Source organism: Dysidea avara, chromosome 10, assembly GCF_963678975.1.
Source record: "Dysidea avara chromosome 10, odDysAvar1.4, whole genome shotgun sequence".
NCBI lineage: Eukaryota > Metazoa > Porifera > Demospongiae > Dictyoceratida > Dysideidae > Dysidea > Dysidea avara.
The window spans coordinates 6,647,487-6,862,693 of NC_089281.1; the positions used below are offsets into that span (position 1 = coordinate 6,647,487).

Genomic DNA, 215,207 nt, shown 5'->3' on the forward strand with positions numbered 1-215,207 from the left:
AATACCTAATTTGGTATATAGAACCTATAATAATGAAACTAGGCTATTGCTGTTGGTAATAGTCTCTCTGCATGGATGTGTTTTCTTGCATTTGCTGAAGTACGAGGCATTTCTCAAAATCTCTCTTGAGGATAATTATATTGAATCATGTAACAGATGTTATCAAATGTCTCCTGATTTGTTGATGGCTTCAAACACCTCACCAAGAATGTTTCTGCTGTAGTTGTGGGCAGTCAAAATTCACAGTCAGCAAAGAATTTTGGGCTTGTGATTGCACGTTTAGTTGATATTTTACTAGTATTGCACCTAGTCAGTAGGCATACATCCATGGCACTGTCATCATGTGATACAAATGACTCTGTGTGTCTGTACTGTATCATGTCATGGAGAAGTCTGGCCTCCAGAAGCTCTGGCTGGTCCACAATTCAGGTTGAATAGGTACCACCACTTTGTAATATCTGTACGGCAATGGGAGATGAGTTCACAAGAAGCCCTGACCAGTGACTTAGAATGTCCTGCACATGAAACATCATCCTGTTATCAGCTTCCTCATGTGTGCATTTGAGCCAAAGAAATGGAGAAGCATACTCAGTTTTTAACATAGTAATGATGTACTAAGGTAGAGAGGTTTGCTTCCTTGCAATTGAGCCAGTCAACATACCTGTAGAATGTCTTTAAGGCAATTTTGCTAATATAGAAGGTGACCAAAATTCTCTAACACTATTGGAACTTTTTGGTTTGGCAATATCTTAACAATAATATAATACCACTTACTCTTTCAGCATTCTATAATGTTGATCTCTCTGTAAGCATCAGACACAAGGCGAATTTCATTGGAGTTGTGCCTAGATTTTTGGTGACTGTAGATGCAGGGGCTAAAAAGGGGCTAGCTGGACCAAAAAGCTAGCTGTAAATGACCTTTGGATAGTTATAAATGGTGATTTGGCTAATTGTACTAAAATAGCAAGCTGCACCATAGAAAAGAATAAAGTCAAAATTGCATACACTGTATGTGCTGTGCATGTTAACTCTTTTACAGTCTACTGCAAGGATTTGACTAAAAGTACCTCAAGATCCAATCTTGAGATAGCCATTTTCCTATTTATGGTCCAATAAAATTGGGGTGGATCTAGAGGGGGTGCTAAGCTAGGGGCATCTATATAGTGGGGGTTAAAACTGTGGCAACTGGTTGATATATAATTAGCTAGTAGTGCAGTGTGAGAAACACACTCAGCATGAGAAGCATGCTTTACCTAGGATATCTGGGGGCATGCCCTTGCAGGAAAAATTTGAAAATAAAAGATAATGTAGTTTTGGATTTTATTGACTGAACCTTATTGTTATCATAGGCATTGTGAGCCATTTTAACTAAGTGAAATAATTATTTTCTAGCAGTAGTAACTAGTTTTTATATAAAGGGCACAGTATAAATGCTGTAGTATGATTTGAGCTCAAAGTTAAAGTTCAAGGAATCTAGGAGTTGGTCTTTGTAGCTACATGTTCTTTATAGGGTAAGAAGAATTTTAATGAAGACTGTTCTATTAGTATGGTTGACCGTTCTATTAGAGTACTTCGATGTTTAGCAGCTTTTAAAGAAGTTTTACCACTTTGTTCCCCTCTTATTGAATCTTAGAATAGATCAACTCTTCATGTTTTCATTGTCCATGTAAGCTTTATTAGATGCAACTGCACCTGCACTGTAGTCTGCAGTTTCTCCTGTCTTTCTAGCTAGCAAATAGTAAAATTTTGGAGGGGTGCTTCAGCCCCCCCCCCAAAAAAAAATCTGCAGCATATGTTTTAATTCTTGAATGCCATCACCCGGCATTGCATGATACTATAAATCACAGTACATTATATTTCCATAATTTTAAAGACAATTGCTATATACTCACTGGGGTCAAAACTGAGTTAAATTGCCATATAGCCACTTTTTTAAATCAAAAAATAGTCAAATGACAATTTAGCAGTAGCATGTGTATTTGCTCTAGTTTTATTATAGCTATAGCTAGCTACAAAGAGAATGGGTAATACTGCATTCACTTGGCCACAACTTGATACCGGTCTTTCAGTCATTTAATTTCACTTTCATTTTTATTGCTTTTTGGCCTTGCATTAATGGTCTGGGGGAAACTTGCGCCCTCAGCCAGAAAAGTATACAGACCAAAATTCGATTGAAACTTCTTGAATTGCTAGATAAGTACGTTCCATCTAAAATGGTAACTTGTAACAACAGACAACCCTGGATTAATCGACATATTAAGCAGCTAAGCAGACAAAAGAAGAGGTGTTTCAAAAGAGCTAAATCAAGTAATTTATCATCAAATTGGCAGCATTATAAATCATGTAAAAAGGAAATGCAAAGAAAATGTAGAAAGGCACGTAATGCCTACATGACTCGAACACTATTTGATACATTTAGAAATGGTAGAAAGAAGAACTTCTGTCATATTAAATCTATATGTGAAGATAATTATAGCATTCCTACCCTACATAAAGATGGAACTTTGTACTCTAGTGATGTGGATAAAGTGGAGTTGTTAAACAATTACTTTGCAACCATATTTACACAAGACAATGGTTCTGATCCACCTGATCCATACCCAAAACTTAAATCATTTGAAACAACTTTTGAGGAGGTATGTACTTTACTGAATCAGATAGATACTTTTAAAGCCACAGGACCTGATGGTATTCCACTCAAACTGTTGAAAGAGATGGCTTATGGATTATCGCCTAGTTTGACATTATTATTAATGCTTAACTAAAGCAATGAAGTGTCCCCCATGACTGGAAGATAGCCTCAGTGACTCCTTTATTTAACAAAAGCGATCGTAGTAGCCTAAATAATTCAGTCTCGTTAACTTCAGTATGCTGCAAAACTTTAGAGTGTATCATTCACACAAACATCATGAAACACCTCAATAGTCTCAACATTCTTTCCAAATGCCAATATGGATTTCATGCTAAACATTCTACAGAATTACAATTACTACGTATAGCGCATGACTTTGCTTCAAATCTCAAGAAGAGAATCCAAACTGATGCAGTTCTACTTGATCTAACCAAAGCATTTGATAAAGTACCACATCACTTCCTCTTACATAAACTAGAGTATTATGGAATAAGAAAACAAACTTTAGAATGGCTTTCTGGACAATCGGACTCAGTACATTACCTGTAATGGTTTTCAATCACCAAGAGTTAATGTTATTAGTGGTGTGCCTCAGGGCTCTGTTCTTGGTCCCCTTTTCTTCTTAGCGTACATAAATGACTTACCCAATTTTGTGACTTCCTCTTGCAGTTTGTTTGCTATTGTATAGACCAATTCAAACTACAGATTAGTATGCATGCTCCTTAGCCTAGTGACACTTTGTTAGCCTTAACACCAATAAAGTGTGCTGAAAAGCAGAATACAGTGAAGGATACTAGCTAGTCCACTGGCAATCCTTAACAATTAAAGTGCGACTATATTTTCATCCATGGGTTTTCTGAATTTCTGTTGTGATAGTCAACTTCTTTCTAGATTTGCTGGATTATGAAGACTGATCTATAGCTAGCTACAAATGCCAGCACCATAACCCACAGCGTGAGGTCATATCAGAAGGTAACTGATACAGATTTAACATTCATAAACAAAAGTGGGTGAATATGCTATAGCTGCCTTATGAGCAGTGTTGGGAGTAACGTGTCACATAAGTAACGCGTTACGTAATATTATTACTTTCGTGGTAACTAAGTAATATAACGAAATACGCTATAAAAACAGGTAATATAACTCAAGTTACTTTACTTACAAATGTAACGCGTTACCTAAGTAATATAGTTACTGTAACAAGTCTAATATTACGTAATAATTATTACTACAAATAACGAAGTTACTAATCTCGTTAGTTATCGTCTGAGTAACGCCTAGCCACAACGAAGTAACGAAGCCTACTGAATGAAGCTTATTCACCATTTTCTTACTTATAACCAAGATTTACACATTGTCCAACAACGCAATCATGTCACGTGATAAGGTGGTAGTTTTACACGTGACAGCTTAAGGCTGTGGACACGAAGTAATATAATATGTAATATTATTATAGTTACTTTATTTTATGAGTAATATGTAACTGTAACTAATTTGCAAGTAATATGTAATATGTAACTAGTTACTTTTACAAAGTACAGCTGTAACTTGCCCAACACTGCTTATGAGACTGTAAATTACCAAGACTACAGTTTGCTGAATGGCTGAGTTGGTAGCTACATATTATACTGAAGCTGATAACTCTAACCAATTAAACTAACACTTTTTGAATCATATAATTCATTTTTAAAACCACACTAATCACCTCTTATATAGCCATAGTGGAAAACACTGCTAATTATCTGAATAAAACAAAACCCACAATTAAAACTTATGTAACTGGAGGTGCAACCCACAGTCTGCATGCTTTTGATGCACATAGAAGATTAGGGTTTTATTGGCCAAGTACTAACTTAGAAAGGAAAGTAGGGGCTACAGCCCCCTTAGCCCTCACACCCCTGAACTTAAATTTTCTAATTTTTAAGTGGCAACAAAAATCTGCAGGAGAATTAATACGTCTGTTACCTTCATACTTTGTCCATCTCTCTATACAAGTATTGTTTGCTATTATTGCTATGTCATTCATTTCCTGTTTTCTCTGCAGTACTTTGTCCTAAAAATACATCAAATTGCAAAGAATGTCTATCAGAAAAGCCTTCAAGTACACCTTACTCATTACAACAGATTAGCCTTGGGGGGGGGGGGGGGGGGGGGGGGCTCACAAATCTGCTAATTGGAGAATTTTTGTAATTATCTGAGAGATCACATTAGTAGCTACCACATGTGAGTGATTCAGAATACATGGTCTGACTATACCCCTTGAAATTATGCATATTTGTTATAAAACATATAGAGATTGATATTGCATTCATTCAATATAATTACTTCAGAACTTGCAAAGCTATAGCCAGACATCGGTCACATGCACAATTCAGTGACTGTTACAAGAATTGATATCTAGGACTATGCTATTGACACTGTTATAGTCTATTAACTGCATGCATGTGGTGTCGAATCAAATTTCCTTCAAAAAATAGTACTATATTGAAAATTATAGTTCTTTTTTTTCTCTTTTTGGTTTCCAACAGGCTATACAGGATGTATTTTATGCTCTTTTTAATTATACCTAATTCATATATCTCAAGAATTCTTGCTGACTTGGATATGATTATGCATGGTTATAGATAAGTAAGGAGAATTCCAGTAACCATATAAAAAGCCCAGCCATTCTGTTGATAATTCCAGTCCTTCTGGAATTATCAACTATGATAATTCCAGAAGGGCTGGAATTATCTTAGTTGATATGTCTGAAGAGGATATGACTTGATATACAAGTAGCAAAGAAGTTTGGAAATGTTTTTAACTAACTGCTCAACAGCTCATATAGAGTTTTCCTGTCATTTAGAATAGTACCGTTCAGCTGCAGGTATGAACTCAATACAGCCAGTGTAATTATCACTGTTATCTAGCCATGCTGTATAGTATGAGTCAGCTACTGAATCACTTGCATTGAACATAATTTGTAACACCTTCTATAATGAATTAAAAACCCAAACGTGTTATATTATCTCCGAAGTGAAAGATTTTGTCTCTAATAATAATCCATCAATATTTTCAGGGGTGTATAGCAACAAATGTAATGCAAAGTGAGAAGTGTTTGGTCTCGGGTTTATCACTGACTTCGCCTCATGCATATCTGGCTACTTTAGTACTCCAGTGTCATGAGCTGAACACATTTGGGATGTGACACCATGCACCAATCACCAACTATAAGGGGCAAAATAAGAATGATTGCATATGGAGGAGAAAGTAAACTATCATTAAGACGTTCAAAAACACAACATACATACATACTAGTATACCCGGACTCATGCAACTGCACTAATGTGCAAAAGGCACAGCACATGCAGGCTTGGCAAAGAAGCTATAAAAATAAAGTAAAAATAAACAAGAACAAGGCAAATTAAATACTTAAAGTGCTCCAATCAGCACTATCATGTGCCAAAAAGATTCATTGAGAGCAACTAATGGCTTTATGAGCAGTACCATCCAGTATAGTTCTACACAAATTGCTGCAGACTGTTGAATGTCATTCTGACAATCCCAAGAATCAACTTGCATTATTCCTTTCTTCTCCTGGCTATTGATCACGGTCATTGGTGTTGGGTTCCCGTATTGTCACAGGAAGATAATGACAACTAGAACAATCTACATCATAGCTGATGGCAGCTATTGCTACATTCACTGTCAGGGCTACATCAACTGTATAGAGTTTGTACCTCCTTTTGGCAGCTGTACACCATCATCTGGTCCAGTGGGGTCCATTATAGTTATGGATTCATTGTTTACGTACAAAGCACCGATAGTGATTAGCAATGTTTACCTATAATTATAAATTATATGGTTATACAGTATGGTATGTAATTGTAACAGAAGCATATAAATTAGCCTGTTTCACACATTAAAATATAAGGAAAAAATTGAAAATTTTAAGTTGACTAGGGATCATAGTAATAAAAGGTAGTGATACAAGGGGGTTGCGGCAATGCCTACACCTGAAGGTATACTAGTGGATATTAACAGTGATGTAGTACAATGGCTAAAAAAGCTATATTATAGAGGCAGTTTCCTACCAGATAGCTATATCACAGGTATCTCAGTGTACTTATCAACTTTAGCTATATACCAACTCCAATTTGTATACAAGTTCAAGTAGAATTTGTCTAATGAGCCTACGTAGAGAATGATTTAAAGTTTGAAACTTCAATTATAATTTTAATTCCAATTAATGTTATGGTCAACTCCTACACAAATCTGCATACGGTAAATGCTGTTGCATCTTGCTACCTGATACTTGGCTGCATTGTATACGCATGCATGTACTTTAGTTAGAGAAAAGAGTATATCTATATATCCAAAGCCAAAAAGGTGCAAACCCTTATCACCATGCAGATACACTTGAACATATAAAATCCCCATTAACAAAATAGAAGAACTTCATTGAGTAATACCTGACATAAGAAGTAGGATTTTCCAAATTTTGCTCTTTCGGGCTTAAATGATTTATGCTGCTAAAAGCAAACAAGTTTATTGAGCAAACTTGAACTAAAGTAGTTGGGGAAGGAGATGATGAACATCATTAAGTATTATAGGCACTGTAGTACATACGTATTTTCATGTTGAGCTGATACCTCAATAAAAACTCATGCATGAATGGAATTACCTAACATCTTGAACTTTAGATATTTAGCACATTTGCAATACTTCTTGACCTGTTAAAGATATTTCAAAACCTTCTTATTCATACACCAGAAATTTTATTTACCTTTTCACCATGTTTTCATAGAGAAGCCATAAAGGTGTGTAGTGTGATACCTCTTTTTCTTAATATTATATTGGAGCCAAACCACAACAGTCTGTTTACTGTCACCACTAATTTTATTTAATAGGCTGAAATGTTATTTATCTTTAGCAAAATCCTATATGTCTTCCTGAGCTACTTACACAGATATGTATAGTTGATGCCTTCAGGAGTAATATGTGACTACATAATTAGTTATTTCTTCTGCAACAGTTTATACCGCTAAATTTGCTCCTAGATCAGCAATTGGGATAAAGTTAAATCCACAGCAATCGTTTTGTATATTGGCTGCTATGCAGCTATTTAAACTTTTGTTGCTATGGCAAAATGCTCAATGCTGACAGAAGGTGGAATGTTGTTTTAGGTGTACAGGACAATCCAAAATTGCATACATCAAAAAATAATATAGACCACTTTGCAAACTTCACCCTCCTGTCTGTCCAACTACATTGTTGATAATATTATGAGGATTTTATTATTTTAATTTTATTTTATTTTTAGCTAGCTAGCTATTTTATTTTTTATTATATTATTTATTATCTAGGACCAGGTCACATACAACCAACTACATACACAAATGTGACAACCTACCCATAGGGCATGTATAAACAGTGCCGTAGCCAGCACTAGAGTAGTGTGTGTGCCAATAATGATACACATGCATACACAGGCAAGGAAGTTTAACTGGCATCAGAAAATCACAATACTAAAATGCAACTTACACAAAAACAAATGAGCTATAGTGACATTAATTGATTTGTTTATATTGTAGGTGTGAGATGTCTCTGAAGGTGACTCAGTGAAGAAGTGGGGCTATGCATGACAGGGCAAGCACAATCAGCATATAATCCCAAATCATATATGGCACAGACTAAAAGCCACTCGTATAGTTAAGTGCCAGTACATAAGTGGTGTGGCACATTGATGTCTACACACTATGTGCATACACAACATACTGAGCCATAGATGACATACTGGAGATAAAGCAGTAGTGCGTGTATGCAGCAATGTATTATTGGCAATATTGATGGTGGGAAAATCATTCTATTAGCAAGCCAAATAAAGGATGAAGCTGTCATGCAGCAACTTGAGACTCACTGTAGTGCCACTTGGAAACAAGATTGAACACTTGTAAAACAAAGAGACACCAGCCACAAATGATCTGTAGAATCAATGTGGTTCTTAATTACCTACTGTATAGCCTAAATATTTCGAGGGGCAATATTTTCAAAGTTGAGCAATGCAAATTTTTTTTTGTGGATTTGCAAACAATCTCATATGTAATATATGAAGGTCTAAAATTTTCAAGGATAAAATTTTCACTGCTAACCCCAAAACCTCGAAAAAGTGAAATTCCCCCCTCCTCCCTCAAGATATTTAGGCTAGCCATACGGTATACCGACTTTGCAATCTATAGGTGTCTTAAGATGACTCAGTCATGAAGTGAGGCTATGCACAACAAGGTGGTGAAGGTACAACTGGCAAATGACCCCAATCAAGCCAACATGGCATAATACACTCTGTTGTAACTAGAGGCCGCTGGTATACATGCCAGTACACCACCATGGCATTGGCACATGTGCATGCAGTGATCAATGGCACAGTCTATAATATGCATAGCTATACACAACTTAAGTCATGCAGCAATGCATCAGTTATTGATTACAGATCATTGGTATAACAGTAGTATTAAGAGGTGGAAAATAATATCCAGCTAACAAACCAGGTGAAGGATGAAGCATAGAAAATGCACAATACAAGCAAAAAATTGATAAGCGCACTCAGTGAAGAAGGATCTTGGCACGAGGGGTCCACAACTCATAAAAACCCTGTACGAGATTTCAAATCTTCAAGATTTCAAAGGTTTTGTGGCAAGATTTTAGAGTAAAAAAAATCGTGGTATCCTGAATAATTAGGTCAGAGACGCTTAGTATCCGGAAATGTACAAAAACTTTAGCGAGTTAAGATTTTAATCTCTAGGAGCCATATGAAAGTTCGGACAGAATTAGGACGTTGCACACGTAATGCTGAATATACGAAAGTATACGTAAAGTATACGAAAGTTTGCAATAATTTTTTCAAGAGATTTCAGATTTCAAGAAGATTTTCAAGAGGCTGTACGAGATTTCAAAGGGGTTGCATAGATAGTATGATTCTCCGTACCCGTACGGACAATATAGACAATAAACACTGAACTATACACTGTGACTATTACAATTACAGCCACAGGGGGAAAACTATTACTAGGGGAAAAGGGGATTGTCTTCATCATCCGAGCCCTGAAGGGCCCAGTACCTCAAGATCATCTTAGCATTGTTGGACCACAGTTGCACAATATACGTATATGGTCTGGGTGACGAGACTAGAGTATAGGCGGTAGTTAGCACTAGCAGCCTACCGCCTAAATAGCTATTTCGAGGGGGGGATCAGTTTCGCTAATTCCGAAATTTTGGGGATTATCAGCGAAAATTTTATATTTAGACCTCCATGCATATAGTCTAATACATTTTGGGAGTGTTTGCAAATTCGCGAAAAAATTTTTTAGATACACTGTTTAATGTTTCCTCTCGGATTCACATCACTTTGTATGCGCTTACAATTATTACAATTTCTAATGCTTAAGCGCCAAGACAATTGTCAAGTTTCCCGCGTTTTTACCCAAAGTCACAACTTAAGCGATCACAGTCGAAGTTGGTTGAGTACTTTTGTTATTGTATCAAGATACAGGATGCTAGTGGTAGCTAAATATTTAGGACTGGAGTCTCTTTACAATCGATTCATGGAACGCGGATTGGAAAGCGCGAGTCCAATAAATATATATGCGGAAGTGCCTGAGGGACGGCCACAGAATGAGAAACGTAAGCAAGATTCCTTACCAACAGTTGCTAAAAAGGCTAAAGGTAAGAGACAACCCCTTAATTATCCCGTCGCGTGCCTAGACGGATTTTTCCTTAAAACTTCCGGAGATAAATCATGGAGGTAGCTAGCTAACTCCGTGCCGGAATATTTCGCATTGACTTCGAGTTCATAACTGACTTAGCTACGGATCAACAAAATCGATTGCAACGAAATTTAGTTACAAGCAGTATGTGTTTATGTAGTCGGTCTATACCAAATTGCGAATGATTCGAGTTGATATGGCACAAAATATATAGCTATCCAGCAGTCCTCGGCAGTCATGACTGTAAAATAACGCGTAGCCAAGGTATAAAATTATCAGGGGCTTAGCTGGTTGAAGTACCACATCAAGATCTTTTTACCATAAGTTGTAACACCACAAGATCTAATGGTTTGAAGTTATATAAGAAAAGGGCCAAGACCAACACTAGCTATAGATTAAATTTTTTACTAACAGAATAATCAACGACTGGAACACCCTTCCAACTGATATAATACATTGTTGGGAGTAACGCGCTATACTTATGTAACGCGTTACGTAATTACTTTTGTGGTGACAGTAATATAACGAAATATGCTATAAAAACAGGTAGCTAATATAACTCAAGTTACTTCACTTACAAATGTAACGCGTTACCTAAGTAATATAGTTACTGTAACGAATTTAATATTATTACTACAAGTAACAAAGTTACTAATCTCGTTAGTAATCCACTGAGTAACGCCTAGCCACAACGAAATAATGAAGCCTACTGAATGAAGCTTATTCACCAGCTTCTTACTTATAACCAAGATTTGCACATTGTCCAACAACGCAATCATGTCACGTGATAAGGTGGTAGTTTCACACGTGACAGCTTAAGGCTGTGGACACAAAGTAATATAATATGTAATATTATAGTTACTTTATTTTATGGGTAATATGTAACTGTAACTAAATAGTTCAGTTGCAAGTAATATGTAACTAGTTACTTTAAAAGTAACTTGCCCAACACTGCTGATATAGTAAATGCTTTGGACACAACTTCTTTTAAGACATTACTAGACATTTATTGGATACGTTGTTTGAGATAAGTTTACGGGAAATGTGTACCGTATACTTTTACAAACACTGTATACTTCCGTACACTTGAACTAATGGTGCGATTATTACTCCAGTGACGTCTTATTTTATTTGATTTGTAATTCATGATTTAAAGGATTTGATTAATAAACTGGGGATATTTAGAAAGTAGATGAGTTGTTCTACAAAGTGAAGATATAAATCTGTTGATTAGATGTAAGTGTGATTTGTGAACTGTGGGTGTCCGTGAATCTATTTTTTTCTGGATTGTATTTATTAATCGGAAATGACTTTGCAGGGATGCTACCTGCAGACAAAGAAGCTGAGAAAGCTGATTTTTGGTGTGCAAAGTCCCACAGCCTTGAACTATCTAAACACATATAAGCTGTTCAAAAATTCCTGTTGTAGCTCGAGTAATCGCATCTGATTTTGGAGCCCATGCGATATTTGGTGAGTTAGTCTATATAGATTCATGCACTTGTTGGCCATTAACACAAGAATAGTTAAGGGTTGCACTCATAAGGAATGGCTAGAGACTTAGCTATATGACAAAGTTTTGGCATGGAACTGCAGTTTTTTTAAAGCAAGATCGTGCTACTGAGCTATACAATCAACTTCAGTGATTGAGTCAGAAAACATTGACATATTTACTAATAACCAACTGCTCATACATATAACTTAATATAGCTGTTGTGTATGTGTGTAATTTTCCTTGCCAGGAGTGTTATTTGCTCCATGGGCAGATTGGCATGCCGTCTGCCCAGTATAACAATAAATGGTCATAAAAACCGGAGTAGCTAGACTTCAACTTTGGTACAGGTAATCACCATACCATGGTGTATCTTATTCATTAAATGGTTCACAAAATTACCTCCATTTAGCTCCCTTATAATATTTTCACCCCCGCACAAAAGGCAGTCTGGGCACGAGACTATATATAGACTTTGCCCTTCACAAAGTTTAGCTATAATGGTGTTTTCTTTCATTTTTGGTTAGTTTCCATAAGTGAATCCAATCCAACAATCAAGTCCACTATTCACCTTGCTAACAACAGCTGCTTAAAAAGGTTAGTTGAGCTAATTTATGTAGTTGTGGTGAACTTTAATAAAGCAGTGGTTCCTGTACTGTATGTATTGGATTTTGTCCTCATGCTTGACTACTATGCATAAGCGTAGCCTGACTACTGTTTGTTTAAGGTGGCACTGTACCAATCAAGTTTAGTGTGGCCACACAAGACAAAAAAAAATTGTTACAACCCTTGTGCTTAATGAGCTATTTTAGGGCAGCCCAAGACTCCACTATTTAACACTGCTGTATCAAGGATGAATTGCAAGTGTACAAAGAGGTACACTTACCTGATACCTCTACCATATTTTGATGGTCTGTGTTGCACAAATTTGAAGTTATCTAAAAGAAACTAGTTAGCCAGGGCATGTTCTATATAACAGTAATCAATTAATGCCAGCTGGTACAATATGGCAGGTGATGCTGTTTGCAGAGTTGAGGTAAGCTAATATATTTAAAGCAGACGTTGTGTTACCAACTGTAGCCTTGTGATCTTTGCTGTGCTCTGTCATATACAGTATGGTAGTACAGTATTTTTATTATTATCATTACTAGGACCGGGTCACATACAACCAAGTAGTGATGCACCGATTAATCTAAATAATCGGAAATTGGTTTATTGGCCAAATTTCAGCAACATCAGTATCGGTAATTATTAGCAGATTATTTTGCCAATTAATTTTACTGACCTTGATGGTATTGTTTTCATAGAAATAAGACAAAATGAAGTTTAGAAATGGCAATTTTACAAAATATGTATGAAATTTTGGTAAACATAAACATAAACATCGGATCGGTTATCGGTATCGGCCATTATATGATTTTCAATATCAGCTAATTGGATAATCGGCAAAATCTCTTATCGGTGCATCACTACAACCAAGTACATACACCAACGCGACAAACCCCTGGTGAGGCTATGCACAACAAGGTGGTTGAATAAACAATCAACTGTGATCCCAAATTATTATTATTATTAATACTTTACAGTGACCAGCACACAAAAAACATCAAGCCAATATGGAACAATAGTGACAGATAGTACCATCGTAATTAGAGGCCACCAGTGTATAGCTCTCTCCTGTATGTTTTGTATGCGTATAATTATACTGTGTACGCATCACCGTGCCATTTCCACACCACTGATGTACCAGCACTTAGCAACATTAGTGTAGTATTGTATGTAGCAATACATTATTGGCAATGGAAATTATTCAGCTATTGTGAAGGATGATGCATGCAAAATGTAAACCATAAACCTTTTCTTTACATTGTAGATGTGAGATGTCTCTGAAGATGACTCAATCAAGAAATGAGACTGTGCACAACAAGGTGGTGAAGGCCAGCACAGCCAGCATTTTAACTACCATACGCGTACGGCCACCAGTAGCAAATCAGTGGTGTGGCAATGGCACAGTGACATGCAGGAGATACACAATACTGTAGCAGATAGAGTAACTGTATGCAAGCTAGGTGCTGGAAGCCAGTTAGGTGAGACAGCCAAGCCAGGTGAACTGGAAACATACAAAATGTACAATACAAGTAAACAATATAAGCAAACATTAAACATGCACTCCTCTACCACACTCTTTACGATACAAGCATTAATTTTACACTGAAACACGGACAATTAAGCCAACCAGAGCCTATAGCAAACCAGATGGAAGGATGAAAACTGAATATACCATGGCAATACAAGTACACAATACAAATAAACATACCGCCATTAAACTTGTTCCTCGTCTTGTGCAGCTGCTGTAATCACTCCACCGATGGTTGTCAATCTTCTCCTTCATGATCTAGTATCAAGGGGGTGACACACAGGCACTCACTGTAGGTAGATCTACGACCGCGGTCAAAGTCTAAGTCAAAGGTCAAGGCCACCAAAATTGTGCCAATTCAACGGTCAAGGGTAAAAGCTTCCAACCCACAATCAAAAGTGCTGAAATATTGTCGCTAAGTCATCGGTCAAAGGTTGAAAAAGGCTCTTTGTGATTTGTCAAAGCAAAATTTTGGCCGGTCAAGACTTTGACCGCGGTTGCAGATCTACCTACAGCATGTACCTATGTGACACCCCCTTGTAGTATGGATGTGGTACCTGGCTTATAAATCAATCTTTTTCTTTACATGGATTGCATCCACTGGCAGCTGGCATGGCGACTTGAGACTTAGTGTGCCAGCTGGCAACACTTTCAAAATCAGTAGTTCGTTCATCTTGATCGCTGTTTGAATCTGCCTGGTCAATTGTAGTGGGTGTCACGTGCTAGCTTTTTTTGATCAGCATTAAATAGAATCATCGTATGTTTCTATCACCTCCACAAAATCACCTGCGAAATCTTAGGCCTTGTAGTTTTCTCAAACATTATTTATTTATTTAATTATATTTATTTATTTTATTATTTATGACGTAATTTTAACCGCATATCATAACTATTATCTTTATATATACTTGGTTGTATAACTAGGACCAGGTCACATACAACCATACAAGTACATACACCAATGTGACAACCTACCCATAGGGCATGTATAAACAATGCCGTAGCCAGCACTCAGAGCAGTGTGTGTGCTGGTGGAAATGATACGCATGCATACAAGGGAGACATTGGAAAATCACAATTAAAATGCAACTTACGCAAAAAAAACAAGTGAGCTATAGTGGTATTAATTGTTATTGTAGGTGTGAGATGTCTCTGAAGGTGACTCAGTGAACTGAGGCCATGCACGATAAGGTGGTGAAGGCCTGCATAGTCGGCATAATTATGATCCCAATATGGCACAAACTAAAGGCAACTGGTAGCTAAGTGTCGGTACATCAGTGACATGGCACATTGATGCAACATATATACTGAGCCATAGATGACATACTGGAGATAGCAGTAGTGTATGCAGCAATGTATTATTGATGGTGGAAAATCATTCTATTAGCAAGCCAAGCAAAGGATGAAGCTGTCATGCAGCAACTTGGAACTCACTGTGCCACCTGGAAACAAAACTAAACATTTGTAAAACAAAGAGACACTAGCCACAAACGACCTGTAGTCCGAATCAAAATCAGTGTGATTCTCTTTGCAGTGTAGGTGTGACACGTCTCTGAAGATGACTCAGTCATGGAATGAGGCTATGCACAACAAGGTGGTGAAGGCACAATTGGAAAATGATCCCAATCAAGCCAACATGGCACAATAGCCTTTGTTGTAACTAGAGGCCACTCGTATGTGCCAGTACATCAGTGGTGCGGCATTGGCACATGTAGTGATCAGTCTATTATGCAATACACAACATACAGGAGATAATTACACATTATTGTATAGTACATGCAGCAATACATCAGTTCAGCATTGATTGCAGATTACTGGCAACAGTAGTGGGAAATAATAGTTCCAACTAACAAGCCAGGTGAATGATGAAGCATAGAAAATGTACAATAAAAGGAAAACATTGAACTGTTACATGAACAATACGGACATTAAAACATACTTGTAATCTTGTTGTTCATGTGCATGTAAAGTGGACTCTGGCTCTCCTGCAATCACTCCACAGGTGGTCGCTAATCTTCTCCCTCCTGTGATCTGGAATTCAGCATAGGTGTGGTACTGGGCGTTATATAAAATTACATGTCTGTTTAAGCCATCAACACAAACAGGCGTAATTATTATACATTTGTGCCTTCATTCACAGGTGAATCTATCCCTAGTTAGTACATGTCTGTAGGCCCCACGTAGTTTTCGAAAACATTATTTATTTATTCTTTATTAATGATGTAAATTTTAACTACATTTCTTATTATTCTTAGTGCTTCGTTGTATAATGATTATTAGGCCCGGAGCACATACAACCAAGTATACAACCACCAATGAGACAACCTACTAATAGGACATGTATAAACTGTACATGGCCAGCACAGTGTGTGTAGGTGGAAAAGATATACATACAGTAAACATCTACGAAAACCGTTCTTATCGCCCAAGACAGGAAGTTTGATTTTTTCACACAAACACAAAGCTTAATGAATGCACTATCAAGTTTCACTGCTACAGTCGACCAGAGTAAGTGATTTGCTTTTGCTGGCTGCTTTTTTAGAGCACAGTGGCGAGCCGTACGAGCAGTCTGGGGTCTTGATGGAGCCCTGGCCAACCAGGAGATGGCTGTGTGTGGCTGTACAGTTCCGTAGTGTTGGACAATGGCCTGTGCTGTAAATTTCCTTTCATTTTAGCCAGTTCTGAGCCCTGAATGACCTATAACTTGGCCTAATTCATCCCAGCATGTTTCTTTTCAATTTTTGAACACCATCTTGCCCGCCTTCCAGAGCCCCCTCCTCCCACCCTTCTGGAGCCCCCTCCTCCCACCCTTCTGGAGCTCCCTCCTCCCACCCTTCTGGAGCTCCCTCCTCCCACCCTTCTGGAGCTCGCCTGATACAGACAACCTCGGTTTAAAAACTAGCTAAAATGGCGGGAAACTTAGTTGTTGACTACTTCTTCAGTGGATGATCAGGAAGGTAAGAAATTGTTGTGAAATGTGTGAAAATTTGGTATGCGTAGCTACCACCATTGGCCAGCTACAATACACTGAATATTTAAAACCGACGTTTCTCGATACTTTTGAATGGGCGATAAGACCGGTTTTCCGAGAGACAGTCACATATATGCAATTACAACGTTGAGGGCCTGATACTATTGTAGTGATTGATGTCTTGATTACCACATCATGCGTACCTCTCAAATGTTATCCCTCCTGCATGACTCTCACAAGTTGAGGTGCAACCACATGCTCTCACATCTATGGTATTGAATCTCACGCTTGCAAGCAATTATAAACATCCATTAAACAGCAGTGGTGGATACAGGGGGGTTGCAATGGTTTCAGCTGAAACCCAATGGCGGATCCAGGATGGGGCATTTGGGGCAAATGCCCCCCCCCCCCCCCCCTTCAAGAAATTGCATACAAGATCGAGATACTCTAATAGAGCAGTCGATTACTCTAATAAAGCAGTCACAATGTTCATGAGGCAGTGTAGCTTACCTATGAAGCTATAAAGATTTTATTTTACATAACAGACGTGATATATTTGGTAAAAGATAACTAGCTATTATTGTTGTGACCTTTTTTTTTTTTTGTTTTGTTTTGGTCTTCAACTGTTTTTCAGCAAGGTGCCCCCCCTCTTTCCAAACTCTGGATCCACCCCTGAAACCCCCTCTGAGAATAGCTCGCACCCCAAATTTATTGACAACTCGTTGTGTGGGTGATAAAATCACCACGAGTTATGCATAGTATGTTATAGTAGGACTTTCTACTAGCGAAACTTCATACTTTTGCCACTATTACGGCATTCAACAGCAGGTTGTAACCTTTTTTTTTTGGTCTTCAGTTACAGCTGGGCTGAAGTTGAGTGAAATCTGAAACCCCCTCTGAAAATGTCTAGATCCACCACTGAACAGTCCAAAAAATTTAGTATCTGTACACAATTTGTGTCATATGATTCTCCTCATGTAATGCCAGTTGTTTAATGAGGATAGTTTAGGGTACTGGATTAAGACATGGCTGGAATTGCTAAGAGCAGACCACCGTGATAAAAGAAGCAGAGTATTTCAACTGTCTGTGAGTTAGATTTTTAATATGAGCTAGGCTATATGTCCCAAAATGAACAGCAACTACTAGATGCGTGCCCTAAAGTTGAATACTCAGGGAAACTACTAGACGCGTGTCCTAAAGTTGAATACTCTGGGCATAGCATACAATTAGTGTGCTTGATAGTGAGAGAAATCTAGTGGACTGCTGGAACAATAGCAACTTTGAATTATTTTTAGAGGCACTTAACACCTGTAATAGCATTTTCACTGATTTCAAAGGCAAGTTTGGCCAGTAGAAAAAGTTCCAATATAGGATATAACTGAGCTTGCAAGTATTGCAGACACTGATACTGAATTACAAGTTTTGTGTAGACTGAATTAGCAACAAATGCCTAACACTAATCCAGTTATATATGTACAAGTTATGAGTACTGACTAAATGGAAGTTGCCATTAGCCGAGGTTACACTGACCCAGAGAATTACACATTTAATAGGAGTACAAGTTGATGTTATGCTACTTCTAAAAACCAGGCACCCACGCAATTAATACTATCCCATTCTAACTAAATCGGCAATTAATCAGCCATGTATATAATTTAGTTTATATTCAGGCTATTGTTATTGTTAGTTCAGCTAGATAAGTGTAAATACTGTATTTCAATACACTATGCATAACTCTTACTGATTTTATCACCCACACAATCCATAAATAAATTTGGGGTACGTGCACTATTTTCAGAGGGGTTTCAGCTGAAACCATTGCAACCCCTGTATCCACCACTGGATATGCACACAGGATAAAGTTAATATACATAGGCACTGGGCCTTTGGTCACATCCATATCCCCAGTAACAGTCTAGTTGGTGTTTGAAAAAGTGGGTGCAGACACTACATTGTTATTGAGGAAGTGAGTTCCAGGTGTTACTCTTAATCTTGTTCTTGATGCACCTGGCATGGTGACTTGGAACTCACTGTGCCACCTGAAAACAACTTAGCAAATAAAGAGGTGCTAGCCACAAATGATCAGTAGTCCAGTGGCCTTTCTTTGTAGTCGCTAATCCTTCCACTGTGGTCATGGTGAATAGCAAAGTAAATCAGGTATAGAACTTAATTAGCTGCATTATACTGGACGTTATATAGAATTATTAGAGATGGACCGATACCACTTTTTACTGATATTTCCGATACCAGTATTTGTACTGAAATTATTTGCCGATACCGATACCGATACTATACATTGAAGCCTAGACAAGTTTATTATAGAAATTTCAATGTTGTGATAGCGTAAGCGACCGATTAACGACCATAGCACGTACCTTGCAATGTATCTTCGTGCTGGAACGACCTATCATCATCCAGTTTTCACTAATAACATCGTCTGACCTTGGTCTATCACGTGATAAATTTTGACTTGAATGTCGAGTTTACTTTTTTCTCCACGAACGGAAATGTGATAGCATGTAAAGTACCGTTTATCGACCACCGGTACTTATTATCGATCGTCAATACAAATGCTGCATATGAATTATCGACCAAGGTCTTTGCTATAATACTTGCAAAAACTCTGCCACTACCCCACATACCCCATGCAATACAGTTGGTTATATAGTGTTATGACAAAAAAAATCATTGTAATCGGGTATACATAACAGAAGTCATGTGCATCACAAGTTTATACAGTATATTTATCCACACAAAAGGTACAAAGTCTTTGTTGTCCGTCACTGTCCATTACAGTCTCTTCCACACAATCTTCATGCACCCATCTTCCACATCCACAGTAGATCCACTCTGCTCCAACACCTTCCAATACATCATCTTCATACCTTCCAAAGCACATACAACATGTATCTGGGTCAATAGCTTCATCGTCCTCGTCCTGTCCAGTGCAATCAACAGATTCACTAGTTCCACTGATCACAGTCAAAGTGTTAGTCACACTTACATCACTATTCCTGACTCCAGATGTGGCTGTTCTAGTAACAGTGCTAGTAGCTGCAGTAGCAGGTAGATTTTTGGTACATGTCTGATCCTTAGGTTTTCTCTTAGCACTTCCTCTTGTTGATGACACCTTAGCCTTTTCTTGCTGCTTCATTGCCTTTTCTCTAGCTTTCTTCTCAGCTTTTCTAGCTTTCTCTTCTCTTTTTCTCTTCATTTCTTCTTCTCGTTGCTGTTTCTTTGCAATACGTTCAGCCTTTTTTCTTTCTCTATAAGTGCATCTTTCTTAGCTTTCTCCTTTTCTTCAAGCATGGCCAAGCTTTCATCGCTTGTAAGTAGTCGTGCTTTGGGTACTGATCTTTTAGGTGCAGCAGGAGTAGTAGAGGTACTAGGATTTGTTACTGGATAAATGAGAAACTCTCTTAAGGGCGGGGTAGAATTCTTGGGGGATGATGTGATAATGGCTATTGCACTCTGATTGTCTACAGGTGGTAGTGAGGTAGCAGCTGATCCAGGTGAAAGTAACTGCTGCTTAGAATTTGTAGGCAGTTGCTCAGAAGTGACTGGCAATTGCAACTCAGAAGATGTTGCTCCAGGTATTGCTGATAACTGCATATCCATAGAGACCAGTTCATCAGTTACTTCATCTTCAGGATATTCGATTGGAATAGGACTGATTGGAGTAACTTCCTGTAAAGAATCAAGTAATGATCCACTTTCCTGTTCTGTAGGGATGGAAATATTCACCTCTGGATGATGGAGCCTCATCCATCTGATGTAGTTGGCATCTACGTACAAGTCATGTCCTTCTTCATATCGTCTCTTGAATAACATCTCTTGCTCCAAAGTAAATCCATCCCTTCTTTCATCTGTGGAAGCACCACTGTTATCTCCAACATTCATATCACCTTGGCAAGGATGTTCAGCATTAGAATCATTATCAGAGTTTCTTTCAGGTCTGACTTGTACAACACGAATAGCAGAAACATTAAGTGGATAAACACCACAGGTTCGAAAGCCTGATATGATATTTGTTGGAATAACAGCTTTTGACCAGGCTTGAACAAAAAGACTGACAAAGTTGAATTTTGTAATTACCTTTCCAGGATTGGTCTGAAAAAAATCGTGACACACAGTTCTCCACTGTGCTTTAAGTGGGGAAAAAACTGTACAGTCTAGAGGCTGAGCCTCATGAGTGGTGTGTGGAGGCAAACATAGAAGCAACACTTCATTTCTTTTAGCATACCGAACAACCTCAGGCTGATAATGGGTACTGTGCCCATCTAGGAGCAACAGAAGTGGACATTCACACACTGCGTGCTTCAGGAAGTGTCCACTCAACCAAGATTCAAACAAATCAGTGGTGATCCACCCAGAATCACTGTAACCATAAGTCATACCAGGCAAACCACCACTGGTCCATGCGTGGTTAACACCTTTTGCTTCAAAAATTACAGTAGGTGGGATGACTTGCCCAGTAGCACTCCCACAAGCAACAATAGTTATTTGTCCTTTTCTGCCTGTTGAACGATATCGAACCTTTTTAGCTCCAGTTTTTGTCACAACGTTAGGTGCCTTAGGATCCAAAGGGACTCCACTTTCATCAACATTATATATCTGCCCTGGGGAGTTCGTTATTCCATGTTTCTGCATCACAGTCTGAAGCAAAGCAAAGTAATCACTAATTGTCTCTTCGTTTACCGCATCCATGCGAACATGTGCAGTATTATCTCCTCTTCTTAATGACAAATCACCCTGCCTATCCCTGAATGACCTCCACCAACCTTGAGTTATCCCACTCTCTTTTCTTAACACACCCTTTTGCTTTGCATATGATTCTGCAATATTTAGAACGTCTCTTCTTGTCTTCCCAAAGCCCACCTCAGAAGATTCCTTTAAAAAATCTGCAAGTTCTTTCTCTTCATCATCACTTAGGTATTTTGGTGGACCAGATTTTGTCCCATGTTTTACTCTGCCACTAACCCTATCTTTTAATGTTGTAGCTGGAACACCATAGACTATAGCAGCTTCATTAACTCCACACGTGGTGGTTTCTACAGCTTCCATGGCATTTTTCATTTGCTCATTTGTCCACTGCTTCCTTCTTTTCTTAGTTGGTGTGTGTAATACCGCCGGTGCTGACTTCGAACGCTTCCTTTTCTTCAATACTTTCCTCTGTCCTTGGCGTCGTGGCATATCGAACAACCTAGTAAAAAATGATTATAAGCAATGGTTACAAGCTAAACATATATCACTATACATAATTCAGCTTACAGGCGACTGAAAATACGTGAGAATTGGCAAGACCATTAGCACGAGGTAGTAGAATAACACGGGGAGTAACCGAAAGAAACACGGAAAATACTTAGGTCGATAATAGGTACCGGTCGATAATCGGTCGCTTACTATACATAACTAGCTATTAAAATATCACAGTAATTGATTGATCTCAGTTCAATCAAGTTTAAAATATTCATTGTATAACAGCTAAACATGATAAAAACATCACTGTGGATTACTAATTTCTTGATTTGAGGTAGTTTTCTTGTAAGCTTATTGATAAGGCAATTAATTGCGTGGGCGGCCGATAATTGTACAATGTTTGTTACAGCTTTTCAACCAAACCTTTTCATGAAAAAGCAAGCCAAGTAGTTATAAAATTATTTGTTGAGGAACAACTGCATTACCATTTAATTACAAAGGATTCACGTGCTCTAATATATTAGAATACACACGGAGCAGTTGCAGCAATGCTTGGAAAAGGGTAACAAAGGCTTTGTTTCGCTACTTTGTTAGCTCAACTAAGTTACTGATTAGCTCAAAAAAGTTATTAGCTACTGGAAACTTAGCTAGAGATGGTTTAATAAAAGTGGTGAGTGTCTACTGTGGTATCTGTACCTTGTATTACCGATACCGATCCGATGCCGATACCACTGGTATCGGCATCGATACCGATACTGGTATCGGTCCACCTCTAATTAAGAATGGCACAACTGGAACAGTGATAACACACGATTCCCCTTCAAGTAAATGCACCTCACCCGAGTCAGTTGCCCTACCTCCCCCAAGAGTTGTATGTACGTATGTGCAGGGGCGGATCCAGAGTTTCGAAAGAGGGGGGGCACCTTTCTGAAAAACAGTTGAAGACCAAAAAAAAAAAAAAAAAAAAAAAAAAGGTCACAACAATAATAGTTAGTTATCCTTACCAACTATATCACGTCTGTTATGTAAAATAAAATCCTATTTGTAGCTTCATAGGTAAGCTACACTACCTCATGAACATTGTGACTGCTTTATTAGAGTAATTGACTGCTCTATTAGAGTATCTCGATCTTGTATGCAATTTCTTGAAGGGGGGGGGGCATTTGCCCCAAATGCCCCATCCTGGATCCGCCACTGATGTGTATACATGTATGTGAAGTGATGTTTCTATGTAGTTATCATGCGAAGTAATGTGCTTAGAGCTCAGTGGGGTGGAAGGGTGGTTTGTGTAGGCCATACCGTAACGTGCCGTGATGTGTCATGAAGGTGGCATGTTAAACCATAGATACCTTGAGTTATAAGAAAAATTTTAGAAATATTTGAAAAGCGTTTTCTGCTAAAACAGTACCATGCTAGTTTCAAAAATTGTAATTATTTCAGGCATGTGATTTTCCAAAATTAGCTACTATAGATTAGGGCTAATACAGATATTCGTATTATCCGGATATCTGGGTAGTATTTCAAGGCCAGAGGAGACGGTCCGGTTGGTCAGGCCTGAGCTGGACCAATAATCTGGAGTTGAACCAACTAGCTGACCAGCTCGAACTACATTACTCTCATGCAATCTTTGGACAATCACATCTACATGTAACTACGTACATTTTACAGATGTTATTGAAAATGCATGACACAAGTAGTTACCTAGTTTCTCAGCCTAACTAAAGCACAGAACTACACGTATAGTACCTCCAATTACCTTACAGTACAGCATTGCATTCGTATCGTTTTGTACAGAAATGATTGTGGGTTCTACGTACAGTATCACGTGTGCTGACAGTTGACATTTATCACGTGTAAGGCAGGTGCTTTCTTTGATTCTAAACCAACACACTTATATCACAATTCAATCTTCATAAAATAATCATTAGCATTCCTTGGCTTGTCTCTCTTGGCTTCCTTTACTGGGCGAAGGGCTGGCAGTGACAAACCAGATGACTCATTCCTCGGCAAGAAGCTGCACACTCATACATTACAATATTTACATGGTGGCCATCTGGATGATATGTTGAGTAAAAATCACTCCTCTTCAACTACCCACTCGTCCTGTCGAGATACCGAGCAAACTCTCAGTCTTACCCACATCGTGCCATTTTCGAATGCCGATTGGTCTCGTGACTGTCCACCAGTATATTTACGTAATGATTCGTTCACTTCATACAAACCAATATAGTAGTATACAGCTGTGTAGCATTTTATTGTAGCTGTGTGAATTCACTGTATAGTAATTATATCCTAGCTAAAGGGAGCCATGCTGCATGGGTTCCCTGTGAAATTTGGGGGGAAAGTTGCAATTTGCTAGCTAGTTTTACTTTAAAATTTAGCATCAATTTTAAATTTTGACGCATTTTCAACCCTTAAAAATTGCAAAAATTCTGCAGCTCCTGGAGGTTGCACCCTCAGACCAGACCCCCCTTGAACTTCTAATTGCTAGCTATAACTAAATGAACCATACAGCAAGTTTCATGCTGTGTCCCCTGCCGTAGCTATGTCAGGTCTACAATTATACATAGTATAGAAAGTCTGAAGAACAACAGATAGACCTGAGCATATTTATATAGCTAACTAGCAGTGAAATATCACTAAAATTGCATATCTGAGTATCTAATTTTCAAAAATTTCCTGTGGGGGCATGCCCCCAGACCCCCCTAGAATGCTCGTACATCGCACTTCGCAGAGTGTGCTTCGCACACTGTGCAACAGCTCCTCTCTCATTGGCATGTATACAGTAGCAATTTCAACATTATAGTCAATGGCCTGACCAACCCAATTTTCCCTCCTCCGGCCCTGTATTTCAATATCTGGATAGTAATTTGAAGCAATCAAGGTAGTTGCTAGTAATTTAAAGCAATTTCATCATGATTTTGTGTGATGCAAAGCCCACTGATTATCATACCACAATCCCAATCGCTGTACAAATACTGTGCTTACTTCTGATCCAGTATAGCAAGTGGGTTCATGGCAAAGTTTTATAGTAAGTGATGATGTCACTATCTGTAGGATATCCAAAAGGTTCGGTATATCCGGATAGTAAAAATTGCTATCCGTTTCAGCTCTACCATATCCACTTCAATACAAAGAATGTTTAGCTGTTATTGTCACTATAAATTGAATACACTGAAACATTGTAATGAAGTCCTGCATGTAGAGCAGGTACCAGTGCTAGTCACATATGTAAGCTAATAGTTAACCTGTTTAATTCACATATAACTGGGAACCAGAGGACTTTTTAAAAGTAACTTATCATTTATCACGTCTGAAAGTAAAGTAACATAGCAGTACATAATACTCTTAAAATAAAAATGACTTATTGTATTATCCATTACCTCACTCATTACTTTTATCAAGTGTTGATTGTAAAGCTGCAAGTTATAACTAAACAAATTCAGCCTACTACAACTTGTTCCAGCTGTGTCCGTTCCCAGTTCTATGTGTTGCTTGAAAATGGCTTTAAGTGAATGACAGGATAATAAGCCAACTGACCAATCAATCTTTTGGTAAAATATCAGGTGTGCAGCTAGAAACAAATTTCAGCTGCATGAAGCAACATGACAACTGTATTGTAAGATGGCACAGCTGCTCTATTAGAGGTTTTCATTCTTCGCAGTATTAAATTGTATTCATTTAGGTCCTTGAGCCTCAATGTTAGCTGTTCTACTAAATGTCTTTTGTCTGTTTTATGGCTCCTTCAATTTTTGGATTGCTGCTGCCACAACCACTACTGCTACTTATATAAGGGAGTTGGCATCAAATGTCCCACAACAACTAAAAAAACGGATAGAGGAAAAATGTTATAAGGAACCATATACTATATGACAAGTCACATTACCTTTTTTATTTGGATTCAAACTCAACTATAAAATAATTTGTGGTCTGGCTACATGAAATTAGGCCCAGGGCAAGAGTCCCATTGGCTACTATCCATGTTGCATGATGTCCTTGCCAAGGAACAGGTACATTATAGTTACAGTAGACTTGCATATACAATACAAAATAGGTACTACCTCACGTTCATGTATAATATTTGATAGAAAAGCAGTGAAGCAAACAGGTAGTTATCGCTACAAACAAGACATTCCAGTAGCTTGCTACAGTGGTAATACTCCAAGCTGGCAAAAGGAAGAAGAATTTAGTAGAGATCAATACAAGCAAAACATCCCTAGTGCAACTTGCTACATCAGTCATGACACCTCAAGTTGGCCAACAAAAGAAGAAAAGGATGATGCTTGCTACAATGATAACCCAAGCTTGCCTTTGGAAGAAAAGAAGACTAGTGATTACAACAAGCAAAGCATCTCAGCTATAGAAATAAGTTCAGGCTGCCCCAATAGTGATTTGCCAAGAGAAGAAGAAATGACTGTACTGTACAAACAAGAGATTCTAAGTGTAGCTTGCTACAGTGATAGTACTCAAAACCAGCCAAAGGAAGTAGGAAAACAAACAGACAATAATGAAAGTGCAGGTTTCCTATCACCTAATGCAACACCACTTCTGTTCTTCTATGACTGTGAATCAACTGGTGGTAATGTACATGAAGATCACATTATTGAGATTGCAGCTGAAGTTATTGGTCCAAGTAAACCATTCATTTCTGTAAAATCATTCTCCGAATTTTGTGACACCCCGTACTCTATCTTGGGAATTGGTACGTTGAACACAAAATTACATGTGAACTTTGACTCACCATGTTAGGATGTGGTGTTACTGAAGATATGCTGGTGGGCAAGAGGAAATTTTCAGAGGTCTTTCCAGACTTTTTGTCCTGGATCAACAAATGTATCAAAGAAGCTAAAAAGGCAACTGGTAAACCATTTTATCCAGGTATTTATGTACATGTGATATCATGCATATAATGTGGTACTCAATCTTCATACAGTTTTAGTGGCCCACAATGGGTTTGTTTTTGACTTCCGCATCCTTGCTGCAGAAGTTGAGCGCCGAAATTTAGAACTGCAATTCAATAGAGCAGATTTAGGATTTGCAGATACTCTTTATGAGTTGCAAAAGGTTTGCTAGTACATAAAACCATGGTGCATGGCAGAATCAGTGTGTACTTTACTTAAAGGGCTACATGTTCAAAGTTGGATAAAACATGAGTAGGTGAGGTCAAGTGACTAGTATAGCACACAAGGTGCTTTTGCACTTTGATCCACATGAAGTTAAAGAATGTGGCCTATAGAATCAATACTGTACTTGACTTAGCCCTGTGCTCTTGACTTAGCGCTGTTGTCTTGACTTCACCCACTTGAACATAATTATAGTCTTGTAACCATGCAGTGGTCTAGGCATGCACAGTATGCTAATCTTGAACTATTTATATACAGATGAGGAAAGCACATGATCCTTTACTAAGTGACTGGAGTCCTCAAGAACGGAGGCGATTATCCATGAGTAATTTGCACAAAAAGTACTTTCCAGGACAAAACCACTGTAGTAAGTTCCTTCAACAATTTATTTAGTGTCACTAGTTATATACTGTAACAGGTACCCATCGAGCATTAGAAGATGTCCAGATGATGATTAAATTATTCACCACATCACAACTTAGCAAAGTACTCCAGTCTCTTACCATGAGAAGCACTAGTGAGATAATGTCTGTCTGGAAGAATAAACATGAGGCTTATACAGCTAGGAACATGTAGTATAGGAATGATGTGTAATCTGTAGTTTTTTAGTCATGCATAGGAATAGATAGACTTCCTGTATTTACATCATTTACATCATACATTGTACAAGACACATCCTTGATACACTTCATTGTAGTTAGAAATCAAAGTAATGCTTTGATTGTTTGCAAATCATTCAACTTTTGTCAGCGGATTCATAATACAGTGGAACATCTCTTATCCAGACAGTCTGGTACATACTACTGTCTATGTCTGTAACTAAGAATGTACTATAACTAAGAATGTACTATACAGTTTAGTGGATAGAAGGGAAGTCACTATCACTCCCCTGGGATGTAAAATGTTTTATCACCTAGCAACCAAGTGGTAGTTATTATTATAGCATAAAAATAATTTAAAATTAAAACATGGGAATAGAGATCGCTAAAGAAACAAGAGTCAAACAAGCCAGCATGTTAAACACACAGAGATCTCTATTTGGACTCAACGGATATGGTATAAAAACATTAGTTTCTCCATAAATCAGGGGCAGATAAGTACTGAGAATGCTTCTGTATAAATGTTTGATTGAGTCCAAATAGAGATCTCTGTGTATTTAACATGCTGGCTTGTTTGACTCTTGTTTCTTTACTTATTTTTCTGTGATCTCTATTCCCATGTTTTAATTTTTAAATTTATTTTTACACTAGTTTGTTTACTTTTATAAATTCATTTATGGATAGCTAACATGATAATAAGAGGTGTTGGTGGTGCTTGATATATTAGACAGTACTAAACATGTATATCAAAGTCAGTCATCATGTATAGTAGCTGTTAAGTAGTCAGTTAATATTAGCAAACACCAGTGTATTGTTTCCTTATTATTGAATGTACTTTGTACTATACAGCTTTGACATATCCAACTATAGGCAGTGTATAGCATGCTGTGGTCAACAATAGTATGGCTTCTGATTTATCATATAGGCATACACACTTGTGCAGCTATGTGATCACAGTAAGTCAAGTACGCAGTGGTACACAACAACATTGTTGCTCTAGGTATGAACTTAGTACACTGTGAATAGGTAATGAGATAGGGTTTCCAAATGAACGTGTTAACATGAATAGATTGGATACTTATTAACACGTTGGTTACCCTTGCAGAGACTAAGTCAGAAGATCAATGGCAAAGTGAACCTACAAGAAGTAAATTGCTTGAGAATGGGAGTTATCATTGTAATATGCATTTAAAAATAGGTCATGCATGGACATGAAGAAAGACATAGGAAGGAAAGTTATGTAGTTTTTATCCCAAGAAGTACTCACATTTTGCTCTAGCCCTGTGGAAAAAAAATTAAAAAAGAAGATGAACAAAATGGCATATTACTGTTATTTAAAAAATACTTTTATTGGTTCCTTTTGACTTCATATTTTCCAGTGGACCTATGCTTCTTCCAAGTTAACTTCTAAGGCTTCTTTTGTGGTTGGGGTAGCTTCCTAAGGTGGTGTTTAGGTGTAGGATTTTGGCAAAAAACAGAGGCAGTCTCTATTATGAACCACTACCATGGTTCATGTAATAGTTATACCATGGCTGCGAGGGATTTTGCTGATATATACACCCAAAGCCCGAGGGCCGCAGGCCCGAGGGGTGCGGGTGTAGCAAAATCCCAAGCAACCATGGTACAAGTGATATATATATCACTTGGGGCGTACTCACCTAATAGGTGAAAGAACTAATGAGAACTCATCCCATTTGTTTTATACAGTAGCATCTGAAGATCGATTGTGGTTTTAATAGCGTGGGCTAATAGCCATCAAAACGTTGTCCATACGTTAAAACGTCATTAATACGTTACTAGGCTTCAACACGCAATGTTAGAAAACTTGCGATTGTGGGATGGAGTTTATATTGTTATCATTTTGGTACTAAGTTAAGCCAACTAACTTCGCTATTGGGACAGTAAGTAAGTTATTATATTAAGTTAAGTACTTAGAACTGTAAGTTACTAACCTATTTCAATGCAGCAGTAGTAGCTTTGCTGTTCCATGGTCTGTTCAAAGGCTGATACGCGGTGGGTAGAAATACGCATCCACAATCGCCCAAACAATATTCTTTAGTAACAACCAACTACTCTATCTTAGCCTATGTACTAAGCTTAGCAACCTCTACAAAACCGAGTCCCACAATACAAAGCTCTATGTCGCTCAATATAACAAGTCGAAGTGCATCGATTCTTTGAACTGGCTGGGTATCAAAGTCATCGGCAAACCGCTTTCCCATGATATTTCCCGGGCAATATGTGAGTTAAACACTGAGCAGCGCCTTTGAACGCCCACGCTAAAGTGGTATATGATAGAATAAACAATTAATCCATGCACCTAACAAGTAAACAGCAACCTTTAGGCTCCCTCTTTGTGCTTTTATCTCACCCAAATTTCATTATTGTCAATAGACTACAAGGCTATAACTTGGGCTGTCTGGACAATGGAGGTGCCTGGATAAGGGGGGTTCCACTGTATGATTAACTATCACATTAATTCATCATGAAATATAGCAATCTGTTAAGTTTTGTATCATTACAATATTCAAGGTCTCTTGGGGACTGCTGGTAATTTAGTGTTGTCATTGGAAATCCCTGTGAAAAATCCTTGATCATGTAATATGTATCTGATTCTGTACATGTTCATCACCACACCTTTCTTTTGTAAATTAGCACCCATTGTCAAATAGTCAGTTTTGCACCATTACCAACCTGACACTTGGTATAAGGTTTGTTAATACATTGAACATCATCAAAAACCAATGAATCAGTTTGATACCAATGTCCACCATCACCTAATTTCAATAGAATTCTCTGAAGGTGACATTTACAATGCACTTGCTTCTTTTGATCCTCATAAAACTATACAGGTATTGATTGTATTGAGCCTCAACTCCTTGAGAATTGTGTATCATTCCTATATAGACTTTTACATTATTTGTTCAATCTTACTCTTCACAAACACACACTACCACTAGAATGGTGTTCACACCTTATTGTTCCAGTATTTAAATCTGGAGACAGAGGACTAGTCTCAAACTATCAGCCCATATCACAACACTTCAAAGGTACTTGAAAAACTCTTATATGATAAAATAATACATCACCTCAACCCATGCATATATCACATCGTCTCAATTCAGCTTTCTTAAAAACAGGTCCATAACCCAACAACTGCTTATTGTATTCAACAATATAATCATCACACCTCACCAAACTGATGTTATCTACCTTGACTTCCGTAAGGCATTTGACAGTGTGTCCCACAATGTATTATGTAAACTAAAGAGATTTGGTATTTTGGGAAATTTATGGCTATGGATCCCTCTAAGTCAAAAACAGTGTGTCAAGATCAACAGCAAATATTCTGACTTCTTACCAGTTTTATCAGGAGTTCCGTAAGGTAGCATCCTAGGACCTTTATTATTTTTGATATACATTAATGACCTACCTGAGTACATCCTATCCTCTTTACTATTTCTATTTGTCAATGATACCAAAATGCCTTAAACAATTACCACCTTTAACAACAGCATATAGAATTGCAAAAAGACTTAAATCTGCTCAATGAATGGGGTATAGACACCAATTTATTGTTTAGTCTCTCAAAGACATTGTTTATGAGCTTTAAACCGCACCTATCCACATCCTATTCTATAGGATCTAATGTCATCTCCAAAGTTTATATGCACATAGATCTGGGAATTGTAATTTCGTCAGACCTGAACTGGGAGCCTCATTATAACTTCATTTTGTCCAAAGCATATATAATGTTAGGACTATAATATGATGTTCCTTCTCAGCAAATATCACTTTCCAGTCCAAGAAGCAGCTTTATTTATCACTTGTCAGATCTCAGTTTTTGTTTTGTTCTGTACTGTGGAAACCCAATTAACTTATTGAAAGACATTAAACACTGGAGCGACTTCAATGTAGAGCAACAAAATATATTCTTAATGACTACACTATATAGTGACTATATAAAACATCAATTAATGACTCTCAAGATTTTGCCACTTATGTATTCTCTAGACATCTCAGACATTGTGCAGTTTCTGGCTGATTAAGTGTTTAAAATTGCCAAACAATTCCTTTAATGTTGATAACTTTATTAGTTTTGCATCAGGAAATATACAATTAGCTACAAGTAACACATTACAACATAATAGACGGAAACCCCACCAGTGTATTAACTAGCAATTAACTTTTACTTCAATCAATTAGCTGTCACGGATCTGGAATACACTACCCATCATCAATTGTGATCTTAGTAGCTAGCTATAGCACCAATCAAGAAAAACTTATTAACCTAGAATCATTTTGAAACTAATTTCAATTCAAATACTTTATGAAGCTAAATATTCATTTTTATGTCCCTGTAGCCATTTAACAAGTCCCCCAAATTAACCACCTAATTTTGAAGCACTGCATGTAGCTAGCTAACCTTTTTAGCTAATAACAATCACTTTTGTAATGATACGTTGTTTTTTTTTCAATTATAATCACTGTATAACTATAACTAATCAACTGTAATTATTTTAGGCTACTGGAACAGGTTCCCAGTGGACCGCCAGCATACCTGGGCGGCTGTATAGCTACCCGGCAATTCGTTGTAACCATGTGTTATTGTAATTCTCTAGCTATGCTGTAAAGCAAAAAAATAAAATAGCTATTAGTTTTAGCATGTCCATTACTTTTAATTGAGTTTTGTGTCATCTGGAAATCTTTTTAAGATTTGTAGTTACATGCCGGATCATGTAGCTAGCTAGCTACAAAAGATATTCTTGTGAAACTTTAAAAAACGTAGCTACTGTCAGACAAAAGGTATAGACTATAATATACTTAGCTACTATAGTCACAAGGCTAATAGCTACTTTACTAAGTTACCTCAGCAGTTCAGTTTCTCGAGTTTTCATGGTCTATGTATACACAGAATTATCGCCCACTAACTAATGTTACCATGGATACGCAATGCGAAAATACTGGACAAAAGTAGTGATTTGTACGTTTGTACTGATAAAATTTCAAATGGTTGCCACGAGCTGAAGTGAGATGTTTAGAAAGCGCAAACGCTATCGAAAGTGGAGGAACCCCTTGCGACGCAAGGTTAAGAAACTTCGAAGTAAGTCAGTTTTATTGCAGACGCCGTACGGTTTAGTTTTATGTTCGTGCAGGTAGCTGCAGCAAATCCTGTCCCAGTACTGACAGGTTAGTTTTTTTCAACATCAGGAGGTGCCGGGGTGTGCAGTCTGGCGCGACCGGCTTTACGAGTTGGCCATGTCGCAAGACTCGACTGAGGCGGGTCACATGGGTACTATAGAAAATCATTGTTTCCCATGCAAATTCTCTTCCGCATGATTTTATTCATTGTGCTGTAAACTGCACGAACATTTTATTCATTATTTATCACACGAATGTGTAGCAGTTGTACACAGGCACTATATTTCTAGCAATAACCTTATCAGAGTCATAACCCATGCATGGAGCTTTTATTCTGTATTTCATGTATTAGTAGCATAGCTATATTGAACCGCCCGCCCGCCCGCTCGCATGCATGCAGTTTTTAGATCAATGAAATGAGAAACAATGAATTTTCTTGGAGTGGCCTTAAGATTGCTCCCCGAAGATGTCACACTAAAAGTAAATGAGAGAGAGACAGGTTGTCTTCATGAGTGTGTGAGGCAAGAGTGAGTTACAAGCCAAAGAACGCTGGTGAAAATAGAAAGCTGTGGTGCATTTGTTATGCTTAGTATAACATTGCTTCGCAGCTGGACCATTTAGGAAACTGCTCCAGCTACCCGTTGGCTTGTACTGCAAAGTTAAACCAGTCCTCTTTATTCCCATTCTTGAATTGGCTGTTAATATAAATATTCACTCAGTGTAGCGATTTCCCCCAGTGCATGTATAGTAACCTGACAATGAACAGACATTATTGGTGTTGGTGTGGTTTAATTGACATCATTAGCTATATTATTTATACTTTGTAAGATTGTATTGTGATTTAGTTGCGGGAATTTTATAAATACCATTTTACTACTGCAAATTGTTTTTGAGTGTATCCCCATAAGACAGTCTTATTGATTAATTGTGTGCCACATGGCACATGCCTAGAAAAGTCAGAGTGATATCTGATTTATGATACAGTAATACCCCCATGCAAAAACAGCTTAGCTGTACAACAGACGTATCCATGAAATTAAAAGTAACTGGCAACTAAAGGAGCTAATATCTGGTGAGGTCAAGAAATGAATGTAATACTAGTAACTATCTATAATTTACAAAAAAATTTATAACATTGGTCTTTTATCCTAATTAATTCCCTGTAACTCTGATTGGCTAGTAATTTGGCTGCTTTTTTTCTCCTCTACAATGGCTATCAAGATGCATGATAGTGTGTCGTGCGGCCAAGAAAGCCGGCGCACCACACCATGAGTCAGGAAGAAAATAGCTTTTTCACGCATGCATATAGCTCCATGGCCCCTTCTCCAAAGCACACCATTTTTGCATTATAGCTGTCTGCCAGGTAGGGTAGACCACACAGCAAATTTGATAAAATTCGCAACAGCCATTTGCGAGATATGGGTTTCATTTTAATTTCTTCGTTTTTTTCTTCTTGTGCCATACAGGGGCTTTGATTTATTTTTGTACATTTTGGAAAAATTGCTATAAAACACAAACGTGTAACTCGATTGCCCCGATCTTTGGCACAAACGAAGAGTGTGTAATGGTGGATTCATGTACCAAGTTAGCTGTGAATCTGAAGAATACCCAAGGAGTTATGGGTGTTTCAAACTTCTGTCACAGCTGTAGGGTAAAGCGAGCATAGGAATAACTCGAAAATTGGTGTGTAGATAGGCTGACCATCGTAGCAGTGCCTTTTGATAGTTTGAATAGCAATAGAGTTACAGCAACAAAGTTACAAAGTAAAAATCAAACAAGTGTAAAATCAAGGGATTGAGATACTCTAATAGAATGGTCACCACGGGGTAAAAAGGTGTACAAAAATGTCGGAAAAAAACCTTACCAGAGTTTGAACCAGGGACCTCCATACCTAACACCTTCATCCTTAACCACTGAACCACTGCTACCTTGGCTGATCACCTCACTTAATTTCTGCTTTATAAATGAAATTTCTAGTTTAAATCTGCTTATAATCAAATTTCATAGATCTACCAATAGAAGTACTAGATTGTTCTAGAACATTCTATGTATGTTCTATTAGAAGTCCTCAAAAAATGTGCACTCTATTAGAGTATTACAATAATATTATCAAAATCATGCAAAACAATACATTTATAAGTCTGTCTTCAATAGTCATCATTGTGTCTGCATAGAAAAGAAGAAATGTGAGTAAAAACAAACCTCAAGGTCAGTCATGGGCTGGTTTTGGGGCCTTTTAAAGTACAAAAAGAAGTGAAATCCACACAAAAACAGCCAAGCTGTGAAGAAATGGTGCGGCCTTAAAAAGCTTGGGTGGAAAAGGTTGTGAAATCAAAAGTGGCAGCCAAGAAATGGCTGTAATGATGTTAATGCTACTAAATTTTAATAATGGCTATGTGCATTGTTAAAATTTATTAGCATTAACATCATTGCAGCCATTTCTTGGCCGCCACCTATGATTTCACAACTTTTTTCACCCAGGCTTTTTAAGGCTGCACCATTTTTCACAGCTTGGCTGTTTTTGTGTGGATTGATATAATGGCACCAAATTACTAGCCAATTAGAGTTAATGGGAATTGATTAGGAATTCACTAATATTACATGAGTCAATGATAAAAGACCAATGTTATATAGATATTTGCAAATTATATATAGGGTCATTCCATGTCAAATCACCGAGAAATTGTAGGGTCACCTCTTGGATTTTGACAAAACTTGGTGTGTTTGTAGTACCTATGGTGCTTATCACCCATACCAATTTTTAGCCTCATACACCACATAGTTTCTGATTTATGACCACAAATATTTTGAATATTTCATGAAAAATTGGTCCGTCTTGGGTTACAAAATCAACTGTAGCTCACCACTGTGTAAATATTTTTAAATAACATTTTCAGCCATTAAAAACTGTTAATTGATCTTTCAAGTAATCCATAAACTATGGGATATCAATTTAATTAAGGTTCAAAAAGGCTCCATTAAAAACTTTAATCCTTAATATTTCAAAAAGTGCTGCTTCAAATTCTTTGAATTTTTTAGTAAATCATAGTTGAATTTACTGTATGGGTGTAATTCCATATTAGTTCACTAAAGTTTTGCACATGACCCCCTCAGAATTGGATGAAATTGGAGTGTGAGAATTGGATGAAATATGTGTCCCTTCACCCATTGTTTGTATGGCTTCCCTGAAATGGCTTTACATTCAAAGCTTCACAACTTAGGTGTTTTAAAAATGAATTGCACCACTTTAAAGCTCAAAGAAAAAGCTTTTGTTTGGTATACTTAACAGCTTAATATGATGAAGTTGGTAATAACCATGTCTTCTAATCTTTTGTTTTGACCTTTGCTCTACCAAAAAGTGCTGATTAGAAATTTTTTGTGGGTACTTGTCAGACATTCACCTATTAGTTGCAAAAGTTTCAGCGTGGGGTCTCTATGGGATTATGAGATAGGTAGCTAGTGGTGTTTGCGGTATTATAATAGATATCCCATGCAGTATTGCACACCTTGAAGCCCATTCTGCTGATTTAGGTTTGCAGACACACAAGACTCTTTGATTCAATTGCAAGTTAAATGTATGCATATATAAACAAAGGCATGCCGGTAATACAAGTTTGTTACTGTGGTGATACAGTGTGATGCTGTTTGGAAGCATAAGTCATTTCTTTTTTGTCAGAGTACACACAACCACTTCTTGTCCTTGGGTCTACAAGAGTTAGAATGTCATCCATTGGTATAGTGTGGATATTCTGGGGCTCTGGGTACTTGAACGAGTTTGATGGGCTGTGTGGATGCAAAAATGTCAGCTTCAATTCCTTAGTGTCACTGAACACTTCAAGCACATACACTAACCACTGATTCTCCTCTCCTGATAAGGCCATGCCAACTTTGTCTTACACAATGAAGGTATCCAAGTACAGTACAACCTGTATTAATGACCACCTGTATTGAAAGACCACCACAATTTATTTAGTTGTATAGTTTTCAAATGCAGCCAGCTTATATAGCTTGCAAAGGCAGTACAATGACCAGCTAATGACACCACGTCAGTTGTTCAATTGAGCATGTAGCAACATACTTGCTGCTTACTTTGGGTATTGTAACAATGAAGATTATTCGAGACAACAGGGATGTTGCTTTTAACTCTCACGTACAATCCAAGGTATGAGAAAACTGCACTCTTTTGTGACAATCTCAGATAGCAGAGTCAAAATAAAATTTCACTCATAATATGATGTTTTCAGGAAAGAGAGAGTTGCTCTAGCAAAGAATGAAGTTCACCAGAATCGATTGCTGGATTTGTCACTTGATTACATTAAGAGTGGTATGTAGTGGAATTTTGTAGTCTATCATTGCTACATGGGAGTGTATACCTCTAATAACCAACATATTTAATTATATCTCTTGAACCCATTGTGGCCCCACCACAAAAATTTTACCAACAATAGACCATAACCTAATTATGAATTAATTAAAAATTCAAAGAATTTGAAGCAGCACTTTTTGAAATATTAAGGATTAAAGTTTTTAATGGAGCCTTTTTGAACCTTAATTAAATTGATATCCCATAGTTTATGGATTACTTGAAAGATCAATTAACAGTTTTTAATGGCTGAAAATTTTATTTAAAAATATTTACACAGTGGTGAGCTACAGTTGATTTTGTAACTCAAGACAGACTAATTTTCATGAAATATTCAAAATATTTGTGGTCATAAATCAGAAACTATGTGGTGTATGAGGCTAAAAATTGGTACGGGTGATGAGCACCATAGGTACTACAAACACACCAAGTTTCATCAAAATCCGAGCGATGACCCTACAATTTCTCGGTGATTTGACATGGAATGACCCTATAGTTAGTTGCCAGTATTAAGCATTCATTTCTTGGCCCTACCAAATATTAGCTCCTTTAGTCACCAGTTACTTTTCGTTTGGTGGAGTCTGTAGACACATCTTTTTGTACAGCCAAGCTGTTTTTGCATGGGAGTACACAAATCAGATATATCACTCTGACTTTTCTAGGCATGTGGAGCACAATTAATCAATAAGACCGTCCTATGGGATGCACTGTAATTTAGACATTTAAAGTAAAATAGTCTTTATAAAGAGGTGGTCTTTGTTAGGAGATGGTCTTATCAAGAGTACATAATAATAGAGTAGGGAGGAGAGTGTCTAACTTCAGTGGATTTGCCAAACTCACAGCGCTCAGACCTTGCGCAATCAACTATAGCCACCAAAGGTGACAAATGGCTTTTCTCTATGAAGGAGGTTGTAATACTTCTACTGCTTCAATTAGGAAATATCAACAGTCTTCTGTTCACTTAAAGGTATTGATTTATTACTAGAAGTTTTATGGATTGAAGTAGGAGGGTTTGAGCGCAGTGTGTTTGTATTGAGAGTTAGACACTCTCCTCCCTCTTCTATTATTATGTACTCTTGGTCTTATAAAGAGACGACCGCTAGGTGAAAGTATCTATTTACCATTCCATTCCAGTCCACCATTCCATTCCACTGAATCCAAATGCCCTTTAGCTGCTATACGTGTTGAGTTTTCAAGAGCGGATTTATGGGGGGTGTTCTTGGGGGACTGAAACACCCCCTCCAAAATTAAATTTTCCATGTGGAAGCTAGGAAGCTGTAGTGCTATTGCATCTTATGCATTCATGGGCGATGAAAAGATGGAAAGAGCAAGAGGAATAACTAATCTCATCCAAGGTTCAAAATTTTACTTTAAGGCTGGTTTCCATATAGCCGCAAACTGCCTGAGTCAGAGTCTGTACAGTAGCCTGTGACTTGCTGCGGTTGGCCAGCGACCATAGCTGAGATGGATTAACAGTTCACTATACATCTGTATTTTATAAGTTTAGCAAACCCTGGAAACGACCCTGGAAGCAAAGGTACACCTTAATTTGTTACAACACAGCATGTTACAGGTGTTTTAGTGAGACTCTACGAAGTGTGGCATACTCATAGGCATCATGCTTGGCTTCTTCATGTTGAACATTGCCAGCATTATCCTGCGGTGTTTGTTTCCATTAACAAGTCATCCTGCCTGCGATGCCGGAAGAGCCGAGAAGGTATGTTTCCATATTGTTTGTCAAGACCCCAGTAATAATCGCAGGCAATGTACAGGCAGTTTGCAGCTATATGGAAACCAGCCTTTAGGAGTAAGATTTATATCTTAAACCTGCTAAAATCAAAATACTCTAATAGAACAGTCAACTACCCTAAGAGAACATCCATAATTAAAGCTGTTCTATAAGACCAGTGGGTAAGCTGAAAATAAACCTTCTTGACCTGTGTACTGCTATTACCATTGTGTCATCCATGCTGCCATGCCAATTAGTTAACTGTATACTGAATCATATAACATTGATTCAATAATTTTTCTTGAATATCTATTCTGAAAACAACATCTGTTTAATATAGAGTGGGTATTTTCAGTTGTGTAAACTTGATGTTTGGATTGTAATGCTTTCTCTTGCAAATAAAACAGTAATTACAGTAAAATTCTTGGCATCTGTAAAAAGTTAACAGGGCTGCAATGTCTGAGAGTTGCACACACCCTTGTAGTTCCATGCTATACATTTATCTAAATCAGTTTATTTAAAATATAGTTGTATATAGCATGCGACCACTGTATACAGCTATCTCTTCTATACCTGTATAAATACATATATACGTAGTTCTTTATCAACATTAGCAATGAAAGTACTGTACATCCCCTTTTAAATCTGCTATAACTGCAGTATGAATCAGATATATGTTCTAGCTTCCCTGGTGAAAATACAATGAAAACTCAGTTGCAACATACAGTATATTCAGTGGATGCATGCAGTTTGCATTACTTTAGTGTTATTAGTATCAATTTAAGCTAAAATATCATACAGCTTCATGGACTTTACACTCCCATGCAAACCCTTTTAAAATCAACTTATTATATTATCAGTGTGCCCAGGAGCTAATAAAGGGGTTAGTTGTGGCCATGTAAAACATAATAGTTGTATATATTTAAATAACTTTTTGGACTATATATAGTTGTAAACTGTGGTGATGGGGGCATGCATATAGATTGAAATAGCAATTTGGACCACAGAACAGTGGCTATAAAGTCCAGCGAAAATTTATGTACATGTGCATTTTAATATCTAAATGTGATAAAAATCCAATCCTGTGTTTTGAAAATTTCTTTTATTTATTTGGCCTTACAATTCAGCCTATAATCATACTCTATTTATTTATTAAGGCTTTACAGCACAAATGCTGCATGAAGGTCTGTAGGACACCTGGTCCTACAGCCTGTCTATTCTGTTTGACAGTCCACTACTATACATTACCAATAACATGCACAGTACAGTGCAGTTCAGTTTGATAATTAAAATTGTTTTCAACTGATTTAACTCCATCTTGTTCCCACTATATAGTTGTTTTGAATTTCTTCTAGAATGACATCTCAACCTTTTTCACAGTCTTTCATTCAGATCAGTGCAACATTTTTCAGATTCAATCTTGTGATAGCTATTTTACTAAATTTCCTGGGGGAGCATGCCCCCCAGAAGGAGCATTCTACGTATCCATGAGTGTACACGTACATGCTGGTGAGTCAACCTGCCCCCTCCACTGATACTTACCACACAAGCCCTCTTATCATTGACTGTTTGGACATTTACAATATAGTATGAGCCATATACTTCAAAACACAATGCATTTTGGTATTGATCATGTGCACCATTTCTCTCCCTTTCTGTTTCTGTTCTTTAAGATTACAGTGTAAGCTACTGGCTGAGCATGCCCTTTATATGACAGCTACTAATTCAACTGTTATAGGAATGATGAATGTCACATTAAGGATTGTGAGCCACTTAAACTAACTGACATCATTTTTCAGTCCAAATTATTACCAAATTCAATCTCAGTAAACTAAATTTGCAAAATTTACTGTGGGGGGGCGTGCCCCTAGATAGAGCATGCTCCACATACTGAGTGTGCTGTGTACATTGTGGAGCTAGCTGTATTAACCAATCAGATAGTTGTCACTTTTCTTACCCACCCATTATAAATGCCCGTTAACGCTCTCCTTCTGAAATCCTAGATCTGCCCCTGTATAGGTATTTAGCGTGTGTGCTCGAGAACTAGCCAGCTAGAAGATACGATAATCGGAGACGAGGATTAGACTATTATGAACAATCAGCCATATACTGAAGATTCTCAACACACCAAAGTTAATAACATTATGGCAACTCATGGGACTCTGACCAAGTTTTATAATTGTGTGAGAGCTAGGGACCCGCCGATTATGCTCATTATTTTACCTATTATGCTATGCTGCACTGCTCAAAAATTTACCTATTATGCTTAAATTAATGCTCAATATTTACCTATTATGCTCAAATTATGCTCAATATTTTTACCTCAGTTCCCATGTTTTTCTAATAACTTTGCATTTTATGGAAAAGCAGTAAGTGGTTGAAGCACAGACTGTAAATCCTTGCTTGTCAAAATACATGTCACAGAAAAGATCGATATACTCTAATAGAACAGTCAGCTACCTGATAATTTTATTAGAGTTACTGACTGTTCTATTAGAGTATATCGATCTTTTTGTTGGTTATGCATTTTGATAAGCAAGGATTTATAGCATTGCACAAGTGTTCTGCCTATTATGCTAGCATTATGCTCAATGCTTTCAGGCACCTATTATGCTCATTATTATGCCAGCATAATCGCCGGGTCCCTAGTGAGAGCAGAGAGAGAAGCTGTTGCTAACTTCACTATGGGCCATTGCAAATACCATATAGCCTATAAATATTTTGAGAGGGAAAATTTTCACTGATTTTGTGGTTTTGGGGGTTACCAGCCAAAAATTTATCCTTGAAATATTTGGACCTCCATATAATACATTTTGGGAGTGTTTGCAAATCCGCAAAAAAAATTAAATTAGGTAACCTTGCCCTTCGGCTATATGGTATTGTGATTATATGAAGCACCCTCAACATGATGCTCAGAGACATACAGGTTGGTATGTGGAATCAACCACCTTGCCGAAAAGAATTTGACTTTTGACAAAGCTCTTGAAATATCTCTGAAGCCACTGATAAGGACATGAAACAAATACAGAAGCCTCCAATCAATGGAATAGGAAAGGGTCACAAACCCCTCAGAAAGGATGTACAACCTTGCAGCCCATGTCATCTTACCACTTACCACAGGTGCCTAGAAGAACTGCTCCACAAAGTTACCCATTTAAGCAAGACACAAATGCAAGAAAGTAGAACACATTGCCAAATCCTGTAAGACGAAACCACGTCAAGAGAAATTACACATTCAGACAGGCCAAGGCTACACATTATGTTGCATGATGTTATGCAGGAGACCTGGGCAAGACAGATTTCTATGACTTGTTCATGCTGTCAAGCAGTGGTCAAGAACTTATCCTGATAATAGTGACACTAAACTAGACACCAGTCCAGATAGAGCTAGACACAGGAGCCTCTTTGTCCCTGCTGAATAAGCAAACATTCGATGTCATTGCCAACAAGACCACACAACCTTGAAAACAACAGATGTCCAGTGAAGACATACACAGGTGAAACTGTTGAGGTCCAGGGAGCTGTTGAACTCACAGTCACTTATAGTGAGCAAACAAAACAATTAGTGGTACATTTTAGTGCTGGGAATGGTCCTAACCTTATGGGTAGAGACTGGTGCATGTGTAGTTAAAGTCACTATTGGGGAAATCTACAAACAGGCCCAGTGTCTTACAGTATCATTTTGTCTGATGGAAATATAATCCACAAGCTGTGAAAAAATGGTGCAGCCTTTAAAAGCCTGGGTGAAAAAGTTGTGAAATCAAAGGTGACAGCCAAGGTGCAATGATGTTCATACTGATAAGATTTCACTTCTTTTTTTTTTGTACTTTATAAGGCCCCAAAACCAGCCTATGGTTGACTTTGAGGTTTGTTTTCACACACATTTCTTCTTTCCTATACAGATACAATAATGATTATTGAAGACAGACTTATAAATGTATTGTATTGCATGATTTACTTCAATATTTGGTAATGTTATTGTAATACTCTAACAGAGTGCACATTTTTGAGGACTTCTACATAGAATGTTCTAGAACAATCTAGTACTACTATTGGTAGATCTACGAAATTACAAAAGTTTATAATTTAAACTATAGAATTTTCATTTATAAAACAGAAATTATAAGTGAGATGATCAGCCAAGATAGCAGTGGTTAAGGATGCGGGTGTTAGGTATGGAGGTCCTTGGCTTGAACTCTGGTAAGGTTTTTTCAACATAATTATTTTGTGCACCTTTTTACCCCGCGGTGAATGCTCTATTAGAGTATCTTGATCCTGCGGTTTTACACTTGTTTGATTTTTGCTTTATAACTTGGAGGCTGTAACTTTATTACTATTCAAACTATCAAAAGGCACTGCTACGATGATCAGCCTATCTACACACCAATTTTCATGTTATTCCTATACTGCATGGGTTTACCCTGTAGCCTTGACAGAACTTTGCTCTTTTTACGTCAATAAATGCTCATAACTCCTTGATTATTCATCGTATTCACAGCAAACGTAGTACGTAACTTCACCTTTATACACTCTTCATTTGTGCCAAAGATTGAGGTAATTAAATTACACATTAAAATTTTATAGCAATTTTGCAAAGTGTGCAAAAAGAAATCAAAACCACTGTAAGGCATAAGAAAAAAAAAACCAAGAAATTAAAACGAAATTTTGAACAACCATATCTCGCAAATGGCTGTTGCAACTTTAATCAAATTTGCTGTGTGGCCTACCCTACCTGGCAGACAGCAAAAAGTGTGCTTTGGAGAACAAGGGCAGATTTAGGAGGGGGAGGATTGGGGTGTACTATGTGCAAGATAGGAAACTTCTAGAAGTTGCAGTACAGATGCAATTGCATCTTATACGTATGCATGGGCAATGAAAAGATGGAAAGAGAAGGGAGAATGGCTAATTTTTTCTTAGAATTACTAAGAGGGGTTCAAATTATACTTTTGGTGTAAGACTAAACCTAAAAGTCAGTAAGTCAAGTCACTAGGTCTAAGTCCTTGAAATTAGGTTAGGTAATCCTAAGGCTGCAGCACATGTTGCTGTCAGACCTTCAGTGTTGGTTACTGTAAAGCACTTATAATAATAAATAAATAAATAAAAGCTGCTTAAAAGAAATACTCTAATAGAATAGTCAACTATATACTCTAATAGAACGTCCATCATGAAACTGCAATGTTTTTCAAGAAGTTACCAGTATGTCTACTTGACCTGTGCACTGTTATCTTGCCATTGCTCCAAACATCCTGCCATATACTAATCACTTTATCTGTCAAGCAGTTTAATAATATACAGTGGGAATTTTCCGTTGTTGCTACAAACTTGATGCTTGGGTTGACATGCTTAAGTAAAACAGTGAATTTCTTAGCATCTGAGAACTGTTTGTTTTTGCTTCAGTACCAAAATCCCATGCTGCATTTATCTGAATCTTCCTATTTTAGCATCAATTGAAGCTAATGTCATACAGTGTGTACTCCCAAACCCCTTGAAGCTCAAATTTATAAGCTCAAATGATACTGCAGCAGTTACGCTGTCAGTGTGCCCAGGTTATAGTTGCAGCCAAAACTAGTTGTGATTTGGACTCTGGTTGTAAAATATTGTGATTGGGCCATAATTGTAAAAATTCAGATTGAAATAGTAACAGACCAGTCTGTGGCTATAATACAAAGTTGAAGTTATTTTTGTGTGCATTTTAAATCTCTATACATGTGACTAGATCCAATCCTGTGTATTGTCTTTGACAGTCCACTATTATGTACTGCCTTATATTCCAATAACATTTAAAGTGTAGTTCTGTTTCTCAATTGCTTACAACTGAACTCATCCATCTTGTACCCACAATCTTTCAGTACAATAGAGTATTTGGTTAAAAATAGCTTACAGATTCAATCTTATGATGGCTATATTCCAAAAATTTCCAGAGGGAGCATCACCCCAGACCCCCCCAGCTGTAAAGTTCTACGTGTGTGTACTCTACACACTGGTGAATCTTTACTTGCCCTCTCAAGCCCTTTCTTCATTGTTACTGTTTGGACATTGTAGTTTGAGCCATGAGACTGTAAAGCACACTAGCTATACATTAAGTCACTAAATTTAGCGATCTTGTATATTGATGAATTTAGCTACACAAAATTTAGCAATTTTATTAATTTATTAATTCATGAATTGATATAATCAATTAGGAAAAAACCAAAACTCTAAAATTGCTAAATTTAATGTACCGCTAAATTAAGGTATGCATATTTCAAACACAAAATTAATGGCAAGTATTGATCTTGTATAGCTGATATTCATATCTTTCCCCTTCCTGTTCTTTATGTAAAGAATAGATTTTTAGTTACTGGCTGTGCCCTTTATATGACAGCTAGTATTACAATTGTTTGGGAATAATGGTGTCATTTCATCATTATCACACTTAGGTGACTCACAATGCTTTACAAGTATTGTGAGTCACTTAAACAAAGTGGCTTCATTTTTCAGTCAATAATATTGCCAAATTTAATATTGAATAGGCTAAATTTGCAAAACTTTTCTGTGGGGGCATGCCACCAGACCCCTCTAGATAGAGCACGTTCCGCATGCTGAGTATGCTTCACACACTATACTACTGTAGCTAGTTGTATCAACCAGTTGTCGTTTTTCTTAGCCAATTTGCTGTTACACATTTTAATTGACGTAAAAGTTATCCCTCTATGGGCTAAAATCACCTTTCAACTGTGCATGGTGGGGATTAGACAAACCCTATGCCCCAGTACTGGGGCTTTAGCTCTTGCAAACTGTCAAATACCCCATACATATGGGGTGGTATGGGGCTTAATGTTGATAGATGCATAACTTTCACCATGAACCGGTATTTAATAATTTGGCTACATAACCTCAAATACCAACTCTTGCTCGGTTCTACTGCACTAATAAACAACTTCTATAGCCTTATATGTAGGTGTGGCGTGTAATATAAATTATGACATACAGTTTTGGTGTTATATAATTACTGGCAAATTGTGTTTGTTGTACAGGCACAATGGCTACAAAACAATTTCTGTGAACACAACAATGAATTACTAACCTTTTCAACCACACAAGGGAACATAACTCGTCTGTAAATGGTTTTGTCTATTCATCACCAGCATAGCACACCTTGTCCACCCGTTTTGTATACACGTTAATTATGTGACGTCATCAGTTTCCAATCCCTTCTCTATAATATCTATGTTAAAACATTGAAACTCGCGTAACGGAAATTCTCCGTTATATCTCTAGGATATGTCCATTTATCATAACTGAACGTAACCAGAATGTACTAGCTGCTGACCCATAATTGAAAATTTTAGGTATGCATATATAATACATCCAGTGGCTGCACTCGTATTGGCTTGGGTGATTGATTGTCCTGTACAGGCTATCAGCCTAATAAGTGTTACATATTAGCTGTAACACGGGAATTCGGGCTTTGCCTGATATGTATGCCCTCTGCCCTCGGGCCTGCACCCCTTGGGCAGTCGGGCATACATATCAAGCAAAGCCCTCATGCCCATGTTACAACTATTACATGTATATGTATATATAATATACAACCAAATGAGTAAGTAGCTAATGAACATTAGCTATACTGATTTTTTGTTGATTTAGCACTACAACTGAAGTAAGTTTCTCACAAGGGTCCTTACCTGTCAGTAGTGATAACTCCCCTGTATCTGTCAGTAGTGATAACTCCCCTGTAATCTGTCTAACAAGAACAACATCAAGTGATTCTATTATTGACCTCACTACTACATCCACAAGCCACAACTCTCCTTCTGTCAACCTAACATCAAGTAAACATCCAATTTATCTCACCATTTCTCCTACTACAATATTTGATACAACCTTGGACTCAACTGACAGTGATAATACTCTGGCATCTGTGGATCTTCCTGTGATACCATGCAACAAGAACAAGTAAGATATGCAAGCTTAGAATCTTCTTATTTGAGGCCTTGTGTCTTTATTGCAGATGTATTCAGTTCTCTTAGGGCCAGCTACAGGTTTTTGGGGCTATGGATGAGTGTCTTATGATAACCATGATCTCCCGCATGTTATTTTAATAATGTTTATGTATTGCTCTAGTTATATATACATGCACACCTAGTATAATCACCTACAATTACTTCCTTGTAGAGATCTTATTAAGCAAAGTGCTAGTCATCACTATGCAAAGGAGCGTGATGATCTTGTTGGGGCAAGTTTGGAAAGTTACAGTAGCACCAATCTAAAAAAAGAAAAACCAGATGTCACAAACACTAAAAACGATGATGAGCTGCTATCTGGGACACCACTTCTGTTCTTCTATGGCTGCAAATCAACTGGTGCTAATGTACATGAAGATCGTATTGTTGAGATTGCAGCTGAAGTTATAGAACCAGAGAAGGTGGTTACCACCACAAAATTGTTCTCTGAATTGTGTTGCACCTCCCGTCCTATCTGTAGAATAGGTATACACTCAATGAATGTAATAGCATTAAGCTAGCATAACTATGTCATCGCTTCATATAGGTTGTGATGTTATGGGAACAATAAAGCAAGAATTTTCAGATGTCTTTCCAGACTTTTTGTCTTGGATAAAAAAATGTGTCACAGAAGCTGAAGAGGCAGCTGAAAAGATTTTTTATCCAGGTATGATTGTGTGTGACCTAGTAACAGTACAGGTACTTGGTTTCTTGTAGTATTGGTGACTCACAATGGGTTTGCTTTTGACTTTCAAATCCTTGCTGCAGAGGTTGAACGTTGGAAATTAATGGCAGAGTTCATCAAAGCAAATTTAATATTTGCAGACACTCTTTATGAGCTGGAAAAGGTTTTACAAATGTAATTACAGCACTGTAATATCAGAATGGCCTTTGAATAGATAAGAAAGACAGATGATCTCACTCTTAATGGGTGGAGCCTAGAAGAACAGGAACAGCTATCCATAGAAAATCTACACAAAATATGCTTTCCAGAACAAAACTGTTTTAGTAAGTTACCTCAATCATTTGTTGTAGTTAGAGGGGAGGTTTGTGCATACTATATGCAATAAAATTATCAAGGATGCTCCAAGGATATAATACATAAAAAGTTGTGGTTTTTAATTTGTATAACTAAAAATTTCCTTGAAAATTTATAGATACAAAAACTGTATCACGCAATATACAGGAACTCATCGAGCATTGGAGGATGTCCAGATGATGATTAAAATCTTCATCACGTCTGACTACTTCAGCGAAATTCTGCAGTCACCCACCTTGAGAAGTACAACTCTAATAATTAGTGACTGGAAAAGACTACATGTGAATAAAACCAAGTAAGATATATCGAAGCATTTGTGTTAGAAAATTTGTTTAGAAGTTCCAAAGCATTTACGTACACAGAGGGCTTAATTGTTCTTAATGTGTATGCACATTTTTATAAGACATTTGTGCCCAGGTCACCTCTGTTATTTACCCATATGCAACAGACTTACTATATAATATTTTTTTACACAATATGTGATAGGTACTTAGTTACTACTTTTATAACGTTATATTCAAAATGCTGCAGGTATTTTGTTTTCTACCTTAAGTGCCTACTTTTTTGTACTTGTGATGAGATTTTTTGCAGAATAAAAATGCTTTAGTATTTGGCTTGCTCTTAGTGTAATTGCATGTCAAATGCATGTAGCACTAAATAGTAGAGATTGTCAAGGTTTGCGTTTTCCCACCAAAATTATGTGCCCTAAAGTATTGGTTGGGTACATAAACATGCTTTCAACGTATGACTCTAAATGCATTGCCATCAAGTTTCTACAAAATGAAGAAATATTTGGTCCATGCATTTTTTTTTCAATTTACTGCAGTACTGTATCCAATGTAGTTCTCAGATTTGGTAGTGACTATGGGTGCAGGGGTCTGCATGGGGGGCATAGCCCCCAGCCACTGACATTAAAATGCTGCAAAATTTACTAGATTCATGATTTCATGGATAGTATAAACTATTTTCAATGTTATGCTTGGTTCCCTAAATGTCAACTATTATATATGTATTGTATAGTGATCCAAATAGCTACACCTGTGCATATCCAAATTCTTCATTGAACAATTCAAGATTAAGTTATACTATAGTTACTCTGTTATACTTATAATACACAATTTAAAATTGTATTCTGTTGTGGATGTCCTATTAGAGTAGACACATCTGACTGCATTAGAGTATGGGGTTTTCAATACATACCCTTGTTCTGTAAATTTCTTATTACACTACAGCTACGTATACTGTCCTGCCTTGTTCCTATTTATTTTGTATATTTGTGTTACCAAACTAAGGTATAGTCTGGTGTTCCTGATAAAGTTACAAGCTTACCATAAAATGGGTCATGGAAAATAGAAAGGGTCCATAGGGTGAATCCAAAAAAAATAAATAAATAAATCCTATGATGGGTGTTCTATCTAATTGTTATAGTTTTGATATTTATGTTGTGTAAAGGTGATGAACAATGTTTTTCTTTGAACATAAAGATTACAGTGTGCATTAATTAAAATATCAGAATTATTGTAATTATAGACATCTGTAATTTAAAAAAAAAACCATTGATTTTTAACAACATATCATGGGTAAAACAAAAGTAATGATGTATACATATTCTGTAATAGTGAAACTTTTATACTTGTTCAAATAATTAGGAATATTGGTCCTTTTCTATTTTCAATGGCCCAAATGTGAAAGTCCAAATTGGAGTAGCTATACAATACTGTGAGGTTGATCACACATTATCAATACAAAGTGTAGCCTGAATGAGGCCCATGCAGACCTGGGCATCAATATGATATTAGTAAATGCTTAAACAATTTTTTTTAAAAATCAAGATACCCTAATAGAGAAGTCGCTCCCATACAGCAAATTTAAATAGTATTCTGAATTTTCAAATCTTTTGACCTTGTTTAAATTCAGTTGTATTGCATAATAATGTGATGTCATATCATATCATGCACCTTCTTTGCACCTGTCTGACTTCATACCTCACACCCATGCATTATAGCAAGCAAAAGGCTAGTCATCACTGCAAAGATGAAAAAGAAATCCAGGTAAAGTGGGAAGTAAAAAAGGAAGGAAAAAAGGCTGATGTTGAAGTTAACAGCAACACAGCAGCACCACTGGGAAATACCATCAGAAATGCTACTCCACTGCTGTTCATCTATGAATGTCAAACAACTGGGGGTAACATACATGATGATCACATTATTGAGATAGCAGCTGAAGTAATTGGAACAGAGAAGGAGTTTGTCACAGTGAAATCATTCTCTGAATTGTGTTATACTACCAAACCAATTCTTGGAATAGGTATATGCAATTTGTAAAGTTTGGACACTGTTTAAAACTTACTCTTAGGATGTGGTGTTACAGAAGAGATGCTTGCAGGAAAAAGAATATTTTTTGACATCTTTCCAGACTTTCTGTCTTGGATAAACAAATGTGTTAATGAAGCTGAAAGAGGAGATGGCAAGTCATTTTATCCAGGTATAACTATATTATGAGTCATTGCATATAATGTTGTTATACATATATAATATAGTTTTGGTGGCTCACAATGGGTTTATGTTTGATTTTCGCATCCTTTCTGCTGAAGTGCAACGCTGGGGTATGATGGAACAGTTCTCTACAGCAAATCTTACATATGCAGACACCCTCTTTGAGCTTAAAAAGGTTACTATATAATATTATGGCAAATAGATATTTTGTTATGTGTGATAATTTGTCTTATCCCACATACAGATGAGACAAACAGGCCATCCTATATTCAATAACTGGAATGTTGAAGGGTTAAAGCTGGACAGCATACTTGAAAGGTGCTTCCCACAGCAGCATTATTTTAGTACGTTTCCTCTATATACGTAGTTGATTGCTCATCATTAAACTTAATGCAGGGGCTTGTCGAGCACTGGAAGATGTACACTCTATGATAGCAATATTCACGACATCTGAACTTAGTGTAGTACTACAATCACCATCACTAACCATGAGAAGTACTGATTTTGTAATTTCTGACTGGAATAGAGTACATGAAAGCTACAGAGTTTGGAAAGAAGCTCAGTCTCTATACGGTCGATGTACCACAAGGGCCATGGCTAAGTGTTTAGAGCAAAATCAATTAAACTATGTGAGACTGCAGGAGATTTTTACCAGTTGTTCATCATCACCATTGTTATTTGATGACATGCTGAAGACAGCTGGAGTAAAGAACATAACTTGGAGGAAAATTATATGGGATCATTTCTCAGCATAAAATAGAAAGGCTCTGGTTATGACTATATACATTAAAATATGGGATCATTTCTCAGCATAAAATAGAAAGGCTCTGGTTATGACTATATACATTAAAATGGGCATGTTCTAAGTAATATAATTATAGAGAAGGAATTAGCTTCTCATTATTGCAAAATTATAGCTAAACAAGTTGTATAAAATTTTTAAATTGTAGCTGCTGCATGAGCAGAACTCATGCAGGAAAGCTGTGTATAATAATAACTATCGTATATGATGATCATGAGTTACATATATACAATTTGTGAACATGATACAGTTTTATTTTCATCAGCCAAGCTGTTTTCAGCTGTGTCATTACAGCAATCAAAATAAAAGCATGTCATCTGTCATTTACCAACCCAAAAGCCACAATGACTGACCAAATTAAAAATGGTCTTACATTATTAACTATCAAAATAAGCATTTAAAAAAAAAACATTGTGTATGTAAACTGCTACTATTATGTACCAGTGGCTGACCGTTGGTCTGTCATTTTGGCAGATCAAGTAAGAAACTTTATATTGAGCACTGCCATACAACAACAAATATAATACACTATAACGATTACAACATTTGTACAGTACAATGTACGAGCATTATACATAGTGAGTTAAATGAAGATAAAGGATAGCTCAATTTCACAGGCAACAGGCAATTTTCCTTGCACTAGTCACAGACAAACCTGTCATGCAAGTAGGAAGTGATCAGGTGATGGTTTTCTTAAAATTGTGTAGCTATGTAATCTGTAGTGTTCAACCAAATACAAGAGAATCATGATCAGAGGAAACTAAACAAGAGTGAACTATCTCCTGTCTGTAAACATGGCCAGCATTAATGCTCACTCCCAAAACATGTAACAATCAACAAGTGACAAGTATTCACCTGGCTTATCACTTTCATCACTTAGAAGTACAACAAATTCCATAGATTACACTGACTCAACATGGGATTGCCAATGTACACTTCCAAATGTACAGGATATTACTTCAATCGGCTAAAAATGAGTTTACTATGGATATGTTGCTGAGACAAATGAGCATACACAAAGACTTGGGGACACTCAATTTTGGCTTATTGCATGATGACCGCTGAGCCAGGTATGTAGCTAACACACTGAAGTTGCAAAGCCACTATTGATAGCTATTACCTTTAATGGTTGCAGTGAGAAGGCATTAACATGATAGCTATATTATAGCAATTGAATGCATTGACAGACAGAAAACAATAACTTGACCCCTGACCCATGAGATAATGACGGAATTACTTTTCTGTTGACACTCTACCAACTGTAGCTTTCTGGAAGTTAATAGGTGATACTGGAATTTAGCAAAAATCACATTTAAAAATCACTAAATGCTTTCATTAAAGAGAGGACTTTGGGAAACTGATACAGTGAACATTGTTTCATAAGACAGCAGACTTTTAGATGATAATACTTATTTTGGAGTTTTCCCAGCTGCCACTGATCGTTACTTGAAAACCAGTCCCATTCCAAGTGGCCTAAGATATTTTCTGGAGCTACTGCACTCTCCACACTGCCATGAAAAGGTGAGCCACATCCTGAACACTTCTTGATCCGATTTGTCAGAACAGTCAGAAAAAATGGCTGGTCACTTTTCACAGTGGGAAGCTTTGATGGAAAACCTTTTGATGTACTTGCCGTGACTGGGGTAGTTATGGATTGCAATAGTGATGATAACGTTAAGTTAGGCACTACTGAGGATAACAGTGAAACCAATCGGTAGATCAGTACAGTAGCACTTCTAAGCACTGATTGCTGTGAACTAGTAAACAAGTAGATGCAACGCTAGTATTCACAGCACTGGTGTTGGGACAAATACTTTTTAAAAGTAACTCACTATTACTTGCAACTAAAACTATTTAGCTACAGTCACATACGTATTACCCATAACTGTAATAATATTACATATTACTTTGTGTCCACAGCCTTAAGCTGTCACATGTGCAACTATCACCTTATCACATGACATGATTGCATTGTTGGACAATGAGGAAATCTTGGGTATAATTGTATTCAAGAGAAAGAAACTGGTCAGTAAGCTTCATTCATTAATTCGAGGTGAACTTAGTTACTTCATTGTGGCTATGCATTACTCAGTGGATTAGTAACGAGATTAGTAACTTCGTTACTTGAAGTAATAAAATTACTTAATATTAGATTTGTTACGGTAACTTTATTACTTAGGTAATGCATTGTATTTGTAAGTAAAGTAACTTGAGTTATATTACTAGCTTTTATGGCATATTTCATTATAATACTCAAAACCGCCCAGAGAAATTAAGAAGCCTAGGGCCAAGAGTTAAAGTGGGGCCCCAGGGGCAAGGAGGGTTCCACTCTGAATCACAACTTCAGTCTAGCTGTAAGTCGAAGACTAAACAAAAAAAAGCCATTACGTGCTGGCAATGACAATAGCTGCCCCTCATATTAACCATATCTCATTATTTATAAACTTGCTACACTACTCCTCTGAAGAATACTGTGACTGCTCTATTAGAGTATATCAATCTTTTGAACAGGTATTCAAAGGCCGAGCAAAATTCCCCAGTGCCCCCCCCTCCCCCGTGGGCGGCCCTGATAATACTTAGTTACCACATAAGTAATAATATTACATAACTCATTACATAAGTAACGCGCTACCCCCAACACTGCACTGCACGGCACCTACATTCTGAGCAATTGAACAAACCTAAACAGTCCTTGTATTCCTCCTAATTTAATGCCTTTGTTTTATTTAAATGTTACTGACTAGACTTGCTGCTCAAGCCACAAGTATTGGCAACATTAGGAATATGTGTAAGCCCAGATGTCTGACTTTTGTCATCACCATTATTTTGAGGCATTCTGCATTAGAAATATCAGAAAGAGGAAGTCTGTCAGTTTTTTGATTAGTCAGGAGATGTTGGAACTGCAATACTTCCTACAAGTGGGTTTCTTTAATCCAGCATGTTGGTAAGTATCATAGTATACAGCTTTTGTGAGGTTACATTCTTTTCCTTTGAAATAAGAAAACCAGGCCAAGGAACTATCAAGCTCTTTGTTGCTTTTAGCTGCAGCAATACAGCTACTGAGTGGCCTTAATTCCATCCAATGCACTGCTTATCACACAAATATCTTCTAGGGTTAACTTTAGTAGTTGCTACAACATGATGGGAGGATGATGTATCATTAGAAACCCATCTCATCCTAAGGTTTGAATCAGGTGCCTTTATCACTTTTTTGTCACTTAAAAGGCGAGATGCTTTTTTCCGTATATTTTGGGCTTGTCCTTCAGAAAGCACACTACTGGAGAAGGTGAAACTTAGTGGAAATTATTGGTGCACAGATTGTAGAGCATCCCTTTTGAATTAAAGACATCGAACTGAACCAAGCATTTGTGGCTGGGAGACATCGACTAGTCCAATGGCAGCTTTGCTTACTTCATTCTGTTGCTCTTGCACACATTCGTAAAAATCATTTACAAACTGCAGGATATCCTGCTTTTTGAAGTTGACATATAGTGTTTCACTTATGCATTCAAAGACTTACATTTTTCTTCTTCTAGACCAAGGTTTCTGAGTGCATGTTGTCTTGTACTGTTGGAGCAATATGAAGGGAAAACCATCGATAAACAACTGTAATAGTTTTTGTATGGCTTTTCAAGCGTATCCCAACTCACCATCTACTAAATGACAAAAGCCCTATTCACTTGCTGTACCAAAAATATCATTGCTGAATACTTCCTTAATGGCATGCAGATTCTGGTAAAAACTGCTTATGCAAATGAGCTGCCTTCAGATGATTTGCACATCTCAGGTGAGTGGCAAAAGGGAATGGATCTGCTGCTGCTGCTGCTGCTGTTGCTGCTGCTGCTGCTGCTGCTGCTGCTGCTGCTGCTGCTGCTGCTGCTGCTGCTGCTGCTGCTGCTGCTGCTGCTGCTGCTGCTGCTGCTGCTGCTGCTGCTGCTGCTGCTGCTGCTGCTGCTGCTGCTACTGTTGCTGCTGCTGCTACCCCCACTGCTGCTGCCACCGCCCCTGCTGAAGAAAGAGCCTTGTTCTATAAGCTCTTAATGAAATGGCTTTTTACTAATACTCTCCTGAAAACGAATAATAAAATTTAAATGATCCTTTGATGAATGAATAAGAGCATAATAGGATTTGTACCACGCTCATTGAGGACCCTGAAGTTTTGATCAGTACAGAGAGTTACATAGAATTTCCCATGATTAAATGTAACATCAACTCCCAAAACACTTTTTTCTGATGTTGGAGACCCTCCTTGCCCCTGGGACCCCACTTTGACTCTTTGCCCTGGGCCCCTTAATTTCTCTGGGCAGCTCTGACACCTAGTTGCTGGATCTGGGTGATATAACGATGTCCATGTGACGGTGTCTGTAGATTGACTAGTTATTCTACTACTAATATATATTGCTCACACAAAAACAGACACTACATATTTATAAAGCTACATACTCTAGTAGCTATATGGTGGTACCAGTGCACTGGTACCTGGTTATTTTTCATCTTACTATTGCAAGTTGCCTTAGGCCAGGTTGCTGTAACACATTTATCCAGTTATCTCTCTTTGCTACACATGGTTGTTCTGCTTCCTTGTGTTTGCTTCACTCAGCAACCTACATGATCAGTCAACACAAGCACTACTGTGATTAGCCTGGTGGCACCCGCCCCTTCGCAAACAGAGGAAGGGTCTGATCACTCTAGCATTCAAAATTTGTAGCATGTTACAGAAAACACGTAACACCAAACATAATTGCTTTGTTGATAATTACTAAATTTCATGACATTTGTTTTGAATTTACCATAGATACTGTAGAAGTATGTAATACATAGAAGAGCTTGTCACGAAGCTTTGTGAAGATGTGTTATGATTAAGTCAACAATAGGGTGTTCTTTAAAAGAAAGGTACTGAAGAGAGCCTTGTAGTTGGAATTGATGTACTCGTGATGCTGTCTAATCAATATGGAAGTATATTTTGGTTGCTGTTTGCTAACCTATTTCTTGCTCTGTGTGGGTGTTTAGACTTGCTTCCATCATTGTGACGTCAATGAGTAATTACATTCCATAGTTACAACTCTGTAATGCACCTGTCAAACAATACGATAGTACTGTTTAAGTAGGGACCACCCCAAAAATTTTGTGCACTGCCCAAATTTCTACCTTTAAATCATCCTAGAGACATCTTACGTGACAAAAATCACCTTTACAGAATAGTATAGTCCATATAATATATAATACAACATTAAATATAACAAAACACTTACAGGTAGCCAGATATAGAATTTTTTAAATCATCAAAACTTGAATTTTAGTCTCACTGCCTGACTGACTGCCTGACCACAGTCGCAAGGCTAGATGCCAAATAAAACAGTGCATACCCACCATTTCACGGCACAATAACAAACTCACCAGTGGGATGTGCCTTTTGGGATTCCGATGAGTGTAGGCCCTCTGCGCCTCGTCTTTTCTTTTAACTTCAATCAGGCTGCTTGTCTTCTTCATCTAACAAAACCATATCGAGGCATTAATTTTCTGTATCAACACTTTCTTTCAGCAGCATATTTAGATGCCACAAAATTATTTCAGAACTGGATTTCAAAAGCTCTTCAGTCCTGGTGTTACTATAAGAGGTACACTGGCTAGATATCTGATTGGGATCCCGTTCACAATAGGTTTACAACCACACCCATCAAATAAAGATCTAGGTGGACTAATTATAATAGCAATAGAGTACAGAGACCACACCTCCTTACAATCTAGCTATTTGCAGTAAACAAGATGACCTCACCCCATATTGGTCTAGATAGCTGCACACCCCTTGACTGACTCGAGATACTCTAATACAACAGTCATGTGTGATCTGTCACGCTGCAGGTGGTCCAGCCAGACCAACTACCACGCCTCAAGTAGTCCGGCCGGACCATGTAAAGTTGCTGCAGATGGTCCGCCCTGCTGCAGCTGGTCCCCCCAATGAAATCTCCACTATCAGCTTCCCAGTCAGTACTAACTCAATGTATTGATCCATATAATTCTGAAGATTGCATTGTTTTGCATTTGCACATAGTTTTTAATTCGTGTAACGCGTTGTGGGAACCGGTGTCCCTTCGGTCCCCCTTTCAAAATTACTAACAAAACATACTCTAATAGAGCAGTCAGTCAAATCCTTAAATAGAACAGTCACCACTATGATATGGCTTAGTGTCATGCAGTAGTCATCCACATGCAGTTGCCAGCAGTATGTGACAGGATAACACTAAGATAGATCTCCGGAAGAGGCTACAAAAAGCTTCTGGGAACCTCCATTACTTCAGTGTAACTTGTAATGCTAAATATTTACCATCTCCACTTACCAGAGGCCATGACACACCCAGTTGGCTATAGTTTTCTCAGTTCTATAATAAAACATGATTTAATCTCTATACTCTGATTTAGGCTGGATTATGGGTTAGACAGCTGTTCTCCCAATGGTGAAAACCATTAATTCACTTGGATATATAGGCTTGGTCAGTGATCGGAAACTACTAGCTGCATGTTTCACACCTCATATGCAGCTTCTTATTGACAATAATTTTTTGAAAATGCTGGCATGCACTAAAATGTCAGTTTCGTCAAAAATGGTATAGCTATACAAGCAGGCTATAGTTGAGGGGTTCTATTCTAGTCTTAGTGTGTAAACTTTAAACTCTCTATTAATGATACTAGAACCAATGCAATATGGTGACCTTAAGTGGTTTTTACAAGCCAATAAGTTAGCAAACTTAAAGTGTGACACGTAATAGTTTAATTGAATCACTGCACACAATGGTTTTATTGTTCTATACCAGCCATATATTATACCTTATTTACTTGGTTAAACTCTGCAGCATTTATTACCTCAGTTTCAAAAATCGATGTGGTGGCTACTCAAACTTAACCACCTCTCAATGTTCAAAAACAATTTTTAGATTTTGAGCATAATAGGCACTGCTCAAATGCATAATAAGCTATTTTCAAAGCATAATTAGCTCAAGCCTATAGCAGAGAATAACTAAAGCTAATGCAAAAAGGCTGTCTTTCTGGCAATGAGCCTATGCAGCATGCATGTATAAACACAACTTGGCTAGTTGAAAATAAGAAATCATTTGTTCAGTTATGTAGATTCTCCATTTTAAAACCTGTTATTCACTTTAATTTAACTTGATGTGCTTTTCAGTCACTTGGAGCAACTGATTGTGACAACCAGCAAGGATTAACATTTTAGGACTTACTTATGTAGAAAATCAGGTACAATTACAGCAGATACTGTATACTCAGTAATGTTACTTAGCAGTTGTCAACAGACTTGTGTGTATGGAGTCAGTATAGAGGTCATTGATAATTACAAGCTGATTCAAAGTTGCAGGACTCTAAAAGAGTATGCATACAATATAAAATGAGATTATTAATTAAGTGTGAGTAAGTTAGTTATTGATCGCATGATCACTACAAACAATTATCCTTGAAAACGATATCTGGTATCTTTATTGCTTGATATTATGACATTCTCTTCTTGTGCATTATACTCCTTAACTGTGCAGGATACGGTCAATAGCTGTAAAGAGCTCAAGTACTTTAATTATAGATGGTGAAATTGCAGTTCCAGTTTACAACTGCTACATATATAGCTATTGATTCAGATGGCACTGACCTTCCTGTTGACTTAATGACTACAATACAATATCAGCTCATTGTGGACTGCATTATAGTGTTGTGCATGAGATCAGTGAAGGTGTACTGTACTTGTATGAAAATCTGGCTCCTAATTTAGTCATGCTTCATTTCATGTCAATGACATAAGATTACCTTTCCAAGAACCTCTTATAATTTCGTTTACGTGATGTGATTAAGCCATTATACTTTTCATCATCATTTAGATAGCACTGTAGCTGTAATGCATGGATGTGGGTACATTACATATATGCTCAGCATCACAACCAATAAACCTCAGTAGCTTCTTGCTCTGCCAGTGGATTGTGCCAGTCAACTTCAATACTGCATGTGAACACTAATAGTTAGCTACTAATAATAGTATCAGCTAATGTTTTGTTATTATGTCATTTGTCAGAATTAAGCTGCAAGTTTAATTATATACATGTACGTACTAGATAGCTATAGTGTTTTTGCTCCTAATGTTTACAGCAGCTGATCCAGGGTTTATCAAAGGGGGTGCACAAGTATATGGAGTAGGGATCTGTGCCCCCTAGAAGCTAAAGCTTTTTTCAGGACAAAATATCTTGAATGGTTTTGATCATACTGCTTTTTATGGGGACTACATTGCCAAGGGTTGTATAGAGTGACAATCATGCCAGCAGATTATTATTATAGACCTATAAAGAATGGCATACGCAAGATAGCATGCATTTCATTTGCAAGATATCCTTAGCAGGCTAAATGTACCAATGCAACTGTGGATGTTAGGTGACTGTTCTATTTAGAGTATTGACTGACTGCTCTATTAGAGTATCTCGATCTTGTATAACACGTACCGGTACACATACTATAATACGTAATTACAAGGCCACCTCGAAGGCCAGAGTGGAACGAGAAGCTAGGTCGGCACAGTGGGGAACTTTGTGCCTATCCCTATGCCTTCTCAAAGATCTATGATCAAGTCTATTATAAAGCCAGTGGGGGACCACTTAGGGGGCATCTCCAAACTGATTTTGGTACGCTTAACGTCATAATGACGTTAGGGGGGTTCAGCCCGTGACGTTATAAATTTTTATTAAAGCTAGTGTAAATAGCTAGGAACAGGGAAAGTGACGTGATTAAGCAGCAGTACTGTTTGTATTGTAGACTATGTTTTCAGGTAAAGAATATAACGTTTTGTGCTTCTATTTCCAATGCATTGTTTTTATAGTGTGACGCTAAGGGGGGGGGGGGGGGGTCTGAAGTTAGCGTCACTATGACGTTAAGCGTAGCTACCAAAATCAGTTTGGAGATGCCTCCTTACGGCAGAGGGGGACTAACTGTGGCGGCGTAAGTTGTCCGGGGGGGGGGGGGGGGGGGACAAGTTGCAGTGCCTCAGGGACCAAGTATGGTTGCTGCAACTGGTCCGGGGGGGACCGATTTTGGGGGGAGCGGTTGCAGCATGACAGATATACAATGTCATAGATCTATGGTGTCAGCATGAGGTATGAAAAGAATACCTTCTATTTTGCTGAAAGGCAGTCCTTTGTGGGTCCATTTCCACCGATTCTCGCAAGGCATCCTCCCGCAACCGGTATTGGTAAAACCGGGAGGGGAGCGGGAGCGGGAGATTGCTTGGTAAAATCAGGAACCGGGAATCGGGAGATCACGTGTCAATCTTTGCTGTCACAAGTAACACACATACGTAGCTAGAGCGCCTGCAGTGCTGTGACGAAGAAACTAATATAAACTAGTAAATTATGAGCTTGAGGGGAAAATAGCTATAGCTAGATAAAGTTTGCATGATGGCCGTATATTAAAGGCTTTCATTAGAGCTTTATAGTTATTAGCAGTGAATGCATAAAATTGTATTGTGTGGGTTTTTAGCACAGTAATTCACAAAGTGGCTATTTTAGTGGACATAAAATTTCTGAAAGGTAATTTCAGTGAATACATGCAGCAGTTATTTGGCATATTGGATTGTCTTACAATAATGAATGATGCATGAGCAACAGGCCTCCAGTCCTAGCTACATGGTTCTGCCCCAGTCTATACTAAAGTTCATGCACCCTACCAATCTAAAATCCATTCAACTAAACGTGATTAGACTTCCCATCAGACTTTGAATGCCAGCAGACTTTCAATGGATAGACTGAAGTACAGTACACCAAGCATAATTATTCTCTGAGTATACAAAACACATTAATAAATCATAAAGTGTTAATTAGCTACAACATACAGTATGTAAAATCAAAGCTGCCTAAAGTAATATGCATATGACCCAGTTTTGTTCTGGAAACCATTACCTGTGGTACACCACGGCACTCATAAAATGTTTCTCTGTTTCTGCCAGTTAAATTTAATCGGTCAGTAACTGCATGGAGAGATTCATGTGGTGGTTGGCAATGAAATTCTGTGATTACAAGTGAGATATTTAGGAGAAGTCGCACGTGATCTCCCGATTCCCGGTTCCTGATTTTATCAAGCACTTTCCCGCTCCCACTCCCCTCCCGGTTTTACCAATTCCCCCCAGCAACTGCGACAACAGGAACCTCGACAGGAACTAGCCGGGGAACTACCCTAGCTTGATCACGCAATCCAGGCCACGTGCGAAACACCCGCAAAGCCACAAGGCTAGCACTAGATCTAGACTCAATGTGTGTCGTTTCTATGGATACATAACGCCGCAAGATTAATGGAGTAGTTGTCATCACTTGTTGCTCTTTCTGACTTTCAACACTTCAAATCATCAGTAGTTGTAGCAAGAAGTGAAATGCCAAAAAGGCGCAAGCGCTTCGGCAAACGAAGCTTCTCACATCGCAAAGCCAAGAAGATTCGAGGTACCTATAAATGAATTTCATCACATACGTGACCCTTCATAGCTAATGCATTGTTATAGCTTCATCACCGAGTTCATCATGTAGCTGCAATGGATACCATTCATCCATGGCCGATTGCTCTGAAAGGTTAGGTTAGTGGTATCTGTGCCGAGTAAGATCAGTCATAGGTAATGTCTCTCTCTGTTTCCCGTCCTGGACTCAGGCGTAATTGTCTGGGACAAGCTAGTCCCCTGGGAAACATCAGCAGTGCTGCCTGGCCAGTATAAATATTTGCATGCGGGCGGTCTATGTTCATTCAGTATTTCATTATACGATTGGCAGCTTTTCAAGCCATTATTTGCATGGCACAACCATAAAAAGCATACTTAAAGGGACAATGTGCTGTTTACATGCTGTATTATGTTTGATGTATGGAAGCCACTCAATGCTTGTCCAAGACCAGCTGATTGCATTGTGTATCTTGTCAAGTTCATGTTGCAGTGGTAAAGTACAAGCATCACATGATTTTGTTGGGCCCCAAAATAGTCAGATGTTGTAAACAGCGCATTGTCCTTTTAAGCTTCCTTTTAAGTTGCAAAATAACAGAAACGCCGACTTGATAGCAGTGCTGACACTGTTACAAGATGGCTTTTACTGAGCCTGTACAGAATGCAAGAATAACCAGAAAATAATAGAATAATGAAATATTTAGAGCTGATAGTGACCAGATGCAGGTGGTGGACAGGAAACAGAAAATTTATTTGGGGTGGCCATATATGTGACTGAAAACGTTCCAAATTGCACATTAGAAGTTTTGAGATCAGTTGGACAGGCGAAGTAGTATCACAAATGCTCACAAAGAAGAAGAGGGTGGCAGGGTGGGCAAGAGATAGACTTTGGCAGACCACAATTGAAGTCCAGACACAAGATTACAGGGCTGTGCTGGCTTCATAGTGGCTGATATGCAGCAAAAATAAACAAAAATCGTCTAGTGGCCAACATTGTCACAAGAGTTCATAATATTATTAGTCAGGCCACCCACCTCTTAATGGGGAAGTTCATTGTCTTTTCTCCTTGTGGTCTGGGGGAGAAAATAGGAAGGTATTGAGTTGACCTATCAAGTGATGGTCTTTCAGTATCACAGCTGTCAGTCTGTCACCTTGCTCTAGGGGTGACTGGAGCATGATCAGTGTGTAAAGTATAAACCATAATATTTTCTGTCTAGCAATAAAACTGGGATGAGTTTATTGGAAGAAGTCACCTCTGCTAGCCACGAAAGCTTTACAGTTATTTCCCTCACAAGCTCTACATCAAGTGATTCTCTTATTGATCTCACTATTTCCCCTACAAGCCACAACTCTCCTGCTTCAATGACCTGCCCAACATCAAGTGAGAACCCAATTGATCTCACCATTTCTCCTACTACACTATCGGATCCAACTGTCAGTGATAGTTCTCTGACATCTGTGAATTCCCTTGAAACATCCTACCAAAACAAGTGAGATGTAATATTTTGCACATGCAGTACAGATTTTAGTTGTGTATATGTAGTGCACAGCTTCACCGCATATATTTTATCCCATTTGTAATTTCAAATTAAACACACATATATAATAAGTATGTATATGTGTAAAGGAATTTACTTGGGCAAGGTGCTAGCCATCATCAAAGCAAGTACGATGCCTCAGCCTCAGGTACAGAAAGTTATGTTGTGGCCCAACCTAAGCAAATAGCTGATGCAGAAGAGGTAAATAATAGCGACATTGATGAGTCACCACAATATACTGTGGGAGGAGGATTCATGCCACCCAATGGAACACCACTACTATTCTTCTACGACTGTGAATCAACTGGGGGTAACATACATTATGATCATATTGTTGAGATTGCAGCTGAAGTTATTGAACCAGAGAAAGTGAACATTACTGTGAAATCATTCTCTGAACTGTGTTACACTCCCCAACCCATCCTTGGGATAGGTAATGTGTGCATACAGCCTATTATACTCCTTGCTTTGAAGACTCACATTTTAGGGTGTGGTGTCACTGATGAAATGCTTGTTGGAAAGAGAGAATTTTCAGCTGTTTTCCCAGACTTTCTTTCTTGGATTCAAAAATGTGTTACAGAAGCTAAAAAGGCAGCTGGAAATTCTTTTTATCCAGGTTTGAATCCGAATATATGTGACATTAGCTGTACTTGGCTCTCTGCAGTTTTGGTAGCTCACTATGGTTTCATTTTTGATTTCCGTCTCCTTACTGCGGAAGTTGAACGTCGGAAACTAATGGTACAGTTCCTTAAGGCAGATTTGCTTTTTGCAGATACTGGCTTTGAGCTGAGAAAGGTATATAATAATGCATTATACTGTATATGACAATGATATTCATTGTATGTTGCACTCGTGCATGGACTTTTGCACAGATGAGGAGAGCAGATGATCTGATATTTAGCAACTGGACCCCTGAAGAGCAAAGACGACTGTCTATCGACAACTTGCTCAAAAAATGCTATCCAGAGCAGAATTATGAAAGTAAGCTTCCTGCTCAATTATTAGTCAGTATTACTATCCAGTACAGGAGCTCATCGAGCATTAGAAGATGTCCAAATGATGACTAAATTGTTTATCAAATCTGATCAACTTTATGGAGTACTGCAATCACCCACTATGATTTGTACTATTGAGATAATCTGTGACTGGAGGAAGATACATGAGGCATACATAACATGGAAAGAGGCACAGAATTTATATGGCAGTCGTGTTACCAAGTCAATGGCTAAACACCTAAAACAAAATCAACTAACCTATGAGATTCTAGAGGAGATTTTTAGACGTTGCTCATCACAAGCATCATTTGATAATATGACAAAGGATTCAGGAGTTATAGTGAAAACTTGGAGGGAACTGTTGTGGAATCATTTCTCAAAAAAAGAAGAAACATTAGGCACCAGTCAAAAAGAAACATTGATTCTTTAAGATAAATACAGAATTTACCTAGCAAGTATGTGTAAGACCTTAGAAAACACACTGCAAAGTAAATTAAGTATATGGTGAGCAAGGGGCAATTGTTGGTGTGACATACTGCACACCTGAGTGTACAGGTTTAAAGTGATGTACAATAGCATACGTAAGTACAAAATGATGAAAATAGTCATTGCAGCATATTATACTTTGCTATATAGGCAACAACCATTTGGGATAGTCAAAAGTGGGCTTATATTTTTGTTAGAGTGCACGATACCTACTGTATAGTGTATGGCTGAGAAAGGGTCTGATAAATACTATCAATACTACCTGGTATCATGATACCAATTAGTGCATGCATGGCAATACTCTACTCCAAGATTTGTTATCGTAGGTATCGATTTTACAACGTAACTAAATAGTTGATGGTGCATGTTGGGTCACACTTTCAATTCAAACTTTTTGCATGGGATCCTATTAATATGACACAAAGTTTGCATCTCCATGCATGTACTAAACTATGAAAAGGAAAAGACCAAATTTTATGTGCACATTAGCTTGGTTATCTCATGTAGGTCATATCATGAGTAGCTAGTATTGATACCTAAAATATATTGTGATATACCCCAATTATGGTATCATGATATGCAAACTTAAGGTGGTATATTGCGCAGCTGTAGTACAGGATCTATGGAAGTAGTAGTTTTGTAAAAAATTGTATACCAGTAGGTCCATGATTATAAATATATGAACTTGATGGCTACACGATATTTGTTATAATTTGAAATTTGCCACTGATGAAGTTAATGGAACTGCAGAGAGCAACTTCTCAACCAAAAAAATACAGGAATCAAGTTTTGAAAGCCAAATACTTCATTTCAAAAGTTAATTGTATCTATCTTTCTGTGCATGAGATGTTCTAACTTTCAATACGTAGATGGTATGCACTAATCATTGCACAAAATTTTATGTCAATTGGTTCATGCAGTGTGTGTGTGTGTGTGTGTCTGTGTGTGTGTCTGTGTGTGTGTGTGTAATTGTGTGTGTGTGTGTGTGTGTGTGTGTGTGTAATTGTGTGTGAAAAACAGTGTGTCAAGCCAGGTATGGTGCCAGATGGTATCACTTAGCATGCGCACATCAACTTGCAGAAGTTTTGTACTTCTCCCAGGAGATTGTACTTCTCCCAGGAGATAGTACTTCTTTTAGGACAAATATATAGCATGCTGAGCTTTGTTATAGCATCCAAATATGCTTTCGATCAACAAATAAATTTTATATGCGTAATAGTTAAATTAGCCTAAGTTAGCTCTTTACCCTCTACTCCAGCATGCATGCATACCGTGCTACAATTTTTAAATCCATTTAATGAACTTCATCTTACAACAGAATTAATTAATTACTGACCGTGCAATTAAAATATTCTAGCCTTGTTTACTTGTTATATATATAGCTGTTTAGTTATAGCTACCAAAGTTTATATGCACTGTATGACATAAGTGCATATTCCATGCATAGTAATGGGCTAACTTTGTTGTTTTCTCGAGGGGGTATTCTCTGATTCGCTTTTCTGTGCCTTAATTACAGCCAATTCTATGTTGGCAGTTAGCACTATAGTTACAAGCTGACCCACAGTATTCCACCATGCACACTATTTTGTGCTGCACTCATGCAACTTGTGTCTTATAATTCTCTATCTACTAGTGTTGTAAAGCAATAATTAAAAGTCCTCTCCCCCACTGCAGATCTTGGTGAAGTTGGCATGGTTCCCCCTGATTTCTATAGTTGTAGTTATAGGCTCTTTTTATAAGTCAAGCTATTGGCTAACAAGACGAGCACAAAGAGTGCTGGTAAATGGGAATGAATCTGATATTGTTTCAGTTATGTCCCACAAGGCACTGTATTCAGGGCCTCTCGTGCATGTGTTAAATGATATTAACAGTAACATCTCATCATCAATACGCCCATGTGCAGATGACTGCATTATTTATTGTACCATCAGTAATGAAAAAGATGCGACTCTGCTGCAAAAAGATATTGATGAAATCTCTAGATGGGTGCAGAAGTGGCAATTTTAATGTCATTAAGTGCATTCTGCTGAGATTTACAAGGTGTCATTCACCACTAATAACTACCTATATCTTAAACAACCAGACCATACAATCCAACAACACGTACAAATATCTAGGAGTACTTCTTGACAATACACTTTCATGGCCATGGGCATCTCACATTAATAGCATTACCAACAAATAGCCACCAGAATGTTGAATTTTATAAAAAGAAATTTAGGAAAATTTAACAGCAAGGTAAAATCAGATTCTTATGCTACACATTACAATTACCTGTACAGCCAATTCTTGAGTATGCCACTCAAGTCTGGGATCCACATCAGCAGAATCTAATCTATAAAACCAAAATGATACAGAGGAGAGCGGCAAGATGGATCCAATCAGACTATAGTTTTCAAAGCAGTGTTACAGTGATATTAAATAGCCTTGATTGGGCCATACTGAAACAGAGACGTAAAGTACATTGATTATCCCTTTTTCACAGAATTCTCCACCACCAGGAACCAGCTTTACAATAACCAAATTATTTCTTGCCACAATCCACCAACACCAGACAATAATACCACCCACTTAGATTTATACTGCCAGCAGCTAATACCTTCAATTAACAAAAGAGCTATTTTTACATGCAGAACTGTTAAACAATGAAACGAACTACTACCTCCTCATGTTATGACACAGACATTGTAATTAATGCACACATGCACTTTAACCAGTTACATGTAATTACTTCCCCTAATCATTTTATCTTTACTTTTTATTTCATTGGATGTGATAGCATTGTGCTGTTTCTCCAATTATCATAATCATAATCCATGTGGAAGCAGAAGTGAACCATTTATTCATTTCAGCATTTATTTATTTATTATAAATAACATAATACAGCATTACACAATAAAAGTTTACTTGGATTTGCAAAATAAAAAAAAACTCCTACATGTAGGCTATAGCTAGGTAGCTATAATATTTATATTGCAAAAAAAATACAAGATTTCGGTGTCAACCCTCAGGCTGTATAGTGCCACCACCCATGGATTTCCATCTTGCATTTTTATAATAAATGACTTCATTCCTCCTCAATGGAAAATGTTATTGCTTTGAATTTACACAAGCTGGTACTTCATAGTCCTATGTTAATTAAATTATCTAGCTGTTGCCTAGCAACTGCATACACTGAAATCTATGGTAAATTTTATTTCTTCTCCCACACAGTACATTGTGGCTGTAATTGCTACACATATATTGCTTCCTTATATACCAGTGGCGGAGGAAGTAGTTGATATGAGAGGGGGGGGGGGGGTGGCCAGGAGTGGATAAATGAACTGATGCACTACATTGTCTCTGGTTTGGTAAGGTAACACCAAAAAAAAAAAAGGTCATAGCCAGCTCACAATAGCTGCCCACCTCACCAGCTACACATTTATAGCTGATAAACTGCATAAAAAATCCTTACATAGCTCACTAAACACTGCTCTAATACTGTGACTGCTTTATTATAGTAATGCTCTATTAGAGTATCTTGATCTTAACAAAGGTTTTCAGCCCCACTCCAAGAAAGATAACTTTGGCATGATATCATTGCCCCCCCCCCCAACAGACCAAGGGGGGCTTCTGCCCCCCTTTCCGCCGCCTATGCCTTATACCATAGATAGTATATTCTCCGTACGGTACGGAGAATACTATACTATCTATGCTTATACCACATAGAATAATTCTATTGGATTCATAATCCATTAATATTTGATACAAGGAAGATTTCAAAAATAGGCCATTATATATAAAAATGCTACTCCTCCTTCATACCCACAAATATGTCTTTACAAATACACCTGAAGATAGTCAAAGAGTATACAATAAAGCTATAGAGATATTATCCAAAATCCCTATTAGGGCTTCTCTATACTTGTACAAACTTGGTAAAAAATGTGCTTGGGTTTATGGTGCCTAATTATTGTCTCAACATAATACCATCATGCTCACAGAACAGTATATGCTCTTTGCCTTACTCTTGCAGAAAACTTGAAGTTTGAACTTCTAAAGCATTATTTAGGACCGAGACAATAGACATTGATTTCTGTAAGGCTGTACTGAGAACTGTGCAGCCAGCATATTGATATTCATGATTTTTTCAATAAATAGCTATCATTGAAAACCACAAGAATGTATGCTTTTAAGTGATAATACACATTAAAATTCAAGAAAATACTGGGCTAAAAGAAGAAGAAACCATCATGATTGATGAAAATATGTACAACAAACAAAAGCATGAGCATGCGAATCCTCGGGCAACATGCGACCAAAATCAGGACCACGAATGGAACCAATGTGGGTAGCTACTATGGCAAGGAAGAACAAAATACAAAAATAAATTATAAGCTACAATATTTACATAAGTACTAAACCTAATTAGTGAGTCACTCTTTACATTCCCTTGCTAGAAAAATTCTTCTAGAAGCCATTATACTGGCAGAGGCAGTATCATCTAAACATTTCTTGATGGTAGACTTTGATGTACCGGCTCACTTCAGAGTGAACAAAATTTAATAAATTAAGCAGATTTTTAATTTGCATCCAATCGAGCTTTTTTTTTCAGGCATATAGCTCAAAGCTATTACATTCTATTGTTGCTAGGTGATAAGCTTAAAAGTTATTGATTAAAAGCTTAATTTTGAAAGCTGCTGTTTAGCTTTGTTAGTACCTTAAAAATGGAAATTTATCATGCTTGGTGGCACTATATTTACAATGCACAATGCACATGTTTAACTTTCTGTCTGATGAAAGTACCGGTATTTCAGCTTTGATGGTTCCTTCACTGTGACTGACTCTTATCGATTTAAAATAAGTGCTCATAATTTCTAATCGATAAGCGCTGGGAGAAATACTCTAGGGACGTCGACCAGATAGTCGTGTGGCCAAGTGAGAAATATGGTCAAAGCCCGTCTTAAGTTACGAGCGATCGAAGATGCTTTAGTTGCTGTGCCAAGATACAGGATACTAGCAGCAGTAGCTAGTCTGGCACAGAAATCTCTCTACAATCCACTGGAAAGTCCGAGGGAAAGTCTAGCAGATATTGAAGCGCCCGAGGGAGCGCCACAGAAGTGCAGACAGAATCTGGATTCCTCGCCAACAAGTAAAAAAACCAGAGGTAAGAATGCAACCCCCTCCCCTTTGCTAAGTTTGCACTGGCAGTGTTTATTCTAGGGCTGTTATGGGGGGGAGGAGTAGTCTCGCGCACTACTTTTCTTTTGTGTGGACGTCGGGAAAAGTAGAAAAGTAGTGGTAGACTAGGAGAGGGGGGACTTTCCCCCCTACAATCTCAGACTCACCCCCTAAAATTGTGAGTGACTACTACACTATACTTAGGTTAAGCTTATTTTTAAAATGGCACACAAAACTTATCAAAAATGCTCTCAAATTCAATCTCAACTTGAATTGTTAAAAATTTTCCCGGGTTAAAAATTGCAAACACAACCTTAAAATGTTCTCAGATTCAGTATCAGATGATTACTGAATTTTTAAAATCTCCTAGGGTACATACAGTATACAACTAACAAAAATTCCTACATAAAGTGGTACGGGCTATTCAATATCTGAGAGTCCAAGTTTACCTTGCTTCTTAGTTTAACTTGTCCTTAAATTCAATCTCAGGTAGTGTAATTTTGTAAAAAATTCTAGCCAGTTTACTTTCAAAATGGCATGCAAAAGTAATCTCAGAAAGCCTCAAGTGATTTTTTAAAAATTCTGCAGTATAACTACGACCTGAAATACCTGAACATTCAATTTCAAATAGTCCAATTTTTAATTATTTCTTGGAAGACATCCTCCCATGCAGATCTTTTAATTTGCTAGTGCTTTGTGATATCGGTCTCAGTGATTTCATAACTAACTGTTTATTCAACAGATTGAACATATGCATTGCACTACTAATAGTGGACATGAGGTGCACATGGTTGTCCTAGATATTACATCATTAGGTCATCACTACTACACTCATGTATCAAGCTTTACTAAACATAAGGATATGGCTTCACCCAATCACAGAAAATCACTACTCATGACACAGCCTTAAATGACAAACCAATTTGGCAACTATTTCAACTGTTTTACATTTTACATAGTTGTGAACTTGGACATATATACACTTTCACCTGGTCACCCCCAACTTCCTGACTGCCCCCAAAGGAGAAATCCTAGAATAAATGATTGTCAGAATTATTGGTCTATATATATATATGGTATACGGTATATTAAAATATATGTATGAAATTTGCGGGTTTACTTCACATGATCTTGTTTTTGTGATTAGTTTCCCACAATGAGTCCAATCCTGTTAACTTCACAACTCGCCTTGTAATCAAAAGCTGTTTAGAAAGGTTGGTTGCATATACGTATCTCCCTAGCTAGTTGAATGTTTGTAATGTGATTGGCATGTTTATTTATACCTTCTAGAATCTAATCAGCCTCAGCTGTCTGCCCTATTCAGCTAATAATTTTTTTAAATAGTTAACTTTAGCTAATGTACTGAAGCAAACCATATAAACTAGCGGCCCCCATGTGCGGATGTAATTTTTTCCTAGCTTGTGTCATTCCTTTATGCACCTAGCTATCATTGTCATTTCCCACCTTGGGTAGAGGTGGGAAGCTACATGTCAAATTTCTACTGCTACATGGAGACAACTTCAAACTAGAATTTTCCCTACTATCAGTTTAGTATTGCACTGTTTCTATTGACACAGCTCAACTATGGTGAGCATACCGGTTGTACAGTATGAAGGTAAGTTTTTTCTATAGACGTGTTTAATGAAGAGATGTGGTCATAAAAGTGCACTGCATGTGCAAATTACCAGCCATTTTTTAGGGCAAAAGAAATGTGATCTCAACTGGAACTTATCAATAAAGCAACAATTAATAAAAGAAGTAGTATGAGGACTAAAACCATTAATAAACTCAAGCATAGTAAAATAAGTTGCTTTTCAGACACTTGTAGTAAGTTTTTAGGAAGTAATTTAAATTTCACTTTCATAGGTCACCTGTGCAGGAAAGTCACCCCATTATTCCTTTTCAGCAAATCCAGTGCAAGTATTGATGAAGTATACGATAGGTTTGTATTTCAGGTAGTGATTACTTGATGCAGTATTGCAGTGTGCAGAAACACTTTGAAGCGTTTACTTTACATTGATTTTCCTGATCTTTTTGCCCTACATAAATCCAGAATGCATTATGCAAAAATTAGTGCCAAGCCTTCTCGTTAAACCCATCTATACCAAAAACTTATCTTTGTACATATATAATTATGCTTAACATGCTAAGTTATAGTATGTTCACGTTGAGCTGAATCCTGAAAAACAGCTAAAAATTTTAAGTGGATTATGGGTTTCATCTTTGGTTTCTTTTCCATCGTAGGTTCCTTCTTGTATCCATATACAGTGCTTCCTTGATTATCTGACTCCCTTGGGACCAAGACATGTTCAGATAATCAAAAAGTCTGGATAATCAAAGATATACAGAACCCTGTTCAAATACTCTAATAGAATATACATCTTAGACAAAATACTCTAATAGAGCAGTCAATTCTACTGATCGGATAACAAAGGTTCGGAGCACTGTAACTCCTTCTTGATTCACAAGTATAATGTAGAAAGCAACAGAAAGAGATAGCTAGCAGCAATATAGCTTACCTTAGCTAGAGGTTTGGAAGTGCCAAGCCTTAATTCATTTAACTCTATGTGTTTTTTGGTCCGTCAGTGTCAATAGCCTTGGCCTTAGTATTATTAACCCCTGGAATATATAACAAATGTTCAATGTTCCTATGCTTTGTCCTGGGAATGACTTTGTGGGAATAAATCCTCACTTGCTGCCAGACCTGTGGTAAGTGGGGCATGAGGTACTTAAGTGCTAACAGAAACTTACTTCCTATATGATGGTTTGACAGCTGTTTTTTTGTTTTGTTTTGTTTTGTTTTTTGTTTAATCACATAGTCATTAAGTCTGTCCCCAATGATAGCTTTAGGTGACTGGATGTAGGAAAAACAATGTAAATCACAAATCAGCCAGCTGATCTGCTCTTTCCCATCATTGATTCACCACTTGAACTGGTCACACTCCCTAGAAAAATTGGCCCTCAAAACCAGCCACATCATAGTCTGGTAGATGTTGGTTGAGTTTTGGTTTAGTTACATGTGCAATCAATTGTTTACAAATAGATCAACAGTAGTATCTGGTTCAATCACTAAATGATGAAGTAATTAATTATTTTGATAGAAATGCACTCAAACAAATGAGTTGCCATCACTGCAAACAGAATATTCCAATAGTGTGCTATAATGGTAATACTCCAAGCTGGCAAAAAAATGAAGCAAAGTTTAGTGATCATTACAAGCAAGACATCACAACTAGAGTGAGTACAACTTGTTATGGTAGTAGTAGTAGCACACACAGTCGGCCAATGGAAGAAGATATTACTGTACTGTACAATCAAGAGATTATGAGTATGACTTGCTTCAGTGATAGTGCTCCAAACCATCCAAAAGTAGAAGGAAAAGAAACAGACAATAATGAAAGTGCAGGTTTCCTATCACCTAATGCAACACCACTTCTGTTCTTCTATGACTGTGAATCAACTGGTGGTAATGTACATGATGATCACATTATTGAGATTGCAGCTGAAGTTATCGGTCCAAGTAAACCATTTGTCACTGGAAAATCATTCTCTGAATTGTGTTACACTCCATACTCTATCTTAGGAATTGGTATGTTGAATGCAGATAACATGTACACCTTGACTCACCATATTAGGATGTGGTGTTACTGAAGATATGCTGGTGGGCAAGAGGGAATTTTCAGATGTCTTTCCAGACTTTTTGTCCTGGGTCAACAAATGTATCAAAGAAGCTAAAAAGGCAACTGGTAAACCATTTTATCCAGGTATTTATGTATTTGTTATATCGTGCATATAGTGTGATACTCCATCTTCATACAGTTTTAGTGGCCCACAATGGGTTTGTTTTTGACTTCCGCATCCTTGCTGCAGAAGTTGAACGCCGAAATTTAGTACTGCAATTCAACAGAGCAGATTTAGGATTTGCAGACACTCTTTATGAGTTGCAAAAGGTTTGCTAGCACAAATATAACATAAATTAGCGAGCATGGTAGCATCAAGGTGTACTATAGTTCAGCATTGAAACCAGGTCAGGTGAACTGGGTCATGTTTTGACAGGTCAACTGCTAGATTATTGTGCATTGGATCATGTAGCATCTTGCTTGATGGTGACGATAGAAGTGTAAATACTCAAGATGTTTAAAAATGGATCATTGTTGGTGGGTATATTCTAAGAAGAAAGGAAGTAAGCCATGGAAGCAGTTTCAAATTAAGTTATGTGGCTGTTCTAGTAGAGCTTTGACTATTCAGTTAGGGTATTTTGATCATTTGGTGCTTGGAAAACTTACACCTATGTAGGGAAATGACCGTTTTCATATATCACATAATTCTTGCTTCTTTTCAATGATCACTCATTGGAGAAGCATCAATACAGCATGACAAATGCTACTAGTTGTCTAGCTGGAAAGAAGTTTTTGAATAGAGTTTTCCTGTGTTTAACGTTTAGTTATATAGCCTCAATCTACACATTTACCTTCTGTTCTCGGAAAAAACCATAACACAGAACAAATTAAAAGTATGAGGCATCTAGTTTAATTGGATCAGATCTAGGTATCTATCCCAGATAACGACCTGGTTTCAACTCTGCTTTAGTTCTTACTCAAAGGGCAGCACATTGTAAGGTTGTACAGAAAATAAAACATGAGTGGGTGAGGTCAAGTAGTAGAGCATGAGAGTTGATGATCTTAGTTCTTTAGTGCCACACTTAACTCAGCTATAGTTAACTTGATATGAGACCCACATCACTAAACCTTGTACTCTTGGCTTGAGTTTATTCTTAAAACCAGTGGTCTGGGCACAGTATGCTAATCTTGAACTATATATTTGTACAGATGAGGAAAGCACGTGATCCTATTCTAAGTGACTGGAGTCCTCAAGAACGGAGGCGATTGTCCATGAACAATTTACACAGAAAGTACTTTCCAAGACAAAACCACTTTAGTAAGTTCCTTCACTGATTTATTCAGTGTCACTAGTTATATACTGTAACAGGCTCCCATCGAGCATTAGAAGATGTCCAGATGATGATTAAAATATTCACCACATCACAACTTAGCAAAGTACTACAGTCTCTTACCATGAGAAGCACTAGTGAAATAATTTCAGACTGGAAGAAAAAACATAAGGCATATACAATCAGTAATATGTAGTATAGGAATGATGTAATCTGTATAGCACATGAATGCTGTTTCCACTGATGTTCACATTTTCCAAAAGCAATATTATTTACTTCTGTAAATATTTTGCTTTCATGAGCATGTTAAATCATATTCCGTATTCTTAGCTTAATAACAAATTAAATTTTCAAAGTGTCGATTCACAAAGTTCTGTAACTTCTTAAGAATGCTACTCTGCATATCAGCAGAAGTTGAACACGCCAGAAAATAATGTTGCAGTTCCTAAGGTATATATGATGTTTGCAGATACGCAACTTTGAGCTGAGAAAGGTGAGAGTGAAATTGGAGTAGTTTCATGAAGTTAGATTTTTTAAAGACAACACAGTATTTGTGACTAGATATATACGTCATGTGCCATCCATACCTACATGATTACATCATGTATGTTCATTACACACAGCTATGTAGGTGCCTCCATCATTCCTTCATCTAGGAATGACTCGGGGGGGGGCAAAATACAGTTTTATCAGAGTAAGGGGGGTGATAGTGTAAGCATATCTGTGCTTACTTTTATGTGCATGGGCCATGTCCACTATATTGCTTTTGGTGCATTCTCAGGTGCAGTTCCTCCAAATAACATGCCACTCCAGAAAATTTTACATTTTAGACTCTTGTAGATCGCTTCTGGTACATTCTCAGATACTAAAAATGTGACATGCCGCTCCAGAAATTTTTGTATTTTCAACTTTTAGATTGCTTTTGATGCATTCTGAGGTACTTGAGAATAACATACTGCTCCAGGAAAATTTTTGCATTTCAGACTCTCATAGATTGCTTTTGGTGCATTCTCGGGTACCTGAGAATGTGATATGCTGCTCCAGAAATTTTTTGCATTTTAGACTGAGAATAAAATGCCATTCATCTCGTGGATTGCTTCGGATGCATTCTGAGACACTTTCATTTAAACTATTGCTTAAAATTTAAGGGGGCAAAAATCGAGTGCCCCCTGCCCTTAACCTAAATGAAACTCTGTCCATAATTTCTGTTGCAATCCTTTGAGTGGAATAATGTGGAGGATGACTGTCTTGCAAAAATATTAGGCTCCAAGGCTCCTTATAGAAACTGCAGTGTGGTGGTGCATGATGTGACAGTCATAAAGTACTGAGTTAACTAGTGTGCAGTAAAAAGCTGTTGTCTAGCGGGTGCAATCTGCCCAAAAAGCTGTAGGATTATTGTAATTTAACAGCTTAAAAGGCTCAAAATGTTCATTTGTTTGAAAACATGGAATGTAAGGGCAGCTGTGCTAAGTACATAATAGTACTTAGCACAGCTGCAATGGCTGCCCTATAACTCCATTACAACAGCATGCATGCATGCAAGAGTGTGCAAAAGTATTGCAATCTGCATGTGTATTATAGATCTTGATTTATTCATTATGCTTGCATGTTTATGATAGTTCACCACCTTTATTAAAGGAGGCACGTATGCAGTACAAACTCCTCAACCTTGCAAGCTACATAGCAAGTTTCCAAACTATAAGATATTGCATGAGCGTTTTAATTGTATGCAAGTTAAAAGCACTATGCAAGTACTGGTTAACCTGTAGTGCAATGACAACACATGCAAGACATACATGCACTGATATAATGCTAGGGTAGTATAGCCAGTCACTGAAAGTATAAGAAGTGGCATTTTTACACCTATAGCATTGCAGAATGGTGACAGCTAAAGAATTTTAATCAGCCCTTTTAGGTGATGTCATTTCTGGTTACTATGAATGAATAAAATATTGTGTAAATTTGGTGCATTAGTTTGTAGTTTTTGATAGACTCATTCTGGCAATTGATACAAGTTGCAACGTACAGCTTCATTAACAGGTACTTATAAAATAATCACAGAGTTTTAGGCTACCAGTTGTTGTTCCCAGCTAACACTACCAGATGGAGGTTCAAATCAACTATACACTGTGTGATCAGTCATCAAATGGATCTTCTGATAATGTCTTCTCTGATGTCCCATTGTTTGCTACCTACTTAAAGATATTGCTGTTGCTACTAGCAATCCCTATTGTTGTGATATCAGCTTCATTGATTATACATGTCATATGGAACAACGTTGAAACCGGGTCACTACTGCTGACCCGGATGACCCGGATGAACCGACCCGGTTTCAACGCTGATATGGAAGAATGAAAGATTACACAAGAAATATTATTTCTTTGTGGTCAACCCTCTTATCAATGATATTGCCACTACACCTAAATATGTGTACGAGATATATATTCAATGATCCTATATTTGTTGGATGTGAAGGTGGAACACAATGATATCATCTTTGCCATTTTAACAATCCCAAGAATCAACTTGCATTATTCCTTTCTCCTCCTGGCTATTGATCATGTCATTGGTGTTGGGTTCCCATATCATCACAGGAAGATAATGACAATTAGAGTAGTCCTTATAACTGCTGCATGGCTATTGGCAGCTATTACTACATTCATTGTCAGGGTTACATCGACTGTAGAGTTCGCACCTCCTTTTGGTAGTTATACACCATCATCTGGTCCAGTGGGGTCCATTATAGTTATGGTTTCATTGTTTATGTCCATAGGACCGATAGTGGTTAGCAATGCTTACCTGTACTACATCGCAATCAATACCACCCAAAATGAAAGCAGATGCAGTAGGCTTGGCTTGCATGTGAAGAAAGTTCAATAATCTTTGTATTCTATTAGTTTCATTGTTATCTCCACCATGTAATTTTCTGTTCTGCTCTAGTTTCTTGTTTGATTTGGTATCACCTATGTGTACATCTTCCTATTATATTACCCAATTGAATGGTGTCAAATAATATCCCACTTCTTCATTTATGGCATATACATGAAAGAGATCCGAAGGTGTTTACAGAAATACAAATTATACCAAAGATTTCAAAGAATAGTTCATTTGCGACCCAGCCAGGTTGTTCCAGTTATTCCACACAACTGACAATAAACCAGCAGACAGTAATTAGCAAACTACTATAGTAACATAGCTATGTTATATCCCTGTCTTGGAGCAGTAGTGTAGTAGTTAGTGTATTGTTGTATTTTTGCATGTGTGCTATTTCATAGCTTATGATAATCTCTGTTGTAGCTATACCATAGGAAGTTAAGACCAGAAAAAAATGACTATTTTGTGCACTTTGTGATATAATTGTAAAACCTTTCTGCACAACTTCACTCCTTTTCAGGAGTAGATCTAGGAGGGGTGCTAAGTGGAGGAAGGGAGTGCTACAAAGTGGCAACTGGCATGCTTTTATGAAACTGTGTTTTGTGCCACTATCATCGTTTCTGCATACAGAACTTATGGAACCTTTTAGGTTTTATCCACCAGAATACACCAGTACATGTCAAAAGAACACACAGAAATTTTTCGATGGTGCTAAGCTTCACAGCAGTGTATTCAGGCTCAGGATTGCTGCAAGTGGGTCCCCTCACCAGACTGATTTTTCTTTGTAATTATGCCTATCTTTTTGTAATTTTCAACGCTTCCTTGCCATGCATGCACACACAGGTGTTAATTACTAACTCTGTTGTAGTGGTCACATGTGACTGAAGGCTCATGCATTTATTAGTTTGTCTCATTATTATTTCAATAACGATTGTTCTCTCTCATATAGTGACTAGCTAGTACAGTGTGCAAAGCACACTCAGCATGCAGAGCATATACTCTATTTAGGAGTTATTGGGGCATGCCTCCACAGAAAAATTTTGAACCTCCTGAGATTGAATTTGGTGATAATTTTGACTGAGTATAAGCATATAGGAATTGTGAGCCACTTTAACTATGTGAAACCACTATATTCTCTAGCAGTGGTAAAGGGCACTCTAAATTGAACAGTATAAAAACTGGTATTGAATGAAGATTTGTTACAATAAAGCCATTTTACTGTTGTATTACCTTTGGATAGAAATATCTGTTAACTGTGGCTTACCAACAAATTGTACAGCAGCTGTCTCATATAGACATGCACAATATGTAATAGATAAAGTAGTACATGCTATATACAGCCTAGCAATAACATTAATACACACCCAGCTAACTTTATAGGCCAAAAGTCTTATAGTCTGTCCATATCCAATTTCATTCCAACAGTTCTATGCATAAAAAGTTGAACAAATTGTTTCCTTGCATGGGCTTTTGATATCACTTGCCAATTGGATGAAAATATTTGCCAATTCCTAGCTCTTTCAGCTTCATTAACACATCTGTTTTTTATAAAATTGAAAGTCTGTAAAGTGGAAAGATACTTTTCCCAAGAGCTAGAACAAACTTAAGACCAATAGCACCAACTGTCCCATAACTTCGAATTCTTAAAATCCAGTGCACCGATACTACAGGTGACAAGAAAGAGGAGACTATAATATAATAGCAACATTGTCTGTAAAAATCAGTGGCTATATATAGTTAGCATCATCAAAAAGTTCTGAAATGACACCCAGTGTTATCATTCATGCTAAGAGAACAACGTTACAGTGTCCACCCATATACACTTTGTTATTTATTAAGGCTTTACAGCACAAGTGCTAAAGGCCTGTTGGACACCTGGTGGTACAACTTGTTTAATTAAATTATGTTGGAAAAGGTACAGAAAGGAGAAAAATCCATGACTGAAACTGGACAGCCTCGAACCTGCAGCCATCCGATTTACACTCGCTACTGCTGCTGTATAGGGCAACCATTGCAGCTGTACTTTTAGGCAGATTGCATTTTGCAGAGAACAGTTTTTCACCGCACACTAGTTAACTCAGTACTTTATGACTGTCACATCATGCACCACTGTATTGCAGTTTCTATAAAGAGCCATGGATTATATTTACACCCTAAAGATTTAAACAACTGCATGGACTTGTAGACACATTGGGGATGATAATACCAAACTGGTTTTCTTTAGTACAACTACAAGCTATATAGACCATTCAGTTAGCTATAATTAAATGCTGTATGATATAACTGATGAATTAAGTCTGTGATGCCATTACTGAAACATGAAGAATAGCTATATAGTTGTCTAGTTCTTTGGTGGATTGAGCTGCAGATGTGTATGCAAGGGACACCAATTCAGATTAGTGTGCCTGCACAAGTAGAACTTCGCATTTTGACAATATATTATATAAAACTGCCATGACTATATGTAATAATCATTCTGAAGATATAATTGTACTAAGCTTTGAACATGTGTCCATCACAAGAAGGTCATGTAGACGTAACTATTTCAGAGTAAATTATTGTGACCACTGTATATGTATAATTACATACTTTCCATACTGTAGTGAACCTATATACAATTGATGTTAGTATATACTGCTGCTGTCAGTTTGTTCTTAGCTATTTATAGCATGCAATTTGCTGACAAGTTTTCAATTCAATATACGTTTATTATAGGGTTAGTTGATGTAAGCAAAATGCTACGAAATATACTGCATTGCTTCCTTCAATTCATTATGTATAGTGAATATTATCAATATAGTATACAGACACACTTTCACTGATCATTACTTTGTGCTCAATAAACACTTAATTCCTTCAGATCCTCAAGCTCATATTCAATTTAACATATAATTAGTGGGTGGAAAATTGTGTGTTATGTATGTACACTGGACCCATCTAGTCAGCATGCAAAATTTTAAAATTATAAAAAAATAACTTTATATACCACTTAGGTAATAACACATCTAGTAGCTAGCTATATCTTATGTGTATTCTCCCAGTTCTCAGAGAAACAGACATAATATGATTATGCAGCTGAATATTCATACAACAATGAATATACACAATAGCAGTTCAGTTCATTGTATACAGGAAATCAGGAACCAGTAAAGGAGCAAATTATTAATTTTTTTTTTGAAATTGTTTTCAGTTTTATTGTGTTTTTTTTTTTTTGGGGGGGGGGGGGGGGGGGGGCTCACACACAAGCCTATAGCTATACTGATTTACATTACAAAATTAAGGAAAAGGAAAAAAAGAAAACTGATGCTGCATAACAGATGGTTCATTCCTTTCTGGAAACCAGTTGAGTTTATTAAACTCTGCCCAAAAAGCATCACAATAGTTGAACATTCTCTTTGCTCCAGTAATGGAGTCCAGAAGCATATCTTGTGCTTTGTTGTACTTCTTTTCACCCAACAATTCATATGATCTCAGCATCATATATCTTGGACCAAATACTCGACATGTCTTTATCTTCTTCTTCAACTTTTTCATTGTCTAATGACACAACAAATTCAACACAAATCTCATCAGATATGTATGAGTACCTTAGTGGCTTGTTTGCTGATAGTTTTATCATCAAGTGAGTTGTTAAGGAGTAGCAAACACTCAGCTTGTCGACAAAATGCCTTGGTCATCGCAAAATTGTATGAGGTAGGTGTTTTACCTGAATGTTATTGCAATCATAGATCAACAGTGGCTATGATATATTACAGGAGCATAGGAAGATATTTCACTTATGGGTGCCCAGTGTTAAAGCTGAATACCATAAAAAAAAAGGTCGCCAGTGTACGTGACTGCTTTATTAGAGTATCTCAATCTTTTCAGTAATATATAATACAGTGTGCTGACACCAATTAGTTATGCAACTGAAAATATTTATGGGTGCCCAAGCACCCATGGTACCCATGCTTCCTACACCTCTGTATTATACAAACAACAGAATGTTTTGATGCTTTACGCTATTACTGCACAACATCCCAGCATATACTGCCTGCACACAATACACTTACTATTGGCTATAGCAATGTATTTCTTTGCCAGACGCCACTGTCTTATTCTTGCATACCTACAATGATCACATACTAATGGCAATATACACTGACTGGACTACTACTACTCACCATGTTGCCAAACAAGTAGCCAGATAGAAGTCTTCACCAGTTGTGAACTTTTGAATACAGTATCGCTTTGCTGCTGCTATCATGTCTTCAAAATCATCTGGCTTCATACCTGTATAATACAGTGAAAAATAACAAACACCCAAAACCTATTGTGGTATACCACATAACACAATGGTTAGCTATATACACCATGCATGAAGTTTTATGTAGCATGTTGCAGAAAACCATTAAACATACCTAAGGGCATGGTTAGGTGCAATGAAGCACTTAAATCATTGTGCTGAACAAATTATATAGGTATAATGCATGTAGTAAAGAGTCATGTAGTGCTGATAAAACATACCAATTTCCAAGAAAACATCAAAATTTCCACAAGTGATGAGTGCTGTAATTCTATCATGATCTTCAAGATCTTTCGGAATGTCACACATCTGGTTAAGGCATTCCTTGATAGCTGGAGTACTAAGAGGAAAGAAGAAAAATCTTTGATGTCATGCCAAAATGCACACACACAACACTCACAAAATGTTTTACAGCAAAATTTCACAACACACAACACACACATATACGAGAATTACCATTATTAGTATATTAACTCACTTCAACATTAACAATTCTGTGGAAAGATACTCTATTGTGGTGGTCAATAGTATAGAAACATCATGTTTTTCAACAATAGACATGGATGTTTTTCCTGTATACAAACAATTACAAATAATGTTACTGCAATTCTATCCAACTTGCATACCCTTCTGGCCTGCCACCACAATTTCACCATGGCACAATTCAAACATCATGGTTGATCTAAGCAAGTGTAGAGTGGCAGTACTGTCATCCAAGTTCATCTCTGATGACCTATGACCATATATCAATCACTACAACATCTTATGGTTAACTATTACACTTACTTCTTGTTGGCTTTCTTCACATAATGTTCACTCAAATTGTCAAGACTGTACAATTGGCAGCAGTCAATTACAGAAGCATATGCTTCCATCAGCTGTAATACATTCTCATTGTCTATCATATACACAAACCAACAAAGTATAGCTACCTCATAAATGTCTCCACACTTCTCAGCAGCATTGAGCTGTTGGTATGAAGACATCAATGCTAGTAAGTTTTGTTGTTGATGGTGATAGGCTTTGGTTAGTTGACCTATACAGTACGCTCTCTCACACTGAACTCCATCAAGATATAGTTTCCTATAGAAATGATGATGGTCAATAACACATTAGCTCAATAAATTTCATACACAGTTCTAGCACTTACTTCTTCTGGGACAGTTTCGATGTTTTCACATTTAAATAATGCTTGACAGCTTGATAGGCTAGGTTAAAAGCTAATCCAACTTTGGTTGATGGCAATTTAATACCAAGATGACCGACTCCTTTTTTAAAGTGAATGATACTTTCTTCTACTTTACCAGCATTAAATAATGCCTAAAGAATTTAAAAAAAGATTATACAAGTATACAGCCAAATATAGATTAACTCACTTGGCCATAGCAGGTCTCAAACTCAGCCATGCTCTCATATTGTGTGATGTTCTCATCAAACATATTACCACTGAATTGATTGCAGTATCCTAACAACTCTGTGTTATTTCCATTTGCTTCCACATCAAATGTTGCATCCACGATGCCAGAATCAACAAAACCAACCATTCCCATTTCAAATACATCTCCTTTAACGGTTACAGTGAATGTCTCAAATCTCATGAACTTTAAACTCACCAGTAACTTCACCATCTTCACCATGAACATTTGATATCATCTCTTCAAAAACTGATGATGGAATATCAGCTTGGATAATACCAGTGATACAGGCAGCCCCTTCATCTTCTGTGGCAATCACAACATCACTAGAACATGTTGGTTCTTCCATATAATCCATCATGGTTGATTGATCTTGTAAATTGGAACGTTTGCTAATAGTAAGCAAAGTGCAGGCAACATGCTGAGGCTCTGGTGTAAATGAATCATTGGTGGCTATGCAGCTTAATTCAGACTCATGGAGACGTTTAGTGCCAAGAACAGTTTTGTTATTGTCGCTCGGGTTCTTGATAACAGTTGAGCATTGATCATCAGGATTAGCTGTACATGGTATTTTATAGTTGGGTGAATTATCCTTATCCTCCTCAATGCCACTGTTATGAGTTGTATCAACAGGACAAGTGGTTCTTCCACTGATGTTATCAAACAAGATGGCAATAACTGTTGTGAATGAAAGGTATATAATATTATGAGCTTTAAAACCAGTATAGTGAAACCTCAGTTATCCGAACTCCAATGTGTATCAGGAGATGGTAAAAGTTTTCAGATAAGTGAATAGTTTGGATAACTGAAGCCCATACATTTATATACAGAGCTCTGTTGAAATACTTTTAATAGAACATACACTTGTACTCAAAATACTCTAATAGAACAGTCATTTCCAATTTCCAAAATGTACACATACAGTTCACATACACTTACCACATATGATGCAATTGATCATAAACCAGATCATGGTAAATAGTGGGTTAAAATCATCTCTTGATGATTGTCGTCCTACAATAAGTAACAAGTATCATACCCTGCATATGCTGCATGTTTGGCAAGGAACATTTAGATGGAGTTTCATATCCTACATACACATGGATGAAGGGAATAATATTATTTCTCTCTTTTTGTTGATTCTATTACATCAAGTATTAACCAACAAGTACAGCTAGCAAATCCCCTACCATCAGGGCCGCCCACAGGGGGGGCAACTGGGGCATTTTGCCCCGAGCCCCAGCCTGAAAGGGCCCCAGGAGGCCCCATGAAGGGTCCCCTGAATACCTGTTTAAAAGATCTAAATACTCTAATAGAGCAGTCACAGTATTCTTCAGAGGAGCAGTGTAGCAAGCTTATAGATAAGGAGATATGGTTGGTGATGGGTAGTTATTGTCATTGCCAGCAGGTTGTGACCTTTTTTTTTTTTTGGTCTTCACCTTACAACTTGGGTGAAGGGCCCCACTTTAACTCTTTGCCCTGGGCCCCTTAATTTCTCTGGGCGGCCCTGCCTACCATTAGTACCAGCTGTCAAATACTGGACTAGCATTAGAGTTACTAGTGCATTATCTTTGTTTCACTCAAGAGCATCAATCATGACTTAAAGAGAAGGCCATATATTATGGGACAGTGAGCTGTGTACCCGTGACCTGCATAAAATGGAAGGCCGCTTTAGCAATCCCAGTGTGTATGGATCGGCATACATGGATGGATCCCAATTATCTCAAATAATTTTAGACTGTTCTATTATATACACAATGTGAGTGTTACATTAGAGTAGTTCCCAGTAGCTAAGTGAACCCTAAACTTTCTGAGGTATAGTTAGCAGACTGGCAGTCAATTTAGTGGAGGCACAGATATATCGACTAACCTTCACCAGACAATTGATCCTTCGGCTTCGCCATCATTAGCAAGCTAAACAAATAAAATCAAACAGTGTCAAACAGTGTTGTTGGTATTTAAAAGTTAAGTATAAAATCTACGTAGTTAGCTATCGCTATAGCTAGCTAAACTGATACTATTAACGTGCCTGCAGTTGACGTACCTACTAAAATTGAGTTTCACTCTCTTTCTGTGAACGCAATTACTCACAATAAATCGCACAAAACGCACTGCAACTTGAAAGAAACAGTTCTAACGCGGTAATAAGGACGCGCGTCTTTAGAAACGTTTGTAGCACGTGATACGTTACCAAGGTAATAGCGTCTGTCAAAGTGTACGGAGAAGAACCGAACGGAAGTGATGAAATTCATTGAGACATAATTATATGAGTGTTGTGATGAAGACTCAAAAACAACTGTCAGATTAAATTAAAGTATAGGTAACAACTGTGGCAAAAGTTGTCTAATGATGCTAGCTCGGGCCAGAACCAACACCGATTTTGGCTCCCAGAATTTTTTTTGGCTCCCAGATGTATTCAGTTGTAAATTATGCGTGTACTTGTTATTCGTAGGAGGCTTTTTTTTTGTCAACCCTCTGCGCCTGTCTGTTTTAACATTTAAGTGCTTTTTGCCGTATCCTGGGGTAGGATGGATTTTTTCCCTTTCTTTGGCCCTTTTCTGTTTCACCTTTAGATTAAGTCATCATTTAAAGTCTCCAGTTCCTGTTAGGTTAGGTAATCCTAAGGCTGCAGCACATGTTGCTGTCAGACCTTCAGTGCTGGTCACTGTAAAATAATAATAATAATAATGCTGACTGGCACGTAATGTCCATAGCTTGTAGAAATTCCTTGCATTTGACTGGCCAGTGATTGATGAAGAACTGTTTAATGTCCCCTGTGCATGAAGCTCTGAAATGAGATGCTATTTCTACTGACGAAGTGGCTTTACTTCAATGCTTGGTTGTCAGAATTGTGTGATATTACGGAACTTTTTAACTGTTTTTAGTAAATGCTGTAATTGTGTATATTAGTTTTGTCTTGCCAGAGATCCAGCTACCTGTGTTTCAAGTAGTTGTGTATCCCTGTGTCTAGGCCCCCCCCTTACCTTAGTTATTCCTGAATGTTAATTATCATTATCATGATGTTCACTACAGGGGCGTAGGGAGGGGGGTTCCGGGGGGTTCAGGAACCCCCTGTAAAATTTAGACTTCTGCAAGCAGGATCCTAACACACCATTTAGTGTGGCAGGACAAAATGAGTGAGCAATATAGTGTAATGGCACAGCACAACAATTGATAAAACTTACATTCATCTCTCAGGGAAGGATTTACAGAGGTAACATGAGCCCTCTTCAAAACTTGTTAAAAAGATCGATATACTTAATAGAGCAGTCAGGTATATACTCTAATAGAGCAGTCAGGTATACTCTAATAGAACATGCATTTAAATATCCATGTCCATATGAAGTTTTTCAGACATTCCAACATTAAATGCAAAACTTAGCATGACCTTATACTGCTATAGCTTTGGTGTGCAGTGTTTAAAGATATAGAGCTCCAGTAATTTATCACTTGTGTTATGCAAAATGAATTCATGTTATGCATATTTGTATAGTTATATTGTTTTGATTGTCATTTGTATCAGTGGATTCATGGCTCCTATACCACAGTGAGATATAACCATCACTTACAGATTACTATATGTGTCTCTATGTGTTATGCTGTCTGTTTCCACTAGGTGACTTTATCTAGTACTACTTTCATCCCAGGGGGACTTAATGCATCATAATTAATGTACTTTTTGCATAAAATATAGCAATTTGCTGAGTTTTGATTTATTAAAATATTGAAAGTCTCTCAGTGGCTGGGGGCTGCGCCCCCCAGACCCCTGCTTCTAGTAACTCAATGCTGATGCTGGAACCCCCCTTCAAAAAATCCTGGCTACGCCCCTGTACCCTAAAACAGTTCAGATGTGTAATTGCATAGTCTCGCGTAGCCAGACTCTTTTCTTTCTTTTGCGTGGGGGCGGGGAAAGAAAAGAGTCTGCGTCGTCGTTGCATAGGTTATCGCGAGATTGATTCTACTACCATAGATATACAGACAAGTACCCGGGATTGGAATCATCCGGTTTTTTGTGCCGGATCATTGTTACCGGAAGTAGCAATATCTTCGAATTTATCACATAGAAGAATAGTTCTACTCTTGTGACTACTTCCTAAAACATTAATAATTAGTTGCCGTGTACTATAAGTCCGGTTCCTTCGATAATGGTGGTTACGCATCGGCCAGCCGCATCGAGAGACACACCTACAAACCAGGCCCTACCGCTAATTAACCACCCCCTTTTGCGAGGAAGGCTTACCAACACTTAAACAAACACTCTCACATATTGACATTTTACAGAAATGTATAGTGAAAGGCGTATTTCACTATCCCGCCTTTTTCCAAGGGGGTAACAATGATCCGGCGAACGCGTTTGTATTGAAGCTAATGGGCTCACGTGAGATGATTCCAATCCCGGGTACTTGTCTGTATATCTATGCTACTACGCAGCTTCCGGATTGTTGATTGGCACGAATGACGTAATTTGCTAATATTTGCGTCATTTGCATCCTGTTACCATAGCTACTACTGAAATATCTATGGTAACAGGATGCAAATGCAGCAACCGTGAGATCACGCCATTTGCATAGCCCAACGACGATGTTCACCAGACCATTTTCTTTCCCGCCCCCACACAAAAGAAAGAAAAGGGTCTCCTATAATACAATCATAGTGAAGAATGGCTTTTGCCGACTACCATGAGATTGACTCCCTGCTTCACAGGCTTACTGTTAGCCTCCTTGCAGGTCCCTAGAAGGATAGTCCCGGCTAGTTGTCTACTAAAATCGATCAATTAAAGGGTGGGCGCCCCCAGGTAAGCATGATACGAAGTCATTTACGGAGATCTCATATTTTAAAATTTAGTCGGGTTGATAGGTGACGATTGATCGACATTTGGCCAAGCTGGCAGGTTTTTTCGATCGATTAAGTGATAGACCATAATCTACTACCACTGTATACAATGCTAGCAGCTATTGCCAGATCCTTGGGGCTGACTTCTCTTTACCGCCAATTTTTTCCCGAAATTGAGACAAATGAGGGTCATGCTAAGGAAACGCCAAAGAAACGAAGTAGGCCTATGTATTCACCACCGAGTTCTCCACCAACAGCAAAGAAAGTTCGGGGTAAGAACTACTACAATCCCCCAACGTCTTTTTTTTATATGATTACCACATTTTTATACTAGCATCCAGCACTACAATTACAATGAACAGCGAGGTAAACAGTTGGCCCTCGAATTGGCAGGCAGAAAGGTCAGTCAACTTCCGTAGACTGTAATGCACCTATCAATGTCAAGCCCCACCTACCCCAGGTTGGGCAGAGGTGGGGATTTGCAAATGTTAGATGACATATTCCCCACCCCTGGGGACAACTTCGAGTTATAAATCCCCTACTAATTCATATTATTTATCCCGGGAATCACTAACAATATGGCCAAGTATGACTATTTGTGTTGCAAATGCCCCTACCCTGGGGACAAGTTTGGGTGACAAATCCCCCATCCACTGCCCAACCTGGGGTAGGTGGGGCGTGACATTGATAGGTGCATAATCGATTACAGACTATCATAGGTTTCCCGCCCCTACCTGTCATGCCCCACCCCCCTCCCTCGGAGCATATAGATACAAGGGTATTCTGGTGTCAAATCCTATAATAGGGTACTTGGTGAACGAATAGAAAATTTCAGCATTTGTAGTTGCCAACAGACCCAGTAGGTAGTCTCGCGTGGCCAGACCGTTTCTGTGTATTTGGTAGGGGGGGAAAGGGTCTGGTGCAACTCCAATAGCTGTTTACTTCTGAGCTGTCTTCAGACACTGGGGACACTAATTGAATTAGATTGGCCACAAAGGGAGGTGCGAATGACGTCGGTAAGCCAATGATGACGTGACAAAATCATGGCTCGGTTGTGAGTCTTGTTAAACGATGAAGATGACTTTCAAGGCACTATAAAAGAGACGCCAGAGCAAATTATAAAGGATACATGTAAACAGGTCGAAGCCAATCTCAAGTAGAAGCACGGATATTGTCACATCATCATTGGCTTACCGACATCATTCGTGCCTCCCTTTGTGATCAATCTAATCCAATTAGCATCCCCAGTGTGGGGACGGCTCAGAAGTAAACAGCCATTGGAGTTGCACCAGACCCTCTTTCCCTACCATATCTCAAATGATTTAGTATACCTTACTCTTCCACAGAAAATTTGGTGCTTTTATCACAAAGTGATCGTGAACGATTTCATCAAAATTCGTTGCTTAGCCGCTCTACTAACTGCAATTTAAATTAAAGAATGAGGGTACAAGCTTCTGTAGCTTTTACATATGGTTGTGCCCAGACAAATAATAGCTTGAAAAAATGATCAGTGCCTATCTTATAATGAAAATGGACCACCCACATACAAATGTGGAGTAGCCTGCTGGTCATCATATAAATTGTAGATTAGACACAGTTACAATTTGGGTCACTCCAACTTGATTTCCTTTCCCAACTAGCCAAACAAACTTTGTCATGTGGGCGGGTGGAAAATTCCATTATTCCATTATGTTAACTGCTGCCCAACCCAATATACGGGGAAAAAGCGGTCTGGCCACGCAAGACTACCCTCTAAGTCCAAGCCACTTTCCTGTCCACTGCCCGCTTGGTATTTTAGTCAAGCAGTTAACATAGTTGTTAGGTAACAGACATGTACAAAATATTTGTAATTGTGTGCATGGCAGTTACGTCAAACTCATTGCCTTAGGGCATGTTTAGAAACTTTTAAACTAGGTTATAATTCCATTTCTAGCTGGTTAGGAAACCATACAAGTGCATTCAAATCTTCCGTTTTGCTTAAATCACATGAATGTATTTCTTATTTACAGGTGCAATCAGAAAATCTTTCAAAGTGTGGTAAAATAACCTATTTTTAAACACTTCTAATGGAGCCAATATTTCAGTGTCAAAAAATAAAGGCACAGTCCTATAGAAATAATATATTGTACATCTATGGCTTCATATACCATGACCCTCCGTGCTTCTTAACATGGCAAGTTGATGACCTGGACGGACACCTCCCTTGTTCAGCTTTTGGATATGACCATCCCTTGCTCATCCAGTCAGATGCAAAGTTTCACTTCATTCACTATTGAACACTTTTATGGCTTCCTCAATATATATTGGTTTCGCTTTTTTTAAGGTTCTTTGAGCATGACATGATTGATAATTTTAATGGCACCGTATAAATAATTAAGCAAATGTTGTACCAAGTTTGGTGCTTTTATCAAAAGTGAATTATTTTTTCAATTAGCCGCTCTACTAAGTATAATGCAGGCAAATTTGCTGCTGACTTGATAGCACACTGCATGATACCTTTAATGCTAGATTGGTTTACTGAGCCTGTGCAGTCACAGCAGAAAATAATAGAAGGAGTACTGACAGTAAGCAGATGCTGGTGGTGTATAAAGAGATTTTATTTGGTAATCTGGAGTGGTCTAAGAGAGGAGGTGGTGCATAACATTAGAATGCATGCATGGGTAGTTGCACATGCAATTGTATTATATCTGGAATAGCATTCCAGCTGACATGATTTTGCAAGGAAAAGCTTCAGGCTGGCACACTGTGCTAAAAGACATTCAGCATTTTGTGTGTAACTGACATTTTATATGGTGAAGTTTGTTACAGTAAAAAAAAGTGTGGCAGCACAGATAGTAGGGCTGCAGCGATTCTAGTATCAGTATTGGGCCGATATTGCTGTTTCATGAGGTATCGGAATCAGCCAATGTATTGTTGCAGGTACCGATTATCACATGTGCCAGATGGAAATGACATTTGTTTGTGCTAGCCTATTTCACAGACACAATAAATGCTTGTAAGCATCAAGCATAATGCTAGTAATAACAGTCATTTTTATTTTTTTGTCTGAAAAAAGATTTGATATAGTCTAATAGAACAGTCAGTACCTCTAATGGAGCAATCAGGTTAGCAGTTGGTCATGATTGGTTTATTAGAGTATTATAGTAGTATTTCTGTGACAACCATTATCTAGATTTCTTTTCAAGCTGTAGTAGAGCATAGAAGAGTACTTGACTAGCTGCTGAACTTCTAGTGAATCTTGTACAGTTAGTCGCTTTGTCATGCGCTGAATTGTCCATCAGAGGTACCATGAACCACACAATAATTAATAGAAGTTACATATGGTGTACATTACAAATAAATGTGTGCAGTGATGAAGTAGCTAAGGTACTTGGTATCGGTACTTGTACTTGCAGATACTTCCAAAGTAAGTACTTGTTATTTGAAGTGTTGGTAAAATGTAGAATCAGTGTAGATAGGCTAGTCTCTGAGAATAACTGTCACCTAATCTCACAACTCAACATCAGACATGCCATACTTTTATTCCTAATACCGTTAGGCTAACCAGTGGCATGTGCCTTTTGGGGTTCCTACAAGTGCTTGCTGTCTGCGCCTCGCCTATCTTCAATCAACAATCAAGGAAAACACTCCTTAATGATCTAGTGGACTTAAAGCAATTGATCATAAAATACACGCCTCTTATTGGTAGCGCAATGAAATAAAAACAAAGCATGAAAGACCATGCCCTTAAATATTGCAGTTGGTTAAAGCCCACTTGAGATACTCTAATAAAGCAGTCACCCTAATACAACAGCCATGTTCAATATTCTAATAAAGAGCAATCACACGTGTATATCATAGCTTAGTTACATATAATTAAAAAATAGAGATATGAATAATGGTATTATAAACATAGCTCTGTGGGAAAATCCCTACTTTGACATTGCCAAGCAAAATAATTGTTATGACGTGTCAGGGATTTCCCACGTAGCTATGTTATAATACCACTATTCATGTATCTCATGTTTCACTACTTTTTATCACTTGGATCCCTACTTCATTAATAGCTTTGAAATACCTGTACATTACATTATCACTGAAGTAGAATGAATATCAGACTCTATATTGTTACATCGCGATTATATAATTGTATTGGTAATTATAAAGCTAACTTGATTAGCAAATAAAGTTCTTCAATTTGCAAACTTATTGTTTATATTATCCACACAAAAATAGCCAAGCTGTGAAAAACTCACGTAGCCTTTAAAAGTTGTGAATTCAGATTTGTCTTATAAGGGTAGAAGGAACATATAATTTGAAAGTCAAGAAATCGTAAGCTCTAATGCTTGTAGCAGATCTGAAAGTAGTTTGTCTTGTTCCCAGAAAAATATATACTCTCCATGCATGTAGTAAAAACTGAATGCAGCTAGTGATGAAAAACACAACTTTAACAAATGGTATTATTGCTGACCAGAATGCTACTGGGGAATATGTCTTGAATCTGAAGTCTTTGTGTTTGTGTGCTGGAGTGAACTCACTGCCAGAACTATCAATAATTCCATACAACAATACGTTGTCCAACAGTTCTCTTATTCTTGCCATATTTCATGGTGTTAGGAATGTGTTTCAACAAAAAACTACCCACAACTATGGACAAGCTAGGTCTATAAGACCAGTTGGAGCAAGTGGAACATACTACAACGACAGTGTTATTACTCCAAGCCAGCAGCCAATGAAAAGCAGGACAAAGGCTAGTGACGTTGCAGACTGTACAGGATCATGGCAGCCTGCTAGAGGATACCTGTTATCTGGTGGAACACCACTTCTGTTCTTCTATGACTGTGAATCAACTGGTGGTAATGTACATGATGATCATATTATTGAGATTGCAGCTGAAGTTGTTGGGCCAGAGGAAATGTTTGTCACTGTAAAGTCATTCTCTGAATTGTGTTTCACCTCTCGAATTATTGGTGGAATAGGTACAACCTCAAAATCATTGATATCATTAAGTACTTTTAGTTCATTTCTTTTAGGTTGCGGTGTTAACAAGCAGATGCTGGTAGGAACGAGAGAATTTTCATATGTCTTTCCAGACTTTTTGTCCTGGGTCAACAAGTGTGTCATTGAAGTCAAAAAGGCATATGGTAAACCATTTTACCCAGGTATGTGCATGTGTATGTATGTGTTTACTAATATACATTAGAGCTTAATTTTTTTACAGTTTTGGTGGCTCACAATGGGTTTACTTTTGACTACCGCATCCTTGCTGCAGAAGTTGAACGTCGAAAGCTGATGGCGCAGTTCATTAAAGCTGATTTAGGATTCGCAGACACTCTTTTTGAGTTAAAAAAGGTTAAATTGTAGAGTGTTATAGTATGCCAACAACTACACCTTTCATATAGATGAGGAAAGCAGATGATTCCATCCTAAGTGAGTGGAGTCCTGAAGAACAGCGACGTCTATCCATGGATGGTTTACACAGAAAATGCTTTCCAGAAGACAACTGTAACAGTATGTTATTTGAAGTAAGCAAATCACTATTACTACCTATTACAGGAGCTCATCGAGCATTAGAAGATGTACAGATGATGATTAAAATATTCATTTCATCTGGTCATTTTAATGACATATTCAAATCTCTTACCATTAGAAGTGCCACTCAGATAATTACTGACTGGAAGAATACACTCGAAGCTTACTTAGTTCAAAATGAAGCACAGAATCTATATGGTTCACATACCAGTAAGGCCATGGCTATATGTCTAAAGCAAAACCGGCTAAGCTATGAAGTACTACAGGAGATGTTTAGACGTTGCCAATCACAAGAATCGTTTGATAATATGATAAAAGATTCCGGTGTGAAACATAAAAACTGGAGACAACAATTATGGGAACATTTCTCGCAGCAATGACACCAAAGAGTATTGATTAACTTTTTTATGGTGGTTTGTTATTGAGGTTACATGCAAGTTTATAAATTTTGTACTTCAATGTTGCATGTCTGTCTACTCCAATCACTTTTTATCTCTCTTCTTTTCACATACTGTAGGCATACATATCTTAGCAGAATACACGTTCCACTGTGTTGCATGGCATGATTTATATTGTCCAACTTAATTTAGGCCCAAGTAGAATGCATGCTCAATTAAGACAACATGATTAAGAGACTGGCTGGGGATTATCATATTTACATTATAGACCACTATAGCTGTTAGTGTATGATGTAAATGCAAGAAACTGAGGTGTACTCAAATGACATAGCAGATTATAATTATAATATGCCGCTATTTTTTTGACATCATATGCATGTTAACACAGCTGCATTTACATTTGGTTTATAGGGGGCGAGAGAGCTATAAACCACCAAACAAGGATGTTAGTCAGTGTCAACGTACAATCAGTTAATCAATGCCTTTCCAAAGAACGGTTAACTCTGCACACACATTATTAAGCAGTCCGCCCTGCTTGTCACCAATTAAGAGTTCATTATAATTCATAAAAAAATAATGTGCATGTGCGGTTGTTTTTGCATGTGTGCCAGGTACCCAGCAGTATTTGATGGAGATATCCAACAATTATTATAGTGAAGATACAATATTGTGTGGCTCAATGGGTTCGTAATGATTACAGCAATATCTTAGAGGAGAATCATCATAAAAATAATGTCCCAGAACACTAACCACTACACAAGGCATTAATTCATTATGTATTGAGTATACAGTTGAACTAGACAATAGTTATTACACCATTTGCATTTCATATTCTCCTACTATACATCATCAAACCATGCAGTTGTTGAATGGAAAACTCTATCATTGAACATTGAACCTCCCATGATTCTGACCTGTTTGCCACCTTTATCACACTAATGCTATCATGTGTCACTAATTCATTGGCTAGCTACATTGCAAATTTTTTACCTGGTCTGGAGTGCAATCAGTGACAACAACTGCAAGCACACACACACACACATACACACACACACACACACACACACACACACACACACACACACACACACACACACCTCAATTTTAAATTGCATAGCTACAGAATACCGTTAACTTTTTTCTCTTTTTCTTGAAATCATCTAATGACATGAAGTGTTAATTAATACATACGACTCTCTATAATAAAAGGAATCAGGTATTTGGATAGGTCAATGCTATCAAACCAAATGTTTTATTCTAATAGAACATTTATATTACGTCATTCCAGTATTGTGATTTTTTTTTTTATATTGTCGAGTGTGGGTTTCAATGCCGGATAGATGAGTTCTGTACACTTCACACTAACTAAACGCGATGGTAGTAAGTCATGCATGGAGCACACGTGTAAAGAGAACGACCTCAGCAGTCTTTCAAGCAGCCTAAGAACGCTGAAGACGGACGCGAACGCGATGTTGTCCGAACTCGTGGCACAAGAAAAAGCTGCAAATCCACAGAAAGCTGCTCAGAAACAAGAAAGCAGCGAAGATGAAGGTAAATAGTTGGGTCTTACTCTTAACTAACACTCAAATGTTTACGCGTTTAGATGAAGACGAAGAAGATTCAGACAATTCTCCACCCAGCCCGAAGAAAGCTAAACGACCGACATAAATCTACATTATTTTTAACTAGGTGAAATTGTAGTTTATAATGGAAATATACTATATACGGTGTAATGAGTGGAATGTTGCTAGTCTCTCTCAGCAATAGCAGTCAATCTCTCATCAATTTCTTCTTCCGACAATGACCTGCAAATATCAAGTTGAACGATTTAGTAAGCAAACTTGTGTTTACCTAAACACTGGGTTGTCTTGTGTGACTACACCGACTTCAATTTCAGAAGGTTTAAAATCTGCTAACAATACTGTCTGCAAAGCAATTATAGCTACCTGTTGAGAAAAAAATGGTGAACTTAAACCTAACAATTCAACTGGAAGCACATTGAGTCCTATATGTAAAGAAGCACAACTGTGTACAGTACAGAGTTGCACACTCATCATTTGACTCAATGTTCTCTTGTTTTAACTAACATCAATTGTTTGTATGTAAGTCCACTGCGGCTTCTTTCTGATTTTCTTTTCTAGGTAGTTATTAGCTTCCGTTTGCTTAGCTCCAGCACTGGTGGCCTTGTAGCCACAGTAGTAGCCGGCAGGGTCCGTCTTGTACACCTGTGGTCCACGATCTTCATCAATCGAAACCAATATCATACCTACAATAGTATAGTATTAAACTGTTTGGTCACTCCCCATCAAGTTCAAATTAATAAGATCCCTACACTCTTAACTATTTGCCTAACGTAGCCACCTGCTTTGATAAGATCAGAAATTCCTGAAGCAGACCCAATTTATAACTATTAACTTACTGCAGCCTAGAGGTCTCATGTTGGCATTCTGAGTGTATACTTGTGAGATGTCAGCTATTCTTTTGCACAGCATGTCAATGGGTATTTCATAACCATATTTGTATTCAAATTCTGCTGCTTCATATCTCGCTCTCTGTACTTGTGCTCGACTATCAGCTAAGAGCAGCATAGCATAAATCATAGATGCTAGAAATTCCAGTTACCTATCATTCCAGTCATGACACAACCAATCTTCTTTGTGATACTAAACATGTGTGTGACACTTTCAGGATCTAGTAGCTTATCCTATATAAACTCTAATGAACGCGCACCATGTTAGCTGCAATGTGCACAGCATACCGGTACTTTCTTCTGAGTAACAACCACGGCACAGTCAACGCCTTTTACTCCAACAGATGTCATTCCACCTTGGTTGATGGCTTTAAAGGCATACTCTAGGTGATACGATACAGATATTTAAGCATAGCACTAGTCCACGATACGTGGATTTGAGCATAGTACCGTAAAATATACTTACCAACTTGGTAGAGCCTTCCTTCAGGTGAGAAAATAGTAATATGATGATCGAACCCAGCGCTGCTACCCCTCGACATTCTGCTGAGTCTGTTCGGATAATTAAAACAGCCAATATTTTTACGGTCGGAGTCAAAAATATCGACAGATGATTCAATGAATTCAAGGATGTATTCCGCGTAAACTTACGATACTGAAAATAGGTTCATCATTTTAATTACTAGTGGCTCTGTGCCGTGTAAAAGAATCTTCGTGATGAGCTGAGGCAGCATTAATTGGGATACATCGTGCTAATGGAAGACTTAATGTATTTCGATGAGCAGCCTGATAGTGCAGACACTAACCACATAGACTGTGTTAAGCCAAATATTGGTACTGGAGAAAATCAAGTTAATTCAGTTCATGAAAATAGTGTTAGCAACTCCATACCAGATACTGGTAAGGTGACACATCAAGATGACCATATTAGTTCTTTACGAAGTGACTCATTTAGTGATGAATGGCAAGACTTCACTACCTCAGCAAGTGACGGCTCTCAAGGGGTGCCTCAATACGACAACTCAACATTAGACAGTAGCGAAGACAATACTAGCACTGTTATAGCTAGTGATATTAGTGCTGTTGATAACAATGTTGATTTTATCTCTCTGTCAAAAACTGTACTTCGACAGTGTTTTAACTGTGGAACACACAACCATTCCATATCTGATAATGAGGACTTTGATTGTCAAGATGAGTAAGATTTCATCATATAGCACGTTGCATAATAGATCTTCATAACATTCTCTCATCTTTAGTCAACAATATAGATGGCCATGCTACCAGCCTAAATGTTTTGAGGGAGAAATTTTGCTGATTTTGAGGTTTTGGGGGTTAACAGCAGAAATTTTAGCCTTAGACCTCATGTGGTCAATACATAAGCTGCCATTTTTTCCATCTGTTATAGTACAGTTTACCCTCAGTTATTCAAACTCGGCAATGGTAAAAGTGTTCAGATAAGAAGGTACAAAGCTCTTGAAATACAGTCATTTCCGATTCCAGATAAATAAGGGTCAGATACAAGGGTCTACCGTACACACAGGCATTATCCTTGTGCAGGTTCCACCATCATGTTATTGCTGTACATGTCTTACAGGTTCTGGAAAGAGCTGGTTGACCATGTTATGCCAATCAGTTGGTCATGTGAGCAGACTGAGGATTACTTGTTGATGTCACTTCACGTATGTTAAGTGTACATTAAGCTACAAATGGGATAAGTCTATCAATAGCTCTCTTAATTTGCTAATTGGGGTCTATTGGGCGGGGATATGATATCACTAATAAAAAACAGTGTTATTTATAATAGGGTTAGCGTTACACAAATTTGGCACTTAATAAACGTGTTGTAATGTGTTTATTATGTTCGTAAATTCTTGAGTACAATTTTTTATTGTGACCTTACCAGTTATTGTATGCACCTATCAGTTATATATACGGGTAAAAGTGGGGTGTAGGTGAGAATTAGCGCCTGGAGAAGTAGGGGAACAAAATACCACTGAGTTTCAGTACTGAGTAGGGGAGAAGGTGAGGATTTGACACACAATTTGGCCCCAGGTAGTGAATTTTTGAATGTCTAAATTTTCACCTATCCCCCCAGTATACTTATGGGCTGAACGTCTCACAATAGGTTATAATTATTATACTGGGTAGCTGATTGTGCCCTGGGGACTGGATTTGTCCCAGCAAACAATTAGTTATAATTACATACTTAGGTATTGAATGTCTGAAATGAACCAAGTGAGTTAGAGTCAATAGTGTATTAAATACTAATTGCTTGCAATTCATAAAATAGCTTAGCAGCTGCCATTGGGTCCACTAAATTTTATCCTCAAAATCAACATAATTATGATCCTCTTTAAGTGGTGATGTAGGAGAACCCATAAGGATTGATTGTTGTAGATCAAGTGTCATTCGACTACAGGATGTCTTGTACATCAAAGTAAATAATTTGTCATTCAACTACAGGATGGCTGAAATAGGACTTATCAATATCTCTGTATGTTTAGGATAGAAGAAAGAAGATCTCAAGATGTTCCAGTTCACGCGTTTCCATTTCACCTGACTCTGACCTGAGTTATTTTGATTGGAGTGAGGATGCAGTATGTCCCATGCTGTTGGAACTGAGAATGGGGAACCTAGATCTGGAATCAACCAGCTACGTATATTCCATGCAAATCAGTCCTATAGAACTGGAATTTGACCACGACAAAGCTGCACTCGGTAATATTGTAACTCTTTGTTGATTCTTCAGGTATTTTTTTTAGGACTTTCTATTCTAAGTGTGGAAGAGTTGACAGCAATGCACGATGAAATGGCTGAGAAGGTTTCCTCATTGTCTGACGATTTAATTAAAGAGTTACAGCAGAGAGACGTTTTAGTAAGAGACCTGGAAGTGCGTAACCAGTTTGTTGCCATGCTGATGAAAGTGGAGGGAAAGAAGAAAGCTGTCAGTCAAGCTAAAGCTCAAGCGGCAGCTAACAGCAGTAGTAGTGGTAAACGTCTTGTTTTTAAAGCCAAAAACTTTAGAAGAAAGAACAGCGAAGATATAACCAATCAGTGTAAAGTGAGTTACTTTGTAAAACCAATATTAATTGTAGAATTTAATTTTGTAATATTAAATAACAAGACGTGGTAGGATGAGAATAGCAGTGTCCCGTGTAGAAAAAGAAAAAAACAGTATTTTGCATGCGCCAAATATGATTTGACGAGGGCCCAAAGGGTATGAAGTTAATGAGTGAGATGAGCAAATGTAACACTGGTTGCTATAATTTTGTATGTAGAAAGAGAAAAAAGTTTTGAAAGTTATACTCTGTACTGTTCCTTGTTTCTATCTCACAGTTTCTAGGCACCGTTATTCCGTACGTGCCACCTTCTGACAGTGAATGGAGAACAGAAACTCTACAAACATTAACTAAACGTATGTACACATCAGTAAAACTGTTCATTGAGTAATAAATATATCTGTTTTAACAGTACTTAATGCCGTACATGATGACAGCCCCACACTGGCTGGTTTAACGTCTGACTACCTCTCCACGGAGGGTAGGTTAGATGAAATGTCATGATAATACTTTTAGCTGTTGTCTTCTTTTTAGTGTTTAATTTCTCATCAACTGATTCTGATAATGATACTTAATACCTTGATAATTAATGTGTAAATAATTGTAAATAATTTTTCTTACTTTATTTTTTAACTAAATTATGATTAATTTATTTATAATTATGCTATTTCTATCAAGATGTGTTCCTTACTTTGTGGGTCTAGGATTATCACCAAAAACCAAAACTGCTTACAGTAGAACCTCAGTTATCTGAACCCCTTGGGACCAGGTCTGATCCATAAGTCTGAAAAGTCTGAAGCTGTGCATAAATAACCTTAAAATAACATTTTTAAAAGTATCAGTATTATCAACTACCCTAATAGAACAGTCACTACTCTAATAGAGCAGTCATTTCTGTAGTTCAGTTAACCGAGAATCCGGATAACTGAGGTTCCACTGTACTAAGAAATGGTTTCTGACGACCAGGTTTTTGATTGAACTCAAAATTTTAAGTGAAACAGTTTAGTGTTGTAATGCACAATTTTTTGATGTGCAAAACAAACAAGTCAAGTTTATCTCCATAAAGAATTCGTGTACCAATGGCTGCTTTTGTAAGTATATGTACCTACTGTAGCAAAATTGTCAGTTACAGTAGTCTGAGTTGTTTTATTTTTCAAGATGATAATGACCAATGTCGTGTATAATCTACATAACATTAATTTCAACTTTTATATATGCTTTCATAAATTATGTGTGCATGTATATATGTATTGTGTATTATGAACTTCCATTGTGTCACAAGTGGGTGTCAGCTATTGAGATACGTCTCAGTTCATAATGTTCTGATGATGATGGCTTTGTTGTGTCAGTCTCATCAGTGGCATTAGTTGCATATGACTCCCGTATGCCTTCTTCCATTGAGTATGATCCACCTGTCTTCAGCATGAACATGATGTCGTCAAGGTGAGAGTCTTCTTGGTCGGTTGGCGGGCTGACCGGACGATGCTTGGCAATGCTGCTATGGAAGGATTCATTGCCCACTGATGATCCATGTTGACTTTGATCCCATTCCTCTTGTAACTGTAGACACAATGTAGTGGGTGTGTTATACATGTGCGTAATAGTGGTAGTACGAAATGCGAGTGTTGTGTGTATTATGCTGTATTGCCTCTAATTACAGCAAATTCCTGGTCCCATTTTAGTCGCCAGAATTACAACATATATATAAATATATATATATATATATATAATGAGTAAAAACCAGATCTCAAATGAATGCTGTGAGGGGGCATAGGAAAAGGGACCTATAGAGACTTTTTAAACTTATGAGTAAAAGTCAGTAAATTTCCATTTATTGATAGGTAATTATAGTAAATTATATACATTAGGAAATTACACTTGTATTTAAATTCTTCATAACTTTATGAAACAATTGTGTATTGATTTGAAATATGAATAGCCCCCCTCACATATACAGTATCATCAACTATAATGCTAATGTTAAAGTGATTTGTAAAATATGGTGATAAAACATCAAGGAGAGTATAACACTGAATGCATTAGCAAAATATAAATGCCAGCCTCTTTCAGTGGATGAGGTGAAAGTAGCAATACAGTATACGTTTGTTGAGTGTGTGTATAGAATGTTGTGGTGTGTGTGTGTGTGCGTGCGTGCGTGTGTGTGTATGTGTGTGTGTGTGCTTGCATCCATGCATACATACATGCATGCGTGTCAACAAGCTTATTGTAATCACTAATACATTTATGTTGGATAATTAAAGACCATTTGATGTACAGGTCTACAAGAATGAGGAAACTGGAATATAGGCAAGTTCTGTTGCAACACATTATAAACTCAAGAATTATCAAAACCCCTGCCAGGTGTTTAGATTAACTGAAAAGTATGTATCTCTGATGTCATGTGTAACCAAGCAACTTAATGAACAATGGTTTTGGATACTCTAATAGAAGACTCGATTACTCTAATTGAAAAATGGTCTGATTTGTTTCCCTGATTCATAAGTACTTGGTAAATTGCTATAAAATATCTATCACAGTATTTATGACTGCTCCTTTTTATACGTATGTGTTATGTGCCTCAGTATCATTCAATAACAACTCTAATGTATGTGTGTGTACTAATCATGAGTGCCTCATAAAGTCCTAACCTGATCAGCTGATAGTAGATCTCTTGTTGAGCTAGTGATGGGACCAGCTAGTGTTTGCTGAGCAACAGGTGGAAGTGGTGTTTGCAGTGGGATGATATCATCTTTAGGAGAATAGCTCTGTTGTTTTCTGAGCATTGTTCTCCAGCTCAGGAAGAAGTAGACAACAACAGCATATATTGCCTACAAAATAAACGTCATGCAATGCTCACACACACACACGCACACACACACACACACACACACACACACACACACACACACACACACACACACCTGCATGTAATTGAAGACTTGAAATAATACTAGAAGGTATACCGTGCCAAGGTAAGCATGTAGGGAGCCAAATATCCACGGCAGTGTAATGAGTAAGAAGAACACCAGCATTCGTGGCACTTCTACATTAGTCATGGAGAAAGTTTAAAGAACACAGCAAGCACACTCACAACAGTTACCTCTGTAGTTGTGGGAATAATAATACAAGTCATCGTATTGTTCCCACTGGTTCCAGAAGATACAGGCATGTGAGAACATCAGTGCCATGCACATTAGACACAGGACAATTGGTAGAACAGTTGACACAAGAGCTACCCAGTGGTTGGGCATATAGCAACTGTAGTAGAGCAATACGTAAAGATGATAATGATATCTAATAATGTGTTTCTTACAAATAGTAAGTTGTGTCAAAGTCTCTTCCATAAATTTCACCATTTATATCATCATCAAAGACAAACCTCACAATTAAGATGGTGGCCACTACTATTAACACTGGGACTGCCCAGACTATTAGAATGAATCCTAATAAAGGTTCTTTTCCTTCGCTATATCCTAAGAATGTCATCCAGAAGTTGATTGCCTGGTTGAGCAGAGAAAATTAATATCATGGTTGTGGTTTATGTAATTTACTGACCAGAGCAGCTATCCATGCAAACTGGGCTATGACAGTAAGTTGGGTGAGAATGGAGAGCACTGTACATCCTGTCTCACTAGCTGAATCTGTTGCCAACATGTTGACTAAGGCTATTGTCTGGAAATGTATAGAAGCAATTAAATCTTTGTACTATATTGTAAATGATATGACTTACCTGGAAAAGGAATATGGAGATGCAGAGATTGACAAATATTTTTGTTGGTTGTTGCATCTTTTGGTAATACACGATGTGCAAGATTATGATAAGAAGCATCACAACCTGTTGTAGCAGAGATACAGTGATCTATGCTATGATTATGAGCAGTTGAAATCCTTACCATCACAGCTGCACAAGATATGGGTCCAGAAGGTAACCATTCCTTTTCATCATCATCTTGGTCAGTACTTTGGCGAGCTGGTGTAGTTTCCCTGCGGGCAGCAAATTCTCCAAAAGTTGTGCACTGACACTCAACATAATCAACCGGGAATGCACCATTATCAAGTAACTAATGTGTATAATTGTGATTCTCAGAACATGTCAAATCTTATGGCTTACCACTGGAGTACATGAATCATCCATTATCCATCTTCCTGAAGCAGTATTGGTAGCAGGATATTCAAATCGAACACACCTGTGAAGAGGTCCCAGTTTAATTTCATTAAACAATGAGAACTCTTACTCTTGTCTGGTCACATTGGTCCTCCTGGTGCTGCTACTACTTTCACTATATATTCTGTATGTGAGCGGAGATGTTCCTGTGACAACTTGGTTTTGAATTCCTATGGAGAGTGAAACACTTCTGAGGTTTGGAGTTGGTGTGAAAAATGTGGCTTGGTTTCGTAGTGTCAAAAAGTTGACACGGAGGCACTAGAGAAAAAAATTACAAATGAAAAACCCAATAGTGTTGCACTTTCTCACATTAGATGTTCCTGATATTGCAGTGCTTGGTAAAATGAGGTAATCCATTACATCACTAAAGCTGGGATCACGTGATGCAGTAAATCGTTGCTCTCTTAGGGCTTCAGGAGTAGTGTAGGTAAGCTCCATGTAGAATGAGCTCCGAGTGTAAAACAAACTACAAATGGCACACATAATAAATTTGTTTAACAAGAGACTTTTGTTTTTACCTGTCTGTTCTTGGACAAGCACTACCAACAAGTAATGAGTAGCCAAATTGTTGCAATGAAGTGAAAAACTGACTCTGATATCTGTAGCGATAGTATCGGTATTTTGAATGCAGTGTTATGAATGATGTTTCAAATCATACCTGAATATATCTGAGGTCAAGATCATGTTATAAATGTCTAATAAGTTGTTCTGTAATGCACCGCTATACCGAAGGTTGTTAGCTTCTACAACACTTGGGATCCCGTCCAACACCATCTGTACAAGGCTAGACTGCTGTGGGTTTGTACCAACTATCTGTCCTTGGGTTATGATGGCTAATAGTGAATTTGCCACACTGCAAAAAATATGAGAGATGGCCAAAGAATAATTAATAGTTCAACTCTCACCTCTCTAATTGAGGCACTGTTGTTGCTAGTTGTAGTTCTGTGTAAAGACTTAGTAACATTCCCTCCACTGGTGGTGACAAGATGACCAATGCTTGTCCATTTTGTACTTGTCTGTTGATAGAATGATGCAACAATCATGATGAAGTCAATAATGATGCTTACATATTAGATCTATTAGCTGCATCTAGTTCAACATAGAACCCTCTGAAATTAGTAACGCTCTGAATATCGACTATTGGCACACTGAAGTCAGCGGACGACTGAAATTGATATCACAATGAGACTAACATGATAGTTGCGATAACGTATTACATACCTCTCCTCTGTCCATTCTAATAGTGTCTCTGATGGCACTATAGTGTTCAGCACCAATTGCTGGTTGTACTGTCAATCCTTGATATGTGAATGATGCACTTGGTGAACGAGTTGTGATGGACACTTCCCCTATTAGTAGTACTCCTCTGATTCTTTCTATTACTAGTTGTGCTGCACTACCACTAGTGATCACAGTGGTTCTGAGAGAAGTTAAATTACTTGAGCTACTTTTTAAAAATCTATCATACCTTGAAGTCTGAGAGAACTGAAATAAGGATAGGGGTGATGGTATGACTGTTACAGTTGCAATGTTGTTCACAATGTTTATGTCTGGCTGGTTGGAGAATATCTCAACTGTGAACTGTTCTCCATTTTCAGGTACCTATGTTCAAAGTCAATGCAGTAGTATTTTGGTTGCGCCACACACATGCAACTTACACCAACACTACACACACATTCAATCATTTATACACAATCACGTACACGCTAGAACACAACTTACACTATTTGGTCGGAGTTGAAGTTGAATAGTAGCACTGGTTATGTTAGATGCTAAAGAGACACTTCCGGAAGACTCAACTAACAGATCATCCACTGTCACAGTATGGGAAACTGCTGGATCCAGTACAGTTCTCCAGTTTATCTGAACAGTTCCAAACAACCCAGGCTCTCTGACTACAGTAATGGTTCTTGTTGGGGACTGCTCTTCATCCAATTCTAATGTCAATGGTGTTAAGGAGAATACACCACCAGGGTAATCATTGGATCTGATCGACACTTCAAAAGTTGTCTGCAATGTGACAATAGATATAAATTATGATATAGTTGAGCTTACAGCTGTGCCAGCTAACAAAGCTCCTCCTGAAGGATTGGTCAGCTCTAGAGTGAAGTATTCCAGTAGTTCTGGGACATCATCATCTAACACACGTAGGAGGATGAACTGTTCTATTATCCCACTCTGTGAAGTAACACAATTTTAACTACATCACTCTGTTAGTTAAATATTTTCAAACTTACCTCAAAAACTAGAGTCTCACTATATGACTCATAATCTAATCCTGATGTGGCTGTTGCAGCAGTACCTAAAGATCACAACAAAATTTTGCTACATGAATTTTGATGAGTACATTTCTAATTCTTACTGGTGTCTGTTCCTATTCTCCCATCTACAGTTCTAACCATCACTTCAACACGACCAAAGCTTCCTCCACCACGTGCAACAATAGCTTGTACCAGTGGAGAACCATCTTCTGCTACTGATGATCCACTGCTGGTGAACTGGAAGATACCACTACCTCCTTCGTCATCTGCTATAACAACTTGACTGTTGAGCATGCTTGAAGCTAGTCTTGGTGAAGACACTCGGCCTAACAATGTCACATATGTAGCACTTGTAACAATGTTTGGTTGTATAACATACTTTGTACAGCTGGAACTCTTTCAACACTGGTCAAGTTAAATTGGAACACTTTTGGTGATCCTATTACATTGTTATCACCCAGTGGAATTGTTATGGTTCCAGTGGTCATGCCATCGGCAATTACAACAGTGAGTGATGTGGTGGGGAAATCAATCACAGCCTGTGCTGGGCTCTGGTTTGTTCCTACTTGTGTAACAGCACTTGCTATCCCAGTAACCATGATGTCTCCACGAGAACCAAATCGACGCCACACAGTTACATTAGCCTGTGTTATTATACAATACAAAATCGGCTTATAATAAGATCTATTGTGATCCTTACATTCCTTCCTTCAGTTCCTATGTAGCTTGTGTGCGATAGTTGTACTACACCATAGGGCTCAATAGTTGATATTGCTGCCTCTCGTCGAACCCCAGCAGCAAATCCTGGTATCTGTGACAGTACAGACAGCTGGACACCGAAGATCTCTGCCTGTCCATGTGGGACCCTTGCCACAGCCTACAATTATAATTTAATAAAGTTGGTATGATCTTTTAAATCCTTACTGTAAGAGAAAATGATGCTGTTGAGTCTGTTGGTTGCATTTCAATGCTACCAGTGATTGGGACAATTGATCCATTTTCAACACCAGCTAATTGATTAGACCCTGTCGTCCAAACTACTTGAATTACACCAACTTGTCCGAATCGATTGATTGTCAGTTGAACGTTATTTGTGGTTACAGCTGTAACACACACTGTCATGCTATTCCACAATGCACTTGTGGTACGTACCATCATTGACTGAAGCCTCAATAGAAACATCATCAAATCCTATCAAGGGGTTAGCCACCTGCTCAGTAATCATTGCCATAGTGGACCCAAACAGAGAGGAGATCTCAGGAGTAGAGTCACTCCCTTAACACATCATACACAAACAGTGATAAATTACCTCATATGATAACTCACTGTACCTGATGAGTCACTTAGGGTTGCATTAGTGATAGTAATGTTAAAAGCTGCTCCAAATGATAAAAATGCATCCACAGCAATTGGGAGACTCAATGATTGCTGCTGCACACCATCAGCAAATGTGATAAGTGATGTAGCAGGCACATACATAGCTCCAGGAAGCTAAGGAAGTTTATGTAGATTGTAATTCACATCTTGACATTTAGATTTTACCTGATCGTAATACATCAATATGCTAACTATTACAGTTCCTTGACTGCCAAACTGTCTGGAAATGGTAAAGTTTAGTTGTCTAGAAGTGGCTGACCCTAGTCCACTAGTGGCAACCACTGCACTTCCCACCACAAATACTCCATGAGGAGCATCATTGGATCTATAGAAAAGATAAATTACAACACACTAACTATGAGTGGCTTACCCAATTGTGAATGTTGATGTGAGTCGGTCACTTAGTTCAGCACCACCTTCAACCCTTGTGATTACAACCATAAACACTTCAGCCATTTCTGGTATATCCTCAGACAAAATACTTATATCAATAGAGCCTCGCACTTGACCATCTAGTATAGTGGCTGAACCATTAACTGGTGTTATGTCCAACTGAAGGCCAGGAGGTCCTTCTACTACAAAGAAAACCTATTAGGAGATAAGATAAAATCTTACTTTCCTACAACAGCAATAAGATACATACTTGCATGGTGCCTGTGTCTCCTCCAGTACGGCCAATTGGTAAGGAAATATTAACTGGTGCATTTGGGTCTTCCATGAAATTTTGAGGCTGTAGTGCTTCTCCCACAAACCCCACTGTCCCAAATGGATTTCCACGTTGACGAATCTAAGTAAATGCATAACTTAAATGCTTAAAAGATTATGTGGCAAGTACACTCACAGTTAATGTGGTAGTATCTGCTGATGGATCAATGATAGCATCACCTGAAGCTAACAGGAGTCTGACTGTGTATACTTCTTCTGCTTCTGGTGCAGCATCAGGGAGAACTGTCACTTGAAGAGTACGAGTGACACTGTCAAGGAATTTGAATAATAAAACACTGACTATTATTATTATTTAATTTGGGTCATACATTTGTTCTGATCCAAATGAAACAAATCCTTGTAGAGTGGCAGGATCAATATCATCACTTTCTCTTCCTGGCGAGGGACCTGTTACCATCCACTGAACAACTGTGGCTCCAATGTTTCCACCATCTCTTTCCACAGTGAAACTTACATGCAGTACTCCCTGACCAGGGGATGGGTTTTGTATTATCACTCCTGCTTGTGATTCAACTGCAAATCTAATTACTCCATTTGGATCATCACTGGGCTCAATTATAACAGCTGCTACAGTAATTCCAGCTATAGACGCTCCACCGGTGGCACCAGTCAACTGCACAAAGAATTGCTCCTGAAGTTCAGGGAGGGTATCATCACGTATGGGTATCATTATGGAAGCCACTTCCTGTCCTTGTGTAAACACCAGTTCACCTTGCAGACTAGCTACAAAATAGTCTTCTCCATTACCTCTGGCACTACCATCAGTTATGTTATATCGTACACTAATGTCTCCAAATGTGCCACCTGATCTGGTCAAGTTTATGTATGCAGTCTGTCCCTCTACAGCTGGAAACATGTTAGTATCAAGTGACACTATGCCTCTAGCATTGTCACTTTCCAATATGGTTATCTCTAGTTGATCAACAGTACCCAATATGGGAGGCATATCAATGAGATTACTGTCTCCAACAAATGTGAAGCCTCTCAAGTCATCAAAACTGTCCAGTAACTCCACTGACAACAGTCTCACAATAAACGTCTCGTCTAATTCTGGCTCGTCATCATTAATAATACTCACTTGAATTTCACCCATTGCAACTCTGTCTGCTATAGTTAGAGCTGAAAAGTATACAACATTAATAAGTATTATTTGGTGTCTATTATATCCTTACAATTTTCTGTAGACTGGTAATCACTGCCTGCTACAGCAGACATAGACTCTACTGAATAGTTGACTCTGACTGTACCAATGATGCCAGCATTGCGTGGTACTGGTATAGTTATAACACCAGACCCTTCCTGAGTCTCTCGAAAGGGTGGAGCTTGGAATTGTATCACACCATGAGGGTAATCACTGGAAGCTACAATCACTTCTACTTCAGTTTCATTTGTATTAATTGCTAATCGTCCTTGTAATGATGACACCAGGGCAAGTGTGTACTGTCTGGCTATTTCAGGATTGCTATCTTGCAGGGTCTGTAGTTGTATCAGTTATTGGCCATGAATGTAAACACTGTACATTTACTTACTGAAACAGTGAAATTTGCTGATTGCTGTCCATTGAGCAAAGTAACTGAGTCACTAACAATCTGAAATGTGTTAGTGTCCATCGGAGCCAGCTGCCAAACAACAGAAACTTCTCCCAATGTTCCAGCACTCCGAAGAATTCTAGAAAAATAACATTATGCATGTGGGACAATAGCATTGTGTTTTAGCATACGTGGCAGTAAAGTCTTCTCCCTCATTCACCACTATTCCCAAAGGATATGACTCAAATCCAAGTATTCCCATTGGATCATTACTTGCAGAAATGACTATGCTTGCTGACTGAGGTGCTGATAGTCTACCACCATTGCTAGCAGATAATAGAGACACAGTATAGCTCTCAGATGGTTCAGGTTGGTTGTCACTAATGGCTCGGAGAATAAATTGCTGTTCAGTGATATTCTAAAAGTGATTTGTGAATAATCAAAATTGTGTTTATACCAAAAGTTTTTTTCATTACCTCTGGAAAGACAAGAGTTCCACTGTCTGGCTCCAGGTCATCTCTTCCATCACTATTCACTGCCCACTCAACTACAACAGTTCCTACAAATGATGTTCTACGCATCACCCTGAAGGTTGCCACTTCTGACGAGTTGTCCATAGACTCTGGAATCAGCAGCTACAAACAAACACAACATTACCCACCATATAGTTAGAAATAGTTTCATACCACTAAAGTGTCAAGTGCAAAAGTGAATACTCCATTGACGTCATCATTTCTGAGTATGGTGACAGTAAATGTACCATTATCACCCACTCTGGCTCCCCCAGTTGGTTGAACAATGGAGATCTCAAAAGTCTAATAGGAAAACTAACATGTGATAAACTTCAAGCAGATACACACTCACTTCTTCTGATTCAGGAATGGCATCATTTACAATGGTCACTATGAACTGAGTAGTGTTTTGTCCTTCTCTAAACTCCAGCGGTCCCATGTCTACATTATAGTCCATACCCCCACCAACAGCAGTAATTGAGGTGGTAGCAATACTACAGCCCACAATTCCAGTTGTGCCAGCACTACGTGTGACAGTGACTGTGAATGTTCTGATGTTTTCAGGAACTCCGACTGTCCCCTCAAAATTCTGAACACCAAACAACAGATAAGTCACTATTACTTGTGGTTTAGTATGTTAGCTCACCAAGTCTACAACAAAGTTAAGGATTCCTCTTGCATTATCATTTTCGTTTATTTGTATCTCTGCATTTTCAGCATCAGGAAGAGCTCTCGGTGATAGTGAGTCTTCTCCCAAGGTCCCATCAGCCAGTGTCACATTGGTTATGCTGACAAAGAATGTCTCCATAATTTCCGGCACGTCATCCTGTGCAGGAATAATGAATAAATTAGTGTTTAGCTTGTCCATAACTTACTGGCAGGATGGTTACACTGATTGTAGTTGAAGTAACATTTTCCATCATTTCAACTGTACTTGATGTGAAGGTATAATCCTCCCCAGCTATTGCTGAGGCATCAACAGTGCTACAGAAAGTGAAACATGGTTTACATAGTCATTATCCTGTCTTACAGACCTGTATGTGATAAGGATGTCTCCAATGGCTCCTGATAATCTGATTAGTGCCAGCTCCACAACTACTGCAGTATCATTTGGTTCAGGAATCATAACAAGTAAAGATGCTGAATCCCATGTAATTTGACCATGAGGGAAGTCATTGGCTGCTACACTAATAACTGCTGTCATAGTTGCATCATCAATATATGCCCCTTGGACTTCTCCTTCTCTTTGCAATGTCATGCTATCAACACCATCAACTGTAACTTCAGTCAGTACAACTTCAGTTATTTCAGTCAGTTCTGGTAAATTATCAGCTTGTATCATTAAAACAATGTTGTCTTCCATAGCACCATCAGGAAATACTACCTATAATCTCAATCAATTTTATGCTACATTTAGATTTAATTCATACCTCTCCACTAGAAGGATGGATTTCACCTCCAGTGTGGTCCCCTCTTAATTCCCAATTAACATGAACTTGTCCAATTGTTCCGTTACGTCGCTCTACAGTGAGAACTACTGTACCATTCTGTTGTAATTCTTGTACTATCAGTGATTGTGAAGACTGAAAAATATGGATTTAGTTTTTTTGCTTTATTCTGTTATTTATTCAACACTTACCTGAGCAAAACCAACTATTCCATGTGCATTGTCATTAGTACGAATTCCAACTATCATAGAGTTGTTTGCCCCAAGCTGTGCCCCACCTGTAGGTACTGACAGAAAGACTTGAAATGCTTCCAATGTTTCTGGAATATCATCTTCCAAAATTGTCACAATAAACGTCATGTTTGTTTCATCTTCTGCAAACATCAGTACTTCTGATCTGTAGACAAATAAACAATGTGTGTAACTATTGTATTACAGCAAGCTATAAGCATGATAGATACCCAGGGGACTTTAACCATTCTAAAAACTCTCCCACCATTGTGTCCACCATGACTTACTCATCAAGATAATCTTGTCCTGGCATGGTATCACCACCAAGTGGTCTTATGCCCCATGTGACACTGACTTCTCCAAATGTTCCAAATGACCGCAACACAAGAAATTCCACTTCTTCCTGAGTCTCATTAATTAATACAACTGCTAGTCCACCATCAGTTATACTACAAAAATATTATGTTCAAAGAAAAACGTATAAACTATGTAATATCAATCAACTCACGATCCATCTGTCATCAATTCAAATACTCCATAAGGATTGTCATTGGGTAATATGGTGATGTCTGCTACAATATCAGATTCATCTAACTGGCCACCACCAGTTACTTCAGTGAGTTGGACACTGTAGGTTTCATTTAGTTCAGGGATACCATCTGACACTGCAGTAAGTTCTAGTGTCTAAAAATCACATACACTAACACTGCTGCTATATAACAGTCCTATAATACAGACCATGCTATCCACTCCAGCTTCAAATACGATTCCACCCATAGCAGGTGTTATTTCTGAAAAGATTGGAGAACTGTGTGTACACTTGTATACTTTATGGAATGTTCATTCGTACCATCAGCTCCACTGGCTTCTACTTCATACAGAACAGTGATTCTTCCAAATGACCCTCTGTTACGTCTGATTTCTAATTCAACTGTTTTAGAAAACATGTATTGTGCATAAAAGAACATGATACTTTGTGCTAGTTACTGACCGATTTGTGACTCTTCTACTTCAAATGATGTTAATACAAAACTGATAACTCCATTTGGATCATCATTAGCTTCAATAGTAACCACAGCTACAAGAGAAATTCATGTTTTTAAATGGTTTCAGACTTGCAACTAGTGACATACTTTGATTGAATGTTCCTAAAGTCGCCCCTCCCATGGGATTATTTAATTCTACTTGAAATTGTTCATCAATTTCAGGAATATCATCTTGCCCAATTCTGATAGGGATTACTTGTTCCATTACACCATCTCCAAACACTAATATCTATACCACAGAATGTACGTGCGACACTAGAATAATAAAGATATAAGGAATTTACCCCTGATGTCATTGTGATGTAATCTGTAGGTAAGCCCATTGCGTTAGTATTGATGTTTATGACTCCATATAGCACTGAAACTTCCCCAAATACTCCTCTGCTTCTCAGTACCGTGAGATTAAACTGACCAATATCTTCACTGACCCTACAGTGAAGACAATAATGATGGTACATGTGTGCATGTTTTGATCAAATAACTTACCTAAAAGATTGGGCAGAGAAGCCTATTTCTCCTTGAGGACTATCATTTGGGGTCACTTCCACTTGTGAGATGTTGGCATTTCCTAATGCTGGAGGTATGGTATCTGGTATGTTGTCTACAAGTTGTACATCGGTGAGTTGAACAATAAATACTTCAGTGAGTTCTGGAATATCATCCTATAAATGATATAAATGTCTTTTAAATGTATCTCCAAATTTGTCATTACTAACATCAATTAAAGGGACTTGTATAACAGTCGACGCTTGTCTGTCTTGAAGTATCACACTTTGCGTGCTTGAATTAAAGTCTTCACCAGAGGTGGCAAGTGACTGGCCACTGCTGAGAGGTGATAGGCTACCTTCTTGTGCTTCAAAGCTAACCATAATAGCACCTACAGAGAATCTATGCATTCAACATAGTTATATAATACTGTACTTTACCTATTGTTCCAAACATCCTCATGACTGTGAGTTCAAGAGTTGCAGCTTCATCTGTTACTATATCAAGTGAACTAGCCTGAAACTCTACAATTCCATGTGGGTTGTTGCTTGCTCGGATTGTTATGATAGCAATGGAAGATGTTTGATCCAGTACGGCAACTCCACCACTGGATGATATGTCAGTAGAAAGTGTTTCCACTGATGTAATGTTGACAGTGTATGGTTCAGAAATCTCGGCCGTAGCATCAGCCAAGACTTCCAAAATAATGGAGGTTGTATCTTCACCCTGCAAAATTTCACACATCAAAATCTGTATAGTTAATGATAAGAAGAGTGCATGATTTTAGTATTAAATGCTATTACTGAGAGAATGAACTCGTAATGTTGTTATTTGTGTGCTAACCTCATTAAATACAGCTGAACCAGTTATGTTAACAAACTCAGCAGAGACATCAGGACCAGTTACTTCCCATGTGATTCTCACTCTTCCCAGGCTACTCACAGTTCTAACAGCTGTTAAATTTACTTGTTCACCTTCGCTGACTACAGCTGATCGTGAGAAAGGGCCAAAGCCCACAACACCAGCAGCCCTGTCATTAGCCATGATGGTAACAACAACTCGGCCTCCATCCCCATCTGCAATACTTGCACCTCCAGTCACTCCAGTTAATTGCACAATAATGTCTTCATTCCTTTCAGGGATGTCATCTTCCAGGATAGACAGAATGATGATAGAGCTATCCATGCCATCTTGGAAAGTGATGGAAGCGCCAGAGGCCATATAATCTTGTCCAGCTGTGGCAGTACTTCCAGTTATTTGCCATGACACCACCACATTGCCAATAGTTCCGCCCAATCGCCTCACTGTCAATGTGACTGCAAGATTATCTGATTCTGGTACTGTGATCACATTCATGTCAGTGTTGGCGTACAAGAAGAATTCTCCACGTGCATCGTCATTTTCAAGGATTATCACATCAGCACTGGACAATGATCCAATCTGAGGTTCATTCTCTGCTAACACAGTTCTGCCAACTACTTGAACTGAATTTAGCACCACAATAAAAGTTTCATTTAATTCTGGTGTAATATCATCCATAGTGTTTACAGAAATTTCTCCTACATTAATCCCAGCTGGTATTGTTGTACTTGCATTAGTAGTAACAGTAAAGTCATCGTGGGTAGCTTGTGAACGCTCTAGTGGTCTCACCTGCAGAAAATAAATATCAAGATTCATAGTTATACTTATAAAGATTTGTATGTACCATGTCACTGTCTTTTTCATAATACTGTACTCCACTTGATGAGACACTATTCTCTGAATTCCTGGAAACAGCATAGAGGACACATGACCTGGCAGTAGTATCTAATCCAAATGACTGGCAAGCTCTCCGAGACAAGCACTGTGAGGAACATGTCATCAAAGCACTTGACCCAAGATTGCTAAAGCTTCCAATGCTCGATCCCATAATTGTTATGTCTGCAACTGGAGGCAAAAAGTAGTCAGTGACAGCTCTTCCAGTTCTCTCAGCCAAAACTGTTAAGTCCAGTGTACGAACAGTGTAAAATATCTCCAAGTCCCCAAATGCACCAAAACTGAAGAAAAAAAATAATGAAGTTGCAAGTACATTCTTTCGTGTACCTTCTTTGTAGTGTTAGCAATGAAACATTCCCTTCTTCAGTTGTATAACTTCCTTGAGAAAACATGACTGTTCCATATGGGTTATCATTAGCTACAATGGTTATAGTTGCTTGAGAATTTGAAGTAATGCGAACTCCACCAGTTGGATTATGCAGTTCAACAGTAAAGACCTACAAAATAAGTGCATAATTTCAGACATACCTAAAACTACAGTGTATCTAACCTCATCATCTTCAGGAATATTGTCTGGCTGAATTTCTAGTGTAATAGTTCTCTCCCTCATATCTGTGATAAACTGAACTGAACCACTAATTGGTTGAATATCTGCGGCTGGATTTGACCCTGAAAAAATTTCAATAAATAATTAAATATTTGCTACTAACATTTAATAACCTTCAACTCTTGTTAACCGCCATTGTGCTGACACTACTCCAACAGAACCTCCAATTCTGTTAACAGTCAGTGTTATCATATTTGTTCCAGCTGCCTCCATCGCATTTGTCACTATCCTACTACCACCAGCAAACTCTGCAATTACCATCAGTACATAAAACTCCTGTATACAAATACTGTAAGGGAATACCTAGTGCTCCATTAGGATCATCATTGGCTAAGATGGTCACTGTAGTTGTCAGTATTCCATCTAACCTAGCACCTCCAGAAACACTAGTTAGACTGACTGTAAAACTCTCAGAAAACTCAGGAACATTGTCGTCAATAGTATCCAGTGAAATTGTGCCTTCATTTTGTTGATCAAAAATGTTAAGGACACCTACTATAGGTCTGAAATCACTGAAGTCAGCAGTGCCAATGGTTGTCATCCATTGAACAGTGATCTGCATGAAAGTGATCAAACACCAAATCATTTTCATGACCACTAGCATCAACTCACATCTCCAAAAGTTCCGGCAGATCGTATAACAGTGAGGAACCGTTCTGTGTTAGGTTCTGTGGTATTAAATTCAGCACTAGAAAACTGTACAACTCCTCTAGCATCATCATTCTCTGCTATTATGATTTCTGCCACTGAAGAGTCTCCGTCTATTCTTACACCGGTAGCTGCATAAAGAAGGAATACAATACCACTCAAGTTGTATTCAGCAAAATTTCCTCACCATTTCCTCCAGAGCCACCTTCTTGGAACAGATATGCACCAGTTAATCTGATGAACACACTTTCATCCAGCTCAGGAAAATCATCACTATAGATGGTAATTGCAATGTTGGCTGATGTTTGACTTGCTTCGAAGATTATTTGGCCTTCGTCTGCTTCATAATCTGCTCCAGCTGTCGCAAGACTGTATGAAAATGATAATATTCACTTCACTAGTACAAATATTTGCCTCTACTCACTTGTCAGGGTCTCTGTTGACCTGCATTGGATTTGTCAGTAAAGTAGCATAATTAACAACAACCCTTTCTATTGTTCCAAACAGCCTGTCAACTGTGACATTCATGCTGGTTATATTTTCAGAAACACGCAATGGTCTAAATGCTGGCGGGAAACTGAATACTCCATAAGGATCATCACTGGCTTGAACAGTAATCACTGCTTCAGTGTTTCCCATGTTACTCAGTCTACCTCCCCCAGTAACATTTACTAAAGCAATAGTGACCATCTCATCTAACTCAGGAAGCTGCATGGGTTGTAAACAAACAGTTTAATATGCACAGAAGACATGAATAGCTCTACCTGATCTTCCAGAATGGTCACAGTAAAACTATTTTCATTTTGGCTAATCGTAAAGTTGATACTGCCAGCAGAAGGCACAACATCTTCTGCAAACTGTTGTGCTTCCCAGTACACAGTAACTTCTCCAAGGTCTCCACCCATTCGCTGAACAGTAAATGTTACTTGTGTGCTGGGAGCTTCCTCTACCACTTGAGATAGACTATCTGTGTTAAATGAAAATACTCCAAAAGCATCATCACTAGGTTCAATCTGAATTGTTATGCGACTTCCTATACCAAGTGATGGAGCTTGAGGATCTGTAATGCAAATAAGATACTAAATAATATGAGATTTATAGAACTCACTTCCTGAGGGATTAGATAATTCAACATTGAATGTTTTTAGTAGTTCGGGAATGCTGTCATCATTGAGAACAATATCTATGTTCTGTGCTCGAACACCGGGAGGAAAGTTTAAAGTGCCTACATTAGTTTGATAGTCAGGTCGTACTCCAGATGCTATTGCAGTTCCGTCAACTGTCTGGTACTCCACACTGACTGTTCCCTCACTACCTTGGGCTCTCACAACATACAACCTTATTGTACCATTCTCTTCCATTACACTTAATACAGGAGATTCAGTGGCTGCTGGAACAAATGGATCCCCTGGAGCTGGGGGTGAAGAAGTTGTAAACTGTAGTAGACCATAAGGGTGATCGTTTTCTTCCACAGTGACAGCTACTTGTGCATTGGTAGCTGATATACTGGCACCACTAGTGTCTGTTGAACTGGTCTCGTTGTCAAGTGCAACAGCAGACACTAGGACTATGTTGAAATTCTCTGCTAACTCAGGGATAGTTTCATTCACAACCATAACATCAAATGTCTGCAAAGTAAATAAGTGTAATATTCAAGTGTTACATAGTTAATACAAAGTCTTACTGCATTGGAAACTTGTGGGTCAAAAACTATCTCATCAGTGGAGGGGTAAAAGTCACCAGTAGATAATGGTCGGACTTCCCATGTCACCAACACTGACCCAAAACTACCTCCCACTCTGACCACCTCAAATGATAGCGTGTCAGCTTCATTAGCCATCCTTGAAACTAGTGATTCAGTGGCAAAAGCAAATTGTCCATTGGCTCTATCACTCTTTAGAACTACATGGTCAAATATTATAATCGATAATTGTGACTCATTGTGTAGTTGTGTACCTGTTAAACTGGCTTGACTATTTGGTCTTTCAATGATTCTTCCTTTGCTACTGGAGAATCCAAGAGCGACCACCAATGGGGTGTTTGGCTCAGCAATATCATCATTTATTGACATCACAGTGATACTCTGTATATCAACATCTTGCTGGTACTGCAGGTAGCCAGTGATTGGAGTAACATGGGCAGCTGCACCATCACCAGAAAGTAATACTATATCACTGGAGTGGAGCACCATAATTATATGTGACTTGTAATAGTAAAACTCGAGCCACTTACTCAGTGCTCAAAGCGGAGGAATAGAATCGTGCATCTTGCATAGCACCAACAAAAGTACCTCCACCAACTACAAATTCTGAACCATTAACATCTACTACTGCACCACTCAAAGTCCTGAAATAAATGATGATATTACAGTCAAGTAAAATATAAGTTCACCTTGTTGCCACATTGTCACCATCAAAATAAATTTTAGCTATCGTTTGAGTTATGGTCACTGCTATATGATGAAAATTTCCATCTTCCAATTGTGACTCTACAATTCTAGATGATTCAACAACAGCAGTGCTGAATACCTAATACAACAGTGTTGCTTCAATTAGCTACACATATGTAATAGATACATACTGTTGTGCCAGTTTGATAGGTGTATTCAAACTGTATTTGGTAGTTCCCTGAATCAAAAATTAACGATAAGCTGAAGGGTGTACGACTACCCAGAGTTCTTTTGGTCATCAAGAGACCAGACAGAGTTGGCATTACCCATACACTGATTGAGAAGCTGCCTGCCACACTTGGTGTATAGAAATCCATTACAATTGCACTACCTGTAATGTCAACAATACTTAAACAACTATTAATGGTAGTATACTCTCACTGTTTGAGTCATCAAACTGGTATGCTGTTGTATTTGTATTGGGACGTCCTGTCAACATTATGACAGAAGCAGTTGTAGATGCCAATAGTAAGTCAGTAAACATTGGTAGCATTGCTCCACTTTCAGGGAGGACTTCCCATACAACCTGCAAGAGTTACACCCATAATATGAATGTAATGTAAAGCTCTATCTGAAGTATTTACCATCACATTGCCAAATGTGCCTTGATTCCTGTTAACATCCAAGTCAACCATTCTTGACCCACCAGCTGGAATGTCTTCAGGAATTTCCACATCTCGTGAAGAAGCTTCAAACTCATATGCACCAAAAGGATCATCATTTTCTAGTATTGTTACACTAGCTACCATTCCACTGGAAGCAAATGATCCTGAATTAACATTCAATAGCCGGAATTCAAACAATTCCGTAAGTTCTGGCACAACATCATCTATTACATTAAACTCAATTAGCTGATAACTTTCATCCTCAGGAAAAGTGAGTGTCCCAAATGTAATTGAAATGTCTTCACCAGAAACAACCGACTGATCAAGATTATTGAATACACCCCACGTCACTGTAGAATTTCCAAAAGTACCTCTAGTTCGGTTTACTCTAAATAAGCACATACATAAGCATTAGCAGTCAATACAGGCAACACTATTGGTCTCTTACCCTAGCTGATTTCCTTCATCCCCTTCCATCAAATTAAGAGAAGTTACAGTGAACAAGAACACACCATAAGGATCATCATTTTCCGTTATGTCTATTGTGATAATTCTGGGCTGGACAATAACAGCATCACCTACATGTGAAGCAGTGTAAGTTGCATACTTAACACTGAAGCACATACAGTTTAGCACATACCTGTTGTATTTACTAATTCTAATGTGAAGCGTTCTGCTATCTCGGGAACGTCATCATTCGTAATGTTAAGAGATATCTCAGCTTCTCTTATTCCACTTGTAAACATCACTTCATAAGTAGACAGCAAATCTACATCATCACTTGCAGCAGTCAGAAAAGAGAACTCAAATGTTGCTGTGGCTAATCCATTTGCTTGTCCGCCACGTGTCACACGGATAGATACTTCATCTCCTTCATTGACTGACAGAGAGCTCCTTGTAAAAGAAATTGGATCATCATTTTGTAGGATAGTTAACCGGGCCTCAGCACTGTTGAGATCAAGCCTTCCAAGATTGTTTATGTTCAACTCTACTGTAAAAGTTTGATTACCCTCTGGAAGCTGCAAATATGAAAAGAAATGTTGTACTACATACTAATATACATGGTAACATGTCTTACATTATCTGAAACAGAATCTATGTAAAACATTTCTGTGTTTTGGTTTGCTCTAAACAGTACACCTCCTTCTGTGGGTGATATATCTGATGTAGCATTCACAACAGTCCAATTTACTATAACATCTTCAAACAACCCTTGCATTCTTTGGACAGTAAACACTGCCCGGTATGGGGTGATATCACCACCAAAATCAGGTGGAATTTCAGCTATACAATAGAAATGTGAAGGTCAATAGCTATAGCTACTTTGTCAAATGCTATGTGTGTGCAGTGGCTTACCAATAGCAACTTGAAGAGAGTCTTGTGCAAATGAAAAAATGCCATTAGCATCATCATTTTTGGCAATGATAATATCTACCGTTGTCCTGTTACCCAGAAGGTTTGTGTTGCCATCTAACTGAGACAGTTGTATGCTATATGTTTCATCAATCTGGATTTTAATAGTTTAATATTTACAAATCATCTGCATTAATTAGCTGCATACTTCAGGAGTTGTATCATCTACTGCTATGATATTGATCAGATATGAAGTTTGTCGACTTGAGAATGTAGCCAATCCAGTAGCACCAATGAGATCCGTTTGACCTATTCAAATTGTACTTTGTGCATGGCTAATAATGATAGATATCAAGCTACCTACCAATAGGACTGGTCTGATATGAGATTGATACTTCACTTAGTGAACCTCCAATTCTTTCAATAGCAAGAGTTATCACTCTTGTATTGGATTCCTAGAATGTACATAGTTGAATGATATTCATACAATGTATCCTTCCACTTACATTCACCCTATGTGGACCAGCTGTACTAACAGCAAACTGAAACACTCCATCAGGATTATCATTACGAGATATAGTAATGGTTGATGTATTCTAACATTTACATATCAGTACTGACTACATACAGCAAGTTGGTGCTTACATCGCTAGAGCTGATACGCTGATTTGGTTGAGTGACAAAATTTAATGCTACTTGAAACTGCTCATCAATTTCTGGCTCATCATCTCCCTGAATGGCTAGTGGGATGGTTACATTGTTGGAACCTGTGTTCATATAATATATATAAGTAAAGGTTAATATGATACATTCCCTCTACTAACCTGAAGGGATTGTGACTGGCCCCCCTGTCCCAGCAATATCTGATGTAAGATTGAAATCTGTACTGATTCCTATTGCACTCCAGAACACTGTTGCATCTCCTGAAAAGCCACTTCGAGTTATCACCAAGTTGACAGGGGCTAATAGCTGTAGTTCTGGCTCCATAGCAGTTACCATGAGTGACTGTGTAGTAAATTTGATTTCTCCATTTGCAGCCTCTTGTGGTACTGAAATAAACAGACTTGACCGAATCCCAATCCTTGGAGACAACAGTTGTGATCTTGGTATCAAAGTGCTTGCTAAAAATAAGTTTATATACTACAGTACAAATAAATATGCACCTCTTGTCACTTACATGAAGACAACAAGACTCCTGTAATATTTATCCAGAAAAATCCTTCTTGCTCTAAAAATGCATTAGTTGCTATGTTTACCTCAACAGTCATTTCAGTTTGACCACCAAGCATATTTACTGAGTTAGCTTGGTTAGTGAACACTGATGTATCACCATTAGCAGGATCTGTTATGCCAGGTGGTAGGTAAACAGCAGTATATTCCACAGTAATCACTCCTTCACTACCCCCATATCGAATAATTGTCAGCTCCAGTCTGCGAGGCTCCTAAAAGAAATTATGTGTGAATACCAGTCACAAATTTAATGATGACTTACTGGATTGACTCGGAGCTGACTTTCGGCACCCCATTCTATTCTGCCATAAGCATCATCACTATCCCGCACTGTCAATGATACTATACGTTCATTTTCTGCCCCTAGTCTCCCAGTTCCTTCTACCACAGCATTTAGCATAACCGTGAACAGTTCAGGTATTTCAGGATCAGAATCATCAAATGCTGTAATTTCTAACACAGCTTGTGACTGTCTGTGTGGTATAGTAATAGTTCCATTAGGTGGCATGAAATCAGATTCAGCTGGATTATTATTGTTATCCACCACAGTCCATGTAACAGTGATGTCCCCATTAGTACCAACAGTTCGTTGCACAGTGAACATGGCTGTTGTGCCGTCACTGCCATCTTCAGAAATAATTACACCTGCAACGTGGTTAGGAAATTTCACCAACTTATAATAAAAATGCTACACAGTGAAGATGACTTTAAACACACGCCTTAATTCCCTTGACTTACATACAAATACAACATACTTATACTTACAATTTATCATTGTCACACATGCAAATGAAATCCTTTGACTACTACAGCACAACCATAATGAGGAAATACAGTTCATTACACCACTAAACAAACTTTTCATTAGTGCCAAAGGTATCAGCTAAGGCAATGCAGGCACTTGGAATAATCAAGAGGACCTAAACAAAGAATCCCTTTCTGCTAGCTTACAAACCTTAGATTAGACCATACTTGGAGTATTGTGTTCAGCTCTGAAACCCTTATTTAGTTAAAGACATTGACATATTAAAGAAAGTCCAAAGCAGAGCTACTGTACTTGTAAAGAATATTGCTACTTTACCATATGAGGACAGATTAAGATATCTTGATTTGTACTCATTATATTGTCGAAGGAAGAGAGGCCTGGGAGATCATATAGAAACTTTCAAAATCTTAAACTCAATGACATCTATTAACCCAGAGTCCTTTTACCCTATTTAGTGAAACATGAACAAGATGACTCACACTAAAGTATATAAGAACAGATTTTCTTTGGCATCTACCCAGAACTTTCTAACTAGTTAATGATTGAACTTCTTACCTGAAGAGGTCATTTCAGTAAATTCCATTTCTATGTTTAGGAACTTGTTAGATAAGTAGCACTGGCATAATCTAGGATATGGACTTATAATAGGCCAGTGGCCTAAATGTATACTTGATTGTATATATGATTATAATAGTAATAATTGTACTGGACAAAATTTGTATGGAGAAGGTTAAAAATAATAACATTAAATGATGAAACACTACATCATGATACTGCTAACCTGCTGTAGACACAAATGAGACTATTCCACCAGCATCATCAGACACTTCTATTATAACCATCGTAGTGGAGGGTGGATATAGCACTGATGATGATCCAGGATCAGACAAGGTTACAAAAAAGTTTTCATCTCCTTCTGGGTTAGGATCATCAATAATTACAATCTCCTCAGTCACTGACATAGATCCAGCAGGAAACGTTATTATTGTTTGTTGAGTAGTGTAATCCTGACCAGGAGTTGCTGTTCCATTCATTGTACTTAATGTTACGTTTGTAGCTATGTTGATTGGTCCCACTTGTGTACCATCTTCTAACAACCCTCTAGTAACAGTTAGGCTAACTGTACCATCAGATTCTGACACTCTGTACTCTGATTGGCTAAATCGAATGGGACTATCGTTTTCCAGAATGGTTAGCATAGCTTCAGTATCTGTAGAGTTTAACATTCCACCTCCTGTGACTGACATCAGTCTAACAGTGAACTGCTCGTTGTTCTCTGGAATATCATCAGCAACAATGAAAACAGTGATCTGTTGTGTTGACACCTGATCAGCAAATGTTATTTCACCACTAGTGCGGGTAATATCATCACTGCTGACACCTGATGAAGCTATAATCTGTGAAGGAATAAAATACATTTTTGGCATTAAGATATACGTATCACAGGGATACATTGGTAATGGTTCATGATTCTAAATGCAATTAATACAGCTAGAGGTTAAAGTCATACAATTAATTTCCTGCTTTGATTCTTTTAACTTACATACTTACCTCCCAAGTAACTCCTATTGTACCAAAAGTTCCTGGTCCTCTTAGCACCTGGAAGCTAACACCTGTAGTAGTTGCAGTTTCTTCAGCAGTTACTGATAGTGATGCCTGCAAGTGCATATAAATTGTGTTAATACAAGTACATGTACTGTACACACCTGGTTGAATTGTACACGTCCATTTGGCTCGTCACTTGCTTGGATTACTATTTCTGTTGTATTTGGTGAGCCTACTGCAATTCCAACTGTACTAAAAATCTCAATAATAAATGTCTCATTTCCTTCAGGAATGTTGTCATTCACAATTGACAGTGAACCAGAAGCATCTGACACGCCATCATTAAAAAATATACTAGCACTTCCAGCATGAAAGTCACCAGTAGTTGTATTTGTAACCTGTGTTAAAAATTAATAATAGCAATGTGCTAGCTATAGTGTGAGCACACATGTAGGCATGTGTGTGTGTGTGCGTACGTGTGTGTGTGCGTGTGTGTGCTTATTATTGGGCACTAGGCTAGTCACTTACCCTTATAAAGGCAAAAGCTGTTCCTGCTGTCCCACCAGTTCTCTGTAGCGGTATTGCCACAGGAACAGGAGTGGTGCCTGCATCTTCTATGGCTACTATCCTAGACTGTGAGAAGCTGACTTCTTGTTGTGCCTGTGCTAACCCTCCCAGCAGTACGGTGGTTATCAATGCTGCTGCAAATAAAATACACATATTACAATATAATGAATAGTCACTCTATCAGCTGAGCTAACACAGAGCTAGGTCAAGGATAATAGATTTAAAAAACAGATGATGTCTTAAGTATATGGCTTTCCATATATCACAAGCCTTATGGCACAGTGACGCTACACTAACTATTTCTGTATGAATTTTAATTACAGAGTTTAGGTAATATTATATATAAAGCAGACTGTACAAGATTGTTAGTTATGGTACCCTGCTTGATGGTATATCATTTGATTGCTGAGATGCATATAATTTCTACTAAACTGTAACCATGGCAGTGAGTCAGGTAGCTAACCATCACTATAGCTATACAAACACCTTCAAAACATATTGAGTTACAATACTTCAATGTTTCGGCATTCAATCACTTATAATCGGAGGCATAGCTACACCTGGGCATATGCCTGGGTATCAGCTCACATTGCTCAGACATCAGAAATTGTTATGACATGGCAACCATGCATGGAAATATTATGTTTAATGTCCATGCACAAATTATAACTTGCGATTCTATCCACCACGGCACCACAGCTTCAAAATAAGTGCAGCCAAGAGTTCGTAATAATATTATATCATACGGAACTCTATATACAACTCTCTATATATTATGAACTCTGAACTATATAATATTATGAACTCTTGGTGTGGTGCATTCAAATGAGTCTGATATAATAAACTTATAGACTACTAGTTACCATTTAAACGTGACTCGGATATGCCCACCAAAAATGAATGAATCATGATTGTTGCATGCTAGCTCAAACTTTACAGATGGCTGCATATACAGATTTATCTAAGTGGCACTTTTATAAGTTCCTGCTAATAAGTCAATTTATGCACATACACAACAGAGTCAACATCTGTAGCTAGCCATGCCATGCACTTGAAAACAGCAATTCATATAGTATGAACACCTATGCATAGGTTCAGTATAAGGGGGCTAGATACTCCCGGTCCTGCTTTGTTATTGTTGAACCTCATACAGAGTTCAGTGAACATGGTAGAAATTTAACACAGTAAAACTCCTCAGTTTCAGGACCAACTTGAAGTATTTAGGAAATGTGATTTAATGTAAGTGCAACTTTTATGCATTCGTGCATGGCAAGGTGTCGATCAGCTTAGGCCAGTTAAGCAGTTAGCACATTCGTCACACTATACTTCTAACCTCTGTTCTGGTTTATATAGTGAATTGACAGAACAGTTGCAATTATCTAATAGGATTATCTCATGCTGTAGGCGACACGCCCATAGCTAAACATGTATAGTTAGTTAATAGCGTTTGAGAAAAACAAGGTTCCAAACAGCAAGCTAGAGCGATATATAGGCTTGTTTTATGCAATACATTTATTCCCACACTGTGCAGTGCGTGCGTTATGAGCAATACGTGTACTTACCAAGAAATGGGCGGATCTCCATGCTTAGCTAGCGAAGCAGCAACGATCACAAAACGTTTTCAGCACACGGGATAGAGATCACTAATTCCAAAACTATTTTTGACTACTTTTTATGCTGAATATATTCTACTAATCCGCATTAGAAGCATCGTAATTGTAGAGCTACTGCTGTAAAAATAGGGCGGTACCAAAAACTTTTTAAAAGGTGTGTGCTCATACAGCACGTGAGATATCATTACGAAATGCACCTCGTGCGTGTTTGTATTCTAATATATTAGTTATCGATTCTTTATCCGTTCATTGTGTGAAACACGAGGCACAGCAACGAAGTGTAATTAATGTGAGGTCACCTTTAGGGGTAAATGACTTGTTAATGGCCAGCGCTGCCAACGCTAGCTATAAAGTGGATGTTCCATCATCCACAGCTAGCCTCAAGGGACCACAAACCACCAAGCCAGCTGTTGTACAGACCAAGACTCACCTACCGAAGGTCTCAGAGCTGTTAAAGAAAGATGAGAGCCTGTGGACTATCTATTCTTGCACTCAAAATCTTCCAGCAGCATTAAATGACCCTAGCGACAGAGAAGTGGACTTGTTTACTAAGACATGGGGGGAGACATTTGTACCCATGGCAACACTAGCCATTTCAGATATGTATCCAAAATTAAAACGTTCAGATTTTGATAGTTACCTGAAGGACTCGCGTAAGAAGAAACGACATCATAAATCATCTCCAGAAACTGCAGACCTTCAGATCAACACAGCAACTACAATTTGGCAAGGTATAGTTACAGTGTGATGCTTGGTATATCGTAAGTGTTATAGTAAGCAAGCTAGTGTTGTATTTTAATGTGTTTGGTGAGATAAAATTCTTCAAATTTTAGTTGTTGGTTTTATAGTTACACTTACTAGTACTGTTCTTACAGTTTGATTTGATGAATTTTTACCAATTTCCCTGTCAAAGCTAGTACATTGCTATTACTCCAGTGTTCCATGACTGATGTCAATAATGAGCAACTCCTTCACAAAATTAACAGTCCATCGCCACCAATATGGTTACTATCAAAAGTGTCTAATATAATTGTTGCAAATAAAATCATATGTCCTTCAGAAGACAATTCAATCATTGAATTTTGCTTCGATGCTCATGAATGTGTTCTACATTTTTGTAACATTTTAATGTTATAGCAAGCATTTACTATTTTTGTTGTTTAGATGGGCAAGATTATGATTTAACATCAGTACCAAAGGTGAGATGTGCTTGGTGTGCAATGTACTATAAGTACTTCCTCAGATGAATGTATTATTAGAGTGTTTGAGTGTTCACTCATAAAGCCTGTTGACTGTTACACTGCATGTGTGTCACTTATGGCTACTTCACTTCTAATTCTATGGTAGGACTTTGGGTCGCCTTCAGGCTAAAATATTTCTAAAGAGCAGATGACTGCTAATGCAAGTTCCACTGTAATCACAGAGCAGTTCTAGTATAATAATAATAAATTATTCTTGTTCTAAGCTATTGTTGGTAAGGTTTACTGGTCACCAGTGTTGGGCAAGTTACTTTGTAAAAGTAACTAGTTACATATTACATATTACTTGCAACTGAACTATTTAGTTACAGTTACATATTACCCATAAAATAAAGTAACTATAATAATATTACATATATTATATTACTTTGTGTCCACAGCCTTAAGCTGTCACGTGTGAAACTACCACTTTATCACGTGACATGATCGCGTTGTTGGACAATGTGCAAATCTTGGTTATAAGTAAGAAGCTGATGAATAAGCTTCATTAAGTAGGCTTCGTTACTTCGTTGTGGCTAGGCGTTACTTAGAGGATAACTAACGAGATTAGTAACTTTGTTACTTGTAGTAATAGTATTATGTAATATTAGACTCGTTACAGTAACTATATTACTTAGGTAACACGTTACATTTTAAAGCAAAGTAGTGAGTTATATTACCTGCTTTTATAGCATATTTCGTTATATTACTTAGTTACCAGAAAAGTAATAATATTATGTAATGCGTTACTCCCAACACTGCTGGTCACCAATGTAGTTTATACCATAACATCTGTATTTCTGTTGATAGACATTCTGATGTGTGATGGTACTGTTAAATATAAAACTGCTTGTTAAAATTACACTGTGTATTGTATAATTATTTCAAAAAAAAATTTGAACACATTTTGAAACTATATACGAAATTTTGCTAGATATTTATGCAGCCATCATTCAACCTAAACAACTCAACAACATTTACTGAAGTGCTTCCGGGAATCTTCACTGGTCCAGCTACTAGCAGTGAACATAGAAGAAGGCCATCACAGTCAGATGGTAAATCCAGTTCAGTTCGATCAGCACAGCTTCTTCATGAAAAGGTATTTATATGTAAATCCTGTTGTTAAAGTTTTAACTTCTTTTACCTGTTTCAGCTTGTGCACTATTTGGATATAGTGGAAGTACACTTGGCATACCATGTCTCTAGGAAGTCTGACGTGTTCTTTAGTACACTGACCTCACAAAAAGAGTTGCAGGAGCAGATAGCAGAGACAAGAGAGCAGGTCACTTCATTGAGGCAGAAGCTTGGCAGTGTTGATGAACTGACAACCCATGGGTTGTTACATGCTGTTAAACTACATGCTCTGAAATCAAGACACTACCAGATATTTCACAAGGTTGGAGATTGATAAGCATCACACATTCACAATGCACACAAACACACACACACACACACACACACACACACACACACACACACACACACACGCGCGCGCGCACACACACACAAACACACACACACTACACACATGCGTAAATAGCTAATACAATATATACAGTAAGTTAACAGTGTGACCATTTTAGCTCAAATTGATGGCTACAGTGGCCCAGACACAGCCCACAATACAACTACTACTGAAGAGTTCAGACTTCATCGCTGCACTAGACCTGATCAACACCACACAAGAAGTGCTGCAACAAGAACTGAGTGGAATACATTGCCTAAGGTATTTTGTGTAGTTCACAATATGGTTGGGTGATATTAAATTAGTGACATGCGAGTCATTTGATGTGATTATTGCAATATTGTATATGAATATTGAAACACAACCACACAGTTAGAAAAGTCCATGCAACTGTCTGTTTTCACTGAGAGTTAGTTTACAAACATAACTTCTTTGCTAACAAGTTAACCAACAGACATAGTAAGCAATAGTACGCATGAACTACATCAAATATGAGGCCAAGAAGAGACACAATTATTGTTGCAAAATGCAATAATATTGTGAAGGTTAAATACATGCGATGATGGTATTATGAGCACATGATTAGGTCATATTGACGAAATATTGCCCAACCCTAGTTCACAAGTATTTCTAATAATTGCATGTGTACATTTCATGCAATTCAAATAATTTACAGTTTACTAATCTTTCTTTAACTCATAGAATATTTATAATTCATTAACTAAAATTTGAAATCCAGGTAGAGCATGTATGCATGTTATTTGTATTACGAGTTAATGTGTGTGTGCTCATTATATGTAGGCATCTAGGCTCACAGTTAGCTGAGCTTGAGAATGCCATAGAGAAAATGATGGAGTGTGATTTTGTACGTTTCTTTATGGAGGGGTTGAAAATGAAGCTGAACAGCCAAGAGAAAATTTCTGGAGAAGATAAACAGACAACTGAAGTGAGAAAAAAAGTGTTCTCTGTGTGTATTGTACCTTGTTCTATGTACATGCAAACATATGTTGTGTGTATAGTGTGTGTGCAGGGCCACCCCCAGGGGGTGGGGGGGAGGCAACTGGGGCATTTTTCCCTGGGCCCCAGCCTGAAAGGGGCCCCCAGGAGGCCCCACGAAGGGCCCCCTGAATACCTGTTTAAAAGACCGATATACTCTAATAGAGCAGTCACAGTATTCTTCAGAGGAGCAGTATAGCAAGCTTATAAATAAGGAGATATGGTTGGTGAGGGGTAGCTATTGTCATTGTCAGCATGTAATGACCTTTTTTTTTTTGGTCTTCAACTTACAGCTTGGGTGAAGTTGCGATTATGGAAACCTCCTTGTCCCTGGGGGCCCCACTTTAACTCTTTGCCCTGGGCCCCTTAATTTCTCTGGGCAGCCCTGTGTGTGTGTGTGTGTGTGTGTGTGTGTGTGTGTGTGGGCATGCATTCATTCATGCTTGTGAGTGTTGAGTAAATATATTTTCACTGTAGGAGAACATGATAGCAGTTGTGGTTGGTCTCTTGAGGCAGAAGAAGGTACATTTTCTGTTTGCTGCCAGAGAAGAATTATCAACCTTCATCAAGAATTTTATGAAAGAGGTTCACCACAAACACAACCTGTACAACTGTTACACTAGTAATGTATAACAGATGCTGTCCAACTTTTTACCAGAGAAACAAGTCACATCCAGTGGAACTTTACAAAGGTACACTTGAAAGAATTAACCCTTGTGAGGTCATGAACAAAGCCCATTTTACTTTTTTTGAGTAAACTGTCCCATCATTCCGGTTGGCAAAGCTAAAAGAGTGGGTTGTTGGTTGTCTTGGTGTTTCATCCAAACATGGTATCATATTTGTTTTTTAACATTAATTTTGGAACCCCTAATTCTCAAAAAGGTTTACTTCTTAACTAACAAAAAACACTGTCATTGTGTTGGGATGAGGTTTATGAGTGTGTACACACAAAGGAGGTTAGTCATGCTGCATAGCTTTATGATGTATTGCTGTAATTACACACACAAACATGACTGCTACATTAGAGTATCTCGATCTTTTTGCAAGCTGAAAAGTAGTCCAGCCAATGCAGTATCATTGTTTTGAAGTCCTAAATGGGTTGAACTTTTCTGTTGAGATCACAATATGTTTGTTGATGCATGACCAACTTCCTCTGGTGTACAGGTAACTAGGGAGTACAATTCACACAGTAGTTTATGTACTAGGTATCAATGTACTGGGTTTGTAAGATCTCAAGATTGGTTGGTCAACTTCCCATGGTCTAAGGGCCTATCAATTTTGTGTGTGTTCTTTTAGAGTGTTTTAGTGATCATTTCTTACCTGTAGTAATGCTGAGCAGATAAGACCACTGGACTTCTCTCAGTGGCTTGAGCTGCTTGAGAGACTGTTTGAAACTATGTTGAAACTGCTTCGAGCTGTACAGGTATGCAGCATAATGTGTAATTTTCCTGAATAGTAGCAGTCTTTGTGATTAATGATGTCGGAATAGTAAGGGCAGTAGAGTGTAGGCATTTTGGTGGGACCAATTTATTTTGTTCCTTTACTTTAGAGGTATGCTTCCTGTGGTAAGACAATTTGTATTGGCATAGACTAATTGAGAGTGAATGGCTTGTACTACTTTGGTTAGTTGGTTCTCTCTAGCTCTCTAGTATTTAAAATTTAGTTTGTGTGCTGTTTTCTGTTTTGCGTACAGGCACATTCAGTGAAATCTGGGCCTCCTCATTATAGTGACCATGTCAAGTAGGTCCCAAACATAGCTAAGGTGTACTTCAGGACCTCATCAATAAGACCACCTCATTATGGTGACCTTGTCAAGTAGGTCCCAAGCTATATACTTCATGACTTTTTCTTTAAGATCACGATTCTTCATCCCATCTTATTGGTGGTGTATTCAGTCCATTTTACTGTATTTAATACATTGGTTTACTGATTGTCTATCCAGAGCATTATGAAGCTGATCATCGGTGTGTGTCATGCTGCCTCATCTGATTCAAACTTCACCATATCAGAACTGGGCTCTGTGATGGATGACAATCAAACAGAGGACACAACCATCTACCAACAACAGAGCAGCTCCTCCATGATCAGCCAGTCAGAAGGTGAAGTGTCCACTGCTTCATCTTCTCAGATGATTGAACAATTTGAGAAGAACACTGAAGAGCAAGACGCGCAAGATCGTGTTGATCAGCTACTTCTTGAGGATGAACTGAGTGACACTAGAATAGCATCACATAGTGGTAAAGACGTACAGCACACTTCAATCACAGAGTTAACAGATCAAAAAGACACAAGGGTGGTTCAGCCATCACCCAGCCCTACTGGCGAACCAGCTGCTAGTACTAGTACTCCAATAGTTTCAGTTGCTGCTTCTCAAAGATTAGTGGATAGTTGTTTGGACATGCTTGCTGGCTCATGTGAGCTAATACATTCTCGTTGTGCTAAGATATTGAACATATGGGCTAAGGTAATTGCATTGTGTATTAGTAAAGAGAATCTTAGTTGTAACAATTATTTTATTGTTCTCTACTGAACACCTTAAAATTCTTGAAAAGTTTTGTGGCCTTGTGTTTAGAGCCTGAGGCAGTTAGATTGTCTGGATTCTGTTTAATGCAATGTGATATGTGGAGCACATTTGAGTAGACTAACTGGCTAGATATTTTACATGTTTTTATGATACCATTTAATTATTTCACTCATTAATTTGACATACCTGTAAGGTTGCCATTGGAAACGTCTAATAATGTCAGCAACCATTTCGTTATTTGCTTACAGGCCGGTAAACTAACCACTCTCAGTTCCAAAGACTTCATGATGCTTGTGGAGCTGATTGAAAAGTTTGTGAGTGACTGTGCAGCCATCACAGGTCGGAAACATCCCAACCTTCGTGCCCCGCTCTTATCACAGGTATGAAACAAGACAAGATAAAGGCACGGTGTCTTATTACCTGGTTGTGCAGGGGAAGAAATTTCTTGAGAATTTCCATGAGGCAAGAAAAAGCAACTTAAGGTTGGTTAGCAAATGAATTATTCCTCTATAGTACACTGCTTTAGTTTGTTGTTAGATGGAGAGAGATGGAAGCAGGTGGATATCCCTCCTGAAATGCAGAGTATTGTGGAACGCTTTGAAACAGGTTTTATATCTGTTGTATTTACACTTTTTGTACCAGATTCACTGATTTAAAAAAATGTAAGGACCCAGCCCCTACAATAAAATAGCTATATGTGACTGTCACAGGGAAAACTGGTCTTATTGCCTAGTAAGTATATATCAAGAAATGCTGCTGGTTTTAAGTATTTAGTGTGTTGTTGCTTGATAGTTTGAGGCAACATTTACCAAAATTTTCACGGGCAAGCTCTAATAGGGGTGGTGGGTAGGAGAGGAGGGCTAGAGGTTGTTTTTAAAATTAAAGATGAACGCTGAGGGATGAATTACCTAGGCCAAATTATGGGCTTGGGTCTTAAATGATGGAATTTACAGCACAAGTATTTATTCAACACCATGGAGTTGTAATGTGGGAAAACCAGTCTTATCGCCCACGACAGCAGATTTGATTTTTCAAAGCCACATGAATACATTATCAAATTTCACTGTCAAAATCAGCCAGGCTTGAGTGGTCTGCTATTGGTGGTTGCTGCTTTTAATGGAGCTGTGTACATGTAAACTAGCTATAACTCTACAAATTACAGTTGGTCCCAGCACATTCATAATCTTAATAGAAGTGTCTTCACCTTGTTCTATTGTTTCTGCAGATTCTTTGTCAGCAAAATCCAGCAGCTACACTGCTCTAGGTGAATGATGGTGTGTGTAGTGTATTGATTTCTATCTTGTGTATGTTAGAGTCTAAACCTGATCAACCTGCACAACAATATCTGGTTGTGAAGGGACAACGGTTTGCAGTAGTGGGGTAAGCATATCCGGAGTGTACAATATGTTGAAAAATGGGTCTGGCTCTTCTGGGTCACTGCATCACGGGTCAACTAAATCTTGTCCACTTTATATAGAATATCCAAGTCTGTCTTGCTTGGCAATGCACTTGTAGTAAGTCATTGCTGATAAATCAATGTTAAATAAGAATTCAGTGAGCTGTAGTCTGGTCCTCTAGCTTTTTCACCAGAATAGTGCAGAGAGTAGAACTTAAGATCTCTAATAAGTCCCAAGCAAAAGAATAGAAAATGGGAGACAAGACTAGTGAAGCTGAAATCCTGCAGCAGCTTCATATTGTGAACAATTGCTCAAATGGTAGAAAACGGTCTTCAGGGTTACGTAGAGGCCACACTGCACTTATTGAGTGCAATCTTGGGTGCATTCAAGCAACTGTAATAGTTTTGATATAAAAGGACTTTCATGTGTGAGTATTTTCTTTCATTCTTGCTGATGATCTTACTGTCATCAAGGCTAACTGCTGCCAACATTGCCTGAAATGAAGCTGATGCATGCCTCTGCTTTAATTGAAAAGGATCTGATCTTTGTCCCATGTGGATCATTATTCCTGTCAGTGGGTCATCTGTGTCAGCAATGCTGTCCTGGTTTCAACCGTGATGTGCATGTGTATATAATGAGACCTCTTTTTACCAACTCTCGCTTAATAGCATATCAGTTTTTAAGAGGTTACAACATGTATGTACTAGAGACTGTGTTAAAATTCCTATAGAGCACACTACTGAAGTACACATATCCAACTACTTTGTTATCATCATGTACTGTTATCATTGCTATTCCCACAGTACCCTATTACTACTGGTGAGGATGATCACAGAATATTGTTCTTGTGCTGATAATCTACCAATGTTGACTACTGACATTGTGACCAAGTTGACTGATCTTCTTAAGGTAAACCACTCCACTCCATACATTGGTCTACCTTTGGGCCAAAATTACTTCGATTTGTACACAAATAACATGAGTCCAAAAACAAGTAAAATTGCCTACAAGATTTCAAAATCTTTAGATTTTACCCAAGATCAAGTTTCTGGTGAAAATTTCAAGACTTGATTACAAATGCACTTCAAAAAATGGGTGTAGTATCTTGTGTAATATCCGAAAATTTCCGGAAATTTTAAAATTTTAAAGATTTCAAATTTTTATCCCAGTGATTTCTAGTAAAGATTTCAAGGTCGACCTACAAGATTTCCAGCTTGTTTCAGACCCCTTGAACACATTTTAGGAGGGTATTATATACGTGATCAGTTTAGACAGGTGGCCATATTATTAATTGTGCAGTGACCTGAGTTTGTGCCATGTAGGTACACATAGCGATTTTATATACTAGAATGTATGTAGTGCTTTTTGTGCAGTAACTTTAAATGTACTACTATTGAGTGTGGATATACACATTTGAGATGTACGTACTCCATATTGTAGTTGTTCAACTCTCGTACTAGTCAGCTGGTGTTGGGTGCAGGGGCAGTACAGGCAGTTGGTATTAAGACAATCACAACAAGACACTTGGCACTATCATCACGTTGTCTACAAGTGATCATGTTATTACTAACTGATCTGAGTAGGTTCTTCCAGACCAGACTATCCACCCAACAGAGTGTACTACTAACACAGTTCAGCCTGATCACTGAGGTATGGTCTATAGGACTTGTTCTTTACTACCTGTACAAGTCATGTACCTCTGCCCATTTTACAAATAGGAGTATGTTACTATAAGTTATCAGTGGCTAAAAGTAATGGGTTGGTTCCCTTTTTTTCCTCTGAAGCTTTAGTACATCACTAAAGAGAGATTCCACTGTATTTGAGCCACTGGTTTTTATACACTTATTTCACAGGATTTCAGTGGTCACTGTCGTGAGATCAGCAACAAACTAGTGTTCATTATTGATGAGGTGATATTGAAGCAGCTAACACGATGGGAGGCCAAACCACCCACTCCTTCCCCTCCATTCAAGGTCATCATCAAACAGACCACTAAACTACATGAAGCACTGGTAGACTTGCTGCCCCCTGAACAGCTTCAAGCTGTCTTCAACGGGATTGAGGAGAGTGTGAAGAAGAGACTAAGGGTTGTCCTGAACAAAGCTAAGATAACTAACAATGGCAGTGCACAACATGGGTAAGTGGACATGTACTAACTGATAAACTGCAATGGAATCCCACTTTCATTATAGACCCAAAATATTTTGTTAGTTACTGGGAGAACATTTGGTGTCAGCTAGCACGTGGCTTAGTATGCTTATCAGATCAGTATTAGAGCTCTTTAAAGGCAACAACATTTTGGCTAGGATGTTTTTTTTTCTGTCCCTTTCACAGGCGAAATGGTTACCGAGTCTATTAGACATAAGGACCACTATTCTGTGTAGTAGTAGGATTCAGTCCTGTGTTACATTTTAACCAATGCAATTCTTTTCCAGGTTGGTCAATTCAGAGTTAACATTATTCAAGTCAGCACTGAACTCCCTAGAAGGCTTACAGAATTTCGGTGACAGTGTGTTTGATGTTTGGACTGTCAATAGATGATAAACAATCTCATTATTATTATCATTAATGAAATAAATACAAGTTTTTAATGTATCTATAAATCACTCATTTTTTCAGACTAGGTAATTTTTTCTGCAGAAACCACATAATCGCTAGTACTACACTTGGGGTTTTCAACTTCTTCTCATCATACATAAACGTGGTGATCTCATCCAGTGAGATATACACTACATCAATCATTTCTCCCTCAGCAGCTGATCCTCCCCCCTTATTGACTAACATGTCATCAGAGACCTCAGCATAAAACAAAGTTTGGTAGCTGCCAGATACACCAACACTGGAATAGTATGATGTAATTTTCTCAATGCAGTTAAGGGGTACATCATAGCCACATTCTTCTAAAATCTCTTCCTTTGTGATTTGTTCGTAGCTGTTTTCACTGTCCACTACTCCGGCACATAATTCATGAGTTAGGCCAGTGCTACTGGGTGTGAAAATGGTACTCAAATCTTCAACAGGAATTTGATCATTTGCTGTTGCTGGCTGTGGTGTACTGCTGGCACTCTTTGTCTTAACATTAAGAGGGGTAGCAAACACAGGATGATTCTTAATCTTGTCCTTGTTATGAGCCAGATATACAACTGTAACAGAGAGATGTTATTACATTTCCTTGTATCCACTAAAAGGGCACAATTCTGACCTGGACGAAACTGCCTTACAAAGACAAACTCAGACCTTGACTTGTGGAATATCAACACAGCTACACTGTATAAGTAATATAAGGTTGAGTATTTAAACGTAAAACAAACCTATCGTGCTGCTTGACACAGTCCCAAATTCTTGGTTGACCATTCTAAGATGTAAAGACGGTAGCAACAACGCAAACTTTATTTATTTCACTCACTTGTTTGTATCTCATCCTATACGGTTGTACAAACTTGGAATCAACACAAGGCTCGAGAGAAACACAGTCAATCTTCTCCATTGCAAAATGCCGAGGAATAAGCGCATGGGATAGAATGTTACGCGCTCCCACATCAAATAAACAATCACGTGTTTTGGGTTTGAAATTGGCAAGATGGCGACCGGAGAGCTTTCTAACTTTGATGACGTTGTGGACAATATGGCTGTCCATGGACATGGAGTCGAAGTGGAAACCATCATTGAAAGCCAAAACATTCCGGCAGCTGCGGAAGACTTGGATTTCATGGTGCAGCAAGAGGTGGAAACAACAACTGACGGAGTGGACCCAAACTTGGGCAACGAGCTCGACCCTGTGGAAAATGTGCTGATTTCGCTGCAGAATTCTGAGAGCAGCCATGATAATCAAGATGGACGCGAGGTTGAGATTATAATTGATGGTGAAGAGGACGAAGATGTTCAGTTCCCAGGCAATAAAAAGAAGCGGAAAGGAGCGAAAAGGGACTCACCGAAGGCCAAGAGATCTAAGAAAGGTGGCAAGAAGAAACAGACGAGAATAGTTAACCGGAAGATTCCCAATGCAATAGCTACAGCTCAGTCAGCTAGCCAAGCAAAAGAAGCAAACGAAGCTAGTTTCGATCCGCGAAAAATCGCGCGCAAATGGTCCAGAATGAAAGCACCTATAAAGACATTAGATGGAGAGTTCTCCGTGGACATGTGGTCGACAGGTGAATGACACTGTCTAGAACTTTATTCAATGTGTGGAACCCTATGACTATAATCAACATAGTTGTGTTACTATGTTGTACCATAGGGGAGAAAAAGAGAGTGACTGGATCAGGTGAACCAGACTATTTTGAGTACACAAGAGGAAAGAAGATACCTCCAGAAGGTTTACCGGGATTTGATTTCTCTGACCCAGAACAAATAATCGAATTCACCAAGTAAACTGAAATCTTTTACAATATCTAATTTATATATGGTTGTTCTTACAATAAAAGGAAGACAAAAATGAAGAGACCTAGAAGTGGAGTACCAGAAGAAAGAAACATTCCTTGTCCTCACAAGGTGACTTGTGATAGTAATGTTTTGTGTTATAAAGTTTCCATTTCTTAGGGTTGTAACAAGCTGTTTAGAGACCATGCAGCTATGCGGAAACACCTGCACACTCATGGACCACGAGTCCATGTTTGTGCTGAATGTGGCAAAGTAAGTTGAACTACAAGCTGTCAATTTGTAAACTACTTCACTTGAAGGCCTTTGTGGAAAGTTCAAAGCTTAAGCGACACCAGTTGGTTCATACTGGAGAGAAACCATTTCAAGTGAGCACATTTTCACAGCCGAACAGTTTCATGTTTACGTTCGTTCTATTAGTGCACCTTTGAGGGATGTGGAAAGAGATTTTCACTGGACTTCAACCTTCGTACTCACATACGAATTCACACTGGAGACAGGCCTTATGTTTGTCCTTTTGATGGATGTAATAAACGATTTGCACAGTCCACCAATCTGAAATCCCATATGTTATCACATGCTAAAGCTGTCAGAAACCATCAGGTAATTAGCCCGTTAATGTCACTGTTAGTTAAATATTTTTTGTTGTCTATATAGAAGAAGAGTTCTGGGAGTGAATCAACATCTCCTGGCCTACCCCCAAGTCCTATTGCACTCAAGACATCAGCAGCCTCAATTGCTCTTACCTCTCTTGCTAAAGTTGGTATTACCGCTCAGACCATACAGTCAATTGCCAGTCAGATCACTAAACCAGCTGTATCAGGGATAAATCTATCTGGTACAACCATACCATTTCCAATATTCACAGGATTTTCTATACAGACTCCATCAACATCAGATGATCACCTTTCAGTCCCTTCAACAACTGATGTAATATCAACATTAGCTGAAATTCCAATGAGCTCACTTAGCGACATGCCATCCTTTACAAACCTTATTACCACTACAAGTACGCTTGATTCTGAGTTAGCTGAGCCCATTATGTCTGTTGTTGCTTCTTCATCTGCTGGTGAAGCATTGGAGACTGTTGGAAGTCTTGCAGATAATTTGAACATTGCATCTTCAAGTGAAACAATTACAGAAATCTCCAATGTCAGTTTGGAGGAACAGACTAATGTTGACAGCACTGCAGATGATCTGCAACCTTTATCTTTAGTAGTAAATGAAATAGACAGTACGGCCATTTCATAGTTTTTAACTCCTCTCCTGTTGTTTGTGTGTGTGCCACGAATTGAACGAGTGTTCATGTTATTTGTCGTCATTGTAATATAGTAGCTTTTTTAATTTGTACATGAAAAATGCAATGAATTTAAGTGTCATTCAAGTCAGTGTTATTTTAATCCTATCCAGCTGCCTAGCCATGAAGCCCAAGACTCATTCCTTGAATTAGTATCACTTATCTGCAGAGGAAAAACCCATGGTAGCATTTAGAAAACAACAGTTAACAAAAATTCTGTGTATGGCAACATGACCAAACTAGTAAAATTAAATGATACTTGTTTACATTCTCTCACATTGTCAGTATTGCCACTCCTTCCTCTGAATGTGTTAAATCCACCAAACTGGCTTTTATTCTGTCGAGCTTGTAGTTCAGCTATTCGCTGTTCCTCTTCAGCTTGTAGCCTAGCCTGGTTAATTTTGAATGTCTCTAAAAAGTCTGTACCACCTTGATCTTTGTAGAATTGGATTACAGGTCGTACATCATCCACCCCACTGTCGGCAATTGCTAAACAGAAAGCAAATTCAATCATGTAGGTGTGCACACACAGATCACTCAACTGAGCAAAAACTTTGCCAAATCGAACAATGTATCTGTCAGATCCCCAGTCCATTTCTTCACAATTAGTCCATTTTCTGGTTGCATCTGTATCGACTGTGGATCAGTATCAATCACAATGACTCTTGATAGTCCTCTGTTCAGGTCCGTCAAGTCCTAAGAAATTCCAATAGAAATTCCAGTTACCATATGGAATTTCTATTGTGTACATTTTATGTACACAATAGAAATTCCATATGGTAACTGGAGCATGAAATACACTGATACAAGACTCACACCTTAATGTGGTGACCATTTCTGTAGTTGGTGGATTCCCTGTACAATCGGTACATAATAAATTGCTGGGGGTCCATGGCATCCAGCAATGGTGCGGCACTCTTTATGTAACCACAAAACATTATATTATCTTCTTTATGTGAATTTATTTACCATCGGTGGCTCTGATGTGAACACTACTATTTCAAAGTGGTCAAAAAGTAGATCAAAAAATTTATCCAAGCCTGGCCTTTTTTGGTATTTCCAGCCAAAACTCCTCTAAAATAAAAGAATGAAATAAATCTGTAAATTGTAAGCATGGTATCTCACATCGTATTCGCTGTGAACTAAAATATCATTCATTTCTAAAACTAATGTGTAGGGTCGTTGATAAGGTGGAGGTAGCAGGTTTGGTAGTAACTTCTCATGTGCTGGATTAGCAAAATACTAACAAACAAAAACAATTTGGACAACAAAGAACAAACATTAAATACACTCACATTCTTAAAGTCCACAAGGGAGTCTCTTGTTCTCAGAAGATATGCATTGAAAACTGGTTCATCTTTGTACTTATCAGGAATCTATTGGTGAAACAACATCTATGTTGAAACATGATGCCTCAGGCCAGACTCTTATGAATTAGAGAATGGATTGGTGGTACGTTCAATAATTGTTGTTTTGCTCTCCGTCCTATAATGCTTATTATTGAACAGAAGGATGTTGAAAACCCCCCCGAGACAATCAGCTTCTATAAAGTACTTATATATGCTTGAATACAGACATGTCTTCGTTTACCATTTTTGCTAAATGCAACATTTGAATACAACTAAGAACAGCACCCATTGAAATGTTATACAGTGGGATAGTTACTCTCTATTTAACAGATTGGAAATGTCAATTTTCACATTGCATAGGCATGTCACATATGCAATCAACAATTAATTTTCATAAGGAAAGTGATAGTTGCCCATGCCACAAAAGTTATTTGAGATATAGTCGTGGTAGTTTTTAGCATAAACTAAAACATACCATACAGAATTAGAATATGTTCACAACCACTCACACATTGTCTCTTACAATAGCAGAAGACAGACTGAGCTTCGCCACACATGTAACATGGAACTTGTACAAACAAGGGGTAGTCACTTCCATACCGCCAATTGAAGCGCTCGCGACCAGGATCAAAAAGTTTGATCGCCAAAATATTGCCTTGATCACTTAATTTCATCTTTCCAAGAGCCTTGATTCTTGATCGTCAACCGTAAAAGCTTAGTAAATTCTCATGTTGCCCAAAGTTAGCTTTCCAAAGGTGTTTGATCGCCACTTTCGCGGATGCCTTGATCGCTTGATTCACTGCAAAAATACCCTTTGATCACTTGATTAAATCTTGATCCCGGTCGCAAGTGCACCAATTGGTGGTATGGAGGTGACTACCCCTTGACAAAGAACGGAGCTGTTCAAATAGATTGAAATCAACAGCTGCTCTTTCCCAAGAAACTAAGGTTTAGCTGTAGAGGTCTAATCAACAATTTAGAAAACTGTTTCAAGGAATGCAAACCCAAATATACACAAGTCAGTTATGAATTTGCTAGTCCAGATATTCATCAATCATTGAGTGTCAATTAACAATTAAATTCGATTAATATAATTTTACCTCTTTCATTCCCTCAATCTGTGGTTCTGGCCTTCCTAAAGGAATCATTACTAAATCACTACTCAATTAAATCCTGACAAGTAACCTAGGATGTATATTCCCGCTGCAGTCACGGATGCTACAACACCGCCAGTGTACGCTAATATTTTCTTCGCTAATCCGCTTTTCTTCTTCGGTCGCGTATAATAAAATGCACCACTTCGGACGCCAGTACCCGCCATTCGGGCACTGCTCAGCAAACAACGTGCTACAAAAACACCTGCCATGTGTCTACTTGTAAAATTATATTCTAATATATTCGTCCAAAATTTTTATCACGTCCTTGCAAAAACCTGTGATGTTTATGGCTTCGGTACGCGTGCGCTTTCCCCGCAGTTGTCTTATTACAAAGAATTGGTGGGTAAATTGGTGTTGGGTTAAAGTATGCAGACAGCTGAGGATCGAACGAGAGAGTCGGTTGTTACACGAGAAGAATACATGCCCACAGAGCGGTCTCAACCGGAGCGTCTATCTTCTCCCAACGTAGTCCGAGTAAAGCAAGTCGTTAGACAAGTCAATTATGTCGACCAAGAACACTACCGCGTGACCTTCGAATACTTCAGCGTGTTGAGAGAAAGGGGAGATTTCTGCGACGTCAAATTTGCTGTCGATAAAACGGGAGGAGTACTACAAGCGCACAAGCTAGTGCTTGCTTCGTCGAGTCCTTATTTTGAGTCGCTGTTTGCTAAAGGAAATCTTCCCGACCCTGTCACAATTGATGGCGTGGATGGACGCACACTGGAACAGCTGATAATTTTTGCATACTCATCTGAGATTGCAATAAACGAGAAAAACGTCAGGAAACTCCTCAAAGCTGCTCAGAGATTAAAATTTGATGGCGTCAAGGAGGCGTGTTATAGATACTTCAAGAATCACATTGACATAAGCAACTGTATTCAAATGTGGAGATTTGCTGAGAGGCACAAGTGTCAGGATCTTGCTGATGCAGCAGCCAGATGCATCCAGCTAAACTTTCGAGAGATTTCTAAGAGACAAGATTTCTTGCAGCTAAGTGTGGAGCAGCTTCTGAAGCTAACTGTGATGGGAGAGCTGATAATTGAAAGAGAAGAAGACGTTTATTTTGCTGTCATAAACTGGGCACGACACGACCCTGCAAGCAGACAGTGCAAGCTTTCCGAGGCCTTAAAACACATCAGATTTGCCTGCATGGATAATGCATTTGTGATGGATGTCATTAACAGTGAGCCACTTATAAAAGATGATATCGAATGTCTGGAGGTGCTGTGTAATGCTCTGGGACCTGATGCCAACGAGTCATGGCCCTCAGATAGACTAGCCATGCTGTCTGACAGACCATCTCTAAAACTGTGCGAGGTTTGTATGTATCATAACCACACAGCTGTTCAAGTGTAGTGTGGCACCACATTACTAACATTCCCAACAATTTTATTGCTATTTTTATCACACTTGAACAAGCTTTATAGCATACATTGTGGCACAGTTGTTTTGTACTGTCAATTTGTGAGGGTTCATCACCATTTAGCTTGGTATGTGGCTATTAGTACTCAGCTAATTTTGTACACAGACACTGGAGATAGTAAGGAATGGCAGTACTCTTGGCCTTGACATTATGGGTGGCAGTGATAGACCTACTCACATATTCAGACAAGGGGACAAGCCTGGTCTGTTTGTCTTGGCGGTAAGTGCTTTGTCTTTCTTTATCTTATCATAAAAGGAATGTTTGCTGTTAGGTTGTACCTGGTGGAGTAGCTGAAAAGTGTGGGCGGATAAAGAGTGGTGATAGAATATTGGCGGTAAGAATTTGTATATAATGTATGGAGGAAGATGCCTTGTAGTTTAGTTCATTGCTTTTGTAAGAGTACCACATAGTTTAGTATATATACTCTCTCCATCTGTCCTGCATCTTTAATCATTAAAAACATTAAGGGAGCATACTTAGAGGTTCTACAAGCAGCAAAAGATAAAAGGAGAAATGTTAAAACTTAATGTTTTGATATAGGTCAATGGAGTGGATATTACTGAAGCATCACATGAAAAAGCCATCAGAACTATTCAGTCAGCTCCTGATCCATTGTTGTTGTTTGTGAAGCATGAAACTCCACCTCCAGGGTTAAAGGTAACTTATAGCATGCTTATTAATCAATTGTTCATTGTGTGGTACATGTAGGAGCTTGTGCTAAACAATGAGAGTAGTGGCAGTTGTGGGTTCTCTCTTGCTGGTGGAGTTGGCGGACCTCCGTGGAATCCAACCAATCCTAATGATGAAGGGATTTTTGTTTCAGAAGTATGTGTGCATTTTCAAGCTAAGAATTGTTCCCTAAACATGCACTTGTTAGGTTGAACCTTATGGGATAGCAGCTAAAGATGGAAACTTGACAGTGGGGACAAGAATATTACAGGTAGAGTCACGCATGTGCACACTCACGCAAACACACATACTGCTAGACAACCTACCCAAAGCTGTGGAAGCTGCCTAAACCACCAGACAGGGAATAAGTGATTAGAAGTTTTGATTCTAGGCGAGGTGTGGAACAACCCCCATGAGCAATATAGTTTATCCGTTTGGGGACTTGTCAGTGGATATGTATGCATAGTGTATTTCACCTCGGTCCTGCTTGGTCTACAGTCAGAGATAGTAGTCCCATCATTAGCCAATACCACAACTAGTGGTTTACCAGTAAGAAGGTTGGCAGCACGCACACATACACACACACACACACAGAGTTCTTGACTGCCTGTCCCGGATTCTTCTTCAATCTGGTCCTTCACCTCCACCCCATGGGAGACACCCACCCACCTAGCCAAGGGATGCTATTTATTTAGGCCAGATGAACGAATGGGGGTGGATGGGGCATTGGCAATAGCATATAGGAACCTCTTAGATGCAATATATGGAGTGCATGTATGTTGTTGGCTTAACTCAAGGCACTCTGTCTCCATCACATGATCAGCCACCATTAACCACACCACCATGTTACCAAGCTCACCATGAGGAGGTTGGTGGCACACACACACACACACACACACACACACACACACACACACACACACACACACACACACACACACACACACACACACACACACACACACACACACACACACACACACACACACACACACACACACACACACACACACACACACACACACACACACACACACACACACACACACACACACACACACATGTAGCAATGCCTTTGTGAACAGTCACACACCTGCCTGGTTGACTGGCAAACTGCATTATAATTGATTTCAGGTGCTTGCTAATGCAATTGAACAATTCACACACGTGATTGCTTGAACACGTGAGCTATTTCCTTTCAGCAAAGCTCCTTTCACTAACGCAACTACATTATTCGCCTTCTAAGACCGTGAGACGTTGCCAGGGGCATACTAAGGTAGTTATTCAATACATTAAAACACTGCATGTAAGAAAATTGTGTGCGCATTGTTCAATTGCATTCGCAAGCAACCTAAAATCGACTGTACTCAGGTGCCTAGGAATCAACAATGGCAACTGGGCATCACAAAGAGGGGTGTGGTGTACTGTGTTGACTATGGGCCACATCACATGAAGCCCTCTAACTTTTGTGTGCTTTGCTACTTGAAAGACACTAATGGAATAGTTAATAAATCATGCCAAGAGTTAAAATAATATGGAGAGGGGAGTATCTAACACTGTATAGTCCTGTAACAAATGATTACGTGGACATTAAACAGCTTCCTTTCCATGTTAATGTAGACTGGCTCACAAAGATTGTGAGGCATGCATTAAACTTTGCCAGCAAGAGCAGCGCTGTTGTATTGAAGCACACCTGAGAAATCAATTATAGGGTGGAGCACCACTCAAAATTTTCAACTGACAACTTAACAAACGAAACCTTCCTTTGAGTGTTCTGTAGTTGAAGGAGCACTATCCATTGTATGTCATATCCTTGCTCAGTCTTTGATGATTTGCTGGTTCAGTAGGATAAAAGTCTTTGAATATTCTCAAACATTCATCACCATGTGGCTAAACTATTTGCAGTACAGAAGTAGAAGTCTACAGGTTATATGGAAAGGAGGTCCACGCAATCATTTGTTATAGTGTTAAGATACTTCTCTAACTCTTGGTAATGTCTGTCATACTTTTATGTATACTTGCTACTGTAGGACATATATGATTGTCATGTATGTGTGTATAGTGTATGTATGTGCAAAAGATTGTAGTTCTGGTGTAGGTTGTGTTCCTTGTGGGCTAACACTACATCACACCACCTACCTGATGATAAACAGATACTGTCCAACTACATACTTTAGTACATAATCTGTGAGGTCATGGTAAAGCAATGTAGCTAGGATACACAATACACACTTATGTGATTCAAGGGGACCATTATGTGTAGCAACAACGAAAATTTGAGGGAAATAGTGAAATACGAAGCCATTTCAATTTAACAAATATTATTTGCAGCACGTCAATCCACAAAATTATTATTTATAGCATGTCAATTCATTCATGCATAACATATGAATGTTTCTGGTGATATGACTCTTCTCCAAATGCATTAAATTTCCATTATTAAACTGAGTGTGATACACTTATACAGGAAGTATCTGAATATGTGCTGACTTGCTGTCAATCAAAATTAGCGCGTGTGTATAACAGAAACGACCCATTCTGTGAGTGATACATCAATCTACTGGGGTAAAACATGGGGAATTACATTTTTCAGACTGTACGTGTATTCATTGAATAGTAATCTACTTTATATACTTGACCAATTCAAAACTTATTAATGGAAACCTCTTAACATAGTAAAAATTGCTACATTGCTCCTGCGATAATTTCTGTTCAAGGTAATTTATGGGTCATTTTATGACTTGCAAAAATGTTGTCAATGTTTGTAATACATAATTATCGTGTGAAAAACCCTGTTATACTTGTGGAACTTTTTTATCTTGGCTGTTGATCGTGGATTTGTAAACTGCTGCAACAAATAAATTCTAGCCAACACACCGTTCACACTATCCTGGGTTAACCAGAGTGTTTTCAACTCGGGTTATTGAACTCGGGTTGGCCCTTGTTCACACTACTGCATCTGATACAAGCTCGATAGTGCAAGTGCCAAATAATAATTAGCTAAAACAAACGTACAAACTTTCGATTATTTAGGCGCTTAATGAAAGACACTAGAATTGTAACGAGGAAATGTAGAACCAGCTGAAATAAGTCGTACAATGTTATAGCTGCCATTTTTTCAAGCTAGTGGGTGCTCCTTTTGCCAGGAATATTAATGCATCGTTCAAGTGTATTTGTCAGAAAGTCTACCAGAACTACGGTATGTCATGGTCATTATTAAGAACAGTTTTAGAGCATAGAATATACTTGCTGTATGGCCAACAGAAGCAAGTTATATTGTTAATCTGAGTTAGCCAGCTCAGAATGCGTTCACACTGTATCCTATCCCGTGCCAGCCTACCTCTCCTTGTCGTGCCGTGCTGGACCCGGCTCGATTGATTCACACTGCAATTTGTTTTGAGCCGTGCCGTGCTCAACCCAGGTTAGAAGTAGTGTGAACAGGGTGAAAGTCTCACTAGAAAAATAGAGTAAAATGTACCATTTGGAACATGTTACAGTTGTCATAACTACTATCCCACAAGGGACCTGTGATACAGGGAGTGAGAATTTCGTCAATGGCTTGTTGGATAGGATAACTCCACTTAACACGCACACACACACACACACACACACACACACACACACACACACACACACACACACACACACACACACACACACACACACACACCGGAAATTATGCTATAACTTCTCTCTATACTAGTTGCTGGGTTAATGATCATACACTTCCCATGAATTAATAAGTGTTACAGTATGAGACAGAACATATATTCCAATTTAATAGTTCCTGTTTCATTATTTGTGGGGTGAATTTTGTGGTATATGGAAGTATTTGAGCAGAAATACATTTTTAGGTATTTTCAGGAATACTAAGCCATAGTAGCAGTGATGATTCAGCTACATTGTCCACAAAATGACATGTTAAATCTCATGGCTACATGATTTTGAAATGTACATGATTGGGGCGAGTCTGAGTGAGCCCCACATAAGCAGGTCACCAATGCAAATTTCATGTCGTTGACCATGCACAAACAAATACAAACAAATACGGAGCACTTTGCATATAAATTTATGTTATCAATCTTACTAATTTGTTTACTGATATAGTCAGGGTTTTTTACCATAGATGTATGAGCTACGTGTGCATTAGACTATTTAGCTATCATGAATAGAGACAAAAGGAGAAGACATCGTACTATATAGACTTCGAAGAAACCGTGAAACGGCTGAACTTGAGAAGTGCAAAAAAAGGTGACAGAGGTAGTTAGAAAATACAAGGAGACTGTGATAAGGTTGAATGCTCCATATAAAGCTTGTACGTACCTATTCCTCTTTTTTTTATGCATCACAGATGTTAGAGCTGAATTGCTCTGTAAGCGCCACAAAGAACTTAATAGATTGCAAATTAAAAGAGAAACACCAGAAGTGCATGCTAGAAGAGAGAAATGCGACAGACATAGCTAACGTACAAAAGAAATGTCGTCCTCGGAAACATAAGAACAAGCAGAATTAAGAAAAGCTACAAGACAACAGCATGACAGGCATAGGATAGATCGCTTCTCTGCAGAACAATATCAATTCATCTTGTAACAGTGAAAAACAGTTTACAATGCTAATCCTCAACTAGACACTCAAGGTTGTAGTGTGTCACTGTAAAGTTACTAGTAGTAGTACTAAAAATAAATCATGACACCAGTGCCACCAACACTGCACAGTTTCTATGGATTAATCATCCAAGTGCCATTGCTAAAATGACAGAATTTCTCATGCACATCATTTTGGATTCGTTGCAATCAGCTAAAATGTTAAGTGTGTCAGAAATAGCTTGCCCTAGTAGTGCCTTTTTCAATTTTGCACTATCTTGCCACCTACTACCAACACTTAACATAGCATGTGTACAGCTAATCTTCAACCATGCACAAATAAAACAATTCTATACAACTTGACTCGCTCACACTCGCCCCACGATGTTGTTAACATCTAGTTTATAGAGTTATTCAATTTTACATTGTAATTTTTTTGCCTGTACAAGTTCCTTGCAGCGTCCACTACTTTTTTCACTCCTCCAACTACAACTGGCCACAGAGTCTGTTTGGCTTATGAATAGTAAAGTAGTTATCTGTGCATACCTACTTGGGAGGAGATGGTTGTGTCTAATGTAGTAAGTGTTCATAGCAGTTGACCAGAGGGTGTTTATGCTGGGCTCAGTAGTTAAGTGCACAGGCTAGTGATTTACCAATTTCACCAAGAAATCCAAGAGCTCTTACAGAACAAAATGCATAGTCTTGAAGCTTACATGAAGCACTATAACTAACTTTGTCACTAAACAAAGTACATTGGAAGCTTATGTGAAGAGCAATCCAATAATTGTCTGAGCCCCAGTGAACCAATTATTTTGCTGGTTTTGTATCGCAACTATTGAGCTATAAAGCAGCCAGAGAAGCATGTCTGACTGGTGCCTGATATTGATACTGATCCTAAACCCTATTATATTCACACCTAGAATATAAAGGAGTATTATAGCAAAGCACTTTCAGGGCTTCTGTTGTATAAAGTATTATTGTTTCAATGGTTTGTTTACGTATGTAATTTTATTGTGCTGGCAGGTTGTATGCAAACATCTTAATGACTGGCAGATTTTCTTTATGGTAAACAAGTTATTTCATCCCAAGTTTTAACCAACCATTCTCCATATACGGCTAGCTATTCTACATCCTCCATAATGTTTATTGTGTAGCTACTATTGATCATGTGCCACAGTAATGTGTTTTGACATAGTGTAAACATGTCTACTGTAGTTCCCAGAACCCCGTAATATATTGTGGCTGACTTGTAGCTGTTAGCCTCAATAAAGTTAAACTGTAGCTATGGGTTGTGAGTGCCTTCTAAATGAGAGTAAAATACATATTCAGGGTCCCCGGATATGAATGCAAGTTTTTGCGATCTGGATAATACTATTTTGCATAGCTCAGTAATGTGATCTTTTTGTAATAGTGTGCAGTGTTGTGTTTGTCAGTCAGTCCATTGGGGGTTGATCACATCATTGACTTTAACATAACCCTGCATGCACAATTGCAACTTCATAAAAAAGTCTATACACATACTTGTGTGCCTACCATAAAACTTACACAATAAAATATCTGTATTGATGTGCATGCATGTCCATTTTCACATGTCCTGGTATACTTACGTACATGTCTTCACACTTTATTGTTTACAGATAAATTCTATTAGTTTATTGGACAAGACTTTATCACAGTCAACACAAATTCTGGAGAAGACAACGGGAACACTTAACTTGTTAGTGTGTGCTGGATATGATCCTAAAACTGTCTCCCACACAATTCCTGCTGACAAAGAGAAACTTCATTTGTCTAACGGCAACTTATCTGGAGTCAAAATAGCTGTCCCCAACAAAAGCAAATTATCTGACAATAATCAAATTGACACACACAAGTTACAATTATTAAACGGAAATTAAATGTGTATTTGTATGTTTTTTGTTGTTGTTTGTCAACATCTCGGTCAACATGTCCAACACGTTTTATGTATGATGTAGTTTGGTGAATGTAACAATATCTGTACCATTTATAAAATGCTTGCATGTCTTGAGTTTTCGGATCCATGCAACCAAGAGTTAACGAAAAATTATCGATTGTTGCGCAAGCATGGGTTTGGCTATTTAATCGATTGTGGGTTTCAATTGCAAAATGAAGGATTTGAAGGTCTTAGCCGTTATTGGTCGAGAGAGGAAGGTAAGTATGCTAGATTATACACAGAAATGTTATTGTATATTGCACGGTTGAGAGATTTATCTTAAGTATCAAGGAGAATGCACTGAAGTCCTTGAATCATAGCATAGATAGTACATTCTACGTAGAATATACTATCTATGATCATAGATTCTGTTGCCCTATTTGCGGAGTAAGAAAATATTGTGGCTGTAGGTATTGATTATGTGTGTATTTTTCTGTCCATCACTGAGCCATTCTCTTTCACAACTTCCCAGCCAGAATCAATAGTGTTTTTATGTGTGAAATATAGTTGTACACATGATAATTGATCGCAGCTCACACTTTGAGTGGCTTTTTCTTCCAATGATACTTAGACACACTTGCTCTTGGTGCTTGTTACACCAGTTGTTGTCAGAGAGTACAGTAGCCTCATGCCCAGACCTTTTTTCTACATTTGCGTGAGAGTGGGAAGAAAAGGGTCTGGTGGATCTCCATATTCAGTTTTGAGCAGCCAGCAAGATCTACAACTTTTGGGGATTGCTAATAAATAAAAAGGCCGGTCAACGAAGTGAGAGTGATGAGGAAATGACATACCTGTCTACTAGGTATACACTGAATAGAATCAAAAGGGCCATGAGACTAGAGGTACAATGGGGATACATTACCTCGCTGATAATATTTTTTAATGACCTAGTACAGGTTTTTAACCCCAGTGCCTCCCTAGGAAAGTAATAGTAGTTGAATACTGTATATGTTCTATAGAGTGATACCAATGTACTCTTGGTGATACGTGTGTATTATTGTTTTGTCTAGTCATGGGTTGTACTGGCACTGCTAGCTATCACAATAATGGCTGCATGTTTCCTCTTCTACCACTGTCACACCAGCGACAGTTTAGGTTAGTAACAACTGACCACCTCTCTTCACTGAACAAAAGTATAAGGGCAAGTCCAAGCAAGTCTTTTCTTTTGTGGTAATGTTTGTTTGTTTTTTACCTCTGAAGAGGTAAACCTCCATTTTATTAATATTCTGGATCCCTTAAAGTAATGAGCCTATGATGATCCAGTGTTGTATTATTTTAAATGTAGGGCTTACTTCGTTCACATATATCACCATGTTTGATATTGGAAGGTATGTTATGCCAGTTGTGTTGTTTGATTTTATTTGGTGTTGTATATCAGTCTAGTCACTTGTCTTGTTTCAATATGGGTCTCCAAGCAAACACCTTCTCAGCACTACTCGTTTGGGTAAGCTTTGGTGTAATGGGTGTGTGCGTGTGTGTGTGGCACAGGTGATGGAAATGGCTCATCCCACTTTTACATGATGTAACAGTCGAGGTACTCTAATAGAGCAGTCAACACTCTAATAGAACAATCGCATATTGTAAGTAGCTTATCAGCATCATAGCCTAAAATGCTGAATTTTCTTGCTCTCAGACTGGCATCTATACCTTTTGTATGCTTCAAATTATATGGTTGTGCAACTTCAATGACAAAGCTCTCCTCCCACACACACACACACACACACACACACACACACACACACACACACACACACACACACACACACACACACACACACACACACACACACACACACACACACACACACACACACACACACACACACACACACACACAACACACTCACACACACACAAACACACACACACTTTGGCCTGTAGACTCCACTCTATGTGCTGTGCGTATGCTTGTGTGTGTCTACTATTATTATTATTGTTGTTCTTTGTCATAGTTATGATCGTATGAATGTGTTGGCTGTGTTCAGTAACACTGTTCTGGTGTTGCTTGCAGCATTGACCGTCCTGAAGCACAGCATGGAACGTGTGATGAGTCCACCAATTGTTAACACGTTAGTGAAGCAGCTCTACTATAATACTCACCCTTAGCATCGTTCATATTTGATCAGTGTATGTATGCAGTTGAAACTTTGCTACAATTCTGGCCCATATAACCAGATGCCAAGTGATTGTTCTATTAGAGTAGTTGGCCATTTAACTATAACTTTATTCTGCATCAGTTTTTCACGGTATCTTCTATACTTCCCTTTTATCTGCTATTTTACATTAGGTACATCAGCTCCCCATGCATATCTGATGTACCACTGTATACAATAGTTGTAAATGATTGTAAGGCAAAAATGTTTAATACATTTAATGCAGAGATTTTTGTACAGTTGATTGATAACTACGAAACAGTTTACTATAGTTAATATTATTTTACAGGGACAATTTTTTGCTCTGTGCATGCATCGGTCTTGGAGTACACATATTAAGCACCTGGGCAGTTACCAACAGACCACTAAAGTATGTCAGTGAAGGTACGCAAGTATCACACATGATATATTTGCATTTAAAGTGTTCTGTTCTTTAGCTGCTACACCAGGCTGGCTACAAAATGTTGTCAATGATCTCAGTCACAGGTGAGAATGTTTGTAACTGTGAGTGCAAGATAATGTTGCAGTAAACGACTGAAACCTCAACACTCATTGGTACCTAAAGATTAGTGAGAATGTTGGATAGTCTGTTACATATTGGTGTTAGAAGTATCCTGAATTACAGAAGTGTTTTACTGTACTGCATTAACCCTAATAGTACATGCATATAATCACCAGCCAATTTTTTTTTTTGAGATCTTGTGCTCCCACCAAACTGTTGCTGCATGTCAATTATTATAATATTTCTTGTTGTAATAGCATACCAACTGCTGTGTGTGCAAAGTGGACCCGTCGTTTGGATCCCTTCCTCTTGTTGGCAGTGGTGGCCAGTATTATACTACTCAGTGATAAAGTACTAGTTGACCTGGAGTGAGTTATTTATAGTACAATAAAACTTCTCCATAATACAGTCATCATCTTTGTAGCAAGCTGTATTTAGCAGATGTTGCTGCAGCGATGGTTATAACTATTCTAACATGTGCTACATTATTGCCATTCAGCATTTACACTGGGAAAATACTACTACAGGTGAAACAGAATATCTATGCATGGACATGCAAGATACAATGTCTATATTTTAACAGACAGCTCCTGAGCACACCCTTCCTGTTTTGGACAAATACCTACATGAGATCTCTATAATGGATGGAGTACTTGAGATTAAAAATGAACACTTTTGGACTATTTCATTTGGGTCTTTGGTAAGCACAATTTTATAAAGTGAAACCTCATTAATAGGGCCACCTTATACAAAAAATATGACCTCCAACATGTTGGGACCTTCATAGGTCTTATCAAAGAGGTGGCCACTGAGTGAGGTTTTGCTGCAATACATAAGAATTTACTTTACTGTCCTAATATTTCCAGGCAGGTTCACTGTACATTAAAGTAAAGAGGGACGCAGATGAACAAGAAGTATTACATCAAGTAACATCCAAATTAGCCGGCCACGTCACACACCTTACAGTACACATTACAAAAGATGAATGGAGTGTATCACCATTAGGACACCATGGAACAGGAGCTGGCAAAATCCATATTCCTAATATCAATAATCCTTTACTGAATCGTCTAGGAGGGGCTGGCTCTGTATCAGCTGCACGAGTTACTAAAGGTCCAGCTGTCGGGAACCAGCAATCATACATTATAGATATGTCAACTAAACTACCTGTGGCATCAAGTGAGCCACAAGCTACCACTAACACTGCTAGTACTGATAACAATGTTGTATCAATCAATGAAAAAGTATAACATAACGTATTACTATTTTTCTGTCAACCCCGTAATAATTTGGTGCTTGCCCTAAATGGGCTGTGCAAGTAGTTCTTCCAACAAGGAATCATTTTCTTCATCTTTGGCATCAATCTGAGGTAGACTTTTAACAGTGTAACTTGTCATTTTGACACTACTATTTTTAGCAATACCAACATCCTCAGTTTTAGCTGCCAACAATTCAGTCAACATTTCGTCTTCTTCCACCACTGAATTTGTCACCGATGGTGGTGTGTTGATCTTACTTAAAGTCAGTATTGTTTCTTGCTTGTTTAACTTGTTATTTTTACTGCTCTTTTCTGCTGTTAATAGTGTAGGTGTGTCCAACATAATGTCTCTATTGATAACTGGAGGGGGCTTATCTTCAATTATTACAGTACTGTGAGTATAGTTGCCCTCATCCTAATGTCACAAAAATTATGACCAGATTGTGTATCAAGTTTCTTACCTCAAAATATATTGGATCTAAATCAAGCCTTTTGTGCATGGGAAGCTTACTGATACTATCAGCCAAGTATTCCACATCAATATCAAACACCTCACTGTATACATCAACAGTGTCATCACCTGGCACATCTTGTAAGGCATCTAGTGATGGTTGAAAACTGCTCTGTGAAGCTTGAAGTGCTGTGTAGCCACAAGAGTGACATACAGGGTCAATGAGTTATGCTAACCTGTTTGTTCTACAAGTTGTGTTAGTCTTTGTACGAGTTTTTCTTCAGTCACTTTACTGCTGACTTCATCTACAATTTCACGAAACAAAGATTCGTGTGATACTGAGGTTTTATAACTCACCTTCGCTGTATCTGTCCCAATTACTAATTATCTTTCTCTTAGAAAACTTTCCATCGTTATGTTGCGTAGATAGGCCTGTAGTTTTGGTCGTATCCGAGTTTTTAGGGTTGGCGGGAGTGGTCGCCTTTCCGTCGTTGGCTTGTTGTCGACTACGGGGACTTTCTTCGTTGTTGGATGTCTTGCGCTGTTTAGCGTCCCGTTTTTTCCCCTTCCCCATCCTCTACCTTTATTGTTAAGTCACCGCTTTTGCCGAGGCCCGAGCCGAGGCTTTGCGGTACTAAATTTGACTTTACGCCTGAAAATGATAGAATAATTATAGTAGTGCAAATATTTAGCAGTTTTATGTACGCGGTTCAAAAAATTGGCGAAATAACAGCGAATACCGGAGAAGACTGAAGGCAGGAATGTTTTCATTAAAAGTTTATATAATGTACAGAATCAATGTAGTCATTCTGCTCTTCACCTGTATCTCAGTGTGCCTCAGCTGATGTGGCAGAATCACTGCAAAAAGGCTGGTGGCTGCACCGGCTGTGGCTGGCACTGCATGGCAGTGCCTGATATTCTGCATGATTTCATAATCAGCTGCTTTATGGGATGCATTCAGCTTAGCCAGCATGTTTTTTTGTGGTTGCCGGATAGCTGTTGTTTTTGTAGTTTGTGTTGTGGTAAGCACAGTGTAAGTAGCTATTTGTCAAGTTAGCCATCTCTCCTCAGCGAATTTTCACAATACTGAAAATCAAACTGTCAAGACATTAAACCTAGCTATCCGGCAAACACAAAAAATTATGCAAAATGATTAGCTAGCTAGTTAAATACAGCAGAACCAAAAATGTAATTCACTGCAAAATTAAGCTACGGCATACAGAAACCAGTAACTTTTTCACAGAAAGACCATTTGATCAAAGGGCTCACAATGGCCCCTTGCCACTGATTTTCTGTTAATTAATTATTATTATTATCCATCCTTACTGTGTAAACTATAATTACAAATGTGTATGATTAAGAACAAAACTACAATTTCAAATATGTATCATTGATGTATATTTGGTGGTCTATCTACGTTGCAACTGCCTAGCAAGCTCCATGGCATCAGACTAGAGCTAAATAATGAACCATCAGCTAAGGCGACTTGTACTGACAAGCTGAACAGTATTGCCATGCATAGCTACATGACCTATATATAGCTAGCTAGCCATCTGACAGGTAGACAGGCTTGCCTCTTAAACCGTTAGAAGGGGTATAATTATGTGGTTAGTTTATATCTGGATGTCAGTCCCATTGGTGGTCATTGCAGTTAATGATAAGTATGTTGTATGTTGAAGAGTGTTCAACTGTTGAATCGTTCCATCATTATGATGCCATTCAGCACACTGTACAATTATAGTGTGGTTCTGTGGAGACTGCAACAGTGGAAACTTCAATAGAAGGGCCACCATAATGTAAGAATTCTATAATGTATATAGTGAGCAGTAACCATAGCAGGCCATCAACATATGGTGTCCAGCTTGAATCATGCCTTAATTTGCTCTTCTGGTGTGACTTGGTGACTTATGAGTGAAGCATTCACAGCAGGTAGGACACCAATAACCACTCAACTATCATAAAACTGATGATTGAATGTCTTCCACATGTCCGACCCCCTGCATCACTACCATGTACGGTTTCTACAGCTTTGCAGGAGCCTCCAACTCAGCACCCAATAGAGCACACCATCCTTGACCCATAATTGGGCAAATCTTTGTTAGCTACAGCTAGGAGGCTAGTATGGGTCCATTATGACAGAATTTGCTATCTGAGAAGTATTCAACTGCAAACAAGTCTGACATGTACATTGATTTGCACAGTACTGATATCATACAATACAGTAGTACTGTATATTAGGGATCATGGAGGTTTGCACTTTCTCACAAAAAATATTGACCATAAATCAGCCTCACGATAGCCTCATGGTGGCAGTATTGGTCAAACTCAAAGTGCCTTCAGTAAGGCCTGAATGCTTCCAATAGGTTGCTTCAGTGGAATTTCCTACTGACTGCCTTCAGATAAGCGTAACTCAATAATGGTTAAGGCTATGGGCTTGATTTTTTTCACTACTTCAGCCCAACAGGTACCTTTTGGTACATACAACACATGCTTCATTGATTTATACACTGTCCTCCTTTGTATTCCATTTATCTTTGCTGACAGTGAATGTTGATTTGTGGCAATGCCGTGAGATGGCTTTCCTATGATTGTTGGGGGAATCGTCCAAGTGTTCTGTTGTGAGTGAATTGACTACAGAGGTCATTCTTACAGTGTTCTTAGTGTTGTTTTTTTGTAATGGGCTGAGCTTAGCTTGTAATCGCCACTTCACTATTTTAGTAATTGATATATAGCGTTTAGACAAAAACAATAAGCCTGGCACCATTCTTTCTTCTAACGCAGTAAGCGTGGGTTCTATATCTTTTAGTTGACAACCTCCCTTGTTTCACTGCTTTTTGTTTCTTTGATCTCTACTCAACTTACACCTAATTTTTCCCTTGTTTAATTCCTTCAGGAAATCACCAACACCATAGAACTATAAGGCTCCACATAAATCACTGAAGAGTGAAGACATCCACTCTCACTGATAATGCCTTTGTACATAGAGTTCTTCTGGACGATGGCTAGCTAGTTAAACTATAGCATCTACGATAGTTGCCACATAAACACATACATGCTGCATCAAAGTGGAATCAAATGTCTGGCATGGATCTTCCATTTCCAATGTATCAGTATGACTACGACATTGCTCTATACTGACCTGGAATAGGAAACTAGTCAGCAAATTTTCCAGAATCACCCCTGCTGCCATCCACCATCATGATGTAATGGACATTACTTTTCAGCTTGTAGATCTAATACAAAGATTAATGATGTTTAATCAGTGTAATAGTTTACACATAAAGTACACACTGTGTGGGGCAACCTCTCCTATCCTACAACTTAATAATGACATTTTCACTTGTAACATCCATTCTTCTGTTTTGCTTTTAGTTCATAAGGTGGTTGGGTCTCAGCCACTCAGAATACATCCTCTCCCTCCCACTATCTTCTACAAGAGAGGACAGTGGGAACACTCCTCAGTTGCTGGGAGGACCACAATCACTCCCAGCTACCCTTCATGCTCAGAAGAGGATGTTATTATTCCTCCTCATGGCTGAGGGAGTTGTCTCTGTTGGTAGACAGAGAGTTGACATGTACTGTAGAAATGATCCTAGTGAGTACAGTCTTAATTCAGCCAGTTCAAACCACTTCTTATATAGGTATATTCGTTGAGTTTGATTGTGGGTTTAAGTTTGGTCACAAACATCACAATGATGACACTATGGCTGACTCATCTAAAGGAAAAGATCAAAATGATGGGGTTAAATATAATATTCTGTGTTTACACTTCACACAGTTGTTTAGCTTTCTCACAGGTCCTAGAGAGATAGTGATTCACTATCAGCCCAGAAGCTACTTTCACTACACAGAACCAAGCATAAACCCCGTCACTCCAAAATGAGGACACCTAACTACATATTATATGGTAGCTACATCAAAGTGCATGCCTACTACAGAAACTAATCTGAAAAACCAGGACACATTGATAATCAGGATGCAAGTTGGATTGGCCCAGAAGTGTTCATACTACACAAGTTCTATTGTACAATTTTTTACCATAGCGTCTTCACATTTATAGTACAAAACTCTAGTATACTTTAACAGTGTAGTTATACTAATGACACTGATGACCTACACTACTCACTGTTCAGTTAGCCAGTGCGTGGCCAGCAGCATGATCCATGGTAAAAGGGTGTATATACAGCATGCTCGTGTACACATGTGTGGGACCCTAGCTACATACTTGTCTGTGATAGAGATAATCCAAAGAAGAGCCACTGCGGATGGATCACATCTTGACAGAGCTACCTCATTTATCCAGCTGGGGGCAGACACTAGAAATTTGACTTTTAATTTTGCCAGGGTCTTCCCTAACGATCAATAGAGCAGTGCAGTACCATTCTGAGTAACTGCTGGCTCCACATGGGGAAAGACACACAATTGCTAGACTGTTTTCCTAGAATTTTTAAGAAACCAGTGATGTGTTGCAAGCCAAGGAAGTCTGTGGTTCCCAGCGTAGTGCGATTCACGGACCGTCAACTCTCACCGCCCATGTCACATTACCATAAAAGATTCGAGATTAAGGACTTGAGGGAGGGCAGGGAAATGGCATTGAACAAGTAGCCTCGCATGATTGTTGACAATCCATTGACATCCTTGGTTGACATGAAGAAGGATATTGCATAACCAAACCATTTCTATCTAGTGCCACGAACCAATCCTCCTAGATCACCTCGCTGTTAAACCTGCGCAATCTCTATTAAACTGGTATGGGGGCGCGAACTTGCTTTGAGTGATTGTGGTATTGAGTAAGTTATATGCTAACAAATTCATGCAGGTGGATTCATGTTAAGCGCACAGACCCAGCTAGTGTTATTACTACAGATCGTATGTTTGATTATTAAGTGTAACTCTTATCGCCTGCTCCAGGAGGTCAGTGGCACTGTAGAGGCGGGGGAATACAGCCATTACAAACTGGAGCCTACTTCGACGCTGGCACTCGTGCTGGTATCACATAAAGGGGACGCAGACTTGTACGTGTCGCTTTCTAGCGAACCTCCCACCTTTGAACAATATGATTTTGCCAGTCAATCATGTGGCTATGAAATTTTAGTGCTACCAGAATCAAAAGTATCTACAATCGCTTCAGTATATGGACACATTCGATACAACAATACGGAGTATCGTTTATTTCTGGTTGAATGTCTGGTTGATATGGAGTACTATGATCCCCTCAAGATTGCCAATGATCCTGCATTGTTTGACATGATCAGGCAGCTCAAGATTAACTCTACTACCATGAAAGGAAGCTTCTGGTCTTCACTAGGGGAGTGGTTGCTATGGTTTCTAGCTCAATGTTTACAGCTTGGTGTGGAAATATTTTTGTAGCTATGCTGTAAAAATTATGTACAAAATTTTTATGTGTAAAGTACAGACATGTTCATGAAAAAAGTGACTGTTTAGATTTTACATAGCAAGTATTAGTGTAGTTCAATGGGACCAGGGTGGGTATCAGTGAAATGAGTGCCTTAAGTCTGTTAAACATCCTACAAAAAAAAACAACTAGACATAATATCATAAGTCAGATAACTAAATTTATCAATACACAATACATGGGGATTACTCATAGGGAGCAACAGGTCAGGACATGTACATACAACACTGAGAGCCATACCGCAGTATAAAATTGTGATAAGTTGCGGCTGTGCCATCTGTTGTCGTAATCACTTTCATCATCATCCTGTAATAGAGCAATGACAAGTATGTTGACTTGACAGACATTAAACACACCCGGTAATCTGAAGATTCATCAACATACTGAGATGAGGTTGGTTCAAAGCTCCCGATGCTACTGAACATGTACAGGTTATCTCCATGCAGACCCGTGACATGTAGTGGCATGGCAACATCAACTCCAGCTGCTATCTGGGCATGGAGCCGTGCTGCTTCCTGCCGTAACCGAAGAGCTTCATTGTCAGGGTCTAACTGGCGATCAAGCAACCCAACATTGTTTTGAGACGCCTGTCGATAAATATGCAAGTCTGTTACAAGTTTAGTGCATGTCTTTATCAAAGGTGATAGAAATGGCTACAAAACTTAAAAGATATTGTGGTAGATGGCATGCTGAATCCACAAATTTCAAATACTGCTTATAATAGTTAAGTGCATAAAACAGTTGACAATTGGCTTTTAGTATTTGTGAATAGAAATCCTAATACTAGTTAAACTCCATTCTGTCTCTTGAAAATTCAAAGGGATGGTGATACATCAAAACATGAGCAGTTACCTGGTCATGATCTGACTCATTGCTGTCACTGACTTCTGACTCTTCTTCTTCAAGCTCATAATCATCTACACCAATGACTTGACTTTCTCCACCTGTCACAGATGCAGAACGAGCCTCTAACGTGACGTGGGCAAGATTGTCTGGGCTTTCTTGATCCGGATAACGTGACTCCTCATACACAAACTCATCATTGACAACTTCTCGTCCTTGATAGGGGCTGTGTGAGGCTACACACAAGCAACAAATGTTTGTGAAATTAAAACATGTAAAATGAAATTTAACTATGTACTGTATGTAAATTTAAGTATGATATGTACTACCTGCTAGTACAACAGGTTCAAAGAGCAGAAAATTTCATGTATTCAGTTATACTGGGTGTCTCATTTAAAGGTGCTAAGGGTCACTTTTAAGAGGTGGTTTATTACAGGAGTCAAGAACTACATCATATGGTCACTATAATGAGGTGGTCTTATCAATGAGATCATGAAGTACACCTTTACATGTTTACTAATGAGGTTATGAAGTACATCTTGGGATCTACTGGATATGGTCATTATAATGAGGTAGTCTCATTAATAAAATACACCTTAGTTTTCTTAGGGACCTGGTCAGGTGGTCCTATCAATGCCATTATGAAGTGCACTATATTTGAGAAATACTAAAAGTGACCACCATAATGAAGTACTCTCGTTAGCTACCAAGCTTCACTGAATTAACAAAGTAGTAGAAAAGATAAATGTCTCCCTCTCTAACACTACTGTTCCAAATGGAAAGTAGTGTACTGTACACAGTTGTCATGCATTCCCTATCCTGTCATTCTCCTCAAATACTATATATTGTATAAAAGTTCTTACTTTCGAGATAACGACGACTTTCATCATTATCATCATCTTCACTGTTGCCATGTTGGTATCCAGGTGAGTACCGGCTCATTCCAGTTGTTTTCCGATTGAAAAAACAACTGTAGTATCTCTGTAGCTCCTTGCGACTCCAGTTAACATATAAGTGAACATTTCTACGCTCTCGGACAATGTATATAACATAGACACATATATCAATGAAACAGACTAGTAGGCAGGCTTGTACAGAGTCTACCGGACGAGTTATGGCAATAAAGTACAATCCAGGAATAATCAAAAATGGCAGGTCCTGTAAAACAGCAGTGAATTGTCTATACTGAAGATGTACAACACAAGTAAACACACACATCGTACACATGCACACACACACACACGCACGCACCCACACACACATAAATTATATTGTGTGCATACTAACTTGCACAAAAAACACAAAAAGCTGAGTATAAAACTGGATTGATTTCTTCCGAATATGCCAGTACTTTCGCACCTTTAGCTGATCAAACACTACAGCAAAAAGCAAAACTTCAAGCAGCAAGTTTTTGTACATTCAGATATTACCATAGATTCTATACACAAGCAAACACTGGTAGAATCTTGATGAAAATCCCACAATCATAAATATCAGTAGAAAGAAGATGCCGAATCCCCTGCAAGAATACAATGGGGTTGGGGCTAGTGGGCATCATGTGAGCTCACCATACACATGATGCACAGCAAGATGAGCCATGGTTCTCACAAAAAGAGCTGTGAAATGATTGGTCACTTCTTATGTCACTAATAACCCATATATCTGTTGATACCAGAATCACTATCCACACAAGAGCCATCTGTTAAGAGCCACAGGTTATTATTATTACTACAAGCACCCCCACTGTCAGCCACTGGTAAACTTACTGCTTGTCGAAGCCCGCTATCCCATAATGAGAACTTGACCACTCTGGACAATGTGTAGTCCACAAATCGACTACAAAAATAAAATTTAAAAGGTTTAGCATATTTCAAGTGTGCATCACTCCAATTGCCACTATACCACTATCTACAATCATGATGGACGGTCAACAATTTAAACAATGGTAAAGCTATATTCTGGATCAACTAATAAATCAAATTGCAGACAGAAAGAGACTTAACAGTAAAAAAATGAAACTCAAGTGTAGTACAATGGCAATAGAGAGAAAGCCCATCATATTCCCATACCTGGCTAGAATCAAGCACAACACGATGATGACAATAGATATAATGAAGACACAAGCTAGTGAGGCCCAAAACAGGTCTGTACCATCCAATACATCCTTACACAGACCAGATGAAAATCGGTCATACAGCTCTGCTATCTCCTAACAGAACCAACACATAATATACTACACAATGACACAAGGTGGTGACTCACTTGACAAGTTTTTATACTACAGTTGGCACATGTTCGAGCCAAACTTTCAAACTCCAACAATTTTTTCACAGTGTGATTGCTGATGCTCACGACTACAATAAAACACAAAAATTATATAAAATTTCATCCTCTTCTTGCATCAGCAGCTCACTGGTGTTGTAGCCACACTGTGAGTAGCGGGAGCTTTTGGTATATGCCTCCATTAAGATGGCAGTGATGTTCTGTTGTTTTATGAATTCCAATTCAGTACTAGCGTTCTTCACTATTTCAATGATTTTAGGAAACTGTATGGGAGGGGAAAAAGTATTACAGTGTATTTAGAACAACACACAAACTCAGTAAAGGGTAGGTGACTTTGATGAACAACCACACACAACGCACACACACACACAACGCACACACACACACACACAACGCACACACAACGCACACACACACACAACGCACACACACACACAACGCACACACACACACAACGCACACACACACACACTACACATACATTAGATGAATTCAGCAGTGCCAATACTGTATCTAAATCTGACAGTGTCTTCCACACAGCAAATGTCAAATTAGAGTTGTTAGAACTTTCATCCAGGACCTAGCAGAGAAATAGACAAATAATAAACTGATTTTCAACAAAGAAAGAACAGAATTCATACCATCTCCAGCAAATGGGATTGTAGGTTGACCAGTCCTTCATAAATGGGATGCAAGGGGACAACAGTCTTATTGAAATAGTTTTTCCATTCCTCCAAGAAAGTAGCAATAGCTGGTGTAGTATTATTTAACTCCATCAGGTGAAACTGCAATTCATCATCCACCAAGTTAGGGGCTTCAATAGAAATACTTGATAGGTCTTGAGTAAATTTATCCTATTTATAAAAACAACATAATGTGACTTTAAGGGCTATTGACAACAAGTCAATACCGTATGGCTGGAAATTTTCAAGGGACAAAACTTCATGAATTTCGCGAGTAATGATACCTTTGTGAAAATATAACTGTGAAATGTTTGAGGTTACATATAGCTTGTAAAAATGTTTTCTAGACTTTCATGGATTTAAAAAAAAGTGAAAATCATATTGTACACAGTTTTGCATAAGTTTTATCCCTTGAAAATTTTGGTGTCACCATAAACCATTGACACTGACTTTGACCATGCACACCAGTGCAAGCATAGATTTGTAAATCCCAGGGACAAACCTTCAGTTAGCACTAGGGTCAACCTTCAGTTAGCACTAGGGTCAGGTTCAGCTTTGGTTGCTTCTGAACTTGATGCATATTATTCTTCTTGATTTAAATTTATAAGAAGCAGAAAACACACCATGGTATAGCTCAAATGCTTTAAAATATATGGTTTCATTGCATGAAGAAGATGACCAGCCTAACTGAAGATAAAGGAAAGACAAGGCACACACTCGTCGGAACTCCAAAAGGTACTGCCACTGGTGAGTTTGTTATTGTGGCGTAAAATGGTGGCCGTATGCTGCTTCATTTGGCCTCCAGCCTTGCAAATGTGGTCAGGCGGGCGGGCAGGCAGGCAGGCTGACAAAAATTCGAGTTTTGGTGTTTAAATTCTATATCCAACTGCCTGTAAGTGTTTTCTTGTTTTTAAACCAGGCGCACGCCCACAGCCGGCCGAAGGCCGGCTGTGGGCGTGCGCCTGGTTTACTGTAATTGTTTCCGTAAAAGTGTGTGTGTGTACCTATCTATCTACCTATCTACCTATGTTTGTCCGTACGCACCCACGTGAGCAAAATCGTTTAATAACGGTAAAAGCAGCTTTTACGTAAGAAGTAAAAGTGAAATGAAGTCTGTATTAAACTTCTGCACAGGTGAACTTTGCTCTGAGGTGGTTTCTTTTCGGCGGACTGAAATACGGGTGTGGTGACTTTCCTCAGACTACCTTCCCCTTGAGGTTTTCAGGCATTTAGCAACTGAAAAACAACGGTGCAGGCCTCGTACACTGCCAGGAATAGCCTATCGCTTCGAGTTGAAAGGGGGCCTATCCCTTACGTACGCGAACGAAAATGAAGAGCAGCTTTGAGGCTTTGTCGAGAGAATTTGTGGGAAAAAACACGTTAGTCATACTATAAAACAGTTTAGAAGATAGTTTTGTGCGTAATATGTTAGTTAAAGCGGTTTATTTAACAAACGCTTCCTTAGCAGTGCATAGCAACGTAATTGAACGAATTACGAATATTTCATGAATTACGAAATACAAGAAATAGCTAATTATATTATCAAACTACCCTATTGTAAAGTAGTAATACATAGTTGGTTAATTCATAGTAGTATATACTGTCTATAGTTATTCCAGATGAGTTAGCTAGCTGCTTGGCGCCTGGTTTTTAGAAGTAGCACAACATCAACTTGTTAATGCTGTATTTGATGTTAAATGGACTAATATTATTCTGTAAAGGTGATTTTCGTCGTGTAAAATATCTCGAGGATAATTTTAAAAGGCAGCATTTTAGATGGCATGTGTCACATTTGGGGTGACCAGTACTACCATACCATTAGATATTGTACAGAGGGCTTATGTTCATGTAATAAAAGTTCAGTGTGTGTGTGTGTGTGTGTGTGTGCGTGCGTGCGTGCGTGCGTGGGTGGGTGGGTGGGTGGGTGGGTGTGTGTGTGTGTGTGTGTGTGTGTGTGTGTGTGTGTGTGTGTGTGTGTGTGTGTGTGTGTGTGTGTGTGTGTGTCTGTGTGTGTGTGTGTCTGTGTGTGTGTGTGTGTGTGTGTGTGTGTGTGTGTGTGTGTGTGTGTGTGTGTGTGTGTGTGTGTGTGTGTGTGTGTGTGTGTGTGTGTGTGTGTGTGTGTGTGTGTGTACAACTATCTAGGCTAGTGAATTATCATAAAATAATGTATTAAACAAACTGACCTAAACTTTGTAGTGTAACAAATTAAAATTATCCAATCAGCTTGACAATGACACAAACAACCCACCATACAATAACTATTACATCAATTCCTTACTATAGTTACATTGACCGGATGATAGTTGGCAACCGAGTAGTTGTTCTTTTCAAGGTCAAGCACAGTGTAAAGATTGTCGCCATGTCTACAACCATCCAAAACCTTCTGGTAAGTCAATGGGTAAGAAGGATCACCAAGCACCATTTTAGCAAAAGGGTATTCCCCTCCCCAAGTGTTATAATCATCAATGACGTTAGCTGTATTGGAACACAACAACAATGATAATCAACTGATACTGCAGATACAGTTCAAGTCTCATCTTGGAGCACCAGAGAACACCCAAAACAATGTAGAGGATACAGATGAAGAAGAGACATCTGGAGGCCTCAGTGGTGGAGCCATTTTTGAGTGAATATCTTAGAAACCAGTTATGCAAACTGTTGGTCAGTTAATCGATTTACTTGCTAATATTTCACAGCTCTATGTGGTTTCAAGCCTCAGCAAAAATTATTCTGTTACTGCTTACGTGGAATGACTTTACTAGCTTTATGTGTGACTTGCAATAATTGTTTTGGTAAGTTTGACCACTTCTAGCAAGAGTTCATAATGTTAAAAGTGTGGTACCATGTGCTGTGGGGTCAACACATTTATGGCTAAACCTAGTGCAGTGTATAGAAACCAGCAGTATTACAAGGTTAGATTAAGGTATACAGTCTTATCAATATGTCTTCTCACAACTTCTTTGGCAAGTTTTAGTGACGAAGCCGTCTGGCAAAACTGGAAGCACATTTACTCCATGATTCTCAACAGCAGCACTGCACAATTCATACCACAAAACATTGGCATACACTGGACCGTGAAGGTGTTTTCCTCAAATCCGTCACAATTCATTCATTCTCACTAAAAGAGCTAACTTTGCTCTCAAAACTTGCTGTGGGTTTCAAAAACACTTTAATAAAGAAGCTTTTACTATTACTAGCCTAGCTTCTATTAAAGGTTTTTTTTTGTCCAGAGAAGACAATCCAGTTTATGAAGGGGAAAGAGAAGGGGGGACACCAAACCAGCCTATAATTGAAGGCGCTTAGTAGTGTCCAATCTACAGGAGTATATTATCTATGACTATGATTGTAATCATAGATATCAGAGTACACCCCTGGGATTGGAAATGCCTAGAAATGCGTCATGTGATACCACAGTAATTGTTTCAAATCCAACCTTGAGGTAAGTCTTGCTATGAAAAAGTTCCATTAATGCATTAAATAAGTCTGTCAGATAAGGTAATACAAGCACCTTATCAAGTAGACTTTTTGAAAGAATTTTCTACAGTAGGTAGTGGAATTTTAGGCTTGCGGACACTCCTAACCTACACCCTTGTGGCACTGTTTACTTGTAGCGTCTAGCAAAAACAAACCCTGTAGGTTTATAACTTGTTTGATGCACATTACGTACCTGAATCAGTGTGAATCAATGTGAAACACTGATTCATGTAGTGGGCTATGATTTATGGCCTAAAGCAACATCCAGCGTTGAACATCAAAGGATTTTGTGATACCAATTACTCAACAACAAAGACTTAGTGATGTTTGGAACCTACTTGACATGGTCACTACAACAAGGTGGTCTTACTAAGGCAACTACTAAGTGAAGTTCACATTACTACGCATTCATGGCCAAAGCAAGGACAATATTGGAATGATTTCTTACTCATAATCTCAGAGAAATTCCTACTCTCTCCACAGATACTTCCCACGGCACCACCCGCAAGCAGGGAGATACTCATCACAAGAGATGTGATAAAACACACCACATAAAAACAATATGCCAACCTGTAAGAAACAATGTAAATAACAGCAAAAACATAACTTGATCACTTTTTCAGCATGACACCAGCTTGGTGTGCTTTGCGAACAAGCGAAGGATCATTGCCACACAAGTAGATGTAGTAAATGTTGTAGGTTCCACGATACACAGCAAAACAGATGCATAACAATAACGCAATAATCACAACAGTAAAAGTTATGGATCGGTTGTAGTTGTACGATGTCCATTTACCAACATTACTGTAATCAGAAGATACAATGATCATGAATCAAAGGAAAGATTTGTGCTAGTGCCATGCATGCATACGTGTGTGCGTGCATGTGAGTGTGTCACCTGTCATCAACATATCTCTGCAAACGTCGTTGAGAACGAGGTAGCCCAAGATGCATCCTCACAAGTGGAGAAATAATACTGTTAGTTTGATTAACAGCCTCATCAATCAGCTTTTGCCCGTACGCATCATAAGCATGCCGTACAATATTAGTGAGGTTATTAGCCTAAAAATCAAACCATCAATTAGTGATCTGACTAGATCATTTCTTACTGTGTCATTTGGATAAACTTCAAAATCTTGTATAATCTTCTCTACCAATAAGTTGATTCCATTTGTGATGGTGGACAATTGGATAATAATAATGCTAAAGTCTATGTCAACTTCAACATTGATGCCATCTAAAGAAGAAACTAGGGAAATTCCCTCTAACAGGTGATCACATGACTCTGTAGCATTGGTAGGAAGGTCATCACAAGCCTACTCAAAAACGCACACATAAAATGGATTCCAGCACAAAATGATTACACAAACTTTCTCAAGTGATTCGAGAGATGACTTTAGTCCCAGCACAGCAGAAGCAATGGATAGTGAAAAGGAAGTAGAGCCTTCTGATATTTCATTGGCATACATCCTTAGTTCCAAGATTAAATCGTAAAGTTTCAAACTGGAGTTGACCACAGCATCTATCTGTAAGATATACAAAACATTAACATCTTGCACTGTACAAGTGCGAATTCTGGCAAGACAAATATTTAGCATTTAGCTTAAAATATTCATTAAATTGTGAGATTTTATTTCAACAAAATGCAAGCATGCAACTGCAACCATCACAAATGTGTCCAGTTATGGTAAGGTTTACACAAAATTTGGCAATCTTGTAAAATTCTCCAAATTCCCAATCCTCACTGAAATTTGCTCTTAAGTAGAGAGTTTTTACAAATGAACAGGTATAAAGTCAGTATCATCTGAAGTTGTTCGGTAAAATTACAACTCTGTTACTAACATACACTACTATTACAAACAATATTGGTACACAACACACACAGTCACATACATCATTGAGTATCTGTGATGACTGGTTCCCAATACATGACAAGATCTCGTTCTCCAGGAAATGAGTGATGTTACTATATTAGGTGACAATAAAACATGCTAACAATTGAGCATAAAATCAGAACACAAAACATCATTTTTGTGTGATACGCACACAATGGGGAAAGAAACTTTGAAAATGAGACTAGAAAAATTAGCCAGCCAAGAAATTTTAGCCAGAAAAAATATTTAGTAGGAGAGGCAACGTAACTATTCTATGTGTACAGTAACTGTTCTACTAGAGGAGCTTGGCCTTAGCAAGCATACATAGTTTAATGAAACAGCTACCCAGGTTACCTCAATGGTACAAAACATCTTTAGTGGCAAAGTAGGTACTTCATCCATTAGATGTACTAACTGTTTTCACTGCTGTCGTGACATACAAGAAATGTCATGACAAAATCATATATATACCACTTTAGCGTGGGCGTTCAAAGGCGCCGCTCGGTGTTTAACTTGCATATTGCCCGGGCAATATCATGGGAAAGCGGTTTGCCAATGACTTTGATACCCAGCCAGTTCAAAGAATCGATGCGCTTTGACTCGTTATATTGAGCGACATAGAGCTTTGTATTGTGGGACTCGGTTTTGTAGAGGTTGCTAAGCTTAGTACATAGGCTAAGATAGAGTAGTTGGTTGTTACTAAAGGATAATGAAGGCACAAAATAATTGTTTGGGCGATTGTGGATGCGTATTTCTACCCACCGCGTATCAACCTTTGAACAGACCATGGAACAGCAAAGCTACTACTGCTACGTTGAAATAGGTTAGTAACTTACAGTTCTAAGTACTTAACTTAATATAATAACTTACTTACTGTCCCAATAGCGAAGTTAGTTGGCTTAACTTAGTACAAAAATGATAACAATATAAACTCCATCCCACAATCGCAAGTTTTCTAACATTGCGTGTTGAAGCATAGTAACGTATTAATGACGTTTTAACGTATGGACAACGTTTTGATGGCTATTAGCCCACGCTATTAAAACCACAATCGATCTTCAGATGCTACTGTATAAAACAAATGGGATGAGTTCTCATTAGTTCTTTCACCTATTAGGTGAGTGCGCCCCAAGTGATATATATCACTTGTACCATGGCTGCTTGGGATTTTGCTGACATATACACCCGCAGCCCTCGGGCCTGCGGCCCTCGTGCTTTGGGTGTATATATCAGCAAAATCCCTCGCAGCCATGGTATAACTATTACATAACACAACATGATATTGACAAAAATTGCATACAAATTTGGCAGCAATCTACTCTAAGATGGTACATACTGGGAACAAAAAGCATCCATAATTTTAGTACGACAAGTACAACAAGATTAACATACATTAGGACTGTGTGATAATGAAAAAAACCTATATTTCGATAAGTTTTGATTAACAAAAACCATTTTATCTGATATTATCTCGATAACTGCCATAGAGTACTTTTACAAGCACCGTTTTGTGTAATAATAATTGCTACCTCTTTGCTTTTCCAGCATTACCACAGTTGATTGTGACCTCACTCACAAGAGCACCACCTGCCTTCTTCAATAAACAATAGTCTACAGAGATTCACTATTTTCTTGAGACAATGATAATAGAAAATTTTTTATTTTTATCACGATAATGACATAGGTATCATGATAATCATGTTATCATTACTATCACACAGCCCCAATGTACATGTTATTATATCACTACGTTATTATATCCATTAAAAAGATTTTGTTAATACCCACAAACAAAACCATGTACAATACATACTGTACTTAGTAGGTTTTTACTAACTCATGTTGTGACATATATCATGAATTACCATATAATGGATACAAGAACTATAGTGGCCTTATTTTGGGCATAGACCAGATCAAATTTAAATATACAGTCTCACCTTGACATAATGTGGGTCCTGTTCAGTGAGTCCAACAGATTATCAAGATCAGTCACAAAGCTCTTATTGATGCCACTGATAACATCATTCCTTAGTGACTCAGCCTGACAATGATATGTATAATCAGTTATATGTTCACCCAATGCACACGTACATGCAAATGAGTTCACAAAAACACACACTACACCCCGCCATATTACATGCATATGCACACCCACGCACGCACACACAAAGCAAAGCAAAAGTAAAGCCTCCGGCAGCTGTGTGAAACATTGAAATCACCACCTGGTGAACCAGTCTAGGGCAGGAGGAAGACTGTGCCATGTCTCATGGAAAGAGGACGCTGAATTCTCAACACCACTAAGTGAGTATTTGCTTCCCCAGTTGACACCAGGTTACCAGGTCACCATGATACAGTTCAGTAGACTGTAGCAGTGTGAGTAAATTTGCTTGCTTATACAACAACAACAACAAATAACAACAACAGATAACAACACACCACTAACTTGTGGAAGAACTTTAACCACAGTGTCAGTACCATCTTTGGCTCCACTAACAATCAGTGAATTACTGACTATCAGAAACGACAGGAACACTATCATGCAGATGCTGCACAGTAGGAGCCCCACCCCTAGCAACCATGCAAATACTTGCTCCTGATAGGATGAATTTTTCATCTCATCATCTTGTTCTCCATCATCACAGCGTTGCCATACCAACCATAAGATGGATGACATTACAGGAATGGTAATACCAAGAAATATAAAGAAACCTGTAAGAATGAAATGTAGTGTGTGCTTGTGTGTAACAGTAATGTGTGTGTGTGTGTGTGTGTGTGTGTGTGTGTGTGTGTGTGTGTGTGTGTGTGTGTGTGTGTGTACGCATGAGTGCGTGCGTGTGTGTGTACGCATGAGTGCGTGCGTGTGTGTGTATGTGTAGTGTAGTGTGTGCAATATTCACATACTAGTCAAGTAGAAGATATTACGAAGATGACGGAAGGTATTTCTTACTACTTCACTCTCATCAACTTCACCAGTATCATGCCTAGCCAAATAACACACAATTATTCCCAGGGACTAGAAGAATACTACATATATATAATTAAAACACATGCACCAAATGTACATGATGTATCCATCAAATCAGGGATCCCATAAGTGCTGAAATGGTGTCTTGCAGCACTGATGGACTCTACACTCTTTTAAAGAAATCTAAACAGAAGTCGGTATTCCAATGTCATAAATAAGTCAAAGGAACATTCTTTATATTTTCTTACTATACCCATTTAGCTCAATAAAAACATTGATAATTTTTACAGTATTTCAAAAGTTTGCATGCATAATTTGTGAAACTTTGAAAATAGCACTGGAGGGCATGTACATGTGCACTACACAACTTCCAAACACACTATTATAGAATATTATAAAACACATTTGTCGCACATGTTCACAGGAATCACAGCTACATGTATAATACAAATATCATTTGAATTCTGACATATCACTAGACGTATCCTACCCTTGTGCTAGATGGATTGTCATTCACATTACGTCACGATACAAGACGTTACGTTATGTCACAATACAGGACACGTCTGACTTTAAAGATATCTCTATTACATGGTATTATTAACATATGTTCACACTTACAAAATGCTAAGGATGACAAAATATTATTGAAACAAGGAGAAATCAATTTTGTTGCACTCATACATGTTAAATATTTATTATTCACTCAAATTACCATGCTTTTGCTTGCTCAGCAACAAACTCATACGGTAGCTCTTCACCAATGATATCTTTTCGTGTGCCTTCAGCTGCTTCACACATGGTGTTCAGTCCTCGACGACCTTTGTGTACTTTGTAGTCTTCCATAGGAGATTTAACATTGTCACACTGTGATGGGTTGTACTGTGTCAGGTCAGCACAATTGACAGTCACCGCTAACAGCATAAGTATGGCAGTGCCTCTCCAGCTGTGTAAAGTATAACAGAGGGATTAATGATAAATGGTACTATACTATAAAGAGATGTAGAATTGCTTATGCAGACCAACCCAATATGTGTTTGCTCGTGTAGTGTAGTCTCTGTGTGTAGGGACCTGTGCTTCCAACCTCCTCATGGTAGCTAATCTAGGTGGTGACTAGGTAAGGTCAGGATATTTCCCTATTGGCCTTGCAAGCCAAGCATCAAGGCATGCACATTGTGCCTAGTTCAGGAGAGGGTATCTACATCTTGATCAAGCCAAGGACTCAGGTCCCTACTATTGTCTACCCCATTTGCCCTTCTGAGGGTTGTTGGCCCTGCAAACAGGTCACTCATTGTCCCATGATAAGTTGGACAGACACTCCTGCATGTTAAGGCACTATAGATTATAAGTGCCTGTTCCTGCTTATATCTCTAATCGATAAGTACCATGTGGAGAGTAGTCTCGTACCCTTCTTGTTTCCCCTCTCACACACACAAAAGGAAAAAAAAGCAGTCTGGGTATGAGAGAGTAGGGTCTGGCCACATGGAAATGATCTTGAAACATGTAGTAGCATCAAGGAACCATATTATGATACCATACAATTGAGACGAACTGACTACACAATTATCTTAATTGACAAATTGAGAGGGTTAAAGGTGGGCAATCCATGGTATTCTGACTGGAATGCTTGTGATTCAAGTTTAATTAATTGGTTATGTGTTATTATAGCATATTAACGTTCCCAGGCAATGAAAGATATCACCATAGCGGACTTACATTTAAGGCGGTGCTATTAAAGTGAACGTTGTTGAACAGGCTATTTCAATACTAAATTTTATACGCCCAACTGGCACGATGCAAGTGGCACCACGGCTTCACAGCACGCACGGACAACGCTACAACTTTCTATATGAATTACAGTAAATACCAGAAACTTACGCAAAGCATAGTTCCGCCGTCACGGCAATCATCTTACTGATCTTATTTACAAACTACAAACCACAGTAACTCATTCCCACAATCGATTATTTGTAAAAGTTGTAAACACGCGAGAATAATGACATCATGGACATGGACACGACTGTGGGCTTCTCTGGTAGTCGGTGTTGGGTTGGGATGGACACTGATGAAATTAACTACCCCTACACCCGAGGATATGGCTCGTAGGGTAAGTGTGTTTGTGTGTGTGTCTGTGTCTGTGTCTGTCTGTCTGTGTGTCTGTGTGTGTGCGCGTGCGGACACTCGATAATCTATGGTGCGTGCATGTGTTCACCTAAAAGTTTTTTGGCCTTGCACCTTTCCTCCTTTAATGTTCATCACCCACCTCACTTTTGTTTCCCTACTCTATGCATTTGCATGCTTCCTTTCCAGTGCTAAACTAGAACTCGGATCCAGGTGTATTTTATTAGAATGTGCAAACCTTGACATTCAGTAAGGCCGGATTTTGACTGTATCTATGCATAATAGTGTGTCATGCTACCATGTGTTGTAATAAGACTATACCCAACTTCTTACAAAGAAATTCTAGATAGCAAATGTCAGCAGGTACCAATTATCGGCACTTGTAAAGCATACAAACTACGGAGTATAGTGAAGCTACCCAGTAACATTGTGGGCTGTATACTCTCTAAAACATTTCTTTCATTCTGTAATTATTGTTACTAGAGTGCTTTGCAAGCTGAGCTAAAGTTGCATTCATAAAAATAATTTTGTATTGAAAACCAATATGCTTTTGCATCTAACCTGAATGTCTCTTGAATGGCTAGCCTCATTTTCATCAAAGACTATTTTCCCACAAAATTTCACAAAGAACCAATGAGGCACCAAAGAGGTAATCACTTACAAATTTTCACTGATAATTGGTCAATCACTGAAGTACGAGGTGCTGGTAGTAGGTACCTTGTACTTATTATTGACCCACCATAGGCTTAGCAATTTCACAAGACAATATTATTTAACTCATGTGTATTAATTTATGTGCTAAAAGACTAAAGACTTTTCTATTGACTAGTTATAGTTCAAACCAAATGTTCATACATCATTGTAGTGAAGAACTACAATCATTTGACAGAAAATAATGCCAATAATTGTAGACTTAAGCTACATATATTTAAAATCCAGAATCAAAGTATGGTCATGCAATTCCCTTAACACATGGTTGCAATGGTAAATGTTTTGGGTATATACTAGGGGCAGATCTATTTTAATCCTGGGATACCTTCATTGGGAGAGTCCGTTGTATACCACTATTATACTTCTGCTTATTAGTTCAAAGGTGTACCAAAAGAAACTATGGAGAATATACAGAGAAGAAATGAAATGTATGATAGGCAAGCAAAGGCTCTTCTAGAGGCTGGAGTGTCATTAGACAGAGTTGAAGTAGTGCTGAAGAAGGCTAAGAAAATAAAAGAAAAAGATAGAAAAATAGACAATTGATTAATAACTGTATACTTTGATCGCTAAAATGATTTTCCCTCAATCACAGGACACGAACCTAACACAGTATTCTTTATCAAGTCTTCAATTCAGAGTTTTTGAAATCATACATTATTGGTATATTTGTGAAACAGGCCAACAGAAGTGTTGTGCTGGTTATGTATGATTATAATCCTGTCTCAGACAGACACATATAGGACTGGGAAGAGGTTACTATAGGATCCTTGATTCTCCTGGAAAAGGATTCCAGAGATTTATAACACCTGCCATGCCATTATAAACATTTCATTTGTTCATCGGAAGATTCAAGCTGTATAATTTTCTCTACTACAGGATGACAGGTATACAAATCTCTGCATTACCTACATAAGAGTTAAGGGGTGTGGACATAAATATTTAGCATTTATATATATATATATATATATATACTACCAATGTTGGGAGTAACGCATTACATAAGTAACGTGTGCATGTTATGTAATTATTACTTTTGTGGTAACTAAGTAATATAACGAAATGCGCTATAAAAACACTCAAATTACTTTACTTACAAATGTAACACGTTACCTAAGTAATATAGTTACTGTAACGAGCCTAATATTACGTAATATTATTACTACAAGTAACAAAGTTACTAATCTCGTTAGTAATCCACTGAGGAACGCCTAGCCACAACGAAGTAACGAAGCCTACTGGATGAAGCTTATTCACCAGCTTCTTACTTATAACCAAGATTTGCACATTGCCCAACAACGCAATCATGTCACGTGATAAAGTGGTAGTTTCACACGTGACAGCTTAAGGCTGTGGACACAAAGTAATATAATATGTAATATTATTATAGTTACTTTATTTTATGGTAATATGTAACTAACTAAATAGTTCAGTTGCAAGTAATATGTAACTAGTTACTTTTACAAAGTAACTTGCCCAACACTGTATACTACATACTATCCGGCTATGTTAGTAATATACAGGTGATCCTGAAGGGATAAAAAATGGAATCCAAGCTTCTAGCTAGTAGGTTGCAAGGTCAATTTTAAGTAGTTGGTGTTTTTTTTAATAACTTTTGCATGATCACTATTGTGTGACATCATGCTAACCTTCCCATACATGCATACAGGATCTCAGTTGTATTTCTTGACGCTTCCACTCTTACTATGCCATGGCATCTATATGATGTGCTATGTGTCTGAGATTACTCCTGAATTTGAATTCAAATACACATGCGTAATTTCATGGAACCTGATAGACTATATATGTATACATACTCACACACACACATATGCATACTCTATGATAATATTGTAGCTAACTATAATTTACATGCTCATGAGATCAACGCAACTTGTACATATCATATCACAATCATGGTTATGAAGGCTATACACTGGTGTAACTGCACACAAATGCAGTCTTAGGCCAGCCACCTGTACGCATGCAGAACTCATCAATAACATGGACCTAAATCTGGTTCTATATAGACTATTAAGTTTGTAAAGCACATGCATATGGTTTTGTTTAGGCTACCACTGCCTACCAGCACCTCTCCCATCACCTCCAGCACTAGATGGTAAAGTGCTGGACAAAACTAATGTGAAAGAAGCACTTGACCTTCAGATGCTATTAGGTCGGGTGCCCCAATCACTACTGGGCTGGATCAAGGAATAGACTGCATGTGATTGCATTATTAGTATTAATTTCAGGTTGAAAGGCTCAGCCTGTGAAACCTGATTGTTATACAGTGTGGACAGAGGAGATTTAAGATTCGTGATACTTCACTGAATCATATGGTATATAGGCCTGTAATTTTTATCAAAATAATTCCATCATGATTGAGGCCAATTAATTGAAAAATAATGATATGATTGGCTGGATTTTGCTATTGATGGCAACTTTCAGTATACTGGTTGATCCAGAATACTTGCTGGTACCTGCCGGTACAGTGAGGAACTTATAGTACATGAAGCAGGTGGTTCCAACCCCAGCATGTGCAGTTGTAGACATTTTATTTTTATTTATTAGACAACTATCCCTCTAGGGACCTGCAAGGAAGCTGATAATAAGCCCATGAAGTAGGGAGTAGAAACCTGTAACTGAAAACTATGCTGATTGCAGAAAAAAATCCCATTTGCTACAGTCCTGGATGACTGCTATATTAGAGTATGTAATTCGCACCAAAGCCCACGTACCACTTTACGGAAGATTACGGTGATGATATCCGGCATTGTAAATTATTATGCAAGGCGTGTCCGATTTAGAGTTTGTGAAAAGAGCCACGAGTTTTGTCAGACTGAGAATCAACTTAAGGTTTGCTTGTGCTTCATCCTGTCCAATAGCTATTCTCAATGCTATAATTTTCAGGGGGGGGCGTTTATAATTGGAAATCACTAAGCGCCACCCCGATTATATTATTTTGTATTCACGTCTTGGTTCACCCAGAGGCTGTTTATTATCTCTGGTTCACCTTCATAGGGTTTCACAGAGACTCAGCATTCAAGTGAAATGGCTGCTGAAAAGATGAAGATGGTGGCTAATCACCTGACTTGCCCAATTTGTTGTGAGCTGTACAAGAAGCCAAAATATCTCTCTTGTTACCACTCATACTGTGAGGAGTGTCTCGTAAAATTGCAGGTTGACTCCAACATTACTTGTCCGGAGTGTAGGAAAATGAGTGTGGTTCCTGCTGGAGGACCGAGGGAGTTACCAAGTAATTTCTTCATCAATCGCATTGTTGATGAAATGGCTCTGAAGGAAAAACTTCAGGGAGAAGAGGACGTGAGATGTGACACATGTGTCAGGGATGACCCAGGAATAGTGCTGTGTCTTGACTGTGCTGAATTCCTGTGTAACACTTGTTTTGAACATCACAAGTACAGCAGGGAATATCAGGGTCATCAAACAATGCTGCTAAAGGAGATACGATCAGAGAAGATAAATGTCAATGTAAGACCTAAAGTCAAACCACTGCTCTGTCAGGAACATGACATGGAACTGAATTTCTACTGTGAAACATGTGAGCAGTTAGTGTGTCATTACTGTACTACTAAGGAACACTTTGAACATGATCATAACACTGTGAAGAAGATGGCTAGCAAACATAGAGCACAGTTGGACAAAATAATTGAACCAGTAGAGAAGATGACTGATGAACTAGCACAAGCACACAAGAAAATCTCCTCCACTAGGGACAGGATTGGGTCACAGGCCACTGAGATAGAAAGAAAAGTTGACGATTACTACGAACAAATATGGCAAAGATTACAACAACAAAGAGAAGATGTAAAGAAAGAGTTACACGGAGTGTCTACACAAAAGAAAAAAGAAGTTTCAATACAATTAGAGCAAATGGAATATACACAAGCCCAACTGGAAAGTGTGAAGGAGCTGAATAATGCTGTGAAGAGTGGATCAGACCAAGAAGCATTGTTAGGGATAAAACAAGTAGCAGAAGATGTAAAGAGGTTGACATGTGACTACACCAAATTGGAAAGTAAAGCAGTTGAATCAGCAAATATGGAGTTTGTCCCTGCAGAAGAACATAAGGTATCTCTTCCACAGTTTGGGTATTTGTTATATGATGATGCTGACCCTCTCAACACTGAAGTAGATGTGATGAAGCAGGTTCTTGTTGGAAACAGAGTCTCTATCAGCATTACACCCAAGGATAGTCATAACCGTCGCCCTAAACCAAGTACCATCACAGTACAGGCACAAGCAAAAGCAGAAAGTGTTGTTGCAGTACCGATAAAGGATAACCAAGATGGCAGCTACACAGCATCTTTTGTAGCCAATAAAAGTGGAGAAATAAAGTTGTCAATAACTATCAATGGTAGATACTTTCAAGGAAGCCCAATCAGTGTTCAGATACGCCAACACTCTACATTAGACAAACCTAGTAAGATAGTTAATGATGGTGGGAAGATAGGACAACCATGGGGTATTGCATTTGGTAAGGATGGTGTGTGGGCAGTAGTAGATTTTTGCAACAATTGCGTGTGCACATATGATAGCCAAGACCAGCTAATACGAAAAATTGGATCCAGTTGTGTTGGAAATGGTCAGTTTAATAGACCTGAAGGATTAGGATTTAATGCCGATAACCACTTGTATGTGGTTGAAAATGGTAACCACAGGGTTCAAAAGTTTGACATCGATGGCAGCTATTTACTGCAGTTCGGCAAGCGTGGATCTGGCAAAGGTGAGCTGTCCCATCCAGTAGGCATCACAGTACATAATGATAGAGTAATAGTTGCTGATAACGGTAATCACCGCATCTCGGTGTTCCAGTGTGATGGTCAATTTAGCCAAACATTTGGATCGGGTCTGTTGATGAATCCCTGGGATGTAGCAGTCACCAATAGCAATCAGATAATTGTTGCTGAGTGGGGTCATCACTGCATTTCCATCTTTACTCTTGATGGTTACTATGTGAACAATATTGGTACACAAGGTAGCAATAGGGGTCAGTTAAATCATCCATCTGGTGTGGCTGTTGATTTGTATGGCTTTATTTTTGTAGCAGATAGTGATAACCATCGTATATCAATCTTTGACAAAGACGGTGGCTTCATACACTGCTTTGGGTCAAGTGGCTCTAGTGACGGTCACTTTTCATCTCCTCGTGGGATAACCTGTAGTCCTAGTGGTAGTGTTTATGTCAGTGACCATAACAACAAGAGGATCCAGATCTTTTCTGATTATTAACACAATGATTGTGTGGATCATTTGTTGTGAATGCATCATACTGCATTGTAGTTATTTTTATAACACGTTTAGTTATAATGTAAAGATTTTTATTGTCTACTACTGGCTTGCATAGTGTGGTTGACCAAACTGTAAGTATGTTTCATAATGTTTGTATAATTATACTTTGATATTTTGAATATTTCATTCCATACTTCTTATTTGGTGTGTGTAAAAGATTACTTGTGGAAAGTGGACTGAGTGGAGATTTCGAATGACTTGGGAAGAGCCTTACCACACCCACGTTATGCATTCGAAGGCAGTTGATGCACAGTGATGGATTGGAGGTAGTTGTCAGGTACACAATTTCTAGCTTAACTTTGATCTCTGCCGGCGCATTATACTCTAATAAAGCAGTCAGGATTGCTAATCATAGCTCATGCACCTTTGGTAATATGATGGTTATACTATTTATATCGCTGAAAGCATCTGTATCCATACAGTTAGATCAGTATGCGTTCAATAGAGATACTTAAATGCATTGTCCAAATTTTTACTCCTGGCCTGCTATAACATAACTTTCAGCTACAGTCTTTTGCAAGTCTTCATGGAAAGATATAACAATTGTTCTTTGAGTGCTCATAATATAAAGTGTAATAGCAGCTTCTTTCACAGCTTACAATAAATAATAATGTTAAGAGTCCCTGCAATTCTACTATGATCACCATGCGTTATAGGAAAGATGGAGTTCAGTGTGATAGAGTTTATTGCAAAGCTGATCGCCATCAACAACAAAAGTTGCTAACATTGATGTCTTCATACCAGCAGCTCAATGCTGCTGAGAAATGTGGAGACATTTATGAGGTAGCCACTAGCCACATTGTTGGTATATGTATATGATATACAATGAGAATATATTACAGCTGATGGAAGCATGTGCTTCTGTAATTGACTGCTGCCAATTATACAGTCTTGACAATTTGAGTGAACATTATGTGAAGAAAGCCAACAAGAAGTAAGTGTAATAGTTAATCATAAGATGTTGTAGTGATTGTCATAAATCATCAGAGGGTAATGCATGCACATAGTGGACAAAGCTACAGTACTATAAATGAAAATTCTCTCCCATGCAACATTCAATTTATAGCCTATTCCACCAGTAGCACTCCTGAATGTAAGAGGCCTAAGAGTTTGTAGTTAATTTGTAGCACAAAAACTTCATACAAGCATGTGTGTGCTTGCATTTTATGTTCTGCTGTTGTTTTGTCTATAAAAGAACTGAAATATGGTTTAGATTTTGTTCACTGTATTAGCTATGACTTTCAAGGAATGAAGTAAAAGGGCATTCAACTGGCTTTATCTAGCCACTTGTTTGACCACCACATGCAGTCAGTGTATACTGCTTATATCATTAAGTAGCTACCTCTTTAATAATTCGTAATGGTGGCCACCTCTAGTAGCAGGGGCGTAGCCAGGGGGGGTTCAAAGGGTTCGGACGAACCCCCTTTTCAGAGTTAAGTTTTTTAAATCGTGATACTGGTTAACTAGAACTGAATTAACTTACACAAATCCACTGAAATGGGTAGCTACAGGTCTTCAGGCAGAGGAATTCAAGTACCTCTACTCGCTATTGCGAATGAATTTATAAGAATACACATGTTTACACGTGTACACGTGTTTACATGTGCACACCTACGAAATTCTATACTTAGGGCAGAACCCCCCTTTTGGAAATCCTGCCTACGCCCCTGAGTAGGTACCAAACACAGCTTATTTGTACTTTATGGCCTCAATAACAAGGCCACCTTGCTATTGAGGCCAAATTTTTTTGTCCCAGAGGTAGCACTATTCATTGTAATAATTAATGCAGCAACAAGCTGCAACAAACCGCAACAGCAGACTACAAGCATGTAGCAATAAGCAGTGGTAGCAGTAAGCAGGCAGTGGCAACACAGCAGCAACAGCAGCAGCAACCACAGCAAGATAAATAGCTGGTTATATTGTCAGGGAACAAATTGGTGTACTATCAATCACATTGTAGGTAGTTATTTAACTTAGAGGTGGTTCAGCTTTCCACGACACTCTTATTGCTTCCTTTAAACATCCTCACGAATTATAATTATATAGTTGGTCATTATAAAGACCTCTTGTGATAATTATCCAATCAAACCATCTAAAGGTTAAATAACTTTGGGGTAAGTAAGATTTTGTACATTCTGTAAATTTGGTTAATAGTTTGCCTATTTTTATCATGTACTCTTGGTATAACATGGGCAGTCATTCAGTTTTTATTATTGAATGGAAGATCACAGCAACAGAAGAATGCTATCTGTCACAACACCATATTTCTGAAGCAGGAAAGAAATTTCTTAGTTCTAAACGAAGGCTAGTCTGTCTTGATATTGAAACGCTCACAAATGAGATCTGGGATAATAGATATAGTCAAGTGGGAATACAGGGAGCCCATATGAGTGCTCAAAATTCCATTCCTGCATCAAAATTTATGAAGTGGCTGATGAGAGACATGCAATATACATTGCCTGGGATGATTATTATGTTTATATATGGTAGGTTATTTGCTTGATGTTTCATACACACCTTATACTCAAACTATGCCAGTATAATCAGTGGGTGTCTAACCTGTTTAGTGTGTAAGTGTGGTTATGTTAATGAAGTGTGCGTATACATGTATGAATATGTGATCATTTTATTATTGTCACAATGGAGCTTGTATTGTACGTGGCTGGTACCATGTAGACAAGTGTGGGAAAGGTACACTGACATATGTGACCGAATTTTGGAAAATCACCCTTATGGGTGCATTTGACACATTGAATATTTAGTTCTGAAACACAGCTAGCATTATAAGTTAAAGTCCTACCCATTTAAGGATAGAATAAACTATAGATACATTGAATTACAAGAAAAAATTTAGAAATATTTGAAAAGTGTTTTCTGCTATTAACAGCACTATGCTAGTTGCAGAAATTCTAATTATTTCAGGCACGACCATAAGGGTGATTTTCCAAAATTTGGTCACATATTGTGTCTATGTGTATAGTGTATTGACATTGATGTGTTATAGGAAAGTGTTGAGCACAAGAGATAATATGATAATGAAACAATCAGTTTTTGAAAGTTGAAAAAGTATTGTAAGGATTGATCACGAGTATATAGCTATAAACAATTTTTATGAGTTGTACTTTTAGTGATGCTCCTATATATCTGTCTAGCTGAGTGTATATTCTGTGCATATACAATTCTTTAGCTATATAGATGGTTCATGGTACTGCCACAGTTGTAATTCGAACATTCTAAACAGTTCTTTATGCTCTATAGTTTGTTTATTTTATTTATTATCATATATTTTTTGATCCAACAAATTAAAAAAATATTCCAATAGTGTATATAACATAACTACAAAATTCTGTACACAAACTAATAATCATATTATAACTATTGTATGTACTGGTGTGTATGAAAATGTCTCCAATATTATGATCAGTTGACTGAAAAGATTTGGACTCTTTTGCCATGATAGCCAGAAACATAAATCTTGTGATCAGGACTGATGGCTACTCCACGACACCATTTAAACTGACCTTTATTACTTCTACAAGACCCAAAGTGATGTATGTAATTGCCATCTTTGTTGAAGACTGATACACGATTATTGCCATACTCTGCTATGAAGATGAAGTCATTCAAATCAACAACAATACCACCTGGACCACTGAACTGACCCACACCACTTCCATATGTACCAAACTTTGTTATGTAGTAACCATCTAGTGTAAAGGTGTGAACACAACTACCACCAAAGTGAACAACAAGCAACTGATTGTTCACTTTAACTGCTACATCATGGGGACTGTTGAACTTTCCTTTCCCAATAATACAACAAAATGGATCATCAATCTGGAACACTGAAATACGACAATTCTCACAATCAGCAAGATACAATCTACCATCATGTACTGTCACACCACGTGGACTATTCAGTTGACCATCTTGAGATCCCTTACCACCACCATACTGGAACATGTAGTTACTACTGACATCAAACTTCTGTACCCTGTGGTTACCATAGTCAGCCACATACAAGTGATCATTACAGTCAAATATTACTCCACATGGGTCATTGAATTGACCAACACCACTACCACGGCTACCGATCTTCTTAATCAGATTATCCTGACCATCAAACACATACACACAGTGTTTAGTGGTATCAGCTACTGCCCAAACACCATTCTTACCACATACAATACCATAAGGATTAACCATGCTACCACCATTGTTCACTATTTTACTGGGTTTGGTCACTTTAATGTAATCAGGGGGTGTGACATTAACAGTGTAGGGGCTTCCCTTGATTTGCTGTCCGTTAGCAGAAACTGAGACTTTCACTTTTCCAACATTTCGAGTTGCAAATGAAGCCACATAACTACCATCATTATTATCCCTGACTTGTACAGCTGTCACTTCTCCACTACTGGACTCTAACTGTACAGAAACTTGACTACCTCCTCTGGAACAGTGATGGCCATTATGATATTTCATGAAGATAGTGAATTCTACCTTTTTACCAAAAGGAATAGGGTTTGGCAGATTGAATATTTCAGACACAGCTGGATCAACGTGGGTGAATAGTTGACCAAATTGTGGAAGAGGTTGTTTGGTAGACACAAACTCCATTGTGGCTGATTGTACAGGTTGAGTGTTCAGTTTCTTACACTTGGTGGTTAGTTGTTGCATGCGATCAATTATACTTGCTTCTTTGCAGACAATGCTTCTTGGTCAGAGCTCTTCTCCACAACATCTTTAAAAATGTATGTTTGCTTGTTTGTTCAGGAAACAATACTTTGTTGATGCTGTCTCCCTGTTAAAATAACTAAGAACGAGTAGTCTGGCGCCGCCCACTCCTTGGCAAAAAGTAATCTTTTGTTGGACAATCATTTGACGTTCCATAGCTATATGCCTTTGGAAATATAATGCAAAGACTGTCCTCCGCTACTGGGCCCTAGATGTGGAGGAAGATGTTTTGACTGTGTGTATGTGTGTGCGTGTCCCTTTACTATCAATTATTAGTTTAGGGGAAATCATCTGACGCAACCAGCAGTTATGATTATGATGTGATTTGGGTTGAGTTGAGTTGTGTCTAATTGAATATATATATATTTTTGAAACGATATGATATCTGTGTTTCACCACACCCTTACTTCTTTTGCAAAGGTGCGGGGGTGGTGCCAGACTACAGAACATGTTGTAGTACTCCCAGAAGAGCAACCCTTTTTTATGACTGCACTTATGAACAAGCTTTTTAATATTTCCCAACCCAAGGCCCCACCTACTCCATGGATTACAGACCTAGTAAGTTCTAATCTATCCCAAAGTGGGGAAATAGGAAGGGATGACTGTCTGTTGCAATTAAATAGTAGCCAGTACATTTCTGTCCTTTGTAAAGTCATCGCCTCAAAAGTTGTGCATGCATAGCTAGTATGTGTGAGATCTGACAAGTTGAAAGACAAAAAGCCAGAGTGCTCAGTGAGGTCTTTGACATTGAAATCAAGTTACCCTTAAATTTAGTATTTTAACACTTTCATACTAGGCCACTTCAACTGGATTATAGTTGTTTCATGGATGAAAATCTCAAAGAGTCGGGTTGTCAAGAGTATATACTGTAATTTTGAGGTGGAAAATTCATACATTTAAGTAGGTCTAGCTACTGGGTACAAAATGTATTCCTTCAAAATCCTGCTAAATTTGCTTATTCTTTAGAATAAGTGAGTAGTAGCTGTATACATTCATTTAGAGTTTACAATGGTGTTTGGCTCCATTTTTATAAAAAAGTGAGTCAGTTGGCCCCATGAAACAACATGGCCCTATTTTTGGATAAAAAACCTAGTAGCTAGGTTGGAGAAATGACTTGCAAGATTCTTGCACGGAAATGTCCCTTTCTTGCAAGTCTTTCTTGTTAGAGTCTTGCAAGCTATGCCCTGGGTTTGCTTGTGCTACATAACAATGGAACCTGTGTATAACAGTCACCTTTACATACAGGTGGCTTTTGTAGAGTAAAATAGCCTGCGTAAGGTGGTCAGCAGCACATTAGTGTAGTGCTGAGCGGTTTTGATATTTTGTAGATGGTATGGTATTGTCAACTTGATATATTGCGGTATGACTAAATTATTGGCATACCTTAGTATGATGGTATCTTAGACACAGAAATAACCCTAAACATTTCAGTTAATAACAGAATTATGTTGAACATATTCATTCACATGTGCTTTAAGTAGACTTCTTCACACAGGGTATGTTTTTAGCTACTAAAAGACTGGTGTTTTAGAATTCATGGTATTTGCAGTACTTAAAAAATTGGACAGTATCAAAAACAGATACCACGGTTTGACTAAAATATTGTCATATGCTCAGCACTACTTTAGTGGTTATGACTGTTATAGGCTTACGCCAACTGCATTCTGATATGTTAACAATTGTCCATAGAAATGCAAGGCAAGCGTGTTATGAATGTTGCTAATTGCCACTGAATACTTTTAAGCTATGAACCCAAATGGATTATATTCACTGAAAGGCAGAAAGTGTGATAGTTGCAAGTTTGTTGAGACGGTGCCAATTGTCCATCATGGTGCCAGATTATTGGCTATATACTATCCGTTCAGGTTCTATTGTATATACCTAGCAAATTGCCTGTGACTAGCCTCAGGTTAGTTGAGAGAACGTCTTGTTAAATCATTTACGAAAGAGGCTTTGAGGTTTCCAGAAACTGGTCAAGTAAGATCAAGATACTCTATTAGAGCATTAACCTTTGAAGTATAATTTAATGCAATATAATTAATCACTCTCAGATTTAATTTCAAGGAGTCCAACTTTTAAAAACTTTCTTAGGGGTATGCCAGAGACTTCCTAGATTGGCCTGCTTCACATGCTAGTGTTCTTATCACATTAAGGTATACCTTCATTTCTGAGCTTTAATGCCTTGTAGTCAGGCGCTGGCATCACAATAAGTATGGATTATCTTCCGCAGGGGCAAACTCCATGCTTGCTAATTCTATTGGCTCAATGTTCAACCTGTTCACATCTTCTGCTACTTGTTTCTTCATCAGCAGAGTTTCTTGGTCAGATCCACTCTTCACAGCTCCTTCATCACACTCTCCAGTTGTACTTGTGTAAACTCTATCTGCTCTAGTTGTATTGAGACTTCTTTCTTCTTTTGTGTAGATCCTTCTTGTAACTCTACAGTACCTTTAGATCTTGTTGTAGCTGCTCATGGTAAGGTCACTTATCGTTGTTTCAGATCAGAAAGTTAACCAATGTGGGCCACTAAGCTCATTGTCATCATTCATTACATTCTTACAGGCACCCGAATGTTCTATTAGAGTATCTCAATCTTTTATTAATACTTATTGAGAATGAAAGGGCTCAAGTCCCTTGACATTGAGGTTGGTCATCAGCCCCATCCAGCCTTCTTTTCTCTATGTAAGCAATTTCATTTGTACAATCATTGAGATGGTGATGATGGTGAAAACTCATAGTAATGACCAAATTCAGGCAGTAAGCACATATAATGCGGGAAGGGGATCTGAAACATTAATTAACAGCAAATGGCCTTAGCATCAACTTACATGGTGGCTCTTCCACAATTTTCCTACTTATTTTACAACAATGCTCAGCCTCACAACACCAAAGTAGATGTTCCTAAATGGATACCTGTTGGAAAAGAAGTCTCTATCAATGTTTAATCATGATCACCATCCTAAATTTAGCTCCATTAGAGTACAGGTGCAACCAAACACAGAAGACACCAGTAAGAGACAACCAACATGGTACCTATACTGCATCTACTGCAGCCAACCAAACTGGAAAGGTGAGTTTGTTGGTGCGTATTGATGGTGAACATGTTGAAGGAAGCACTTATAGTGTTCAGGTACATCAATGCTTGACATTAGACAAGCCTACGAAGATGGAAGCCAGGATGGGCCATCCATGGCATATTGCATTTGGTAAGGATAGTGTGTGGGCTATTTCTCCAACAATTGTAGTGCATATTTGACAGCCAAGACCAGTTAAGAAAACATGTGCAGGTAATGAAAACAGTTAGTCCTGCAAGGTTAGCATTGATAACTTGTGACAATGGCAGGGTGCAAAAGTTTGACTTCAGTGGTGACTATTTACTAGTTTGCAAGGGTGGAATGGTCAATTATCTGGTCTAGTAGTTATTGCAGTGAAGTCAGTAACAATCAGATATTTTGTTGTTGAATATGGTTGTCACTGTATCTCCATCTTTACCTTTGATGGTATGTATGTGGGCAAGTTTGGTACACAAGGCACTGGTAGGAGTCAACTGAGTCGTCCATCTAGTGTGGCTTTATTCTTTGTAACACATAGTGATAACAATCGTGTATCAATCTTTGGTTTCTTTGTACACTGCATGCTTTGGGTCTGGTGACTCTGTTGCTGATTGTTTGTCATCTCCTTGTGCAACAGCCTGTAGCCCTAATGGTAGTGTTTATATCAGTGACACTGGAAACAAGAGGATCCAGATTTTTTCTGATTATTAGCACAATGATTTTTTGGTTTTCATAGAGAATTTTGTTGTGCAGCTTAAATTCTAACGTATGTGCTAAATTTCATTTGTATTAATTGAATTACAGGTACACAATTTCATGGTGCCCATGTTTCTACACATCCATGTAGCTAATCTCTGCATGTGTACACCAAGTATCACACACTGAAGTATCCTATATTGTATAACACTCATTTAAAATATTTCTATATATGTGGTTAGGCTTCTCTGTATGTACATGTAGCTATGATCAGAGAAATGTTCCTGTATGTATTTGTCAGTGTAACCATTACAATAGTCAACAGCAACTCCCTAGTATAGATCACAATACTTGCATCCCAAAATGAAGAAGTAAAAAATAATTACACAGTAAAGATTAATACACAATGAAACCTCTTAACTGTATAGTGAAGTAAAATAATTTGCTGGCACATCAATAGCAATCAACTGTTGTACATAATGTACATGTACATAATAACACTTGACTATGAAATAAAACAACAAAACAATAAATTCTTATAAATTGTCATTTTAATGTAATTCCTGAAGGTCCAACAACCAATGGCATCTTAAGTGTAATGCTGTAAATGTTCAGAGTTTTGACCAGGAGAATAGCACAAATTTTCTCTCCTCATCGTTGGTTGATGTGATCTTCTCCAGGATGGTATGCTGGTACCAGTATTGTTGGAACTCTTTGTGTAAGTCATCATTTAACTGTAGAGGATTACCAGACCTGTGTAGAGACAAGAGCCAGCAAGTGTGTAGCCAGAAGTAGGTGATTGTTAGAGAGACATGATAGCATGACTGCTTTATTAGAATATATCAATTTTGAGGTATCAAACTGCCTTGGTTGTCTCAATGGTGACTACACTACTGGTAGTTATACCTGTCAAACAGACCGCTGCTTGAAAAATGAACAGAAAAATTAGAAAGTTTGTGACACAAGGTGAATTTGAAGTCTACTTAACTTTGACGAAGTACTGACAACACACCCTGTATTTTGTTTAAAGCGTGCATTCTATTAGAGTATTTCAACAGAGCTCTAAATATAAATGTGTGGGGTTCTATTAAGATTTTAGTGTATTGTATTTAATGCCCTCTTGTCAGTTTTGCAGGCCATCTGGTACCGATGTAATACTAAAAAAACTGAGTACTGAAATCACATCTTCACATCAAAATTAATGGCACATCTTGCGGTGCACATTTAGTTAAATAACATCAATATCACCAACTTGTTGAATTTCTACCAATTAAATTAATTTAAATGAAAATGATTACGAACTAGTGCTGCCACGATAGAGAAAAACTATATCATTGTTTAACAAGGATTATGTCATGATATGAACATGTATCACAATATAGCATTTGCAAGACAAACATATATTTAAGTAAAATTTAAGTTGGATGTATACCACAAGCAAAAGCTAATACGAACAGCACTTACCGTAGTCCTATATCATTTTCACCATACTCATCCAGGTATGGTGCAGGTAGGATACAGCCTCTGACGTCTTCAAGGTCCATAGCATTCATCATCACCACATAACACTCCAGTATCCATAGTCCCATACCAACACCACCTCCACACCTAGCAACAAACATTAGTAAATAAATACACTCCAAATGTCATACAGTAGGCATTATCTCCATAATTAAGATACTCACATATGAGCAAAACAAAACACGTCTACCTAATTTAGAACAGGTATCATGCATATGAACACCTCACACACACATGCATACACACCCTCTTAAACTTTACAAACAATATAAAGATATCAAGATTTGACTTCTCAAAAGATAACGTACATTCTGACATGGTTAGTGAAGCAGCCAACAGCTTCACCGCCATCATCTGCTGGTACCATACATCGATAGCAGTTACTGCACAATAGCTGGCCACACACTAAACACATGATCACTGCTGTACTGTCTCTATTGGAGCTCTGGAATTTGGGACACCTATTGAAGAAGAAAGGACTTGTACTACATGCATGCACTACATCACACACACACACACACACACACACACACACACACACACACACACACACACACACACACACACACACACACACACACACACACACACACACACACACACACACACACACACACACACACACACACACACACACACACACACACACACACACACACACACACACACACACACACACACACACACACACACACACACACACACACACACACACACACACACACACACACACACTAGCACTTATTCATTTAATTTTTTTGATTTTGAGTTCTTACCTGAAACTTGAAGCTTTCTTGATCAATTCACTATAGTTTTGTGGTAGAGGATAAAGAGGCTGAACTTTGGTCAGTGTGCAGGGAAGGGGTGGGGCTGCCTCTTGCATGCTGCCAATCAACTTAGCAACATCAATGTGCTGGCACCAACTGGTAGTGAATAGAAATCATAGATACAAGTAAGTATAAGGCATATACTCATAAAATGTATTCTTTTCAAGGCATGGATTAACACATTATGTGACACATTCACTGAGCTATCGTTTTTTCCTCTTGACACCCTAAACACTTCTTATTTGGACAGGACAATGTAGTGAACATATTGAATAGCAGTAGTTCAAGGGGCAACCCGTTGCAAATTTGTTGTTGCAAATTTGTTTTGTTGCATTTTGTGTACAATAAAATCATACGTGTCAGTGGGTGGAAGAACAATCTTAAAAACTATCCACAGATTTTATTCTATGGCTGTAAAGGAATAAGCAAGCAGCTGGGAAGTAATTGACACTACACAACAACTTGTATTCACCTGCAACCACCCTCACCATTTTGAGATCCATTTTACTAGAACAAATCACTATAAATTCAGCTACTACCCCAGATCTATCCGTGATTGGAACAATCTACCCACTGTCACTACTGAATCCCAATGTGTACAAGTACTTTTAGATAAACCATAATTTGATTGACATTTATTTGCCTTTCTCTCTCTTCTTTTTCCTGAATACATCAGTTTGTTAACTGTACTTTTCAGTACTCATAAATCATAATCATCATAATAATCATAATCACCGGGTTGGAACACCAATGTTATTGTATAAAGCGAAGTGCTTCGTCTCGATCAAGATAACCACACCTTCTACTATAATGTATCACCAAGAGTTAATTATTAAAATTATTAACTCTTGGTATCACCTTTAGACAGCCCAGGGGCCATTCTAAGCTAGCTCACCTGGCTTACAATTGTCCTACAAGCACAGATATACAAAGACTGCCACTTTAATGGCACACATGTGCTCCTTAACAATGATGTGATTTGTTTATGATTACATCATAAACTTGAACAGCTTCACATATAAATTTCTATTACACTAGTATGTACAAGTTGAGTTGGATCCTGAAAAACAGCTAAAAATTAAAAGTGGATTCTTCTCAAGAGAGTTAACATTTCAGCCAACCAGATAATTAGTGGCAATAGCAAAAGGTGTCAACGTACAGTTTGGCACCATTACAAGTTTGGGAAACGCCTGTAATGGACATTGCACTTTTATGGTTTCCTCGTAGGAAATGTACGGTGAAAATTTTGATTGGCTGTAAATACTATGTCAGAACAAAAAGTCTTAGCGGGTCAAGCAGCACTACAAATGAGCCAAATTTCAAGATCGTGTGTAATTGCATCCATGAGTTATCAAATGTTCTGGAGGATCCATCCAGCTCAACACGTACCTACTAGTTTATAGTGAGGCATGAAGCCCTAACCCATGGCAATTATGAACTTTTGCTAAAAATTCACAAATAATTATGTACCTATTAGTTAGTATCAACTGCCTACAACTTACATTTGAACGAGTTCCCTTAACCCTAGCCCATGATCAGCAGCTAAAATATTGTGCAGTTGAGTTGGCAGAGAAAGGTATTGTAGAAGCTTGTCAAAAGAAATTGGATCTACACACACACACACAAGTAAACACACCACAGAATACACAAATATGACTGACCATCTTGGGGCAGTTCAATGCCATTACAACAGTGAAAGAACAGAGCAGCACGTTGTAGTAAAGGTTGAACAGCACTGCGATAGCCAATGAGGAGCTGCTCAGCTGTTGGCAAATTAGCAGTCTCATCTTTATCACAAGATGAACTGCATTGGGGAAAAAAGCATCTACATTGATACGTTTATATGGAGACTTAATTATAATTAGAAAAGCAGGTCAATCAGGATTAGTGTCTCCATTATGTGAAGCTAGCTAGCTAAAGTATATGGTTGATCTTCCAAAATCCATAAAACATCAAACATATATATTTATTTTTAAATTTATCAAGGCTTTACAGCACAAGTGCTGAAGGTCTGTAGGACACCTGGTCCTACAGCCTGTTTAAAGTTGTTACATAAAGTGTGTTTGAAAAGGTGGTATCAACATACCCCAGTGCCCACTGATGAACTTTTTGCCAAATCTCAGTCACGCCACTGTCATCATAGCCCCCCTGTGTACCCCCCTGGGGCTGCACTGTCAACAGATACTGAACCAACTGGATTGCTACAGCAATGTGTACTATGTACTGGTCACTAATGGCAACCAGTGGACGTAACACCATCTTCTGGTCAGAGTCCAACGCATCAAGTAGTGACACAATGGAGAAGTGGAGGTTAACCTGTATAGTGATGAATCCATTTAACTATTGTACATGTATATCTGTGTACATCATCACAAGATTTCTTTCTAGTAGGGTAGTACACACCTCTACTAGCAAAATTGCTGGCTAATTATGGCACATTAAAAAAGTTTCTTACAAAAAAAAACTCAGTAAGCTTTATTGGTTTATGGCACACACTTTAATTATTAAAGTAGCTAGCACTTACCAAAATAGAGAAAGGATCAAGCTCTAACACACATGGAAGCTCCTGAAAACAGCTTCCTACTGGAATTATAGCTACACAACAAAGAGCAATAGTTTTACAATTCTTAGACCAGTATTAACTTACTGTTTAGCAAACTTGATAGATGTTTACCAAGCACACCACTGTTGGTGCCTGGGCATGATGTTGTAGAACAGCTAGCTGCTCTAATTAAAGCTCTCACACAATTTATCTATGAACACAAAGACATTGAAAATGTTTCCACATGGCACAGATAAGATTATACTAACTTGTCGAGTATGTAAACTGGTAAGCATACTTTTCCCTAGTACATCACTCTGGCACTCTGTGTACAGATAAAGAGAAGTAAAATAGTTCCTCTAAGGAATGGAGATGGTGCCTTAACATCCATCACTCACCCAAGCATTGGATAGTGTAGGCACAAGTGGCCCACATTGCTATTGGTACCCTGTTGTCTGCCTCATCTGGGAAGGCGTTGTAGCCTCGCTGAAATAAAAAAAAAAACACCATAAAAGTTTAAATATAATCAGCTGAACAATAACAGTAAAACAGACATAATTTATCTTGGGTTACAGAACAGTAAGTTAGATATATTCATACTGTTTCAAGCAGCCTGTTGCTACTAACCGTGAACACTGCTTGTGAGAAAGACGCAGAATTAGACCCTTTCATTTCAATGTTGCTACTTTCATTGCTGACAGAAGCAGGAGGTGAGATAGTGGTATCTAGTTTGAGATACTTGGGGAACAGCTCGGCCAGTTTGTTAGAAGCAGATCCTCTTGCTGGTGTCCGTCCGGTGTTGTCGCTAGATAACTGTTGTTGTTGTTGGCTGAGTGCATAGTCTAGTAGTGAGTTAAGATGTGTTCTCCATTGAGTGAAGGACAATTCTTCACTACTTTCTGTCACAGGCCTAAAATAACATAACACAAATGAAGAATTACCTACAGTAGAGTGCACAAAAAAACTTTGCAACATGCTCAGTGAACTTTCATGAAGGCTCACTTGGCGTGAACGGCTGTTGAATTCACAAACTGCTCACGAACTGAACTGAACTGTCTAAACAGCTGTGCAGTGTATGCAAGTTTGGTTAATCAACTGGTTCATGAATGTTCACAACAAGTTCATGATGTAATGTTATGAATGGTTCACGACACATACTTGGAGCAGTGTTCATGAAAATTCGTGTCATAATTGTGAAGGTTTTATGCATCCTACCGTAAACACAGTACGCCAGCCTTGAAAAGAGAGGTGAACTTCTCTATTAGAATTTTTTTACATTTATTACTTTTGTGTACAAATTACTTTCTGTAGCATATGCTGAGAAAGATTACTCTTTAATAGAAGCATAGTAGTAAGTTGTCTGCTGCTGTTCCAGGTGAAAATACACATCAATGTAAAACATAAAGACATATATACAGTTGAAGAACCAATACAGACTGTCTGTGTGTAGATATGCATGTATGTATTCATGCAAGCATGTGATGCGTGTTTACAGCATGTACAAAATGTTGACAGTCACCTTTGGCTCAAAGGGTCAGGGTGGATAGGTAACACAGTGTTGCAGAAATACTGGCATAAAGGACAAGAGAACTCGCCGCTCTCATAGTTTATTGGACTTTTCCTCTGGAAAATATCTGATCTTCGTAGCTCAGTAATACGGCTGTCAAGAAAACTACGCCAGCAGTCCATGTGCATGCCATGGCCACAACTACTGGAGTAGATCCCCTGTGTCAGTGTAGGGTTGTTCAGTAGGTAATCTATAGGAGCTGTAATGACAGAATGATGATGTAATACCAACATTACAGCTAAAGGATGCAATACATCATAAAATGGTGTAACATTCAACCAGAGGATGTTGGTCTGGTGTTAGCAAACTCCCCTTGCTTAATTCACAAAAGATGATTTCACAGGTAGGAGCATATGGGCTTGCCTATTGTATATACCAAAAACCTGTGCTGTATTGGAATGGGTAAAATATTTTTGAGGGCTTTGGGCAGTGCATATGTACACTGCCTGTAGCACGGATCTACAATTTACACTGAGGTGATAGGGTAACTTTGTACTGATGCAATATAATGGTGGAATGACGAAAGTCAAGTGCATAACAATCAGTAACCTTTTGGCTCAGGTTGTATAGTCCTTGGTGTTCTTTTCAGTACTGTAGACCTGCAAACAATCACATGTCACAATCACAGCACGAGTTGTTACTCTTATTAACTTGAACGCCACATTGTTGATGTAACATTGTACAGTGTTGCACTTTCAATGAAAACAATTAACGTTTAACTTGACAAGCACACCCAGTAGCTAAAGAGGACGTATATCTCTATAAAAGGATGGAGAAATGTTCTAAGAAATTAACAAAATGCCAAAAACTTTAGGCAGGTTATATAGAGCCGGTACCGGTTACACTGCTTTGCCGGCTATTTTGCCGGCAGTGGAGGGTATAATACTTAGAATGTTACGTGCATTAAAAAAAACTTGTACAAAAAACCTAAGAAAGCGAAAAAAAAAAGTTGTCTAAGCGAGGGTTCGAACCCGGGCATCCGTACTCATAAGCAATGTTTGTAACGATTATACCACCGGTGCTGCAGCTAGTCATATTATTTAGTTTCTACGTTATAAACATCCGACTGAAGTGACTTCTATATATAACAAGAGTGAAGAAGAAACCAAAGCTGAACCCTAGCCTACCCCTAACGCTAAGGAACTACTTTTCGCATCCCCTAAAGTTGAATGCTCGGGGCAACCTACTAGACGCGTGCCCTAAAGTTGAATGCTCGGGGCAACCTACTAGTGCCGGCACAATAGCCGTTAGTGTTTGCAAACCGGTACCGGCTAAATATACACTTCGAAAACTTTAACACTATGATTGTCAAATTTTTGTGTCACATCATTACGTTCACCTGAACATTCATTTTCTCCTTTACTAATGCTTCCCTTAATAATGCGTCACAAATACCAACTTTCACAAGAGCTCACAATGCAATTGCTTTGGTGCTTCAGCATGTATGTATGAGTTCTCTTACCGTTGCACTCTCATGCCAATCACAAACTGTCGTTCGCTCATAGCTGCATCTTTCTCCACAGCTTGACAGAGGATACAGTGTAGAGGAACTGGTGTCTGTACCTGTGAGGGAACTGACTGCAGCCCTACCACCACCACCTGCGGCATTGGTGCAGTGGGAGTGGGTGTCCTGAGGGGATAAGAAACATCAAATTAAACGCCACGGCTACTATTAGCCTAAACTCAAAATTGATGCAGCTACTATTCAAGGGCAACTACTACTCAAGGGCGGCATTTATTGTACTTGAGCATTTATTACATGCGGCTACTATTTAATCCAAAACCAAATTCGAAATACTTTGCCATGTGCTTAGCGAATTGTATTCTGCACCTACAGTGTGATTTATGGTAACCTGTTCCATACAGCGTGAACGTATTCAAGGGCATGCACGAGGGTGTACATTACAATAATTTACGAAGGTGTAACAATGGGAGATGCTGTCACTTATGAATGTTTCATTGAATTTGTTGTTAGAGGACATCATGTTTATAAAGCTATATGGAATCCTGTTATACGTGCAACTTGATTAATAGCCACAGTGTTTATTCAAGGGCGGCGTCTATACTCACAATTGAAACATTCATTGCGGCCACTATTCAAATGCGGTGACTACTTGAGGTGCGGCGTTTAACCAAGTAAATACGGTAATTATAAATCAACAACAGACAAATACTGTATAATGGTCTGGTAGTTTTAAATCAATGGGAAATTCAACCCAGTTACATGAACCACTAAAGTACGGTAGGTCTTTTATATATCAACTTGTTATACAGTAAAACTTACTCGTCAACTGAAGTTTTAGTGTCAATCTCAGACAACACTTGTCGATTGCTTTGGAGGAACTTCTTCTGTAATGCAGCCATTTCTGCCATCACCTTCCTACGTTGTGCAGCAGCTTGTTGTTGTTTCAGCTCCTTCCCAATATCCTCCTGTTCCATAGCAACTGGATCACTACTGTCAGTATCATCCCAAGAAACTACAATGAATGAAAAACAACAAACAATCCAAAACTTGTGAAAATCATGCAAAGGGCAAAATCTTTTAGTTCTAAAAGTGACACATGAACAGAGACCTGAAACACACCTTGTTGTTGAGACCGGTTACCAGTACCACCAGAGTCTCGCACTTGTCTTAGCTGCTGCAACACCCACTGTGTGAGGTAGCTGAACTCCTCACCACGTTTGTTCTGTAGTATTGTCTCCAGCAGTGACAGAATACTACCTCCTTTACATGTTACAGCTAGTCCAGCTGCGTAACGACTAAACTGGTCATTCCCACTTGAAGACTCCTCCAGTAACATTAGTCCACACAGGTACACAGCCTGAAGAATTTAATAAACATATACAATCTATCACATTACAGATGTGAAATTGAAAATCATACACACAGAGTGTATGGGCAAAACAGTGTGATCAGGAACAAAAGTATCACAGCTCAAAAAATTTGCAAAACATTAAGGATGCATGTATACGCAATGCTTTATTAATACAGTATATTCCCACACCTCATGTAACAGTTTGTCGCTCCAGTGTTTCAGACCAGGGGTGGCTGCACGGCTGAACAAGCTGTGTAATACTTGATGCAACACAGGGGACTGAATCAGTCGGAGAACCCCCTTGAAGGGGGACAGAAATGGTGGAGGTTTTGGAGGTGGAGTAGATGGCACTCTGTGTGCCCCGCCCTTAGCTTTGATCTTCCTTCTATGAGCCTCCTCTGCCTGTAAGGAAATAGAGAAAAGGAGTGAATATCCGTTGGTCTAGTCTATTTGTCAACCATTATTCGGTACCTTGGACAGTTGTACTTTACTGTAGTGGTAGAAGAATGGGTTGAACTGTTTCTCCAATTCTGGCTTGAGTGTATACTGCCCCCTGCTGGTGTTGGATGGTTTTCTGTGAGCATCAATGAACATGATAATAGTTACAATAACTCTAGCTAACTACATACTTGAATTCTGCAACATCTAACACGACTTTCTTTAACTCTTTGTCCTCATGGAGCTATGGGTGAGATCAATGTAGTATTATAAATTCCATGTGTTAAGTGTGTAGTGTATATCGTGTGTGCACATTTCGTGCATGTGTGTATGTGCACATATCCGTCCATGTGTGTGTATGTGTGTAGGTTTTGAAAGCAAAGCTGCACACATTTAACAACAACGTGCACTGTACCTTGAGTTGTTTCAGCAGTTCACTATGGGATAGAGGGGCAACATATAGCTGATGCAGAACCTCTTGCTTCAAGCAGTCTTCTGGTGTAACATCACTCACACCAGGAATATACCTCTCACCTAGCAACAAATGATGGGAGACCATAACACTGTGTACACACAATGTAGTGTGTGTGGTCTACCTAGGATGATGATTAGCAGGTAGAAGAACTCTTCAGCCTCTGATAGCAGAAATCTAACAGCATCACTGACCGGCTGGTTAGCACAAGAATACAGTCAAAAATGTATACACACAGAATTATTATACTGTACATACTACACCATAACAACATTGCACACACATACTGTACCTCTTTTCTCTCATCAGGGTCATAGCCAGTGGTGCTATATAAAGTCACAAAATATTAATCATAAAGTACGGTAGTATTGTATATTAGGGATTGTGGAGGTTTGGGTTTTTCTGGCCAAAAATATCACCCAAAAACCAGCTTCACCATCCCGGTGCCTTGGCAGTACCGGTTAGGTATAACCAAGCCCAAAAGTGCTGACCCTAAATCCTTCCAATAGGTAGCTACAAAAGTTTATTCAATGGACATTTCTACTGACTGACCAACTACCTGACCGATGCTTTCAGACAAGCGTAACTTGATAACGGCTAAAGCTACGGGCTTGCTTTTTTCACTGTTCGATGTCACTTCATCTGTAGATGTGCCTTTTGGCATACCGCAGTACGTAAATGCACGCGTCACGGACTTACCTTTGTCCTCCTTTGTGTCCCATTTCTTTTTGCTGACAGTCCAAGGTGTCAATTTGCAGTAGTGCAATGCATGGCTTCCCATCTGTAAACAGGAATTGTCTGTATTTCTGAGGTGACTGGATTGATTGCAGAGGCGTCTTCATTTGTGTACACTGTGTAGCAAAGCGTAATGGCCATGCACTTCACTTTCGAGTCAGTCATTGATAATTGGGGCACACGAATTGTCCGTACTTTTTGTGTTGGCTGGATTGATTGCAGAGGCACTTCTCCTGCTATTCTTCGTTTGTAGTGCTGTGTAACGGGTTGAACATACATGAAAGCAAAGCGTAATGCCACTTCACTTTCAAGTCAATAATTGATAGCTGGGGTGCGTGTTCAGACAAAAACATTAACTCTGACACCGTCCTTTCTTTTGATGCGGTATGCGTGGGTTCACCAGTCAAAATAATGTTACAAAAAAAGTAAACAAACAAGTTTAAGGAAAATTTAAGAATTTTAAGGGATCATAGAAAAAAATAAGGAAACAAGGAAGGTCGCCCACACCTACAGACATACTAGTGAACATTTAATTCCTAATTCAGTCATGGGCATAAACCGAAGTAAGGGATTAAATGTTCACTAGTATATCTGCAGGTGTAGGCGACCTTCCTTGTTTCACAACTTTTTTTTCTATGATCCCTAATCAAGCTTATAATTCCCAAAATTCTGTATATAAAAATAGAGATTAGATTCTTGTACACACAATGGGAGGATAGATCGCATGAAGTGGTATGAAGAATATAAACAATGTGTAGTGCTAACTACTGCTACTTTAAAGCTAACACCCTACATGAAAATCTTGTTTCTGCTTGGCAATTTTCCTCCTAGTTTGTGCAGCACATGATATAGTCATGATACAGTGCGATGATTTGTTCGTATCAATTTATCAAGACTTGATAACTATGCCACACTACACAGCTTCACTATGTAGTCAGCAAGAAACCTAGCAGATGGGACATCTAACCAGCTGGTAACAAGCATTAATCTGTGAATGAGGTGGCAGAGGTGAATCTATGTAGTTACCAAGAGGTGTCACTTTACAGTGGAGCCCATCAGATAACTCAGAGCTGAACCACAGGTACCAGCCACTTAGTATCAAGCCTACAAAAAGACGATAGTAGTCTCAGCCATCCCAACATAATGACCATGCGTTTGAAGCACGACAACGGTCCACAACTAATATTTCATAAGTATACTGTACGATACTTTTGACTCCTTGCTAGACAAGAGCATGCATTCAGAATGCCATAAATAAAGAACATGTCCATTCTCAACATTCTAATTCCAGATGGACATTGGGGATGAAGGCAGATTCTTTGCACTGGGACAGACTTGCAAAGGAAGAATGAATAAATCTCCAAGATGAGCTTCCCTGCAAGTAGCTGTGATTTCGTTTCATCACACCAGCAGAACACCAATGACTAGTCATACAAGTACGACAGAAGGAACAACTGTTTATACATTGTATGCTGTTTTATACAGCATGTATTAATGATGCACCGATACTGATATTTTTATTGGTATCAGTCATTTTTGGTGATGTCAGATCAGTATCAGTTATGGATTAAACAAACAATAACATAACCAATACTATATATGACGTCATTAAATTGTTTTTCAAGATGGCAGCATGCATAATGAGTGGAATAGATCATTACAGAAGTACATAGCACAATGAATTCCTTAAAAGAATCCAGTAATTGTTGTTAATGGTACAGTTGAATGGGTAGTTAGCCATGAAGGAGGATTTATTGAAGCCATGCGATGAATAAGATTGCATCATGATTCGGTGTATATAACAATGGCCACAAAACCAACAAGCAGTGTTAGCAAGTGTGGCTTATTTATTTTATTAATTATGGCTTTACACCACAAGTGCTATATAATGCCTTTATGCCAAAGTATTGGTATCAGCCAGGAGTTGGCCAATTTCCACCTAGATTGTATCAGTACTGGATTAGTTAGTAAAAAGTGGTATCAGTGCATCACTAGTATGTATACTTACGTGGTAAACCAATTTTCCAGCCTGAATCGATAGATGAGGGCATACAGGAATACACTGGGTTCCATGACTGCTGCCATAGCCTGCAGTGGTAAGTCCACTAATACAATCATGGCTGTACACATACACTCATACACACACACTATACATAATATGTATGGAACAAAGTAGTGGTGTGAGATGAAATATTGATCAATATCATGATAAAGATTAACCAATGGCTTATGCTGCGATATGGTAATGCAAACGTAATAACCACATTTTATAAACAAATGAAAACAAGTTATAACAACAGGAGAGAAGTCTGCCAATTGTGCAAGCAAAAGTTAAAACTTGTCTGAAATATTTCTTAATGCTTTGTGAATTACGTACGTTCTTTGTGATAATTATCGACATACGACAATTTTTGGAATGCAATAATCTATTAAATATATATTAAAAGTTATCACTAGTACAAACACAAAGATACATGCAACATAAACGCACACATATATCCACCAACACTAACCCTTATCGCATTGCACACATTAATGGTTGTACACACAGGCACATGCACACACGCAAGCACGCACACACACACACATGCAAATGCTGCACAACACTACACACACACATATATACCTGAAGCAATAGCAGGTCCTTATCATACATTTGTAAACGGCATGAGTGGTAGCGGTAGTTGATGGTCTATGGAAAACATGACCAAATGAACAGAACACCAATCACATAACATAATACACTCCTATATATAGCGTGACACAATGTACACAGACACACAATGTACACAACATAATAATTATACGTATGCTAGAGATGCAACAATATATTAATACATTGTGTATCGATCGTACGTTGAGGCTGTGATACATATCAGTATGAAATTAGGTTATATCGACATATTGTGTATCGTAAGGCCACTCCAAGTGGTAGTCTGGTTTCTGGTCCACCACCCGCATCCAATTTACACAGTTGCAGGAGAGGTAAGTTTGTACTTTCAAAAGTATAGAGTGCTTCCTGTTTGGTGTTTTATAAGCATTTCAATATGTAATTGCCTTCAAAGGTATCTGGCTAGTTTAATTTTTTAAAACTAGTGTCTACAATCTAAGCACTAGTACCATATAGCTGGTTATTTTCAAACCAGAAATTTTTGTAAGAACAGTAAAATCTGATTTAATTTTGAAGAATGCATATTTCGAAGTACAGGTAGATTTCAAGCAAACAGAAATTCATGTCACAAATTACAAAAATACGTAGTCTACGTGTGCTCGCCTTACTGATGGAATCGAGGATGGAATAATCCCCGCTTTTGCACACTGGAAAGAAGACTGAGTTACAAGTGGAATAATTACAGTAGTTAGCAGCCACTGGCAAGGCAATCGTCGGCTCAATCAGGGTACGGCAGCAGACGGCATGGATTCCCAACAATGGCCATTCTGGATAGTTTAGAGGCTATTGATGCAGTAATGATACTGTTCAACTGCTATTAATAATACTGAGCTTAAACTTGTAAAGAATGCACGAGCGAATACATGTTGTTCGATCACGTGAAAGCACGTTACTATTACTTGTGGGAATTTATTTTCGAAGAACAACAGGATTTGGGAATTTATTTTTGAGAGAAGGGCCTCTTCGAAACATCCAAAAATAAAAACCCTTCGAACATAACCAGCTATACAGTAGAATGGTTGTGCCATGGAGTATTTATTCTGTCGATTTGTCTGTTGAGTTTTATTCTACTAAAATAGTTTGTGAAGTCTAGAAAAGATGCTCCATTGATGATGGTGTTGAATTAGATTTTGCAAGTCCAAAGAAACACTAGACCGAACAGAACTTTGTACACCACTAAATGCTGCTATTCAAACATTTGGTCCATTTTTACGATACTATGTAAAAAGTGTTATCCAGCCTTCACATTACGTGTTAATGCTTTTGCTCTGATGATGTATAGTCAAAGACAACTCTCCCAGCCATCACTTAACAGAGAACAATAAGAAAAGACAGACTACATAAAATTCTATTTTAGATTTCTTTGAAAGCGAACAGATGCTGTTTCCCTCTAACACTGTTCACTCTACAGGAAAAGGCTTTGTAAAAAGTTTATCTGATTGCTTATGGATAGTAGATGGACATCATGACACTCTTTGGAAACAATCATGTCCTATTCCCCTGAGTATTTAATCAGTTTTCTGGCTTTAACATGCTGGAATTAGAAAAGCACAGAAAGAGAGAAACTACCAATATAAATTCACCAGTACTCAAGGCTTCAGCAATGTCATTGTTTCAGCATCTTCAAGGTTCATTATGGAAGAATCCTGCTTGGTTGGAATTTAACAACATGTTGAAACTCTTGCTAAAAGTATTGTGAAATACACAAAGTACCTTACATCTCAAAAAAAAACAATGAAGGAAGAAAGTACATTCACGTTCTACCCAGCTTTCAGATGCTTTATCTGTAAAGTATGTTCCTTCGTGTGGTGGAAGACAGTCTCACAATTTTGATGAATTAAGTGGAGTTTTGGAGCAGTAGAATTATAATGAGTACATTTTTAAAAACAACTATATTCCTTGTGTGCAAGGAAAAGGTATAATCACCTACAAAACCTAACAAAATATGGCTTGAAATTTCCCATTATGCATCTTACATATTCACCTGGTAACAATGTTGCATTTTGTTTGGTGTATTGCAGTAGAACATTCTGTTGATAAATGTTTTCAGTGCAGCTTGACAATCACAGAAACAATTAAGCCTGAAATCCCACAATTCCATACTAGGGCTATGCAGAAGCTATTTTTTGAGAACTTTGGTAGAGTTTGTCCAGGAATTAAGCCAGCAATTCTGAGGAATTTTTACAGAGATTTAACTGGGGATTCTTCAGCATCTCTTGATTCCCAGAAAGCAGTAATTGATGAACGTGTATGGGAAATTCTTTCCATGGAGCCGGAAGGCCCTAGTACAGTAATTGACTTGCATGAAATGAAAAACAATGATACCATAACTAAGTTTGAGTGTTTTTGCTAAGAGCTTTCTAAATGAGGAAATCGGAATTGCAGTGGATGACAGAAGGCATGGTGAAGTTGTACATTTGGTTAAAACCATATCCATTAGAGACTTTCATGATCAAGTTGCTCAGCGATGTACGGAAGGCACACCAATACCTAGTGAGGAATGGCTGTGTCTTCAATTTTGGCCTAAACTCCAAAAGCCAAAGTACCAATTCACTACACTGGAAGGTTAAATGTTCGCTTTTTGGTACAAAAGCATCAGTTTCGAATGCATCACGAAGATGAACACTACGCCACTGCAGTATTTCGCTACATGTGAGAATATGCAATAAAGCTCAGGGAAAATTGCTATTGGATTGAAGGTCCATGGTACAGGGGTCAAGCATTTGTTGGTTACAAAGATGTTGCTTTTGAACCCTCATCGACCTTAAGGCATGCTTCAGAGCTATCAAAAACATTGCTTTCTACTGAAGTGAATTATTATAAAAGTGTTCTGTTTTTGTATAGTGATGGTGGACTGGATCATAAATTAACCAATGTTTCAATACAGGTATCATTGATTGCCTTGTTTCTAAAATTGGATTTAGATTTTTTACGCGTTGTACAGACAGCACCCTCACACTCGTGGCGCAATCCTGTTGAGCGGGTAATGTCAACACTCAAATTTGGGTCTATAGTGTGTTGGCTTAATGCGTGAAAAAATGGATCCTGCCTTTGAAGCTGAAACTAAGAAATGTAACAGTTTAGCAATGTTACGTGACGCTGCAAAGAAAATTTCTAGCTTTAAGACTACTGCTTTAGACAGTGCAGTCCATGTGAGAATATGCATTATTGATTATGTTGTTAGACTGCTTGGAACTTAAAGGCAAAAAAATTCTTCCCATTTTTTTTGTTGCAAGCGATGATGATTTGGACCTTATGTGGACAGAAGTCTGAATTCCATGTTAGTGAAAAACGCATCTCTCTCTAAAGAAACAAAGATCTTTCTTCAAAACCCAGTTTAGTAGCTTTCTTTGACCCGGTACCATTATTCTTTTCAGATAAGAAAATGTGGATTGTGGTATTCACAAACCACCAAGGCTTCCAAAGGATATATTTGATACCCTCCATTTCCTCCCTGACCCTGTTCCTGGGGAAGATGGTCACTATAAGACATTAGAGCAATTGCTTGGCTCAACGACAGATGAGAGCCATCAACCATCACTTCAGAAGAAGGCTAAAAGAACCTTTCAGTGCAAGTGTAAACTTAATGTTGCAATGTGATGAGTGCAACTTGTGGAGACTACTCTACTCATGTCACAAGCTGACTACAAAGGAGCGGACTGACCTTCAGGCTGTTATCTCGGATGTGTCATTTACCTGTGGAGCACAAATTCAAGATTTGAATTTACCAGGACGACTTCATGAAGTATACAGACATCAAATTACATGCTGGGAACCAATTGAAACGTTATACTATAATTCTCGCCCATTTGGGTGTTTATTGTGTTTCAGATGCTTCTGTTGTTCCAAAGGAGAAAATTAATATCCTCAATGTTCTAATTGCAGTGACAGACCTGTAATAGTTAAGAAGTAGATTTATAGAGCTACAATGCATTTATGTTATAAACAGTATGCGTATTAAAAAAAAATTTTGACAAGGAAATAGTCATGAGTAATAATGACATAATGGCCAAATCCACGTGACCAGGAACCAGACAACAACTTCTAATGCATGGACATACGTAAGAAAAGTACTACATTTAAATGATTGACTTTTTGTTGTGTTATGTTGTAGATGCTGGTATTTTACACTTAAATACGTTTGGAAAAGAAAAAGGGTTTCGTTATTTCCAAAAAAGTATGTTTATACTCTACTTTGTATCATGCGATTTATTGCTGTATCATGATACAATGGAAACAATATATGTATTGATACACCCAAATAACATCGTTGCAACTCTAATATACACATGTGTACATATGGATAACAGATGGATAAACACTATACAGATGCACCACACACTCACCTGGTTAATGAGGGAGTATCCATTTCTCTTCCACATCCCGGCTAACACTTGTGATGTCATGACAATAACACGCAATGGCAATTCAGCCAGGAACAAAAATTTGCGAGTATTCTGCACAGGAAGTTACAAAATAAATGCTTATGCTCCATAATCCTTCAAACCTCACTTACCGTCAATGGAATCTGCAGTAGTCCAGGAATTGTGGTGTTGTGTTTGTGAGCTCCAGCCAGTAATGCTGCATTAAGTAATGCATGACAGAAAATGGAACACAAGAACATCCTATATACTCCCCACCTGCCAGTAACCTTGGTAACGGCTGATGGATCGACACAGGTTCACGCTGTACATCAAAATGAACCAGTTCCATGTTGTCCGTACCAATGATAGTTTGGTTTACAGCTATATTTCAGAAAGAAATTAAAGGCGGTGTATGGTAAACATGCTTAGGGTCTTACGGTGGAGTTTATACTTGATGTTCTTTAGATAGTTAGTTTCTATCATCTTAAAAGTGGCTCTCACTGTTTGATGTAAGATAGCACTCTACAAAACAAAAAACAGTATAGTAGGATATCGACAAAACTGAAACATATTCATATTACCATTCCATCTATAGTCTGTGATGCATGTATAGCCTCTGGGTTGCTTTGCATGTTACCACTTGAAAATAACAGTTTCACTGTCATGTACCATTCACTGTAAGCCTGGTTTATAAGTTGAGCTTTTAAGAAAGCTGAAATATTACATTGGCAAACATTTAGTATGGGTCTTTACAACCTCAGAACTTCTAGTCAATAAATACAATATGTTATAGTTAGCCAGCCAATTTCCACATTTACTCGATTTGTGCCACACCCTCAAATAGTAATGCAGTGCTGTACTATTTCAAGGGATTGTTTCTGAAAATAACTTAGGCACCCAAGCACCTCCTAATGGTTAGACTAGCATCCCCTAGTGCTAAGCACTTACATCACTATGACACCACTCGACAATCAACTCAATAGCCTCCACCAACATGATACACAGGTTGAACAGGATCTCCCATTCCGGTTCAACTGGAATATGGTGGAAATGCTGTCGGACTACAGGCTCAATACCCTGTGATAATTGACAATGTTATGTATATGCTGGAAACAATAATTTCAACTACTTGTATACAACATAGATACACATACAGTACACGTGATACATGCATACTATACACATATATTATACAAATATATGTACACAAACACACAACATACTTGTATCAGATCAAGCACATTCAAAAACACTTGAAATGATTCAATGAAGTTTGTCCTCAGACTGGGGGACCAGGTCTCTGGACGATTTCTCAACACATAACGTAGGTCAGCTATTATATAGGCAATCCTGCTGTATCTCTTGTGTGGTAGGTCTAGCTTTCCCGTACCTGTAAGAAAATCACTCTGTGAAGTGCATATGCAGTATACATGTGCACACAAACACACACAGACAAATGCATAACAAACATACCTGTGTTCTTGAATTTACTGAGAATGTCTAATAGTGTCTCTGTGATCACTTTCAGTACATTGTGTTTAGTTGCCAATATTTCACACTACACCAACACACACACAATACAAGTTACACCACACACACCAGTCTTCCCTACCAGTGATGGAACAGTATACAACTGAACAGTCAAACTAGCAGCCTACGAGAGATAAAAAATGTGACATACACACTTGTGGACCATCATATGAACTTACCGAGACTTCATAGTGATGGCTGTCATCAAAGAATCCCTTCAGCAGACAAGAAAAGTTCTGGAGGAAGAAAACAAGGTAAGCAGTGTATTGTCTGGTAGGTGATACAGTAGCTCAGAATACCTTGGTGAGTGATATTGCTAAATCCTTCTTGTGTTCCAGATCCAGAAATATCCTTGATAAAACAAAACATTGTGAAGTTGTGTACTTATCTGCTGTATACAAACAGTTGTTGCATGATACACTACTATAATACCAGTGCAAGGGTGCAGTCAAATATGTACTTTGCCACTATGAGATCACAACAGCCATTAGCAATGACACTGTGTCTAATAACACTCAAAAGTGTCCACAACCAACCATATGCAATGTCTTGCACTAACAGACATTCGATCATCCAAGATTAGACATTTTAATTATATATAAGTGCTACACGGACAATGACCAGTGCCCTTACAAAAAAGACTTTTTTAGTGGAGGCAAGATGCATGGTTTTATGACACACACCTACACACATACTTACGTGGTCATAATCAATGTTTGCCATCTTACTCTAGCAGCTACACAGACATCACAAGGGTTACACACTCAGTAGCTGCACTAATAACACTTACCAATCCACAATGAAGAGTTCTTGATGAAAAAGTCATCAAGGAAAGTTGTCACTTCTTCAGATTCCTCCAGCAACACCTTGGAGACAATGTGCCTCAGGGCAGCTAAAACACACAATAGTATGTAGTCAAGAATGTGCTTCACCATTTCTCAGTCAGTTCATTGGCAAAACAGTTCAGTCTACTGTATACAGTGCAAATCTTAGGAGAAAAAAAAGAAGTTTCAGATATTGTGACTTTGTCACTAACTGTGGCTGTTTGGGTTTTTCCTCAATTATTATTCGTATTTCACATAATTATAATCAAGCAACTTCAAAACATTTCCTCCAAATTTCTTTATTCAACCTTGGTAGTAGCAGAATGATATAGATAACACAAGGATGTCGTACGTTTCTCTATAATTGTGGACAGGCAAGGTTTCACCGGTTTCTGGAAATCAGTCAGTTTTTAAAAACATTAAGCAAAAGTTTAAGTCTAAAACGAGGTGAGATATATAGTAACTTCTAGTGATCAAACTTCATAAACTGCTTCTCTCCAGCACAAAGTTGCTTTCCCAAGCCTTGAATGTGTCAAGCGCCTCTAAAAATAATTGTTGATTAAGCTATTGTAATTCTGCAACTCTTCGATGATGCATCAAATCTTTCTGTATTGACTTCGAGTGGTAAGATTTAACTGAGAAATGATTTATTAGGGTGACTATTCATATCTATCTAAAATAGATGTAATTATAATGTCTCAGAATGGGATGGGCTTTTCTGCCTTTGAGCTGGAAACCAGCCAGCAAATTTTCTAGAGCCACACCTGATTGTGAACTTCAGGTTTAGTGAACCAGTTGTAACCACTAGCCCTTGTGCTCATAGTATTAACACAAAACTTACTGGAGTTCTCAGTTAACTCTCTGGTCCAGTGCAGCATGTGTAGAGCACACTCTTGTAGGCTAATAACAGTTGCAGAGAACACTTTAACAGTTAGTGGGGTCCTCAAACGTTTCTACATATTAACATAAGTATGCAGGGTTATACTCTATCAACTTGTACATACATTGATGGCTACTTTCTGTCGCTCACAATCTTCTTTGGTAGATACAAGTGTAAACCCTCGACCCTATACGCATGACAGTGATGGTTTGTTAACAAAGAATGTTTACATACATACACACACTACAACTCAACTTCCTGAAGGAGGGGATGCACCTACATATTACTAGGAAAAGAGGAAGAGTTTGTGAATGGTCCAATATATCAGAAATTCCCTACAAATACACTTTGTGTTGTAATGTTGAGGTTTTATGAAACTTACCCCACAAAAATTTTCCTTCCTTGCAAAGAAAACATCTTTTAGCAAGAGTTCATAATAATTATATATATATATATATATATATATATATATACATATACTGAGGAGAGTATCCTACTCTCATATACCCCTGTAGAAGGAGAGTAGGATACCCTCCTCAGTATACATTATGAACGCTTGCTTTCAGTAATTTAGTTGTGGTGAGTGAAGAGTTAGGCTAGACACTTCGGGACTACCAATTTGTGGCCCTTTTTTACTGCTATAAAGAAGATTTTCCTCTTCTAGAGGTAAATGAGCCACCTAGACCTATTCATGGGACCAAAATCTCATTATTACCACTGATTTTTCTGAGTCATAAATTCTGTGAGTTATACATATGTAGTAGGAGAGTACTAAACCAGCACTAATACAGACATCAACACTAATACAGACATTAACACTGATACAGGCTTACCATACTGTCCACATTACTAGCCATAGTCACAGCTCCCATCTGGTCCATACCGACATCAGTTCTAGTCAGTGCTCCGATCACATCATCATAAGAGTGGATCTCATCATTGTACAGGACTGTGATGTAACGCTGCTCTGACTCCCTGCAAGAGTACATATGTTTGTGTAGGTAATAGAGTGTGTACATATTTGTAGGGCGCTTTGTATGTATGTGTTTGTGCATGTCATATTTATGTGAGATGCTCTTCTGTGCACGTACATACATGCATCCATGAAAACTTTATTGTGTGCAGTACTACATGTGTACATTTTCTCAATGTCACTTGACAAATATGCTTTTGGTATAGCATCTCCTTCTTCAAGGGAGATTATGTCTCTACAAAAGGACAGAACTGCTTTTAGAAACCTCTGCACTCTAGACACAAGTTCTGGTGTAAGATTATCCAGTGGATTCTCCTACAGAAACATTAACACGTTATTGCATCATAAAAACTACATTACGTCATGACATGTCAGCCAGGAAGGCATATACCTTAACAGTAGTTTGTTGAGGTTTATGTTTGTCGCAGTGTACACCACTACGCCATGCTTCAGGATCACCGCAATCGCAGCACCCCGACCCAGAACTTGTTATAAGCTGACAACCAAAATAGATTTGAACACATAAACAAAACTCTTTCGTACCTTATAATGATGTTGACGATGTTCGCTACATTCAAAGCAGTCCATACACAGCACACAAGTCGGGTCAGTTTCACAATCCCTGAAAAACAAAATTGTTTATAAAATTCTGATACATAGGATTACGTAATGGGACTGTCCCAAGAAGCGTTACCTGCAGCAATAAGCGGGTTCGCCATTACGCAGGATTTTTCCACACACAGTAGTCGTGTTAGACTCACGAATTCCTTTTAATAGTCTTTCTGAATCTTCACCGAATAACACTTTGTTTAAATGATGCCCGAAACGCTTCAACAAAACATCCTCCGGGTCTTGGCCATACTTCTGAAAGGCTTTACTCGAGAAGAAACACGCCAGTAGATTTATACGGGTAGAAATATCCCCTTCTGTAGCCTTCCATTCTTCTGAGAGCAAAAAGTGTTTGTCAATTTCAGACGCCATTACAATAATTAATTATCTACTGTTCGCACAAGCGCTTATTGAAGGTACGCGACAGCATGGCCAAGAAGATTTCGGACACAGTTGCTAGACTGATCGCTTTAAGTAGGCCAGCTTACATTGGTGGAAGATGGCAGAAACCTGCTATTAGTCACGCGGAGTTGCACTACCTCAGGAAAAGGCTGGTCGTGGCCGGAGAAAACTGGCCCCCTAAACCTCTGGAAAATATCGGACAGGACCCTCCAGTGAAATTGACTGAAAGAGAGAGAAACAGGCCAGCCAGGTATGACTATGTATACGTGGAAAAAAAAATACTGTCATTTAAATGCATGGGCTAAAACAATATTATTGTTTCTGTGCATGGCCGTGCCAAGAGCCAAGACTCATTTCTGGACATGAAATCAGTGTAGTGTAAGATGTGTTTACAAATACTAGGTTGGCTGCAATTGAAGAGAATATGCGACGGATGCCACAGATGGTTGAGGAGTACAGAGCCAAGTGTCGTGAATCTCGTCGACAGTTTAAAGAGAAAGGCAAATCCACTGAGGAAGAAATCTACCTTAAGGCCACGGGCAAGATTAAACAGAAGCATGTTTGGGAGTCATCTAGAGACAAGAGAAAGAAGAAGAAATTCGGCAGAATGAGGAAAAAATAATCCAATGCATATCTGTGATTATAAATTACATTTTTACGCTTCACACTCATAAATCTCATCTAGTGAATTATTCAAACATATATGGACTTTGATGTCATGATGAAACTAAACTGAAGCAGTGGTGTCTGGTTTGCAGGTATGCGTATTTCCCTGTGTATGTAACCTTCAATATATTTGATAGTAAATAATAGGCTTATTAGCCTCTCATCCACCAGAATACAAGCGTGGGTGAAGTTGTTGTTTGCTAGCCACTGCCAAACAAAGGTTTATATCTGAACTCTGTCACCAGTGGGTACTAAATTTTCAATGAACATGGTCACATATAGGTAGAGGTGTGAGTATAAACATTCTTGCAATTATAAATGCTCAGAAACATGTTAACACTGCTGAAAAAAACTGCACATGTTGTAGGGGTGGCCCCAAAATTTCCAATGTGTATAAATGATATTACACTAACCCTCCACACATTTAGTCCAGTATATTAACATCATTTGATCACTGACCAATAACAAAGAACAATTGTTTGGTTTTCCATGTTCATACGCCCTCCTTGTTCCCAGGGAACAAGTGGTCTATTGATGTTGAGCAATTGAGTAAGAGGTATACCAATAATCAGATCAGTTATGAACTATATCAGCCTTGTTTCGTATATCGGTATCCATCAAAATGTATAAAAAGCAGCGGATACGGATATCCATAAACATACATATGGCAGGCTCTAGTAATATCCTAGTAACACCTGTTTATGTAATGTCGACTGTTGATTAAAGTCCTACACTTTATAACTGAAATGTAAGTGGAAATGTCTATGCTATTATATTGGATTAGCTTTGTTTATCGGCTTGATAATATTAGATTATCAGAATATCAGCTATATAAATGTGTACTGCAATAGCCAATGAGAAGTTACTCAGCTGCTTTATCACAAGATGAACTGCATTGGGGAAATGCATCTAGACATTCTTTATAAATGTTTATAATTATATTTTATTCATAGTAATTATAAATGCTGGTCAATCAGCATATCTTCATTATGTGAAGCTGGCTGGTTACAATATACCATTGAAGGGGGTGCCTATTCACGTTGAGTTAGTTATTGCTACCGGAGAACCTGATAAATGACAATACAACATACACTAGCTGTAAAAGCATAATTTGCAGTATAATTTCTTACAATCTCAGATCACAATGCATTATTATTAAGACTGTTTACAATATTTATCAGCTCAACTGAAAATACTCTAATAGAACGTTCACCTAATCATAATGACCTAATAGAGTGTACAGCTACAAACAAGATATTTTTATTGTGTACAAACACTGTACATCAGCTGACATTCCTAAAGCATTGAACAAAGACACAATTACTGATCTGTGGAGCTTGGGCCTCTGAACATTAATATTTTCAATGCAGTACCTCAAACCTGTGAACACATCAATACCACATTGTACAGACAACCCTCTATCCAATTGATTTGAGAAAACGATCACAAAATCAACTTCAAGACAAAATAAAGTGGTAAAAATACCTAGCGTCTGTTTTGCATTATAAGATGTCTGAGAATTGCTACCTCAAAACATCTGTATTTATATGATTGATAGAGAACTGATCTGTGTTCTCTATTTCTACATTTTTCACAACCAACACAG

The 215,207-nt window shown here is 38.2% G+C and overlaps 22 protein-coding genes, 1 long non-coding RNA gene and 1 other non-coding gene across 27 annotated transcripts; 13 read left to right on the forward strand and 11 right to left on the reverse strand.

The window, feature by feature from the left end:
* The first annotated feature begins 10,062 nt into the window (after positions 1-10,062).
* Positions 10,063-28,047, forward strand: LOC136236396 (uncharacterized). Of its 2 annotated transcripts, XR_010692116.1 has the most exons (8): positions 10,063-10,333; positions 12,391-12,460; positions 26,259-26,872; positions 26,920-27,048; positions 27,104-27,234; positions 27,293-27,327; positions 27,552-27,660; positions 27,712-27,732. XR_010692116.1 is itself a non-coding variant. In XM_066026539.1 (7 exons), exons 1-7 carry the CDS (start codon positions 10,162-10,164, stop codon positions 27,867-27,869), a joined length of 1,383 nt encoding a protein of 460 aa, XP_065882611.1. In that variant the 5' UTR covers positions 10,070-10,161; the 3' UTR covers positions 27,870-28,047. The 2 variants fall into 2 exon arrangements, 1 of the variants encoding a protein (XP_065882611.1); XM_066026539.1 differs by lacking the exon at positions 27,293-27,327 and having other exon boundaries at positions 10,070-10,333; positions 27,712-28,047.
* On the reverse strand, positions 19,620-22,379 carry LOC136236387 (tigger transposable element-derived protein 6-like). The gene is made up of 2 exons (XM_066026529.1): positions 22,243-22,379; positions 19,620-22,174 (listed from the first exon to the last, which is right to left on the reverse strand). The coding sequence occupies exon 2, from the start codon at positions 22,162-22,164 to the stop codon at positions 20,182-20,184; it is 1,983 nt and encodes a 660-aa protein (XP_065882601.1). The 5' UTR covers positions 22,165-22,174; positions 22,243-22,379; the 3' UTR covers positions 19,620-20,181.
* A 4,807-nt stretch (positions 28,048-32,854) lies between the features above and the next one.
* LOC136236381 (uncharacterized) lies at positions 32,855-51,711 on the forward strand. The gene is made up of 14 exons (XM_066026521.1): positions 32,855-32,996; positions 33,049-33,082; positions 46,756-47,064; positions 47,284-47,597; positions 47,659-47,778; positions 47,829-47,959; positions 48,011-48,119; positions 48,298-48,445; positions 50,156-50,457; positions 50,506-50,634; positions 50,690-50,820; positions 50,890-50,989; positions 51,042-51,409; positions 51,470-51,711. The coding sequence occupies exons 1-13, from the start codon at positions 32,927-32,929 to the stop codon at positions 51,398-51,400; spliced, it is 2,256 nt and encodes a 751-aa protein (XP_065882593.1). The 5' UTR covers positions 32,855-32,926; the 3' UTR covers positions 51,401-51,409; positions 51,470-51,711.
* Positions 51,712-61,695: 9,984 nt separating this feature from the next.
* Positions 61,696-65,015, forward strand: LOC136236394 (uncharacterized). Its single transcript, XM_066026537.1, has 8 exons — positions 61,696-61,922; positions 61,982-62,048; positions 63,127-63,399; positions 63,537-63,880; positions 63,935-64,063; positions 64,112-64,242; positions 64,320-64,428; positions 64,475-65,015. Exons 1-8 carry the CDS (start codon positions 61,856-61,858, stop codon positions 64,870-64,872), a joined length of 1,518 nt encoding a protein of 505 aa, XP_065882609.1. The 5' UTR covers positions 61,696-61,855; the 3' UTR covers positions 64,873-65,015.
* A 4,791-nt stretch (positions 65,016-69,806) lies between these two features.
* LOC136236398 (uncharacterized) lies at positions 69,807-75,353 on the forward strand. The gene is made up of 7 exons (XM_066026541.1): positions 69,807-70,074; positions 71,236-71,302; positions 73,190-73,677; positions 73,724-73,852; positions 73,908-74,038; positions 74,918-75,026; positions 75,078-75,353. The coding sequence occupies exons 1-7, from the start codon at positions 69,855-69,857 to the stop codon at positions 75,233-75,235; spliced, it is 1,302 nt and encodes a 433-aa protein (XP_065882613.1). The 5' UTR covers positions 69,807-69,854; the 3' UTR covers positions 75,236-75,353.
* Positions 75,354-81,186: 5,833 nt separating this feature from the next.
* Positions 81,187-85,525, reverse strand: LOC136268833 (adenylate cyclase type 10-like). The gene is made up of 14 exons (XM_066064297.1): positions 85,484-85,525; positions 84,553-84,627; positions 83,812-84,291; positions 83,575-83,762; positions 83,349-83,518; positions 83,131-83,281; positions 82,985-83,076; positions 82,825-82,931; positions 82,677-82,770; positions 82,420-82,538; positions 82,077-82,185; positions 81,966-82,021; positions 81,501-81,619; positions 81,187-81,450 (listed from the first exon to the last, which is right to left on the reverse strand). The coding sequence occupies exons 1-14, from the start codon at positions 85,518-85,520 to the stop codon at positions 81,190-81,192; spliced, it is 2,058 nt and encodes a 685-aa protein (XP_065920369.1). The 5' UTR covers positions 85,521-85,525; the 3' UTR covers positions 81,187-81,189.
* A 2,889-nt stretch (positions 85,526-88,414) lies between these two features.
* Positions 88,415-94,416, forward strand: LOC136236397 (uncharacterized). The gene is made up of 7 exons (XM_066026540.1): positions 88,415-88,718; positions 88,781-88,847; positions 93,043-93,404; positions 93,459-93,587; positions 93,647-93,777; positions 93,828-93,936; positions 93,982-94,416. Exons 1-7 carry the CDS (start codon positions 88,556-88,558, stop codon positions 94,335-94,337), a joined length of 1,317 nt encoding a protein of 438 aa, XP_065882612.1. The 5' UTR covers positions 88,415-88,555; the 3' UTR covers positions 94,338-94,416.
* Positions 94,417-95,657: 1,241 nt separating this feature from the next.
* On the forward strand, positions 95,658-96,088 carry LOC136236419 (uncharacterized). The gene is made up of 2 exons (XR_010692122.1): positions 95,658-95,906; positions 95,959-96,088. It is a non-coding gene; the product is annotated as an uncharacterized lncRNA (long non-coding RNA).
* Positions 96,031-97,446, reverse strand: LOC136236413 (proteasome subunit alpha type-6-like). The gene is made up of 7 exons (XM_066026565.1): positions 97,292-97,446; positions 97,114-97,208; positions 96,978-97,059; positions 96,775-96,930; positions 96,443-96,621; positions 96,207-96,301; positions 96,031-96,160 (listed from the first exon to the last, which is right to left on the reverse strand). The coding sequence occupies exons 1-7, from the start codon at positions 97,365-97,367 to the stop codon at positions 96,103-96,105; spliced, it is 741 nt and encodes a 246-aa protein (XP_065882637.1). The 5' UTR covers positions 97,368-97,446; the 3' UTR covers positions 96,031-96,102.
* Positions 97,368-100,546, forward strand: LOC136236400 (fasciculation and elongation protein zeta-2-like). The gene is made up of 7 exons (XM_066026542.1): positions 97,368-98,023; positions 98,423-98,507; positions 99,333-99,546; positions 99,591-99,889; positions 100,165-100,243; positions 100,300-100,368; positions 100,422-100,546. The coding sequence occupies exons 1-7, from the start codon at positions 97,581-97,583 to the stop codon at positions 100,460-100,462; spliced, it is 1,230 nt and encodes a 409-aa protein (XP_065882614.1). The 5' UTR covers positions 97,368-97,580; the 3' UTR covers positions 100,463-100,546.
* Positions 100,547-101,013: 467 nt separating this feature from the next.
* On the reverse strand, positions 101,014-126,929 carry LOC136236376 (adhesion G-protein coupled receptor V1-like). Its single transcript, XM_066026515.1, has 86 exons — positions 126,755-126,929; positions 125,154-125,326; positions 124,787-125,023; positions 124,632-124,736; positions 123,862-124,477; positions 122,577-122,959; positions 122,262-122,526; positions 121,909-122,205; positions 121,730-121,851; positions 121,591-121,680; positions 121,449-121,539; positions 121,293-121,393; positions 121,088-121,238; positions 120,810-121,015; positions 120,372-120,750; positions 120,180-120,309; positions 119,711-120,119; positions 119,508-119,652; positions 119,258-119,457; positions 119,069-119,205; positions 118,910-119,023; positions 118,634-118,851; positions 118,362-118,579; positions 117,786-118,305; positions 117,442-117,737; positions 117,102-117,385; positions 116,865-117,046; positions 116,642-116,808; positions 116,333-116,585; positions 116,143-116,277; positions 115,973-116,091; positions 115,750-115,919; positions 115,373-115,703; positions 114,511-115,317; positions 114,108-114,393; positions 113,898-114,058; positions 113,668-113,843; positions 113,466-113,610; positions 113,269-113,410; positions 113,127-113,213; positions 112,986-113,066; positions 112,874-112,926; positions 112,644-112,819; positions 112,423-112,584; positions 112,097-112,301; positions 111,888-112,040; positions 111,492-111,841; positions 111,333-111,441; positions 111,104-111,283; positions 110,810-111,046; positions 110,632-110,760; positions 110,422-110,580; positions 110,137-110,363; positions 109,946-110,084; positions 109,589-109,892; positions 108,725-109,535; positions 108,532-108,664; positions 108,334-108,477; positions 108,061-108,278; positions 107,856-108,015; positions 107,645-107,804; positions 107,466-107,588; positions 107,238-107,416; positions 107,014-107,190; positions 106,693-106,957; positions 106,415-106,639; positions 106,290-106,354; positions 106,108-106,230; positions 105,775-106,062; positions 105,521-105,654; positions 105,274-105,472; positions 105,120-105,217; positions 104,958-105,068; positions 104,711-104,905; positions 104,571-104,651; positions 104,362-104,518; positions 104,123-104,310; positions 103,999-104,074; positions 103,781-103,948; positions 103,618-103,722; positions 103,443-103,559; positions 103,201-103,388; positions 102,988-103,145; positions 102,809-102,930; positions 102,536-102,715; positions 101,014-101,447 (listed from the first exon to the last, which is right to left on the reverse strand). Exons 1-86 carry the CDS (start codon positions 126,774-126,776, stop codon positions 101,163-101,165), a joined length of 17,367 nt encoding a protein of 5,788 aa, XP_065882587.1. The 5' UTR covers positions 126,777-126,929; the 3' UTR covers positions 101,014-101,162.
* Positions 126,930-127,010: 81 nt separating this feature from the next.
* On the forward strand, positions 127,011-137,053 carry LOC136236379 (vacuolar protein sorting-associated protein 54-like). Its single transcript, XM_066026519.1, has 19 exons — positions 127,011-127,536; positions 127,970-128,004; positions 128,978-129,142; positions 129,197-129,439; positions 129,627-129,769; positions 130,310-130,454; positions 130,982-131,089; positions 131,141-131,196; positions 131,831-131,927; positions 132,447-132,968; positions 133,277-133,408; positions 133,461-133,510; positions 133,555-133,634; positions 134,254-134,292; positions 134,342-134,408; positions 135,229-135,334; positions 135,866-136,075; positions 136,279-136,562; positions 136,861-137,053. Exons 1-19 carry the CDS (start codon positions 127,128-127,130, stop codon positions 136,964-136,966), a joined length of 2,997 nt encoding a protein of 998 aa, XP_065882591.1. The 5' UTR covers positions 127,011-127,127; the 3' UTR covers positions 136,967-137,053.
* Positions 137,033-137,912, reverse strand: LOC136268834 (uridine diphosphate glucose pyrophosphatase NUDT14-like). The gene is made up of 4 exons (XM_066064298.1): positions 137,832-137,912; positions 137,737-137,780; positions 137,628-137,692; positions 137,033-137,568 (listed from the first exon to the last, which is right to left on the reverse strand). Exons 1-4 carry the CDS (start codon positions 137,910-137,912, stop codon positions 137,033-137,035), a joined length of 726 nt encoding a protein of 241 aa, XP_065920370.1.
* A 54-nt stretch (positions 137,913-137,966) lies between these two features.
* On the forward strand, positions 137,967-140,186 carry LOC136236391 (uncharacterized). Its single transcript, XM_066026534.1, has 7 exons — positions 137,967-138,576; positions 138,663-138,792; positions 138,850-138,916; positions 138,965-139,057; positions 139,105-139,170; positions 139,223-139,405; positions 139,460-140,186. Exons 1-7 carry the CDS (start codon positions 138,006-138,008, stop codon positions 140,051-140,053), a joined length of 1,704 nt encoding a protein of 567 aa, XP_065882606.1. The 5' UTR covers positions 137,967-138,005; the 3' UTR covers positions 140,054-140,186.
* LOC136236402 (mitochondrial import inner membrane translocase subunit TIM50-like) lies at positions 140,105-142,867 on the reverse strand. Its single transcript, XM_066026546.1, has 9 exons — positions 142,634-142,867; positions 142,549-142,583; positions 141,395-141,475; positions 141,225-141,341; positions 141,069-141,173; positions 140,918-141,016; positions 140,642-140,795; positions 140,377-140,588; positions 140,105-140,262 (listed from the first exon to the last, which is right to left on the reverse strand). The coding sequence occupies exons 1-9, from the start codon at positions 142,812-142,814 to the stop codon at positions 140,194-140,196; spliced, it is 1,053 nt and encodes a 350-aa protein (XP_065882618.1). The 5' UTR covers positions 142,815-142,867; the 3' UTR covers positions 140,105-140,193.
* LOC136236392 (uncharacterized) lies at positions 142,852-151,309 on the forward strand. The gene is made up of 7 exons (XM_066026535.1): positions 142,852-143,922; positions 144,134-144,247; positions 144,300-144,362; positions 144,569-144,685; positions 144,737-144,853; positions 144,906-144,968; positions 150,918-151,309. The coding sequence occupies exons 1-7, from the start codon at positions 142,972-142,974 to the stop codon at positions 151,176-151,178; spliced, it is 1,686 nt and encodes a 561-aa protein (XP_065882607.1). The 5' UTR covers positions 142,852-142,971; the 3' UTR covers positions 151,179-151,309.
* Positions 151,310-151,369: 60 nt separating this feature from the next.
* Positions 151,370-156,257, forward strand: LOC136236401 (zinc transporter 6-like). 3 transcript variants are annotated; one of them, XM_066026543.1, is made up of 12 exons: positions 151,374-151,452; positions 151,806-152,076; positions 152,245-152,329; positions 152,520-152,562; positions 152,613-152,678; positions 153,187-153,303; positions 153,677-153,771; positions 153,825-153,873; positions 154,147-154,257; positions 154,314-154,416; positions 154,473-154,589; positions 154,756-156,257. In XM_066026543.1, exons 2-12 carry the CDS (start codon positions 152,017-152,019, stop codon positions 155,137-155,139), a joined length of 1,230 nt encoding a protein of 409 aa, XP_065882615.1. In that variant the 5' UTR covers positions 151,374-151,452; positions 151,806-152,016; the 3' UTR covers positions 155,140-156,257. The 3 variants fall into 3 exon arrangements, with proteins under 3 accessions (XP_065882616.1, XP_065882615.1, XP_065882617.1); XM_066026545.1 differs by having other exon boundaries at positions 151,806-152,036; XM_066026544.1 differs by lacking the exon at positions 151,806-152,076 and having other exon boundaries at positions 151,370-151,452.
* LOC136236408 (cell death regulator Aven-like) lies at positions 155,100-156,278 on the reverse strand. The gene is made up of 4 exons (XM_066026561.1): positions 155,956-156,278; positions 155,835-155,903; positions 155,609-155,787; positions 155,100-155,562 (listed from the first exon to the last, which is right to left on the reverse strand). The coding sequence occupies exons 1-4, from the start codon at positions 156,170-156,172 to the stop codon at positions 155,191-155,193; spliced, it is 837 nt and encodes a 278-aa protein (XP_065882633.1). The 5' UTR covers positions 156,173-156,278; the 3' UTR covers positions 155,100-155,190.
* A 2,714-nt stretch (positions 156,279-158,992) lies between these two features.
* On the reverse strand, positions 158,993-159,207 carry LOC136237381 (small nucleolar RNA U3). Its single transcript, XR_010692446.1, has one exon. It is a non-coding gene; the product is annotated as a small nucleolar RNA U3 (small nucleolar RNA).
* Positions 159,208-160,420: 1,213 nt separating this feature from the next.
* Positions 160,421-175,111, reverse strand: LOC136236378 (uncharacterized). The gene is made up of 26 exons (XM_066026518.1): positions 175,018-175,111; positions 173,855-174,085; positions 173,076-173,155; positions 172,618-172,883; positions 172,112-172,215; positions 170,191-170,263; positions 169,668-169,823; positions 169,407-169,613; positions 169,196-169,359; positions 168,913-169,101; positions 168,746-168,867; positions 167,102-167,298; positions 164,782-164,994; positions 164,622-164,720; positions 164,271-164,403; positions 164,120-164,211; positions 163,927-164,066; positions 163,624-163,693; positions 163,426-163,556; positions 163,288-163,376; positions 163,145-163,233; positions 162,721-163,015; positions 161,867-162,093; positions 161,371-161,601; positions 161,255-161,320; positions 160,421-161,126 (listed from the first exon to the last, which is right to left on the reverse strand). The coding sequence occupies exons 1-26, from the start codon at positions 175,047-175,049 to the stop codon at positions 161,118-161,120; spliced, it is 3,705 nt and encodes a 1,234-aa protein (XP_065882590.1). The 5' UTR covers positions 175,050-175,111; the 3' UTR covers positions 160,421-161,117.
* A 3,609-nt stretch (positions 175,112-178,720) lies between these two features.
* Positions 178,721-181,442, forward strand: LOC136236380 (tripartite motif-containing protein 2-like). The gene is made up of 2 exons (XM_066026520.1): positions 178,721-178,824; positions 178,990-181,442. The coding sequence occupies exons 1-2, from the start codon at positions 178,729-178,731 to the stop codon at positions 181,219-181,221; spliced, it is 2,328 nt and encodes a 775-aa protein (XP_065882592.1). The 5' UTR covers positions 178,721-178,728; the 3' UTR covers positions 181,222-181,442.
* A 3,259-nt stretch (positions 181,443-184,701) lies between these two features.
* LOC136268836 (E3 ubiquitin-protein ligase TRIM71-like) lies at positions 184,702-185,958 on the reverse strand. Its single transcript, XM_066064300.1, has one exon. The coding sequence runs from the start codon at positions 185,956-185,958 to the stop codon at positions 184,702-184,704; it is 1,257 nt and encodes a 418-aa protein (XP_065920372.1).
* A 4,222-nt stretch (positions 185,959-190,180) lies between these two features.
* LOC136267889 (E3 ubiquitin-protein ligase UBR2-like) lies at positions 190,181-212,929 on the reverse strand. The gene is made up of 44 exons (XM_066063066.1): positions 212,619-212,929; positions 212,468-212,546; positions 212,316-212,420; positions 212,091-212,239; positions 211,785-211,926; positions 211,076-211,138; positions 210,913-211,024; positions 210,038-210,139; positions 209,947-209,983; positions 209,547-209,598; positions 209,427-209,483; positions 209,330-209,371; positions 209,191-209,275; positions 208,941-209,107; positions 208,666-208,794; positions 208,155-208,239; positions 207,994-208,098; positions 207,870-207,934; positions 207,700-207,810; positions 203,309-203,374; positions 202,691-202,770; positions 200,240-200,273; positions 200,072-200,144; positions 199,891-200,009; positions 199,667-199,719; positions 199,509-199,611; positions 199,227-199,439; positions 198,806-199,043; positions 198,506-198,698; positions 197,684-197,851; positions 196,771-196,820; positions 196,174-196,420; positions 195,282-195,564; positions 195,053-195,140; positions 194,924-194,979; positions 194,760-194,865; positions 194,637-194,707; positions 194,199-194,428; positions 193,774-193,916; positions 193,615-193,720; positions 192,062-192,208; positions 191,594-191,746; positions 191,229-191,372; positions 190,181-190,517 (listed from the first exon to the last, which is right to left on the reverse strand). The coding sequence occupies exons 1-44, from the start codon at positions 212,903-212,905 to the stop codon at positions 190,376-190,378; spliced, it is 5,280 nt and encodes a 1,759-aa protein (XP_065919138.1). The 5' UTR covers positions 212,906-212,929; the 3' UTR covers positions 190,181-190,375.
* Positions 212,906-213,624, forward strand: LOC136267892 (uncharacterized). Its single transcript, XM_066063069.1, has 2 exons — positions 212,906-213,185; positions 213,338-213,624. Exons 1-2 carry the CDS (start codon positions 212,962-212,964, stop codon positions 213,555-213,557), a joined length of 444 nt encoding a protein of 147 aa, XP_065919141.1. The 5' UTR covers positions 212,906-212,961; the 3' UTR covers positions 213,558-213,624.
* Positions 213,625-215,207: the final 1,583 nt, after the last annotated feature.

What these genes read in the sequence shown, in the direction of transcription:
- LOC136236392 (XM_066026535.1), top strand. Translation starts at nt 142,972, where the DNA reads ATGCAGACAGCTGAGGATCGAACGAGAGAGTCGGTTGTTACACGAGAA. An exon ending in CATCTCTAAAACTGTGCGAG is followed by an intron (nt 143,923 to 144,133) that starts GTTTGTATGTAT and finishes TTTTGTACACAG; the next exon opens with ACACTGGAGATAGTAAGGAA. An exon ending in CTCCACCTCCAGGGTTAAAG is followed by an intron (nt 144,686 to 144,736) that starts GTAACTTATAGC and finishes TGGTACATGTAG; the next exon opens with GAGCTTGTGCTAAACAATGA.
- LOC136236379 (XM_066026519.1), top strand. Translation starts at nt 127,128, where the DNA reads ATGGCCAGCGCTGCCAACGCTAGCTATAAAGTGGATGTTCCATCATCC. An exon ending in AAGATAAACAGACAACTGAA is followed by an intron (nt 130,455 to 130,981) that starts GTGAGAAAAAAA and finishes TTTTCACTGTAG; the next exon opens with GAGAACATGATAGCAGTTGT. An exon ending in TCAAGAATTTTATGAAAGAG is followed by an intron (nt 131,090 to 131,140) that starts GTTCACCACAAA and finishes AATGTATAACAG; the next exon opens with ATGCTGTCCAACTTTTTACC.
- LOC136236400 (XM_066026542.1), top strand. Translation starts at nt 97,581, where the DNA reads ATGGAAGACTTAATGTATTTCGATGAGCAGCCTGATAGTGCAGACACT. An exon ending in CCACGACAAAGCTGCACTCG is followed by an intron (nt 99,547 to 99,590) that starts GTAATATTGTAA and finishes TATTTTTTTTAG; the next exon opens with GACTTTCTATTCTAAGTGTG. An exon ending in ATATAACCAATCAGTGTAAA is followed by an intron (nt 99,890 to 100,164) that starts GTGAGTTACTTT and finishes TCTATCTCACAG; the next exon opens with TTTCTAGGCACCGTTATTCC.
- LOC136236387 (XM_066026529.1), bottom strand. Translation starts at nt 22,164, where the DNA reads ATGCCACGACGCCAAGGACAGAGGAAAGTATTGAAGAAAAGGAAGCGT.
- LOC136236408 (XM_066026561.1), bottom strand. Translation starts at nt 156,172, where the DNA reads ATGGGGAAGGGGAAAAAACGGGACGCTAAACAGCGCAAGACATCCAAC. An exon ending in ACAACTTGTAGAACAAACAG is followed by an intron (nt 155,788 to 155,834) that starts GTTAGCATAACT and finishes GTGGCTACACAG; the next exon opens with CACTTCAAGCTTCACAGAGC. An exon ending in TAGATCCAATATATTTTGAG is followed by an intron (nt 155,563 to 155,608) that starts GTAAGAAACTTG and finishes TTGTGACATTAG; the next exon opens with GATGAGGGCAACTATACTCA.
- LOC136236398 (XM_066026541.1), top strand. Translation starts at nt 69,855, where the DNA reads ATGGTCAAAGCCCGTCTTAAGTTACGAGCGATCGAAGATGCTTTAGTT. An exon ending in ATCAAAAGCTGTTTAGAAAG is followed by an intron (nt 71,303 to 73,189) that starts GTTGGTTGCATA and finishes TTATTTTGATAG; the next exon opens with AAATGCACTCAAACAAATGA. An exon ending in CTCTTTATGAGTTGCAAAAG is followed by an intron (nt 74,039 to 74,917) that starts GTTTGCTAGCAC and finishes ATATTTGTACAG; the next exon opens with ATGAGGAAAGCACGTGATCC.
- LOC136236391 (XM_066026534.1), top strand. Translation starts at nt 138,006, where the DNA reads ATGGCGACCGGAGAGCTTTCTAACTTTGATGACGTTGTGGACAATATG. An exon ending in CAAATAATCGAATTCACCAA is followed by an intron (nt 138,793 to 138,849) that starts GTAAACTGAAAT and finishes TTACAATAAAAG; the next exon opens with GAAGACAAAAATGAAGAGAC. An exon ending in TTTGTGCTGAATGTGGCAAA is followed by an intron (nt 139,058 to 139,104) that starts GTAAGTTGAACT and finishes CTTCACTTGAAG; the next exon opens with GCCTTTGTGGAAAGTTCAAA.
- LOC136236378 (XM_066026518.1), bottom strand. Translation starts at nt 175,049, where the DNA reads ATGATTGCCGTGACGGCGGAACTATGCTTTGC. An exon ending in GCTGAGCAAGCAAAAGCATG is followed by an intron (nt 173,156 to 173,854) that starts GTAATTTGAGTG and finishes TTATTTGGCTAG; the next exon opens with GCATGATACTGGTGAAGTTG. An exon ending in GAATTTCTCTGAGATTATGA is followed by an intron (nt 167,299 to 168,745) that starts GTAAGAAATCAT and finishes GTTCCAATACAG; the next exon opens with CTAACGTCATTGATGATTAT.
- LOC136236413 (XM_066026565.1), bottom strand. Translation starts at nt 97,367, where the DNA reads ATGTCGAGGGGTAGCAGCGCTGGGTTCGATCATCATATTACTATTTTC. An exon ending in AGGAAGGCTCTACCAAGTTG is followed by an intron (nt 97,209 to 97,291) that starts GTAAGTATATTT and finishes CGTATCACCTAG; the next exon opens with AGTATGCCTTTAAAGCCATC. An exon ending in CAAGACAACCCAGTGTTTAG is followed by an intron (nt 96,161 to 96,206) that starts GTAAACACAAGT and finishes TGATATTTGCAG; the next exon opens with GTCATTGTCGGAAGAAGAAA.
- LOC136268833 (XM_066064297.1), bottom strand. Translation starts at nt 85,520, where the DNA reads ATGATGGCGAAGCCGAAGGATCAATTGTCTGGTGAAG. An exon ending in TGAAGATGGTGAAGTTACTG is followed by an intron (nt 83,763 to 83,811) that starts GTGAGTTTAAAG and finishes TAACCGTTAAAG; the next exon opens with GAGATGTATTTGAAATGGGA. An exon ending in TCGAAACTGTCCCAGAAGAA is followed by an intron (nt 83,282 to 83,348) that starts GTAAGTGCTAGA and finishes TCATTTCTATAG; the next exon opens with GAAACTATATCTTGATGGAG.
- LOC136236397 (XM_066026540.1), top strand. Translation starts at nt 88,556, where the DNA reads ATGCTAGCAGCTATTGCCAGATCCTTGGGGCTGACTTCTCTTTACCGC. An exon ending in AACAGCAAAGAAAGTTCGGG is followed by an intron (nt 88,719 to 88,780) that starts GTAAGAACTACT and finishes TTTTTATACTAG; the next exon opens with CATCCAGCACTACAATTACA. An exon ending in TGGTAAACCATTTTACCCAG is followed by an intron (nt 93,588 to 93,646) that starts GTATGTGCATGT and finishes ATTTTTTTACAG; the next exon opens with TTTTGGTGGCTCACAATGGG.
- LOC136236376 (XM_066026515.1), bottom strand. Translation starts at nt 126,776, where the DNA reads ATGGAGATCCGCCCATTTCTTG. An exon ending in GGAGAAGACTTTACTGCCAC is followed by an intron (nt 110,085 to 110,136) that starts GTATGCTAAAAC and finishes TTATTTTTCTAG; the next exon opens with AATTCTTCGGAGTGCTGGAA. An exon ending in AACCCTAAGTGACTCATCAG is followed by an intron (nt 107,589 to 107,644) that starts GTACAGTGAGTT and finishes TGATGTGTTAAG; the next exon opens with GGAGTGACTCTACTCCTGAG.
- LOC136236394 (XM_066026537.1), top strand. Translation starts at nt 61,856, where the DNA reads ATGCCAAAAAGGCGCAAGCGCTTCGGCAAACGAAGCTTCTCACATCGC. An exon ending in CAAAGCCAAGAAGATTCGAG is followed by an intron (nt 61,923 to 61,981) that starts GTACCTATAAAT and finishes GCATTGTTATAG; the next exon opens with CTTCATCACCGAGTTCATCA. An exon ending in CTGGCTTTGAGCTGAGAAAG is followed by an intron (nt 64,243 to 64,319) that starts GTATATAATAAT and finishes ACTTTTGCACAG; the next exon opens with ATGAGGAGAGCAGATGATCT.
- LOC136236381 (XM_066026521.1), top strand. Translation starts at nt 32,927, where the DNA reads ATGTTTAGAAAGCGCAAACGCTATCGAAAGTGGAGGAACCCCTTGCGA. An exon ending in CAAACCAATTCTTGGAATAG is followed by an intron (nt 50,458 to 50,505) that starts GTATATGCAATT and finishes ACTTACTCTTAG; the next exon opens with GATGTGGTGTTACAGAAGAG. An exon ending in CCCTCTTTGAGCTTAAAAAG is followed by an intron (nt 50,821 to 50,889) that starts GTTACTATATAA and finishes TCCCACATACAG; the next exon opens with ATGAGACAAACAGGCCATCC.
- LOC136268834 (XM_066064298.1), bottom strand. Translation starts at nt 137,912, where the DNA reads ATGGAGAAGATTGACTGTGTTTCTCTCGAGCCTTGTGTTGATTCCAAG. An exon ending in TGTGTCAAGCAGCACGATAG is followed by an intron (nt 137,693 to 137,736) that starts GTTTGTTTTACG and finishes TTACTTATACAG; the next exon opens with TGTAGCTGTGTTGATATTCC. An exon ending in TGTAAGGCAGTTTCGTCCAG is followed by an intron (nt 137,569 to 137,627) that starts GTCAGAATTGTG and finishes TCTCTGTTACAG; the next exon opens with TTGTATATCTGGCTCATAAC.
- LOC136267892 (XM_066063069.1), top strand. Translation starts at nt 212,962, where the DNA reads ATGGCCAAGAAGATTTCGGACACAGTTGCTAGACTGATCGCTTTAAGT. An exon ending in GAGAGAAACAGGCCAGCCAG is followed by an intron (nt 213,186 to 213,337) that starts GTATGACTATGT and finishes TACAAATACTAG; the next exon opens with GTTGGCTGCAATTGAAGAGA.
- LOC136236396 (XM_066026539.1), top strand. Translation starts at nt 10,162, where the DNA reads ATGCTAGTGGTAGCTAAATATTTAGGACTGGAGTCTCTTTACAATCGA. An exon ending in AGTTGCTAAAAAGGCTAAAG is followed by an intron (nt 10,334 to 12,390) that starts GTAAGAGACAAC and finishes ATTTTTGGTTAG; the next exon opens with TTTCCATAAGTGAATCCAAT. An exon ending in CTCTTTATGAGTTGCAAAAG is followed by an intron (nt 27,235 to 27,551) that starts GTTTGCTAGTAC and finishes ATTTATATACAG; the next exon opens with ATGAGGAAAGCACATGATCC.
- LOC136236402 (XM_066026546.1), bottom strand. Translation starts at nt 142,814, where the DNA reads ATGGCAGGTGTTTTTGTAGCACGTTGTTTGCTGAGCAGTGCCCGAATG. An exon ending in TAGTTCACAGCGAATACGAT is followed by an intron (nt 141,174 to 141,224) that starts GTGAGATACCAT and finishes CTTTTATTTTAG; the next exon opens with AGGAGTTTTGGCTGGAAATA. An exon ending in GGAGTGGCAATACTGACAAT is followed by an intron (nt 140,263 to 140,376) that starts GTGAGAGAATGT and finishes TTTCCTCTGCAG; the next exon opens with ATAAGTGATACTAATTCAAG.
- LOC136236380 (XM_066026520.1), top strand. Translation starts at nt 178,729, where the DNA reads ATGATATCCGGCATTGTAAATTATTATGCAAGGCGTGTCCGATTTAGA. An exon ending in AGACTGAGAATCAACTTAAG is followed by an intron (nt 178,825 to 178,989) that starts GTTTGCTTGTGC and finishes TCACCTTCATAG; the next exon opens with GGTTTCACAGAGACTCAGCA.
- LOC136236401 (XM_066026543.1), top strand. Translation starts at nt 152,017, where the DNA reads ATGACATACCTGTCTACTAGGTATACACTGAATAGAATCAAAAGGGCC. An exon ending in ACCATGTTTGATATTGGAAG is followed by an intron (nt 152,563 to 152,612) that starts GTATGTTATGCC and finishes GTTGTATATCAG; the next exon opens with TCTAGTCACTTGTCTTGTTT. An exon ending in ACTAAAGTATGTCAGTGAAG is followed by an intron (nt 153,772 to 153,824) that starts GTACGCAAGTAT and finishes TCTGTTCTTTAG; the next exon opens with CTGCTACACCAGGCTGGCTA.
- LOC136268836 (XM_066064300.1), bottom strand. Translation starts at nt 185,958, where the DNA reads ATGCAACAACTAACCACCAAGTGTAAGAAACTGAACACTCAACCTGTA.
- LOC136267889 (XM_066063066.1), bottom strand. Translation starts at nt 212,905, where the DNA reads ATGGCGTCTGAAATTGACAAACACTTTTTGCTCTCAGAAGAATGGAAG. An exon ending in ATCGTCAACATCATTATAAG is followed by an intron (nt 212,421 to 212,467) that starts GTACGAAAGAGT and finishes TTTGGTTGTCAG; the next exon opens with CTTATAACAAGTTCTGGGTC. An exon ending in GATACTCCCTCATTAACCAG is followed by an intron (nt 203,375 to 207,699) that starts GTGAGTGTGTGG and finishes TGTTTTCCATAG; the next exon opens with ACCATCAACTACCGCTACCA.